Source organism: Podarcis cretensis, assembly GCF_951804945.1.
Source record: "Podarcis cretensis genome assembly, chromosome: 5".
NCBI lineage: Eukaryota > Metazoa > Chordata > Lepidosauria > Squamata > Lacertidae > Podarcis > Podarcis cretensis.
Window position 1 is genome coordinate 80119430 of NC_137174.1, and position 271414 is coordinate 80390843.

Genomic DNA, 271414 nt, shown 5'->3' on the forward strand with positions numbered 1-271414 from the left:
AAGGCCAGGGAGTTTTTCCTACCACATCTGTTATATGCACATGCAATGCTTCGTGCACAATTTGCTCGTGATATCAAGGGTACTTGGGGGGTTTTCCATATAATTTTTATTTATGTTTTAAAATTATAAGAAAAAATGACAGAAGGAAAAATAAGAAAAGGGAGAGAAGATGCCAGAAAACAAAGACAAAAAAATGAAGCATGGTGCAGCATTAATGCAGACATGCCACATGAGTACAGCAGAATATTGTTGAGATTTAACAAATACCTCTATGTACTGGAAAAGGTAAATAGCACAGTAATTGTCAATATGTTGAATTCAAACAAAAATATTAATCTTAATTTCTTTGCTTTCTTATAAATTGTGTGCCATATGAATAGAAATCGAATAAGAGTAAAATAAGACAAAATAAAAAGCATGGATGACTTGTATCTTGTTTGTACTGTCAAGCAACCCATGCTTTAGGATAGGTTGGAAGAACCATCCATCCACATGCCTCCTTATTCATAAATGATATGAAATCAGACAGTGCTGCAAAAACTAGAGCAGTCTTTCTCAACCTTGGGTCCGCAAACATCATTGGACTACAACTCCCATCATTCCTTGCTAGCAGGACCAGAATGCAGGAGCTACATAACTCAACAAAGCTCCCTGCCATGTCCACATAACACCTTTGTGGAAGGAGCTAGCTGCTTTGGCTGCTGATTAGTTACCGGGCCATGTTTGGTTTGCTTTACAAAGCTCTAAATAGTTCCAGGACCATTTTAGCAACACCAAAGTGATTTCTCCAGGGCACAAGCCTGGGCTATCCAGACAAGATCCCACCCCTCAGCCTCACTGATGTGGTCCAAAGGAAAGAAGAGCAATACATTTGGCACCAACTTGGCTGCAGGAGTTGCCAGAAGTAGGTGTACAAGGTGTCCCGTCTTAGGGACTCCACTCCAGATTTGTGTAGTATTTACTCCCTGGCCTTTTCTTCTCCTGAAGATAACCCGCAAGGCGGCAGAGGTTTGGGATCAGAGTTTTCCTTCTCCTAGACAGGCTACCTTCTCAGGCTGATGAGCCCCATCTGCCTCTTTTTCCCCTGTAACACACGTTCAGAAACAGCCTTCTTGACAGTTGGACCCACTATTGGCCTTGTCCGCTCAATCTGCAGTAGCCTGTCTTTGCATGCAGGGGAGGTCACTAACTTGCCAAGGGTTTAAGACCCATCAGATACCCTCACCTGGTTTAGCTGACCGTTCCTGGGTTCTGCCTGCTGTTTCATGCTGACAACTTCTAGGAGCCACAGGTGAGGGCTGAGTGTAGGGTGGGGACCAAAAGTGAACAAACCACCCCAGAAATGCTATCCCCCCAACTGTACCCCTTCAGAAATGCATCCAGTGGGAGGTGGAGCACCCTACTTCCACCCATTGTTGCACACACTAGGTGGGATGCACTCCCAGATAAGATTAGGAAGGCTCCATTGTTGGGGTGCTTACACCAGGAAGTGAAAACCTATCTGTTCACCCAGGTATTTCCTGGCAGTGAGTACCAGTGCCTGACGTTCTGGTTACTATATTGTTGCTGCTGCTGCTGCTGTTATTTCACTCATCAATTTTAATAGATTTTGTATTTATTATGCTGGAACGCCCCTTGCATTTTCTACTAAATGGAAAGTGGTATATTAATTTTAATAATATTGTTTTTTTAAAAATAGGACATTCTAGAATTAGTTAACAATGCTGGTACGCTCTCGTGCTGCTGGCATACTCTACCGATTTGTTAAGTAGATGGATAATACTTTGTTGAATAAATGCGCTCTTTCGGAGAGTGCAAACAAATCAATTTAGATTGCATCACATGGGGTGCAGACCACTATTTCCCATCAAATTGGAATAATTGCCTATTCCACACTTGGGTGTGTGTGGTTTTTTTAGCCAGCAGACAGCAAACCTCTCCATTAAACGAGAAACTGGACCAATACATCACTTGGCATTCTTTGCACACACCTCTTACAAATATATTTTGCAGGGTACCCTAGAAAGTCAGAGGTCTTCCAGGAAGGCAGCCTAATCTATGTCAACTTACATACAGGAAGGAAAACGACAGAGAAGGGAGCAGTAGTGGGGAGGTATACTTCTTTTCAGTTGCTGTTAGTGGTACTTTGAGGCCATAATATGATCTTTCTATGGGAAGCACTGGCAACACACTGATTTTCTTTCAGGACAGAAAGACCTTTAGGAAACCACATCTTTGTCTGGCTTTGTTTACTTCAGCGGGGGATGCCTCAGATGCTGAAAGCTACAGACAGCAAAAACTGTGCAACAGGCATAGGATCTGCTTTATCACCTTCCGTCTTCTTTCTGGCTTCTCATTCTCGCAAAGGTCACCCATTCTTCTAAAGTGATGGGTAAATATCAACACTTTAAAAAATAAGTTCCAGGGCTATGGAAGAGGGTTCTTGTGTGGAGAGAGAAGACTTTTAAAAAATATTTTTTTTTATTTTCATGTTCCTCACTGCTACCTTAGATACAATCCAGTGACCATGATTTAAATATCACCGCAATGGGGAAGACTGTGACCAAGTGACCAAATGCCTGCTTCATGTCTAAGTGTTGATGGGCAACTTGAAGGCCTCTGTTCTCCCTTCTGAGGGTTCTTTATCTTTAGAAACTGGAAATGAACTGGTGGGTCCCTCAATCAGTGGATTCCTTCAAATGGAGGACTGTCATTTGTAATGTGGGATGCATGCCCACCCTAGAAGTCGCCCACATCTTATAAGTGTTTGTTTTTGCTGCTGCTGCCGCTGCTACAATTTCCATGGAGTGTGTCAAATAAGATGGGAGGCTCCATTTGCAGCACTGGCACAAATGAACACCTTGGTCCCTTTTCACGTATAGAAGAGTCAGGGACGACTGCACTCATTTCTAAGAAAACCAGCTGAGTTTTGCAGTGGTGGCTGGCAGAGGCAGATTTAGGGGAGTGCGGCCGGTTCACCTGCATCAAGCTGAGAGGGCTCTTCAAGGGGTGCCACAACAACTTGGAACAGAAGGCAAGAGGTGGGTGGCACCAAATTCCTCCACATGCAACTGCTGGGTGACCTTGAGCCAGTCACACTTCTTTGAAGTCTCTCAGCCCCACTCACTTCACAGAGTGTTTGTTGTGGGGGAGGAAGGGAAAGGAGAATGTTAGCCGCTTTGAGACTCCTTAAAGGGAGTGAAAGGCGGGATATCAAATCCAAACTCTTTTTCTTCTTCTTCACTGTGGTTGGTGTCCATTGGGCGGAAGCCAAGGAGGCCAACAGTAGGTGGAGGCACATTCAACAAGAGGCAGAGATGACTAATTCTCCTTCCTGTTGGGCAACATTGAGACTTGGGGGAAGGAAGCTGACAGGCAGGGGTGTATCTTGGGCTGGTTTAAGGGGGGAGGGACTGTTGGGATTTTTGACTATGTGCTATTTGATGCAGCTTCCCATACAAGCAATTTAGGAGTTGTCTGAAGGCCAAGAAGACTGAGCAGAGGGAGTTATTCTGCCTAGAGATATGGAGCCTTGGATAAAACTCTGCTATTGGTCAAGGTCTCCACATGGGCATGATGACTCATGACCTTCCTTGCTAGTTAGTTAGTTGGTCGGTCAGTGTGTGTGTTCTGAGAGTCGTTTGGAGTTTGTTCAAGATAGAGTTAAGATCCGTGTCTGTATCCTGTACATAGTAACTTGTGAGTCTGCTGTAAATAATAAACACCTATAAGTAATCAAGTTACTGGTAGCAGCGTCTTGTTCCTGCTTCATCCTACCCGCCTGCAACTGATTGCTTCTGGAAGTCAGCGTATGCTCTGCTATATTCAACTGGTTCTGGCTAAGATCCTGCAACAGGTTATAGTTGCGAAACATCAATAGGGACTAGTTAAGGGCAGACTGAATCATAGAATCATAGAATCATAGAGTTGGAAGAGACCACAAGGGCCATCGAATCCAACCCCCTGCCAAGCAGGAAACACCATCAGAGCACTCCCGACATGTGGTTGTCAAGCCTCTGCTTAAAGACCTCCAAAGAAGGAGACTTTACCACACTCCTTGGCAGCAAATTCCACTGTCGAACAGCTCTTACTGTCAGGAAGTTCTTCCTAATGTTTAGGTGGAGTCTTCTTTCTTGTAGTTTGGAACCATTGCTCCGTGTCCGCTTCTCTGGAGCAGCAGAAAACAACCTTTCTCCCTCCTCTATGTGACATCCTTTTATATATTTGAACATGGCTATCATATCACCCCTTAACCTCCTCTTCTCCAGGCTAAACATGCCCAGCTTCCTTAGCCGTTCGTCATAAGGCATTGTTTCCAGGCCTTTGACCATTTTGGTTGCCCTCCTCTGGACACGTTCCAGTTTGTCAGTGTCCTTCTTGAACTGTGGTGCCCAGAAGTGGACACAGTACTCCAGGTGAGGTCTGACCAGAGCAGAATACAGTGGCACTATTACTTCCCTTGATCTAGATGCTATACTCCTATTGATGCAGCCCAGAATTGCATTGGCTTTTTTAGCTGCCGCGTCACACTGTTGGCTCATGTCACTGTTGGTGGGTTAGTGCCCCATTTGCTAATGAACCAGCCTCCACTGCTACATTATGACGTTTTCATTTGGACACGGAGCAATGGTTCCAAACTACAAGAAAGAAGATCAACCTAAACATTAGGAAGAACTTCCTGACAGTAAGAGCTGTTCGACAGTGGAATTTGCTGCCAAGGTGTGTGGTGGAGTCTCCTTCTTTGGAGGTCTTTAAGCAGAGGCTTGACAACCATATGTCAGGAGTGCTCTGATGGTGTTTCCTGCTTGGCAGGGGGTTGGACTCGATGGCCCTTGTGGTCTCTTCCAACTCTATGATTCTATGATTTCCAATGAAGCACTCCTTCCTTTCTTTTTTCTCATATCAGATAGGTAAAAATTAGACCGAATACTTAATACTCGCAGCCCCTTCAATATAAACTCCTGCTTCTCAGCAGTTGCACTACTTGTTGGTTTCTGTCGGTCAGACCAAATAATATAAATGCTTTCTGCATCGGTTTTGAAATCATTTTGTTCTTAAACTGGTTTTCAGTTTCACATCCCAGTATCATTATTGCAAAATGTATTACTTTCAAATTAGGTTTAGATGGCGATTTTCTCATTTTTGTCGTATTGTATTACAGCCAGATTTTATAAAAATCAGCAGAGGGAAGAAAGGCCCCTTGTCCCTGACCCCCACAATAAAGAGGGAAGGCACTCATTTGGGTTTTTAAACAGGGATAAATTTATTAACTGCAACATTTTAAAAGAATGTGCAATAGCTTGAATATTAGGTACCCTTCCTACAGTCTGGGCCCCTATTAGTAAACAGTATTTGCTACCATCAATAGGTGCTAGAAGGAGGGGTGGATCAGCGTCACTACATATTTAAAATAGTATGTAATTTGCTTTACAGAAAAATTAAGAGTGCTCTGGGTGTATGTTTAAAGAAACACCACGTTTCCAGTTCTTAAGTCTGTGAAGTTATGGCTGAAAGTTTGGGTTGAGACTGAACATGATTTCCAGTACTCAGTGTTTGACTGCCAGGAAATGGATGGGAGAAGTGAGAAACTGTATCCCTCTTGAGTTCTTTGCCCTCCCTATAAACAGCAGAAGCAGAAGAATGAAGTGTGTAAAATGAGAAAACCATGCCCATTTGGTCGTTATCCATACTACAAGCCAGACTTAAATATAATGTGTTGTCATGGAGCCGAACTTTTACAAACAATGGCTCCTGCCAACCTAGTAGTTCGAAAGCACACCAGTGGAAGTAGATAAATAGATACCGCTGCGGCACGAAGGTAAACAGCATTTCCGTGCGCTCTGGTTTCTGTCACGGTGTCCCGTTGTGCCAGAAGCCGTTTAAGTCATGCTGACCACATGACCCGGAAAGCTGTCTGTGGACAAATGCTGGCTCCCTCGGCCTAAAAGTGAAATGAGCACTGCAACCCCATAGTTGCCTTTGACTGGATTTAACCGCCCAGGGGTCCTTTACCTTTTTTTTACCTATGGGGGAATGAGAGATCTTAATATCATAGGTGCAAATGGAACAAATGCATTTACTTTCCACCTTTAAAACCATTTATTCGAAGTAAAGAATAAATGTGTATGTGTGTGCACAGGATAAAGAGTGCCCTGGTTATTGTTAGGAATCAAAGCTTTCTCTACAGGTGTGGTTAAAGCTAATCTAATTCTGTTGCAGAAGTGTGTGCCAGGTCAAGAAAGATACAGCCTATGCAAGTTTTATTTCAAAGCCAGATACTTCCGCAGCCTCCACTGTGAAAAAGCACAGTCCTTCAGGCTACATTGAGTTAGACAGAATGACTGTCCATCTTGTGAATTGAGAAGTGGTTTTCCCCTTGAAAAGAGTGAATGTGAATGACAAGACAGAACAACTGCTGTTACAAACTGCCACTCACTTGACAGCGTCTTTCAACTTGGTTTCTTTTTTCAAAAACATGCATTTCGGTGCTTAAGGATTTCTTTTAATGTTTCTCTTCCATGAATACAAATAATATCTTGTATTACAAAAGAAAAAGAGGTATTACTTTTACACTGAACCAGAAATTCAGCTTACAATGAGAACAAACCCTCTAGGATAACGTTGCATTCTTCTAGTCTACAGGAAAGAACTTGGACAAGTTTTTTTCTTTTTCTTTTACAATCACTCTTCCTGAAAAAGCCCTTGTCTCAAAAGCGCATGATGAACAGCCTAGTTTTTCCTATTATAAGTGTGGAATAAGTGTGGCATAATTGGCCATGTTTGCACAAAATACTGAGCTTGTTGTGCAGGAGCTGAGCCCTCCTGCTGTGTTCTTTTTTCATGAGTGGGTAACTAAACCACAAAGTGGCAAGCTTAGTGTGATATCTGAACCCAGAAGCATGGTTTGTTTCACCCTAGCAAACCATAATTGCTACCCAGGGTTAAACCAACTTTAGCTGTTAGCTTGGTGATCATGGTTTACTAGGGTTTCTTTTGCCCCTCATATGAAAGGAGGTGCAAAAGATAGTGTTTCAGACAGTGTGTACCAGCCCATAACTTAAAAGTAAGTCTTTGTGGTTTGGCATTAGATCCTAATGTGGCTACTCTGCACCAATTTGCTACTGTGTTTCACTGCCAAATATACAGAACAAAATACATGGAAAGCAGGACTGGGCAAACAGGCCATACATTTAAACCACACAATCTCCACAAATAATCCAGGGAACTGCAGGTTCCCCTCACACAGCTACAGTTCCCATCACTCTTAAACGGTCCCCAGGATTCTTTGGGGGAAGTCATGTGATTTAAATGAATGGTGAGTATGCAGCCCAAGGTTTGCATCATCTTCACCTTTATGACCATCAGAGATGGGTATCTAATAGATCCCAGAGAAATGTGAAAAAGCTTCTGTTGGAAAAGAAAGGGAAGCTATGATAAATCTTATAAATCCTAGGTAGGTTTTAAATGACAAACTTTTTTGGCTTCTGTTTTTCCTTTCAACCCTTCCCTCCCACCCCAAGAAAACCCCCCAAAACTTTACATAGTTGAGTAAAGCAACACAATTGTTGCAATTGCATCAATTCAAACCATGGTTAACATGAGCTAGATTCCATTGAAACCTGGGTTTGGAAAACCCACCAACCCTGATTCCAAACACTGGTGACATGGGTAATCTTGATATTAACCTTGGCTACCTGTGATGCAATTGTAATATCATGCCATGGTCAAAGGAAAACACAGAAGAGAAGGTGGGAAATCAGACAGAAAGGAAGAAAGTCTGTGACACACCATGATCAGAGGATCAGGAATGTCAAATCTGCACTGGGCCTCTGTGCTTGGATCACCCGAGTTTCAAGGAATGTTTGAATGGGATGCAGCCCCTCCCCCTTTTCCTGATCATCCAGTGTTTGGTTTCTGTCACTAGATGCTGCTGCAGTACTGTTTATCTAGTCACAAATACAAGCACAATATTTTGGAACTTGGTGTTACCCTTAGAAATACCCTAGTATTTAATTAACTATGTATGACTGGGCAGGATTAAAACACTACACCAGTGTGGTGTAGTGGTTAAGAGCGGTAGACTCATAATCTGGGGAACCGGGTTCGCTTCCTCGCTCCTCCACATGCAGCTGCTGGGTGACCTTGGGCTAGTCACACTTCTCTGAAGTCTCTCAGCCCCACTCACCTCACAGAGTGTTTGTTGTGGGGGAGGAAGGGAAAGGAGAATGTTAGCTGCTTTGAGACTCCTTCGGGTAGTGATAAAGTGGGATATCAAATCCAAACTCTCTAGTTCAATGAGATCAGATTCCACAGTCAGGCAACCAATGTGGGAAGACTCAACCTATATAATACTTAAGAGGATATGCACTCAAAGGGTAAGGAAGATGTTTTATCAACTGTTGGTTTCAAAACAGGCAGATATCCAATACTGATATATAGACATGTGAAACAAATCAACATGATTCTCGGTTCATGTAAAACAAAGATGGACAACCAGTAGCCTTCCAGATGTTGCTGAACTACCACTTGCATGAGTCTCAACCAGTATGGTCAATTATCAGGGATGATGGGAGTTGTAGTTCAGCAACAACAACTCCAGAAGTTAGCCACCCCAATGTAAAAAGTCACTCTTTAGAGCTACAACTCAGCAATGGCAGACAGATCTGAAGTGCAGATTGAAACAAAGATAGCAAACAAAACACATGATTCAAAAGACAAGTGAGAGTCTCAGCACAAGAGAAGCAGGCCAGTGCTTTGGAAGCACAAATGGTAGTATGACTGAGACCATTTTTCACACACCCCCCCCCCAAAAAAAACAAATCGAATTCTGAAACCCAAACTTCACATCCTAATACATATTTTAAGACATGCCACTGGCATGTCAGCTTTTTTTCCCTTCTGCCAATGAAGTGAGGCTTTCAAGTTTGCTACCTTTACTCCCCCCCCCCCAAAAAAATCTGAAATTTGTACTTGAAAATTCAAAATCTTTGTTTCAACATTTGGAATTCAAAATGTGTGTCCCTATCATCCCTTTCACTAGTGTAAAACAGCACTGCCTCGGCATGCCATGATCACTCTCTAATAAATACAGGTGTATTTAATTTCTTTGATGAGAATGGTATCAATTAAAAAGCTGTGTGATTAGGTTCAAAGGAGGGAACATCGTGGAGATAATAAACCACTCTAAAATTCCTTAGAAGCAGCAAAATGATAGAGACAAAAGAGGGAAGAAACGTTGTATTGAGTGCAGCATTTTGTGGTAATCAATAGCCATACCAAATTCTATTGTACAAGCATTTCAAATACAGGACATCAGGACCTCTTGCATTTTATGTCATGCAAACAACTTTTTTTGTGTATAATTTCTTTAAAAAATGAGGAAAACGACCAAGTACATAAAGTTTTACAACATCTATTTACATCAACTGTGATGGCAATGGACACATTAATTCATGACAAGGCTCAAACAGTAGCGAAAAGAATACATTTCTGAGTCATTTAAATGCTAATGGCTACGTTGCTTATGGATCATCCTTCATTCTGTGAGGAAGCTTGTAAACAATGGAGATGTACATTTATACAATTTACAGTCTCAGGAGAAAATAGATTTCTGGTTTATCGTCTTCGCTTGGCTTGGTCTCTAAAAGAGAATCATCTGTATAAAACCGGTCATGGTACCCGTAGCGCAATGATGTGCATGCACCCTCCGGAACCCCTCGGTCCACCAGATTGTCCGTATTGAAGTTATCCAGATAGCTTGCTATATAAGAGCCAGTGGAATGTCTGTTGATAATGTGAGGAGGTACAAGAGGCTTATTTCTAAGGACTACCTCTGCTACATTACTGCTAGTGTTAGAAAGTTTCTGCTTATTGGCTTCCTGTCGCTCCCTGGCACGACTAGCAATGTTTCTCACTCTGCTCTGACTCCTGGATGACAGTTTTCTCACCAACATTTTAGGGCAATCGTCGTCCTGCTTGTTACAAAATGACTGGCAGCTGTCTTCCTGATCAAAGGACACTAGCTTTCGTAACTGTTCCGTCAGGGAATCTGTAGCCTGTGGTTTCTTAGCCTTCAGAGCAGTCACCATCTTGTCTCTCATGCCAGATGTAATGAAACCTCTGCTGATATACTTGTACTTGCTTTCAAAATTGCACGAGATGTCTTCTGATGTTAAGTCTCCAAGGCTCTTGGATTTACAAGGACTTGGTTGTTTCTGAGCCGAGGGAGAAGGCAGAGAATTCTTAAGAGCAGGAGAGTTCTCCACGTTACCTGTTGGAGAGATGTTCAACAATTCATTTGGGGTGTCTGAAATGTGCAAATAATTATTGTACAAAAGATCAACACACTGATGTTCTGGGTAAGGAAGATGTTGGTTCTTCTTGCTCCTGAACTTGAAGTCTTCAAGTAGGTTGGTGGTGGAGAGATGCTCGCTGGTTAGGTTTCTGCAAATGGAACTGTCATAGCACAGAGTGTCCTGATTATGCTTAAGTTTCAGAGGAGAAGCAACTTGGCTCATATCTTCTCTCTTATATTCATAGGCAGTTATCAAGAGGTCCTGCAGCTCTCCATCAACTTCCATTAGGCTGCTGCCTGTAGAATTTACACAAGTGAAAGGGACAACGATTGTATGTTCCAAATCTGAGCTGTCTGAGATGCAAGAGTTGCTATTGCTAAGAGAGTTCCAGTTGGCTCCACACTTCCTTTTAGCGTTTGCACTTAGCCCAGGTGAAATGCAAGAAAACACTGGATAGGTATCTTCTGCAACATATTTTGCGTCCTTGCAAGGAGGTTTGCCAACTGATGCTTGGTGAGAGGCTGGAGTAAGAGAGGCCTCGTGGATAATTGTGTACAGCGAACACTCTGTTGTCTGAGGGGTTGATATCATAGTAATTTTGGGTGCTGATCCGATTGGCATTGCACTGGGAGACTTGTGGTCAAAAGATGTATTCTGATCACTTGGAGACATATGTGGTACATGTGCAGGCTTCCTATTGTCAATCTTTTTGCTAATTCCAGGAGGACTCGGAACAACAGTCAAATTAGTTTGGTCATTTGTGACATCAAACTGTCCTATCAATGCTGAGACAGAACTGCCCACATCACTCTCATCTGCTAAAGAGACCTCACTGATCAGATGAGAAATGTCACTATCTTGTATGGCTGGTATAGAATGAAAGTCACGGACATCACTACAGGTAGGTGAAGATACATCAGGTAGTGGGGAATTGGCTATAGTACTATTTACTACTGCATGAGATCTAACGCTAGTTACTTCTTGATGTCCTGGAGAAAGAGAATTTCCAGCTACTGGTTCTCTCTCTTTGCAAAACAGAGCATCATTCAACATCTTTTGACCCATGCAACATATACCTTCATTCTTGTCCCTTTCAGGTTCCTCCTTTGGGTGAACAGATTCGCTGGAAAGATTACTTTTCCAATACTCTGTGGAAAAATAGGTTTCAGCGATCCCAATGGCAAAGTCTAGGCTTTCCAGCTTTTCATACACAGGTGAGCTCACATAAACGCCAGCTTCGATGGCCTCTCTTTTAAACGGAGATGAAAACTTTGCAAAAGAGAAATCTTTCTCAGGAGAAGAGGTGACCGCTTCTTTCAGGTGTGGTTGGTCCTCTTTGGTAGCTTTTTTACTTTTTGCTATATCAATTTAAAAACAAAACACAAAAACAGTAGTTAGGAAGATGCTCATCTACCTGTTTATGGCTACATTTTGTCTTGGAATAGGTAGATGGAGAATGTAAAAATCGATCACAATTGTGAAAGGACTTAATTATGGGATTGTGCAAGTTTAGTACAAATTATTCATGTGATATGAGGAAATGAGAAAATATATAGCACTTCATTGAAGCTTTTTTTTAATGTTTCATTACATCACTGCGGGCGTGATGTAATATTTGTTGCAAAGAATGTCAATGAGGTACCATAACCATTACCTTCAGCTGGGTTCCTATTCAGATTTGTACTATACAGAAGCATGGCAAACAAAGACAGAACAAAACAGCTCTGTTAAAACACCATCTGCAAACAAGAGGCATGCTTATCAAAATTCTTGAATTACACGTCCAAATCCTGGACTCCCATGCATAGTGGCCTCAGACAAGCATCTGGCTTTCATGAAAAGAAAAGTGACTTTTCCTTTTCAGTTTCACTGGTACATTTTGTTTCTCGCTATTTCTGCATATATATAATTCTAGGAACTGAAGCGTGATGTCAGATTAAAACGCTTTCAAGACTGCCATGAAACAGGCTAATCTTCATCGCCATTGCATATTGACTTGGTGACACAGTAGGATCACAGATATTGGAACCTATTACCTCTAGAGTTAGTAAAGATATATAGGGACCTTTTCCAATTTCCTGTGTATGGATTTTTATTTTTTAAAAGCACCTGACTATTGGATAAGCAAAAAGAAGAGGGTTTGAACACAAGTTTGACCATGCCAAGGTTTACAAGGGTCAAGGCCTCCCTTTAATTATTTATATTTAGAAAAATATAAGCTGCTTAATTTTAAAAAAAATCTGCAAGCAATAAACATTAATATAAAATAATTATCAACAGTAAATGGATAAAATCAGCAAAATGTAAAAGCAAATAATAAATTATATAGGCTTGTTTAAATAAAATCAAAGGTTTTAGCAGTTGTCTAAAACAATACAGAGAAGTCACTGATGCCGCCACACTGAAATTTCAACACCTAGCAGATGCAGAATGGACATCATGTGGCACTTAGAATCATAGAATCTTAGCGCTGGAAGGGACCCATGGGTCATCCAGTCTAACCCCCTGCAATGCAGAAATCTCAGCTAAAGCTTCCTTGACAGATGGCCGTCCAACCTATGCTCAAAAACCTCCAAAGAAGTGCAAACTCCATAGATCAAAGTGGTTGAGTGGGCAAACTATTAAGGACTTTATGTACTAATAGCAAAATCTTGAGCCTGTTCCATTAACCAATGGGCAGCCTGTGCACACCTTTGAACAGAGGTATAATATGCTGGAGGTATCTCACTCCTGTCAACAATCATGTGGCAGCTTCCAGGCCAACGGCAAACGAAGCCTCACAGAGAGTGCATTTTTGCCATTTCGTCTTGAAGGTATGAATACCTGTGATCAAGCTATCTTGCTCCAGGAATGGTCATCACAGTGGCATACCCACTAAAGGTAAAGGTAAAGGACCCCTGACAGTTCAGTCCAGTCGCAGACGACTCTGGGGTTGCAGCGCTCATCTCGCCTTACAGGCCAAGGGAGCCGGCGTTTGTCCACAGACAGTTTTTCCAGGTCATATGGCCAGCATGACTAAGCTACTTCTGGCACAATGGAACACCAAAACCAGAACAGTGCACAGAAACACCATTTACCTTCCCACCGGAGCGGTACCTATTTATCTACTTGCACTTTTTTGGCGTGCTTTTGAACTGCTAGGTTGGCAGAAGCTGGGACCAAGCAACAGGAGCTCACCCCATCATGGGGATTCGAACCACCGACCTTCTGATTGGCAAGCCCAAGAGGCTCGCTGGTTTAGACCACAGCGCCACCCACGTCCCATAAAAACTAAAAACCACTAAAGTTGATAGAAATGCTGGTGTATTCCCAAGATATTCCTTACTCTTGCGTTTGTTGTAACTTTAAATGAGTAAGAAATAAGCAGAATCTAATTATTTATGGCTACTGTGGTTATCAGAGGTTAGATATACCAGGAAAGAAAAATAAATAAAGCCCATTTGCTGTCCTGCAGCCTGATACTGAATTTATTCTCGTATGGATAATTTAAGGCTCACCTATACCTATACCTATGCCTATGATATGTTGAAGATTTTCTCCCTGACACCACGGGCAATAGGATTTAACACTTTTACATTAAATAAAAAAATAAAAACAACATTCATCAAGATTTCCTAGAAACTAGGTAAAAGTGCAACTATTACCAAAAAAATAATAATCAAGAGTCGGAATCCATGAAAGCTTGAATACATGTATATGTTTTTAAGAAGCATTTATGAGGCCTCTATAGAAGGAACTTACCAGAAGTATTTTCAGTTTTGGTGGTGTCATCAACAGGAGGTGCCTCCTGATCTGGTGATGGCAAGCCCACCAGATGGTATTTGTCAACCGGCATGGAGATGGGACGTGCCTGCAAGCTTCTACTCGTACGCCTCAGGATCTCTTCCTTCTCTTTCAAATTGGTTGCCTCAGACAAACTCTCCTTAAGCTCCGTCACTTCCTGAAACCCCATTTTGCTCTTCTTCCTGCCCTTTGCTGGCGCGCTGGCAGTGCGTCGGAGAATACGTTCCCCAATTGACCTTTTCCGAATATAATTAGCGCTGTTTTCCACAGAATTATGCTTGGGGTTCTTGTGAAAGAGCCCTCGGAGCCCTATCAGTTGCTTGTTCTAAAAAAGAAGAATAGAGAACGGAAAGGAGGAAAATACTACCTTTTTTGAAAATGTGGCCTATTCCACACAAAAAACACATTTCTAAACAGCTGCTTGTGTACATCATCTGGGCGATGAATGGAGAAGAATGCCAAGCAAGCAAGCAGACAAAGTGATCAAGCCAAGCAAGTCCACACCTGGTCAACTGAGGAGAAAGCAGGCACTGCTCGCCATGAGTTCATGCATGTATGAAGGGATTTCTCTCTGTCAGGAAGGTAGCCTGCCATGATAGCAGAGGAGTTTTACGAGAGGCCTCCTAATCACACATGACAAGCTTGCGAGAAATGTCCTGGGGTGAGAAGCTGCCCTGGGCCCAGGAGCATTTTATGACATGGGCCACTTCGAAGCAGCAACAGCAGGCCAAGGTTTCAAACGCTTGATGGGAAATGAAGTGACACAGCAGTTAACAGATCATGCGGTTAGGGGTGTCTCCTTTAAAAAAAGGACGATCAGCGCCCAGCAAGTGCAGAAGTGGCATGCTAAATAAAAGCTACCTTTGTGGCTCCTAGAAAGTGCATTATAGTATAACTGGGGTTGAGGATTAAGGGACTCCACTGAAAGGCAAAGAAAGGCACAGAATGATGGGCTAAATTTCCATTAATTTGGTCACATTGAAAACAACAGGATACATCGTGTTTGTCATAGAATTATGGGTAGCCAACATGGCGCTCTCGGATGCTGTTGGATTCCATCAGACCTGAACATCTGGCTATAACCCCTGATCTTCCCGTTTTAACTCTGCACCCTACTCAGAACTAGAGGCTGGTAGATCTTTGGCTTCTGAACACCCATTTATACATCACCTATTTAAAATAAGCCCTGAGACAACGTGCCAAAGTTCTGTGTCCATGCAGCAACAATAAAGGAATCTCCACCAAGCAAGGATGCGCCAGGGGAAAGAGAGTTACTCAAAGCCACAAGACTTGAGTAACAAGGAACAAAAAGCAGCAGCCTCAAGCTCTAGGTAGACAGGAGAGAAACATAAAAGGGAAGGAAGGGTGTGCCATAAATCAACAGCAGCCATAAATTCACTGTACCAAACAAACACTGTTTTATTTGACAATAAACCACGTCAACCAAGCAAGGTGGATAAAGGGGTCTAACCTCAAAATTCCATTGTCTAAAATCTGGTTTAATGAGAATAGAGCGGAACTATCTTGTAGTCCTGAAGGGCATCAAGTAATAGCTGGCAATTTTTATGGTTCCAATAGTAAACCTATAACAGGTACAGTAGGCCAGGCCCTCCAGATGTTGTTTGACACCAGCTTCCATCCACCCAAGCCAGAGGTTGTGGGAATTGTAGGCATCTATAATCATCAACAACATCTGGAGGGATGTCTGCAGGAACTGCATGCCACAGTAAATCAAGTAATCTCTAGCTCTCCTTACCCACTGAGAGTGAAAGACAAATTTATGATTTCAGATTATGAAGCTGGGAAGGTCAGAGATCACTTGTGCCTGACTCATAGCAGGTGTTCGGTTGTAACAATAAACCATGGTTATTGTTATAGGAATGAGCCTAGGTGAGCCTTGGGTTAACTCGTTTGCCCACCTCTTCCTATAATTTAACCACAGTTGAGAATTACATTCAAACCCTAAACTGTGCTTAACCTAGGATTCACTGAAATAAGCCAGAACCATAAAACCAAGGTTCAAAGGAGACTTGTTTCAGTAAAACATAATCAAGATTTACCACAATTTGTGAAGGTTTTGATAAAATGAAGGGGGGAGGACTGTGGGAAAACAGAAGCAAAAGCTTCCAGTCTCCTCCTTGTGGTTCCACTCGAGAAGGTGGAGGTTGCAGATAAGCCTGAGGTTCACCTAGGCTCATCCCTGTAATAACAAACCATTGTTTATTGTTACATCTAAATGCAGCTATTGGAAGAAAGTCTATATAGGTGCTTGAGCAAAGGTACTTGTCTGGAGCTATTGGAAAAAGAGGATTTTGTCCTCTAATGTTGTAGCTAGATGTCAGGGAACTGCCATCAGTACTGGAGGGAGAGTGCAAAAGCCAGAGGGATTCCAGAGAGCGTCCAGGGATCGGGAGAAGCAGCCCATCTTCTGGGGAAGAGAATCAGCGTAGCACCAGTGGAGAAGGGGGGCAGGTGGGGGAAGTGGTGAGGCGGTCCCATGACTCCTTGCCTGGGACCAGCGGGGAGAGTAGGGGTCCTCCGTTGCCCACGCCCTCCCTGCGCAGAAGGCTTTCGCGCAGAGAGGGTAGGCGGAGACTAGGCGTCAAAGTGCTTCTTTGCTGGAAGAAGTTTAAGAAACGCCCACTCACGGATTCTGCCAGCGACTGAGTCAGCCACGGGTGAGTGGCGGTCTGGACAGATAAGGTTCACTTTGGCAGCCCAGCCAGGTGTTTGCACCCAGCCAGGGAGATAGGTACCTGCTTATGCACGAGCAACCCCTTAGAAACCACTACACTAGATGACATGGTTTCCAGGCTTCTGTTACAGGCGTGCCCCCTCCTGTAAGGCAGACTAAGACTCTTAGTTTGACCTACCAGTGCTCACTAAATTGCATCCAGTTATTAATGGTGTGGCCTTCATTAAAATATATGAGCTGAGCATAAAATATGCATTCAGCCTTCTGTCAAAAGAAACACTGCAACATTTAAGCAAGAAGATAATAGACACTGGTGGGTTTTACCAGACTGATGCCTAGTACCGGGAGGAAAAAATCAAGTCCCCAAATCCCAACTTACTGATATAGTAATTGGTATGAAAAATATTGACAGAAAAGCTCCCTTTTCTCATTTTAAAAATCCTTTCTGTTAATTCACCCCATTGCATTTCTCTGATTGTGTCACAATCTTATAAGGATTCTCGAATTGCTAGTAGCAAGCTGCCTTATATTCAATCATGCCACTGGTCCACCTAGCTCAATATGGCATGCATGGACTGGCAGCAACTCTGCAGGCTTTGCCAGCCGAATCTAATTTGCCAGGGGTTGAACCTGGGACTTTCTGCATGAAAAGCGTTGGTTTTCCAGCTGAGCTACAGCCCCTCAGCTATAAAAAATATTCATCCACATGAAAAAAACGAAAAAAAGACCCAAGGCAGAAATTATGAAAAAGCTTGATTCATGAAGATGACTTTTTGCCATTTTAAAACTTGGAGCAAGTTTGTAAATCTCCCATCTTCTGAAACAAAACGGAATAGCAGCAGCTTTTAATTAAGATGCATCCAAACTCAACCTCAAAAGAAAATCAATTACCTTTAAAAACTAAACCAAAACCCCAATTAAGACTGCTGCAATATATAACTATATCCAGTACTTAGATGAGAAGCAAATGCCATAGAACCCTCTTCTCTCAGGAAAAAAGTGAATTCCTGCTGAGGGTCGCTTCCCAGTCTTGCAAACCATTGAACTGGCTCCCCCAGTGGTCGCAAACAGAGATAAGGAAAATTAATTAATTTATTAGAGAAGCTGGAACATTACAGTTGGGGCAAGGCATGGGCCGACTTCAGACCCATGACACACAGCAGGATCTAGGGGATAGGGCTAACTAGCAAATTTTAGGTAAGCCCCTTATATATTAAAGCCCCTGGGTCCCCACAGCTGAAGAGGGGCTACAGACACTGACTTTTAAATAATAATGTATACTTTGGAAGCACAGTAGTGAACTAAGCAACTCATTCATGGGCGGTCAAAACAGGATATTGGACCAGATGGACTTTGAGCCTGATCCAGAAATACTGTTCTTATGTTTTTATGTTTGGGGTGGGAGTGGGAAGATATGGCAAACATTAGAGACAGGATCGCATACATTAAAAATGGGTAACTTGTTTTCTAATAATAAAAAAAACTCCTGACGTTCCGTTTACTGCTTGTTTTGTAATTTTACGCCATATTCTTTTAATATGCTACTCTTCTTCTGCCACCTGCGTGGAATAATGTTGGAAGTTGCCCTGAGGGCTCCTTTAGAGAAGAGGCATGGTATATTTCAGGGATGTCCAACAGGTCGATCGCGATCTACTGGTTGATCAGGGGGGCAGTCCATAGTTGATCACAGTTGATCACTCAATCCAATGGGTAGATCACTCCCAGTTTTTTTTATAGTGGGAGTAGACCGCAGTGTCTTGAAAGTTGGACATGCCTGGTATATTTTATTTCCCAGATTCATCACCGTTCATTATATGTTATGTTTCTCAACACAAGATTTTTAAAAATTATTATTTATTAAATTAGTATACTGCCCTTCATCTGAAGATCACAGGGTGGTTCACGACATAAAAATACAAAATGGGAATGCAAAATACATAATGAAACAAAAACAAACCGATAACTAACGCTGCCATAAGCATATTTAAAGGGTTATAGAACGCTAATCAGGCAAAGGCCTGGTTATAGAGAACCATTTTCACCTGGTGCCTAAACATATGTAATGAAGGTGCCAGGCCAACTTCCCTGGGGAGAGCATTCCACAAATAGGGAGCCCGTTCTCATGTTGCCACCCTCTGGACCTCTCATGGAGGAGACACATGAAGAAGGGCCTCAGATGATGATTGCAGGGTCTGGGTTGGTTCATATGGAGAAAGGTGGCCCTTGGGGTCCTGAGAATAAAACCAACAAATCCAGAAGACCACACTGCAGGCTGCAAAATGGCAACAAAATCACCCTTACCTTTCCATAAATTTCATTGATTGTTACATGAACAAATATAGAAGCTTCAGTCAGTCCCTCCAAATAAACATGACGGTAGCCTGGTGGAAGTGGAAACCAGCAATTAGTATTTGGTATGTCAAGATGCTACCTCACCAAGCTATGCATGTTAATATAGGATATACAGGCCTGCTTTAGGTGGCTGAGGATAAGACAAGAGAATGATGAGGCTTGGGCTTATTCTACCTTCCCCTTTGTACACATGAGACATTAGGCAGAAAATGTGAAGCCTGTGCTTTTCAAGGTTGTAAAGGCACAAGCAATAATGGCTATGTCCACATCCCAGGGAAAAAGACTGCACTCCAGTCTAGGCACAACTAGTCGAGGCGCAAACGTCTGCAGCATAGCCTGAATGTCCAGGGACAGAAGGACTAGGGAAATGGCCATCAAAGACATCAGTTGAAAGAATCCCCACTCAGTCCTGGTCACAAAGTCTGCCACACATAATGACTTGACTCGGCTTCCTACTCTGATGTAGACTGCTGTTTTTCCTTGTTTGCCCATGCATTTCCTTCTTTCCAACAAAACCCCACATCTCAAGCTTCATGAGCAGAAAACAAACCTAGTTAGAGCCCCCTGCCTTCCAATCCCACAAATTTACAGGACCAGCACAAGCTGAGACATGTTGTAATTTCACCCATAGTGCCAGCCTATCAAAGATAGGTAAGCAGAGGCACTAACCAGGCATAAGGCTGCTGAAGGCGACAGTCCTTTGTCCAACAAAGTCTCGGCCGATTGGATCATGATCCCAAACAAGAAACCGAACCAATGCTATCTCGGGCATGTGGATGTTGAAAGTGAGAGTTTCTTCCCACACAGGATTAAACCCTGTAAGGAGCAGAGAATACAAGTAGTCAAGTGCGGGAAGAGAAACAAGTCATTTAAGTACTCGCCCTGTTAACAAACCACCGAATGAGTCTACGCTGAAAGCCCAAGGGGTGTCTTACTTTGTGTTGGGTTATTCCAGCTCTGAGTCTAGTACCTGAAAATTACGGCATCCCCGAAGAATACAGAAATTGGCAATTCCTGTTATCCTGCCTTCCATTCAAAAATAGAGGTAATTTCACCCACCAGCTTAAAGCCTCATGAACACTGTAATAAAGTCTGTGCATTACAGTATATTCATCATCTTCTTTTTTTAAGTTTATAAGCATGTTCCTTGACCCTGGTGCATGGCCAAATTGAGGCAAAAAAACAGATGCAACGTGAGGCACTAAAGGTCAATTCACAAATTATACTACTTGCGAATTGTGTTCTCTTTTACACTATGCAATTTTTTGAAATATGCTGTTACCCCATAATTGCTGTCAGTACCTACCAAGTATTATCATGAAGCATCAGACACTGCTCTGGTGCTGTGCCTGAACAGGACACCTCGTCACACGTCAGACATTTCCCACTCAACATGAGAAGGTTGTTGATATGAGTGGGTTTGACAATGCGCACTCATACATTAGGAGTGGCGCTTGTGTGCACAACCCATGGACATTTTGGAGCATTTCTGAGCTCGGGCAAAAACCTGTGGTCTCAGGTCAATTCTAGCAATAGGAGCCAAGATGAAAGTTCAACTAGTCCATTCCCACAATGCTCAAAAACACTCCAGTAGGTACCCAACTAACATAAAGAGGTTAAGTGCACAGTGTCAGTCTGCATGGAATGAAAAGTTGCATCCCCTTTGCCCCACAAATACAAAGGGGACATGATTGGAACCACAGTGGGACAGGGCGCGGACCAAATTCTGGGGCCAAATAATGCCTAAGGCTGGCCCAGCCACAAGATACCCAGTATTGACTATATGGAACTTGCCAAACTGACTGGGAGACTCCAAGACCAGAGAGAAGAGACGGTGGAAGATGATTGGAAGAAGTTTAACGACTATTTGAAAAAAATATGTTAATATTTAAATCTTAGAATAGCTTTGGAAGTGGATATAGGCTGTAGGGTTAGAAGTAGAAGATAGCGTGTTTTAAAATAGTATTTGTAAGTGATAAAATGTGAAGATTTTTATGGTAAAAGTAAGCGTGATAAAAAAAAATGGTTAGAAATTATGATATATGTAAACTGCTAAAGATGAGTGTCAGGGAACTGCCATCAGTGCAGGAGGGAGAGAGGAAAAGCCGGATGGATTACAGAGAGCCCCCAAAGATCGTGGAAAGCAGCTCCTCCTCGGCGGGGGAGAGTAACCATGCCTCCAGTGGAGAGGAGCTGCAGGGTTCGGAGGAGGCGAGGCGTTGCCAGGACACCTTGCCTGGGCAAAGCGGGGAGGGGAAAGGTCCACCGTTACCCATGCCCTACTTGTGCAGTAAGGTTTCGTGCAGAGAGGGGAGGCGCAGACTGGGCGTCAAGAAATTACTTTGTTGGGGAAAGTTTAAGCCCCGCCCACTCACAGACTCTGCCAGTGAATGAGTCAGCCACGGGAGAGTGGCACTCCGGACAGATAAAGTTTATTTTGCAGCAAAAACAAGGCTTCACAGCTGAGCAGGGAGCAACCCCTTGGAAACACAACAATGAGGTAAAATGAAAATCAGATAGGGGGACTTGGGGAAGCTCACCTAACAATGTTTAGAAAAAAATAAGGATAAGACAAGAATTTGTTTGTATTGTTTGTTTTTCTGTTTGTGTTGTTTAGTTGTGTTATAAAATGAATAATATTTTTTTTGGGGGGGGGAGAATGCCCACTATTGATGCTATAGATCAGTGTTCCCCAACCTTGTGCCTCCAGCTGTTTTTGGACTACAATTCCCATCATCCCTTGCCACTGGTCTTGCTAGTCAGGGATGATGGGAGTTGTAGTTCAAAAACAGCTGGAGGCACAAGGTTGGGAAACATTGCTATAGATGACTTCAACTCAAACAAACAAGAAATCCACTGACATGCTTCTTTCTCTCCTTTTTTTTAATGTTCCCTGATAAAATTCAATGATCAAGAAAAGGAGAAGTGACCTCTTTAAGTTGCTATTCCAACAGAAAAGAGAAAGTTGAAAGTTCAGGGGTGAAAATAAGGCCATCTACCAAAAGGTAGCTCCAAAGCTTGATAGAGCAGGAGGACAAGCAATTATTTCTTACCCTGACACTGGCAGTGATGAGGAAATCAATAGCCATTCAACGAATAACATGACATTTTTGTTAGCTCTTCTGAATGGCTGTTTCTGAGTATTGTGTTAGCTAACACAAATTTTCAGTGCTGTCGCTTCCTGTCCATTGTGACAGAAATTTAGTAATTGCTTGGCCCTGCCCTCTTCCATAACTCTCGATAAGAAGAATTTTTTTTTAACCCATTCTCTAACCTTCTCATTATCTACAGAATTTGAGCCTACCTTTTATAACAACTGTGGCTTGTCATTCATACTGATCATATCTGCTAAAACGAACATCAGATTCTGTCCACATAACTTGTACTTAGCGATATCTTAACCTTTGGGCAGTCCCTTTTGGAGGGCTCTGATGAATCTTCACGAAGCAACACATTCAATTGTTTAATATTAATTAGTGGTAGCATGGGATATATATGACTCCAACTCATACTGGAAAACTGTGATTGGTATTCTGATTTCAAAAGCGCTCATTGTTGCTGGCAGAAAGAACAAGCCAAATTTCACAAAAAGAAGTGCAAACTGTAGATTTGCAGATGGAGACTTAGCCAAGACAGGGGGCAAAGAAGAACCGATACCAGGGGGAGAAGAATATAGGCAAAATGGCAAGTGTCTTGAATAATGGAAAAGTACTGAGTTGATATAAAAATATTGCTAATCACATATGCCCAGTAGAAATGGGGAACTGGAATTGGCAGGAGAGGAGAAATTGAATACCTGAAGGAACATTATTAAGGCCACACTCATAACATTCATTTAAAACAATATGATATCAGTTTAAACAGTCATCGCTTTACCCAAAGAATTCTGGGAGCTGTGGTTTGTAAAGGTTTTTGAGAGTTCTTAGGAGACCCCCATTCTCCTCACAAAGCTACATTTTCCAGAGCAGTTTTACAATCAACCCCTCCTGACAACACTTACAGCTTGCATATAACAAACACACATACAGCTTGCAGCCTCTTACCATTGTCATCCACCACCCTGGTCTGGTCTTTGCAGCAGTCGACCGGTAGCCCAATAATTTCCACCTCAACAAATGGATCGATTATCTGCTTGAGACATTTTTGGAAACAGAAAATACATATTTCAAATAATTATTTCATCTTTCCAAAGCGTGCCCGCAAGACAGCAATTTTATAGACCTACCAGAATAATATATTAGGTTACAATTTTCCATTATATTAGATCACAACCAAGTAATTAAAAGCAAAAGTTGAGGTTTGAATTTGTTCAGAAGCCAAAATGTGGATTTATCTGTTGCAGTCTTGATAATTCTTTTATAGCAAGGGGCTGAGAGAGATCATTAGGATTCTGGAGACAAGAATAGGCTGTTTTCAGGCAATTTTGGGCTCACGTCTAACACTCCCTCATAATGAGAATATTGTGGCCCACAGCTCTGTGCTTGAGCACATTCTTAACATCACTAGCATTTGGGGTGGCCCTGGTGTTGCTGGAACTACAACTCACACCATCCTTGACTGGCTGAGGTAGATGGGAGTTGGATCCAGATAGCATCTGAAGGGTCACAGGTTCCTTAAATAACCTGTAAAAAAAACCCTAGGGTAGACTTCCGCTCCTGAGATCTTGCAGAGCCGGGGGGCCGCTGGGGCGCATTGGAAGATGGCCAACAATAACATCTCTCTGGCTCACACGAGGTAATTAAGAGGCTGATATGGGAGTATGCAGCCTCCCTTGTTGCCCCAAGGATATGGGGAACACTGCCTTGCCTGCTGTGGCCATAAATCACCCCCGGATTTGAAAGAAGGGGGTGAGGGCACTAGGCACAAAGCCCTTGTGTGGGTCCGGCTCTCCCAGACGCTGTCTCTGATCACGCACTAGTTGCAGCAACTCGAAATAAACAATTAGAGAGAGAAGCAAATGCACATATTTCAAGTGAAGAAAGGGAGTAAAGATTGCTAACTGAAGTGACCTCTGTGAAAGAAGAGCGACGGGTTGGAATTAACAGGAATATATCTGAAGAAGAAGATACATCAAAGGTTCGGTATGTCGGAGCGGGACTGGATGGGTGGGAAAAAACTTTTTTCTTTTCTTCTATGTGATTAACCAATAACCCCTCCCCAAAAAAGAACCGTTGCATAACTGACCTAAGCAGGATGATTAAAAACTGTGTGGAAATGAATTACTAACCAAAAGTTTGACTTATGGAGATCGAGAAAAGAACAAGGGCTCTTGGAATGACACAGTAATAAAAAGGGAGTCGCCATCTTGGCAGGTTCTGTCGAAAGATTGATGATCAGGAGGAGGAAGCTATGGACTGGCAGAACCTCCTCAGAGGACTGAGAAAGGGAGTGACAGATCTGTGAAGATTAACGAGCAAAAACCCACACAGGATTACAATTTGTTTTAACCCGCTTGTGGAGACTATCAGAGGTCACAAAGAGAAAGGAAAAATATATGAAAATAACAAAAAGAGATGTGGAAAATATCAAGAAAGGATTGGATAGAATGGTGAACACCATTTGAACAGATTTGTGGACATTAAAGCAGCAGCAACAACAAGAGGATTGGATCCCTTTCAGAACTTAAAATATGGGTACCCCCAACAAAAAATTTAAAATTCGGCTTTGTAATTTGTAATTTATGTGATTTGATTTGATTGGTCTGTTAATAAAAATTATTATAAAAAAACCGAGAGAGATCTTGCAGAGCCATAATCCAAGCTCTTATTTTTACTATTGGAAATTTGTTTCACTTGTCTGTTCTAAATATCAGCGTGTTGCTTAAAATGTTTATTTATGTTTGTTTGTTTTTCAAATTTCTATCTTGCCCTTCCTCCCAAAGGAGTCCAGGAGAGCAAGCAAGAAAGTAGTGCAATTAAACCTAAAATAAAAACATGTTTGGAACATCTAAAAACATCGAAAACACCTGAACACATCTCTGAAGACATAGGCTCACAGCTGAACAAGGTTTGCAGGAACAGTTTCTCTCAGCCACCAAATGCCTGGGTGAGCGGAAATGTTTTTAAACTCCTCCTGAATGTTAATGAGGGAGACAGATGCCCCCCAACAGGGAGGGCAGTCCACCAATTTTCTAACATGTACTTCACATTAAAGAGTTAAGTAGCTGCTTCACTGCACCACGCTGTCAAGAGGACAAATTTTATTAACGAACCTTTCCGTCCCTCCAGGGTGCAATCCAATGTGTCATGAAAGGTGAACAGAAAATGCAGTAATGAGACCAAGTGTTGAGTAAACAGAAAAGACGACTATGTGAGCAGGGTTCCTTCTCTAGCTGCATTAACGCTATAGAGAAGAGATATGCCTGTACTCATAAGCCCCCACCCTTTGTATTTTGAACATTATGAAACCGTAAAGATACAAATTATTGCAAACTCCCAAGCCAGAAACTTTCAGGGAATATGTCCCTAAATCATTAAACAGAAATGCATGGTGAATTTCACAATTTAGCCTTCAGCGCAGTGATAAATTAATAAGATGTTTATCCCACACTAAGATAGCAGCTGCGGGTGAATAAAATTCAGGTGTGTGCCACACATATCCTTAAGAAGTGCTGTAGGCAATGTGCACATCCATACTCAGAGAATGGAAAACCACAAAAGCTATCATCAACGTTGTTTACCTCTCCTCTGTCTCCTAACACTGAGTCCGGAGGTTTCGGTAGCTGCTGCCCACTGATGATTTTGAGGAGAAGTTGCTTCTTAGGGAAAGCAGGCAGTGGATCTGTAGAATAGGGATTGAATGTCCCTAGAGGGGGCAAAGAGTACAGAAGGGTACAGTCCTTCAGATAAGGAGTTATGCGTCTCTTACACACTTCTAAATAAAAGCAGGCAGTCAACAAGTAACATACAAATTCAACTATGCAATGATCCCCATACCCAGAATTTTCTTCTTCTTTTACTTTGGGGGATGTGTTTGCCTGCCAATCTGGATGACTGCAGGTACTTCACATACACAATTCATTGGCTCTGACCAGGGCCGGATTTAGGTCTGACGAGGCCCTAAGCTACTGAAGGTAATGGGACCCTTTATATGTCCAGCTGTCCTTTGTCAACAACAAATTGTCACTGTTTTTTGTGTTGAATATATGTGATATGGTAATTTATGGACCTAATAGGTATCTAAAGCCATTTGCACATAACGAATAGGAGCCTACACAACACAAAACAGTCTTGCTGTATGTAGGTTTTATTTTATTTGTTTCTTATCTTATATTTTGGAAATGTACATCCAGTTGTTGTTTTTTCCTTTAAATTTCTTGGGGGGGGGGCAAGAGACTGGGGCCCTAAGCAATAGCTTGTTTAGCTTATATGTAAATCCAGCACTGGCCATGGGATAAAAGGTCAGACCTGTGCTAATCAGTTAATGCAACGGTTCCACCACCATTCTATTATTTAGTTCATTTATCCACCTCTGGTTATGCTTATTTTAGGCACTTCTACTCCACCCTTCAACAAGTCAGCTCTTTTATTTCTATCAGCTTTGCCTGGAAATTTATCACTGTCAAAGGACTGTCGTTCTTGCCATTAATGAACACATTGCAGCCTGATTGTTGACAATAGAGATGGTGAGCCTGCGGCTCTCAAGATGTTGTTGGACTACATTTCCCAGCCAGTATGTTCAATAATCAAGTATAAAGGGAGTTGTAGTTCAACAGTGTCTGATAGGCATAGCTTCCTCAATTTATAAAGCTCTAATAACACTAGAATATGGCAATCTATTGTACACAGAACGCCATGGGAAGTGGACCTAGATGTGGAAATACCCAATGAAAACTTGATGGCTTTGTGGTCTGAGAGACTGTTGAAATCTGCTTCTGCAAAAATAAGGGAAGCCTCATTAAAACGTCTGCGTAGGTGGCATTATATGCCAGTGAGGTTATCCTGAATATCTAAGGAAGTCAATCCCAATTGTTGCAGGGGATGCACAGTCAAAAGGTACATATTTCCATAAGTGGTGGTGGTGTGATATCATCAAATGCTTCTGGAATGCTGTCTTCAAATAAATAAGCTTGATTGAAATGTCCGCTGCACTAGCACTACTTGGGCTTAGGATCCCGTCTGCTCATGATTATCCTAAACATGACCTCTCATCCTTTCTATTAACTCCTGCTCATTTGGAGATAGCCTGATGTTGGAAAACTGGTCATGGGCTGAATGAACATTGATTCTTGGTGTGACAGTGTATGGTCAATAGCATTGGCTGAGAAACTAACATGCCAGGTGAGAGCGGCAAAGGGCAAGCACAGTCCATATTTCTTTTATAACATATGTCAAATGTTTATTGAATACATAAACAGATCAGGCTGTGGCAGGAATCCACCCAGCACTCATGGGGAAATGTGGTGTGATCTCTTAGAGTAATCAAACGAAACTTTAACACATGACAAGTTACTTGTTGTTTACTGTTGTAACAATTGTTTTCTCAAAATTTATCTTCTGTACCATGAAATAAATAAAAACAGTAGATATAGATTATATAGATATAGATATTAAAAAATATATATCTGGTAGGCCACAGGCCTCCCATCCTTATAATGCATGTATAATAGCATTACAGGATTACAATGCATTGAATGGTACTACCTTTGCACATCTGCTGGGGTTTCAGGACGTATCCACAGTTGCCATTCATCCTGAACTTGGCTTGGTTCAACTGCATCACGCGCCCATCAGACTGATAGTTTAACGCCACTGTGAAATTAGCAATAGCTTGTGTTACTCATCAACTTCACATGCATCTAACAAAACCTTGTGTGGTTTCTGCTCATAAAGATAAACCCAAAGTTAAGTTAGTGGTGCTTCATCCCTACTGAAATCAAAGGGACCTAACGACTAACTTGGCTCGTTAATTTCAATGGAAACAAGATACAACTTACGATTTTAACCATGTCTACTCAGAGGTTAAGTCCTATTGAATTCAATGGGGCTTACTCTCAGGCAAGTGGGGTTAAGACTGCGGCCTAAGTTAGCCTGGATCCTGCCCATAAAATAGTTTTGTATGCTTTCCCCCTCCCCATAATGCAATTGCCTTTGATTTTAAACAGATAACTGGGATTTAATGAACAAAGTATATATTTCTCTTGAAGGCTGCATTCCCTCTGGGGGGCAATCTGTTAGGAGCTGCATGCTGGTAGCATGTAGTGTCAAAGTCAAAAGTTGGTGAGATCTGAACCAAAAGTGGACATACCCACCCCCCACCATTATTTCTATCCAACACCTCTTTTCTCTCTTTCCAACAGCTCTCTTCTTCCTTCTGACATCCCTATTCTTTTCTGACACCCCCCTCCCCTTCTCTCTTGCCAGTTTTAAAAAATGCTTTACTGCAGTTTGGTAAAACATCAGTATGGTGTAATTTCCTAACAATAGGGTTTTAAGCAACAGCGAATATCATTTCCTAGCTTTCTGACACTCTTCTCCCTTCCCCTTCTGCTCTCCCTTATCTTCCTCCCCATCCAGCAGGCAGCTGGGATAGGGACATCTGAAAAAATGGGGTGAAAGGAGATCAATGGGCACCTGGGTATTGTGTGCATATACCTCGCACGTGTACACTGCAGCACTCACCTAGCTGGCAGCCCACGTTCCAATATGCCAAAGGGTTGAAGTTGCTGGAGTCAATCCGATATGCAGATGGGTAGATTCTGGTGAGCTGCTTCTGGTTATACAGCATAAACTGCTCTGCCTTCTGTTGCACCACCTGGTGTGCTCTCGACTCGCTGAAGGATAACACATTCCCCACAGACCCTACATGTTGAAAAGGAAAATAACCAAGAAAAAGAAGATATGGTCAAGTATGACACGAAATGTGTTGTGTACACACAAATATATATGCGTGCACGCGCGCGCACACACACACACACACACACACATATATACTAGTGTTGCGCCGAACGTTTGCCTGAGGACAATTTGGAAATAAATGTGTTATGCTCAAAGCCTCCCCTCCCTTCTAAATGTGCATTTTTAAACAGCTGTTATTTCCTCTGATCTGTTGCTTCAGGGCCACTTTTTACTTGAAACACTTTCTTTTGGTGAAACAGCTTGGGGGCCGGCAGGAAATCAAAGCCCTCCAGGCTCATGAGAACACCTTTGTCTACCGAGCTGCCCTGGGCCTCATTGAGAAATATTTTCCTGACAATGAAGGTGAAAACTCAATTTCAGAAACAGGAGAAGGACCGACACCATCACCTTTCTTGCCGACTTTAAATTCTGAGTGAAAGACCAGCCCAAAACACACTTTCTTGACTTGGCAAAAGGCAGCATGTTTGACTTGACTATTTAAAGCTCTGCAAGTGGAAAGCATTCATTTGTAACAAATAGCTTTTTTTTTTGTAATGAATAACTAATTTTTTTAAAAAAGAAGTCATCTCAGACAGTCTGGGTCATGCTGCAAATGTAATGGTGCCATGCTATGTTATGCTTTCAGTGAGGGCAAATGAAGTCTATGGCATAGCTGGCAACTTTTCCCCTTTTTAAAGGGAAATTCCCTTACTCCGAATAGGATTCCTCGTACGAAAAGGGGAAAGTTGACAGCTATGGTCTATGGGTATGGGAAGAGAACACAGCTGCCATTTACCAAGGCAACATGATCAAATACTCCCCCTTTTGTTACATAGTGGCTGTTTGCTATAGCCTCACTCACCAAATATAATGGGCATTGAAATAAGTTTAGTTTCATATACATAACCATTCAAGTTGGCATTTTCGAACCATATCTACAACTGCATTATCAAACAGAACACATGTTCAGTGTCATGACTAGATCCTCCAAGATGTTCAAATACAAAACTATTTATCTAAATGGAGTGTGTCTAATATTCAGATGATGAGCATGTTGAGGTGGGGGAAGGAAGGACCACAAGTGCTATTCTTTGCAAAGCACTGCATTCAAACAGGCTTTCCTGAGTCGAATATATATTAAGCACACATGGAGAATTCAAAAAAAGACAGGACCAAATCTCTCAAGGCATTTCTGGAAGAAATCGGTCTCAGTATCAAAGCTGCATGAAGCCTGCACTTTTAACAAAAAAGATATGTTCATAATTTTGAATCAAGATAACAAGTTTTGCAAAATAAAAAAAACCAGTCAATTTCATGGCCTGTTGAAATGATTATAAAATTAAACACATTTGTTATATTTGCTGAAGTGGCAGGGAAGGGGCCAGAATACTGAGTCTCAGACCTTGGTCCCTCCTCACACTTCTGAGGTTTATCAGGTGATGCAAACTCAACTTGAAGCCTAATTTTGCAATCATAAGAACTAGAAATATGGGCTATAATTTCAGCTGAAAAAGAACTAAGCTTGGGTTTAACTCTCTCACTGCAATCATGTTTTTCTAGTATTGGCTCACGTCCCCTTTTTTTGTAGGGAGGGGAAAGGATGTCAAATTATTTATTCACTCTCAGGTTTGATATTTCTGTTTTGCTTGTACCAAACTTTTTTTTAAAAAATGCAGGAAACACATAGCCCTGATTAGAGAATCGAGACATTCCCGCTGTGTAATTCAGAAAACTCCAACTATTTTCACTAGATGGGATTGTTCCATGAAAGAGCTGTCAGCGTGTTCTGAAGCATCTTCTCTGAAGATGCTCATCAGGAATATGCAATAATTTCACCTCAATCTGCATTTGACATGCCAACCTTGGCTGAAATGTGCTTGAATCAAGAAAGGTGTCTCTCTGCGTAACAAAAAGCACACTGTGCGCAAAAACTACCCCTGGAGCTTAAAACCTCTTCTTCCCCCACAAATAATGCTTATAAAGGGACTGGTCCTCTTAATTAAAGTCTATCCCCAAGCAGAAACTTGTCACTTGTCACATGCTGAAGGCTGCTTGCGGTGGAAAGAACATGTCACTTTTACATGTTGAAGGCGACACCACTTGTCACAGCTTTCGATTCTGAGGAAGGTGAGAAAAGCAATCCTGTTTTGTAATGCAGCTGTGCCAACTTCCAGTGGAGGAAGAGGGAAGCCATTGCAAGCAGGTGGGATAAGCCCATAAAACAGAAAGAGGGAGAAGAGATAGGAGCCAAGCTGGAAAGAAAGGATGGGACTGAGAAACTCATACTACCAAAGTGGGCTGGGTTTTTGCATGAACCAGGTGTATGTTTGGGATGGCACTTGAGCATCACTTTTAAGCTCAAAAATAAGAAGTGTGGAATTGCAATGCACGAAGCAGGTAAACCCACACCACTCCCCCACTAAGATCCCACTGTTATAACCTCAAAGTCTACGGAAGGATCACAAATCAACAAGATTTGTGCAACAGCATAGTGGCAATATTAAGGGACTCATATTTACCTCAACTTGCACAGGAGAAATTCCCACATGCTCATCTACACTATACACACACACACACACACACACACACACCACTACTATATATACTACTACTTTGGGGAAGTAGTTTGCCTTCTTGCTTGTCTGTCTGTCTGTCTGTCCTTTATGGGTTCAGAGGTTTTGAGATATTGCTGCCATACTCAGCACAAGGGTTCCTGAGGTGGGGGCAGTGGTCTTCGTCTACATTTGGACACCAGGCACCATTTTGAATCAAGATGGCAGGCCCAAATGTGACTTGGGTGTAATTCCACCTTATTTGGCGTGGCAGTTAGGAACGAGGTTTCGCTAGGGGGAGGAGGTAGTTTCCGCCAATTTATTGCAAACGCCGTGTCCGCACACCCCCAAACTCACAAATTACTCTATCCATTTAAAAATCTTTGCTTGTTTCTTTGAATTACTAGGCAGTGCCTGGCACCCCCTGCTACTTCCTTATACAGGAGCAAATAATATATTTGACAGCAGGAAAAGGATGTAACCCAGTATTCACCCACAGCCTTACCATCATCAACTATGTCTTGAGCTGCTACCGAATTGGTGTACACCACTAAATCAGAAAGATCGCGACACAGCTTCATCGTTTTTCTCCGCCGACCCAACCTGCTGAATAATGGTAAAAGAGGGGTATTTTTTTTCCTAAATGGCTAGATTTGTCAGCTTCTCTCTCTATCCTACTACTAAGTCCAGACGAATCCAATGCCTTTTCTTAAACAACAACAGTTGTTACTTGACTAGAAGGCATGCTACAAAATAAAAGACAACCTAACAGAGGAAAGAAATAGGCTGGCCAAGAGGTGAAGCCTTTTCCAAAACTCTAATTCATTTTTTTAACCCTGCCTCTGCCTCTCCGCCCCACAACCCATCCTTCATACATATATGCCTTCCAGATACATCTCTCCAACAGAAGCAACGGGTTCTGGATAGAAATAAGTTCTCTTATTAAATGAAGGCAAGATGTGCAGGACAATAGGAAGAGGGAGTTTTGGCTCTGCAGCAAATATATGCTTTGTTTATTACATTCAGTAGCATAATGAGTTTAGACAGGCAGTATTTTTGATTCTGCCTGTTTTCATCTAAAAATTGAATATGTCCACAAACACCCAGTATTGCTTTACTCATTCTAAAAAGCTAGTGCCAGTTACATTCCAGTGAAAATGTACATTTGCAGATTGCCTGAATTGGCAGTAAAACAGCTGGGGGAAAGTGACAATTACTAACCTGTATAGCTGTCCAGGTTCCTTCCCAGAACAATTTTGTTGAGAATCCTCATCATCAGATGCGCTATGAGATTTGGGCCTTGGTTTTGCAGCCTTCTGATTGAGAAAACAATATGTGATTTAACCGTGTGGTGAACTATAAAAAGTTAACGTTCATTTCCAGTGTGGTCTGCCCAGGCTGCATTAGCACTGAAGTCCCCCCCCCCCTTTTTACCTCCCCATTTTCACAATGTTTCCCTAACTGTTAATTTCTGCGTTCTGATTGAGATTTTACATGGCGTAAAAGCCACTTACAGAAATATAGTGGAATACAGAACAAGTTTAGTGCTCATTTTTCTGTGTTATTTGAAAACAAGTTTGTGTCTCCCCTCCCACCCGCCCCGCCCAGAAACAAGTACAGTGGTACCTCAGGTTACATACACTTCAGGTTACATACTCCGATAACCCAGAAATATTACCTCGGGTTAAGAACTTTGCTTCAGGATGAGAACAGAAATCGTGCAGCAGCAGCAGCGCAGCAGCCGCAGGAGGCCCCATTAGCTAAAGTGGTGCTTCAGGTTAAGAACAGTTTCAGGTTAAGAACAGACCTCCAGAACGAATTAAGTTCTTAACCCAAGGTACCACTGTACTCAACTTTTGCTAAATTCCACTGTATTTCTGGGTGTTGCTTTTATGTTGTGTAAAAGCTCAAACAGAATGCAGAAATGAAGAGTTGGGGAAATGACGTGAAAATAGAATAAGCTGCCATGTGAATGCAGCCTCAGGCTAACAGGGGCCTCCCACGGTCCCAAAAGGAGATTTCCCTCACTCTTTCCTCCCTTGAGCATTTTAAATGGAAGGATCAGGATTGGACCTGGAACATTTGGCATGCAAATTCATGCACTCTTGTCACTGAGCTACTGCCCTAAGTACTATTGCCAAGAGTTATGTTCGATTTACAAAGGTTTTGCTCCAGCCAAGATTAATAGCTGGTAAGAGTGACGTTAACATATATGAGAGAGTGCTGGAGGGGAAATAGTCAAATAGGTTGCACAGACAGGACCCAGGGGGGGTGGAGTCAGTGGGACTATAAAACCAGTTCTGGGAGGAGGTAATTGGGAGTAGTTGGTGGATAGTTGGTTGGATTTAGCAGGTTGGCTGGTTGGGAAAGGCAGTTGGTAATAGAGAGACCGTTAGGGTAGTGGGTTCTTGAGTGTGGGGAGGTAGAAGAGATAAAAAAGAGGAAAATAAGACTAAGAAAGTAAAGAGCAACAACGTTTGGAATGCTGTAAAAGTTTTGTTTGTGTCTGAAATAAAATACACTCTTCTTTATTAAGTGGGAAGCAGACTGAGACGGAAGTGATTTTACCAGGGAGGACCTGGTTGGTGGCAGCGGATTATTGGTGTACGGGTCAATAGTCCGTGAGACGACCGGGGGCTCCATACGAATGCCACAGTAAGTCCTGTTGATTTGACTGGGAAATAATTAATTTAATTGAGAAAGAATGAGCTCTCCCGCTGAATTTGATGGCAAACCACCTTACTACCTGCTAGGCACATACCAAAAGGTGAGAGAACTGAACAAAACTTCAGTTGTAACAGCGATCGTAAACTGCTTGCAAAAGAGCAGCTAGTTTACAGAGAACTAGGTTTCTATAAAATCCTCAAACTTGCATAATTTAAAATTTTTTATGGGGGAGGGGTGGGAGAGTTATGCAGAGTGCTGAAACCCATTGTCACAATCATTTTATACCTACTTTCACAGACAGCAATGTATTTTGAAGGAAAGAAAGAAGAAAACAACCCAGGCATTTTTCTCCCCATGCGTCTATTTCTCTGTCGACCCTGAAATGTCAGTATTTCAAGGATTTATTGAATGAATGACATGGGAAGGTCAAAGAAAAAGTATGGGACTCTGGTGAAGGACACTGGCGGGGACGTCCAGCAAAATGCAATGCCAACATCTGAAAGGGAATATATCAAAACCCTCCCACATATAGGGGTACAATTAAAGAAATACTTATGAGCTAAAAGAATTTTTGTGAAATTCATTCACATCTGCAGACTTTTAAATTTTGTAATTCAAAGGGAGAACGCTTCCAGTACAGCATCACTAAATATCTCTTATAGCCAGAAGTGCACAAAGTCAATTTCCACAATGGTCATTAAGGAGAATATTCATTCTGTTTTTCATGTAGACATGAAAAAAAAATCAGGGGAAGCCTAATTAGGCTAATTAGCTGAAATCGTTGCATTATTGAAATATTTTGCGGTCTTCAAAGTAGTGAGTAATTGTAAGTTCTCCAGAGGCTGGTTTCTCTCACAAGCATTCTACTGTACAACATTTGTTCCCTTATCAGTGTGTTGGGAATGTCAATTGTCAATAGTCCCCATTAGCAAATATAAGCTGGAAGTTGTGGGACGCATCTGAAAATTGAATGAATAACAGCTCATTAATTGTCCTTTTTCAGTTTCTTGAAAGCCAAAGAACGTTACATATAGGAGTGTGTGTGTGTGTGTGTGTGTGTGTGTAAAAGTATGTGCTGCCAGCTAAAGTTTAAAGAAATAAATTATGTTTTACAGTGGCCTTACCATCTGCAGAAATAACTGGTGAAACAAAGCTGGGAGTCGGGAGTGGGACAGGGATCCTGCACTTAAGTCTTGTTTGCAGGCTTTGTATAAGCTGCCTGGTTGGCTACTGTGGAAACAGAATGCTGGACTAGATGTTTGGCTTGATCCATCAGGGCTCTTTTCTTGATTCTGTGCCATGCGAGGGCTCTAATTATATCATGGCTGACCTTGGACCAGTCACATTCCCTCAGCTTAACCTACCTCGCAGGGTTGTTGTGAGGTCAAAAGGGGAAGAGCTCCTCGGAGGATACGTGGGACATAAATATAAAAATAAAAACTGCCTTTTCTTGCTGACCAGTGCCTCCATTTTCCCCAGCTTCTTCTGCTATTTCATAGAATCATAGAATCATAGAGTTGGAAGAGACCACAAGGGCCATCGAGTCCAACCCTCTGCCAAGCAGGAAACACCATCAGAGCACTCCTGACATATGGCTGTCAAGCCTCTGCTTAAAGACCTCCAAAGAAGGAGTGTTTGCTTAATGATCTGCTCCAGAATCTTCCCTGGTATTGATGTCAGACTGACTGGGCGGTAATTATTTGGGTCCTCTCTTTTCCCCTTTTTGAAAATAGGGACAACATTTGCCCTCCTCCAGTCTGCCGGACTTTGCCTGTTCTCCAGGAATTCTCAAAGATGACTGCCAGTGGTTCTGAGATCACATCTGCCAGTTCTTTTAATACTCTTGGATGCAGTTCATCTGGCCCTGGAGACTTGAATACATCTAAACTAGCCAAGTATTCTTGTACTATCTCCTTAGTTATTCTGGGCTGTGTTTCCTCTGCTGAATCATTTGCTCCAAATTCTTCAGGTCGGGCATTGTTTTCTTTATCGGAGAAGACTGAGGCAAAGAAGGCATTGAGGAGTTCAACCCTTTCTGTGTCCCCTGTTTGCATTTCACCATCTTCTCCTCTGAGTGACCCCACTGTTTCTTTGTTCTTCCTTTTGCTATGAACATACCCATAAAAGCCTTTTTTGTTGCTTTTAACCTCTCTAGCAAGCCCGAGTTCATTCTGTGCTTTAGCTTTTCTGACTTTGTGTCTACACGTGCTGGCTATATGTTTGAATTCCTCTGTGGTGGTTTCCCCCCTTTTCCATTTTTTGTACACATCCTTTTTTAATCTTAACTCAGTTAAAAGTTCTTTAGATAGCCACCCTGGCTTCTTTAGGTACCTTCCATGTTTCCGTCTCATTGGTATTGCCTGAAGTTGTGCTTTTACTATCTCCCTCTTAACAAACTCCCAACCATCATGAACTCCCTTTCCTTTTAGTATTACTGTCCATGGGATCTCAGCCAGCACTTCCCTAAGTTTTATGAAGTTGGCTTTCTTAAAGTCAAGAAATTGAGTCCTAGTATGCTTGGCTGCTCCTTTCCGCTGTATAGTAAACTTCAGAAGAGCATGATCACTTGCGCCTAATGATCCTTCCACTTCTACCCCACTAACCAGGTCATCAACATTGGTTAGGACCAGATCTAAAATGGCTGTTCCTCTTGTTGCTTCTCCCACTTTCTGGACAATCAAGTTGTCTGCAAGGCCAGTGAGGAATCTGTTTGACCTTATGCTCTTGGCTGAGTTTGACATCCAACAAATATCCGGGTTATTGAAGTCCCCCATTACTACTATCTCCCTTCCTTTTGCATGCTTGGCCATCTGTTCCAGGAAGGCATCATCTATGTCCTCCGTTTGGCTTGGGGATCTATAGTAAACTCCCACAATGAGGTCACTGTTATTCTTCTCTCCCTTAATTTTGACCCAAATGCTCTCACTTTGGCTTTGAGGTTCTAAATCTTGGATCTCTTCACAGGTATACACATCCCTGACATATAACGCCACTCCTCCTCCTTTCTTGTCTGGTCTGTTTCTCTGAAATAGATTGTATCCCTCCATTATTACATTCCAATCGTGGGACTTATCCCACCAGGTTTCAGTGATGCCTATTATGTCATATTTAGTTTCCTGTACCAAGAGCTCAAGCTCATCTTGTTTATTTGCCATGCTTTGCGCATTAGTGTACAGACACTGAAGTCCATTAATCATTCCCCCGTGTCTCTTATTTAAGGATTTTTTCCTCCCACCACTAGGTCTGCGTGCTGTTTGCTCCATTTGGTCTATGACATTTGGATGATCATCTTCATCAATTGATAGACTCCTACCTTCAGGAGCACGTTTCCCCACAAATGTTTCAGATTGCAAGCCCCTTGGAGGTTGGGACTTGTCATACCTGTTCTATGTAAAGCAATATGTACACAGAAGCCGCTCTAGAAATAAAATAATAATTATTATTATAATCATGCAAAACATAGGTGGAAGTTTTAGCTCTGCTTACCTTATGTTTACCAAAATTGCTCATTAGTCTACTGTGGGATTTCTTGCCAGTATCTTTTACATCCGAGTTCTATGGAAGCAAAATAAGCAAATAACCCAACGACCAAGGAAATGGGGTTTTTTTATATAGTAAACACATGTATTGTATTTGCTCCCAGAAGAATGGGACTATATGTGAAAATCAGCCTTCCCCAAACTGAGGCTCCCCTCATGTTTCGGACCAGAACTCTCATCACAGAGTATAAGCTAAATATTATATATTTCAGCAAAGACTATAATATTTAGCTTGTGTCTGTACTCCCAATAATTAAGTTCTTTGAAGGGGTCGCAGGAATGCAAATGAAGCAGATATCTGGTGCCCAGATAAAGAGAGGAAAAAGAAGAGTCAACTTAAGAGGAATCAAAAATGAAAGTGTGATCCAAGTGAACAAACATATCAAACCTCACACTTCCAAAACCTGTAGATAAACAGGGAATAAATAAAAAAACATGCACACAACCCAAAGACACAGAGACAGAAGCGATGTTTGCTAGGCCACCTGAGGTTTGCTGTGAGAGAGTTCCCCTGGGTCATCAGTTTGATGATCTGTGGCAGGACCCAGTGTTGCTGTCAGAACATCACATCCCTTTATCTCTTTGAAGAGCTGAAAAGAGGCACTGAAATACACCGCCTCAACTATTCACAGCACAAATCCTTCCAGTTACATAAATGCGCAGCCTGTGGCAGAAATGTATTTTCCATTAGCTTTTTTTTTGTGAAGAACAAGTAATGGTTTCTCCTTTCTTTTCTTTTTTTGGCTAGTCAAGCTCGACAAACTCAAACCTACTTTTCCAAATATTTATTTCCAGTTCAGGATGCAGGATACAGCCCAAGGTATTTCTTCAGCACATGCAGGGAGGAGAGCATAGTTCACTCACAGCTCTTCCACCCCTTCATCTTCATATGCACTAGCAAATGATGCCTATTTAACATTAAGCATCACTTTCAGTTTCCTCTTCCGGGGACATTACTCATCCCTGTGGGATGTAACATCACAGAAGCACTCAAATACAACATGTCCTGTTTGCCCAGAGTGGACACACAGGGGAATGTTGCTCCAGCCAGGAGGACTTCCTGTCACACCTGGTCTGGAGCATCCTCCCCCTGGGTGTGACCAGGTAGATGGGCGTGACCCTGGCAGACCCTTCAAAAGGGCCAGTCACACAGCCATCTCTCTCTCTTGATCCCTTCTCTCCATTTTGCCTTTTGCTGTCTGCTGGCTCTCGGCCAGCAGCACATGGGCTCATCCCTCACAGAGGATGAACCCACACTTTTTTGTGTAACGGTAACTACAAGATAAAGTCTGCCTTCAGGACCATACTGTGAACTGAATGTAAGTAAACCTTATTGTTACTTTTAAAAGAAGACTGTTGTGTCATTATTGTTTTTAAGAGAGGACTAATGGGGATTTACAGGTGACGCAGGTGGCACTGCGGGTTAAAGCCTCAGCGCCTAGGGCTTGCCGATCGAAAGGTCGGCGGTTCGAATCCCTGCGGCGGGGTGCGCTCCCACTGCTCGGTCCCAGCGCCTGCCAACCTAGCAGTTCGAAAGCACCTCCGGGTGCAAGTAGATAAATAGGGACCGCTTACCAGCGGGAAGGTAAACGGCGTTTCCGTGTGCGGCTCTGGCTCGGGCTCGGGCTCTGGCCAGAGCAGCGATGTCACGCTGGCCACGTGACCCGGAAGTGTCTCCGGACAGCGCTGGCCCCTGGCCTCTTAAGTGAGATGGGCGCACAACCCCAGAGTCTGTCAAGACTGGCCCGTATGGGCAGGGGTACCTTTACCTTTACCTTAATGGGGATTTACAGTGGTGCCCGCAAGACGAATGCCTCGCAAGACGGAAAACCCGCTAGACGAAAGGGTTTTCCGTTTTGGAGGTGCTTCGCAAAACGAATTTCCTATGGGCTTGCTTCACAAGACGAAAATGTCTTGCGAGTTTCTGCAGTTTTTTTCCCTTTCACCCCCCTTTTTCTAAGCCGCTAAGCCGCTAATCAGCTGATCCGCTAAGCCACTAAGCAGCTTATCAGCTGATCTGCTAAGCTGCTTAACAGCTGATCCGCTAAGCCGCTTATCAGCTGATCTGCTAGGCTGCTTAACAGCTGATCCGCTAAGCCGCTTATCAGCTGATCCGCTAAGCCGCTTATCAGCTGATCCGCTAAGCCGCTAATAGCGCTAATCCGCTAAGCCGCTAATGGGCTTGCTTCGCAAGACGAAAAAACCGCAAGACGAAGAGACTCTCGGAACGGATTCTTTTTGTCTTGCGAGGCACCACTGTACCAGGAACAATCCACTCTGGACAAGCGAGACTGGATTGCTTAACTGAAATGATTCTCATGAATCCATCAACTAGCTTCCTGCAATGTATAAGGGAATGTGCTCTGCTACTAGCTCACTAGCATGAGTGAGGAAGGATCCTCTCCTACTATCCACAACATTCCCACAATCCCTAGTTTGACCTAGGCTTGCTGGGCTCCATGTAGTGGTCTTCTGTCAAATGGCAAAGGTCTTTGCCCACTGATTTGGCTGCTTGTTTTCACTAACTGGTTTGATTGGATTGTTTTGCTCTCTGCTTGGTTTTGATGTTTATGTCGCTGCTGCAATAATGAAAAGAAATAAGAAAAGCCAGTGTGGTATAGCAATTTATGTGACAGAAAAGGGTAGAGAAGGGTACAAATTGCAAATTCGCATTCAGCCATGGAGCTGAGTGGAGGAGGAGTTTGGATTTGATATCCCACCTTTCACTCCCCTTCAGGAGTCTCAAAGCGGCTAACATTCTCCTTTCCCTTCCTCCCCCACAACAAACACTCTGTGAGATGAGTGGGGCTGAGAGACTTCAAAGAAGTGTGACTGGCCCAAGGTCACCCAGCAGCTGCATGTGGAGGAGTGGAGACGCGAACCCGGTTCACCAGATTACGAGTCCACCGCTCTTAACCACTACACTACACTGACCTTCGGCCACCCACCGCCTCTCAAACTAATCCAACCTCACAGGGATGTTGTGGGGATAAAGAGTTCCCTGCACAGAGGGAAGGATTGTTAAATCACTCTGGAAATTGTAGCTCTGTGAGGAGACTAGGGATCTCCCAAGAACTCTCATCGTCTTTAACAAACAACAGTTCCCAGGAAGCCATGACCATTAAAGTGGCTTGATACTGCTTTAAACGTAAAGTGCAGATAGGGCCTCAGTTGCTCAAAAGATTTAAACCTCTCCATGTGAGCGGGCATGGAAGGAACAGAGGGAAAAGCTGGCACTTGGTGTGCAACTATATATTTCTTTATTTAAAAGTCGCTGACAAGAGTCTTTGAGCCGAACGCTTAGGGCTAAGAAAGGAGTGTTAGCTGCTGGCACCAGAGAAGAGAAGACATATGGACTTTTTGACAGTCAAAGGAAATATTCCCCTTTGTATGTCCCTTAAAGGTCTATGCCTCCAACAGAAAAAAAATATTTTTAACATGACCCTGCAGGACACCTTTCAGAACTTTTAAAGGAATAAGAATCAAATATTTAGCACACAATTTCAAAGTTGCTTCGAAAAGACTATAGGTTGTGAATGATTTCCCAAATGGTCTCGCAATCTCTTTTAGTACATCTTCTGCCATTCATTGCTTTTTTTAATGCTATATTTATTTAGGTTCATGATAAAATGTTTCTTGACCTGCTTCTTGAGACAATTTTAATGGGGGGGGGGGGTTCGCACAGTACCATTCCCATGACGGATGATTATACAGTCTAAGATGGCGATACTATTGATTAGTTAATCACCTTCCACATATATGTCTCAAGGCGATCTACACAATACAATAGAAACAGCTAAAAAATATCACAGAAAATAACAGCAAATAAATTAAAAAATGGTAAGAGTAAACACCAATGGCAGAGACCTATAATCCAGCTAGGTCAAGCTTGTCAGAACAAAAGATGTCTTCAGATGTTTCAAAAAGTGTAGATTGTGGGCACCTGTCATATTCTGACAGGGGTCTTCCACAGAATAGGGGCAGCCACACTGAAATCTCTGCTCCAAGACAGATCAAGTTTCTGATCTCTTTGGAACCAACTGGGGATACAAGGGATCAGGCAGTCTCTCAATAACTTAGTCCCGAGCTGTATGATAGGGCAGGGAGAGTGGCGCTGTGGGGCAGATAAGATTCAAATTTGGTTTTAGGATGCCACATATAATTTTGTCATTATTATGTCTTTTGTCAGTATAATTTAATGTTATTCCATTGTGGAGGATACAAGCCACTGTATGGTAGATCGTGTGCAGCCTGGAAAGTGAAGCTGTGGATGTTTTCAAGCAGGCTTAGTGAACCACTGCTGAGAGACACTTAAAGTCCTGTCAGCACTATAACAATAACAACAACAATTTATTATTTATACCCATCTGGCTGGATTCTATGGCAAGGCAGATTTCTGAGGCAAATCAATAGCTATTAACGATGGTTTCCTAATTCAGATACGGCAAATCATAGTTAGTGTAGACAATGGTTTGCAAATCTGCTTCAAACCAATCATGGTTTGGCACAGCCATGGTTTGGCACAACTGCAAGTCATTCCACACAATACCATTAGCCATGAGTCACATTGAATACCTTCCTAAATTAAAACACTTCTACTGTTTTTCCTAAACATCCTGGTAGGTCACATTATAGGTGATTCGGATGCATTTTCTGCAGCTCCTATTTTCCAGAAAAGAACCAAATGTGGAACTATCATTCTCACCCAGAACATCCACTGTAAATCTTTATTTGCAAATACATACATAAATACAAAGGTATGCTGCGTCCTTATTTTATTTGGTTTTTGGAGGTGGGAAAGTAACTTCTGTTTAAAAGCAGCTCCTATACAATGGATTTTGCAAATTTCACTGAGAGACATTTCTTATATAAAATGAAGCATGACTATTTCTTTCTCATGGCAAACCTGCAATGAATGCTAACCTCATCTCAACAATGCTAGAAGAACTCAGTAGAAAGGGGGAGGGGAAGAAAGATAAATCTTACCTGTTTGAAGTTTACATTTAAACCTTCGTGTGTTGCTTTTAAGAGTGCTCTCACCGTGTAGCTGTCAGGGTCTTCTTTGTCCCTGATCTGAGACTCTTTTAGCAAGGATTCAAGTTTCTTCCTTATAAAAGATTCCATCTGGTGCTCAGTGGTGCCATTACTCTGAAATAGATCAGTCAGACCAATGCAAAATGCTCAGTGGATATTTTTTTTCTTTTCTTAAGCAAACAGAGCAGGGTAGTTGTTTCCACTCCCAAGTAAACTGATTCTCCCTACAGGTTCTTTGCAGTAGTAGTGAATTTGTGTAAAAAAGGAAAATAAAATCTCTTCAAGGTTTCATTCTAATATTCTGCCTGTTAGAACTCCTGGGGTGGCAATAAAAACCGGTGTCACTTTCCCTAAAGATTCAATCCTCCCTCAGCATTTCCCTTACAAATTTGGGGACTGCCTCACTCAATGGGCTGTCAGCCTTCACTAACCTAAAGGTAAAGGTACCCCTGACCATTAGGTCCAGTCGCGGACGACTCTGGGGTTGCGGCGCTCATCTCGCTCTATAGGCAGAGGGAGCCAGCATTTGTCCGCAGACAGCTTCCAGGTCATGTGGCCAGCATGACTGCTCTGGCGAACCAGAGCAGCGCAAGGAAATGCAGTTTACCTTTCCGCTGGAGTGGTACCTATTTATCTACTTGCACTCTGCCATGCTTTCGAACTGCTAGGTTGGCAGGAACTGGGACCGAACAACAGGAGCTCACCCCGTCGCGGAGATTAGAACTGCTAACCTTCTGATTGGCAAGCCCTAGGCTCTGTGGTTTAGACCACAGCACCACCCGTGTCCCTTCACTAACCTAGGCCTCTCCATAAATTTTAGACTACAGACCCAGCTACTGGCCAAGGCTGATGAGAGTTCTTGTCCAATAGATCTTTGGGCCACCAGGTTTCCGACAGCTGGGGTACATTATCTTAGCAGTAAGATCTGTCACTTCTGTAGGACTGGTTGCTGGAGTGTGAATTCATGTCTGTCTATATAGGATTTTATGGATGGATTTTATCTATTGCTGGCTTAGCTTCAGCAAGGGTTTGCATTGTTGCTTTTAATTCTATCTATTTTACTGTGTCACCTAGATAACATTTTTTAATGAGATACATAAATTGGGAGTGGGGTGGGGAAAACCAACCACAGAGACAAAACAGATGAGCTCTTTTTTAGAACAACACAACCAAAGCTACCTGGAAATAAACTGATGAACATGAGGATCCCTCAGAAATACTTAGGATATACCTAGAGCCAATGTGGTTTAGAGGGCTTCTTATGGGGAAGTGGTCATGTGATGGCTTCATGGACATATGCGTAGAGCAGGGAAACACAAGAGGTGATCTGCAAGGCCTCTCCTTGGTTGCCAATGACACACCGAGCACCATTTCCCACTGGGAAGGGGAGGGCTCAACTAAACCGTTACAATGAATATGCAGATGTTTGAGTAGACGAATGAAATTAACAGAGTGCTGTATCTGATGCTACAGGAGATGCAAGGAACTTCCCTGTGTGCAACTCATAGTCAGCTCTAGAGGGTTAGGGGAGCCTCTACAGCAGATTCAGAGAGTGCAAGAGTGAAGAAATGGAAATGTGATGCTATCCACAATGTTAGCCTGAAATATTCAGTAGCTTTATACTTAACCCGGGTTCCTTTTTAGAGCAGGACAAGAAAGTGGGATGCGGCAAACACACCCATGCTTCTGGCTAGGTATTATTATTTTTATTATCATCACTTGATTTATTAATTGCCTTCTAAACAACCACCTCAATGAAAACCATACATAATAAATATTCATGGTAAAGACCCATTTATCTAGCTAGGAAAGTCTAAAATGCCTCCAACTGCTTCCAGAAAGTGTGGGCAGTGGGCACCTGTCGTATTTTGACAGGAATGCTCTTCCATAGAACAGCCACACTAAAAGCCCTGCTCTGAGTCATCGATCTTGTTCCCTAAGTAGCATTTCCTGGTCTCCACTGTGGCTTTGGAGCTGTTGCTACAGGAAAATACAATGTGTTCGTGCAGAGGTGGCACTGAGGGGATATAACTTCTTGGGTCACTGCGTGCATTTTCTCTGCCTTGTGCTTTGAGCACCCAAAGACAAATCATCTCTCTGCGGAAGACAATCTCACAGAGGGCACAAAAGGGGTGATTCAGTGTTGTGCAGCGTTCTGCGCTTCACCATTTGAAACAACCGTTTAGGAAACGGTTTATCAAAATGGGAATGCTCTCAAGGTTCCCTCATGTCTGTTAAGTATTAATGTGTTCATCTGATTTCAGTTTGGTCCCTTTTATGCATAAATGTAAGACAATGCTGCAGTGCCAGATAATCTTGAAGTACCCTGTGGTAAAAGTGCTTAAGAGAGGAACAGTATTATGAGCATCTGGTGCTCTCTCTCTGAACCAAATCTGATGGGGCCCTGTAATATCTAAAGCAGCAAAACAATTCCCAGCCTGCTTGCGAAATGTTTATGTCCCACTAGCTGATGCAAATTAGGAAAGAGGCAGGAAAGAGCTCATTTTGCAGGCATCTTGGTAAACATAAGTGCTCCACTGTGGGCAAGGTGGAGAATGAGAAACCAAAATCCACACCGTCACATGCTGACCTGCAAATCACTAGAGTCACCTTGCCAGTTGCCTAGACGAACCAACTCTCTACCAGACTGGTAAAAGATTATAAATACATGTGAAATATTTTGAGCCAGTCAAGTATGAACTCTTCTGAGCTGGAACAAACCATCTGTTCATGACTGAGCAGCCTTGCTGCATTGCCACCGAGCAAAAGATTTCATTTTTTCAAAAATCTACTTCCAGACAAGACACAAATGGAAAACAGCAAGAGGAAAGAAGAGCAAGTGCATAAGAGAGTCTGTGTACTGGTCCAGTAAACGCTTCCGCTGCGCAACCAGCAACAGTTCTCTTTGCAGAGCATTGATTAAGTCCAGTGCAGAGATTCTTGTTGCAGTACATGCTTCAGAGTCTCAGCAGCAAGGAAATAACGACACAGGGAAGCCTGTCTTTCCAAAGACAGGTTTATTGCAGAAAGATAACAGAAACACCTCCGGAGCTTTCAGACATTTTGCTTCATGCCCCACAGGCAGAGAAAACAAACACTCTTTATATACTGAGCAACTTAACAACTTAACGAGCTTGACTACTTAAAGTCACATGACATTGCTAACTTGCCAGCGTCTTATGTTTCACACCCTAACAGTGCAGACAGAAGAAACAAACATTCAATGTACAACATGGTGAAGAAACAAGGGAGATACACACACACACACACACACACACACACACACAGACACAGGTGGCGCTGTGGTCTAAACCACTAAGCCTCCTGGGCTTGCTGATCAGAAGGTTGGCAGTTTGAATCTGTACGACAAGGTGAGCCTCCGTTGCTCTGTCCCTGCTTCTGCCAAACTAGCAGTTCAAAAGCACACAAGTGCAAGTAGATAAATAGGTACCACTCTGGCAGGAAGGTAAACAGCATTTCTTCCGTGCTCCAGAAGCAGTTTAGTCATGCTGGCCACATGACCTGGAAAGCTGTCCCTTGGCCTGAAGTGAGATGAGTGCCACATCCCATAGTTGCCTTTGACTGGACCTAACCATCCAGGGGTCCTTTACTCTGTGTGTGTGTGTGGTGTCTCATATGTGGAACTCTTCTCATGAGAACTGTGTGTGTACACACACACACTAATAATAATAATAATAATAATAATAATAATAATAATTTATTTATACCCCGCCCATCTCTGAGCGGCTTCCAACTGAATATTAAAAACAGCACAGCATCAGACATTAAAAACTTCCCTAAAGAGGGCTGCCTTCAGTTGTCTTCTAAAAGTAAAATAGTTGTTTATTGCTTTGACATCTGCTGGGAGGGCGTTCCACAGGGCAGGCGCCACTACCGAGAAGGCCCTCTGCCTGGTTCCCTGTAACCTTACTTCTCACAATGAGGGAACCGCCAGAAGGCCCTCGGTGCTGGATCTCAGTGTCCATATATAAATTATATACAGAGATAGATAGATAGATAGATAGATAGATAGAGAGAGAGAGAATGAGAATGAATATAACTGGGTTGGATCCACAGTTTCCATGAGAAGAGTTCCACATATGGGACACCCGTACTGGAGAAAAGGGGAGTGCAATTTTCATTTATTCCCAATTTCCTATGTCTCTCAAAAGTCTAGAGAACTGAGGGAACCTACAAAGCAGTGCAGAAGGTGGTATATGATGGATTGCAGTAGGAAGAGGTTTTTTTCCCTTTCCCCCAGAAGGAGTCTCTGCTGGATCTGCTGGTCCCTTCCACCAACAGAAGGAGTCTTTTCTCTTCACCAGAGGGCAATTTGGATCCAAGCCATGATTAATCATCCTCATTATCCCAGCAGCATCAACACACATCAAACTTTACAGAGTTTCAAAAGAGATAGGCCCCTTGCCTTAAGGACCTTAAAATCTATGTTAGTGGGAATATCAACGTATGGCTAAGAAGTTCTTGTACCCGGAAGCACACCTCAGCAGCATGGAGCCTCACCACAGGGATGTTCGGTACTCAGGCAAGTGAGAATAGGGCGATTAAAACATGGTTCAGATCCCTGAATGCGAAAACGTCACATGCAATTCACATTTCAACTTAAGCTGTGTGTGAAATGCAGCTCTACGCAACTGCTGGGAAATTAGTTATAGGGAAGTTGCTAAGCACACTTACGTAAGAAACCTTCAACTTGCAATCATCTTCAATTTCATCAGCGCTGTCTTCATCAGAAACCTCTCCTTCTTCAGCATCTGCTCCAAGACTATACGGCAGCTTTTTACCCTGAAAAAATGAGCGTTACAGCACAAAATTGCTACAGTCATTTGAAATCCAAATCGAGTACATCTTTATTATGCAGCAGAAATATTTCCTTACGATAAAATATATTGAAATCATCTAAAGACCTCCGTGATGATTCTATAAAATATGCAGGCATCAAATAATTCTGTCTGCTTCTGATGTTCAGTCTGTGAATGCCCTCGCTTACGTAGTCAAAATGGCAGGGAGCCCATCCATTTCTATTAAAGAAAGGTTGCAAAATATTCTTTAAAATCTTCCAAATTGTTTGCGGTCCCTCCAAGTTTCAAATGGCCTGCACAGTTATTACACATACACTCTGCTCTTTCATTCAATGAATTTCTGAAATATTTGGACACACTGCTGGATCCTGCAGTGATCCCTGCAGAATATAGCCGATATATGTTTCTGATCTGGTGTGCATTCAGGAAATTACTATGTTTTTAGCATGAAGCGCTCTCTCTCCCTCCCTCCTTTTCTTTTTTTAAAAAACCCTAGCCACTATTTCAATTTTAATTCTGAGCTACGCACTGTGTCACCCACAGAGAACCAAACTATGAGGATTTATTTCGAAGTTTACTGGGCAGTCCTAAATTAGAAGCTCAGCCTGGCTTCTGACAGATGTGCACTAAGGATTGCTGACATACTTGTAAATGAGTATCTTGAGCCTTTCAGACACTAATGGGTCAGAACAGGCCTGCAAGCACCAGATGTGGAGAATCATGCTTGTTCCACTTAGCGTAGTGCGATATCACTTTATATAATACAGTACGCAAGTGTCAGTGTTTTGGTACAAGCTTGTCATTATTACATAACAATGACAAGGAAGATGCTCTCCCTGCTACATGTTTTGCATTACTTTGCAGTCCATATCTGAAGTAGCCAATGGGGTGCCCCCCCCCAGATGTTGCTGCATCCCAGCTGCCATCAGCCCCAGCCAGGATAGCCAATGACCAGCAGCGATGGAAGATGGAGTCTGATAGCATACTGAGAGCACCACGTTGGCTACCCTTGGTCTAAATTCTTTCAGTTCCACTGGCCAAGCTGGAAAAACAGTCAGCTCTGCTATCTCCGGCACTAATGAAGACAAAACGCTGCACCGTTCATTTTCATTCAACCATTCATTTTCATTAAGCATTACATCAGAATATCTTAAGCGTCGTCAAGATTGGCTGCAAATAAGGAAGCAAGGTTAGGATTGCACTGCACACTGATGCACATTTATCCAGTACTAAATGCAAAAGTTTCACCAAGCTTGGGTCTGTATGCAATTCATCGCTAATCAGCACATATTTTACAAGGGAGCCGTTACTATTGTAAAAATGATTTCTTCAATTGCTTTTCTTTTTTAAAAAATTACATTTCTATCCTACATTCTTCCAAGGAGCCCAAGAAGACTTCATAGCCACATGGCAAGCCTTTGAGGTAGGTCATTTACTCTAAAATGGATAAAATGACTGGAAGAATCAGAAATCAGGAAGACCAAAATTTTAATAAGGAACAGGGAAAATTTATAATTTATCTTAAAAACCATTGTAAACAGCTAAAATCGTTAGTACGATCGGAGTAACACACTTGTAGTTTAATGGTGAATTTTGGACATAATGGAGATGTAAAAGGTTTGAATTATCATAAGAGATGCAGAAGGAAATTATTAACAATAGGACCCACAAAGGGGAGGAGGGAAGTCCATGAGATGTATATTGGGTATGTCAGGGACGTCCAACTCCCAATAGACTGCGATCTACTCACAATATTTAAAAAAATGGCAGTGTTCTACCCATTGTCATTAGATGGACCAAAGTTGTTGAGCTTTCTTTAGGAAGCCACAGTTGTTTTTTCCCCTTTTTGGGGGGGGAGATAACTGGGGGGCCAGAGATCTACCATGAAAACCCCCACAATCTATCAGTAGATCACGATCTACCTGTTGGACATGCCTGGGGTATGTGATTGTAAAACTTTAATCTGAAAAACCTAAATAAATTAATTTTTATATATTATTAAAAAAGAGGCAAAAGGTAAAGGTAAAGGGACCCCTGACCATTAGGTCCAGTCGTGACCGACTCTGGGGTTGCGGCACTCATCTCGCTTTATTGGCTGAGGGAGCCGGCGTACAGCTTCCAGGTCATGTGGCCAACATGACTAAGCTGCTTCTGGAGAACCAGAGCAGCACACGGAAACGCTGTTTACTTTCCCGCCAGAGCAGTACCTATTTATCTACTTACACTCTGACGTGCTTTCGAATTGCTAGGTTGGCAGGAGCAGGGACCGAGCAATGGGAGCTCACCCCGTCACGGGGATTCGAATTGCCGATCTTCTGATCGGCAAGTCCTAGGCTCTGTGGTTTAACCCACAGCGCCACCCACGTCCCTAAAAAAGAGGTAGGTCAGACTAAACCAGGGATGCCTGTGGGAAGTCTGCAAGCAGGAGGACCTGAGAGCAGCAGCAGCAGCAGGTCTCTCTCCTCCTGTGGCTTCCAGCAAATGGCAAAGGCAGAACAAAACCATCAGGGTTCGTAGCCATTGAGAGCTTTATCCTTCATGGATTTCTCTAATCTTCTTTTAAAAGCACCACTGACCTAGAAGGTGACTTGTTCTCCGCTGCCCCAGAGGTTATGGCTACATTTGATGGGCTTATGGTAGACTTCAGTTGAGCAGAAAGAAAGAGAAAGTTTCTGATGGTAAGAGCAGCTAGATCAGAGTTTCCCAAACTTGGGTCTCCAGCTGTTGTTGGAGTACAACTCCCATCATCCCTAGCTAGAAGGACCAGTTGTCAGGGGTGATGGGTATTGTATTCCAAAAACAGCTGGAGACCCCAGTTAGATGGAAACTCTTGAGTCAGATGGTGGAATCAATTTGGTAGTGGGGCCTGGGATTTCCCGCATTGCAAGTCCTCAAGCAGAGGCAAAATCTAGCTCTGGATTTCCTGCCATCATTGGGTAGGGTGCTTAACTAGATGACCTGAAAGGTCTTTTCCAGCTCTATGTTTCTATGATTCTATCTCTGCATGAGTGTTTCTGAATGTCCAGTGATATACAATATAGACACAGGGCTGAACGACTCGTTCCAAGTAAAGGATTATAGGAAGGTAGCAAGAGAAAGGCCATCAAATTACCAGCACCCATACCGATGAATAATTTGCATCCAAGCGGTTGTATCCAATGTGAATTCTCTTCAAAGCAGATCCACTGAAATTAATGAGCATGGCTAACATAGGTCCATTAATTTCAATGGATCTACTCTTAATAGAACTTAGTTGGAATATAACCCAATGTGTTTTTGATCAATCTCTCCAAGTGCAATACTCATCTGGAAGGAATTGTTACTTGGTCAGATTAAGCGGCTAACTTCAAGACTGCTACACAGAGTACCTACCAGTTTATTACTTTATATACCTGTTATCTTTTTACTTGCTTGGCGCAACAGTTAATGGCCACTGATCAGTGGTGTACAAGAGTGACTTACAGGATCAATAATATTATTCAAAGAGACAAAATCTCCCTTGCAGGAGCAGATCAACTGTGGTATTCGAGAGCATGCTATGAAAATGAAAGGTCTGACTGAGACTGATGATCATGAAATTAAATGCACATTTTGCAATATGTGCTTACCTGCCTCTGATTTTGATTAAAAGTGAAAAGTGATAAGAGAGGATGCTCTCCTCACATCAACTGAAATCACTTGATCGCCACTGCAATGTTATTTATCCAAGTCAGAATCAAGAGGAAATAAAAATCCACCAGATCAAGCTAATGTCACACTCGGGAAGTAGAAAGTTGCCTTGAGACTGGCTAGAAAGAAGTGGTGGCAACATTCCAGGAGTGCTTCTGCCCGGCTTAGACAGTTGAGCCATCCTTGGTACAATCAAACCTGTCCATGGTTGCATATCCACTAGTTACATTGCAATTGTGCTCTTTCTGGGGCTGCCTTCAAAAACCATTCAGAAACCATTAGGAAGCTTCTTTCAAGAAGTCAAAGACTTGCCCAAATCAGGCATAAAACTCCAGCGAAAGATTTGTAAGCTGGCAAGGACACAAGCAACCAAGACAATTGGAGGAATATTGTTACTAAGAACATGGAGACAAATGATCCAAAGCTGGAAACACAGAAGAAAAGCAACTGGACTATCAGACGATAAAGGAATGAAAGGGTTAGGGAAAGAGGGCCAGAGAGTCTGCAGAGAAACTAAACTACTTCTTTGCATTAATGTTCATACAGAACATGTCTGGACAGAAATCTATGCCTGCACATCTTTTTTTTTTTTCTTCTTCTTTTTTTTTGGAGGGGAGAGTGTCTTGACAAAACTAGTCAAACAAATACAACAAAAGACGGCGCTCTAGGGCTAAAAAGGCACCAGATCTCAGTGGTGCCCACCCTAGAGATCTTAAAGAACTCAGATGTCAAATTGCTGTTTCCCCAATGAAAATATGCAACAACAACAAAACTGAACTTGGCTGTATTCCCAAGGCGGAGCTCTGCAGCTGCAACTCTGCTCCATGAAAGGCACAGTCAGAAACTGGAACGGTTCTCCTACTCAGAAAAGCCATCAAGTTTTCTGGCTCTGGCTTTCTGTCAGATGGTATTAATCCTTCGCTGCCGGCCAGCTGAATGGGGATCCTGCACAGAACCCCGCACACATGCCAAAGTAGAATTTTAACAGAAATTTATTATCTCACCCTTTCTCCCAAAGAAACCCAGGGTGGCAAACAACAAGTGATAAAGCAAATAGAAACATCTCTAAAACAACTCCAGTGCCAAAGCAGACTGGGAGAAATCTCAAAAGGCCTGTTCAAAGAGGAAGGTCTCCAGTAGGTACCAAAAGGACAACAAAGATGGTGTCTTTCTAATATTCAAGGGGAGGGGATTCCAAAGGATTCCCCAGCACTAAAGGCCTGCTTCCTACATTGCTCAGAATTGATATCCTGACAAGATGGTATATGCAAGATGCCCTAACTTGCAGGTTGCAGTGATTTGCTAGGTATATAAAGGGTTAGATGAACTTTCAGGTATCCTGGTCTCAAGCTCTATAGCCCTTTACGGACATGGAACAGTCAATAAGGGAAATCATTGCTGCTCTTGGCTTCATACCATACATACACCAAGCAAATGAGATACAAGGGTACTTAGGGACAAACTACATAGAGGATTCACACAATTTCAAGTTCATCTCCCATGAAGGTGTAGCTCCTGTTGTGGTCCAAATGGGGTGGGTGGATTTTATGTTGTTTCCGATCAAACCAGGTACTTAAAAAAACAAAACATTATGGTTGTGGGATGGGGGTGTTGCTTGCTTGCATTTTACTTATCTTTATTTTAATTTGACTGTTAGATGGACCTCTCCTCTGCTGCCTTGTGGGACATCTTTGGGAGAAGAAAAGGTTAAGGAACAAACCTGTCAGGTGGCTGTTGCGGTTGCTCGAGAGTAACCAGGCAGGACTCCGACTTGTGTTTTACAGGCTTTATTTTGGTGCAAACTATTTACAGTGAAGAGCCCCAAAGCTCATCTCTGGCTCAATCACTAGCAGAATCCGGGAGTGGTCTTTTTTTGGGACTTCCTCCAACATAAGAGTTTTGTTACCCCCAAACGTCTCCTCCCCTCTCTGCGCCTCAAACTACTGCAAAGGGTGGGCGATGGCAAGGGCGTGTTTTCCTCCTGTCCAGCTTGCCCAGGAGCAGCGTTAAGGCTCCCACCAGCATCCTCTGGTCCTTGCACCTTTTCTCCACTGGAGGTGGGGCTTTCCTCCTCCCCAGAAGAGGAACTGCTTCGCAAGATTTTCGGAGGCTCCCTGTAACACAACTGCCCTTCTATTTCTCGCCTCTGAGCCGATGGCAGTTCCCTGACAAAACCCTACAAAAACCTGGAGTGGAGGCCCTAAGATGGTTGGGTGGCACCTTGGTGGCTTCCTTCTGGCAACTCCTGCAGCCATGCTGGTGCCAAACGTATTGTTCTACTTTTCTTTGGGATGGATCAGTGAGGCCGAGAGGGGGGTCTTGTCGTCTGGGCAACCCAGGACCTCCACACACCCTGTCCAGGCTTCTGCCCAAGGGAGGCCACTTGGGTGCTGCTAACACAGCAGCTTGGATTTACCCCCAGAGGCACACTCCATTGTCTCTCAAGACAGACGGATGGGAACAAGAGTTGTGCTTCTCATTTGCTGTATTGATGTACAGTGGTGCCTCGCAAGACGAAATTAATTTGTTCCGCAAGTTTTTTCTTCCTGCGAGTTTTTCGTCTTGCAAAGCACGGTTTCCCATAGGAATGCATTGAAAATCAATCAATGCGTTCCTATGGAGACCGTCCGGGGACAGAGGGGAAGCGCCGAGCCTTCCCCTCTGTCCCCGGACCTGTTTTAAAGCAAGGGAAGGGGCAGCGGGGAGAATCGCTTCTCCCTGTTGCCGCCCCATGGTTCAAAAGGGGTCTGGGGAGAGAGGGGAAGGCGCGCGCCTTCCCCGCTATCCCCGGAGCTAAGCGGCTAAGAAAACGAAAAACTCCTTCGTCTAGCGAGTTTTTCGTCTTCCGAGGCATTCGTCTTGCGGGGCACCACTGTACTACATTTTTATGCTTGACACCTTTTATTCCTCTGTGAGTGTAAAACTCTCACAATGAAAAATATACAGAAAATTAACTTATATTAGTAATAGAAAGTCTCTGCCCCACCCTGCTACATTCCTACAAGTGCCTTCATTTCCAGGCAGAGGCAAATACAAATAAATTGATAGCTTTTTTTGCAGTACAGGAAAAGTGCAGGGCAAGTTGGGAGAGGAATTCGCTGCCCTGGCAATCCCACCTTAGTCTCTGGAACAAACATACATCTCGTCGTTCTGGCAAATGCATGCTAAGCCTCAGCACAACTACAGAGGGTGAAATATCACCTTTCAAAAGGAACACAGAAAGAGGTGAGGGCAGCAGGGGGCAACATTTCAGCAACTAACAAAACATCATTTTACCTTGACTAGGATTTTGCCTTTCAAACTCTGAGGACTTGGAAGCTGCTTGGAATCCCCCGCGCTCACCGAAGTCAAGTCCAGCTTGTCACTGAAAATCTCCTTGAGGTATTGAGCAATTTTCTTTTGCTGTTGAATACTGCAGTGGTTTTCGATAGACAATATAATTGGAAATCTGAAAGGAAGAGGGGAGAAGAGGGGGAGGGACCCCCAAGGTCTCAAAAATTTATCTCGACAAACATCTAGCCCATCACAGCACAACACAGAATGATTGCGGTGTGTTGGTTTTCATAACTTCAGTTTTGTTGGAGGACCCCAGGCTCTTGTATTATGAAGAGTGGGAGAAAAACTTATCTCTATCCACTTTCTCCACTCTATACCAAATTTGAGAAACCTACATCATGTCTCCACCAACCTCAGTCTGCCTTCACCTGCCTGTCTTCTGACTTGCATCCGATCCAGGGAGCGATGCTGCGTATCAGTTTCCTTCCCGCCCCCCAACCCTTAGTCTCAGCGCTGCCTCTTGTAAGGAAGAGGACGGAGGCAAAACTTGAATTATTGTAATTTATTCTCTGAATCGCCCAGAGATGTTGCGATGCAGGGCGGTATATGAATTAAATAAATAATATTAATAAAAATAATAAGCAGTTGGCTGTTGGAGAGCTTGTGACTCTCATTGCTCAGTCAGTAGAGCACAGAGACTCGTAATCTAAGAGTCGTGGGTTCGAGTCCCACGTTGGGCAAAAGATCCCTGCATTGCAGGGGGTTGGACTAGATGACCCTCAGGATCCGTTCCAACTCTAGAATTCCAGAGTTTAAAAAGTTGTGTGTCAACACAAACACAGCAACAGGGAGAGAGATTAACATTACACTGTGCACTTTTTCTGTTTTACAATTTCAAATACACATCCTTAATATATCAATGACTTCCCTTCATCTCTTTCCATGGTTCATTTTACATATCTTAAATCCCTGCATATTTTACAAAAACTATACTATTCACTATTCCATTATTGCATCCATCAAAACTTATTTACACTGTTGAATTTATCTTAATGCTGCCAGTATTTTCAGCTGTACACAAATATTTCCCACATATTCAATAAACGTTTTCCAATCTTCTTTAAACATATGTTCTTCTTGTTCTCTTATTCTATATGTTAAGTCTGCAAGTTGTACATATTCTGTCAACTTAAGTTGGCATTCTTCTTTGGCTGGGACCTCGTTCGTTTTCCATTTTGGGGCTAACAAAACACAGGCCACAGTTGTTGCGTACATAAGTAACCTTTGGGAATTTCAGTCTGAATTATCCCCAAGAGAAAGTACTTTGGGTTTTTGGGAAAGTACTTTTAAACTTTTTTTTCCCAATTCATTATAGATCATATAGGTCTTTTATCCTTTTACATGTCCACCACATATGAAAGAATGTTCCCTCCACCTTTTTACACTTCCAGCACTTATCTGATTCTGTCTTGTAAATCTTAGCAAGCCTACTCAGAGTTAAATACCACCTGTGAATCATTTTCAAGTAGTTCGCCTTCAAAGAATAACATGCTGTAAATTTCAAGTCACTTTTCCAGAGTTTTTACCAGAGGTTAAAATCTATATTGTGTTCTATATCTATTGCCCAACACAGCAACAGGGAAATATTATATTAATCACTGTGCGACTTTAATAACAGGAGATTATGGCATTATAGTACATTGAATGCATGTACAGTCATACCTTGGTTGACGAACAGCTTAGCAGTCAAACGTTTTGGCTCCTGAACACCACAAACCCAGAAGTGAGTGTTCCAGTTTGAGAACCTTCTTTTGGAAGCCAAACGTCCAGCAGGGCTTCTGTGGCTTCCGATTGGCTGCAGGAGCCAATCGGAAGCCACACCTTGGAAGTCTAACGTTTTAGAAATCAAACGGAATTCCAGAACGGATTCCGTTTGGCTTCCAAGGTACAATTGTACTACTATGGATTGTTCAAAGTCCCTGCTATACTTACTCATTCTTAACAAAGGCATTTTTGTTGATTGCTTCCACTACATCTTTAAAAAGTATTTTGGAAGTTAGGGTATAACCGTGATGCACAACTGGCTCCCCATCAGGACCATCCCAGCAGTCAACTGTTGAGACAAGAAAGTTGCACATTAAATAAATAATCTTCCAAAGAATAAACTTTCCCCCTTTTTCTTTCACGATAATGGGAGAAGAAGAGGTATTCCAAGCATGCACACAAAGAAATCCTGTGGAAATCCTGCTCAACAAATGAACATTCTCTTATTACATGCATCAAGTCTCATCTTTTCCACAATCTCATGCTGGCAAAATGATTAAAGCTGACTGTTCTGCTGTCATTATCATCAAGCGTAATTAGCAAGGATACCTGCCAAGAAAATTAAAGCAGAAGTCCGAGTAAGAGCTCTGACTATAGCCTTTTACTTGGCTAGAGTTGAATTGGGGGGAGGGATACGCACAAAAAAATCATATCTTTGTAATGGAAGTTTGATCATTTGCCCACCATCTGGTAGTTAATTTGGTCCTGTATTTGATGAATATGTATGGCACAAGTCTGGTTCTCTGGAAAAGTCATATGTTGGGACAGTCGAAGGAGATCTGAATTATATAAAAATACTCTAACACAAAAGGGACCTCCTCACCTTGATGCATGTACACTTAAGACTATCTAACCATTCAGTCAACCATTCCTAGCATGCCTCTCGAGTCCAAATTGGCTGTTGGTACTGTGAGATGTAAATCATTGGAGCAGTGAAATACAACATTCCTTGTTTTCCTAGAGTGGACACAGGCAGGGGGATGTTACTCCAGCCAGTATAACTTCCTGTTCCACTGGTCTGGAGCATCCTCCCCCTGTGTGTGACCAGCGAGATGGGTGTGACCCTGGCTGACTTCATAAAAGAGCTGAGTCACACAGCCATCTCTCTCTCTCTCTCTCTATACCATGCTGCCATTTTCTTCTCTTGATGCTGTTCTCTTAATGTATTTTGCTATTTGCTGGCTCTCATGGACTCACACTATGTTCTGTAACTACAGGCTAAAGTCTGCCTTCAGGGATCATACTGTGAACTGAATGTGAGGAAACTTCTTGTTACTTTTAAGGAAAGACTCTTGTGTCTTTATTCTTTTAAAAGGGAACACCAGGAATAATATTGCTTAACTAAAGAGATTCCAATGAATCTGCAAACTAGCTTTCTGCTATATTGAGGTGAATCTGCTCTACTGCATGACTCACTAGCGTGAGTGAAGGAATGATAATATTTAATCAATATATCTTCTCCTCTACTACCCTTAACATTCCCATAGGTATCCCCACGACTACCTACCTGAATCTATACCCATAGGTACTTAGTCCCAGCCCCATTTGCTTCCATTGTGCTCAGTGCTCCAAGCAATATTCCAAAGAATTCAACGTATGCTCCCTAATTAAGCAATCACATCTTAAAGAATGCATTATGCACCCAGAGCTCCCGTGCCAACTTTACTTCCATGGAAGATGCAGGGGGGAAATGCACACAGAGAGGTCCATTCATTGATACTGAATTCAACAAGAGATTCCGGATCAGGCTGGAATAATATCTTATTAAGCTTACAATTTCATGTCACTTCAAATGTTTGTGTTTTGACAACAAACACATTCTGGGCAGAATTACTGGCATATGCCATGATCAGTCCAATAAATGAGAGCTGGTGCACTTGTCTGAGACAACTGCAGAATTTTCTACACTGATAGAAATCAATATTTATGTGCCAAATCAAATCAGCGGGAACTTCCCTCCTAGGAGCTCATAGCAGGCATGGGCATAGCTGTCAACGTTTCCCCTTTTTTTTAAAGGGAAATTCCCTTATTCCGAATAGGATTCCTCGCAAGAAAAGGGAAAAGTTGACAGCTATGGGCACGGGGCACTTTTTATCAGCATAACAGTGGGAGTGAAAGGGTCAAAAAAACCCTCACTGTTTGTTGCAGCCCCAGTGAAAATCACCACCACACCTGCTATTATTCTACCCCCACCCCACCCCAAAGTGACTAAAAAAATGATGTGGCTATTAATATAATAATGTGGTTACTTATATTTATTTAAGCGGTTGCTCCTGACATATTTAGCATCACCTCTGCTTGGGGAATTCTTTTTTTAAGTAATCTTGTTCAATTGCTAACGGAGATAGTAACGCAGTACCTTATCTAAAACAGAATGCTCATATGACTTTATTATTGGATTTTGATTTAAAAGGGTTAGTATTATTACTTTAAACTTGCCAAAGGGCTAACAGAGTTTCTCATACGCATATGAATGAACACCAAACTCAGTTTTAGCAGTGATGTTTTCAAACCGTCTCCTTTGCATATAAGTGAACCACTTACACTGTGCTTTGCAAATTCAGTTTTCAGAAATCTAACATTCTGAATGGCACCATGCTGCTTACAAACAACTGCAAAGAATCATTTCAGCAGATTCAATATAGATTTCATTTTTGGAAAAAAGAAAAAAGGAGAAGCAGGAGTGTTGGAACAAGTCTACTGCAGCATCACATTACATTCTAATGAAAGAAGCAGCGTTTCAGATTGTATGTGGCCAGGGGGCTTTTCGTTCCTGTTGCTTTTCAACAGTAAACCACCTAGTTTTGCTACAAATATAGTGATATGCCAGATCAAATGTTGATCCGTGTGCAGCATAGTTTCTCTGTCTGTCTGTCTCTCCACACACACCTCGTCTGAGGAATTAACCTTTAGACTTAGAGCAAACCCTACAGAAATATTTATTGACTTGATTTTAAAAAAGAATTACATACCACTCAGATGTAAGCAAGCAGTTTACCAAAACCCAACATATTCCAACCTAATATAAAATAAAGAAAAAGAGGGCACCTTCAAGACATCGGCATCCATCTTGAAGAACTCGGGCGTACATCTCAACTTTAGACTGAGACAGAAGCTGGTCACCAGTTAGGTATGTGTTGTGAGAAGAAGCAATGTAGTAATTGCAAAGGGGTTGATCCATATCCTGGTTCACCTCACTGTGAAGCGGGTTGAACACGTCACAGGCGGGACTGCGCATGAAGTTTGTGAAGCCTTCGAAGGAGCAACAAACAGAGAGATAATAAACTTGCCCAAGTATCCAATGAATCATGCTTGGGCTTTGTGTTTGGAGGAAATAAATGAGGAGGTATAGGGGATAGGGAATTAAAAAAGAAAGGGTCAGGAAACAAGGGGGGGCACAATTTCAAAAAACAACACCAAACCCTCCCATGGGTTCCTCCACCAATTAAAGCCAAAGTCTAACCCAGGCATAGGCAAACTCCAGCCCTCCAGATGTTTGGGACTATAATTCCCATCATCCCTAGCTAACAGGACCGGTGGTCAGGAATGATGGGAACTGTAGTCCCAAACATCTAGAGGGCCAGAGTTTGCCTATGCCTGGTCCAACCTCTCTCATCAGTAATGTAATGAAAAATAGCTACTTTCAGTTGAAACCAAGGAATAGAAAGGAGTAACACCAAATAGAGTCTTCACATCTTTTTTAAAAAAAAAACCCAAAAAGTAACAATGAGAGAGAAAAAGAGATTCAAGTAGAGCTATATAAGAGAGCTTCAATAATAAATAAGCAACAACAGAAGGCTATGAAGGTCCCCAAACACCCAACCCTGTTTATTAAGCTTGCTTTCAGACTGCCTGATTTCTTCAGGCTTTATGGGGAGGAAAAGGAGGGAAAATTCTCTCAGACCCTAGAGAGCTCCACTGTGCCAATTTCAATGTACAGATTCAGGCAAGATTGCTCACATTGACTACTGCTGTTCTGTCAACAAAATCATTCCGCTAGTCATTGTCCTTCCTATCGGAATTTACTCAACAACCGTCCCGGCGGAGGGGGGGGGGAGAATCATCTTTAGTTTTTTGTGGGTATGAGAATTATTTCTCTTCCACTATGAACAATTTGGAATTCTGCATACAAGATAAAATGGCATGCATCTATAGAGGCCTTTTAAGGTTGAGGGAGCCGTGTTTATCAGCTACTGAGGGAGAAGAAAGGGGAGAACTGAAACCAAACAGCTCATGGGCAGAAATTCCACTTTCTAGCACAAGGTTTTGAAGAAGAATAGGAGTTTGGATTTGATATCCCGCTTTATCACTACCCTAAGGAGTCTTAAAGCAGCTAACATTCTCCTTTCCCTTCCTCCCCCACAACAAACACTCTGTGAGGTGCGTGGGGCTGAGAGACTTCAGAGAAGTGTGACTAGCCCAAGGTCACCCAGCAGCTGCATGTGGAGGAACAGAGATGCGAACCTGGTTCCCCAGATTACGAATCTACCACTCTTAACCACTACATCACGCTGGGACTAAAAAGGCAAACTGCGTGTGCAGCCGCTGTCTATGTGAGCAATTTCCCATCCAGATGAGTGGTGCACTCAACAAACCCTTACTTCTGCCTAAGAGTGTAGATGTAACAGAATTTGGGATGGGTGGTGGGAATGGAAAATTAGAAGAGCCATTGGAAGTACCATTGGGATTGAATTATAGAACAGTTTTGGGGTCAGCAACCTTTGGGGGCCAATGGGCAAACTTTTACCTTTTATTGTTGTTTTCCTATGTCAAGCTAGAGAAACTCTTGTGGGTGCAAAGCATACACCACAATCATTTTTATTGGCAAAAACCAAATGCTTCTCTCAAGTCTAATTTAAAAAGGGGAAGAAGACCCCGAGTGCCTGAGGGAAGGCCACATTGGCAATCCTTATAATAGCTGGTTGCTCTCACACATAAATCTCATACCAAACCTTTGCCACAGAGAAAATACTGCTGCATGAAAGCAATATAAGATGCCATTTAAGTAAACAGGGGAAATCTGAAAGATGTTACCTTCTATACCCAGAACATTTTTGGTCTTGTTTTCTTCCGAAACCTCAAATTTCCTTATGATGTCCAGACAATACTCGGTCGTCACATTGCTCATCTGCACCAAAGACAGCAATGATACATTTCTGATCCTGTGGAGTATGTGACCAACATGCCAAAACTGACTGCCAGACTCAGAATCTCGTTGGAAATCCCTTGGTCATACTCAGCACGCAGCCAACCATGAATGCAACTGTCAGTAAAAATATTCTTCAACGACCTTTTAGAGAGCTGGGGACTCTTGTCTTAGCCCTTTCCCCCTCCCCCATGAGCATCCTGGCTATCTTTCTAAAGATGAACACTGTGGAGAATTGGTGATCACTACTAGAGCTGTATCTGTCAGAGCAGAAGAGCTGTCTGGGCCAAGCTTTCAATCCTGGTTCAATATTGTATCTTAGGGCCAAATCACTCTTCTTTCCACTGCTGAAGAAGTAGCTAGAAGAAGAGTTTGGATTTGATATCCCGCTTTATCACTACCCGAAGGAGTCTCAAAGTGGCTAACATTCTCCTTTCCCCTCCTCGCCCACAACAAACACTCTGTGAGGTGAGTGGGGCTGAGAGACTTCAAAGAAGTGTGACTAGCCCAAGGTCACCCAGCAGCTGCATCTAGAGGAGTAGGGAATCAAACCCGGTTCACCAGATTACGAATCTACCGCTCTTAACCACTACACCACACTGGCTCTCATGTTGCTTTCTGGTGGTATATCAACAAAATTCACACTCGCAAAGTGGGGAGCTTCAATTCACTGCAGAGCATTAAAATACATGCTTCCAGGTGCACTTGTGGTGGTGGGAAAAGTCTGGGCTGCTGATTCCAAGGACAACGATTTTAACAGTTTGAACAGTTATCCCTCCCCCTGCCCTGTTCTACCATAACATGTGAGGTTGGGGAGAGAGAGAGACTGTCTTGTGCCAATTTAAGGACACTTTCTGGAAATCAAAGCATGTGAAACATCCCTTACTCTCACTCCCCACTCACCAGTCCTTTTAGTTCTTTAGTTGATAAGTTTATTGTTCTAGCCAAAGGCCATGACAAAGTTGTAGCAATAGTATTAATAAAGTAACACAGAACATGCATCCATAATATAACCAAACATCCATGATGTAAGAGAGAAATTACCAGAGACACCAGCAAGCTTAAATCTGGTTTGATTTCAGATTAAGCTTCCAAATCCCCAAAACAATTTATAGAGATTTTATCTAGCTTCCTGTCCCGTCCCCCCCAGCCACTCTGTGTACTACGAAGCTATTGTTGTCACTCAAAAGAAACTGAACCATTTCTGCTGGGGTGTACCTTCTAGCTTGTGTAAATGGGGGTTTCAAAAAGTGATCTCTTGGGTCTCTATATAAGGGGCAGGCCAACAGATAATGAGCAATGTCTACCACCTGAGGCTGACAACAAACACAACGTCTGTCTGTGTATGGGGCCTTGCTATACCAGCCAACCAAGACTGTGGCGGGTAGTCCTTTTAAAGCAGCAGTTCTAAGAATTTCCAGCCAAAAAAACCCACAGGCAGATCTGAAATTACAGGGGGACTGTAGTCAGCGATGACTGGAAGGCTAGGACTACACAATGGCTATATGCAATGTGTGTGTGAACACACAAACCACCATTGGCTGTTCTGTCTTTATTAGAAATATAGCAGGGCAGCCAGGCACGTATGAAACATGACCACCGCAAAGTAGAGATTGCACACTGTCCTGCTCTGACAGAGCATTCTTCAGCAGCTAAAGTCATATACCCTCCCCTCCAGGCTCTACCATTTAATCCTCCCTCCTAAATTTCATCCTCAGCAATCTAAAAACATGGATTCTCTCTTGAGAAAATAAGGCCTTCTGGCTACCACATATGATCAACTTAATTTCCCTATATTAGCATTATTTATTGCCCAGCCTCTACCACCTGGCCCCAGGGAGGGTTACAGCAATTTAAAATTCAACATTAAAAGCAATTAGACCAAATTACAGTTGCAGGAATAAGCAAGCTCCATGAAAACACATATCTTGGGTGTCAAAGAGGTGCATCTTCTGTGTGCAGTGGGAACCGTATGAGGAAGGTGCAGAGGGTATTGTACAACATAGGCACTGCCACAGAGAATTCCTGATTCTGGGCCACCACCTTCAAACTTCTGAGGGCAGTAGAGCTACCAAGAGGCCCCCTCTGTTGATCTTAAACACCCAAGAGAGTCCGTGGAGAATAATAATAATAATGATAATAATATAATTTATTATTTATACCCCGCCCATCTGGCTGGGTTTCCCAAGCCACTCTGGGCGGCTTCCAACAAAATATTAAAATACAATAGTCTGTCAAACATTAAAAGCTTCCCTAAACAGGGTTGCCTTCAGATGTCTTCTAAAAGTCTGGTAATTGTTGTTCTCTTTGACATGTGGTGGGAGGGCATTCCACAGGGCGGGCGCCACTACCAAGAAGGCCCTCTGCCTGGTTCCCTGTAACTTGGCTTCTCGCACTGAGGGAACCACCAGAAGGCCATCGGAGCTGGACCTCAGTGTCCGGGCAGAACGATGGGGGTGGAAATGCTCCTTCAGGTCTACTGGACTGAGGCCGTTTAGGGCTTTAAAGGTCAGACCAACACTTTGAATTGTGCTCGGAAACGTACTGGGAGCCAATGTAGGTCTTTCAAGACAGGTGTTATGTGGTCTCAGCGGCCGCTCCCAGTCACCAGTCTAGCTGCGGCATTCTGGATTAGTTGTAGTTTCCAGGTCACCTTCAAAGGTAGCCCCACGTAGAGCGTGTTGCAGTAGTCCAAGCGAGAGATAACTAGAGCATGCACCACTCTGGCAAGACAGTCTGTGGAGAGGTAGGGTCTCAGCCCGCATACCAGATGGAGCTGGTAAACAGCTGCCCTGGATACAGAATTTACCTGCGCCTCCATGGACAGCTGTGAGCCCAAAATGACTCTCAGGCTGCTCACTAGACTCCCAGAAGGAACTATTCTTTCAGATAGTTAGGGCCTAAGTCATTTAAGGCTTTGCAACACTAGCACCTTGAACTGAGCCTGGAAACAAACTGGCAGTCAATGCAACGGCTTTGAAACAGGGGCTATATGGAACCCAGCAAGTCTATAGATTTGGTTGACTTGGCCAAACTATTCCTGAAGGGTGTGAGAGCTCCAGTGTGTTGGAGCACCTCCACAGAGGACTCCCTCATTCCGTTCAACGGTGAAGGAAACTCCACAGAACTCAAGTGAATGGGGAAATCTCATTGTAAAGGAGATCTGTGTTTGCACTGGAGGATACACGAAACATTGAACCAGGGGCAGATTTCAGGACATTCGCTGAAGCCTTGATTCTTCCAAGCACTACACAGTTAAGGTGTCATAGACAAGAGAGGAGCAACTGTGAGAACCATTAAGAACATGTGTGATTTTACAGCATAATACACACTCTAGAGGGACCTATTATCCCAGCTGGATTTCAATGGCATTTTAATGCAGTGTATAATATTCGTCGCATAAGCATGACGAAGGGGAGGGGGAGTTGTCCATGCTTCTCCAGATTCCTTTCATTCAAATATTGTCTCACTAAAACCTTGGCAATCCAAAATTGACCTCATTTATAATATTCATTATCTTTTTCTTTGTGCTTTGATTTCATTTGTTTCCTGCTGGAAAAGAAATTTCATGTTCTCATCTACATTTGAATTACTTAAAACAGATTCTCTAGAAATACCCTCTAGAATGGTTACTATTCATACTTGTATTAGCATATTTGTACACATAGCATATCAATGAAAAAGATAATTAACATTTCAAAATCAGATTGCCCAGGAGATATGTAGTAAAAATATCCACCATTAAAGGATAGAGTGGAGTTTCTTCTTTTTTAAGACTCTAAGATTAGTGGGTTTTTTAGCAATAGTTTCTCAAAGACACCATCTTCTCCAATTCTGTGCCCATATTTTGATGAACTGTTTTATCTTTGTGGTTTAGGTATTTGTTTGTCAAATTTGCATCCTGTTTCTCAGCAAAAACAATAAAGGGGGCGGGGTACAAATGACTCCATAAGGTGTGTGTTTATGGAACAACTTGGACAGCAATATTCTGGCTTAATCAACTGAGATATGAACAAGCCTTTTCACTCCTGTCAATAAATGTGCTTTAGCATTCTGCAGTAACTACAAGGGAAGGAATCCAATCTCAAGTCAACAGTGTCTAAACCATGGGTAGGCAACCTAAGGTCCGGGGGCTGGATGCGGCCCAACTGCCTTCTCAATCCGGCCTGCAGATAGTCTGGGAATCAGCGTGTTTTTACATGAGTAGAATATGTCCTTTTATTTAAAATGCATCTCTGGGTTATTTGTGGGGCCTGCATGGTGTTTTGACATGAGTAGAATGTGTGCTTTTATTTAAAATGCATCTCTGGCTTATTTGTGGGGAATAGGAATTCGTTCATTTCCCCTCCCCTCCAAAATATAGTCCAGCCGCCCACATGGTCTGAGGGACAGTGGACTAGCCCACAGCTGAAAAAGGTTGCTGACCCCTGGTCTAAACTACTGTGGTCAAGCAGTATGTGATCAACTCGGGAGAGTTCAATCCCTATCCAGGGCAGGCAATTGGCCAACTTATCAGACACAGGAACCACACAACACACAGTGCCTGTCTTGTCAGAATTCAAGATCAGCTTGATCTATGATAAGAGCTGCTAATTTTCAGATCTGCCCCTTAATGTCCTGCATTGTAATCCTTGATGAGTGGGGAACAGCTACAGTTTTTCAGTAGTGGGGAATATGCTTTCTGCCATTTGGTATGCAACAGCAGTGTACTGAGGTCAACGGTGAAGTAATGGATCAGGACTGCATAATTTACTTTAATTGGGCACAGTGGTTCTAAATTCAAGTACCTAGCAACACATGATTCAGGTTCATAATATAATAAAATGGTTCATCACATCATTTAATACAGGGGTCAGCAAACTTTTTCAGCAGGGGCCGGTCCACTGTCCCTCAGACCTTGGGGGGGGGGGCGGACTATATTTTTAATATATATGCATACTGCAATTAAAGGTAAAGGTAAAGGAACCCCTGACCATTAGGTCCAGTCGTGACCAACTCTGGGGTTGCGGCGCTCATCTCGCTTTATTGGCCGAGGGAGCCGGCGTACAGCTTCTGGGTCATGTGGCCAGCATTACGAAGCCGCTTCTGGCGAACCAGAGCAGTGCACGGAAATGCCGTTTACCTTCCCGCCAGAGCGGTACCTATTTATCTACTTGCACTTTGACGTGCTTTTGAACTGCTAGGTGGGCAGGAGCAGGGACCGAGGAATGGGAGATCACCCCGTCGCGGGGATTTGAACTGCCAACCTTCTGATCGGCAAGTCCTAGGCTCTGTGGTTTAACCCACAGCGCCACCTGCATCCCAATTACTGCAATTAAGAGGGTGCTAATTTAATAAATTGAAAATCTTACAAGGACTCAGCAAAATTTAGTCAAAATGAAGCATATTTAAATTCTACTGATTTCTGTGGAAAGAGGAGTATAACACTTCCCATGGAAATCAATGGGGCTCAACAGCACTGCAGTGTAGCTGGATCAGAACCCAACGTTTTCAATATCTAGTCATTTCTACAGATTCAATTCTCCAAGCGAAGTCAAGCTGTACTTATCACTTACAGTTCAGCTCATGAGATTAGTATGGATGTCAAAGCCTTTTGGTTTCCAGAGCATTACATATATACATTACAGACATAGTTAAATAATAAGCTCAGCATTTCGCAGGTGCTGAAGCTAATCTGAATTATCTTGGTTTAATCCACATGGTGATCAGAATGTGAGACCTGCAGGAGTAAAATTATCCCCCAGAAAAAGCAGTATTTGGTCCAAGATGTAAGGAACTAGGGACTTCAGAGTTTCTTAATCTGTGCAGAGGGAATAGGTATGAAGTACAGCAAGGTTAAACAGGGAAGACTAGAAGGAATATAATCTAAATCTGGGAATCCAACCAGCCACCACATTCATTCATTCATTCATTCATTCAGTGCATAAACTGCCTTTTAACAGTAGCTAGGCAGCATACAAGACAGAACAAATCCATCAGAGTTATAATAAAATGCAATTAGGATGCAGCAAAAACACAACTATAAAAACAAAGCAAATCATTTTAAAGCAAAGAGTGGAAAAAAGTAAGGCAGAAGACAAAGTAGCAAAAAGAAATTCTCAGAGTTAAAGCAGTGCAAAGTATAATGAAAAGGGATGGGGAGTTTTGTAGCAACGAGTGGTTTTTCTCTTGTGCTGAAGAGACATCAAATTTGGTGCTGGGAGGGCAATCCACAACCATGGAGACACACTGCAGGGTTGGAGAAAGAATTTCTCTCTTGTCGTTACCCAGCTAGTTAGTTATAATAATAATAATAATAATTTAATATTTATACCCCGCCCATCTCGCTGGGTTTCCCCAGCCACTCTGGGCGGCTTCCAACAAAATATTAAAATACAGTAATATATCAAACATTAAAAGCTTCCCTAAACAGGGCTGCCTTCAGATGTCTTCTAAAAGTCTGGTAGTTGTTTTTCTCTTTGACATCTGTTGGGAGGGCATTCCACAGGGCGGGTGCCACTACCGAGAAGGCCCTCTGCCTGGTTTCCTGTAACTTGGCTTCTCGCAGCGAGGGAACTGCCAAAAGGCCCTCGGCGCTGGACCTCAGTGTCCGGGTAGAATGATGGGGGTGGAGATGCTCCTTCAGGTCTACTGGACCGAGGCCTAGTTAGATTTGACTAAGTACCATGTAAACATCACTGGGTCTTAAAAAGTGACGGTCATGCAACAAAAATAGGACCAGACAGTGCCCTGGGCATTTCTGCATTCATCACAGGATTCAAAATGTGGCAATTTAAAGTTAGCTTGTTTCAAACAAACCAGAGTTAAATTTAACCACAGTTTGTTTGTTTGTTTGTTTGTTTGTTTGTTTGTTTGTTTGTTTGTTTGTTTATACAAAAGGACAAACTGTGGTTAAACAAAAATTAAACAAAAATGGAAGGGAAAGCTTTCCATTACATAACATTTAGGAAGGCAGCAATGCAAGGGGAAGCATTGTAAGCTTTAATGTTTTATTATGTTTTTATATACGCCCAAAGTGGCTGGGGCAACCCAGTCAGATGGGTGGGGTACATTATTATTATTATTATTATTATTATTATTATTATTATTATTATTATTATTCCAGCTTTTCCTGCCATTATCACAGTCTTTAGCTTTGCTGGTTGAAGCTGATGAGTTTTCTAGGCCAAAGCATCAAGAAGGCACCAGGTTGGGGGAGGCTGGCTTAAGATTTTTTCCTCTTTAGGAAGTAATTTATGTATTCTTTTATACGGTGCTGTGATCATCAAATAAAGTGTTCTAGAAATATTATACCGTGATAAGTATAGGTGATAAAAGAGAGTCCGTCCATATTCTGTAGTAATGGTTAGTGTTGGATGGAGACCTTAGAGACCAGGGGTTCAAATCCCCACTCAGCCATTAAGCTCATTGGGTGACCTTGGGGCAGTCACTAACTCTCTCAGTTAACCTACCTCACAGGGTTTTTATGAGGAGAAAAGGGCAAAAAAGGGGAGCCATGTACACCACCTTGAACTCCTTGAAGGAAAAGTGTGATAATGATTTCATCATGAACCAACTCACCTCCTAGAGTGGTGAAAGTTCCATAGGATACTTGCAAACAAAATAAATATACATATTACTTGTTTTTAATCAGAGAGGGAATCAGGGAAGGATGTTGGACTAGATGGGCCTTGGACCTGATCCAGCAGGGTTCTTCCTTACTTATTAATGCTGCTTCATGGCAGCAAACCTGGATAACTTAGCTAGTTAGAGCATGATGCTAACAATGCGAAGGTTGCAGGTTCAATCCCCGTATGGGACAGCTACATATTCCTGCATTGTAGGGGGTTGGACTAGATGATCCTCAAGGTCCCTTCCAACTATGATCCTATGAAATATGCAACAACTATATACTGCAAAATAGACTGTTTTGTCAGTTTGCATTTCTTAGTGCAGAAAGTATTGATCTGATGTGTAGAGATTGTTCCCATTCTGATTAATTCAAGAGTGTTCTGGAAAGCTTTTCTTTCTATGTGAAGTAAACAGGCAGAGAGTTCTTGTTTGGATTATTCCTTCTGGGAAGCTAAGTACAGCTGGTTTAAGCTGATTATGTTATCTTTTTGTCAAAGTCGTGATGACTATAATAGTAGGGCCAGAAGGAGCCTGGGTTTCACTCACTTTCTCCTTCTGTCTCTTTGTTCAGGATTCTGTTCTGTACGCTATATCCTTAAGGTTTAGACTTCTTATCAGCATTGTAAATTCTATTGTAAGTGCTGCAACTGGATTTTTATGGACTGTGAAAATCCTGAACGTATTGGATTTGTGACCATTATGCTCATTTGCCTTCAGTAGCAGTAAAGCTCTGCTGGATGAAATACAGTGGAACCTCAGGTTGCGAACGTGATCTGTGCAGGAGGCACGTTCGCAACATGCAACATTCGCAACCTGCAGCGACGCGTCTGCGCATGCGCGGGTCGCAATTCGGTGCTTCTGCGCATGCGCAAAGCGCGATTTAGCACTTCTGCGTATGCGCCGAAACACAGAAGTAACCCTTCCGGTACTTCTGGGTTCGGCGCAGTGCGCAACACGAAACGCATAACCTAAAGCGTCTGTAACCCGAGGTACCACTGTATTAATTTCCTCTGGTCTATTTTTTTTGAAACTCTGCAAAGTGTTTTAAGTTCTTTCCTCCTCCGGAGATGGCGTGACATGTTTTCCCTGCCCTCAAGCCAAAAGGCTGTGGTTGGCCCTGCATGGTTGGCCCCAGGGCTTGGGCAAAAAATAAGGGCATAAAATGGAGTCTGTGCACCCTGGCTGCATAGCGTTGTACTGGACTAACTTCAACTGGTCAGTGAGCAGCAGCCTTCTCATTACCCTCCGTGTTTCTCACACATCTTCTGTTACTCATTGGCAGCAGGTCAAGGCTCAGTGAGCTGCCCATCCCACTGGAACCCCTCCTTGTCTCCATAATGCTGACAATGCCCATGGTCCTTTGAATGGATGGCAGGTGTTTCTCAAAGCCACTGATCCAAGGTGAAGTAATGGAAACAATACGACTGCCTTGCATGAGTTCACTCCAAAAGCACCTACGGAATTGCGATGGGGAGAGGGCAGAGAGGCTGGGTGCCTGACAGCTGACAAATGTATTGGTAATGAACAACAGATGACAAGCAGAAGCCGGGAGCAGCAGTGAAACAAAAAACCAATTATTTACAACAGGTGTGGGCAGTGTCTACTGCCCGTGGCCCACACACATATTAATGAAGTCCACAATCTGCCTTACTGGATCCCTCAAAAGTCCCAGCCTTTTAAAAGTACTGTATTTTTCCATGTATAAGACGACCTTTTTCTGATTATGTGTGTGTGTGTGTGTGTGTGTGTGTGTGTGTGTGATAAATTGAGGGTCGTCTTATACACAGGTTAATATGCTATGTAAGCGAGGGCTGGTGCCATGGAGGTAGCAGGGAAATGTCAGAGAGGGGGCTGCTTACCCGCTCTTCCTGGCTGAGGAGGAGTATTTGGTGAGTGCCAGTATGCGGTGTATTACGGCACCAGTTCCATCAGCCAGAGTGGGGGATCTTCGAAAGGCTGCTCAACAGCTCAGCGAACTTACAAAAGAAGCTCAACAACTGTTGAGGGCTCCCAAAAATAGGGGTTGTCTTATACATGGGGTCGTCTTATACACGGGAAAATACGGTATACCTCTCTCCGTGCTATAGAAACATATTTGGTGCAAAAGTTATTTTTCCAGCACAGGAGAATCCTTCACTCTGCCAAACTAAATTTGCTGACAGGTAAGAATTGCAAATCCTTACCTGGCAGCTCATGGGACGCAGGTGGCGCTGTGGGTTAAAGCCTCAGCGCCTAGGACTTGCCGATCGAAAGGTCGGCGGTTCAAATCCCTGCGGCGGGGTGTACTCCCGCTGCTCGGTCCCAGCGCCTGCCAACCTAGCAGTTCGAAAGCACCTCCGGGTGCAAGTAGATAAATAGGGACCGCTTACCAGCGGGAAGGTAAACGCCGTTTTCGTGTGCGGCTCTGGCTCGCCAGAGCAGCGATGTCACGCTGGCCACGTGACCCGGAAGTGTCTCCGGACAGCGCTGGCCCCTGGCCTCTTAAGTGAGATGGGCGCACAACCCCAGAGTCTGTCAAGACTGGCCCGTACGGGCAGGGGTACCTTTACCTTTTACCTGGCAGCTCATGTTTTTGCCTGCTAGAGGACATCTGATTGCTCAAGATCCAGAAAAGGGCACTTGCGCCCATTTATTTAACAAATGTATAGGGCACAAGATTCCCAGGGCATCATATAACAAAAGCAGGACAATAAAGACCATATAGAATCAATAAACAATTTATAGACTGTCAATATCAATATCTGTCAAGGGGTCCAAAAACAAGGGAAAATAATTGGTAAATATTTTCAAGACAAATGAATGCAAAATTATTTCTTCCTTGTACGGCTGACTTCACTTTCTCCATCTCAAAAGCCTTCGAGGCTGGACATTGAGACAGAAGCAGAAGACATTTTGATATGCGTGAATGGAAAGATGGAATCTACATTTATTTCTTGGTTTTCCTACCTTTTGTTCCACTTTCAGAAACTGAGCAAATTCCTCGACAGTGAGGTGGTCTTTCTTGTTGCTGTAGCTCAAAAGCAGTAAGTAGAGGTCACGCCTTAATGACATCATCTTGTAAAACACAGAAAACTCTTCAAAGGTCAAGGTTCCCTGGTTCTCATCTGTGTCGGCCTCCTGAGGAAGAAGCATAACCAATTATGTATGCTGGGTAGCATGGCAGGCTGTTCACAGTAGGAAAAGGTAATTGTGAATTCCCATGTGACTCAATTCAGACTTAATTTAGACCTGGGGCCCTCCAGATGTTGCTATACAACTCCCATCAACTCTGACCATTGGCCACACTGGTTGGAGATGCAACCTGGAGTCTGACAAAATCTGGAGGGGAAAAAGTTCTCCATCCATTGTATAACCATCATTTAGAATTCCAAACCACAGTTTGAGCTTCCAAACACACCACAGGCAAACCATACTTTGAGCTGCTTATTTGCTTCTGTTTTCCACCCTCTTAGCACTCCATTTCATACCTTTCTTTGTGCTACAGCAACCTCTGAATGCAGAACGATGACCATAAGCGTGGCTTGAAATTCACACGTCAGACAAAACTATAACAAACCTAGGGATCTTATCTGAGGACTCAGCTACATTAGTCAAGAAACAGCATTTTGAATGTGTTCTAAACATGCAACACCAGATGGTGCCAGAGAGCAAAAGAAATTTCTAAGCGTTTTCCCATAGCGTTTTTTTTCTTTTGCGATAACAATTTAAATTCTGACTTATTGATATCATTTTTTTCCTTGTGTGTAGATCCACAATGAGCCAATGAATCACTTCACATGCCATGCCAAACCATAGTTTCTTTTTAAACAATGGTTTAATCATGAACACACCTTCCCACACTGTGGCACAAACAAGGCATGGCATGTTTGTTATGTTGCAAAACCTCAATCATGGTTTGCTTCTTATTCTTTTCCAAATAAACTACGAGCAGTAATCCAGAAATAACCTCCTGACTTATACTTTGTGACTTGTTTCAAGCGAAATGCTGTACTAAGGCTTGGTTGTGTAATGCACAGAAGAGGAGAAGGAAGCCATTCATGGTTAAACCATGGTTTGGAACCAGCTATGGTTTGGTGTGATGGGCAAACCAGCCTGATGCATCAACCAATCCCAAATCCCAGATATTCCTGTGATTGTCATTCAGCAGCTGTTTCGTATGCCAACAACACACCAAGCCAGGGGGGGACATTCAAATGCCTCTGCTGCGTGTGTCAACCTAAATGCATGCACTGTTTACATAGCAGCAGCCTGAGTCACCAGAGCTAGGCAGCAGTGGAGGACAAATACGTGAGTCACAAGCTGGGAGAGATGCCAGAAGTGGGGTCCAGAGCCAGAGCCAGAAGGGAGGCCAAGGTAGCAGAAAATGGGCTGTGACAGACAAGTGATGGAGATCAAAAAAAGGATTAAAGGCTCAACTGGAAGGAATCCCGATCTCCCGGAATACGGGATAGAGTTGACTGCATTCAAATATAATAGTAGTATCGTAGTAGTAGTAATAATAATTTATTATTTATACCCCACCCATCTGGCTGGGTTTCCCCAACCACTCTGGGTGGCTCCCAACAGAATATGAAAAAGATGATAATGTTAGCAATTTTGCTCTTCCAATGCTGCATTTGTGATTGGTGTAAATCACATGCCTGTCTGAGAAGGGTGTGGGAAACGGAAGACAGTCTTATCTCTTCCGCTGTATGTACTTTGTAATGTACTTTCACTTTCACTTGTGCCTGTTGTTCTCTCAGGAGCTGGAGAGAACGGACAGCATTATGCTTTTGTCTGTACATAGTGTGTTAACAAATAGTAGGTTAAACATTAAAAACTTCCCTAAACAAAGCTGCCTTCAGATGTCTTCTAAAAGTCAGATAGTTGTTTATTTCCTTGATATCTGGTGGGAGGGTATTCCACAGGGCGGGCGCCACTACTGAGAAGGCCCTCTGCTTGGTTCCCTGTGATCTCACTTCTTGTAGTGAGGGAACAGCCAGAAGGCCCTCAGCGCTGGACCTCTGTGTCCAGGCTGAACGATGAGGGTGGAGACGCTCCTTCAGGTATACTGGGCTGAGGCTGTTTAGGGCTTTAAAGGTCAGCACCAACACTTTGAATTGTGCTCGCAAACATACTTGGGAGCCAATGTAGGTCTTATATGGTCTCAGCAGCCACTCCCAGTCACCAGTCTAGCTGCCGCATTCTGGATTAGTTGTAGTTTCCGGGTCCCCTTCAAAGGTAGCGCCATGTCGACCACATTGCAGTAGTCCAAGCGGGAGATAACTACGAAAGCGACACTGATCATTCAAAATGTCCACTGCTAAATCCCACACAAAAGATTCAGCATGGTTAGAGCATTGGACTATTTGGAGGGAGACCCGGGTTCAAACTCCAAATTAGCCACAAAGCTCACCGGGTGATCTTGGGCCAGTCACTATCTCTCAAGCCTAGCAGCCCTCACAGAGCTGCTGTGCAGAGAAAAGGGGGAAATCGCTGACACAACCTTGAGTTTCTTGAAAGGAAAGGTAACAAAATAAAATAATTTAACAAAGGTAATGTCTTCAAATACATTGATCTCCAGCTCCACTGAGTTGAATGGGACTCATACCCAAGAAAATGTATAGCAGCCTTAAATGTGAGGCTTAAATGTGAGGCTTTGAATGAAAATCAGCACAGTGCTGCCTCTGAATTTTACACCTAATTGTGGGAGGCTGGGGGGGTGGGGTGAGTGGAATTCCACAGTCTCAAATTGTTTTATTTCTGCTGCCAAAATGCTATTCAAGAACATTAAAAGCCTACAACAACAGAGGACTCAGGGGGAGAAATATCAAAACGCTAACTCTACTTTTGATTGCTGTTTTTGAGTCTGTCCTGAGGGAAGAAAGGTGCATAACCTACTACATGCTATTATGGATTTTTTTATTTTTCAAAAAAACCAACAACTTTCAGCATCTGCTTAAGAGGATTTGCTTGGGATTTACAAAACATTTCACAGTAGTTCTTCCAAAGTACACTCTTCTTTTGTGTAGTTAAGTCCCTGGAGTAACAAGCTTTCAATGAAGGAAGTTTGGCTTTCCCTGCTAAGTTTCAGGCAGCTGGCTGAAAGCCATTCCAGAAGGCAGCGTGGAAAAAGAGTTCCTCATTATTAAAGGTAAAGGTACCCCTGCCCGTACGGGCCAGTCTTGACAGACTCTGGGGTTGTGCACCCATCTCACTTAAGAGGCCAGGGGCCAGCGCTGTCCGGAGACACTTCCGGGTCACGTGGCCAGCGTGACATCGCTGCTCTGGCCAGAGCCAGAGCCAGAGCCACACACGGAAACGCCGTTTACCTTCCCGCTGGTAAGCGGTCCCTATTTATCTACTTGCACCCGGAGGTGCTTTCGAACTGCTAGGTTGGCAGGCGCTGGGACCGAGCAGCGGGAGCACACCCCACCACAGGGATTCGAACCGCCGACCTTTCGATCGGCAAGCCCTAGGCGCTGAGGCTTTAACCCACAGCGCCACCTGCGTCCCTTATTAGCCCCGTTCAAATGATACTCATGTGTAGGGCATATATGTAATATTGATGGAGTGGGGACAGAGCAGGCACACTTTTCGTGCTGCTCCCACCATCCAGGTGTAGCAACCATTGAGTAGGGCACAGCTTTCTGCAGAGGAATCCAAACAGGCAAGCATCTGGTCACATGTACGGGTTCCATGCAACGGAGCACTTGTCCCAAACAGTTGAAGCCCCTAGGCATGAACTGCTGCTTGCACGTTTGAGTTTATTTGAAGATGATCAGGACACAGTTCTTGCAGGAAATAAAGACCCGAGAGCAGTGTCAAAAAGCACAGTCCAAATCCACCATCATTACAGATTTCCCCTACACATCAAATTAAAGAGTGGGATGCATTTGGGTGTGGGCTGTTGAGCTCCTTTACCTCGGAAAGATACAGGGCATGCAAACAAAGAATTTGTTCACACGTTCTTTGAACCTCCTCAGATTAAAAAGGAGGATGGTGCTGCTGCCACCAGGACAGCTATACCCCTGCCAGTCTTGGGACAAAGGCGCAGCCATGACCCAGCTCTCTGGAGGAGCCAACCCCCTTGCAAGACTCCAAGACTGTTTAAAAAAACCTAATGAGTGGATGCTATAAAGGCAGCATGGCCTTCCATAACTGCTGGAGAGCTGAAAGTTGCCCCGCCACAGCCACACAAAGAGATAAAGGGAATGTGATTCACAATCACAGTACCTTTGGTTAATCTGCCTGCAAAACTTTCAAAACACACTTCCCTTGCCTATCTCCCCTGCTCCTGAGAAAGAGCAGCCATCTCAACACACAGTGGGAGTTTCAAAACATATGTAATAAATGCTGTTCCATCCCATTAAAGTTGGTATTTGCTTGTTTGCACATCCTCACATTTGTGAGATACATGGTTCTTCTCCTCCTTGTTGTGAAAAGGTAAAAGGTAAAGGACCCCTGAATGGTTAAGTCCAGTCAAAGGTGACTAGGGAGTGCGGTACTCATCTTGCTTCAGGCCAAGGAGCCGGCGCTTGTCCACAGACAGCTTTCCACGTCATGTGGCCAGCATAACTAAACCGCTACTGGCGCATGAAGGACTGTGATGAGTGCCAGAGCATACGTAAATGCTGTTTACCTTACCACCACAGTGATACCTATTTATCTACTTGCACTGGTGTGCTTTTGAACTGCTAGGTTGGCAGGAGCTGGGACAGGGCAACGGGAGCTCACCCTGTCATGGGGATTTGAACCGCTGACCTTCTGATTGGCAAGCCGAAGAGGCTCAGTGGTTTAGACCACAACACCACCCATATCCCATGCAGTTGTATCCTCAAAACAACCCAGGGAGGTAGCTTAGACTGAGAGATAAAGAGTAACTGGGCCAAGGTGAGATTTTTAGTTAAGGGGGGATTGGAATCTAGACCTCCCAAAGTCCAACAGTAACCGCTACACTGCAATGGCTCTAATACTAGGGAGCTGTTAAGTTATGGGTGCAGAATGAGAAGGGAAATAGCACTGCTGTGTTCAAGGAAACTCACAGCACAATAGTGCAGCTAAATACAGAGGACACTCAAAGCAACTGGGTCTAAGAGCGATCAATCACTGGCCTCAACACAAAGCAGATTTCAGCCTGCAGCCTGCAATTAATTAAATGTTATAATTCCTTGAGAGAGGCCTGATGCCAGATGTCAACAGTCCAGCAAGAGCCAGATGCTGACATGGCCACAATGATTAGCTTGTCCCCATCGTCTCTTCAATTAATGGCATCCCACAGCCTGCCCATTAATCTTCATCGATACCCTCGGGATTCTCACCTTTCACGAGACTAACACTCAAGCTCCCGGGAGGGCAAGGAAAGATGCTCACCTGAAACATTTGTCTTACTTTCCTCCGGGGCAGGCTGACGTTGAGTTTATGCATCAACTGGTGAATCTCTTCAATATTCAGCAAGCCATCACCATTCTTGTCTGCTTCCTGAAAGGTCTGCTTCACCCAAGTGCAGATGAATTAAGGAAAGGGTAAAAGGCTTGTACCAAAATGTTCCTAGCTTTGCTTTTGAATTATTGAAGAATGCAAAAGGAAAGAGGTGAGTTATATAAACCAGGCTCAGGCTGACAAACACACTACTTGGGGTGTGGCAACGAGAAACAGTTCACACACGATATTTTCCCCACAAGGGACAGCACACACACTCTCAGGAGCTGTTGCGGTTGCTCGAGAGTAACCAGGCAGGACTCCGACCTGTGTTTTACAGGCTTTATTTTGGTGCAAACTATTTACAGTGAAGAGCCCCAAAGCTCATGTCTGGCTCAATCACTAGCAGAATCCGGGAGTGGTCTTTTTTTTTTGTACCTCCCCCAACATAAAAGTTTCGTTACCCCCAACCGTTTCCATCCCTCCCTGCACCTCAGACTACTGCGCAGGATGGGCGATGGCAAGGGAGTGTTTCCCTCCTGTCCGGCTTGCCCAGAAGTGGTGTTAAGGCTCTCACCAGCATCCTCTGGTCCTTGCACCTCTTCTCCACTGGAGGTGGGGATTTCCTCCTCGCCGGAAGAGGAACTGCTTCGCAAGATTTTTGGAGGCTCCCTGTAACTCAACTGCCCCTCCATCTCTCGCCTCTGAGCTGATAGCAGTTTCCTGACACACACTGCAAATGTACATGGCAATATAAATCCACATTACACTCCTTAAAACAAACAATTAAAATGTAACCAAGATGCAACAATGAAAAAAATGGATTCAAATAATAATGCTGGCTTCATTTTCAATTCACCTGCAACTAGGCCACACCTTCTTCCTGAGGGCGGACATCCCATAGATGTGGGGCTACAACTGAAAAGGCCCTACAATTTAGCAATACATACATGAGCCTCTGGCTTGTATGCCCCCCCCCCCCCCCCCCGCTCAGCACTTATGTGCATTTTTCCACTAACCACAGTTCTTTTTTCTCTTTAAGCCAAGAACTGTGGTTAACCTTATACTGGATTTGCTGAAATGAGCCAAGGCCATAGTTTGAAGTATGCTGCTTTCAATACATCCTAGTTAACACTCCCCAGTGGCGTAGCGTGGGGGGTGCAGGGGGGCCAGCCGCACCGGGTGCAACATCTGGGGGTTAGGATTAGGGGGCACAAATCCACGGGTTAGGGGGCACAAATCCACGGGTTAGGGGGTGCAAATTACTTGCCTTGCCCCAGGTCTGACAACCCACGCTACGCCACTGACACTCCCTACCATTAGTTCATCCTGATGGGAACGAGTGCAGTAAGCTTGTGCACAACTCCTCCTCTTCCTCCAGTATTCAGAAAACACTGCCTCTAAACCAGAGAGATTCTGTTTCACTGTAGCTAACATCCATAAATGTATTTTTTTAAAGCATTTGAACTAGTGGCTACTCTCACATATTGAGCTAATCAATTACACAAACCAATTGAGTACTGTGAGAGGAAACATACTTCCTTTTGCCAGTTCCAAACCTACGCCAAATCAACTCAGCTGGATAGCCCCAAGTCCTAGCAATGTGTGAATGAGTTGTGTTAGGAAATTCTGTTTAAATCATTCTTGCACTCTTTTACCATGTTCACCCATGTGACATTGTCCTTTTTCTTGAACTCAAAAGCCGCAAGCACTTTAGATGTGCCTCACAGCGATGACAGGAACTTAGAATGCTGCTGTATAGCATTGGTCTATCTTTTAAAAAAAAAAGGTAAAGGACCCCTGGACAGTTAAGTCCTGTCAAAGGTGACTATGGGGTTGTGATGCACATCTCACTTTCAGAAGGAGGGAGCCAGTGTCTGTCCACAGACAGCTTTCCAGGTCATGTGGCCAGCAGGACTAAACCGCTTCTGGCACAACGGAACACCGTGATGGAAACCAGAGTGTATGGAAATGTCGTTTACCTTCCTGCCACAGCAGTACCTATTTATCTACTTGCACTGGCATGCTTTGGAACTGCTAGGTTGGCAGGAGCTGGGACAGAACAATGAGAGCTCACTCTGACACAGGGATTTGAACCACCAACCTTCTGATCGGCAAGCCCAAGAGGCTCTGTGGTTTTGACCACAGCGCCACCCGAATCCCTATCTAGTTCAGTCTATCTAGTATCTATCTAGTTCAGTGTTGTCTCCACTAATGGGCATCTTCTCTCCAGGGTCTCAGAAGGAGATCTCCTCCAGCCCTACCTGCAGATGCTGAGAATTGAACCTGAGACCTTCTGCATGAAAAACAGAGGCTCTACCACTGAGCTGAAGCCCTTCCCCATTTCCAGATACTTCCCTTGACCGCTGCATGTCTACTTGGCAGTGAGCCCCGCTATCTTCAATGGAGCTTCCTCCTTCGCAAGTATGTGGAGGATTGCAGTTTCAGTTGTTTTGTCTAGATTCTCCAGCTCTGCAATAGCCTCTTGGACAACCATCCAATTTCATGGAACCTTTCTCCTATTGGTTGCTTTCTCCCTCTGCCCTTCCCCCCCCCCAACTGATGCACACACCCCTTTCAAATCCACATCCCCTGGTGGCTTCTGTTCTCTTCCCACTCCAGCTGGAGCTGTTACAGGGGTCATTTCTCCCTGCCGCCTTTCTAGCTGCCAAGACTGATAATGCAAACAAGGCTTGAAGTCACATTTCAGCACAACCAAACACACGGCAGCAACATGCAGGCCTCCAAAAGTCAGGGATAAATATAGAAAGTGCGGAAGGAGTTTATGGAGCTTGTAATTTGCCACAAAAGGCTGGCAGGCACTTCTCTGTCTTCCGACAGTCGGAGCTGAAATTTGGAGGTGGGGATTATCAGGTCTGAGAAAGCGTCCCCTACTTTCGCAGTTCACTCGGGCAACCTGGGTCCAACGAAATGGGAGTCACGATCCCATATCTTTGCTGGAGAATAATTTCTTTCATTTCCAACTAGTTTGGGGAAAGTAAATCTTCAAGTGGGTTTCCCACCACCAACCACCCCTCCCTGAATTTACTCCAGCTTTGCAATGTCTTCTGCCCTTGTTTTATCTTTATCTGATTGAGTGATTGATGTTCTAGTTATTTTATTTTTCACCTTCCATTTTCCCTCTCTGCTTTGTCTCTGAGCAAAACTGGACCATCTGCAGTCCAGCTAACATAGTCCTGGCTTGAACTTTAACATTTCCTTCTTTCTAAAAGTGGTCACAGTCCAGGGATGCTTGCATGCAGGAAAAGCTAAAATGCAATACTGTACTAGTATAGTAACAAATTTTGCCTACCTGCGATGGTTATTTAATTCTGCCACCAAGTGCAGATGCCTCACACTACCTATAGATGGTGCAACTAAAATTCCAGGGCACTGCTGCCTAAGAGGATCTTAAGTAGGACTCAGCAGCTCACCAGGTTTTTTATTATTACTATTTAATCAGAATTAACAGAGACAAAGTTGTACAACCACAGTGGTTGTACAATTCTACATCTGTTAATCCTGAAAAAGGGAACAGGAGGAATATCACCCCACAGGGTGATATCAAAGATATTAATCAAAAATAGCAAGCAAAAATGCAAATCTTGGCAATCAAGAAACAAAGGCATTTTTAAAAATATGACCAGAGGTGAAATCTAGGGCACACCTTGTACCTCAAAGCATGTCATGATGCGAGAGATGGAGAGACTGTGGCTCTCCAGGTGTTTCTGGATGACAACTCCCATCATCCTTGACTATCAGCCAAGCTGGTTGGGGCCGATGGAAGCTGCCGTCCAATAATGTTTGGAGGCCCACAGGTTCTCCACCAACCAGAATCCCCAGACACGGAGCCAGAATCTAGCTTCCTGAAAGGATATTGATCGTGTGTTCTCTGTCGCTTGGCTAGAGAGTCCTCGTCACTGATCCCAGCCATCAGGTACTTCAAGCCGGTGATCCAGGTGCGAGCTTCCTCTGGGTTGGAGGTGATCAGATCCAGCGACTCCATATGGTTGCCGTGGTAAATGGTGAAGCAGCAGCTCGGGTCAAAATTGCCTTCAGCATGGCGATGGAATATTTCTGACTGCCGTCCTTCAGTCACTTTGTAGATGGAATCAATTATGACTGTAAAAGCAAGATAATACTGTAAAAGCAAGACAAAACAGGGGGGAACCCAAAAAGTGAAAGGGCTCAAATTCTTCAGGTTTCCATATTGTTCATTGCAATTTAGCCTTGTACCTTAATGAGCTAGGGTGAAAATGATTAAAGAGAAGGCTCCTTGATAGATATTGTGCAAAGTTGCATCCCTCTGAAGATGTAAGTCACTCTTCCCCAATCTGGTGCCCTCCAGATCCCTCACTATTGGTCATGTCAGCTGAGGCTGATGGGAGTTGGAGTCCAAAATGTCTGGAGAGTATCAAGGGGGTGCTCTTGTTAAGTGAGGGGGAGGCACAAAACAGGAACTCAAGGAAGGAAGGAAGGAAGGAAGGAAGGAAGGAAGGAAGGAAGGAAGGGGAAGGAGGGAAGGGACTGTGTATTGCTTTAGCTACTACAGCTGAAGATACTGGATACATTTTACACTGTAAACCAGTGTACATACCATGCTCCCAATTCCTGAACCATAAGAACCTAAGAAATGCCTGCTGAATCAGGCTAAATAATGGCCCATCTAGTTCAGGGTCCTTTTCTCCCCATTGCCAACCAGATGCCTGTAGGAAAACAGCAATTAGAGGACCTGAGCACAAGAGCACTCGCCCCTTCTGTGGTCTCTCTCCAGCAACTGGGATTCAAAAGCATGCACTGCTACCAACTCTGGTGGAGCACAAGCCATCGTGGCTACCAACCACTGTTGGCCTTATCCTCCATAAATGTGTCCGATTCTCTTTTAAAGCCATCTAAGTTGGTGGCCATCACTGCTCCCTGCTGGATTGAGTTGCATATTTGAACGATGTTCTGCATGAAGTACTTGCTTTCATCTGCCCTAAATCTTCTAATATTCCACTTCATTGGGTGTCCAACTCTTCAAGCATTATAAGAGAGGTGGGGGGAGATTCTCTGCAGACTTTCTCCATGCCATTCATAATTTTATAAGCTTCTATCATGTCACCTCATCCTTGCCATTTTTCTTTTGTATATAGTTTTATTATGTTTTCTGTTTTACAACTTAAAATACTCACTTTACACCCTTAAGATATCAATGACTTCCATCCTTCTCTTTCCATGGTTCACTTTACATATCATAAATCCCTGCATATTTTACAAAAACTTTACCATTCAGTATTCCATTATTGCATCCATCAAAACATGTTTACGCTGTTGAATTTATCTTAATGCTGCCAGCGTTTTCAGCTACATACAACGGTTTCCCATATATTCAGTAAACATTTTCCAATCTTCTTTAAAGATATGTTCTTACTGTTCTCTTATTCGATATGTTAAATCTGTGAGTTGTGCATATTCTGTCAATTTAAGTTGCCATTCATCTTTCGTTGGGACCTCATCCTTGCCATTTTGTTGTTGTTAGAGCGTTTATTAATTTTCCAATAAAAACATCCAATTAGCATCAAATCCTAATCCAATAAAAAAAAAATCCAATTGTCTTCCGAATTTAATTCAAATTTTTGCGACTTCCCACGGCCTGAATGTCAAAGCAACTCCAAGTCTCAGTCCTGCCTCTCACGATATTTCCATATTTCAATATCCAATTTTATCTCTCTAATCCTTGCCATTGTTCTAAACTAAAAAGATCCAAGCGTGGCAATCTTTCCTCACAGGGCAGTCGTACCTTGTTAATTTTGGTTGCCCTTTTTTGAACATTTCCCAACTCTACACCTATTGTTATTATTATTATTATTATTTACAAAAGTACGTGCATTGTCTCTTTTTTCAGGTTGTGTTTTCTACAGATCAGTTACATTTATTGTGAGAAATTAGTGTTGTATGCAGTATAAGGTGGGGGGAAGAGGGGGGCAGAGAGGGAGTGGGGCAGTAAAGCTTATATTCTTCTACTGTTTGTTTGGGGTATGTTTGGGGTTTTGTGTCAGTGTCACTTGGGTAGGTTCTCTTTCTGTTCGCTTGTTATATTTCCTTGGTAGTGAGAGAGGTTGTGGGGGCAGCCTAGGGCTTGGCTGGTTGTCTTGGGTTGGCTGCAGTGAGATTTGTTTCTGGTTGGGGGGGTGTTATTGGGTCAAGTTAGCCATGCTGATTCGTATGCTGTCGGTACACTATCCTTTTTAAGGTGAGGCACCCAGAACTGTACCCAGTATTTGAACTACTAGGAGAGAACTTTGGGATCAAATGCAATCCCACACATCCCTACCCACATCCCTCCCCCTGCCAATCTTAAGCATAGTTAACTTTTATATGGTGCTAGGGACGCGGGTGGTGCTGTGGGTTAAACCACAGAGCCTAGGGCTTGCCGATCAGAAGGTCGGCGGTTCGAATCCCCGTGACGGGGTGAGCTCCCGTTGCTCAGTCCCTGCTCCTGCCAACCTAGCAGTTCGAAAGCACGTCAAAGTGCAAGTAGATAAATAGGTACCGCTCTGGTGGGAAGGTAAATGCTGTTTCCATGCACTGCTCTGGTTCGCCAGAAGCGGCTTAGTCATGCTGGCCACATGACCCGGAAGCTGTACGCCGACTCCCTTGGCCATTAAAGCGAGATGAGCGCCGCAACCCCAGAGTCGGTCATGACTGGACCTAATGGTCAGGGGTCCCTTTACCCTTTACCTTAAACTTAACCATGGGGACAGGGTTTGAATGTGAGAAGAGTGGACAGGGGATTTGGGCCACATGAAAAGGACTAGGAGTGATGGATATGCACCTGCCCTTTCCAAATTCAAAAAAGGATAGATCTAAAAGACGCACACACAAAAACGCATTTTAGAAATAACTTACTTTTCGCTTTTTCGCTTTTCCTGGATGGCCTCCATCGGATGCAAGTCCTGTGTTCATCGAGGTAAAAAAGGCGCACAAGTCCTTTGGCTCCACTCTTCAGTTTAACCATCTGAGTCCCAGACTGCATTACACTCATGCATCTTTCAACTGAGGGGAGGCGGGGGAAGAGAACACAACAAATATAGCTGAGAGAGTGATTTGATGCCTAAGTAATTACTGCAGCGCTTATCAACAGAATAAATACTGCATAATCCTTTTATTTTTCATCTGATATGAAGGAAAACTGGGGATTAATCGGCCTCTGAAAACATTTGTAACATTAGAATGAAGCCTATTTAAGAAATTATAACTAGCATTGAGCATTTGTCCTGCATTCATCCCGATTTGCTTACAGGGTGTGTGTCACACACACACACACACACACACACACATCTTCCTGTAATCATCTGTTCATTCCATGTTTCAGGGCATTTAGTCTTCACTTGTCTAGCCACAAAAAGTTTGTGTTTTAAAACAGACTTGTACTAGAGTAATGTACTTAGGGTTGCCATATTTCAGAAAGTAACCCAAAAGTTTTATGAACCCAATTTTTTACCAAATGCCAAAAATTTCAATTGGCTTGCCTAAAATCCAATACAAAGTGCCACATTTCAGAAATTACCCCCAGACATCATTTCTGCCTTTGAAATCCCAGTAATGTCTAGGAAAATCCGGACCTATAGTGGACCTAGATGTACTCCAAACCTAAATTTCCAGTATGCTTTTGAAATCTTCCCACAAAATACTGACAGTCTGCAGATGACCTATCTCATAACTGTAAATCCAAGGGTTTCTGGTACTTTTCTACTTCTGCCGATACAAATCTTTTAAAGTGTCCCGTTTTAATCTCTATACTGTACAGTTTAGGCAACTTAAATTCCAATTTATAAAAACAGCACCTGTGATATGGCAAGTCAAGAAAATATTTTAGGGTGCTTCTCCCTCTACCCCATACACACACAAATGCCAAACCTTTAACATACCCATTTCTCCCTAACAATATATGCTCTTGGTTCAAGTTTAAACATAAGTACATAAACTCTCTCCCATTTCTCTCTGCTTATGTGACCCTGTTCATGCAATTCAAACTCCAAGGGCAGAGAGTGACTCTTACACAAGCTAAGTGCAGAATCCGCTACGTGAAAGAGCTTTCTATAAATCAGAACAGATTCAGAGGAGGGCAATTAAGATGGTCAGTGGCATGGAAAACAAGTCCAATGAGAAAAGACTGGGACTTCCTATGCTCAGCCTGAAGAAGAGAAGACTCAGGGGGACATGTTAAGATTCTTCAAATACCTGAAGAACTGTCACATAGAAAAGGGCAAAAGACTTGTTCCCTGTTGTCCGCAAAGACAGGACTCCATCTGACAGGCTGAACTTACAGGAAGGAAGATACCTGTTGAACAGTAGCTGAAATCTCACAACTGTGAGAGCTGTTTGACAATGGAACTGATGAGTCATTAGCCACTAGGGCTAAAAGCAGCTTTTATAAAGGGAAAGATGGTGTCAGTTGGGGAAACCAGGAAAGGAAAGGGATTAATCCAAACTTCCCTCAACACCACTGTTTCCCATTCATGGTGGTTTTGAAGAAAGGGGTATTAAGAGAGCAGACTCACGGATTTCCTGCATTACATGAAGTCTGACCCTTGTTTTACAGCATTCTTCTATATCATGTTGTATTATTTTACTGTTGTTAGCCGCTCTGAGCCCAGCTTCATAGAGTTTCATAAAGTTTGACTCAGAACCTTCAAAAACATTATAATAACTTCCAGAGATGACCTGGTTACACTTATTCGTCAAACAATTGTACCTGCGTCATGCCACAGCAGAAAACCTACTTGTAGACAAGCCTGGCCGGTAACATTCCAAAAGGAAAATAAGACACAAATTTGTTCAAGAAAATTAATTTCCCCCTAACCATTAATGTATAATAATGAAACACAACAGCCATCTTTCCTGAACTACTGGCTGGGACTGAAAAGGAATTATAGTTCAAAAGGTCTGAAAGGCACCAAGCTGGGAAAGACTGCCCTAATGTATGAGTTATGTTATCAAAAGAGAATAACGGTACATGAAGGAAAAGTCTGTCCAGGAATCGAGTCTCTTTAGGAGGGGAAGGAGGGATCACAAATGGGAATTCATTACAGGAAAAGAAAAATATATATTTGGTGCTAAACTGTATTTCCAAATAACAAACCCAGAGCAGGTTTTGTCTTGATGTTTGTTTCGATTATGCAACCCTAATTAGGAACAAGAAGTTTGAAAATCTGTATTATAAAGACAACTTGCTGTAGCACTTATTTGAGGGGGAGGGGAACTGAAAAGAACACATAATTTTGGATATACCGGCTTGTACAAATATCTAGCCTTAGATGATGGAATTAACATTCTAGCCATGAACAGGCAGTCTCTGTCGTTTCATATTTAAGTATTTCAGAACATTTGGTATATAATACACATGTATGTGCATCTGAAAATGATAGTCACTTATACAAAAACAAAATTGTGATATCGTTCATATATGTGTGAGAATGAAATCCACATGTGTGGAGCTTGTTATTTTTTGTTAGATTTTCAAGGGGGGGCAAAAATCGTGAGTATATACAGAAATGCGGTTGTTGCTTTTCTGTTCTGCAAATGACAGGAAACGACTGGTGACTCAAAAATTATATTTTCAACAAGGACTCAGCTAAGTAACACAGGGCTTTAATCTATAATCTGGCTGTGCCTGCAGATATATATGGAGGTTAGAGGTAAGCAAATCTTCTAACTTTTGAAAGCCTAACAAAAGCCTATTTTAGTCTGCACTTCTATTCTGGGAGTGCATTATCAAAAATTGCCTAACAATGGAACATCCTGCTACAAACAAAACCATGGCCATAGAAATCTGGTCCCATCCTCTGGGACCTTAGCATTAGAGTTAGTCAGAAGGGATTCTGGAGAGCACATACCTCCAGTTACAAACTTAATTTGTTCCAGAGGTCCGTTCTTAACATGAAACCAGAGGTCCGTTCTTAACCTGAGGTGCGCTTTCCCTAATGGGGCCTCCCACTGTGTGCGTGCCTCCGGCATGTGGCTTCCGTTCACATCCCGGGGCAAAGTTTGCTTCTGGGCTAGCGGAGCTCATTACCCGAAGCATTCACAAGGAAGACGGTACATAACCAGAGGTATAATAATAATAATAATAATAATAATAATAATAATAATAATAATCATTTATACCCCACCCTCCCCAGCCAAGACCGGGCTCAGGGCAGCTAACAACCAATAATAAAAACAAGTTGATTAAAATACAATTTAAAAAACAAGATTAAAATACAACATTAAAACATTAGGATGCAGCCTCTTCACAGGAGGAGAAAGGAAAAAGAAAGAGGGGAGGGAAACAAACTGATTCTACTGTAGTCCAACTCCCTACTCAAAGCAGAATCCACAGTACAAGATTGAACTACAGCACCCCAACAGATGACCACTCAGTCTCTGCTTAGGGTCATGGAAGAATCACAGAATTGTAGAGTTGGAAGGAATCCCGAGGATCATCTAGTCCAACTGCCTGCAATGCAGGGCTATGCAGTTGTCCCATATGGGAATCAAACCTGCAACCTTGGCATTATCAGCACCATGCCCCAACCAACTGACCTATCCCAGCAGTTTGTGGGTCATAGGAAGCTAACTTTTCCTGAGTCAGACCATTGGTACATCTAGCTGAGTACTGTCTACACTGACTAGCAGCAGCTCTCCAAGGTTTCCGCCAGGGATCTCTTCCAGTCCTACCTGGAGCTGTCATAAACATCCTGCATGGAAAACAGATGCTCTAACAGTGAGCAATGGGAGAAAAGCAATGACAAACCTAGATAGCATCTTAAAAAGCAGAGACATCACCTTGCCAACAAAGGTCCGTATAGTAAAAGCTATGGTTTTCCCAGTAGTGATGTATGGAAGTGAAAGCTGGACCATAAAGAAGGCTGATCGCCGAAGAATTGATGCTTTGAATTATGGTGCTGGAGTCCCATGGACTGCAAGAAGATCAAACCTCTCCATTCTTAAGGAAATCAGCCCTGAGTGCTCACTGGAAGGACAGATCCTGAAGCTGAAGCTCCAATACTTTGGCCACCTCATGAGAAGAGAAGACTCCCTGGAAAAGACCCTGATGCTGGGAAAGATGGAGGGCACAAGGAGAAGGGGATGACAGAGGATGAGATGGTTGGACAGTGTTCTCAAAGCTACCAGCATGAGTTTGACCAAACTGCAGGAGGCAGTGGAAGACAGGAGTGCCTGGCGTGCTCTGGTCCATGGGGTCACGAAGAGTCGGACACAACAACAACAAACAGTGAGCAACAACCCTTCCAGGGAAGGATAGCCCACCACTTCCCAAGGCAATTTAGGAAATTCAGCTGGTTGTTTAGACAAAATCTGCGTCCCTACAGTTTCCACCCTTTGGCTCTACCCCTGCCCTCTTAAACAATGGAGAACAAACGTCCTTAAACTACTCCGTAACTGTGTGAACCCTAAAATCAAAGCTAAGCCATTCTCCTTTTTAAGCAAGAAAGTGGCAATTCTGTGATCTCTGTTTAGGAGGGACTTAGTCGCTAACAAACACTACATAAAAGCAGACCACATAGCGACAATCCTTTATATTCTTACCTATAGTCCATTCCCTTGAATACAGTGTGGCATACTTCCAAGCAAGCGTAAATTAGGGTTCAGCTGCAGCCATTTTATTTAGCAAATCAAAACAGCTGTTTGAACAACAGTCAAACTAAAAACAATAGACGAATCTTGCTATTTAGGAACGAATCGCGCAAAAGCATAGAACACCAAACAATTAGTATTTGCTATTTAAATGGAATCAGCCCAGCAGCACACTCAAACTAATCACGCAAGCATTTCAAATAATCTTTTAAAAACAAAAACAGATCGGAGCACCAGCAGCATCTGTCGAAATAAATAGCGTGGGAATCACACCTGACAGTGACATCCTGCTGCCGCCACCTGCCCTGCCTGTCTTCCGGTTCCCTGTTGCAAAGGGAGCACGTTGAATCTGAAACTCTGAAAGAGATACCAACCCATTTGAGCCAAGCGGCAAACTTGTGAAGTTCCCACGCTTCCCACCACATGGTAGACCTCTGAAGCCAGAGAAGACGCCATTGGAGAGCAAGGAGTCCAGAGGTTGCTCAGAAGCTTCTCAAAACAGGCCGATGATATTTATTCCGCAGCCCAAAGCGACGCTTTGCGGCGCTGAGCAAATCAAAAGCTGCCGGACTGGGACTGCTAAGCTGTGAGTCTGAGTAGTAGCCCACACACGGCCTTATGTCCAAAGAGCCCTCTAATCTGCGTGGCGGCAGCAGCAGCCAATACCACCTTCTGCTTGTTATTTATCCCTGTGTAAAATGAGGTCTTTTAACATCCTGAGATTGCCTTGGTACAGACCCTTGGTATTACTGAGTCGCTCGGATAACACGGCTGTGTGACACTGACCCCTCTGCAGCCTGTTTGCGAGCCAAAGGCCCGTTTCTAAGCAGTTTATGCCTCTCTTTGAATAATGCAAAGGCTGCAACTGTAATAAAATTCAAGTGGGCCTGGTTTACAGCGTGCAAAGGGAGCATCAGAGGACGGCAGCAAACAATCCAAAAACAGGAATTCCTTGGACTTTGGTGGTAGCTTCAAAACACACATATTCTCTGCAACCTTGAAAACACATTGGCACATTAAAGTAAGTGTGTGTGTGTGTGTGTGTGTGTGTGTGTGTGTGTGTGTGTGTAAACTGCTATACAGTGGTACCTCGGGTTAAGAACTTAATTCGTTCTGGAGGTCTGTTCTTAACCTGAAACTGTTCTTAACCTGAAGCACTACTTTAGCTAATGGGGCCTCCCGCTGCCGCTGCGCCACCGCTGCATGATTTCTGTTCTCATCCTGAAGCAAAGTTCTTAACCCGAGGTAATATTTCTGGGTTAGCGGAGTCTGTAACCTGAAGCATCTGTAACCTGTAATCCAAAGATCTCAGGGTGGTTTGCAGCATCAAAATACAATCTGAACACACAATGCATAATAAAAACAAGAAGAAAAACAAAGCAAACCAACAATCCCTCATCCAAACCTTCCCCTTTCTCCCCCTCCCCCCCTTCTGCTCAAGGATGGAGCCAGAGCCTCCGCATCCCGTGAACCATTCATCTCACAGCATAAAATCCCTGGTTTGTGGGTCAAAACCCCCATTGGGTGGGGGAAACAAAGGGTTCCACCATTTAATTAAATATGCATGTTGAATGCTTGGCATATAGCCTCCTTTCAGTATGTCTTGAAAAATAACAGCCCTTGTTTTATTTATTTTCCACACCCAATTCTAGAACTTGCTCAGTCAGACAGGCCTCCTTCTTTGCGCCTGCCCGTCTTGGGAACTGGATCTAGAAACCTTATAATTTCTTTTGATATAGATATAGATATAGATGATATAGATACATTTTTAAAAATCCATTTCTCATTTGGGGAGTGTTCTGTGGTACAGTGGTACCTCGGGTTACATACGCTTCAGGTTACAGACTCTGCTAACCCAGAAATAGTACCTCGGGTTAAGAACTTTGCTTCAGGATAAGAACAGAAATCGTGTGGTGGCGGCGCGGCAGCAGCAGGAGGCCCCATTAGCTAAAGTGGTGCTTCAGGTTAAGAACAGTTTCAGGTTAAGAACAGAGCTCCAGAATGAATTAAGTACTTAACCCAAGGTACCACTGTACTCCCATCTCCCCAATCCCACAAGACCCAAGAATGCAAAACGAAACACGGGAACTCTCCAAGGTCCTGCAAGTGCTCTGGGTACCATGAATTCATTCCCCCATAGTACTGACTCAGACCAGCAGTCACGTGCCTTTTTAGGCCTGTGAGTAGATTTGGATTTTTTTAAAGCAATTGCTGTGGACACCACCCACTCTGGTCATGCCCCCCACCACCACCCAAACCACGAGACACACAAAGAGAGAGAATGCAGAAAAACTGAGCTTTTCCAAGGGATCTGGGTAGACGTCAAATTCAGTAGAATTAATCTGACCCAAGAAAACGCAGCTGAAAGAGGAATTAGGAAAGAGCATTGCTCTTTTTTTAAAAAAAAAAGATTGTTTTTAAGTTTTCAAAAGCAGCAGCATTCAAACAATAAAGAAACAAAGAGCAACGAGTGCATGGAGCACATTATCGCAGAGGGAATGAAATAAACAGAAGGATCAGTAGACCAGGGGTCAGCAAACTTTTTCAGCAGGGGGCCGGTCCACTGTCCCTCAGACCTTGTGGGGGGCCGGACTATATTTGGTGGGGGGAATACCCCACAAATAACCCAGAGATGCATTTTAAATAAAAGCACACATTCTACTCATATAAAAACACGCTAATTCCTGAACCATCCACAGGCCAGATTTAGAAGGCAATTGGGCCGGATCCAACCCCCAGGCCTTAGTTTGCCTCCCCATGCAGTAGACTTTGTCAGGCATCACAATAAAATAGATTCATTTCCCCAAACCACAGTGGTACACAACCTATGGTGCATGTGTCCATAGGTTTGTCCATCAATGGCTATGGATAACAGGTCTACCACTGGCAACATGGAACCTGCGTTTGCAATGGTGGAATTGCCATGGAATATTAGTGCTGGGGAGTAACTACAAGAGGAGACTATTGCCTCCAAGTTAAGTTATAAAAACTTCATTTTCAACAGCAAAGTCAAGAAATTGCAGTTCATGATGCATTTCATTCTCACTTACAAAAGGTTCTGAAATAAATGCCCATCCACAAGGATAGTGGAAAGCCACTGACATGAGCCGAGTGGCAGCCACAACCTTGTGTTAAGAAGAAACAACTCTAGAGAACAAGAACATTTTATTAGAGTAGGCAGCATACATCAGCTTCTCTTTGAAAGAGATTGTATTCAGTTCCTGCTTCACCATGGTTCCCTGTTCACAGATAATGGGAAACTATGGTTCGCTATAACTTAATGGTTTGTTTTACTGCTTGATGCAGGAAGGAGCAATGGGGTTGTGTGCAAGTGAACAAACCTCATGCACTTCCTAGTTAATTTAGCCAGGATTTGATCAACCAAAAGCAGCCACTGCGTGCTGCTGCTCATAAGGGCAAGATCCAGCTAAGTCATACTCTGAGAGTGGTTGAAATAAATGATTGGCACAAATAAACACTGGCTGTCACCTTGGGAAGATATATGAGGTCTCCCAAGACTTCTCTTATCCCACAATTCTTCTTGCCGAAAGATTTCTTGAGCATCTCAAAAAAGAGCCTCTCCAAGTTGGGTGGATAGACAACAAAAGTGGCAAATGTGGTTCAATATACAGCAAGTTAAAGTGGGGAAAACACACCTCTAATTTTGCACATACTGAGCTGTTAAAATTTGACCAGGGAAAACACCTTGGAGTTATGGTGGATATGCACGTAATCGCACTTACATAACCAGAGAGAAAAATAGTATAACAAACTGCTATTTGCTGCAGAATTACAAATGGAAACAAACTTTGATTTTACAAGCCGAGGAGAATGCTCTTCCATTAGAGGCCTAATGCATTATTTTTTTTCCTTTTTAAAACGCAACCCTTAAAAATTACAATCCCAGAGGGGAAAGCAGGTTTACAGTGACTGGCTTTTATAGAATTATTAATGTTACCATCATTCAAATGAAAGGAAGATTAGATCACTCCTAAAGAGCACTGCCCAACAATAGGAGTGTAATTATTAAAAAAGGAAGCTAAACTGTACTTCTAAATTAAATACCTAAAGTGGTATGAACAACATGAAGGCCGGAGGAACAAATCCAACAAAATTCAGTAACAATGAAATGTCCAAACCATCAGAAAATTTAATTCACTGGCATGCGGCGCCACAAATCCCAGGGGGGTATTTACTGAAATATTATATATTTTCTTCCTTTCAGGTCCACAGCAGACCTGTAGACCAGATCTGGAGAACGACAGAAATAAAAGCACTATGCAGCATCGACAGCAAAGTTACAAAGCAGTCATAAAAATAAAAATAAAAGCACAAATTGGAAAGGATGCCTAAACAAGGCATATTTTATCTAGCACCGAGAGTGGGGAAGCAGCTGGCTTCCTGAATAAATGATGCCCAATAACTTTGGATACTAGCTATGACATGGCTCTTTCCCAAAAAAAAACCCCATTTCATATTTTATCCAGACCAGAGGTGGGAAACTTTTTTCACATTCCCTTTGCTGGTCGAAATTAGCCAGGTGCCAGGTACATTTTGCAGGTGGCTTTCGACCACTTGTGACCAAGTGAAGATGCCTGGGTACCAGGATGGAGCCTGACATCTCCACCATCTGGAGATTCTTGGATCTGAACTGTTTTCACACACTAATACCCCCACCTTGTAGAATTCTATCCGTTATATTTTATTTTATATTTTATCAGAAAATGAATTTCTGGAACCAAAATACTTTTTCTGTGCAGCCTGAGCAGGAGCAGTTGCCATTAAGAAAAAGAGGTTGGAACAGGCTAATAATAATAATAATAATAATAATAATAATTTATTATTTATACCCCGCCCATCTGGCTGAGTTTCCCCAGCCACTCTGGGCGGCTTCCAATCAAGTGTTAAAAACAATACAGCATTAAATATTAAAAACTTCCCTAAATAGGGCTGCCTTCAGATGTCTTTTAAAGAGAAGATAGCTGCTTATTTCCTTCACATCTGAAGGAAGGGCGTTCCACAGGGCGGGCACCATTACCAAGAAGGCCCTCTGCCTGGTTCCCTGTAACCTCACTTCTCGCAATGAGGGAACCGCCAGAAGGCCCTTGGCGCTGGATCTCAGTGTCCGGGTTGAATGATGGGGGTGGAGACGCTCCTTCAGGTATACAGGACCGAGGCCGTTTAGGGCTTTAAAGGTCAGCACCAACACTTTGAATTGTGCTTGGAAACGTACTGGGAGCCAATGCAGCCAATCCACATATAACAATAGATATGTGGACTGTCCCTGGATCAAGTAACTATTCTTTCTTTCAGTTCTCAACATCCTTAACTTAGATCACGGTTGTCACTGAACTAGACATATGTTTAACTAAGAATCAATCAGTCCATCACTTGCAAATTAAAACTTTAGAGCTGTCTTGCCCCAAAATGGCAACTAGACATTCCGTTTTGGCAACCGCAACCATGGTTTGAGGAGCTATTTGGCGCCTAGCTTATACATCTGAGTTTCAAACACTGATTCCCTTCTGAGAGATCTTCTGGGGGCCATGTGCTAGCGGTACGCAGGGCCAGATGCGAAGGTGGATGGAGCAATTAATGTAGCTTCCAACTTTGTACAATAGTCTAAATTCCTACATACACACATGGTTCTATTCTCCTTTTAGGCAAGCAGGAAGCATTATCAGAGTTCAAAGGCCAGGTAAAAGCACTCAAGGAGGATACCAAGCAGGGCAAGTGGGGGTGTGGATAGGGAAGAGACCTGCCTATTGAGGGCCCAGGGGGCCAGAGAGAGGGGCTTGAAGGGCCATATTTGGCCCCCAGGTCTCACATTGCCCACCCCTTGACCCAAACATTAAGCAGTGAATTGTGGGATCCTGCCACAGGAAAGCGGGAGTGCCAGTGAGGTCCATTACCGTATTTTTCGCCCCAAAAGACGCACCAGACCATAAAGCACACCTAATTTTGGGAGGAGGAAAACAAGAAAAAATTATTCTGAATCCCAGAAGCCAGAACAGCAAGAGGGATCTGGCTTCTGGGATACCGTGTGGCTGTTCTGGCTTCTGGGCAGCAGGATGAAGGCTCCCCCTGCCCAAAGAGGCTGCGCAGGGCTAAGGCAGAAGCCAGGACAGCACGTTGCTGAAGGGGCGCTGCACAGTTCTCCCTCTCTGAGGGAGGCTGCAGAGGGGTCAGTGTCACACAGCCGTGTTATCCGAGCAACTCAGTAATACCAAGGGTCTGTACCAAGGCAATCTCAGGATGTTCCTCCTCCGGCTTCCAGGACAGGCGCGTCTCCGCGAAGCCGGAGGAGGAACAGAAGGAGTCCCTTCTGTTCCTCCTCCAGCTTTGCAGGACAGGCGCTGCACAGAGAGGTAGAGATGCCGCAGCACTCCTTCAGCAAAGCGGGAGGAGGAACAGAAGGGGCTCCGTTCCTCCTCCCGCTTCGCTGAAGGGGCGCTGCGCAGCTCTACCTCTCTGTGCAGCGCCATTCGCTCCATAAGACGCACTCACATTTTCCCTTACTTTTTAGGAGAAAAATGTGCATCTTATAGAGCAAAAAATACGGTAGTTATGAGTACTGGATTTCACCCTGAAAGACTCGGGTTCAAATCCTTACCCACCTGTGAAGCCAGTCATCATCAGCCTAACCCTTCCTCACTGGGTTGTTGTGCAGATGAAAGACGTATTGCACTGAATTCTTTGAGGTAGAGATGAGGAGCCTAAAGTCCTGTTGGACTTCAGTTCCCATCAGCCCCTGATCGGTCTCTGCTAGCGAACTGTAACTTGCGCTCCGAGCATCCACAGTTAATGCTATTTATTCTTTTCTTTTTTTCCTTCTGAGAGTGCACTTTATCTAAATCCCAAAGTGCAGTGCTAATATCTAGACAATAATTCAGCTTACCCCCTAGCATCAGGAAGCTGTCGGTTGTTATTCTACTTCGGGGGCCTGTTATATAACAAAACATAGAAGGACATACGCTTGTGACTGTCTATCCATGGAATTATTTGTGCCTATGTACCTGAGCTTCTTTTCTCCCTGCCATCATTTCCATTTATTCTGTTAGACTTTCCCCAGTCTTGAGACAGAACATTTTCCATAGAATCATAGAGTTGGATGGGTCCCTGGTGGTCATCTAGTCCAAACCCCTACCCAGAATTCCCCGGGCCAATTGCAACAAGGTGGAGATCTCTGGATGCCAGAATGAAGACTATAATCTCCATAGTGCTGGTGATATACACAATTCATTTTCAGCTTCGTAAACTTGTAAATAATAAAAAATGGTGCCTAGACATTCCATTGTGGCAACCGTAACCTAGGTTTAAGGTGCCATTTAGTGCATGGTCTATGCATCTTGAGTTTCTAACACTGCCTACAATGCAGGAAATCTGTATGCTTCTTATAGCAGCTTTAACCAACCCTGCTTTGAAATCTCTGAAAGCAACGTGAACTTTTGTTTCTAAAGTTCATGGCTTCCCTGAATACAATTGTGAAATCTACCAATAAAGAGCCTTGTGGGTGTTACAATATTCTGTTCCACCTTAACAGATGTGTGGAGTTGTTGTTGTATGTCACACGTCTGTTTACATTCCAGCACAGCTTGCTGGGAACTTCCATTGTGTGTGTAGCTTTTGCTTAAGCTGTTTGCTTGGACACGAAGGGGAGAAGACATGTTTTTCCCTTTGTCCTGATGCTGAATAAAATGCCTGTAAATACGCTTTACGCAATCTCTATCTGCCCTTCTGTTGTGAAGAGTCTTTTTCTCTGCTGGCTTGAGTGCTCAGCTTCCAAAGGTTTCTGAAGCTCGGACATCGCCCGGCTGCTGGCCAGAGCCAGCTGGGGACCTGCCATTTGCCCCCGTTTTTTTGGATGCATCACAACTGTGGGATCAGACCAAAGGCCCATCTAGTCCAGCATCCTGTTCTCACAGTGGCCAACCAGATGCTTGTGGGAAACCCGTAAGCAAGACCCGAACACAAGTGCCCTCTCCCCTCCAGCAAGAGGCGTATTGTGTCTAACAGTGGCGGTATGCCATAACCATTGTAGCTGGTAGCCATTGATGGTTAATATCCTACCTTTCAGAATACAAAGCCTTCCAGGGGAGCTTACAGTTAATATCAGAATACCTTTTTAAATAGCAATATCATAAGACACAGGGCACTGGTGATAGGTGTGACTTTATGGGGGTTATAATAGTTTTCCAGAGTGTTCCACGTATGTTTTGAGCCATGTTTTCTGCATCGGTCAAAATCCAGTTCCTCACTTCCTAGGCTACAGAGTTTCCTTTTTGCACTGTAAGCCTGACAGACAGAGCTCTGTGGTTCAAGGGCATTCTCTAGGTGGCAGCGCCAGCCTGCCTGGGCACTGAAGTCAGCTGACAGCCAAGAGCCAAACCCTGTCCATGAGGTCCAAAACAGCCTCAGAGTGTTCTCAGACTGGGTTTGGGATGCTTGAGGAAGTGTATGCTTTCTGAACGCTGATATGAACTGACTGGATCCACACCTCCTAGACAAATGTGCAGATCAGAACGTAAGCCGTCCGTCGGCTTTTGCACTTCCTAAATGCTCCGGTGAAGATTTTGCCTTCAAAAAAACAATAATGTTGAAATACAATTGATAATAATAATAATAATAATAATAATAATAATAATAAATTTTATTTATACCCCACCCTCCCTGGCCAGAGCCAGGCTCAGGGCAGCTAACACCAATAAAATCACAGTAAAAACATAATAGGGGGAAAAGAAGGGGGCAGAGAAGAAAAAGAAAAACCAATTTAAAATACAGGTTAAATGCAATTTAAAATGTAGCCTCATTTTAAAGTTGCTGATGAATCAAGAGCATAAGGAGAGGGAAACATAAGGGTCAGACCGAGTCCAAACCAAAGGCCAGGCGGAACAATGCATTTTAAAATATGTATTTAAATCCAAGACTTAGTGCAGATTTAAAATTAACAAATTAATGCAGAAAAAGGGGTGAACCCATACAAAAGAGTCACAGACCAGAAATAGACAGATTCCTCCATCCCTAGTCTGGGGACACTGAACAACTTGTCTCTTGTGCAAGGACACTGCCTGACTATGATTTCCTTATCCTAACGCCGGGTGTCAATGTAGCACATTTCAAACGGTGCAAAGCAGTTTGCCTGCCCTGTGTCAATATGCCTTCCAACAGCCATCCTGTAAGGTAGGTCAGCATCACTGCATGTTTAGGGGCTGGAGCTGAAGGAATGGGAGCTTGCATGGGCCCACTAAGTCAGTTTAGAAACTGCAGGAGTGCAAAGTGCTGTTGCACCCAGTTCCTGCTTGCAGGTTGCCTATACAGTGGTACCTTGCTTCTCAAATGCCTTGATACTCAAACAACTTGGAACCCAAACACTGCAAACCCGGAAGTAAGTGTTCCGGTTTGCAAACTTTTTTCAGAAGACAAACGTGCTCCGTTTTGAGTGTTATGCTTCCGATTTGAGTGTTATGCTTCCAATTTGAGTGCCACACTTCCTTTTTGAGTATTACACTGAGGTCTGTCTGTTTTTGCTATTAATTTTGCATTTTTGTTTTTGGGGCTCTTTTTGTTTTGTTTTTATGACTGTGTGGAACGCAGTTCAGCTACTGATTGATTGATTGTGTGACTGCAGTACATTGTTTATTGCTTTCATTTTATGGATCAATGGTGTCATTAGATAGTAAAACTCATGTTAAATTGCTGTTTTGGAGGTTGTTTTTAAAAGTTTGGAATGGATTAATCCATTTTGCATTACATTCTATGGGAAAGCACGCCTTGGTTTTGGAACGCTTTGGTTTTGGAACGGATTCCCGGAACGGTAAACCAAGGTAAGCATCTGACTGGCCACTATGATAACAGGATAATAGACTAGCTGGCCTCATCCATAAGCTGACATTTTAAACCACCACCACCCATGCTTTTGTTCCTTTTGCAGTGCCATTTTTGTGAACCACTAGACATTGCAACCATGACGGCTGTGATGAGACCGTGAAGGCGAGGGAATTTTTTGATCCAAAGCCACACTGGTAGTAAGCCTTTCTCTTTTTTTAATCAAGCATGGAAGAAAAAGAAGTAACCACTTAACTCTAAATTAGGCTAATTGCCAAAAACTGTTGCAAATATTCTGCCACTTCATTATACCACACAGAACATAGGTTTTATTAATCAAACATGCCTAATGAGTTTACATAGCTTAATCATCACTACTATGAGGGGGAACAGCTTCTCGATAGAAAGCCTTTGTACCACTGAAAGAAAAGTGTGGAGAGTTAACGTTTCAATCTGGTCCAGGATTCTAAAAGCCTAAGCCAAGGGCAAACAATATGGCAGTTCTGCAGATGCCCTTCAGCTACAGATTCCACCATCCCTGACCCACCCACAGTGACCTTGCTGGCTGGAGCTAATTCATTTATGATTTTTTAATTTTCCATATTTGTAAGCTGCCTTTGAGGATTGTCCTTCCAAGGCAGATCTCAATCATAGAAGCATAGAATTGTGGAATTAGAAAGGACCCCTAGAGTCATCCAGTCTAACCCTCTGCAATGTGGCAATCTCAGCTAAAGCATCCATAACAGATGGCCACATTAAAAATAGTTAACAACTGATAACATTACAAATCACCAAAAATATAAACATCTGAGACACTATATAACTCATATAAAAATCATCACAGCAGCAGGAAGAACCAGTAACAAGCTGACTAAAATAATACAAGTGTGAAAACAGAGAGCATAAAGAGCACATTTAAAAACCACCAGGAGAAAAGTACCAACACAAATATTGACACAAAAGCAGTTTGGATTTCTTTTTAAGTCTTTAATTTTAAAAGTCATTATGGAGCCTTATGTATTGACCTATGGGGGTCTTTCCACAGGATCACCACAAAATAGGCCCTGTCTTTTGTGTCTGCTATTCTAATACAATCTAATATGGACTAGAGTTGATTCAGCAACTTCCAGGCGGCTGTGCTGTCTGTGGATGATGGGAATTGTAGTCTGAAACATCTGGAGGTGTGACAAGTTTTGGAAGGCTGCTATGAGCATTTGCTTTTTCTGATAATATATTCTTTTGCTTTAGAGATAATGCTGGTCAGAAAATCTTTAAAACTGCAAAGAACAAAAGCCTCTTTTGCAAAGCAAAAACAGTCTATGGTGCAGATTAATTCACAAAATCCAGACCACAATGGTGCCATTGTAACAGATATGACATGCACCTGTGAAAGAGGCTTGCAATTAAACTCAGATGAATCCAGAAATCAGTACGTCGAAAAGGGTCTTACCTTTAATCATGCGCAGATATTGTTAGTCTAGAAGATTGCTATCGAACACCACATAACTTCCTACTACGGTTCTTCTCAATTAGGAACAAGCAATCGTTCTCCTTCTTCAATGGCCAATAACACTTCAGAGCAGCTAGACTAGAGTGCTGGAAGGCAGGAGCAGACTTGCTTACCGAACCATTGGGCAGAACACATTCTCCTTAATATCTCCAGAACAACAAAGACTCAAATTTTATGCTATTAAAAAAAAAAACTCCTAAGAATTCCATCTACAAAAATTCGCAGTGATTCGGTTTTCACTCGATTTGAAAGAATGAAAAATGATGTGAAATAAACACAGAGGAAATGTGCTTATAACAATAAGGACATAAGAGCATCTCCTCTGAATCACACCAGAAGTTCCCTCTGGCCCATCATCCTGTTCTTCCAGTTACTAACTAGATGCCTAAGGGAAGCCGTACAGCAGGACTGGAGGCTCAATATTCATGGGGTCAAGGCAGCCTTGTCTCAAAACCAAGGCCAAATACAGAGAGCCATTTTCCAAATGGTAACTTTAAATGGGAAGAACTGCCTCTTATCAAGGCAGATGTCGGGGGTGGGAAGGACGCAGACAAGTGTGCACCAGGGGAAGGGGGCCTGGAGTCTGACTCAGGAGGGGGGTAAGGTAAAAGGTAAAGGACCCCTGGACAGTTAAGTCCAGTCAAAGGAAACTAGGGGGTTGCGGCGCGCATCTCACTTTCAGGCCAAGGGAGCCAGTATTTGTCCACAGACAGCTTTCCGGGTCATGTGGCCAACATGACTAAACTGCTACTGGTGCAATGGAACACCATGACAGAAGCCAGAGCACACGGAAATGCCATTTACCTTCCCGCCACAGTGGTACCTATTTGTCTACTTGCACTGGTGTGCTTTCGAACTGCTAGGTTGGCAGAATCTGGAACAGAGGAATGGAAGCTCATTCCATGGTGGGGATTCGAACCACCAACCTTCCGATCAGCAAGCCCAAGAGGCTCTGACTGTCTTCATAAGCTGAATTCAGACGTGGGGCTTGTTGCGTTAGTTTTAGTGGTTCTAATGCCAACACATCGGTCCATATTCCTAACGTTCCTTTTACTACACTGCAGTGCCTGTTGCACTGTGGCTTTCTGATCGATAACAGCGCCATGTTGCACTAAAATTTAAACAGCGGGAAAGAGCTGTATGCTGTGATACTGCCCCAAAATGTCAACACATGAAACTGCAACGCAGTGCTCCTGTGGTTTTCTGAGTTAACAGGGCTGCAAACAAATCTTTCCTGGAAATCAACGCTAAACTTCTGCCATGTTCCACTAGATTTCCAGAAGTGGTTGTTTACGTTGTGTGAAAGAGCACACAAAAACGCAAAAATTAACAAGTGAGGAAATGTCAGGAAAGCAGAATAAAGAGCCGTCGAGCAGCTTTTCTGCTGCGAGAGGCGGTGTTGCAGGGGAGCCTGTGAAGATGAAGCAAAAATGAGTACAGGGCAAATTGCATGAGTGCTCCAAACCTAGCCTCTGTCCTCCCTCATAGTGATGAATGAATAGGAAGGGAACACACAACAGACTCTGCCCATGTAGCTCCAGAAGTCATGCACCTACAGGATCACACCACAAGAAATACTCTCAGGGTCCTTCTCCAGATGCATGCAAACAAGTCAGGGTATCATCCTGCAATTTTGGAAGAATGTGTCGTAAAACAATCATCTTCAACCCCGGTGTGAAACCTTCTCCAGAGGTCAAGAAAAGGAGAGTAATTTGTTATTAAGCAATCAGTGTTGGACATCAAAAGATCCTCCTGCTGAGCCTTGCTAATAAAAATAAATATACATTAATCACTCTCTACCTCTTCAGAGCAAATGCTCCTCCTACATAGCAGCAAGGGGCTGTCAACCTCCAAGAAAGGTTAATTTGTGAGATAACTATCTCAGCCACCAGAGCAGATAAAAAGCACCTTTTGATTTCATGTCCGATTATGCCCAGGGGTACACTATGAAAACACTCAGACCCGTAGCATAAAATCATTTATTTATTTTTACATCTTGAATACATTCTCTTCTGCTCTGCCTCCCTCCCAAAATGATTTAGATCTAATGACAGCAGCAAAAGGCACTGGATTTTCCTGCACCAACCTCTGTTGTTCCCTCCAGGCTAACTCAAGAGCGCACAGGATTTTGAACTATAAAGGCAGCTCTCGATTTGTCGGGCACAGATTCACCATGAAGGAACCCTGAAGGGCAAAATATAAAAAGAGGAGATATATCTACTTGCCTAATAGGTTCGGCGCTGGATACTGGCTCAGGTACTAAAAGTCTCTCTAGGTCTCTCTCAGAGCACACGGGATCTGTTCCACTTCCAGCTCATGCAGGGTCTGAGATAGCCACTGTGTAAGCAGGAAAGTCAGCCAGAGTGATGCAAGTTACTAGGGAAAGCTGCAGATTTTTGCATATATTATGATGAACCCTTTCACCGTCTTGTAAGAAGGAAAGGCACAAATGTCTTGCAATCCCATCCATTCACCCGCATGTGAAGATGAATCAGCGTATAGGGAGGAGCTTAAAAAAGTCTGGACATGGTGCCTAGACAACAACTTTCACCTAAATATCAGTAAGACAAAGGAGATGGCGTTGGACTTTTGGAGGAAGAGAGGGGAACTAGCCCCGTTGTATATCAGGGGGTGATGTGGAGAGAGTATCTTCCTTTAAATTCCTGGGAGTCTACCTTAGTGAAGACCTAACTTGGAAAAACAATACAACCCAGGTGGTTAGGAAGGCCCAACAGAGACTCCATTTCCTCAGGGTCTTGAGAAAGAACAACGTCAAACAAAAATTGATTATCTCCTTCTATCGGTCCACAACAGAAAGTGTCCTTTCAGAAAGTATTACAGTGTGGTACGCTGGTTTGACAGCCACAGACAGGGAGTCCCTTCAGAGGGTGAATACAGCACATGATATCATGGGCTGTCCCCTCAGTTCGCTAGATGACATTGCAGGAGACCATTGCCTCAGGAGAGCGAGGAAAATTCTTAGGGACGACGCACACCCCAGCCAGCACCTCTTTAATCTCCTACCTTCAGGCAGGAGATACAGAAGTATAGTCAGCCGCACCAACAGGTTAAAGAACAGTTTTTATCTGTGGGATGTTTAGCTGCTGAATGGGAAGAAAAGTAGTGGTGCAAATGAATTCCAGCAAGCACACAGACTGCATACAAGACTGAGGGGGGGGGGCTCATTTAATTTCACTGTACACAGGTGGTGTAGTGACAATAAAGGTTTATTATTATTTGTTATTATTATTAAGATTCAAGTTCACTTTTATGTAAGATGCGGGGCCCCTGTCTTCAGCAAGTACATGCTTTAATTATACATCTATAGCCCACCCTGTGTGATGGCCTGGGATTCGGACTCAGAGGCTGAACCTGAGGAATCCCAGCCTGCACAGGAGTCCCCGCCTCCGGAACCAGCTGAGCCAGGGCTGGGGCCTGAGCCTGAGGGTCCTCACCTGTGCTGGATCCTCAGGTGCAGGCACCAGCTGAGTCTGCTCTGGCCCCTGAGGTGATGGAGGACCCATTGCCTGCAGGTGCTCCACTCTCAGCCCCGGCAGAGGAAGCTGAGGTTGCCTCTGGGTCCGGTAACCCTCCAGCCTCTCCTGAGTTGCAGAGGCTCAGGGCAGAGAGGCAGAGGGAACTAAGTTCCTGCAGGAGGAGTTCTCGCCTCCAGGCCAGGAGAGGCGAGACACCTGTGGACTGGGGCTGCCCTATGCCTCGGGGCAGATAAAAGCCAGTAAGCCCAAGTCCCAGGTTGCGGGAGCAATGTTGTTGCTAGCCTGTTCCTGCCTGAACCCTGTCCTGCTCTTCTGCCAGAGTTCCTGACCTCGCCCGACTCCTTGCCTTGGAACCCGCTTCAGCCTTGACGGACAGCCTACACACCACACCCTTGACCCCGGACTGGACACAGACGTCGCCGCACGGAAACCCCCCCCCCCCCAGGACCAGCACACCCTGTCCCAATAAAGTTACCCCAAAGCACTATGTGAATCAACCTGCATTTCCCAGTAGTGACACAGTAGTGAATTCTCCTTCTCATGCTGTTTTGGTACCATGGGAATGGAGAATCATCAACAACAGCGGCAAGAGTATTTTTAGCCCAGAAATGGAAGCAAGAAGAAATTCCCATGAAAGAAGAATGGCTGATAAAATTAATGGACTACGCAGAATTGGATAAAATGACAGGAAGGATTCGAAACCTGTGGGACCAGAGATTCACAGAAGATTGGGAGAAGCATACTAATTATTTGAAGAGCAACTATAATCAGCAAATTATGTTAGTAGGACTACAAGAAGTTTTGTAAGGAGAAATAGATGAAATGTTGTAAAGTAGAAAAAGAAGAGAGATATTAGTTATGAGATTTAAATGTAATAGGGAAAGTAAAAAAATGTATACTAAATGATTGGAAAAAATTTGGATGTGATTGATGGAAGTAAAAAAATTTGTATAAGATGTAAAAGTATGTTTAATTACAGTGGTGCCCCGCAAGACGAACGCCTCGCAAGACGGAAAACCCGCTAGACGAAAGGGTTTTCCGTTTTGGAGGCGCTTCGCAAAACGAATTTCCCTATGGGCTTGCTTCGCAAGACGAAAATGTCTTGTGAGTTCCTGCAGGTTTTTTCCCCTTTTTCCCCCCTTTTCCTAAGCCGCTTATCAGCTGATCCGCTGATAAGCCGCTTAACAGCTGATCGCTAAAAGCCGCTAAACCGCTAAGCTGTCAATGGGCTTGCTTCGCAAGACGAAAAAACCGCTATACGAAGAGCCGAACGGAACGGATTAATTTCGTCTTGCGAGGCACCACTGTACTGTTGAAAATGATACGTTAAAAAACTAATAAAAATTTATAGATAGAGAGAGAATGGAGAATCGATGTATGAAGGGTGGAATTACATGGAAAGATTTACAGAAGTGGCATCCCTCCATACCAGTCTCTGAAGCTCCTTCCAAGTCATCCTGTCCCTACCATGAGGTACCTTCCACTCCTGGGTTACTAGATTAAGTGGAAAGAAGCCACAAGGGGGCAGGGACAACTTCCCCTGCTGCTTCCAGTAAGTGTGAATGAAGCTGAACACATCAACGCCCCCAGCGTGTATAGAAACAGAGATAAATTTGACACTAATGAAGCCATGCTGATGTGAATAGCTGGGGCGGGGTGCAAGCCATGAACCCTCCAATAGTGTTTGAAATTAGCCAGGTGCATTTTGCAGGTGGCTTTCAGCCACTTGTGATCAAGTGAAGATGCATGGGTACCAGAATGGCACCTGACATCTCCACCATCTGGAGATTCTTGGATCTGAACTGTTTTCACACACTAATACCTGTAGAATTCTATCAGTTACATTTTAGCTGCACAATCTGGAAAATGAATTTCTGGAACCAAAGTGCTTTTTCTGTGCAGCCTGAGCAGGAGCAGTCGCCATTAAGAAAAGGAGGTCAGAACAGGGCAATATATGTGTGGACTGTCCCTGGATCAAGTGGCTTTTCTTCTCCAAGTTCTCAGAGCTCTTAATCTAGCTCAGGGGTCAGCAAACTTTTTCAGCAGGGAGCCAGTCCACTGTCCCTCAAGACTTTGTTGGGGGGCGGACTATATTTTGGAACGAAAGAAAAATGAATGAATTCCTATGCCCCACAAATAATCCAGAGATGCGTTTTAAATAAAAGACCACATTCTACTCATGTAAAAACACAATTTAGAAGGTGATTGGGCCGGATCTGGCCCCCGGGCCTTAGTTTGCCTACCCATGATCTAGCTCAAGGTTGTCATCTGAACTAGCCAGATGTTTAACTGAGAATCAACCAGTCCATCATTTGAAAAATAAGAGTTTAGAGCTGTCTTGCCCCCCCAATGGCAACTAGACATTCAGTTTTGTCAACTGCAACCTTGATTTAAGAGTCATTTGGCGTCTAGTTTATGTATCTGAGTTTCTAACACTGTTCACCACACACACAAAAACTTTTTGTTATGCTCAAAGGCAGTAATTTGAACCCTGCCTTGGATGGATTCATCCCACAGTCTCCATCTCTCCCTGCAGATTCGCTCAGTACCTGAAATTGAAGGCAACTATACCTGAAAAGTTTGCGTGAATCATGAGAAAAGACAGAGCAGTGTGTTAAGTGATGCCCATCATCCAGCTCCTTCTGAGTGGGTGCTGCTGAAACGGCCTCTCCCTCCTACTTACAGATACAGGGGGGGGGCCTACGGAAAAACCCTCTTGCTCCGATGGGAGACGACGCAGCAGCTTTTCAGATAAGCACATTCAAGAGGAGAACGTGTAAAGGCAAGAGCATGTCATCAAGCGGTCAATTAGCCTGTGACAAGCACAGAAAGCAACTCTTAACAAAAACGATGTGGATTATGGTGGTATATGAATTCACCAAGCTCACTGTCACTGGAGAGGCAATTCCCATAAACGCCCTAAATCTAGTCTGCCAATTTCAAATCTCATCAGCCCCACCAAAATGTCCAGCAGTCAGGGATCATGGGAGCTAGAGTCTGACAACATCTGGAAGGCATCGCATTGGGGAAGGCTGGTATTAATGCATCACTTGCATTTAATCTCATTTTCATACAAAAATATTTCTTATGTGTACCTGTAGGGTTTTTACAATACAGTGGTACCTCAGGTTACATACGCTTCAGGCTACATACGCTTCAAGTTACAGACTCTGCTAACCCAGAAATAGTACCTCGGGTTAAGAACTTTGCTTCAGGATGAGAACAGAAATCGTGCTCCGGCGGCGGCGCAGCAGCAGGAGGCCCCATTAGCTAAAGTGGTGCTTCAGGTTAAGCACAGTTTCAGGTTAAGAACGGACCTCCAGAATGAATTAAGTACTTAACCCGAGGTACCACTGTATTTCATACTGCCATTGAAAGAAAGAGTGAATTAACGGTTGTTCCCTGGAAGTATGTGTTAGGCAGATTTCAATATCTCCTTAATGTCCTGGAGCTTGCTTTTCTCCCTCAGAAGAAAAGACTCCCTGGAAAAGACCCTGATGTTGGGAAAGATGGAGGGCACAAGGAAAAGGGGATGACAGAGGACAAGATGGTTGGACAGTGTTCTCAAAGGTACTAACATGAGTTTGACCAAACTGCGGGAGGCAGTGGAAGACAGGAGGGCCTGGCGTGCTCTGGTCCATGGGGTCACGAAGAGTCGGACACAACTAAATGACTAAACAACAACAACAACAACATGAGCACAAGAGGGTGTGGAGCATAGGAAGTTGTGTTATTCTGAGTCAGACCACTGGTCCATTGAGCTCAGTAATGTCAACACTGATTGGCAGTGGCTCTTTGGGATTTCAGATGGAGATCTATCCCAGCTCTTCCTGGATACTCCAGGAATTGGATTTGGGGTTTTCTGTGTGCAGAGCAGATGCTCTAGCACTGAGTTATGGTCCTTCCCCAAGTACCAAAAGGCTCATAGAAAATTAAGTACTATTAAAGGGGATTGCTGAATTACGGGTCTGCTTTTTAAAGTCCGACCTTAAAGGCACAGAGGTGCTCAAAGTTGCAGGTTCATTAAGCAGCATTAATAACAGCCTCCAACACACCAGCCTAGATTTATTGCCAGTCAGAAGGAATGGAACGGGGGGGGGGGGGGATATTACATCGAGAAGTTTTTAAACTCAGGAGTTCTGCCAGACCAGAGGCAAAATGCAGACCATGGGTGAACTGGACTTCCCCTCCCCCCCCCACCCCGTGACCTCTTTACCACTTCTGTCACTGAATGGCCAACAACTACCCTCCAGTGGTGTTTTGGTGTAAGAGTAATAGGATTCAATAACTTGTTTTTCAATGCAAAAGGTGGCAACGCATAACTGCATGGAAATTGCATCTTCTGACCTTGAAGTCCTGTTCCTTCATTGTACAGTGGTACCTCGGGTTACATACGCTTCAGGTTACATACACTTCAGCTTACAGACTCCACTAACCCAGAAAAAGTGCTTCAGGTTAAGAACTTTGCTTCAGGATGAGAACAGAAATTGTGCTCCGGCGGCGCAGCAGCAGCAGGAGGCCCCATTAGCTAAAGTGGTGCTTCAGGTTGAGAACAGTTTCAGGTTAAGTAGGGACCTCCAGAACGAATTAAGTACTTAACCCGAGGTACCACTGTAGACATGCATTTAACCTGTTTTGGCTTCTCAGAAACAAGAGTGAGGGCACTTTGCACATACTCTGAGGCATTTGTTACTTCACCTTTCTCAGGCATTGACATGGTAATTTATTTGTCCTCAACAGATGTTTGTTTTAATTTTGTTTCACTGTATGTTGCTTTAGAACAGGGGTCAGCAAACTTTTTCAGCAACTGTCCCTCAGACCTTGGTGGGGCGGACTATATTGGGGGGGGGGTGAACAAATTCCTATGCCCCTCAAATAACCCAGAGATGCATTTTAAATAAAAGGACACATTCTACTCGTGTAAAAACACGCTGATTCCCGGACCATCCATGGGCCGGATTTAGAAGGCGATTGGGCCGGATCTGGCCCCCGGTCCTTAGTTTGCCTACCCATACTTTAGAAAAGTAACCAGCGCAATATAACCCATAGGGGTGCATCCAAAGTTCTCTGCCTGCTTGCACAAGGACTCTTGCACTAGGGGATGGCTGGGTTTTAATGCTGCACAACAGAGGAATCCAACTGTGCTACCGGAAACTTGTTCAACAGACTGCGCAACCTATTGTGAAACAACGTTACCAGCAGCCTGCTTGCGCATTTATTTTGTGCAACCAAGTTTCACTGGTGAAAAACATTTCCCAGCCAACTAGAATGCCACTAAGTGGCTATAACTTATCGCCACACCGGATACAAACCAAAATGGATTGCTGAAGCTTGCATAGCTCCATATGCGATGCATTGCGAACACTGTTGATCTGCTGATCATTTGTGTAAGCAAGAACAAGTTACCTAGCATCATTGTGACATCAGGGGTGACTGACAGGTTGGCAGCCCCATGGTTCATGGGGGAGATACGGATCAGGTGGGACCAGCTCCCTCCCCCTGACATATATGCATGAATCCATGCTGAATCCTGGCAGAAATTAAGCCCTGCAGCTTTAAATTGTAAAAGACTGTAGGTGACACTGCTTCCAACATAAATGCATTACTGCGGTTTAAAAGAACCTTATATATTTTTTTTCTGGGCAGTATCAGATGCACATTCTTCGGGTCCCGTGAGCAGTCGATACTTAAAGGGCCTCTTTATGCTAGCATTAGCAATGTTTGCACTGCTACATATGCAGTTAAGAGACCAGCAGTGTCATGTCTGCATGGTCCCCATCAGTAAAATCATAGAATTTGCAGGTCAGTCCTTCATTCATTGCCAAAAAAAAAAAAAAGCATGAGAGAGACACAAGCATTTTGCAGTGATCAGGGGCAGCTTTCCTGGCACAAGCTGAGTTCATGTATGTCTCTGATGAGGGAGAGACCTGTGAGCACTCCCTTGTTATCCTAAATGACAATAACTGTGCTGAAAAACGATCTTATGGCTTATTGGGCACTTTGGATCACATTCGGTGCAGCTGACTGCTCCATCAGGCAATTATCATCCCCTTTTAAACACTGACCTTTCCTTTGTTTATATCCTGACATTGAAAACCAACTATGTTATGACAGCCTGGGAGGGAAAGTTTGTTGCATTGACAAAGCAATAAGTGAATCCTTGCTTCATGAGCCATGTGCAGATGTTCTTCCCTACATCTTCCCCCCCCCCCCCCCCGGTCTCTCTCTGTGTGTGCAACCATTCTGCTGACATTTCTACTGTCTACACTCCTGATTTCTGCTTCTACAGTGACCTTGCATCATAAACAGAAATTGTAAAACTGGCACATGCATTTTTCTGGTGCCCTATTCATGCATTGCTCATCTATGTGACTGGTCCTCTATGCACACATTCAGCAAAACCTCTGGACATCAGGCGAAAGCAGAAAGCAGGGCCTGTCGCTTGCAGTCGCAATCTTCCCTCACCCAAGTCCCACAAAAAAACGTGCATAAGGATGCTTTAAATAAGCAATATACACTCATAGGGGAGGAAATCACAGTAAGGGGGGGGGAGCTAGCAATAAGCACATAGAACAAAAGTGATAAGATCAAGAGAAACAGCTTCATTAACAAGCTTTCTATTGGTCCCATTGGAATGGCACATTAGATTGTACTACTTGAAATACAGAAATACTGCTGTGTTGTTCACTCTCAAGGTATAAAAACACCCTCTGCCCAACGCAGATGGCAACCACAGTACAAAATCAAGACAGAAGACAATCTGCAGCAATTTCTTCCCCTTCTTTAAAAAGTAAAGGACCCCTGGACAGCTAAGTCTGGTCATAGTCAAAGGCGACTATGGGGTTGTGACGCTCATCTCGCTTTCAGGCTGAGGAAACCAGTATTTGTCCACAGACAGATTTCTGGGTCATGTGGCCAGCATGACTAAACCACTTCTAGTGCAACAGAACACCATGATGGAAACCAGAGCGCACGGAAACGCCATTTACCTTCCCGCCACAGCAGTACCTATTTATCTACTTGCACTGGCATGCTTTCGAACTGCTAGGTTGGCAGGAGCAGGGACAGAGCAACAGGAGCTCACCCTGTCGCGGGGATTCGAACTGCCAACCTTCTGATCAGCAAGCCCAAGAGGCTCAGTGGTTTAGACCACAGCACCACCTGCGCCCAAACTTTAATTAGAGGTCACTCCTAAGTAGGCAAGTCTGAGCAATGCTCAGGCATGGGTTTTTGAGAGCCTGTGTGCTATTTCAGGTCCTTCTTGTGGGTCCCGACAGGCATTGAGAGGACCACTGTGAGAACAGGATTTTGGATTAGATCAGCCATTGGGCTGACCCAGCAGGCTCTCCCTTAAAGGGATTTCCATAGCCAAGGGTGTTTTAAGCTTATCCAAAGTGCCCCATTACTTGGGTTCCATCCAAAACCATCTACAGCAGCATTCAGATGTTTTTGACTACAATTCCATTAGCCTCCTTTTCACACAGCTCTGGCAGGGGCTCCAGCCCTGTGATTTATAATGTGCAAGACTCGTGCAGATTTCTAGGTTCTATATATATGCGGCTGAACAGGCACCGCCAAGGGGGGAACATCGCTTGTTCGTCTCACTGCATTAAAAGTATAATGTAAGTTACGTGAGTGGCATCAATGAAAAACACAAGGGGCAGATCTGTGGTTGGGCAAATCACGAGGGATTGAGGGAACATGCCCTAGTCTTTGACAGGCAAACACCTTCCAGTAGCGATAAGACAGGCTATGTTAATCAGAGACACATAAATTATATTGAAGGTATGTGGATAGGCCCTTAGTTCACAGTTCTCCAAGAAAAAAGTGGCTAAAAGATTACCTGTAAATCAACTGTGACATAAAATGTTTGTCTGAAGCATTTTTATCAGGAGGCACACATTTTTTTTCAGCCGCCAGAGTCTGGTACGTGTAAAAAAGTAACTGCTGAGGCCGAACCAATTAGGTCTCTCTCCTTCCCTCTGCTACTTTAAGGACTTTAGCAAAGCTGCCCTTTACAAAGCTAATCCTTGTCAATTATTAAACTCTTATTCACATATCCATTACCTTATAAAACACTGTGCATATGGCAGATGGGCTGGCACACCGCCCATTTCTGCTCCAGCATATGCATGAAATTAATCTCCAAGCTCTGTATACAAAACACAGGAGATCTCCAAAAATATAAACACAGTTCCTGGAACTCTAGATAAACTAAACCCTCTGTGTATTTGGCCTCTGCTCTAAACAGCATGCCAGAAGTGTGACCCACCAGGAAGTGCTACCTCAAATTACTTTCCAAAATCAAAAGGTATTTCCTAGGACAGCTGATTCCCAAACCTGATTTTCCCCCAGGGATGCACTGAAAATTGCTGAAGGTTTTGGCGGACCACTTAACATAGCTGTCAACTTTTCCCTTTTTTTAAGGGAAATGCCCTTATTCCGAATAGGATTCCTCGCAAGAAAAGGGGAAAGTTGACAGCCATGCCACTTAAGGATTCTTCTGCCTGTTGCAACAATTGTAACGTGCTGTGCTAGGAGCTGTGCAATTTTTACTTGTACTTTTATTGCTCCTTTTATTTCTTACATTGCATTTTATGTGGAGACCTGAAGGAGTGTCTCCACCCCCATCGTTCAGCCTGGACACTGAGATCCAGCGCCAAGGGCCTTCTGAAGGTTCCCTCATTGCAAGAAGTGAGGTTACAGGGAACCAGGCAGAGGGCCTTCTCAGCAGTGGCACCCACCCTGTGGAACCGCCTCCCGTCAGATGTCAAGGAAATAAGCACCTATTTTATCTTTAAAAGACATCTGAAGGCAGCCGTGTTTAGGGAAGTTTTAAATATTTAATGCTGTATTGTTTTTAACACTTGATTGGAAGCTGTCCAGAGTGGTTGGGGAAACTCAGCCAGATAGGCAAAGTATAAATAATAAGTTGTTGTTGTTGTTGTTGTTGTTGTTGTTGTTGTTGTTGTTGTTGTTGTTGTTGTTATATTGCATTGCATTAAGATTCCCAGTGCTCTTCACCGACATGCTATGGGCCACATTTTGGAACCACATCCTATTTCTTATTTTAATACTTTTTTATTTCACTGCATTTATATCGCACCCTGAAGCTTTCTTCCTCCCCATTTTTATCTTCACAACAGTCCTATGAGGCTGGCTAGGCTAAGAGATTGCGACTGGATCAAGGTCATCCAGCAAGCTTCACAGCTGAGCAGGGATTTGAACCCTGGTCTCCAGGTCCTAGTTCAGCACTCCAACCACTACACCACACTGTCCTAGGGGAGAACTTGACCAGCCACTTTTCTCCTCCATGGGATCATCTTATAATAACATAAGACCAGGGCTGTTACAACCTGCAAAAAGAAAAAGAAAAACGAGCCGGCATTTCCTTTCCGGCTACATAGAAGGTAAAACCTCTCCTCTGCAGCTAGCACAGAAACACAGGTGACTTAAGACTCTTAGCAGGCTAGTGTAAAAGAAGATTTTGCATAATTATTCGTGCATTGCAGGGGGGCTGGGGATTAGAAGACCCTTGGGATCCCTTCCAACTCTTCAATTCTATGATTCTTTGAATCTGTATATACACGTATTTAAATAAGAGGTGACATTACATTTCAAGGCCCCTAAATATGATAGGCTCTGCACAAAAATTAAAATGCGCAAGCCCTGCTGTCAGAGCTGCCTCCAGGTCCCAGCTCACAGAGGACCAACGCTAGGCTGTAAGGTAAAGGTAAAGGTACCCCTGCCCGTACGGGCCAGTCTTGACAGACTCTGGGGTTGTGCGCCCATCTCACTTAAGAGGCCAGGGGCCAGCGCTGTCCGGAGACACTTCCGGGTCACGTGGCCAGTGTGACATTGCTGCTCTGGCGAGCCAGAGCCGCACACGGAAACGCCGTTTACCTTCCCGCTGGTAAGCGGTCCCTATTTATCTACTTGCACCCGGAGGTGCTTTCGAACTGCTAGGTTGGCAGGCGCCGGGACCGAGCAGCGGGAGCGCACCCCGCCGCAGGGATTCGAACCGCCGACCTTTCGATCGGCAAGTCCTAGGCGCTGAGGCTTTAACCCACAGCGCCACCTGCGTCCCACGCTAGGCTGTAGTTATGTACAAAAGTCTTTATTGAGATTCAGTCTCCATTTTAAAGCCGCAGCGTGCAGCTCTACGTCTCGACCTTAGACCGGCGAAGTCCCGTCTGAGTCTCCTCCCCCTCCACACCAGTTTAAGACTCTCGCTTTGCTCCACCTCTTCCTAAGTTCCTTTCTCCTCTGGGCCCTCCTGCCCGCTAGGGTCTCATCCTTCCTGGACTCCTCTGACGCTGACCCTGACGATTCTTGCCCCTCCTTCCGGCGGGCTTTAGGACCTGGTTCCCTATCCGGGCTACCTTCTGTGCCGCTCGCCTGTACCTTTGAACTTGGCGCGCGCGCCCAGCCTGCAACTTTCCTCTTGACCGTTAACTCGCTCTCCGATGGAGGCGTGGCCAACCCTGACTCATCTTCTCTCGCTGGTGGTGCATATGTGGGCTCTGACACCTGGGACTCCTCCCCCCCACTACGCTCTGGTGGGGAAGCTGGTCCTGATTTCCAACTGCTGCTCTGGGAGTCCCCGCTGGCCCCTTGCTTCTGGGGTGTCCCCCTTGGGTCGCCCCTTGCCCTGCCCATCGGCGCCCCCTTCTGTGAATCTTCCGATTCGCTGGAGAGGCTCATGGAATCTATCGGGCTGCTGTCATATTCTCCTACGCTGCCCTCGGATTGCTCCCCCTCGCTTTCCATCTCCTCTCCTCCCTGCGCTCCCGCTGAGTCCCTGACACCTGCCTTCAGCCTTGTAGACTGTAAGATCAAGACAAGGTACATCAGGGTGCAAAGGAAAGGAAAACAGGAGGAGGTTCAACAAGGAAGCCGGGATATGGCTGGGGAAAGAGAGAGTGCTGGTTTTGACCTTTAACGCCCTATGTGGCCTCAGACCCTCGTACTTACGGGACTGCCTCTCCTGGTATGTCCCGCAGAGGACCCGGGCCCTAAGGAAGCCAGACTATCCTCCATCAGGGCCAGGGCTTTTTCAGTGATGGTCCCCAACCTGGTGGGATGCTCTGTCCCACGAGACTCGGGCCCTGCAGGACTTGATCTCCTTCTGCAGGGCCTGCTATTCCGCCTGGCCTTCAATTTGAATTAGCCGGATCCTCTATTCCCCTTTCCCCTTTCCTCTTCTATGAAGAAACCGTTTCTGGGACCCCACATTTAAATTCTTCCCTGGTCTCCTTGCTGGCCCTAGTAGGACCAACTTGGCCAGTTAGCCCTGATAATCATTTGATGTCTGCTGACTGGGGGTTTTTTCCCTGACCCCTGATTTTTTTAAATTTTATTGATATTGATGCTGCATTTTATGTTGTATTTTATTCTGTTTTATGCTGTTTTTAAGTCACATTTTAATCAGTGTTTTATATTTGCTGTTAACCACCCTGAGCCCGGTTTTTAAACCGGGAAGTGCGGGGTATAAATAAAAAAATATTATTATTATTAAACAGAGTCAGATTACTGGGCAGTTTAGCCTAGTGCTCCCTAATCCAATGGGCGGGACTTCTGAAGCAATCTTCTGCAGACCTGGTAGCCAATTGGATGTGCTTGAGATTGGACCTGGGATGAAATACCTGTGTTGCACCCACCGACATCCATTGGTCACATGTTGCTTAAAAGCTGCAGAATTTCCTCTAACGGTCAGTTAACAACAACGCATGACATTCTAGTACCGCAAGGAATCCGAACCACTTATCTCCCCACAAGCTGCGGCGAACAACACTACAAAGTAAACCCCTGAGGTGAATCACACACACACCTGGCAGCAAGCTGCTTTTTCAAACCCTTCAACCCATCCTGTATATCTGGAGGAGCACTTGGTAAAAACTGGGCAGGTGGAAGTGCAGGGGAAGGTCAGAGAAGCAGGAAAGTTCTGTTTTCAAGAGGCATCAACAACCCCCCTTTGCACCAAGAGAAGCCAGGCTTCCTGTGGGACCCAGAGTATAATTCGGTTCCCGTTACAATCTACTAAATTTAATGGAGAAATGTTGTCTCTTGTCGCACTAAAGAAAAACTGTGGTTTTTATAGGTCGAGACTCAATACCTTCTCCCACCGCTAAGGAAGATCGATGCATGTTGTCATGTACGGCAGATTATATTTATGTACGATGCCTTGTGTTTGACAGATTGACCCGATGGCTATAAATATGAAAGCAGCTTGTTTCAACTTTTAAGGCGAAATTAACCCACTTTTCACCATAAACAATGCCACCCCATGAAAAATGGTTGAACAATTCATTCAGAATACATTTGGGCAACAAGAAATCAACCTTCATTCAAAGACGATGCACAACAGATGATATAATTTTAAAGTGCCAATAAGAAAGCATAGGTTTGGAGGGGGGGGGAGAGAGAACTATCATTTTTTAAAGGTTTACAAATGGGCTGAGTCCAAAGATACTCTGTAATTAAAAAAACAAACACCTCAGCTGGAAGAGACACATTCTCCCTCCCTTGGGTTGCAGCCCCTACTCGTTACCAACCACAGTGACACTTTGCCCGGTACACTGGTCCTTTGATTCTCTGGAGAGGCTTTTCAGAGAAAGAATATTGGTGACTCCAGCATGCATGAACAGAAGTGACTTTTACCTGCACATGAAGATGTTCTGAATCAATCCTACATCAAATAAAAGTAAGTGGAGAAAAACAAGCTTAAAATATTCCATCATACTGACAGTCATCTCGCAACAGCCAGCTGTCCATGCCCAAACACATAGAAATGGTAATTTAACAGCCACTGAGATGAAATGCACCTTAAAATCCGAAAGAGATTGCACATCATGCCTTTCTGCCAAAGACTTATAGGAATGTGAATGGTATCCTTACCTTTCTCTGGGCTTAAATTTTTATATACTTCGAGGTCTGCCATTAAATCTGTTATTGTTATACATTATTGGCAGGCAGAGCAGAAAGTCTCCTTGAAGCAAAAGCCCAAATTCATTCACATCTGCAGGGATAGAATATTTGCAACACAATTCTTAGAAGTATCCATGAACTTTGTCAATCCTGTCCATTACGAAACAAGTTGAAGTCTATGTGATCCGCGGCATGGATTTGGGAAGATTAGCAATCACAGAATCAGAGGACCGTAGAGTTGGAATCATTTTTCTAAAAATCCAGAAGGTGATCCTGGATAACTTTGCTCCAAACTGGAAGGTAGGGAGGGAAAGAAGAAAAAAATCCCCAGGCAGAGAGGAAGACTGGGAAGCTCTGCTCTGTGCAGCTGCTGTTGTGGAAATGCAGGACCACTTTGGGTATGAGACATGCATGCACAGTGAAATGATTCAAATCCTCAAGGCACAAAATGTGCACAAAGCACTGTGAGAAGCAGGTCTCTCAAACGTCACGGAGGAAATCCTTTGCACCTCGGAAAAGAAAACCCATCCCCACTTTTGGGTTTTAAAATCAGAGGAGTGACGCAAGCTGAAAGCTGAAGAAAAGAAAGCAGAATACCACTAAAAAAAAAATCTCTAGCTGAGAGAATTTGTGAAGTGGAAAAAAGCAGACAAAAGACAGCACAATGAGCTTTTCCAAGACTTTCTTTAACAAAGAAAGGGCTTGTAAATTATTGTTAATTGGACGATACTCCCACTTTGCTTTGAACTTAAATAAATCAAAACTGCAAGCATATAATTAGCTTCAGCATCCTTTTTTGCCTAAATGAGTCTACGAACCCTGAACACAGCAGACTGAAATTCTACAGATATCTCTTTCTGTGTGGGCAACGGGGAGGTGTGTACCTGTTGAATTTCTGCCTGCCATTTATTTTATTATTTTTATACCCCACCTTTCCCCCAAGGAGCTCAAGGTGGCATACATGAATTCCCCTCTCCCCATTTTATCCTGACAACAACCTGCGTAGGTTAGGCTGAGAGGCAGTGAGTTGCCCACAGACACCCTTCATGGCTGAGTGGGAGCTTGAACCCTGGTCTCTCAGGTCTTAGGCAAACACTCTGAACAACTGTACCATCCTGGCTCTTCACCAGCCATGCAGTTGATAAAGGCACAGAACCACCAGCAGTTCCTGGTGGAGAGTTCCTTAGTGTCTTGTGCATTGTTTGAGTGCTTATGACTTCTGAAACACACTGGTCTCCCTGCTAAGGGGCCAAGGCTTAGCCTCTGGCATCTTCAGTTAAATATATCTCTGATGCTAAGAGTCATTGCCAGAGGAGGCTGCAGTAGATGGTCCACTGGTTTGCCTCAGTGTAAAACTGCTTGAGAGAATCAAGTTCTTCCAAGAATATTACACAGCATTTATACCAAGTACAGCGCCAGATTCTGACTCTTCTTCAGCAAAGCCAGCTAGAATCCAACTCCCTACAAGAGGCTCCCTCTCTGTCTTTCAATCGAGCGCCAGCGAACCTGAGGAGAAAAGCCTGGGGGGTATACTGCAAACACAATCTTCTCCAGCTGCCTGTCAGCAGTTGGTTGTCAACAAGGCCATCTACAGCCTGCCCTCACTGGAGACACCTGGCACCTAAGTGAGTTGCCAGCAGGAAAAAATCCTTGCTGTCCCTGTGGTATTTTTGGTCTGATGCAGAACAATGGGCTTGAGGAATGAAGGTGGCCGAAAAACAAGGCTTACCCTGCCAGTACCACTACTTGCCTTGACTGAATCTTATCAGAAGAGCTCCAGAGAGGATTTTGTGTCCTTTATATTATTAAACAGCACTCTTAATGTTATTTGTATTTCTTTGGTATTTGCTTTGGCCTCACCTCTAGCCCAGAATTAATCTCCCCACAGCATGCTTCTTACGTGAAGGGGGACTAAGTCTGATAAATACTGACCTGGCCAATGTGTCACAGCTGATGCAGCTCAAGTCAGCATCTAAAGCCTAGTGACAGATGACTTTGAATCAATCCAGCCCTAGTGGCTTCCAATGAGACCCTCAGAAAGCCCTGCTGAACCAAATCAAAGCTCCACCTATAGTCTAGCCTTCTTCTTCTTCCTGTGCCAAATGCCTTCAGGAAGCCCACAAGCAATGCACAATAGTAAGAGCACTCACCTGTTGCTGTTTCCCAAGAACTAGTAACATTGCCTTTGGACTGAGATCCCACTGGGAAGAGCCATGGCTCAGAGGCAGAGCATCTGCTTTGCATGCAGAAGGTCCCAGGTTCAATCCCCAGCATCTCCAGGTAGGGCTGGGAGAGAACCCTATCTGAAATCCTGGGGTACCACAGCCAGTAAAAGTAGACAGTACATTTACTGGGTGGACCACTGGCCTGGTTCAGTATAAGGCAGCTTCCTAAGGTCCTGATGCAAAGGGGAGAGTTCAGCAGGGAGCACTCTGGAAGCCCAACTCCTTTAAAAGAGTAGTTTAAGACAACTGGAAGAGGTTGGGTTGGGTTGGCTTGGGTTGGGTTGGGTTGGGGAACTCACCATGGACCTTCCATAGAAGCTCAGCCAGGTCTCACATGGTAAGGCTAAATTTGGTACAGAAGTTGGGGACGCGGGTGGCGCTGTGGGTTAAACCACAGAGCCCAGGACTTGCTGATCAGAAGGTCGGAGGTTCGAATCCCCGTGACGGGGTAAGCTCCCGTTGCTTGGTCCCTATTCCTGCCCACCTAGCAGTTCGAAAGCACGTCTAAGTGCAAGTAGATAAATAGGTACCGCTCTGGCGGGAAGGTAAACGGTGATTCCGTGCACTGCTCTGGTTCACCAGAAGCGGCTTAGTCATGCTGGCCACATGACCCGGAAGCTGTATGCCGGCTCCCTCGGCCAATAAAGCGAGGTGAGCGCCGCAACCCCAGAGTTGGCCATGACTGGACCTAATGGTCAAGGGTCCCTTTACCTTACAGAATCAGCATTCACTGTGGCAGCCCCTAAGTGGTGGAATTCCCTCGCCAGAGAGATGTGTCCAGCACCTTCACTTCCAGCTAATGCTGAAGACCCTCCTCTTTATCCTGACCTTTGAAACACGAGGTGTGTTTTTCAGGACTCCACCCTATTTCTGTGACGATAATTCATTTTAGCTGGTTTTTTTACGTCTGAATTTTAAATTGTTGTAACCAACCCTACAGCCTGCTGTCGAAGGGCTGGAAACAATAATATTAATAATGCAAATCACTGCGCTGAACTCACTCTCTCCTTTACTCCCGAGATAATCAGATTCCTCTCAATTACACAGCATTAGACACCAATTATGTCACAGCCTTTTAACATTTAGCATCCCTAAGCAAATCTCAGTGAAGTTATTTTTCATTTTGCTACTTTATGATATAATGGGCTCCTGTGCAGTTCTCGTTTTTAACTGAAATTGCTTGCAAAGAAGAAATGCTGGCGTAAAGAGTCCTTCCCTGTTACTTTTACAGCCATAATTTTCCTGAGTGCAGAACATCACAATCTTCTCCTGAGCCAAGAACTCGCTTGAATTTGTAAATATATCCAGCAGATTAAACAGATCAACTGAAGTTTCCAGAAAAATAATTGCAATACTCGTGAAGTTAGCACCTGCTTATGATAATGTTTTTTCTTCCTTCGTCAAGAGAACCTCTCTGCTGAAAGAATATTGCACAGCATGGTAACACAAAACAGCCAACTTTTAGGTGAGGCCATTCAGGCTTCTGTAACATGGGGAACTACAACCTGCTCCTCCAGATGAGCTTCTCAAGCAGTCCTTAAGGTACCCCGAGCAGGACCTAGGTTGTTCAAAGCTACATACAGTGGTACCTTGGGTTACATACGCTTCAGGTTACAGACTTCACTAACCCAGAAATAGTGCTTCAGGTTAACAACTTTGCTTCAGGATGGGAATAGAAATCGTGCTCCGGTGGCACAGCAGCAGCAGGAGGCCCCATTAGCTAAAGTGGTGCTTCAGGTTAAGAACAGTTTCAGGTTAAGAACGGACCTCCGGAATGAATTAACTACTTAACCCGAGGTACCACTGTATATCAATGCAATATCCTTGAACTTGACCCAGTAGCTTATGAGCAACCACAGCAAATGCTTTAGCAGAACTATCACATCCTGTCCGCTCCCATAGCAGTCTAGACCACACTGCAAAACTTTGGTCTCAAGCGATGCAACAAAGAGAATTTTACCATGTCTCCACAACCAATCAAAAGAAACAGACAAAGATTGCCCTGAGAAAGGAGTCTGGATACTACAGACAACCAATTCCCGATTTGGTTGCTTGCTAAGTTTACAAGTAGTCCTCCATGTGGAAAATGGGCATCTGAATCAACCCTCTATATCTCCGGTTGGCTCTTGATACTATGAGAAGCACTAACAAGCAAAGCACGCTTTGGAGAGATGTGCATCTGAGACCTGTGCATCTTCCACATCTGCATTTATGTTGCTGTTAGAGGAAGTACCCATTATTCATACATTGACTTGACTGTGCTAACATGCAAAGTTGCCCTGTTATTTGTAGCACAGACACAGCTCTCTTCCGCAGCCCAGTGCCATAATAAATACATGTTGATGTAGCGATGGCCATTAACTTGCATGGCTTTAAAGGAGAATTGGACTAATTCATGGAGGGCAAGGCTACCAGTGACTACTAAACATGGTGGCTATGTTCTGCCCGCACTGCAGGGGACACGTGGCGCTATGGTCTAAACTACTGAGCCTCTTTGGGGTTTGCCGATCGGAAGGTCACTGGTTCAAATCCGTGTGACGGGGTGAGCTCCTGTTACTCTGTCCCAGCTTCTACCAACCTAGAAGTTTGAAAGCACACCAGTGCAAGTAGATAAATAGGTACCACTGTGGCAGGAAGGTAAACGGCATGTCTGTGCGTTCTGGTTTCCGTCAGTGTTTTGTTGTGCCAGAAGTGGTTTAGTCATGGTGGCCAAAAAGCCGTCTGTGGACAAAGGCCGGCTCCCTTGGGCCTGAAGCGAGATGAGCGCCATACCCCAGAGTCAAATTTGAGTGGACTTTACCATCCAGGGGTCCTTTACCTCTGAATATTAGCTGCTGAGACTCAAAAGTAGGGAGAGTTGCTGTTGCCCTCGGGTCCTACTTGTGAATTTCCCACAGGCATCTGATTGGCCACTGTGAGAAAAGGATGCTGGACTAAGTAGGCCTTTGGTCTGATGTTATTAAACTGGCATTATTGAGAGAGCGGATGTTCTGAGGTTTATTGCTAGGGCTCCCACCCCCTTTTTCATCTATTCATTGCATCTAATTAACTTAAAAGGAGAATTTGGAGACCAGACCTAATGAAACTGTAAAACAAGCTTCCAGGAACAGTTTTGGAATAATCAACTGTTGGTGAATAGAGTACAGACTTGGATATACTTATGACAGACTTTTGTTCTTGGGACCTCACAGGTGTTCACAGACCACAGCTTCCATCATGCTAGCTAGGGGTGATGGGCATTACAGTCCTAAAACACCCAGAAGGTTACAGGTCCCCCACTTCTGTTCAATGTCATCAGGCAATGCCATGATTCTGGAAAAGACACTGATGTTGCACAGAGCTTCCAGTTTAAATTCCAACTCAGTCCCGAAACCATTGGGTGGCTCCATGCAAGCCAGTATTAGGCTTAGAGAAGCTGGCCAGAAAAAGACCAATGTGTAGTTTCCTCATTTCTCTACGTATCTCTGCATGTCACTCTTAGTCTGCCTGTCCACCAACTTCCAGATCTTGTAACTATTTAGAGCCCTCAATTTCAGATTCACTTGCTCCTCCTCTGTTCCACCATCCTTCACACAGCCCTTCAAGTTTGAACCTTAGCTCATGGATTATGACTACACCACAGAGGCAGTTTCCAAACACTGGTTGTTGTAAAACAGGGGTCAGCAACCTAAGGCCCATGGGCCACAAGCAGTCCATGGGGGTCGTTCTACTGGCCCACAAGCCACCCCCAAACCGAGCTGCCCGCTCAGCAAGTCCATGCACACTGTGCTAAACTGGTGCAGCATGGTGACTCGCTTCTGCAGTTCTGCAAGTCTGCGCAGACACAGATGACAGAAATCACAGGCACGCGGACTCATGCGCACCCGTGATCTGGCCCATGGAGGGGGCTCTGCAGCAGTAATAATAATAATAATAATAATAATAATAATAATAATAATAATAATAATAAATTTTATTTATATCCCGCCCTCCCCAGCCGAAGCCGGGCTCAGGGCGGCTAACAACACTAAAACAGTACAACATTATAAAACATTATAAAAATTAATTAAAATCAAAATTGATGGCAGTGAACCGGCCCAGGCAAGGTAAGCCTTGCAGACCCCTATGGTAAAACCCTGGGAGGGTGGAATGCTCTTGTGCTCACGTTCTGCTCCCTGGTTTCCAACAGACATCTGGTTGCCCACTGTAAGAACAGAGTGTTGGACTAGATGGGCCACTGGCCTGACTCAGAGGAATCTCACGTTCTTCTCTACATACAACTTTTCCACCAAGGAGCTCATGGTAGTGTAAATGGTTCTCCCTTCCTCTCCATTTTATCCTCAAAACAACACTGTGAGGGAGGTTAGGCTCAAAGTCAATGAGGTCAACCAATGAGCTTCAAGGCTAAATGGGGACTTATCTGGTCTCCCAGGTCCTAGTCCACCCCACTGGCTCTGTCCATGAATAACTCTACCTCTCTGTTGACCTTGTTAGACAATGGTGATGGAGCCTCCTATGGAACTGGCTAGCATGCTCCATCATGACTGGTCCAAAATAATACAGAAACAGGAGGGAATGGACTTCTGGGGGAAAGAGGTGGAGACCAGAAATAAGACTGATTTGACCACCCCAAAGATGCTACTTTGCTTATCACATAAATGGATGTGTCATGCCAAGTCATGCTGGCGACAGAGCTACAAATCTATGGTTTTCACTTTCAGATACAGAAGATGGTGAATTAATTAGCAGGAAAGTCACAGAAACTCAAGCTTAGGTACTGCAAAAATTAAAAGCTGCATATACTGCCACACAAAAGGAGAAAGGGTGGCAGCATTTATTCATCCTGAACAGACGGGGGAAGGGGACAGTAGCCTAGAGCTGAAATGTAAGATTTATGTCAGATCCCTAGGACTGTCAATCACAGTCAATATGAAGCAGCTGCACCCATGAAGAAAACTGCTGAGATTATAATTAGTTTGTCTAGAAAGGAAAAGGGGAAACTAAAATGACAATCCTCTTTTTTCCTTTTTTTTTGCAACACCTGTCCAAACAGGCAGGTTTGGCTTAGACGTACCTTGAATCTGAGCCATCTCTGTCCTTCCAGGATTGCCTTCTTTCCACTCAAATTGTTGCCAACATCAGCGCAGAGAGCCAATCTATTGAATGGGAAACTCTGCATCCTAGAGCAGCTTTTAAGCAGATATATTTTGAAAGCCTTTCTTGACCATTCTGTAGGGTCAATCAATCATAAATTAAGGCAAGATGCTCCGGGGACAAAGAGACGTCGGTCTGCGTGAGATAATCGTAATTGGTTCTCTCTCAGCCTTGATCATTAGGAGAAATCAAATGCTAAATGAAATGGTTCCTTTGGACCACACTTTCTTAAGGTGCTGTGTCAACACTGATAAGATGAGCGTTTTCATCAAGAATAAAATCCCACGGCGGCAAAAGTCTTAATAGCACAAGGATGGAAGAACGAAGAAATCCCAACAAAAGAACTGTGGCAAGGGAAACTAATGGAATATGTGGAACTGGCGAAACTGACCCATAAATTACGTGAAAAGGACAACTGTGACTTTAAAGAAGAATGGGAACCTTTTACAAAGTATTTAAAGAAACAACAAAATGAACTGATCTCCTTGGCAGGTTTTGAATAAACAAACACAAACTTACTATTGGTAACAAATAGATAGATAAATTGAGGATCATTACAATTTGATAATATGCAGAAAATAACATGTGCTTAGAAACCAGAGAGAGGAGCTATGGGAAGTCCGGAGGGGGGGAAGGAAAATTAGGGGTGGAAATGAGGATGATATGTTTTTTATAAATTGTTATGTTGAAATTCTCAATAAAAACTATTTTTTAAAAAGAAGAATAAAATCCCACCCACCCAAGCTGTAGTCTGGGAAACCAAAATGAGTGAGTGTGACCATTAATATGGTTAAGGTGACTGCCTCCGTTTCTACAAATCTTGTGTGATAAGATTGACAGAGGGGCCCTCTTGGTATTTCCACCACCCTCAGAAGTTCAGGACTGGCAGCCCAAAGGAGGGCATTCTCTGTGGCATCCCACAAACTGTGGCACTGGCTCCCCACAGAGAAGAGTTGGCATATTCATTGCACAGCTTTCTTCCCACACTGAAGGCTCACCTTTTGGCTCTGTCCTTTGATATCCGAAGGACAACTGTGCACTTTTTAACCAACTGTATTTTTATATTGTTTGTAAATTGCTTCATGGATTATTGCTTTATATTTGGGAAGCACAAGCCATCCCTTGCCTTATAGGGAAAAGGACTCTAGCCGAGTGGCAAAACATTTGTTTTGCATGCAGAATATCAGTCTCCCAGGTATGGCCCTGTCTGAAATCCTGGAAAGCCGCTACTCATCCGAGTAAATACTTAGCTAGGTAGATGAATGGTCTGACCTGCTATAAGGCAGCTTCATATGTTCCTATGGTGGTAATCTGCTGGGACTTTATGGTGTGGTGCAGGTAAGAAATTCAATAAAGGCTTAAGTACCAATTGACTGCAAGCCAACAGCAGATGGAGAGCAGCCCAATTTGATGAGAAAAAGATGTGGCTAAAAGATCTCGGGATGCTAGCTCTATAGACAGCACTAAAGCCCTTCAATCAGTCATGGGTAAATCAGTAAGATCCGACAGCAAATAAAATGCCAAGCCTAATCTTGATAACACAGATGCAGAAACTATCACCAAAGTTGGAAGGGACCTCCAAAGTCACCTAGTGCAGCCCCTGCAATGCAAAAAGGGCACAGTGAGGCAGCCAAGTGGCCTAAGCAAAACAGTCACAGTGAACCCTCTCCCCTTACAAAATGTTCCGTACACACACAAAAAAAAAAAAACCACTGACAACATGGCTTGTTAAAGCTAAGAATTGCAGCCTCACAATAATTTTAATTTTCTGATTCACCAACCTTTCTCTTTCACTATCCAAAGTCACAGAAAAAATGCTACTTTTTGCCAAAGAGAGCAATTAGTGGAGGGCAGAACTTTGCTTTCCTACAATAAATATGGAGGGGGGAAACAATATTATATAAGCATTGTGTTGCAACCCAAATTACCCAATTCAGCTAATATAAAATGAGCCCATGAAAGGCTACGGAACACTAAACACAGCCCCAGAAGCTTTTCCCAAAATGGAATAATATAGGCAGAAGTCAACACACTGAAATCATGAGCGTCCCAGATGGGTTTTCTCCAGGTTCCAAGAGAGAAGATCATGAACATTTGGCTCCTACTCTAATCCTGCTTAGCATATCATCTGAAACTGGGCTTGTGGCAAGTCATGCCCTATACAACAAGAACAAACCTTGGTTACAGCACGTCTAGACAAGTGAAACACTGGATGATATGCTAAGGCAAACCATGGTTTGATTGACAGCAGCACAGCAGCAGCAGGAGCAAGGAGAATCAAAGCTTCCGCAATCTCCTCTCCTGGAACCAACTCACCATTTTACGCTAAAGCATGTTTCCATTTTGTGTTGGACATGAACAGGGTCATTCTTATTCTTATCATTTTATTTATACCTCACCCATCTGTCCAGGTTTCCCCAGCCACTCTGGGTGGCTTCCAGCAAAATAATAAAACATCAAACATTAAAAACTTCCCTATACTGGGCTGCCTTCAGATGCGTTCTAAAAGTTGTGCAGTTCTTTTTCTCCCTGACATCTGAAGGGAAGGCATTCCACAGGGTAGGCGCCACTGACAACAAGGCCCTCTGCCTGTAACTTGGCTTCTTGCAGTGAGGGAACCGCCAGAAGACCCTCAGAGGTGGACCTCAGTGTCCAGGCTGAACAAAGTGGGTGGAGATGCTCCTTCAGGTATACTGGACCGAGGCCGTTTAGGGCTTTAAAGGTCAGCACCAATACTTTGAATTGTGCTCGGAAATGTACTGGGATAAACTAAGACATGATGTTAGCCTGCCATTCCCACCTCCACCCCCCAACGAAAGCATAGCGTGCACAGAGTTCTAAGAAATGAAGAGATGTAGGATTAGCAGTTCAGAGATCAATAGTTATGTGGAATATACAGCCGCAGGGTGGCTTTTCACTGACATGTATCCAGAGATCTACTGCTAAAAATAAGCTTGATGTATCCTTTTGAACGTGCACCTGTCTGCATGGTGTTCCCCAACTCCACAAACAAGAATAAGCCCAAGAACGTAGAGCAGGCAGAAGCACGTTTACAATGGAATGCAGATAGCTGACTGCAAAGAAGGACTATATATGTATAAAAGAACAGCCCTTGGCTACAGCTCATGGTTAGCAGGGACAGAGTTAAGCCACCAGCCCCAGTTCAGGGAACACGCTAAGCCCAATGCTGGCTTAGAGCAGCATGGCAATACAGAGGAACCTCGAGTTGTGGACGTAATCCATCCCGGAGGCACATCCGCAGCTCTCAAAGCATTCGCATCCAGAAGTGCCATATCTGTCTGCACACATGCGCAGTGTGATTTAGTACTTCTGCACATACGCGAGCAGCGAACCCAGAAGTAACCCATTCTGGTACTTCCAGGTTGCCGCAGGACGCAACTTGAAAAGACGTAATCTGAAGCAGACGCAACATGAGGTATGACTGTAAAATGTGGAGGGAAAAGGCAGCTGTTAGTTCCTCTCTGGGAGCCCGCACATTCACGCTGCCTCCGTAAGCCATAGTTTGGCTCTTCTAGATTGGACAAATGTGCAGGAAGGCAAGCCATCGTTTGGCTTTCTGTGTCAAGCAAGTCAGCTCAGTGAAGGTGGAACCAAACATGGGAAAAGCTGGCTTCTGCATATGGCGCAAGAGTGGAGATTAGCCACTACAGAAACCCTAATTGCCATTTGTTCCAATTCAGCACTAAACCGAAGGTTTCTCTGAAGGAAAGCAGCCAGGCAAAGGGAAATGTGGGTGAGCCCTAAATGTGTCAATGCTATGGTTCAGAAGACACCTGTGAACACAGGGACCTCAAGTCACTACAGTCCAGGGAAAAGGGTCATCTCCCCACCACCAAACAGAATTGGAGAGGGAACATGCAGGCACTCTAAAGCCCACTTCAGATGTTCAAAAAGGACACATGAGATGCAAACAAGGAAGGGGGTGCACTGACATTCCTAATCAGCAGAACACACTCAGAAAACACCTTCAGAAGTGTGCAGTATCTATCTGAGTGAACAGGTGTGTCTCTGAAATGCACCTAAAAACCCACTAGGGTTGGTTCAAATCAAATATATATTCCTTGCATTATGCCAGTACTAAAATAGGAGCTTTAAGTTTAGCATTTCCGTGCTTGCTTTTTGGGGTACATGAATGCATTTTAACTCCCCTTTTAAATACTCCCCTAGAATATTTTGTGCATGTCCAGAGACTCAATCCTGGAGTAGCCTATAAATCTGTCATTCCTGCTATTTTCTTTCTTCCTTCCTCCATGCTACAAATTAAAGATTCCCACTAGAAAAGTACCAGCAAAAAATAATAACACTTGATCTAATCTGAGCTCTGATCTCTCCCTCCCCTTCTCTCTGGTTATATATGTATGACATTTTTAGCTTTGGGGCACTCAAAAGTCTCCCTGGAGTACCAGACATCAGCAGCAGCAGCCTGAATGTTTGTGACAAAGAATTTCTGACATAAGCAGATCAGAATATTAATATCATGCAAATAGAGCTATTAACAGTTTTTCCTAATAACATTAGAAAAGGACAAGGAACCCTCAGGCAAGTTTTGAGTCATGAAAGTGGTCGGGTTTAACATGAACAGAATGTTTATTCGCTGCTCAGGCAGTTTTTCCATGTAGCCGAAATGATCTTCCCAAACACATAAAGAGATGCCTGCTGACCTCTACTGGCTGCACTCAGAAGTGTTCATTTCTTGGAATTTGGGAGGGTATCCTCAGTGAGAAGATTGCTGCCTCTTCGAATGACACCTTGTCCAACACTACCAATTACAGTGGTACCTTGCAAGACGAATGCCTCGCAAGGCGAAAAACGCACAAGACGAAAGAGTTTTCCGTTTTTTGAGTCGTTCCACAAGACGAATTTCCCTACGGGCTTGCTTCGCAAGACAAAACGTCTTGCGAGTTCTTGCGAGTTTGTTTCCTTTTTCTTAAAGCCGCTAAGCCGTTAATAGCCGCTAAGCCGCTAATAGCCGCTAAGCCGCTAATAGCCGCTAAGCCGCTAATAGCCGTGCTTCGCAAGACGAAAAAAACGCAAGATGAAGAGACTCGCGGAACGGATTAATTTCGTCTTGCGAGGCACCACTGTATCCCGCTGCAATTCACAGAGGCAGGAAAAGAGAGTAAGCCTTGCACAAGCTTTGCATGCAAGAAGAAGAAAGAAAAACCTCGTAAGTTCAATTCTGGGCATTTCCAGTGAAATGGAATAAAGTGACAGGAGAAGGGGGAAATTGCTGCTTGAGGCCCTGGAGAGTCGGTCCAAGGGGTAGTTAGTGTCTCCCAGTGGGAGGATGGCTTTGAATTGAAAATAAAACTGGTCATCTCATAATGCCTTTATACAAATCTATGGTGCGACTGCACTGGTAGTACTACGTGCCATTCCGGCCACCTCACCTCAAAGAAGGACATTGTGGAGTTGGAGAAGGTTCAGAAGAAGGCAAAGGGATGGAGCAACTCCCCTTTGAGGAAAGGAGACACAGCAGAGAAATCCATCCATTCCTCATCTCCAGTCTCAGTCTGGTGCCAACATTCCACTTAGCAACAGTTATTGCAAAGCATCTTCCCACTCAACTCCCTTCTGCAGACCACACTAGGCAAGACTCTCTTTTGCAAACACCAGTCTGTCCTGCAGACAACCCACCCCAGTTCTCACCTCCCAAATCTCTCCCACTGGAATCCTCACTATTCTTGATCGCTACTCAGGGCCTTCTGATTTCCTGTGGTGACTTTCTGCCAGGTGGCTCATCGCCCACTGATAAACACCTTTTACCTCCCTGCCCTGAAGAGCAAAACGCAACCTTCCATATTTCTACAAGGATATGGGGCACATCAAGAGGAGAGGTCCAGCAATAAGAGTCTCCCAATTATTATTTCTATAGCATTATCCATGTTCACGCCGTTCCCAAGAACACCCCCTTCCCCCAAAATCCACTGCAATGCACAAGAGATCCTCTGCAGAGAAGTCACTGCAGAAAGGATTCCCAAAAGTAATCTCATACACGGAACTATGTGCCCGAAAATCCTATATACTCATGTCCAGACTTTCAAATCTTACACACTGAACTTCAAAAAACCATATGGCCAAGAGCTACAAGCTTTAACAACCAATCCCTCTTCCCAGGGAACTCTGGGAATTGTAGCTTTGTAAGAGGACCAGGTGGCGCTGTGGGTAAAAGCCTCAGGACCAGGTAGGGACGCAGGTGGCGCTGTGGGTAAAAGCCTCAGCGCCTAGGGCTTGCCGATCGAAAGGTCGGCGGTTCGAATCCCTGTGGTGGGGTGCGCTCCCGCTGCTCGGTCCCAGCGCCTGCCAACCTAGCAGTTCGAAAGCACCTCCGGGTGCAAGTAGATAAATAGGGACCGCTTACCAGCGGGAAGGTAAACGGCGTTTCCGTGTGCGGCTCTGGCTCGCCAGAGCAGCGATGTCACGCTGGCCACGTGACCCGGAAGTGTCTCCGGACAGCGCTGGCCCCTGGCCTCTTAAGTGAGATGGGCGCACAACCCCAGAGTCTGTCAAGACTGGCCCGTACGGGCAGGGGTACCTTTACCTTTTAAGAGGACCAGGTACCTCCTAACAACCCTCAGCACCCTTCATAAACTATGGTCCCAGAATCCTTTGGGAGAAGTCATGGCTGCTTAAAGAGGTATCATTGTGTTTTAAATGTAATGTGTGACCATGGCATAGGCTTTTGGTGTGATCCTGTAGAGATCTTTTTATGTTCAGAGACACAAATATCATGCTGTTTTGCATGATTTGTACATTCAGCTGCTAGTTACTGTGTGAAATTGGCACATAGGTGTTATTTTTACGACCACCATTCCAAGCCTAAGAACCATCATTAGTCATTGGGCTTTGCTCTGCTATTCCTTTGCTGGGATTTAAAATGAATCAGTCCTCACATGTTTCATTTCCTGCTGAGACTGCAAGGAGGTTCCTGTGCTACATGTCCAATTATGACTTTATCACACTAAGCACAGTGGGGAAATTACGATCAGATACTCTTAACATAACCAAATTAACCGCACTAAGCAAGAAAGCAAGGGATAGATTTCTCTGTGAGCAAGACTCATCTAACATGACAGGATTCTAACACCACTCAATTCATTCTTAAGACCAAGGTCTCCAAGGCAGAGAGGAAAGGAACTGATTTTATACGGCAAAGTGGATCCACTGCTATTAAATGCAGTTTTAAACAAGGAGTTGTATGCTTCAGACAGGCATCGGAAGAGGGGGCGAAGAATAATTCCCTCCAAACCAGGAATAATAACACTAAAAAAGGGAGCGGGCTCTTCTTGGAACTGATAAAACAAAACGAGCTGTTCATTAAACATGTCATGTCTGCTTTCCGCTTAGGCAACTGAATGACCCTAACATTCCTAAGACTGTAGAAATAAGCGAATCAAGCAAATATTATAAGGCTAATCTAAAAACAGGAAAAGGCTATAATTGACAAATTATAAGTCCTAAATAAATCAGAGATAGTCAAGATGTTTTCATTCGAGGGCCACATTCTCTTCTGAGTTAAGGTGGAGGGTGCCACATGCCAGCAGTGAAAGGGGCAGAAACCAGCCGCCTCCGCGAGAGGTCCAGACTCAGGCATAGGCAAACTCGGCCCTCCAGATGTTTTGGGACTACAACTCCCATCATCCCTAGCTAACAGGACCAGTGGTCAGAGATAATGGGAGTTGTAGTCCCAAAACATCTGGAGGGCCGAGTGTGCCTATGCCTGGTCCAGAGCGTGGCAACACAAGAAAGTGCCTTTTCTCCCCATTTGTGGAATGCTCTCCCCAGGGAAGCTCGCCTGCAGCCTTCGTTATGTATCTTTAGCCCCCCCAGCAGAAACATTCATTTTCTCCCAGGTGTTTGACTAATTAAACCATCTATGGCCTTTTAAACCATGAAGGGTTATTGTTTTTTGTTTGTTATTATAATAATAATATTAATTTATTATTTGTACCCCGCCCATCTGGCTGGGTCTCCCCAGCCACTCTGGGCGGCTTCCATAAAAACCAAAAATACACTAAAATATCACAGATTAAAAACTTCCCTGAACAGGGCTGCCTTAAGATGTCTTCTGAATGTCAGGTAGTTATTTATTGCTTTGACATCTGATGGGAGGGCGTTCCACAGGGCAGGCGCCACGACCGAGAAGGCCCTCTGCCTGGTTCCCTGTAGCTTTGCTTCTCGCAATGAAGGAACCGCCAGAAGGCCCTCGGCGCTGGACCTCAGCGTCCGGGCAGAATGATGGGGGTGGAGACGCTCCTTCAGGTATACTGGGCCAAGGCCGTTTAGGGATTTAAAGGTCAACACCAGCACTTTGAATTGTGCTCGGAAACGTACTGGGAGCCAATGTAGGTCTTTCAAGACCGGTGTTATGTGGTCTCGGCGGCCGCCCCCAGTCACCAGTCTAGCTGCCGCATTCTGGATTAGTTGTAGTTTCCGAGTCACCTTCAAAGGTAGCCCCACGTAGAGCACATTGCAGTAGTCCAAGCGGGAGATAACTAGAGCATGCACCACTCTGGTGAGACAGTCCGCAGGCAGATAGGGTCTCAGCCTGCGTACCAGGTGGAGTTGGTAGACAGCTGCCCTGGATACAGAACTGACCTGCGCCTCCATGGACAGCTGTGAGTCCAAAATGACTCCCAGGCTGCACACCTGGTCCTTCAGGGGCACAGTTACCCTATTCAGGACCTGGGAGTCCTCCACACCAGCCCACCCCCTGTCCCCCAAAAACGGTACTTCTGTCTTGTCAGGATTCAACCTCAATCCATTAGCCGCCATCCATCCTCCAACCGCCTCCAGGCACTCACACAGGACCTTCACCGCCTTCACTGGTTCTGATTTGAAAGAGAGGTAGAGCTGGGTATCATCTGCATATTGATGGACACCCAGTCCAAACCCCCTGATGATCTCTCCCAGCGGCTTCATATAGATGTTAAAAAGCATGGGGGAGAGGACGGAACCTTGAGGCACCCCACAAGTGAGGGCCCAGGGGTCTGAACACTCATCCCCCACCACCACTTTCTGAACACGGCCCAGGAGGAAGGAGCGAAACCACTGTATAACAGTGCCCCCAGCTCCCAGCCCCTCTAGACGGTCCAGAAGGATGTTATGGTCGATTGTATCAAAGGCCGCTGAGAGATCCAGCAGAACTAGGAAACAACTCTCACCTTTGTCCCTAGCTTGCCGGAGATCATCAACCAGCGCGACCAAGGCAGTTTCAGTCCCATGAATCCCAATTGGAAGGGATCCAAATGGTCCGCATCCTCCAGGCGTGCCTGGAGTTGTTCAGCAACCACGCGCTCAATCACCTTGCCCAAGAAAGGAAGATTTGAGACTGGGCGATAGTTGGCCATACTGGCTGGGGCTAAAGATGGTTTTTTAAGAAGCGGTTTAATGACCGCCTCTTTCAGCGGATCTGGGAATGTTCCCTCACAGAGGGAAGCATTCACCACCTCGCAGAGCCCATCGCCCAGCCCTTCCCGGCTTGCTTTTATTAGCCAGGATGGGCAAGGATCCAGGAGACAGGTGGTTGGTTTCACGCGTCCAAGCAGCCTGTCCACATCCTCGGGGGTAACGGATTGAAATTGATTCCATGCAACTTGACCAGACAGAGCTCTAGCACTCTCCCGCCCCGGCACTGCTCCCACGGTGGTGTCTAGCTCCTTCCAAATATGAGTGATTTTATCTGCAAAAAACTTTGCAAAATCGTTGCAGGAGATCTTGGGGTCTTTACAAGGCCCCGGTGGTAAAGGTGGTTCCGTTAAATTACGAACCACCTGAAAGAGTCTCCTGCTACTATTTTCTGCAGATGCAATAGAGGCGGTGAAGAAAGTCTTCTTCGCCGTCGCTATCGCCACTTGGTAGGCTCGACGTTGAGCTCTAACCTGTGTCCGGTCAGATTCGGAGTGAGTTTTTTGCCACCGACGCTCTAGCCGTCTCAGCGATTGTTTCATCGCCCTCAGCTCCGAAGAAAACCACGGGCTGTCTGGGCTCCATGCAATCGGAGAGGGCGCTTCGGAGCCAGACAGTCGATAGCCCTGGTTAACTCCGCATTCCAGCGGGCCACCAGGGAATCGGCTGAAAGGCCATCAACATGGGATAAAGCATCCCCTACCACTCTCTGGAAACCATTTGGATCCATTAAGTGGCGGGGGCGGACCATCCGAATTGGTCGCGAATTATGTATCTTTGTGTTTTTATATTGTAAACCACTCTGTGAGCCATAGATGAAGGGTGGTATAGAAATGCAATAAAAAAAATGACATAATAAAAATAATAATCCAGAGATTAGTAGCAGCCTAGACCAGGAGGTCCTTACTTGCAGTCGCACCTAGTAGCAGCTCCTACAGGCAAGAAGACAGAGCAAACACACACAAAATGTTGCTATCTTTAATCAGATTATTCCGGGGGGGGGGGGGAGAGGACCTCAGCTCCTGAAACATGGATTAATTTTTGAACCAAACACAAAGCATAATGAAGAGGCAGGATGAAATCATTGCCTAGTGATATATTTCATATTTTGTTCACAAAAATAAATATATGAGAGATGCTAATCAATATTATCTCCAGGATTCTCAACTTCACAACACCAACCTGGTGAATATTGTGTTTCCAGTATGATAAGAATTCAAATTAATTCATGCTAATTGTAATTCTAGCCTTAGAACAACAACAAAAAACACGAATATTGGCCTTTGAGTCCTTTTCACATTTGCATCAAAATTAGCATTGAAGCAGGTAACTTCTGTAGAACACACACAGAGTCAGGCAGGCAGAAATGAAAATTAATACAAATAACCTCTCCTCTCCTCAGGAATACTTCAGCTGAACTAAAGAGATACAGGCCATATTCACATATCACACTAAACCAGGGGTATCTATGTGGCGTCCTTCAGGTGTCGTTAATTCCAATTTATTTTAAAAGCAACTCTTTATATATGAAGTCCACAGCGGGGTTTGAAGTTTAAGCGGGGGGTGGAAATAGTAGATTATATTAAGAAACCTGATTAAGAGGATGAAACTCAGTATGAGGGTACTTTAAAATGCAATTATATGTAATTACAATTATAAACATTGAGGGTTGGTGAGCGGAAAGCCATTAGCACTGCAGAATAGGATTCTACTTATCAAGTCTTAAAATGTAATTTTGAATCTTGAAATGAAATGAAATGCTAATATCAAGGAATTCCACCATTTGGAATTTCCACATTTCCTACTGGAAAGAGACGTGGTCATAGCAAGAGGAGCAAAGCCCGGTTCTCTGGTGGTCTTTTGGGTTCTGCCAATAAAGGCTGGATACTTCAACATTTCTGGCCAAAGGTTGATGGGCCTTGGCTGAGGCAGATCATGGGTGCGGAGCCTGAGAAGGTGTATAGAGTTAAGTCAAGGACCCGCCACCATTTCTTCTGGCCCATAGCAGGCAAGAAAGGGCAGGAGCAGACGAAAAAAACTACAGCATCAGCAGCACTGCATCTGCATTCAGAGACACCCCTATATGTTGCAAGGGGCTTGGGCAGTATGGTGTAGTGGTTAAGAGTCACGTAATCTGGGGAACCGGGTTCGCGTCTCCGCTCCTCCACATGCAGCTGCTGGGTGACCTTGGGCCAGTCACACTTCTGTGAAGTCTCTCAGCCCCACTCACCTCACAGAGTGTTTGTTGTGGGGGAGGAAGGGAAAGGAGAATGTTAGCCGCTTTGAGACTCCTGAAGGGGAGTGAAAGGTGGGATATCAAATCCAAACTCTTCTCTTCTTCTTCTTCTGGGAAAGGGAGTCCAAAACTTGCCACCCATTGAAAAAGCAGTCATAAAAAGCGATTCTCATTTTAATATTAGATACTGAAATGCCATTTTATACCTCTTTTATTGAAAAACTGCTGCAAAATTGCAAGTCGCTGTGTTTAATAATGTTTCCAGACAAGAGAAATCTAATTATATATAATTTCTTATGCTTTTACAAGGTGATTTAAGAATACGTGAAGGAATGAAATTCTTTCATTTTAAGTCCAATACTGCCACCCAGTGTAGGATTTCGGTGGTTAAAAGCTCAAGCAAATGGCTGCAAATCACACTTTATGTGGGGTGTGTGGAAGGGGATAATATAAGCCTTGGCTTTCCTCTCCCTCACATCCACTTGAGGTAATTGGTTAGAAGGTGATTAACAAGTTAATAATAACAACAACAGCAACCAAAGCCATTCCTTCCTGCTTCTGTGTTAATCTGCATTTTTTTAAAAAATCAAGACAAAAATTTGTATTTCAATACATTTTTGTAATGCATTTGCTCACAAAAGTCACATTTCTAAACAGTTTTTGACAGGGGCTTTTCTTTTAGCTTAGAACTGTGTTGCTAAATTCAGAAAAGTCCAAATCCAAAAGGATAACTACAGTATGTTCTGATCCACACATTAGTCTAGGAAGTGCAGGATAGGTCAGTACAAACCAGAATCCACAAAATATCAGCTTCCGACTTCAAAGTGCAACTATCGAAATGACAGCTTGATGATGTCAACAAGGCACCTGACACTTACGCAGCTGATTTTGCTTTGCTCCTAAAGCTTTGTTCCCCTTCAGCTAAAAGCCTACGAAAGTGTTAACAAACCAGCAAGTGAGAAAGCCCCACTTCTCAGAATAAAATTCAGCCTCTAGGCTGCATCTCTGCAGGTAGATAAGGACCATCTGTTATGTAGGCCCCACTGTGTAATTTCAGCCACACTTAAAGGGAGGTAAGAAACAAGAGACGGCAGAAGCTAGGGGGTAAGGTGCCACTTACCATGAAAAACTCCATTGTCCACCAAAAAATGCCGGCAGTATTGCAGACAAGTTCTCTTATCCAGGTTCCAGTAACTCATCCTTAGGAGGGTTTCTTCTCAGCATCAAAGACAATTCTCCTGCAAAATTAAGGAGGGGTAAGTGTCGGTAATGCGAAGGTAATTATTAAGTTGAAAGGAAGAAAAATTCAGTGATATTAGTCCTGATAAAAGAATTCTTGGGGGATTATTTCTCATATATTAAATAATAATAATAATTCCTGCTTTACTCAAAATGCTTCAGCAATTATTGGCTGGGGCTGGACAACTTCTAGTTAGCTGCAATTAGCCCATCATCAAGGTGCTTAGGGTCACTTTCACACAATTACCGCCCACTCATAGAAAGAAGGAAGAGAAACAGTTTGCATGGAGAGGGATATGGGTTTGGCAATGCAGGTATTCAAGTATTCATTGCTTTCTCACCCCATCTCAGCCTACACCAGCCTCACCACTGAGCGGAGGGAGGGAGAAGGGTGGTAGCCAGTCTGTTGGCAGACAAGGAGGCAAGGTGTTTTGAGTACAGAACTGTGCGCATTATGTCACCTGCACCTCCTAAGCTAGCCTGCCACCCTTTAGGTGTGGTGATGGATGCTCTCCAATCTTTTCCTATAGATCAAAGCAAAAGGTACTTTTATGCTCTGGTAGTGGCGCTATGGGTTAAACCACAGAGCCTAGGACTTGCCGATCAGAAGGTCGGTGGTTCGAATTCCCATGACGAGGTGAGCTCCCGTTGCTCGTTCCCTGCTCCTGCCAACCTAGCAGTTCAAAAGCATGTCAAAGTGCAAGTAGATAAATAGGTACCGCTCCAGTGGGAAGGTAAACGGCGTTTCCGTGCGCTGCTCTGGTTCGCCAGAAGCGGCTTAGTCATGCTGGCCACATGACCTGGAAGCTGTACGCCGGCTCCCTCGGCCAGTAAAGCGAGATGAGCGCCGCAACCCCAGAGTCGGCCACGACTAGACCTAATGGTCAGGGGTCCCTTCACCTTTACCTAGCTTTCATTTACTATTTGCAGGATGAATACAGCAGCTTCATAAGTAAGCACACGTTAAGTTACTAGCCTGCCCTTTCTTTATTTCTACTAGCCAGCCAAAAGAGCATTATTTGGCATCTCCAAGCCCCCTTCTCCGCCAGCAGGAAAATGCAGCATTGGCAATTTATTAGCCTGTTTTCCACCAAGTGGGCAGCCCAAGGAGAGATGGAGGCCAATGGATGGGCTTCCTTTCCTCCACAGCAAGCAAAGAAACCAAGATGACCTTTCTTGCAGAGATTTGCCCTTCTTCTATAAGCCTGCTTATTTCTCTGCATTAAATCCCCTGTTGTCTATGGCTGCCAGGTGAGCTGTAAAATGCAAAGTTGCAACCGTCTCCACCTAGACTGAGATATTGTGTTGCAGCAGGGCTCAGGAACCCATGGCCCTCTAAATGTTTTCAGAGAGCAGCTCCTGTCATCCCTGGGCCTTGCTGGGTGGGGCTGAAGAAAGCTGGAGTCCAACAGCAAATCAGGGCAATCCCTCCAAGTGTCCCTATTTTCCAGGGACAGTCCCTGATCTAGAGAAACCGTCCCGGTTTCTGATTTGATCCCAGAATGCCCCACTTTTCCTTAAAGTAAAGTAAAGGTACCCCTGCCCGTACGGGCCAGTCTTGACAGACTCTGGGGTTGTGCGCCCATCTCACTTAAGAGGCCAGGGGCCAGCGCTGTCCGGAGACACTTCCGGGTCACGTGGCCAGCGTGACATCGCTGCTCTGGCCAGAGCCAGAGCCAGAGCCGCACACGGAAACGCCGTTTACCTTCCCGCTGGTAAGCGGTCCCTATTTATCTACTTGCACCCGGAGGTGCTTTCGAACTGCTAGGTTGGCAGGCGCTGGGACCGAGCAGCGGGAGCGCACCCCGCCGCAGGGATTCGAACCGCCGACCTTTCGATCGGCAAGCCCTAGGCGCTGAGGCTTTAACCCACAGCGCCACCTGCGTCCCTAGGACGCCCCTATTTTCATTGGAGAAATGTTGGAGGGTATGGAGTTATCCAACCCCTGAGTTGTCTGAAGGCAGCCCTGTATTGGGTTTTTATATCTCTTTATAAATGTTGGAAGCCCGGTCAGATGGGTGAGGGATAAATAGTAAAATTATTATTATGGAATGGGACGTCCCTTTTTCATTAGAGAAATGTTGGAGGGTATATCAGGGGCCACAGGTTCTCCACCCTTAAAATAATGGGTACATGATAGAATTGTAGAGCTGGAAGGGACCACAAGGGACATCTAGTCCAGCCCCCGGCAATGCAGGAATCTTCGTGTTCAATGTGGGGCTTGAACCGACAACCCTAAGATTAAGAGTCTCACGCTCTACCGACTGACCTATCTTTTCAGTGTGCAAGAAGGTTCTGTTCCGGCCATGGATTTAACAACTTGCCTGCTTTATATTCTAGTGTGACCACAGAACTGAATCCAGGATGGAGCTATGCAAGCAAAAGCCACAGTGGTGCTGTTAAGAACTTCAGCTTTGGAGAACCAAAGCTCCAGAGATACAAGGGGTAGATTTAGCCCCTTATCCAATGGTGTTCCCAAATGCATCCCTCTGCAGTTTCTCCCCTTTGCATGAACTATGGAAAGAATAACTGCACATGGAGATGCTCTTATGGCTGCTCTGTCCCTGATGGTGTAAAGCCATATTCCACAAGGAAATGCAATGCATCCATTCCCCCCCCCCATACCGGCATATACACTATACAAGCCCCCCCCCTCCAGACATACCATAGGGGCAGGTGTTTTGCTAGCTACTCACGAGAGTTCCAATGAAAACGCATAATGAGCAAACTCATAAACAAGGCCAATGCAGTGAGATATCTATGTGAAGCTAAAGATACTGGTACCAAATGGGGAGGAAACCACCTCTATTAAAAAAACAAAAACAATTACCCTCCATCAGCTTCTATGGTTTTGTCCATTGTTTGGAGCCAGGACCCCAAACAATGCAAACAATTGCCACTATTATTTTCAGAGACTAACATATAACTCATTAAGAAGTTGACCATTGGATTTCTCTCCACAAGGCTTCCTTTGTTCCCATAATCTCATTCAATTCATTTTTGAGAACTCTTTTCTTTAATCCTACAAATGATGCCTTGCAAAATCCAGTTTGCTCAATGCAGGGCCTGCAAAGGGAGGTATTTTTAAGGCCAAGCTTTCAAATATGTGAATAGAGGGGAAATTGAAGTAACTGCCACATCACTTCATAATAGACAAGCCGTTAGTCCGTCTAGCTGAATGCCATCTACTCCAGCTATGACTGGCGGCAGCTCTCTTGGGTTTAAGGTCTTTCTCAGCCTGATCTGGCTTGAACCCGGGACTTTTTTGCATGCAAACCATGCCATCCTGCAGCTCCTCCCTAGGACAGGAGTTGCAAACAAAAGGCATCCAAAGCCATTTGGGGGAAACAAGTCATCATCGACATCAACTTGATGAGCCTCTTGCATAAGTAACTAAAAACCCTAGTTCCAGTTACAGATAGGTAGCCGTGTTGGTCTGCCATAGTCAAAACAAAATAAAAAAATTCATTCCAGTAGCACCTTAAAGACCAACTAAGTTAGTTCTTGGTATGAGCTTTCGTGTGCATGCACACTTCTTCAGATATGTATCTGAAGAAGATATGTATTCTTCAGAGATGTATCTGAAGAAGTGTGCAAGCACATGAAAGCTCATACCAAGAACTAACTTAGTTGGTCTTTAAGGTGCTACTGGAAGGAATTTTTTTATTTTGTTTTAAAAACCCTAGGTTTCACTGATAAATTGTAGCAAGTATGGTCACAATGAAAGGAAGGAAACAGATACAGACTCTTTCTTTTTTTTAGTTCAAAGGATGAAGGGAATCAGGGAAAGAACTGGGTGTTTTAGCAGGGAGTGGAAAGTTGTTGCTTGGATTCCAGGTCTACGTACAGCCAGCAGCCCACTGAGAAACAACACAGAGATGGACCCAGCTTCTCAAGACGGGTCTAGTAAAACAGCTCACCATTACTCACCCAGCAAATCTGCCAGAAATGGAAACCTGTTCTCTGATGCTAGTTATTTTCTGTTTGTCTGTTTATTTGTTTGTTGGTAACCATACATACATTGCCTCCACATAAACATAAAGGTAAAGGTAAAGGAAGCCCTGACTATTAGGTCCAGTCATGACCGACTCTGGGGTTGCGGCTCTCATCTCGCTTTATTTGCTGAGGGAGCCAGCGTACAGCTTCTGGGTCATGTGGCCAGCATGACTAAGCCGCTTCTGGCAAACCAGAGCAGCGCACGGAAACGCCGTTTACCTTCCCACCAGAGCAGTACCTATTTATCTACTTGCACTTTGATGTGCTTTCGAACTGCTAGGTTGGCAGGAGCAGGGACCGAGCAACGGGCGCTCACCCCGTCACAGGGATTTGAACCGCTGACCTTCTGATCGGCAAGTCCTAGGCTCTGTGGTTTAACCCACAGCGCCACCCGCGTCCCTCCACATAAACATACAAACAAACAAAAAACCCTGCAGATGCCTTCAAGACCCATTATAAGATGGACTGTACGAGTACACCAAATATTAGTCAAGAACCCTCTGTTTCTATTCTCAGTTTAAACTTTAATGCATTTTACCTTGTGAAGCACCCTGAGATTGTCAGATGAAGGGGAGTATGTAAGTTTAATAAATGATAATAATAAAAAATTTAAGAGCAAACCTTTGAAAATTGCTGGGCTTCTTCCAGTTTGGAAGAATCTTTTAGTGTGGTACTTAAGAACAATTCACATATCCGCTTTCAGCCTGACCAGTTCCATCTAGCTTGGCTTGCTGAATCTATTGCCAAGATGGCTACAGAGGCTGCAAGATGCTACGAACCAACTATCATTCTGTTCTTACGTCCAAGAAAGAGGCAGGAAGCACATTTAATTTAGACAATATTACTGCCAGTCACATCACACTCTCCCTGGAAGCCTTGTCCTGTTCCAAAGCAAAAGGAAGTTATCTAGGAACAATTTAAGTAACGTGTGCATGTTAAGCTGGGCTAGAAGATTAAGGGATGCTTCTTGCAGCCTTCCTGGGGGTGCAGACATCAAAAGAATCTTCTAGACAAGCCTGAAAATGGTGAGAGAGGGAAGGTACAATTTGTTGTCATCAAATTACAACAACAAAACAACAAAACAATTTGTTGTCATCAAATTACAACAACAAAACATCCACAACAGCAAAAACAAGAGCAAAAACAAGATTTACACCAACTATAATAACTCAGTGTCTCCATAGAACCCTGTGATTAAATGCTGAAAGAATCTGAACTAGTCTAATTAGTTTTTGCCATCCAATAGATGGGATAAGATGTCTGTAACAGAATGCCAGTGACCCTGCCGTTGGGGGAAACACACAAAGAATCACAGTATAGGAAGAGAGAGGGATTGTTTTCTGAGAAATATTTAAGAAGACCACTTAGGCAAGGGGTGGGAAACCTGTGGCCAGTTAGGAGCTTTAGCTGCTAGTCTCCATCTTGTGTTTAAGAGTGAACCAAAGATGGATTTACCTAAGCCAAAAGACCCTGGGAAAAGATCCTTTTGTCTTGACCCATTGACCTTCTTGCCAGTAAAGATCCAGACACTTCATTTGATTCACCAGAAAGCCATTGGCAATAAGGCAAAGTGATTTGTAAGCAAAAGGTCACCAGATACAGGTTTTGTATCAAAAAGCCCTTGCGACTGGAGACGAGCATCTTCAACAAACCAGGAATTCCATAGAAATGAAGATGCAAACCCCACAGAACAATAAAGTCTGTGGACAAGACAGCTGGACTCACCAGGAAGCCACCATCCACAGTCATTGTTCTTCATAGGTCCATTCAGGAGGACCATCCACAGATGAGTCATTCTTGTTTCTTGAGGTGCCCCAATCTACCTCTTACCAGAACCTGCCCCATTACATTATGGAAGTTTTCTCGCCTAAAGCTTCTCCCCTATGGCCAAGCACACACACATACCTGGATTTTAACCCATCTGCTCCATCCCCTCATTTTGACCCCATCTCACTGGTCATCTTGCCAAGTCACCTAGACACACTTTTGGATCCCCAACAAACTGATTTAAGACCAGGTTTTTGACCTTGCTGTGTATATGTCATCTCTGTGGACCCTATGTCTGTATAAGCCCTCTGCACACCCCTGGAACATCTTTTAACTTACCACTGGACTTCAGACCCAAGGCTTGATGAAGTGTCCATGCCTGAGATCCTGTTTACTAATAAGGATCTGAAATCATGTTGGGCACAGACTCCAGACCTCAACACCTAGGTCTCAGCTTCTTTTAAATAAATACCTTCCCCCCCCCCTATAATCTTTCTGAGGCCAATCTGACAAAAAGAAACTACGCTAAGAAACTACTGGGAAAGGTTTGCCTGACAACCTCCATCAAGCCCTACATGAGGGCTTCTGCTTGTGCAATGGGGCTTTTCCCTCCTTTCCTCCCCCTGCATCCCTCAACACCCCCAATAGTGGTTCGTGAGGAGCTGGAAGAACCCCCAGAACAGCACATGGGGAAGGAGAAGGGGGATATCTAGGCAGCCAAGGCTCCTCTGGATGACAATATCTTTTTGCACCAGGACAGTGAGGACTACTTGCTTTTTAAAATTCTCCCGTATTTACAGAACTCCCTGTGCACCTTTTGGACTGTATCTGTAGGTTTCCCCCTCTGTGTCAAATAAGTGTTGTTTACTTTTTATAATACATAGAACATGGATCTCCCTTGGATGGTTCTGGACTCTCCTTCCTTGCAGGTTTCTAAGCAGAGGCTGGATGGCCATCTATCATAGATGCTCCGGAAATTACTTCTGCGCAGGTGCGTTTTTTGGTGTCTGGGCATGCGCAGAAGCGATTTCCGGCACCACGGACATGCGCAAATGCAATTTCCACCATCGCGCTGCACTGGTCCAGCCCACAGAGGATCTCCGTGGGAGTGATCTGGCCCATGCCCAGTAAGCCTTGCCGACCCCTGCACTAGAACATGGGTAGGTAAACTAAGGCCTGGGGGCCGGATCTGGCCCAATCACCTTCTCAATTCAGCCCACAGACAGTCCGGGAATCAGCGTATTTTTACATGAGTAGAATGTGTGCTTTTATTTAAAATGCATCTCTGGATTATTTGTGGGCCATAGGAATTCATTCTTTTTTCTTTTTTAAAAAAAATATATAGTCTGGTGAAGTGAAGGCCCAAGACAGGTGTTGATCATCATGTGAGCTGCGCATAGGTGGGCTGAAGCGAGCTACTGCCATTCCTGTGGAGCCTCCTTTTATTGAGACAAGTATGCAAGCCAGGCAGATACATTTTGGGCTGTGAACTTTACACATCTTCCGTCCCGAGATCGTGGGGTGGTACAAAGCTATTTTGGCACCTGTTTCCACAGCGTCATTTTCCCCTTGCACAGTGTATGACGAAGGAGACAAAAGGTCTCAGGGACAAAAGGTTACAGACAGGACACCGCTGACTGCTGAGACCGCAAAAGGTCAGACATAGGTGGAACGATGTACAGCCAGCTGTGGCTTGTCTGGGGGGGGGGTTCCCTGCACCCCAAGGTCACGCGTGCAGGCAGACGTGACTGCCTGCTGGTGGGGAAGTGTGCTCCCTCCAGACCCCACTCCCCACTCCGCAATATCCCTACAGTCCGGCTCCCCACAAGGTCTGAGGGACAGTGGACCGGCCCCCTGCGGAAAAGGTTTGCTGACCCCTGCACTAGAAAGATGGCCTTTGGGGTCCCTTCCAGCTTTGTGATTGTATGTTTTTCTGCTTCAACCATCTTTCATTATGTTCCTATCATTTTATGTCATTGTATTTTGTATAAAGGGACGCAGGTGGCGCTGTGGGTTAAAGCCTCAGCGCCTAGGACTTGCCGATCGAAAGGTCGGCGGTTCGAATCCCTGCGGCGGGGTGCGCTCCCGCTGCTCGGTCCCAGCGCCTGCCAACCTAGCAGTTCGAAAGCACCTCCGGGTGCAAGTAGATAAATAGGGACCGCTTACCAGCGGGAAGGTAAACGGCATTTCCGTGTGCGGCTCTGGCTCGCCAGAGCAGCGATGTCACGCTGGCCACGTGACCCGGAAGTGTCTCCGGACAGCGCTGGCCCCTGGCCTCTTAAGTGAGATGGGCGCACAACCCCAGAGTCTGTCAAGACTGGCCCGTACGGGCAGGGGTACCTTTACCTTTACCTATTTTGTATAAATTATTAAAATATATAAATAAACCATGTTCTATTTACAAACAAAACATTTAAATAGCTACCTTTCTACAGGTAGGCTGGGGGAGCATGGGTGTAGCTAGGATTTTTGTTGGGGAGGGCAGGCTTTTGTTAGGGGGCAGAACCTAACAAATTGTATTGATTTTTACTTATGGGGGCAGCTGGCCCCTGCCCTGCCCCCCCCGGGCTATGCCTGAGGGGAACAGGAAGGAAACAAGGTCAGAAGGGGGCCATGGTCGGAAAAAGATTGGGAAGCACTGGTTTAGACCACAGCGTCACCCGCGTCCCTTATGTTTTATGTAGAAGGTACATGGTGGACCAGCTGAGGGGGAATTGGCTCATTAGCCGGCTGAACTGTTTCAAGGAACAAACAGTCCTAGGAATGCTTCCTTGGCTGCCGCATGCAACCTGAAAGATACACTGGTACCTCGGGTTAAGAACTTAATTTGTTCTGGAAGTCCGTTCTTAACCTGAAAATGTTCTTAACCTGAAGCACCACTTTAGCTAATGGGTCCTTCTGCTGCCGTTGCACCGCCAGAGCACGATTTCTGTTCTCATCCTGAAGCAAAGTTCTTAACCTGAAGCACTATTTCTGGGTTAGCGGAGTCTGTAACTTGAAGCGAATGTAACCCGAGGTACCACTGTACTGTAGCTCAGACGGGTAGAAGAATTGTCAACAAGGTTGAAAACAGAGTCATAATCCTCGCCTCATCTTTTTGCTAAGGTTCAAAGAGCTTAAATGCATTAAAATGAGAGGCTCACTGGGTGAGGAGATAACTAATCTCCTCTTCCTTCAATGCCTCCCACCCCACCCCCCCATCTTTTGTTTCAGTCAAATATATTGCCTGATCAGCAGGGAATCCTATTGATCGACACAGATGGCTATTTAACGCTCTCTTTTCCCACTGCCAGAGCCCAAGTCTGTACAAACCAACTGAAACAGCAGGCACACAAAGACGCGGAACACGTTCCAATTAGAGTAGCTCCTTTTCTTGGCCTATATTTTGCAAAGTGTCCCAGAAATAGCCGCAAATGAACCAAAGAGCAGTGCTGCAAGCCCCAGCCAGTAAGGCCAACATTTGGGGACGATGAAAGCTGTAGTCTAATAATAATATCTGGAGAACTACAAGGTTCCTCAAAGTTACCATAAAAGTACGAAATAATTTTTTTTTTAGGTAGTCTAAATCTTGCTACAAAACAAACACACAACAATATAGCCACAACAATAGAAAGAAAATTCACAGAGCAAAACAAGGTTTTGCAAACCCTTTTGAAGAGTAGAGCAGAGAAAGAGAAAGAGAGATCAACAAGGAGGTTACTCTATTACTTCCAGGTCACTGCTGCATCTTGGACAAAGCTATATGTTCCAACTTCATGAAGTGAGTTAATACAAAGGAGCGAATGGATCATGAGTGAATGTATCATGGAGGAGAGACACACAGAGATGCAGGATTGACTTACGGCTCCTCATATACATTAAGAGTGAACTGGTTAAGGCCACATAGATGTGCTCCATGTGTACAGGAGAAATACAAGCAGAAAGCATGCACAGCGGAAAGCAGTGAAGACCTTTGCTATTGACCAGGGCCAGCCTCCCCATTCCCCATACCGAAACCAGCTGAGCTACAACCAGAGTGATGGGACAGCATCTTCCTCAGCACCTGAACACCACAGACCAAATGAGGGACCACAGGGCAAGCTGCATGCCGTATAAAGTTCTGTGTTCCCACACTTACCTGCCACATTCCTTGCTAGCCAGAATCTGCCACTTAAGGCAGGTGCCTCACTCTGCCTAACAGTAAAGGTCAAGGGACCCCTGACCATTAGGTCCAGTCGTGACCAACTCTGGAGTTGCAGCGCTCATCTCGCTTTATTGGCCGAGGGAGCCAGCGTACAGCTTCCGGGTCATGTGGCCAGCATGACTAAGCCACTTCTGGCGAACCAGAGCAGCACACGGAAACGCCATTTACCTTCCTGCTGGAGCGTTACCTATTTATCTACTTGTACTTTGACGTGCTTTCGAACTGCTAGGTTGGCAGGAGCAGGGACCAAGCAACAGGAGCTCACCCCGTTGCAGGGATTTGAACTGCTGACCTTCTGATCAGCAAGTCCTAGGCTCTGTGGTTTAACCCACAGCGCCACCATGCAATAGGGCTGGGGGCGGGGGAGCTGCCACTTTCCTTTTTCAAACATAGCATTTTCCCACAGTCCATTCTAGCACCCTAGGGTTTTACCAGGTCATTCTGCTGTGTGCGCACTGCACCGGACATACCAAACATTTGAAGCACATGGCTGCCAAAGAATCCTGAGAACTATAGCTTATCCCTCACAGAGCTACAGTCCCCAACACCATTAACAAACGACAGCTCCCAGGGTTCTCAAAGGTGTCAGGAATTATAGTTCTGTAAGGAGTAACGCGGGTGACGCGGGTGGGTAAAACCTCAGCGCCTAGGACTTGCCGATCGCACGGTCGGCAGTTCGAATCCCCACAGCGGGGTGAGCTCCCGTCTTTCGGTCCCAGCTCCTGCCCACCTAGCAGTTCGAAAGCACCCTTAAGTGCAAGTAGATAAATAGGTATCGCATTATAGTGGGAAGGTAAACGGCGTTTCCGTGTGCTGCGCTGGTGCAGGCTCGCCAGTTGCAGCTTCATCACGCTGGCCACGTGACCCGGAAGTGTCTCCGGACAGCGCTGGCCCCCGGCCTCTTAAGTGAGATGGGCGCACAACCCTAGAGTCGGACACGACTGGCCCATACAGGCAGGGGTACCTTTACCTTTACCTTTTAAGGAGTAAGCTACAGTTCCCATTATTCTTTAGGTGAAACCGTGTGCTTTAAAAGTATGGTGTGTATGCAGGCCAAGTGATCTTGATCTCGATAGGTCCTCTCTAGATATGGGGTTGTCAAGCAGTCCGCCTCTTTTTCCTTCCCCCATTAAGGTTACTTAAAACCCTCTCCTAATGTAACGAGGAGAAGACAGATGGCCTGCCTGGCAGCATTGACTGGTGTCTTTGCCCCAGGGGCAAGCAATACAAAGGAAAAGGGAAGCCACACTTTAAGGCCCCCCAAAGGAGGGAGATGGACCCCAGGGAGGCAAAGACATCCTCTGGTTATCAGCTGAAAGGGAAGGGCATGCTGCTGACTCTATTGTGCCAGCAGGGAGGACTTACCACCTGGCTCTGCCAGGATGTGCCAGAAGAACCTTGCATCTCCCCGGTAACTGTCTGGGCCCCCCTGTAAGGAAGGCAGTCTCAGAAAACCCTATGCTAAATCATAGTCATTATGTCACAAACTAATCACCAGCCATCAGAATACGTCCCCAGAGGCAAGTGGCAGATAACACAGAATGATTAGATATTCCTTTAAATTTTCTGCTAATCTGCAGAGTACAGAGAAAGGGTTGTCTTCTGCAATGATTTAGCAAATACTCTCTTATCAGGTCCCATGCATGGTGAAAATAATAATGATAATGATAATTATTATTATTACTTATACCCTGCCTATCTGGCTGGGTTTCCCCAGCCACTCCGGGTGGCTCCCAACAGAATATTAAAAACACGATATAACATCAAACATTAAAAACTTCCCTAAACAGGGCTGCCTTCAGATGTTTACTAAAAGTCAGGTAGTTGTTTGTTTCCTTGACATCTGAAGGGAGGGCGTTCCACTGGGAGGGTGCCACTACCGAGAAGGTCCTTTGCCTGGTTCCCCATAACCTCACTTCTCGCAGTGAGGAAACCACGAGAAGGCCCTCAGCGCTGGACCTCACTTTCAATCGACATGAGTGATTTCAGACAAATCACTCTGATATTTTCAAATCATGCATAGGGCACAGTAACAGACTATCACAGTTTTGTTAAGTGTAGTGCTCTCTGGTTCCCCCTTTGGTGGGGAGGGCTATAGCTCAGCAGTAGAGCATCTGTTTTCACACATAAAGGTCTCAGGTTGAATCCTGGGCATCTCTAGGTAGGACTGGGAAAAACCTTTGCCCGAAACCCTGGACAGCTGCTGCCAGCCAGTATAGACTAGCCTTCCCCAACCTGGTGCCTTCCAGATGCTGTGAACCACAACTCGTATCAGCTGCTAGCGATATATATTTTCTTTTCTTTTCTTTTGTGGAACTCTGTTACACTTTCCCACCTGCTCTAAACCATATGTATTGTTCAAGGTGAGCAGCAGTTCCCAGCACAGCACCATGATCAAACACGATGCAACAAGGGTAAGCCCAACAGATAAATTGCAGTCTTCAGAGAAAACCTTGCTTTCCTGTGAGGCTAAAAGCCCTCCTGATTTTATTTTACTTTCAAAATGATGGCTATGCTTGGCCTCCACAGCTGGAAGCAAATCCTGCTTGCCGGTTGGCCCCTGTGAGAACAGGATCCTGGACTAGATAGGCCATTTGCCTAATCCGGCAGACTCTTCTTTTGGTACAGTGTATTTAAAGCTGGCAGAACACAAGCAAAGAGGGGCCCTCCAAGTTTCATGGAATAGAGTCCCATAATTTTGGTGCCTTGCCAACAGAGGTCCGTATAGTTAAAGCTATGGTTTTCCTAGTAGTGATGTATGGAAGTGATAGGTGGACCATAAAGAAGGCTGATCACAGAAGAATTGATGCTTTTGAATTATGGTGCTGCAGGAGACTCTTGAGAGTCCCATGGACTGCAAGAAGATCAAACCTATCTATTCTTAAGGAAATCAGCCATGAGTGCTCACTGGAAGGACAGATCCTGAAGCTGAGACTCCAATACTTTGGCCACCTCATGAGAAGAGAAGACTCCCTGGAAAAGACCCTGATGTTGGGAAAGATGGAGGGCACAAGGAGAAGGGGACGACAGAGGACGAGATGGTTGGACAGTGTTCTCGAAGCTTCAAGTATGAGTTTGACTAAACTGCGGGAGGCAGTGGAAGACAGAAGTGCCTGGCGTGCTCTGGTCCATGGGGTCACGAAGAGTCGGACATGACTAAATGACTAAACAACAACAATTTTGGTGCCACTACTGAAAGGGCCCTGTCTCTGGTCTTGGCCAACCATGTTAGAGAATGAGGAGTGGGGAGGCTCTTTGGGAAGAAACAGTTCTTTGTATATCTTAGACCCAAGCAGTTTAGGGATTTTTTTTAATAAAAAAAAAAAGCTTTAGGCTCCAGGTGCTTAGCTGTTGTCTTTTCTTATAAGGGGTCTTTAATGTGTATTTTCCCACCAAGTCTCTAGAGATCTGGACCTGCCACCTGACAACAAAGGCACATCCCTGATTCAGCAGGAGATGTAAGCAGAGCTGTGTCCTTCCAGGCGTCGCCACCTGTCTGCCTTTTGATCTGTTGTGTGCCATACCTGGAGTCTGGCTCACACAGGTGTGAGGTGGGTGGGCAACAGGGACATGGAGGGAACAGGTGCCTTGCCTCCTGCTGCCTCTGGAGGCCAAGGCTGCGAAGCTAACCCCACAGAGCCTACGGCTTGCCGATCAGAAGGTCAGTGGTTCGAATTCCCACGATGGGGTGAGCTCCCGTTGCTTGGTCCTTGCTCCTGCCAACCTAGCAGTTCAAAAGCACATCAAAGTGCAAGTAGATAAATAGGCACTGCTCTGGTGGGAAGGTAAACGGCGTTTCCGTGTGCTGCTTTGGTTCGCCAGAAGCGGCTGAGTCATGCTGGCCACATGACCCGGAAGCTGTACGCCGGCTCCCTCGGCCAATAAAGCGAGATGAGCGCCGCAACCCCAGAGTCGTCCACAACTGAACCTAATGGTCAAGGGTCCCTTTGTCTTTACCTTTAAAAGTGCAATAGGGCTGAGTAAACATGGTTGGGGTCACTCTGCAAAACTAGGCAATATACTCCTAAGTAGGGAGTACTTAGCAATATACTCCTAAGTAGGGGACTATCAGGCCTTGGAAGGGGCTAGCGATATGTTAGAGATGGACTAGACATAGGGCTTTGGCCTGATCCAACAAGGTTCCTCTTATGGCCTTATTTGTGGCATGCTTCCCATCGATTCTTGCTGGTGCCAGCTTTTCTTTCATTTCAAAGGATGGCAAGTACTGTTTCACTTGCCCTGACTTTGTAGTCATCTGGTGTGAGCAGAGGGCAAGCTATCGATCCTGCTGAGTTTTATGATTAGTCATTAGAATTATTGGCTATTTAGTTGCAAGCCCACTCACCCTATGTTCAATTCCTCCCCGTCCCCTTTTATTTTTACACTAAAGAGAGGCATAAGCCTGTCCAAAATAAATAAATAAAACTCATTCACTGAGCACCAACTTCACATGCGGAAAGTCCCACCATAATCTCTGGTTAAAGGAGATCAAGAAGCAGGTCTAGAGCAGGGAATTGAGTGGACCACTAAAACAGCACTCATGGTTTTTTTTCTATAACAGTCTGCCCATGAAGGGTTAACATATTTCCATAGGAAGGTCATGCGGCCAAGCTAGGCATTCAATATGTGACCCAGGGCTTAAGCCAAAATCCACAAACTAATCAGTGGTGCTTTCATGCGCTTCTGTCCTTGCTGTACAGATGGTGCTCCGCAGGACTAGCCATTGCTCACTGACATGTGAAGAGGTCATTAATCTTCATTGACACTCAGAGCAGCATCAATTTACATTTCAATCTATACAGAATTATCTCCTACTCAACCTCCTCCCCCATGTGTGTGTGTTTTTCCAAAAGGTGTGTCAATTCACCTAAAAGGTTTGTTTCCATAGGATCGGTTTTTGTACTTCCCACATCTTGTAAATTGAATGAAATGACCTACTAAAGCGTACAGTCATTCACACTCTCCTTTTTTATTCCACATCAACCATATTAAAAAAGTGGCATCAGCCAGACAACGGCCTGGTTCACACATAACGCAAAGCCAAACCAGAGTTTAGTATGAACAAGCACACTCTCAGAAAGGAGATTATGGCCACCAGCAGTCATTCCACTGCTGCGCTGAGCTAAGCTAAGCTATAGTTTGGCTTTGCATGTTCTTGAAACAAACCATGAGTTGTAGTCAAGGCTCTTTCATACTAAGCCACGATTTGGTTCAGAGTTACGCGTGAATGAGGTTGACAGCAGTTCTCACTTGTGAAAGCGTGCTAGTCTTTTCTTTGCTGTACTTTAAAATGTTAACAATGAAATGTACCCATTTCATATGTATGGTGCAAGCTGATCTCAAGTCAGTTTGCCATATACAATGGTACCTCGGGTTACATACGTTTCAGGTAACATACGCTTCAGGTTACAGACTCTGCTAACCCAGAAATAGTACCTCGGGTTAAGAACTTTGCTTCAGGATGAAAACAGAAATTGTGCTCCGGCGGCACAGCAGCAGCAGGAGGCCCCATTAGCTAAAGTGGTGCTTCAGGTTAAGAACAGTTTCAGGTTAAGAACGGACCTCTGGAACGAATTAAGTTCTTAACCCAAGGTACCACTGTAGTAGCAAAATATCTTCTCCGACTCTTCATTTCATAAGAGCCATGGTGGTAAAGCATCTAGTATGCTGGACTAAGACTGGAGAGACCAAATTTCAAATCTCTGCTCAGCCGAGCGATTCTCACTTTGGGTCAGGTGCTAATCCTCCACCTATTTCACAGGACTGTTATGGATTAAATAGGGGTGGGGTAGAGAAGAGTCATGAACACAATTATTTACTTGTGTTTTATTCTGTGAACCACCCTGATAAAGGGCGATATATAAAATTAATTAACAACAGCCATGGAGCCCCTGGGTACCAAGTTGGCGACTCCTGGAATAGTCAGACAAGCCTAAGCCTCTTTCAGACTGAATGTGAGGACAGCCTTCCATTCCTAGCCCAAGACCCAATAATACTTTTCATGTTACACTGGATGGAAGGCAGGAACCTGAAAACTAGTGGGTAGTTGCCAAAGACAAGAACCCTATCCGTGTTATAATAAAAGTATTATTATTATTATTATTATTATTATTATTATTATTATTATTTACACCCCAGCCACTCTGGGCAGCTCCCAATAGAATATTAAAAACACAATAAAACATCAAACATTAAAAACTTCCCTAAACAGGGCTGCCTTCAGATGTCTTCTGAAAGTAAGATACAGTGGTACCTCTGGTTAAGAACTTAATTCATTCTGGAGGTCCATTCTTAACCTGAAACTGTTCTTAACCTAAGGTACCACTTTAGCAAACGGGGCCTCCCGCTGCCGCCACCGCGCAATTTCTGTTCTCATCCTGAAGCAGGGTTAGCAGAGTCTGTAACCTGAAGAGTCTGTAACCTGAAGCGTCTGTAACCTGAGGTACCACTGTAGTTGTTTATTTCCTTGACATCTGGTGGGAGGGCGTTCCACAGGGCAGGCGCCACTACCAAGGAGGCCCTCTGCCTGGTTTCCTATATCCTCACTTCTTCCAGTGAGGGAACCGCCAGAAGGCCCTCGGAGCTGGACTTCAGTGTCCGGGCTGGATGATGGGGGTGGAGACGCTCCTTCAGGTATATGCCCATGCATGATTACCATTACATGAAGAGGGCTTTATTTGCTGGCTACACACACACAGTTACATCCCCATCATGTGACCCTGCCATGCTCCATATTTTGGAGAGGAAGTGTACCAGATTTTTGGGGTACGGGTGTATGCTAGAACCTACTATTTAGGACTCTCCAAAGCTAATGACTGTATAAATGTAGCTAGGGTGAGTCTCCTTCCCTAGATACTGCTCAAACTATTTGGATCCTATAGCTTTTTTGTAGAAACCCATTCACGTGAAATGCACCGTTCCATCATTACATGCTTGAAAGACTATCTGCCATTGAAGTAGCCACAGTTAAACACAGCACTATCCCAAGGAAATGATATGCCCCCCTTCACACACTCCCAGTGCTGATGCTTTCAGTCATCCTGGAAAATAGGCCTCACAGGGTGAAAGGACTGAGGCATTTACTCCATTTCCTAGGCAACCTCACAAGTTGAGTCAGCATTGTTATATCTTGCACAGCTAGACACAGAGCCACCAGTTGATGACCGCAGCCTACAAAAATAGGTGGAAGAAAGACAGGGGGATGCTCTTGTACTGCATCACTTATATCCAGCTGAATAACCTCCATGTTCTTCTGCAATATATCCGATGCAAAGCCAGCAATAGTTTTGCTGCAACAGAAGCATGGGAGTTTGAACCTGGAAAACTCTGGACAATTATTGCAGCTTTGAAATCAGAGGGGTCGTCGTCCCCCACCTCGAATTTCAGACTCTGAATCTGCTGCTGGGATAGAAACTAACAAGATTCCAAGCATAGTTCCACGATTCTCACATTTTCCTTGCTCGCATGACTAAGTAAACTCCTGCCTACGAAAAACCAACAGGAAGAGAAATGGGAGTCTCAACTGAGATATTCTACGTCTGAACCATCTCATGAAGAAAAGAAGCCTGAACTGTTTTATACTGCAATAATGGACACATCAATTGCATAAAGAGAAATGCATCCCTTATTATCATACAACCCAAAGACGTTGGTCCTGCCCCTTTTCACAGAGCCAGGATATCAGCTACCAACCAGTGGACTCTCCAAAATGCACACCAACTGTATTGGAGGAAACAATGATATTTATTTGGAAACTGGCGCAAGAAAAAGGGGGAAGCGGGGAGGTCACCAACAAAAGTTATATTGCTGGATGAACATCATAGCACTTTAAAAAAAAAAAACAACAACCTGCAGTGGTTGGCAGCTTGAAAGAAGATGGAAGAACAAAGGCAAAAGCTGGTCTAAGTCCAAAGAATTGCAAAGACTGTTGACACAAGAGACCTAAGCATATTGACATGCACCAGATGTAATCCTGTTGGTAAACAGGCACAGAGACCAAGACTCTTGTTTTGAAAGGCAAGGAAATGGTGCTTTCCAACTGGTTCCCTGAGCCTTTAATGGCTCTCTTGGGTCAGCAGTGACAGCTCACCAGTGCCTTAAAGGGGCAGAGCAGTGCCGCAGAAAGCCAACTGGAAAAACAATCATCCACTCATCAAAGGGTTCACCTTTTGCTCTGACTTTCCTGTAAATCAACTCATCTGTTTAATACATAGAGCATACACTGCTAGAGAGGGAGATTTGGAAACTGGGCATCCATATTTCTTCTCAAAAACCTCTCCACTGTCTATAGGAAGAGCACATTCCCCACTTCACTTGGAGATCAATCATCAAACCGGTCACTGCTGGCTTTGTTTACATATAACTTCATCCAATATCAAAACAGAAATGCCCAAAGTGTTTGGCCTCATTTAGGCAGCCACTTCTCTAAAGTGCTGTCAGTGATAAGATAGAGACTTTCAAAAAGAAAAGAATTCTAGGACATTCCTTCTAAATAATAATAATAATAAAAAATCAATAGCCTATTGGTCCTGCAGCCCATTCTGTACATTTACTCATAAATTAATTCGCTCACTTACAGGAAACTAAGACCCACTGAAATGCATGGAACTTACTTCTGAGTGGACAAGTATTAAACTGCATTGTTACTTCCAAAGCAAGCACATAACAGAATTGGGCTGTAAAACTGCCATGCAAAAAGCATCGCTGAATTTTTTTTTAAAAAAATAATATATTGAAATATGCAACTGAGAGCTTTAAAGGGGGATGTGTAAGGAACCAAATCCACCCTGAAAGGGTTACTTTGCTGATAAATAGTTTCCAATACAGAAAAAGTGAATATACACCACATGGAATAAATGTACGCTTACCCATTTTGGTATACATACACTTGAAAAAACACAGTACAAGTTATGAATACATATGTATCTTTTTTTTCACCTTCATGGAAGCAATATCAGTGTAGGGAAAGAGAGCAGTGCAAAGTTTTCCTAGATGCCCCCAAAGTTCTACGGAAGTAAATGGAACTTACACATGTGCAAAGTGAACATTTGGGCTTTCCTTCTAAATCGCATTCGCCTTAAATAAATAGTAGCTAACAGTTTTACTACCACCAACAACAATAGATCCACATTTATACAGTGCTTTCAAGGTTTCACAGCTGTGGAGATAACAGCTAGTTATAACCCTTTCCTTGGGAGTAATCCCCAATTGAAATAAACTGGGATTCACTTCCAAGCCTAGAATGACATAACTTCTCACTTACACAGCACTTCTTTTAATTTACAAAGTGCTTTACAATATTAATTATGCTTGCCCACAACAATTGCAAAATGCTTTGAGGGTGGGTGGCTGTTGTTGGGTTGTTGTTTTGTTACAATCAAGTGGTATATAAACTGGATGAAATACAATAATAATAAAAAATCTCAGGCCGCTTTTCTCCCCATTTTACAGATTGCAAACTGAAGCAGAGAGCTGTTGACTTTGCCAGTCACTTAGGATGATGCTGTGCCAGGGGCACAAAATCCAAGACTGCTTTCTCCCACACACACAAACACACAAACAAACACCAAATTCAGCTGAAAGGCTTCTGGTCCATATTTTAACCTTAGAATCCTGGACCAGGCTGATCAACCACAGTCAATGCAGGACAATTTATCACAAAGATCAACGAGCGTTTGTGAGAATACACGCTGCCTGGAAGCTGATCCTGGCCACCAGCTTCTCCTTGACTTGTTATCTCTCTCTCTCTCTCTCTCTCTCTCTCTCTCTCCCTCCCTCCAAAACATGCAACAAAGGGAGCTCTCCAACCCCCAACCGCAGAGGGAGGGAGAGGAGAAAGGAGCTGCCAACGAGGGTGATGGTTTTCTGGTGGGGAGAAACCCTTTGGTGAGAGCAGCTCCAAGCAATGACCTTTTTCCTGGCAGGAACCAGGGACGATCCGGAAAACCAGATGGGAGACAATAAAGACACGCTCTTCCCATTTGGCTCCCAAACGACTTTTTACAAGAGGTGAGCTGCAACCCGGGAAGATGGGATGGCAAAATTCTCCTACCCCCACCTTCCCCTTCCCATCCATCAGCTTCTACTGGTTCCAACCATAGCCGGTTAATCCTCTGCACGCTTTCTTGCAGTGGCGCAAGCAGCCCAACAGTCCCGGCGGGACTTTACTTTCCAGCAAACATGCACAGGAGCGGAGGATTAAGATTGCGGTGTCCTTGCTTATTTGAAGATGCCGTTGCAGCTTGTCAAAGGCAGTTGCAAATTTACGTTCCATCTTCAATTAAGGCGCTTCGGCAGCATCGGGGACACGATCCACCGGGGTATTTCCCAGGAATTCAGGGGAGCTTCTCTTTTCGCCCCAATGGGGCGCAGGTGAATTGGCCGGTGGGTCGCAACCAGTTTGAGGCAAAAACAAAAAAAATCAAAAAAAGACCACCTTACAATATAAGCAATGCAAAGAGGGACTCGGTGTAGATCACCCTACTTGGATCCAGTGGGGGGCTGTTCACATTACAGATTTAGCCCCCTATCCATGGGCGTAGTCAAGGGGGGCAGGGGGCAGCTGCGTCCCCCAATCAATAAAAATCAATAAAATACATATTTAACTGAGGTTCTGCCCCCCCCCCAAACAAAAATCCTGGCTACGCCCATGTGGTTGCACCCTCCTAATAGACAAAGTGGCTGCGAGGCTAGCCTCCCCAAAGCACCCTTCCAACGGCTTATAGCTCCAGGAGGTCGCCCCCTTGCAAAGCCCTTCACTCTTCTTCAGGATTCGCACTCACCTCTCGGTTCCCAGCTTCGGGACTTTTGCTGCTGCTTCTTCTTATTATTATTACTCCGCCGCCCAGAATCAGGCTTGGCTTTGTAGAGTTTCTGCAGTACTTTCCGGAGATCCGCGCCGGCACCAGCTCGCTTCGGCTGCCGCCACAACCTGCTTTTCTCATTCAAACATACAACAAACCACCCCCGACGGCGCGGCGGAAGGCTGAGAAACCCGGTCTGGATTCTGCCGGATGGGGATTCCCGGCTCAGCGTGCAGGGACACTTGCCAGAAGTTAATTAACTTCTCTTACATTTCACTTAGCAGATGCCGGAGTTAAAATCGGATTGACTGCTACAGTACCTTATCTTACACGGTGTTATTACTCCGTGCAATTGTTGTAGACAGCAGGTAAAACATCTGGGCTCCCCCCCCCCAGCTTTTTGATGAAGCAACCTATAAATTTTGTTAAATAAACATATGGCGCACATGGTTCATCTTTTAAGGTTTTGTTCAAATTGTTGTTTATCAGAAGAATATAACCAAGATTCTATATTACAATATTCATGCACTGAGCTTTGCAGGCTACAAGAAAAAAGATAGGGGCTCTGCCCTGAGGAGCTTGCAAATCAAATCCAACTTGGGGAGAAACAACAAAGGAAAGCAAGAACACACACCTGGGCACAGGGGTAAACGCTAAACAAGGAAGCGTTACGAGGTTGTTGCAGTTGCACAGTCACATCGACAGTATTTATAGCACTTTAAACGGTAACGGTTTACACCAAAGAACAATATGAAACTTTTGTTTACTTTGTCCCAGATCTACAATCCCAGCACCTTTAAGAAACTACAGTTCCCATGATGCCTTGTTTTGGGGAGCCTTCTGCTTTAATCCTATGATGTGACTGTGATGCTGAGTTAGAGGTTTAGCTGTAGGAGGAGGTTGCGCCAAAGCTTTCATGGGAAGAGTAAGCTTTGAGAGGACATCATTATTTATCGCTGTTGCTATTAATCACATTGTACATGTATGTCTTGAGGCAAACTGTAAACATTTAAAGCAGCTATAATAAATTTTAAAACAGTACCAAAAAAACCCCAGCCTAAAGTAAGTTTCAAAAGAGCACGAAATGAACCCAGATAGCTCAGTTAGTTAGAGCATGGTTCAATCCCTGTACAGTGGTACCTTGGGTTAAGAACTTAATTCGTTCCGGAGGTCCGTTCTTAACCTGAAACTGTTCTTAACCTGAAGCACCCCTTTAGCTAATGGGGCCTGCTGCTGCCGCTGCACAATTTCTGTTCTCATCCTGAAGCAAAGTTCTTAACCTGAGGTAATATTTCTGGGTTAGCGGAGTCTGTAACCTGAAGCGTATGTAACCCGAAGTACCACTGTATAGGGCAGCTGCCTGTTCCTGCATTGCAGGGGGTTGGATGAGATGATCCTCTGGGTCCCTCCCAACTCTACAATTCTATGAGCACCTTTTCATCCAGCTGGGAGAACTTGCTGAAATGAAAATATTTTCCATTGCTTCTTGAAAGGACAGCTAGTAGGAGCCTGCCAGTTTTCTCAGCTGTTTCCGAAGAAGAGGGGCAACCGCACTAAAAGCTCTGCTTCAAGTTGCTGTAGATCAGAAGGAAATAAAGGGAGGAAGCACCCGCAGGTTCCCCCCCCCCTCCAAGAGGCAGTTCCAAATAAAATGGGTTGCAAGCAGTGCCGGATTTACGTATAAGCTAAACAAACTATAGTTTAGGGCCTCACGCTCTTGGGGGCCCCCAAAAAAATTAAAGGAAAAAACCTGGATGTACATTTCCAAAATATAAGATAAAAAACAAAATAAAACCTACATACAGCAACAGTGTTTTGTGTTGTGTAGGCTCCTATGATGTAAGTCATGGGCCCCACCTGCTAGCCTGCTCCCTAAAATATCACAGGTTTGCTCATTTCTATATACTGTATAGGGTGCCTACATTCTGCATGGACTGGTTGCATGGTAACGTGTGCAAATGGCTTTCGATACCTATTAGGTCCATAAATTACCATATAGCATATATTCAACACAAGAACAGCGACAATTTGTTGTTGACAAAGGACAGCTGGACATATAAAGGGCCCCATTACCTTCAGTAGCTTAGGGCCTCACCAAACCTAAATACGGCCCTGGTTGCAAGGGAGAAAGAGCAGAGATCAATCAGTACAAAAAGAATACCTTAAATAAGAGAGAGTTGAGTATGGAGGGTGAGGCGAGCATCAAGGCAGGCACCGCTTTTCTGCAAAGCAGGACCAATGTGGTGTAGTAGCCAGTGCCAGGTTAGTACTCAGGAAATCCAGATTCAAATCTCCACTCAGTAGTTTAGTTCACTAGGTGACCTTAGGCTAGTCACACATACTGTAAGCCTAACTTACCTTTACAATGTGGTTTTTCTTGGGAGGATAGAATCAGGGGAAACTGTGGCCCTTGCCTTGAGCCCTTTGGAGGAAAGGCAGAGAATAAATGTACAAGAAGAAATAAGAGAGGCCATAGCAGGAAACACCATCTGCTTGGTGTTGCTTCAAGGCCCTTCTTCAACCAGACCTCAGTCTCCTTTTTGTGCCACATTATATACTGCCCCGACGCAGGTGGCGCTGTGGGTTAAACCACAGAGCCTAGGACTTGCCGATCAGAAAGTCGGCGGTTTGAATCCCCGCAACGGGGTGAGCTCCCGTTGCTCGGTCCCTGCTCCTGCCAACCTAGCAGTTCGAAAGCACCTCAAAGTGCAAGTAGATAAATAGGTACCGCTCCAGCGGGAAGGTAAGCAGCACTTCGCCAGAAGTGGCTTAGTCATGCGGGCCACATGACCCGGAAGCTGTACGCTGGCTCCTTCGGCCAATAAAGCGAGATGAGCACCGCAACCCCAGAATTGGCCACAACTGGACCTAATGGTCAGGGGTCCCTTTACCTTTATCTATATACTGCCCTACCAGATATGGGGAAATGTGTGAGAGCCAGTGTGGTGCAGTGGTTAAGAACGGTAGTCTCGTAATCTGGGGAACTGGGTTCGCATCCCCGCTCCTCCACATGCAGCTGCTGGGTGACCTTGGGCCAGTCACACTTCTTTGAAGTCTCTCAGCCCCACTCACCTCACAGAGTGTTTGTTGTGGGGGAGGAAGGGAAAGGAGAATGTTAGCCGCTTTGAGATTCCTTAAAGGGAGTGAAAGGCGGGATATCAAATCCAAACTCTTCTTCTTCTTCATGTTCTCCAAAGCCATTAAGTATCTCCAGCCACCTCTAGAAATGTCAGTGATCGATAGCAGACAAGTCAAATAAAAAAGTCAACAACTTGACATGCCACTATTACATTCCTACTACAAAAATGCATGGGTTGTTTTATTAAAATAATAAAACAACAACGCAGTGGAGTTCCATCTTTGCACATGTTGCTTTTCATTTTGTGGACACTCCAGTACTGCCTAGAGAAATCCAGTGCCAGGAATTCCAGCGTATCCTCGCCTCCTTACCCAATTCAACCTGCCTCTATTGTTTGCTGGTTCAAAGTCTGCTTGGAGGAACTGAGCAGCTTTTCATTCACCTATTTCAAATTCTCCTCCAGTGAGAAAGCCAAGGAAGTTTGGGGCACATTGTTTAAGCAACTGCCAGATAAATCACAGTGAAATCTCAATACTGGAAAATGAAAGCTTATATGGAAAACTGCCCCAACCAAACACCCAGGTCCGCCCCCCCTTCCTTCTAGCGCAGAGCATAACAATATTGATTTGCATCACGTTTTATGACAGGTTAATGAACAAATAATAGTGTCTATTACCAAGCATTCTTAAATAGGGTGTTTCAAGCATTCGAGCTGCGTCTCCGTATTTTGGCTCAGTAACCTTGCAACAGCATCTTAGACAGCATCCTAGACAGCAACGTAAAAAGCAGAGACATCACCTTAAAGCTATGGTTTTCCCAGTAGTGATGTATGGAAGTGAGAGCTGGACCATAAAGAAGGCTGATTGCCGAAGAATTGATGCTTTTGAATTATGGTGCTGGAGGAGACTCTTGAGAGTCCCATGGACTGCAAGAAGATCAAACCTATCCATTCTTATGGAAATCAGCCCTGAGTGCTCACTGGAAGGACAGATCCTGAAGCTGAGGCTCCAATACTTTGGCTACCTCATGAGAAGAGAAGACTCCCTGGAAAAGACCCTGAGGTTGGGAAAGAAGGAGGGCACAAGGAGAAGGGGATGACAGAGGACAAGATGGTTGGACAGTGTTCTCGAAGCTACCAACATGAGTTTGACCAAGCTGCAGGAGGCAGTGGAAGACAGGAGTGCCTGGCGTGCTCTGGTCCATGGGGTCACGAAGAGTCGGACACGACTAAACGACTAAACAACAACAACAATCCTTGCAACAACCCTGTGAGATGGATTTTAAAAACCATGTGCAGGTGGGCATGGTACGGGAAGGAGGTTCCAAGAGAGTGGTAGTTTGCTTGAGGGTTTGCAAAGCCGTGGCCCTCCAGATCTTGGTGGACCACAACTCACCATCCCTGACCACTGGCTGGGACGTATGGGACTTGGGAATCCCAACGGCACATGTAGTTCCTAAAGCCATGCGCATAGTAAGCCTAAACATGTTCGCGCAGAATTAAGTCTGCATCCTTAATGTATGTACAAGGACTGCAGCTGTAGCCAGTTCACAGCTGTGGTGAGGTCTAAGCAAAGCATTCTCTAGCCAGTTTGCTGCATCTACTCTTCTGTTTATTATGAGGGAGAATCTAAGAAACTGTGCAAGTTTCTTGGGGGGAGAGGCATCACTCTTGTACTTAACACTGGCTGCAAAAGAGAATTATTGTCAGTCTGATTTGCCAGCTTAGGAGACAGCTTTGAGGAGGGGAGGGTGGAAGGGGAGAACTGTGACCTCTAGGAGCAGCTAGCTTAAGTTTCACCTTTTCATCCCTGTCCAGCGAGGGACTGGCTGAAACCATAGAAACAGCCCATTGATGTCATTCCATTCAACTCAAGTGACTGCAATTTCATAGCAAAAGCATCTCAGGACCCCCACCCCCAGTGAAGAAACTTTATCCAAAGGTAATTGGATGTGTCATGGTTGGGAAGTTGTGCGTCTCTATAATGCCAACAAAGCAAGTCCCCGCTGGAATTGGGTACCTTTTATCACCCCTGCTAAAATAGCAAGAGACTTGCCAGAGAAATAGTCTACCTGCCCGCAAGGATTTCCTATCTCACACAGAAGTAATTTGACCAGATATTTCTGGTCCTTGGCAAACACTAGCTTAGTGGTCTATCCGAATGGAATAGGAATGTTCCTTTTGGGAACCAAAAGAGGGCAAAGCTACCTTTTCTTAAAAGAAACGATAAAATCCTGAAGTTATTCAAATCAACAATGGAATGCCCCCAGATCAGGATTTCATTCCACTTTTAGCTTGGGAATCCTGCTCTAAAGCCATGCTTTAAACAGTTGAACAATTTAAAATAATTGTGCAGAATAATGACTAATAATAATAATAATTAGTTTACATATGCTTCAGGTTACTGACTCCGCTAACCCAGAAATAGTACCTCGGGTTAAGAACTTTGCCTCAGGATGAGAACAGAAATTGTGCAGTTGCAGCACGGCGGCAGCAGGAGGCCCCATTAGCTAAAGTGGTGCTTCAGGTTAAGAACAGTTTCAGGTTAAGAACGGACCTCCGGAACGAATTAAGTACGTAACCAGAGGTACCACTGTATAATCATCCTTTAAACCATTTCTGTACCACAATATGGCAAACTGAGGCAACAAATGTTACAAAAATATACAATAAAACTATTCGTACAAATTACTAAGAAATATATACGGTTATCAATTCCTTCTCCTCCTGACATTTCACCCCACTCAGCACCTCCTGGCTCTCACTAAGGGCCCAGCCCTTCAAGTCAGCTTCCCAAACCTCACAGCAAAGAGGGTCCCTGGAATCTGCTGACATCCGTCCCCTCTAGGCTTTCTTTTATGGGCAGACACCAAAGTTGATGGTGCTTTCTCAGTCATGTTCCCTTCAGCAATGTCCCTATCCCCATCTAGAGACAAGGCTTATTTCTGCATGAAGTTCCCTTTGCCCACACCATTCAGATCACTGCCTATCACCGGTGTAAAGTGGCTTTATTTATTTTCAACTATGTGCTCTAAGCAAATTGATACATACAATAAGCAGAGTAAGAGCCTCTTTCCCCACCTAAAGAAAATCTATCAGGCATGCTACATCGCAAAACAGAACACTGCAAGCATTTTGAAGCTCTGTCTCCCCCTTCCTTTTATTAATTAGCTATGTTTCCTTTCGCAGCTGTCCTCTTTTTTTTCTACTCCGACTGAAGTTCACCACTATAACCCCTTACATGGATTTCGGAATCATCAGCCGACAAGTTTCCAAGCATTACTCCCTCATCAGTAGGACTTGAAACTTGGGTTTTACAAAGCGACTTGAGTCTAGACGATGGTTTCATTCGATATTCCACTTACCACAAAAGTAAAATGTGTGGAGTCGACCAATTCTTGCAGTGGAATAGCGGAAGAGGCAAACATGTTTCTAGCTAGAAGTTTGGAAGTATTATGTCCACCAGCCACTGAGGCCACCATGAAGGAATTTATCGCATTCCCAGACTTTTAACAGCAGGGTTGCTGCAGTCGTGCTGTTTTTTCCAGGACTTTTTACTATCTTCACCCCAGCAATGAATCTTCACTTAATCACTGAATCTGCTGCTACACAGTAAAAATAGATGTTGATGAACTCTCCAGAGTTCCCCAATTCAGTTCCCCCACCTGGTTGCCACAAAGTTACTTGTTTCTACCCTTGTTGTTTCCAAAATGTACAGGGAAAGGCTGTGCAGGCTTCAAAGCACAGCACAAAGAAACTCTTCCCCCCAACTGATATTTAATAAAAGCTTGACTAAAAGAGGGAAGCAATTGTAAAATACATTATTTCTAAAGTTTAGGCTAGTTTCATTTGCGCTCTTCAAGTCCTGTAAACCGAATTGGTCAGACCACACCTGGAACACCATGTCCAGTTCTGGACACCACAATTTAAGAAGGATGCCGACAAGCTGGATTGTGTGCAGAGGAGGGCAACCAAGATCGTGAAGGGTCTGGAAGCTAAGCCTTGCGAGGAGCGCTTGAAGGAGCTGGGTATGTTTAGCCTGGAAAAGAGGACAACGAGAGGAGATACGATAGCCAGCTTCAGATGGAAGAGGGAGCAAGCTTGTTTTCTCCTGCTCTGGTGGGTAGGACTTAAACCAATGGTTTCAAGTTCCAGGAAAGGAGATTTCTGATAAACATTCGAAAAAGCTTTCTGACAGTAAGAGCCGTTTGGCAGTGGAACAGACTCCCACGAGAGGTGGTGGACTCTCCTTCCTTGGAGGTTTTTAAGCAGAGGTTGGATGGCCACCTGTCATGGATGCTTGAGCTGAGATTTCTGCATTGCAGGGGGTTGGACTAGATGACCCTTGGCTCCCTTGCAACTCTACGATTCTATGATTCTTTAAGATGGTCCTGGCTCTCAGAACTCAAGAGAGGAGGTTGTTTTCCATGCTAGATCCCAGTCTAACCAGTTCGATACTCTCTCCAGCACATGCATGACACTACCACCATGTATGCAAGTCCTTAAACCAGAGCTGTAGCTTGGGGGGGGGGGAGGTGCTAGCCAGACTTTTGCCCCAGGTGACGCCTCCAGAGAGGTGCCACTGAGGCCCCCAGTCTGTGTGTGTGCACGTGAGGGGATGCCAACTGGTTCTTTGACCCAAGTGAAATAAAGCCTAGTTTCGCCCCTAAACACATTCACAGTTCCTCTTCTGCAATAGTGTGGCTCTGCAAGAAGGGGGAATATGCTCTGCTATACAGTAAAGGTAAAGGTAAAGGTAAAGGGACCCCTGACCATTAGGTCCAGTTGTGGCCGACTCTGGGGTTGCAGCGCCCATCTTGCTTTATTGGCCGAGGGAGCCGGCGTACAGCTTCCAGGTCATGTGGCCAGCATGACTAAGCTGCTTCTGGCGAACCAGAGCAGCGCATGGAAACGGCTTTTACCTTCCCGCCGGAGCAGTACCTATTTTTCTACTTGCACTGTGTGCTTTCAAACTGCCAGGTTAGCAGGAGCAGCGACCGAGCAACAGGAGCTCACCCCATCGCGGGGATTCGAACCGCCGACCTTCTGATTGGCAAGTCCTAGGCTCTGTGTTTTAACCCACAGTGCCACCCGTGTCCCTTTACAGTCCTAGCCAGCAAACCTGCTTCTCAGCTGGTGGGAGAGCGCGGGGGTGGGGGCGATATGTGTGCTTTCCCAAATTAATTTTAAAACACAAGTGCACTCTGACATTAGTGATAGATTGAGTTCAGCATCTCTTTCAATGCCAAGCTATTAATTCTAAAGTTTGCTTGACAAAGAAATACACACGTACATACACAGTGTTTAAACAGTGGCATCATTTTCAGAAAGGAGCAAAACCTGACCGGCAGCAACAGCCCAACCTTCCCCAGATTTCTGCTCTCAATATGGTTTTGGACTCCCGACTCTCATCAGACCCAGGCAGCATGGCCAATAGGCATGAAGGGATTTGTAGTCCGGAACATCTAAAAGTTGCCAGGTTAAGCAAGGATGGTCTACGGAGTGTGGGAACAGATGCTGGAAGTAGCTTACAGAGATGCAAACTGATGGCATTGTTGGCCAACACAAGACTACCAGAAGCAAGGCTTGAACCTTCCTTCCTTCTCCGCAATCACTGCTCATCAGTCAAAATTGCCTCATAGCATGAGGAATGATCCTTTAGCTATTAGTAGAAATTGACTGAAGTGTTGCTAGCAAATATAACAGAAGTGGATGCTCGTCTCACGTAGAGACAAGATGTTTGGTGCCAAAAGCAGCCAAGCCATTTAAAATTTGTTTTCAAAAGTTACCTCTCGAAACATTCAAAAGGCGTATATTTTTAGGTTGTTGTCTAATATTCCTGGTAGGTAATGAAAGCAATGTACATGACATTTACCGTATTTTCTTCTTCTTTAAATAACTCCTACAGGTGAAAACCTGTAGGTGAAACCCGTGGGTGAAAACTTACAGGTGAAACTCCTACAGGGACACGGGTGGCATTGTGGGTTAAACCACAGAGCCTAGGACTTGCTGATCAGAAGGTCGGCGGTTCGAATCCCCGTGACGGGGTGAGCTCCCGTTGCTTGGCCCCAGCTCCTGCCAACCTAGCAGTTCGAAAGCATAAACTGCAAGTAGATAAATAGGTACCGCTCCGGTGGGATGGTAAGCAGCATTTCAGTGCACTGCTCTGGTTCGCCAGAAGCGGCTTAGTCATGCTGGCCACATGACCCGGAAGCAGTACGCCGGCTCCCTCAGCCAATAAAGCGAGATGAGCGCCATAACCCCAGAATCGGCCATGACTGGACCTAATAGTCAGGGGTCCCTTTACCCTTTACCTTACAGGTGAAATGCTTGCAAAAACAACAACACAAATACTTAAAGTTTATCCACATCTGCCTGAAATTCCATTAGTTTAATATAAAAGCACAACTTTATTCTATGCAAAAAAAGAAAAGAAAAAATGGGGCTGGGGAGGGGAAACACGGAACAGAATATGGCATTATTTCTGACATAAGTAGCAAAAAACAATGAGCCTTGGGTCTGATCCAGAAATGCTACACAGCAGAAGTACTCAGTGTTATCAGTAGTTTTGAATTTTGGGAGCAAAGTTGGGGGGTGGGGAGAAGGGAAAGGAAACTCCCAGCTTTGAATACCCTGTCTCCAGCTGCACTCCTACCCCTTCCTTAATGGGAAAGCCCAGCTTCTGTTGAAAGACAGCTCAGGTCTTCATCAGGAGCTAAGATGACACAACAGAACTACAGAGCCTTACAAAGTGTTGGTGCTGACCTTTAAAGCCCTAAACGGCATTCAGTCCAGTATATCTGAAGGAGCGTCTCCACCCCCATCATTCAGCCCGGACACTGAGGTCCAGCGCCGAGAGCCTTCTGGCGGCTCCCTTACTGCAAGAAGCCAAATTACAGGGAACCAGGCAGAGGGCCGTCTTGGTAGTGGTACCCTCCCTGTGGAACGCCCTCCCACCAGATGTCAAAGAGAACAACAACTACCAGACTTTTAGAAGACACCTGAAGGCAGCCCTGTTTAGGGAAGCTTTTAATGTTTGATGTATTACGGTATTTTAATATTTTGTTGGAAGCCGCCCAGAGTGGCTGGGGAAGCCCAGTCAGATGGGCAGGGTATAAATAAATTATTATTATTATTACATACTGCACGGATGCATATTTTCATTTGTCCTTCATACTGCATGGGTGTTTTGCATTCGGCACAGCTGCTGCAACGAAAAACCTAGTTTTGGGTTCGCTGAGAGGCATGGAGGGGTGGAAGCACTGTGCACTGCCTTAAAAAAAATACTAAAAAGGCATTGTCAAGACAGCCAAGGACTGTCCAGGAAGGACATGATTATTGTTCAGTGCAGTTAGCAAAGCCCCTTGCCAAGTCCCCCCCCCCTTTCCAATTTTATGCCTCTTAGCTGAGAAAGGATCCAGCTCAATTCCTCAACTCTTTCTCCACTCTTCTGTTGATACACCCATGCACATAGTACTAATTATTAGGAGTCATAAACAATAATGACAGTCTCAGGTAATATGGCACTGCCTATTGATTTATCCTTTCGACAAGACATAAGGGAAGGTCCTGAGATGCAGGCTCACAAAAAGGGCTTCCCTCACTGTTGGCAACCACAGAATTCGTGTGTGCACCAAGGGCCATCTGTCATAGCCAGTAACAGATGCTCTGTGCACATACAAACCACATTTTTAGTTGTGATGCTTTCAGCTATACAGCTAAGGAACAAGATATTAGGGAACTTCCAAGAGAGGAAAAGGTCACTTCATTTGTTCAAGGTATAGAAATACGTAACTAAGTATGTTAAGCTTTTATTGACTATATATACGACATACTCCTTTCAAGGGAGCCATTTGCAAAAATTATACAGGACAACAGGAGAAATACTATGTTTAATCCTCCGTGTACAATATTATCATATTCTAGATTGTTTAGCAAGATTATTAAAACAGTAGCCTTATCATCAGGCCGCCAAATTCTAGCTAAGCATATAAATTAAATGGTTCAGAACAAAGAGGCATACATAATGTTGCGCCAAAGTAAACATGAGTCAAGTGCTCAGATCTTATGATCATCAATCAGGTCAATTAATCTTGGCAAGAATACATAACGAAGGTCATACAGGAATGAATTTCCATTTCAATGGAACTTTGAAGCAAGGGAGTACAATTGGCACTGCAACCTTAGAAAGCAGTTCAAAAGCCATGTAAGCAGTGTCCCTTTACTTTTAAACCTGTTCAGCTCCTATGGAACCAACCAAGGCCTAACTCACGCAAGCCACAACTATGTGCACTGGTTTGTAACTCTGCCATGTAGGCAGTAGAGGATGGGAAGCTGTTCATGAGAAGCTGTTTTCCCACGCGGTTCGGTGGGTTTCAGCCAATCACAACTCACATAGATAGCATAGAACATGGTGCAGTGCCCCACGCATCAGTTGCATTAGAACCAAACCTCAGAATACAACCAGAGTCAAGTGAAAGCAACTTCTTCTAGAACAGTCCTGATATATTCCCAGGGACAAAAACCAAGAACTGAGATTCCGATTTTTAAAGCTCATGCATGGTATAATGTATGATGCCATACACTTGTAATATCCCTGGGAACAGAGACTACGGAACCCACCGGTGGCACATGCCCACATTATCAGTTGGTGGCAGCACCAATGTGTAATTGCATCAGTTTACAGCAAAGGTGTTATGGTCATGCTGATGCCGTGAACTAAATTTACCCCAAAAGAGCATTTAGGAATTCAAGTTACTGTTCAGTACATTACCACCTCATCACAGGCTGATGCAGCAGAAGAAATCAGCACTAGCTGATTAAGAACGGTGGTTCCCAATCCTGGGAACTGAGCCTATATACCACTCACAACCTCACAGGAGAAAAAAGGCTTCTCCACTCTGTCTGCTGCCTAATTCAGGTGCTCCGCGATTAGGGAAGGACTGACAGCAGCCACATGCATGGATGAGACATACCCCAGCATAGGCGCCGACTCCATGGGGCCTGAGGGGGCCCGAGCCCCCTCAAAAATTCGTTTGGGGGGGCTCTGCCCCCCCAATAATTTAAGAAAATTATTAGTTATATTATGCTTTGTAAAATCACAAAATTATGTTGGTATTTTTTATTTTCCTTGTTTGACGATAGTTACCTTTTAAAATACATTCAGTAATGAGTTAAAACAAATAATTATTACGGTAGTAAAAGAGGCGGCGCGAGTAGTTTTGCTCGGTGCGTGCGACTGGCCCAGCCCCTCTTTCCTTTTCCTCTCTTCTGCTCTCCCGCCGGACGCCTGAGGAGAGTTACTTAGCGGTTCTGAGGAGCCGCTGTTGTTTCGGCAGGGGAAAAACCGCCGCCCGCGAACCGCCGAGCTCCCTCTCTCTTTCCAGCCTCTCTCTCTCTCTCTCTCTCTCTCTCTCTCTCGCTATGGCCAAGGAGGAGAAGAAGCCCTTCAGCCAGTCTATGGCCGAGTGGCGGAGGTTCATCTACAACCCCAACAGCGGCGAGTTTCTGGGGCGAACGGCCAAGAACTGGGGTGAGGAGGGCGAGCGGGCGAGCGAGCGCGCGCGCGCGGGGAAGGGAGGGGAGGGTGCGGCCGCACGAGGGGCGATGGGAGGTGAGGCGCGGCGGGCACTTGCCTTGCCCACCACGCATCTCTCTCCTTCTCGGCCTCTCTCCCTCCCTCAGCTGGCGAGGGGGCCACGAGGCGGGTGGCAGCAGCAGCAACGGGCCGGGAGCGGCTCTTAGAAAACTTCCCGGGGCAGGACCCCGGTATGGGCCCCCCCAATATTTTTTATAAGTCGGCGCCCCTGTACCCCAGTTAATTCAAGTATTTCCCTCTATGAAGCAAGCTTTCAGTTTTATTCTCTAGCTGGAATGTTATGTAGATTTGGGTCTCTGTTTTTATACTTTTGGATAACTTACATCTGAATCAAACTAATATCTGAATACGCTATGTGCATCTATCTCCTCCAGAAATGTTCTGTGATGTTTTCGTTTTCTTCCCCTAAGGCAGAAGCCACCAACAGAAGGCCAGGCATTAGCTGTGATATTCTGACAGGAGGAAAATACAGTGTTGCATCCTTCTCCATCTGGTGTGTGTGTGTGTGTTCTTCCTCCTCGACAAACCCCTCGATTTTAGAGGCGGATGCTTAGCCATGTTGCAAATTGTTTTAACTTCTGCATGTATCTGTTGTTTCTTATACGCTCTTTCAGCTTCTCAATTAACGTTTCTTCTTTCCAGATTCCTTTATTTTTCCTCACGGCTTTCAATTCAGCTCGAAGGAGCCTCTTGTGGAGTTTCCAATATATCTGGGATTCGTGAGCTAGTCCGTCAATACGGACTGTCTTGCCAAGCCCTCGTCTCAGGATTTCTTCATTTAGGCAGATACTGGAAAATCTACCCTGTTCGGAATAGACATTGATAGCGCTGTTGAGTGTCTTACACAAGAATTACAGAAAACAACAGCCACATTAAAGGTAAAAGGACCCCTGACCATTAGGTCCAGTCGTGGCCGACTCTGGGGTTGCGCGCTCATCTTGCTTTATTGGCCGAGGGAGCCAGCGTACAGCTTCCGGGTCATGTGGCCAGCCTGACTAAGCCGCTTCTGGCAAACCAGAGCAGCGCATGGAAACGCCGTTTACCTTCCCGCCAGTGTGGTACCTATTTATCTACTTATACTTTGACGTGCTTTCGAACTGCTAGGTTGGCAGGAGCAGGGACCTAGCAACGGGAGCTCACCCCGTCGCGGGGATTCAAACCGGCACCCTTCTGATCGGCAAGTCCTAGGCTCTGTGGTTTAGCCACCCACCTTAAAAATATTAAATATGCAGAGATTAAGGCTGCAATTCTATGCATTTTTGCTTGGCAATAAGTCCCAGCGAACACAGAGGGACTTGGGTATATATGCTTAGGATTAGGTTCCATGGATGCATATCCATTCCCCCTGCCCCCATTTTTATTTACCTTACTTACTACCACAAGGCAATCAAGCGCTGAGTCCTTCCTTCCCAGAAGTTGGAACCACATCATCTGTGGGGGTTTTACCTCTTCTTTCAACCAGACCGTGCCATCTGGTGTTAACTCCACACCAGCAAGTCTGATCAGCAATAAACCATCTGAATTCCCTAAGGATGCATGCACAATAACATTGTTTAATTACAACATTATCAGAGACACTTTGTTGGCTTAATAAATCTAGGCAGCTGGGGTTCTGATCTGCTAGGTTTACATGGAAAATTTCGCAGCTTGAGTGAATATTCTTGGTTTTACAGCTAGAACTGTGGGTTTTGGGGGCTTTTTTTTTTTAAGTTAACATTTGCCATAGGTTGAAAGAGCCAAAGCTACTTCAGAAATCATCTGCCTTGTAATATTTCCAATATTCTTCATTATTATGGGATTAATGTGGACTCCCTACAAAATTTTGCCTCTAACAGAGTCAAGCAACTCATCAAAGAAAAAATTTATTTGGACTTTAAACGGAGGGACCTTCATTCACTTTTCCAGATGGCATACGCATCCTGATATCCAATATATAAAACATCTTTTGGGCTGGAGCAATACTTTATTAATCTCATGCTGGGACCACTTAGAAAAGTATTTACAGCTTTGCGTTCCCAGTGCATGCCCTCTGCATATCTAATGGGAAGATTTAATAACAAAGACTTTGCATCTGTGAGTCGGGAAATGTGGAGGACATTGAACTCTATTTGTTACAGTGCCCTTTATACACATCCCCTAGAAAAAAATTCCTCGACTACATCCTTTGCTCTCTTTCAAACCCACCTCCCCTTGAGAAAATCTCTATTTTGCTGGCTGGCAATAACATATTTATTACTGCACTGGTTGCAAAATTTGCCTTGGCTGCAAGTAAGTTGAGAGCTAGGCACCAAGACAAGTAAAATAAGGGGAAGTGTGAGATGTGGAGTGCTTAACTTATGCAGGTGTGATTTTTGCATTTTTGTATGTTTGCTTTGCTGTTGTTGTTCAGTTTTAAATCAAATATTTGTATTCTACACATTGTGACCAGTTGTGATGGCTTATAGCTTTTAGCTATAATTCATTCATATTTCCAATGATGTGGAATATAATAACCTTCCATCACCAGAGAACAACTGTACTGTACAGCTTTCTGTATCAAAAGTGGTTGGGATACAGACATGAAAAAGGAAAACATATTTTGACGTTGCTTACAGTGGTGCCTCGCAAGACGAAAAGAATCCGTTCTGTGATTCTCTTCGTCTAGCGGTTTTTTCGTCTTGCGAAGCAAGCCCATTGAGGGCTTAGCGGATTAGCACTATTAGCGGCTTTTAGCGGCTTATCAGCTTAGCGGATAAGCAGCTTAGCGGCTTAGAAAAAGGGGGTGGAAAGGGGGGGAAAGTCGGAAAAACTCACAAGACATTTCGTCTTGCGAAGCAAGCCCATAGGGAAATTCGTTTTGCGAAGCGCCTCCAAAATGGAAAACTCTTTCGTCTAGCGGGTTTTTCGTCTTGCGAGGCATTCGTCTTGCGGGGCACCACTGTATTTAAATGGTACAGGCTATACACCTGCGCTGTGCCCCTGAAAGAACAACACTTGAGGAATGAAAATTAACATAGACAACCCTTGTAAATAATCTCCTGTAAGGAGTGAAAGTTAACCTTAGTCCCACAGCATGTGTTTCCAAGGTGTGCAGAAGGCTTGAGAAAATAAGAAGTATGTGCTTCAAATTTTATACCATAAGTACAAGCTGCTCAAGCTGTAACGCATGAAGTAGTCCTCGTTTAGAAAATGTTCACTCTATAGCTAGGATAGGATGGATTATACTTGAAAAATACTAGAACCTCTGTCTTTGAAGTAGGAAAACAGTCAGCGGTGCAGTTATTTTCATCTTGCGACACTGTTATGGAAATACAATGTTATCTCTAAATCAAGCCACGCAGAAGTAAGAAAGGAGCACATGGGAGGTACAATAGCTCTAGAATTCCAGAATCACTACGCTTAAGAATGACTTTTAGCCCAAGGGCTTAGTTATGCTCAGCTCAGTAAGATTTTTACTACCTTTTCCTTGAACAGTAGACCCCAAGCAAATGGCTTTTGAAATTCTCCTCAGTTGTATCTCATGTAGCATGGGGAAAAAGCAACCCTGAATTGCCTCTGAGTTAAGTGGAACAAGTTGTGCAGCACTTTGGGTCCTTGCTGTTCTATGTTCACTTTGCTGGATTTCATTTCCCATGGATTTCTCAAAGAGATTAAGACAGCAATCCTAACCCCACTTCCGTGAGAGCATGTCTCACTGAATTAAATACGTAGCTAGGATTGCAGTTAAAGCACTCAAATTCTTTTGCAATGTCTAAGCACACACTGTACAGTGGTACCTCGGGTTACATACGCTTCAGGTTACATACACTTCAGGTTACAGACTCCACTAACCCTGAAATATTACCTCAGGTTAAGAACTTTGCTTCAGGATGAGAACAGAATTTGTGATCCGGTGGCGCAGCGGCAGCTGGAGGCCCCATTAGCTAAAGTGGTGCTTCAGGTTAAGAACAGTTTCAGGTTAAGAACGGACCTCCGGAACGAATTAAGTACTTAACCCAAGGTACCACTGTATTTGCTTTGCGTATGCATTTTCTGGGGATTCCATTCAATGATACCAGGCAGATTGGGATATTTTTATCAAAACCAAAAAGGACTCTTGTGGCATAAGCTTTCCTGGGATACAGTCCATTTAATAAAATGCATGAAGTATTATTCCGAGTTTGTACATACATACTTACATGATTGGGATGGTGAAATTGTGTGGAAGGGTGAGGTCAGGACGAAATGAGCGGAAAGGTACAGACTGTGACAATCATGCTATTAACAGTATCAAGTTTGCAGATAGTTAAATAATGTTTAACTTGGCCGCTACGGGCTCACGCACGTCTTTCATCCTACTTACATCTTCTCTGCAAAGATGAAATGATTGGAAGGGTAATGGGAACATGTTCAATTTCCAATCCTCGTTCACTTATTCGGTGCAACCGTCCCCGCAACTTAACGTTCTTCTCTATAAATTCCACTGGTATTTCCATAGCAGTTGTGAATTTGGTTGTCTTTTCATGAAAAAAAGGAAAGAGACAGGGGAGGGGGAATAAAAAAATGAAGAACTTGTAACGTCCAGATAGATCTCTGTAATCATTTAATTCACATAACAAGATACCAGCAAATGTTTCCAAGCTATAACCCGTCACTCAATGGCAAGTTGTCATTTTATAAACCTATTCTATGAAGCAGTTTAAGACTCTGTGATCCACATATCACAACTCACCTTCAAGCCCGACATAGAATGGGCTATACATTGAAACAACTGATGAAAATCAGGCCTTATGAGAAAATATATGTGTATATCCTCTCCCCTTCTTCTTCTTTTTACTTAAGAGCTGTTTCACACATTATGGGCTGCCGATGAGTGCACATTCAACAAAGGAGAGCAACCTCTCACAGTTCCCTTCTGAATATTATCTGTGTGAGACATGGGCTTGCAAACATGCTTGTTGCATTTTACCATTTTAAAATATATTCCTGGGACATTTCAAAATTTAACGTATGATGTCATCCTACTAGCAACGTCCTACTAGCAACTTCGGCACATTTCCCTCTCCAGACAATGGGATCAGGTCCTCAGCCTCAACTCATCTCAGAAGGAAAAGGAGCAAGGTTTTGGGGGGTGGGGAGGGGAAGAGAAGTTTGGAGGGTGGATGCCAACCTCTGAAAAACAGTACGGATGTAGGAGAAGCTGGTAAATGGAGCAGGGCCCAGCAGAGTAACTAGAGTTTACCGCCAGAATGGTCTTTTGCTATGTTGCTCATATCACATCTGGCTTCTATTAACTGAGGAGGTCAAGCCACCAGCAATTAATTTATTACCCAATCCTTCTCTCCTGTTGTCCTGCAAGGTCTCTTCACAGAAACAGAAGACCTTGCAAACAACATCCGAAGGTTCTGTAAATAAACATAATGAAACAAGTCTGCTGATTGTGCTTAGTTTGGCTTTCCAAAAGCAACTGACATGACATATTCCTACATGGAAAATACTCTAGTGAAGCCATGTTTGGCCACAGAAACTGCACAGCGCTGACTAATTTAAAATTAAAAACATAGCAAGACCTGCTCACACACTGAAGCCGACTCCTAGGCTACATCTCAGCTAGACAAGTTGCATATAAAAACAAAGGGATGCGGGTGGCACCTTGGTCTAAACCACTGAGCCTCTTGGGCCTGCTGATCGGAAGGTCAGCGGTTTGAATCCCCACGACAGAGTGAGCTCCCATTGCTCTGTCCTAGCTTCTGCCAACCTAGCAGTTCAAAAGCACGTCAAAGTTCAAGTAGATAAATAGGTACCACTGCAGAGGGATGGTAAACGACGTTTCCGTGCAATCTGTTTTCTGTCACAGTGTTCTGTTGCACCAGAAGCGGTTCAGTCATGCTGGCTACAGGACCCAGAAAGCTGTCTGTGGACAAAGGCCGGCTCCCTTGGCGAGATGAGCGCAGCAACCCCAAAGTCAAATTTGAATGGACTTAACCGTCCAGGGGTCCGTTACATTTACCTTTTACCTTTTAAAAACAATGTAAAAGCCCACCCTCGGGCTTGCAAGACACAAGATGAAATTCAAAGCAAGGGCAGACGTGGGGAATGGTAAAGGTGGAAGACTGATTTGGAGAAAGATGGTGAGCAGCCAAGTTTTGAAGGAGGTGTTTAAATGCAACAACAGGAGCCAGATGGATGGCAGGAGACAAAGCGTTCCAATGGCAAAGAGGGAGGATAGTCAATGAAGTGATAATGTGTCTCTCACATTGCCATTATCTGCTCTTTTACTCCCTGCCAACCTACCACTCATGGTACTGCTGCTACTATTAATATTGCTACTGCTTCACACATGCCACTTTTCTGCACTGGCCCTCGCACACAGCCACTCACTATATCACCAGCCTGAGATGACAGCTCCTGAAAAGAAGAAATCAGGGGCCTGTCAATTTGGTCTTCAGAAATCCCAGTGGGCACATTGAGACATCTGAATCTTGATTGCTTATGGGCCCGTCACTAATTGAACACATGAAACCAATTGCATACGCATGCGCACACACGCGCGCACACACACACAGAGGTATCCCGTTCTCCATCTGGGAAGGAGAGGGTGTACCAACAGTATAAGATACCTTTTCTAAAGCAATGTATCTCATCAGATAGTTCTGCGAATAAAACAAAAATCATGTGGAGCAGATTTTTTTTAAAAAAAATTACACAGTGATGCTACTGTCCATCTCATCTGTAAATTATGAACCCACATTTGAACAATATAGGTTTCCACACTGTCAAGAAAATGATTCATATACTCATAGGAGGAGATCGACATAGAGCGCAAAGTGGAAAACTGCCCAGGAAAGTCAATATTTATTTGCCATGTGCCGGAAGACCCATACAGGTACTAACAAAGGAAGTCAAACATAATTTAAGAGAAACATCCTGGGTGATTTGGGGAGACAGAAACAATGCAACATAAAATAGCAATGGAAAGTTAATAGAACACATATAAAAGCAGCTGTTTTTACACAGAACATAGTCCTGTACAAAGTAGCTAATATCCTAGTGATTTACATCCTTAAAGAAGTAAAGCTTGATTTGGGCCATCAAGCAATTGTTACAATGCAGCCTTCCACGTCAGTTTTCCTCATTTGCTTGCTTAACAAATAAGGATTTAGCTGGGAAATAGCCAAATATGTTTTGTCTGTGAAATACGTGACTAGCCTGGGACACAAACAGAGCCTTGAAACACTAATGCCCAACTAGTCTATTGCGTTTCAAGGAAACACATGAGGCTGTTTTCCAGCCAATCTCTTACAAAGCTTTGTAAGGGGGAAAGTAATGCGTGAAAAAGCTGTCCCAAATTATGTGAAAAAACGAGAAATGTCTCCTAGATATTCCAGTTGAAATCTGATTATTTTATAATAATCTTTATTGCGGTCCAACAACCCATAACATGGATTCAGAATAAAATACAGATTCATACAGACAAACCCCCAGGGAAGGGAGACCGAAGCGTTATTTGTTTAGTCATGGGTATGTTGATCTTTGATTCGTATGACTACTGAAAGAAACTTTGCTACGGCCACTGTGATATCATTGGACTTGTCGTCCAGAAGATATTTGATATGGTAGGCTTCAGATTGACCCGGCCGATTTGCCAATAGTGGTTTAATCAATAGTTCCCTAGCTTGATCATATTGTCCACAATGCAATAAAATATGCCTCATGCAGTCAACAGATCCTATCTTGATAAGAGCTACCTCTCAGTCCGCCGTTTAACACTTCTGATGGGAATACATTTAATCTGGCTTTGGTGAAAAGATGCTGATATGTTGGTACTGACTAATTTCTAAGATATGCAGGTGCCTGGAACTCGAACCCATAGTCAATTCCTACTGCTAATGGGCCACAGATAACATGAGATTGAGATCGGAGATCACTATGTGATATGTCCCAGAGCCTTTGCCTCAGAGATTCCAGGGCGGTATCAAAGCCCAGATGGTACAGGAGAGAAGGTGGAATACCAATCGAAGTAGCTTTTCTAACCATAATTTTCATCCATGAGCTGGTAAACTCATTGTTTAGGTATGGAAGTAACCCCTTCCCTAGGCCAAAGACTGAGATATTGAGCCAGTATCTCAGGGCAGCCCACCATGCTTTAGTTGATAGAGGACATTCACCTGTTTCTGAAAATAGTATTGCATTTGGAACACAATTTGGAACTTGTAGGAGGGACCGGAGAAACTTTGCATGGAAGCCATCTGTCAGGGGTTCAGGAGCAGAAGCACACGGAAGAGGGGAGATGGAGAGCAAAGGGGAAGAATCTGAGGGCAGCGTAGGAGAAGATGACAGTGGCCCGAGAGATTCCATGAGCCTCTCCAGCGAATCGGAAGATTCACAGAAGGGGGCGCCAGTGGCCAGGGCAAGGGGGGTCCCAAGGGGGACACCCCAGAAGCAAGGGGCCAGCGGGGACTCCCAGAGCAGCAGTTGGAAATCAGGACCAGCTTCCCCACCAGAGCATAGTGGGGGGGAAGAGTCACAGGTATCGGGAGTAGCGTCTCCCCCAGCAGGGAGAGGAGAGGAGTCAGGGCTGACCACGCCTCCATCGGAGAGTCAGACAACGGAGGGGAGGTCAGATCCGGCCAGTATCCCGGAAGAGGGAAGCAGTGACAGAAGTAGTGTAACGGTCAGGAGGAAGGTCACTGGGTTGGCGCGAGAGGCAAGTTCAAATGTACAGGAGAGTGGGACAGCAGAGAATGAGGATTGGGAACCGGGTCCTAAAGCCCGCCGGAGGCAGGGGGAGGAGCTAAGCGACTCAGCGTCGGAGGAGTCCAGAAAGGGGAATGCCCCAGCGGGCAGGAGGACCCAGAGGAGAAGAGAGCAGCGGAAAAGGTGGAGCAGGGCTAGGATCTTAAACTGGTGTCAGAGGGGAGGAGATTCAGACGGGACTTCGCCGATCTAGGGTTTAAGACGTAGGGCTGCGCGCTGCGGCTTTGAAATGGAAATTGAACTTCAATAAAGACTTTTGTACATTACGACAGCCTAGGGTTGGTCCTCTGTGAGCTGGGACCTAGAGGCAGCCTCGAACCTGGAGAATGAGCCATTGAACCAGACATTTGAGGCATAGAGTTGAGAGACAGATGTTGCATTAAATACCTTAATGGCTGATGGAACATAATGGCCTCTCCTTGTATAAAAGAATAGTATAGCCAGTTTGCTTACCTCTGCCTTTTGATAGGCGGTTTACCAATGATGTTTCCAGGACTTGGAATGATGAAATAGAAGCCCTAGGTACTGGAAGAATTTGGTCTGCTCTAGTTTGTGACCGTCCAGTACCTATTTACTCGGGGACAATCTCTTCTCAAACACCGGGACTTTTGATTTTTCATAATTGATGGATAACCCATTACCAGAGCAGTAGTCTGAGAATTTCCTTAGTTGGTAGTTCAGGCCAGGTCTGGGTTGGGAGAGAATGGCTGCGTCATCCGCATACAACAAGAAAGGGGTCTTTCTCGTCCCTATTTTTGGAAGATGGCCATCAGGGTCCATTAAGCTTGCCTCTAAGTCATTCAGAAACAAACTGACCAAAGTAGGGGCCAAAATGTATCCCTGTCTCACTCCCCCGGCCACCTCAATACAGTCTGAGAGCTGGCCCTGCAACCCACACCTAACCTGCAAATTGCTTCCACAGTACAGGGCTTTTTATGAGATATAGGAGACGTTTATCCTTCAGTACTAGATGTAATTTGGACCATAGTTGGAATCTGGGGATGGAGTCAAAGGAAGATTTCAGGTCCATAAAGGCCACGACGAGTTTTCCCTGTAGAGTTCTGGTGTACTTCTCGGCTAGGAGGGACAGCATTAGACAGTGGTCTGATGTTGAGTGGTTTTCATGGAAAGCTGCCTGAGTTTCAGATAGGATATTATAGTCATTTAGAAAAGTTGTCAGTTTGTTTCAGAGAAAGCGGGCATACAGCTTTCCTATAGTTGAAAGCAGACTGATTGGCTTATAATTAGAAGGCATGTTTGGCTGGCCTCTCTTAAAGATTGGGACTACTATTGCATGCTTCCAGCTAGACGGTACTTTGCCCGAGTTATTTACTATCATAAAAAGTGCCACCAGAAGAGGAGCCCACCAGTGCTGATTTGATATGATCAATTCAGCTGAGATAAAGTCATTTCCCAGGGCCTTACCACTCTTCAGGTTCCCAATTAATGTATAGACTTCTTCCACTGTAACTGGGTTCCATTGTGGGAGTAGTGACAGTTCTGCCGAATCTTCATCGTAAAAATTGGCGGGGAGATTTGAATTTTCCGTGAATATATTTATAAAATGGTTCTCCCATACCTGAGCTGGAATGGCACAGATGGGGCTGGGGAGCTATTGCTCAGGAAGCTGGAGACCAGTTTCCAGAAGGGTTTTGTTTCATTGTTTAGCAAGGCATTCAGTTAGAGAGACCAGGAGTTTTGTTCAGACTGCCTTTTTTTTTTTGAAGCCAAAATACTCTTTTCTAATTTTGAAATAGGTTCGGAGTAAATGGTTTAGGCCAGCGTTTCTATAGAGCTACAAGTGAGAGCAAGGTGGAGATCAAAGGTGGCTAACTACCCCAGAAGGAGCACGACGTATCTCTCGCCAGAGGTAGGACCCCTACCCTAACAAAAAATAATTCCTAGCTTAAGGCAAACTGATATTTCATGCCTGTATTTATATATTCTAGGCCGTTTTTATTAACTGAGAAACTGGAGCAGCTGGATGTCATCTTTTCACAACAAACTGAACAGCCAAAATGTGGTGCACCGTTAAGTATAATTAAATATGTTAAATGAGACCCCTAAAGTCTTGTTTCTAAGAACAAGTGATGATGGGCTTTGACAGGTCTTCTTGTAGAGGAGGGGCCATGAGTGACAAGCCCCCGTTCCATGCATCAGCCAAGCTTACCTAGTTGGCAATTACAACCCTCCCTGAAGGATCTCAATGATTATGTGGATTGATATATGGAGAGATGCTGCTTAAGATATGATGGTCCCCGGGCATTTAAACCTTTTAAAGTCCTAAGAGTGAAAAATCAACAAAGCTTGACAGTTCTGGGAAGGACTCTTAAGTCCTCTTCATTTCAATTGGCCCTGAGTAGATAAAACCACCATTTTAACAGGAAGTAATTTATTTTATCAAGCTGCGGGGGGCAGTGGAGGACAGGAGTGCCTGGCGTTCTCTGGTTCATGGGGTCACGAAGAGTCGGACACGACTAAACGACTAAACAACAACAAAATTTATTTTATATTCATTCTAGTTAGAAAACCGACTGCAGTGAATCTGCTTGTGTTCAAATGTCAGCTTACTCTAGGGATCAAGCAGGCTAGAGATCTAAATATTCTGCTAAAAGTACACTTCAGATTGAAAAGGCTCAATTACAATAATACACTTTGGCTAAAAATTACAGATAAGCAAGCAATTACTGCTCATTATTGAACTTGTGCTATGTGCAGCACCTAACCGGTTCAGGCAACTCATAAACATTATTAAATTCAATACATAACTTACCAATTTTACACTCTTTGCAAGTAAAATTACTCCAGCTATCGCCATTCCAGTGCTGATGTTCTGCAGAAAACAACATAATAAATTATTTCATAAAATGTTTAAGTCTCCACTGCATGTCTTTCATTTAACTGAAGCCAGAGCATGCTATCATTATAAAGAGGAAAGCAAAAAATACATATCTGAGAGCAGCCACAGTTATGTGTCAGAAAGGTTTTCTGACTTAGGTTTCGGTTAATCTAAACAACAACAACAACGTTTACAAAGAGATCTCAGATTTAGTTTTCTCTAAGCAATCCATTATTTAAAGAAAAAGTTAAATAAATAAAAGTAAATGATATAAAATTTATAATTATTTTTGGGCATCTGCTGAATTCATTATCTAGCAGCACAATCCTAACTGGGCCTATTCAGAAGTAAGTCTTATTTAATTCCACATGGCTTACTCCTGGGATTGTATCCCCTCTCCATAAAATTTATATACCACTTGGCAGTAAAAAGCAAACAAACCTCAAAGCGACTTTAGAGTAGAGCTTACTTTGGAGTAAATATGCATGGGATTGTGCTAAAATGCAAGTAAAGGCAACCCCAAAACTCATGAAAATAACCAGGACTTCTAAAATGGAAGGGACTCCAAAGGTCATCTAGTTTAACCCTGGCAATTCCGGAATCACAGCTAAAGAATGCCTGGCAGATGGCCACTCAACCTCTGCTTAAAAACCTCCAATGAACGAGAGTCCACCACCTTCCAAGGAAATCCATTTCACTCTCAAAACAGTTCCAATCATCAGAAATTCCTTCCTAACATTTACCGTAGTTGGAATCTTTTTTCTTGTAATTTGAATCCATTGGTTTGAATCCTATCCTCTGGAACAGCAGAAAACAAGTTTGCTCCCTCTTCTATGTGATGACCTTTCAGATTCTTGAAGATGGCTATCATATCATCGCTAAGCATACCCAATTTCAACCCTGACAGAACTCTGTGGCGCCCCACTTCTCACTTGTTCCCAGGATGGCAAGGAACCACTACTGAAACATCTTTGGGTTATGAGTAAATTATGCTTAGGAACGTATCTTGAACACGGCCATCATAGCATTGTGCACACTAAACTACAGATGATTGACATATCAAATTTGCTCAGAGATGTTGCCATTCTGAAACTGTTGCCCATCACAAATGAGCCAATCTTAGAAAATATGACATATTGAAAATCTATTTTGTTGATTTTTGTTTACTGGTTTTGACCCAGGTTCCGCAGGTAGCCCAGCAGAACCCAGAGGTCTCTCATCTGACTCCCAGAATGGCCTCTGGTAACAAGGAACACACACACTCTCTCTCATTATTTTGAACCTCAACCACTTTCACTTCCAACTTCCACTCTCTCCAGTGTGTGAATAGCAACAGATACTCTTCCACACCTCCTCTCCTTATGCAGCCAGCTTCATATGGGTCTATGCAAGCCTTTGCTGCTGTTCATGCCTTGCCCAAATCTCTGCTAGTGAAAGTGAGTCTATGCAGGAAGAGCGGCAACTCAGTGAAATGAATTGCAATAGATTAATCCTCTAAATTTTATTTATGGCCTGTGCGTAAATTTTCATATGAGTATTCTGGGAAGCATGGATAGTAGCAAGCTTCCAACTTTTTAATTTTATTTTTAACACACCTTTATGCTCAGGCTTTTCCTGATCATTAATGCTAGATCTACTGCCCTAGATTTCTTGATCTCCTGATAATTTGCATACTTGCATGCTTCAATCCATTCTAAGCACGCCTGCTAGGGAGCAAGCCTCATAAACCGAATTCCTTGTGTGCAATTAGTCTGAGAATTCAGAAGTAGCTACAGTGGTACCTCGGGTTAAGAACTTACTTTGTTCTGGATGTCCCTTCTTAACCTGAAACTGCTCTTAACCTGAGGTACCACTTTAGCTAATGGGACCTCCTGCTGCTGCTGCACCGCCACGCGATTTCTGTTCTCATGCTGAAGTAAAGTTCTTAACCCAAGGTGCTATTTCTGGGGTTAGCGGAGTCTGTAACCTGAAGCATCTGTAACCTGAAGCATCTGTAACCGGAGGTACCACGTATTGCTTTTGTTTCAACTAAGCAAAATATCTCTTTACTGCAATGGCTTTTAGAACTTCACCTTGAAGCTGAAAACATTTTTCAAAAAGGTTGTGATATATGTGCTGGCATAAACCTTAAAATGTGTTTGGTCTGAGGAAAAAAGACAACGTATGGAAGACGTTGCACCCCTGAAGAATTTCCCTCTTGAGACCCCTTGATTCCAGCTGATGTGGTGTAAACCTCCAGTTTAGACAATTAATCAATTAAAAATATTTTGAACAGTTAAAAAGTTGCCTTAATTAATTGAACAGCTTATTTTTTAAAAATTAAACCAAATAAAGCCTAAATCTCCTGTGGTCTTTTAAAAGTGTAATTGCAGCCACGGAGAAGGTCTTTTAAAAGTGTAAATGCAAGCACAATTTAGATCAGGGCTACAGACCTGGTAGGGACGCGTGTGGCGCTGTAGTCTAAACCACTGACTCTAGGGCAGGCTTCCTCAAACTCGGCCCTCCAGATGTTTTGAGACTACATTTCCCATCATCCCTGACCACTGGTCCTGCTAGCTAGGGATCATGGGAGATGTAGGCCAAAAACATCTTGAGGGCTGAGTTTGAGGAAGCCTGGTCTAGGGCTTACCGATCGGAAGGTCAGCAGGCACGTCAAAGTGCAAGTAGATAAATAGGTACCACTCTGGCAGGAAGGTAAACGCATTCGCAACTGGACTTAACTGTCAGGGATCCTTTACCTTTTTTACAGACCTGGTGGCTGTGGCATTCAGTCTTTTATCCATAACTGTTTCCCAAGTCTGCATCACCCCTGTTCCCCAACTCCTCTTTGCCCCACATGACAAAACACACTTTATACTTTGAAGGAAGGAGAACACCTTTACAAGTTAGTAGTTCCTAACGTCTTTGGACTGCAGAGGAACATCGTTTGACTCCACGAAATCAAACCCTTCCCTCACAAGGAGGACCAAACGCATCCCGTGTTTTCCCCTCAGCCAGTGAAGCAAATCGTGCATGGGAGCAAAGGCGGAACCAAAATAGGCCAAAGAGGGGACTCCCATGTTCCTCCCTCCATTCGCACCCGGGTCCCTGTTATAGCCTGGCGAAGCAGAGCTACAAACCAGAACCTGTTCCCGTGCCTCCAGGGCACGCAACCAAAAAGGGTATGCATATGCTTAGTGCCCATCCCCAACGATGGTGCGCGGCCACGACATCTTTGGAGAAGCAGCAGGCATCCCGGGCTGCAGAGATTCAACATGCCCATTTATTGTCTTGGTCGTCGCCGTTCTGACCTCTTTTCGTTTCAGCCTATCCCCAAAGACCTAAGGGCGAAGGCAGGCAAGCGCGCCTTGCCGAGGCGCCAGCCGGCTCCCTCCCTCGCCACTGCTCCTACCCGGACGAGGGTGAGGTGCTCGTCCGCCCATGCCGAGAGGCGAGAGACGTAATTCGCCGGCTCCCCGCCTCGCTGCCCCGCCATGGCTGACCAGGCGCCGCCACTGTCTGCGCCTTCCTTTCCCCGGTCTTCCGCGCGCACCAGGGCGCAGCGCCGCTTGCCGAACACTTGCAGGAGTCGCGCCTTCATTGCTGCTGCTGCCGCTGCAATAAAAAAGATTCAGTCGACGCCGGTGTTCTTCCTTCTTTCTCCTAGCTTCCCTTTCGTGGTTTGCCGTAAACTGTTTACAGTGCAGTCCTAACTAGGGTTGCCGCCTTTGTTCTGGCCAAATATAGTGGGAGGGGGGAGCGATTTTTATTTTTGTATCTGACTGGTGCTAAAGTGTTGTTGTTGTTTTTATTATGTATTTTGTGGTTTTATATCTTGATTTTATTCTGTGAACCGCCGTGAGACCCCTGTGTATAGGGCGGTATATAAATTCAAATAATAATAATAATAATAATAATAATAATAAAGCGACTTCAAAGCAACCCATTACCAATCTGCTGCAGCCTATTGTCAACACACGCATGGATTTGTAACACGTGTCTGAGCTAGGCTACCCAGAGCTTAACTATGACCTTTCACACCATGGGCGTGGGGAGTTGTCCTCCCCTAAATCAAGAGATATCAATAAAAATACTAAACTGTGGTTCTGCACGCCCTAACAAAAGTCCTGGCTAAGCCCATGTTTCACACGTCCTTCCAAACACATGCATTTAAGAGCGGATCCTTTGGCAGAAACCTGCAATACAAAACTGTTATCAATACAGGACGTAGCATTTTGCATTGGAATATGGGACAGCACAGGAGAGGCGGGCAACCCTAGCTAACCATGTCTTCTCAGAACTACTGAATTTACCTGGTTGCTCCCAGGTAAGCCAGCTACAGCCCTCTACACCTATTTGCCAGAAGAGGGAAGGGCAATGGCACTTCACAGAACTTATTTCTTGGGGAGGCATGGTTAGGGTTAATGGGGGGTGCTTAGGTGTTTGCCGGTATCAGTGATGCAAAACTTAACAGACGCACACAATACAACGCAACCCCTGCAGCCGCTCAAAGAAAGCACGCGGCTCTTCACTTCCGGCCTCCAAAAAGCCGCTCTACCCTTCACGGATCTTTTTCCGCCTCTCTGCCCTGCCCTTCCATCGAGCCGGCTCTATAGTTCTTTCCCTATCCCTTCTTCTTCCCTCTTCCCCTTGATAGGATGGCTTCCCGGTGACGTAGCTCGCCTGCTCCTCCAGTCAGATAGGACCACGGCTGCTCAGAGCTCTTCGGCTGCCTTGGCGGTACCTTTGCGAGCCGGGTTGTGTTTCCAGCCGGGGCACTTGGACGCGTCGGACCGTGCCGGGTAGAAAGTGGGGTTGGGGTGGGCCTGGGGGGTGGGCAGGAATTTATTTCCCTTCCTTGCTTCCTAACGGACTTTTGGGGGCCGGGAGAAGGGAAATTGGTTTTTTGTCGACGAGGAAGAAGCTACTGCTTTGTTTTGGTGGGGAAGCTCCGCGAGGAGGCCCGTGACTTCCAGCTGACGAGCCTGAGGCGTCCTCGACTTCTCCGTCCTTCCAGCGGGTGTGAGGGGACCCCTCTGACCTGGAGCTGGTTAGGCCCAGGTGGGAGGCGGAGGAGGGCAGGCCGGGCCCCTGTTCCAGCCTCCCTTGAGCTGCCCTGCTGCCGCCGCCGCGGCGGGGGAAAGGCTCCCCGGTCCCGAGGACGACGGCGCTGGACTACGTGTGCGACATGTCCCCCACCATCTCCTACAAAGACAGCAGCCGGCAGCGCCGGCCGGGCTCCTACCAGAACTCGGTGGATATGCTGAAGAGGGAGCTCCCGCCCCCGGACTTCTGCGGGGATGGCCGCGCCGAAGTGGGAGATGACCGAGAGGCGCTTCTCCAAGAGCCGAGCGTCACGCCGCTGGGGACACCCCGGGGCTACCGAGCGGAGCTGGGCAGCATCTTGCTGCTGCTCTTCCTCTACGTGCTGCAGGGCATCCCGCTGGGGCTGGCGGGCAGCATCCCGCTCATCTTGCAAAGCAAGAACGTCAGCTACACGGACCAGGCTTTCTTCAGCTTCGTCTTCTGGCCTTTCAGCTTGAAGCTGCTGTGGGCCCCCCTGGTGGATGCCGTGTACTTCAAGAGCTTTGGCCGGCGCAAGTCGTGGCTTGTGCCCACTCAGTACACCTTGGGGCTTTTTATGATGTACCTTTCCAGACAGGTGGACTCCTTGCTTGGGGAGGAGGATGGCAAAAGCCCAGATGTGGTGGCTCTTACAGTGACCTTCTTCTTGTTTGAGTTTCTGGCAGCCACTCAGGACATAGCTGTAGATGGCTGGGCATTGACTATGTTGTCTCGGGAGAATGTGGGCTATGCTTCCACTTGTAACTCTGTGGGACAGACAGCTGGCTACTTCTTGGGAAATGTCTTGTTCTTGGCTCTTGAATCAGCCTCCTTCTGCAACAAGTATTTGCGGTTTCAGCCTCAACCCAGAGGAATTGTAACGCTTTCAGGTATAAATTTTTGAAATGAATGTAATGATGCAGATCTATCCGAGAGCCCCTTTTATCTCTCCCCGCCCCCCAAGCTTCTGTGTCCTCTTCAGGTTGACAATTGTTCATGTGTAGTGTGGTAAGAAGTGGTGATGGATTAGTCTACTATGGAACATTTCATTTACACCCCTCTTATAGAACTGCAAAAAGAATTACAGTACCTGTGTGGATTTTCTATTCCAGATTGCTATATCAGCTGCCCAACTTTGAAGGTTCACATTTGTTTAGGAACTGTCTGATCTTGATACACTCTTTTGATAAAAAGCTGGTGGATGGGTGGGTGAAACCTGGAAGAACACATGCTGCTATATTAGTACACTTAGTGAAAATGCAGTGTTATCTTACAGAAGTTTTGGTATTTGCTGGTTCATGCTAGATAGCAATTCTGCATTTACACATTTTGCCCAGATTACTTTGCTTGAAAATGGAGCTGCCATGTCATCTTAATTAATTAATAAGCTAAACTAAGCTAGTTGTCCTCATCCATGTTGCTAACATTAATAATAATGAGAGGTAACATCCTTCAGATATCTATGGTGAAAAGACCCAAAGCAAAATGAACAATTATAGCAGGCACATCCAACTTCCAAGAGACTGCCATCTACTCACAGAGATCTACCCATTGGTTTGACCAGAGTTGTTGAGCTTTTTTGGGGGAAGGGGAGCCAAAGTTCTTGAGCTTTTTTTCCTTTTTTTGGGGGGGGGGGTGTCAGGAGCCTGTGATTGACAAGGGACGACCATGGGCATCCCGTGATCGACCAGTAGATCGTGATCAACCGGTTGGACAGGCCTGAGTTATAGTATAGGTTTACAACTAGAAGCAGAATTGGTAAAGATCTGTCAAATCTAGTTTTTTCAGAACTCTCTTCAAGAATAGGAAGAGAGAGAGGCATGACTTTCACACATCTACTTTCCTGCCACCATAAGGTTCTGCATAAGGTTGAAAGCACACAATTGAAATGTAAGGTGTAATCATATGGTATTAAAAACAGTTTAGAAGCAATTGTAGTCACAGGAATAGGGTGGTTCCTGAAAACACGTCTCAATTGCCAGAGACCAGAGCAAAGAGGTGTGTCTTTAGCATATGCTGGAAATTGTGTATGTTTCTGAAAAAAGTGATTAATACAATATATATAATATAATGAAGGTTCCAGATGTACTTCTGTGGGAAGGGAATTCCACAACCTAGGAACTACCACAAAGAATTCCCTCTCCCACAGCACAGCTTGAACTTTTGAGGGCAGTGGGACTACCAAGGAGGCCCCCTCTACTGATCTTGACAACAAGAGCATCTGTATGGAAGTTATGGGCTAGTGTTATATCAGATAGACACAACAAAGAGGCAACAGAGATCCCAGTGATTTCAGACTGACTACTTATATATCTTGCTTTGTGCATGCATGTTTTAATTTATCACAATGCTTCCAGTTTGTTAAGTAGGATTCTTGAGGTTGGGGATAAGAGTATTTGCTTAAATGAGTTCTTAAATTTCATTATTCTTAACTTAATTTGCTTATTCACATTGTGGTCTCCAAATCCATTCCTACAGGGATTAATCTGACATCTTTCCTTCTGGTAAAGATTAAGGCCGCACTATGTAGACTGCTTGCTCCTGTGGAGCCCCTTATTTATTTGGATGAGCTAATAATCCAGCATAAATTACCAGTAATTGGTTTTGTGAAATCTATTTTTCTTATTGGACGGTATGTTAATTGTTTTATGAAGGTTGCAGCTAGTCTTAGTGTTGGTTTTAAATAGTATGTTATTAGCATCAAGTGTCTTCATAATGGAAAAGATTTCATTTCCCCTTCAGATTTCCTATTTTACTGGGGTGCTGTTTTCTTAATCACTACCACCTTGGTCGCACTCTTGAAAAAAGAAGATGGGGAAAGACACCCATCAAAAGAAGAAACAAAAGGCATCATGGATACGTACAAGCTGCTCTTCTCAATAGTAAAAATGCCAGCAGTCCTTACATTTTGTGCCCTGATTTTAACAGCAAAAGTGAGTACATGATTTGCGATTATCATTTGGGAATGTGCCTCATTTTTATAAGTTCCTGTTATTCGTGGACCTATATGCCAGACTTATGAGCTACTATGCCAGAAAACATAATAATTGAGAAGAGAGCTACTATTGCTAGCTAGCTAGCTATTTATTTATTTGATTTATATACCACCCTTTAACCAAAGATCCCAGGGTGGTGTACAAGATTAAGAACATAATTTATGGAGCATAATAATAAAAGCATAATACTGAACATAATAATAGACAGCATAACAATAAAATAATCATGATAACAGTCCGTCCCCTCTGCCGCAGATTGTTTAATGGCCAAACACCCTGGTAAAGAGGAATGTTTTCACCTGGCACCTAAAGACATGTAATGCTGGCACCAGGTGAGCCTCTGTGGGGAGAGTGTTTCACAGTTGAGGGAACCATCACAGAAAAGGCCCATTCTCATGTTGTAAGTCTCTAAACCTCTCAGGAGTGGGGACATAGGGAAGGACAAGCACAAGGTCTAGATCAGTTTATATGGGGAGAGGTGGTCCTTAAGGTATTGTGGTCCTGAACCGTGTAAGTTATGAGATAGCATTGTAGCTGAGTTGATACAAAGCAATATGTGTGTCATCTTAAGTATGCACTTTCTGTAGGAGCAATAGATTGGAAGCCCTATACAGGCATTACTTTGTGTGCAGAGGGGGAAGCCAATGTGGTGTAATGGTTCAGAGTGTTGGACTAGGATCTGGGAGAATAGAGTTCAAATCCCCACATGGCCATGAAGCTCACTGAGTGACCTTCTGGCAGTAGCTACCTCTCAGCCTAACCTACTTTACAGGGTTGATGTGGGAATAAATTGAGAAGGAATGAACCAGATTAAAATACATGTCAACCTTCTGCATGTCTGGATAAGCTTGCCTAAACAAAAATGCTTTCAGCTAGTGTCAAAACCACTGATGTCAATAGGCAGGGAGTTCCAATGAAATGACAACAAGATTGCATTTCTCAGTGGTTGAGGTGTTTAAACTATTGGACTCTTCAGAATTGGCATTCTAGGGGACGGCAAGCTCCCACTTTTGTTTTCTTCTTCTGCTAACAGAGAACATGAGCCTTGTTAGCTCTGTAATGCTGACTGTGCTGTTACTTTTTTGTATTTTTCTACACCATTCTCTGACATGGGAGGGGAAAGAGGGAGCCTCATGCTCAGTCTCCAGAGGGCTGCTCTTTCTTTGATTGAGAGCTCATTGAATGCAGTCAGTTGAGAGAGGAACAGAGCCGTTGTCATTGGCTCCCTGATGGCTGCAATTGAGCAGTCATATCTTAACCTAATCAGCAGGGATATAAAAGAGGATTATGACGATGGCCCCATATTGTGCTGCAATGGATCCTAGAAGTCCTCAATTAACCATAATTTCCTCTTACGTCTGAATCAGAAAAAACCATGATTACTACAGTTTCAAGTTCTTTGTTCTGAACCTAGTCACCACAGCTCCTCCCCCCTTTCTGGTTCTGATTTAACTCTGGTTAATTGCTGGCATTGTGGCATATTGCAGCATGCCAGGGAGGGAATTGGTAGCACAGCAACAAAACTCACAGGCAGAAGGCTTGAGCATGTCTCAGCTTATTAAACTACAGCACAATCATTCAACTTTTCCTAGGGTTCTTTCTTTAAAACTTTTTGTAATTTGCAAGACTGCATAAACAATACGCTACCAAAGCCTCTCTGCCAGGAAGCTGGATTAAAAAAACAGTTGTTGAACGAGTTTGTTCTAAAAACAAACTCCGCTCCTGAGAGCCAACAGGATTGTTTCTCAGTGACTATCATAGCTGAAAGAGGGAAGTATTGGCATGCAAGGGGAAGCTTCGTTAAATATCCCGGAAGAAGGTATTATTAGACCACTGGAACCCTGGACAAGAGTCGTTCACACTGTAACATTTTGTTGCAGTTCCTACTTGTTTAATGTAAACACTGCCTCTTTCGATTGTTACATGGGCTATATTTATGAAGCCATGCTAGCACTGCAAGATTATTGATCCAATACAGTGGTACCTCGGGTTACAAACACTTCGGGTTACAAACTCCGCTAACCGTAGTTGCTCCGGGTTGCGAACTTTGCCCCAGGATGAGAACAGAAATCGCGCAGCGGGAGGCCCCATCGGTAAAAGCGCATCTCAGGTTAAGAATGGTTTTGGGTTAAGAACGGACCTCCGGAACGAATTAAGTTTGTAACCCAAGGTACCACTGTCATTATTTTTGTATAATCTCCCATATTTGCCCTGATATGGCTATCAGCTGTGTTGCTTCCTGTCAAATGTTGGAATGATTCCAATTGTTCAAGAAGCAGCAATCTCAAATCAAGGTTTCATACTCTACTTTGATGGCCCACCACAAACCATGGTTTATAAACTGACACAGACTCAGGCAAAAAAGCAAACCATGGATTTTGCATAATGTCTAAATGTCCATGGCTTTTGCGTAATGTTCTATAAGCGGAGGGGCACGATTTAATTTGTCTAAGCTAGTGATTCCCAAACTGGTCCATGAACCACCTGTGGTCTGCAAGCTTCATTCAGGCAGTATGTGGCATGTAATATTGATTTTTAGCTGTATTTTGATTGTTTCTTTTTATTTCTTATATTGCATTCTATTTTATTACTATCTGCATTCAATAACTGAACAATATAAGAGAAAAAGAAGCAATAAAAATACAATTAAAATCATACATCATCCAGTACAGTGCATTACAATTGCTATAGTGAGCAGAAAAATCATTAAGTGGTCTGCAAGACACTCAGCAGTTTTCAAGTGGTCCATGGGAAAAAAAATGTTTGGGAACCACTGGTCTAAGCCAAAGGTGGGGTTGAGAACCTGTGGAATCGTTGGGTGCCAACTCCCATAAACCTCAGTCAACTTGACCAATGATCAGGGATGAATTGAGTTGTCTGGAGGACCACAAGTTCCCTTTCACGGTCTTCTTCTTAAATACTGATTTGCTATTCTGGACCACAGTGTTGGGAGCTTGGATCTGGATCAAGTTTCAGAAAGTCCAGGGATGGGTGACCATGAATAAGTTACTACATATCAGTACAGCAGGAAAACCTTGTTGTATGTGTGTAAGATTGTAAAAGGTTTTTATGTTGCAGATCGGATTCTCGGCAGCGGATGCAGTCACAGGCCTCAAACTGGTAGAAGAAGGAGTACCTAAAGAACACTTGGCTCTTCTTGCTGTTCCAATGGTTCCACTGCAGATCATATTGCCTCTGATTATCAGCAAATACACAGCAGGTCCACAGCCCCTGAACACATTTTACAAAGCTATGCCTTTCAGGTAAAAAGCCTCTTGATAGTTAAACCTGATAATACACAACTCTGTTAATGTGAAACTATAATTTTGTAACCATTAAAAGCAATGAGATGTGCATGCTGGGCTTTTACTTGGAAAGCTTTGCCGTGGTTATTGGTTCGAAATCCCCCGCTCTTGTTCGCTACGCAATTTATAATGAAGTGCTGTAGCTTTGCTGAATTATCCTTTACAAGAGCTGTGCTTGGTTAAAATTCCACTTGTGTCAGAACTGGTGTTTTCCTTTCCACACTTAGCTTTCATTAGATGACTTTCCCCCTATGGACAAGGCTAAGTTGAAGGTATTGGTTCTGATGTATAAAACCCTGGGCAGCTTGGAATCAGGATACCTAAATCAGTCTTTAGATACTCAATGAGTTACTGTGCTCTGCAGGAGAAGGGATCCTGCAGATACCATCTTATAGGGAGGTCCACATTCTGTGTGATGTTGAAACTGGGCCTTAAGTGTTGTGCCACATGCCATTTGGAATGCTCTCCTGCTAAATATTAGATAGGTGCCACCTCTGTAGACATTTTGACACCTTCTTCTTTCAACAAGTCTTTTAAGTAGAGTTATTTCCCAGTCTGCATCTGTATAGGAATTGTTTTTAGATGTGTTTATTATCTTTTGTGGCATTTGGGGGCCTTTCATTTCCATGAAGACCACAGAATGTGTCTCATGGACCACTCATTTCCTTCCAGCTTATATGGATGGGAAACAACGGGTTATGTAGGAGTAGCCAACGTAGTATTCTCCATATGCTTTGGATTGGAACCCCTCCATCGCCCCTCATCAGTGGCTGGCTGAGGCTGATGGGCCTTGGAGTGCACATCTAGAGGGGACCATGATGACTACCCCAAGGTTAGGCAGCTTAGTATCAAAGGGGCTGATTTCAGTCTTGCATGGCCTGCCTCTTTTTAACTAGAATTCCTGAAATCTACTTGCTAAGTTGCAGATCATGGTCAAGGGGGAGACATCTTAACCATGATTTGGTAAGCAAAACCTTGATTTAGCTGCCATCTGCTGATGTTAAAAGGCCCAGGGAGGAGCAAAGTGTGTGCGAGCCCAGCACATTTGCACAGTTGCTTATTGTCATGTGCAAAACAGACCTTGTTTAAGGTGCATTACTGAATCAACCCAAGGTTCACCTAGATAAGCATTCTTCAAAATCTGCATCTGTTAGGTAGCCCACCAGAAACTGGCCAGTGAATCACCACTGGCTCATAATCTGACTCTGCCGTGCCTCAGGTCTACTCCTTGTCAAAAATTTTGGGTTGCCTTCCTAGCTCGTATTGGTTTAATGCAGACATGATGAGGAGTTTGGGGTATTCAAGGTGTTTCCCTTATCTTTTCCCTACAGGTTACTGTTTGGGTTAGAATTTGCTTTCTTGGTTTGGTGGACTCCCAAAGTAAAATACGAAGGAGGATTTCCCATCTATTACTATATTATATTGCTTCTGAGTTATGCTTTGCATCAGGTAATAAGTTGCTGTGTGTGTATGTATTTGAGTAGTCTGTGTAGATACAAGGCTTTTATATATATATATATATATATATATATATATATATATATATATGTAAAGGTAAAGGTACCCCTGCCCGTACGGGCCAGTCTTGACAGACTCTGGGGTTGTGCGCCCATCTCACTTAAGAGGCCAGGGGCCAGCGCTGTCCGGAGACACTTCCGGGTCACGTGGCCAGCGTGACATTGCTGCTCTGGCGAGCCAGAGCCGCACACGGAAACGCCGTTTACCTTCCCGCTGGTAAGCGGTCCCTATTTATCTACTTGCACCCGGAGGTGCTTTCAAACTGCTAGGTTGGCAGGCGCTGGGACCGAGCAGCGGGAGCGCACCCCGCCGCAGGGATTCGAACCGCCGACCTTTCGATCGGCAAGTCCTAGGCGCTGAGGCTTTAACCCACAGCGCCACCTGCGTCCATATATATATATATATATATATATATATATATATATGAACAATGTATTGAGCTTAGGCTTTGTCACCACTTAAGGTCTATTCAATTTCCTAAAACACATTTGTCTGCTATCTACAAGTCTTTACTGATACAGTTAGTACTATAGAAGGATGGACCAGTTTTTTTCTTTTCCATTTTAAATATAGTGGGGGTAAGAGAGCTGAAAATAATGTCAGTATATTTTACATCTGTCAACCAATGTGCCCCTTTAGTTTCAGGTATTACATGGGTAGATGAGTTTATAAAGCCAGGGACTTTCGCGGCTCTCTGGCAGCTGTGGTGGCTCATTTACCAGAAGTAATGTGTTTAGCATTAACTCTGGAAGTGTAAACTGTATTCTGACCAAACCAAGCTTAGGAGTATACAGATTGCCAGATGTGAATTTTTCCTCAGCTCTTCCACCGCACTATGTAAGTGTTTTCCTTACTGAAATCTTCTGTTAGAGAGTTTTTTTGTTGCAAAAACACTGTTTTTGTTTCTTCCTACAAGATATGTAAAAGTGGGAATCTTTGGTCTTCCAAGACCCAGCAGCTCTCAACAGCTGGCCCCTTTTGACTACATTTCATGTTAAAAGGCAGCTCCACAGTGTTCCATAAGACATTTCACTAAAATAGCAGTTGCTACTTGAAGCTGTTCTCTTGCGTAATTCTCTTTGTGTTCATCTGTCTTTCCCCCAGGTTACGCTGTACAGCATGTATGTTGCTATAATGGCTTTCAATGCCAAAGTTAGTGACCCACTCATAGGCGGAACGTACATGACGCTACTTAATACAGTGTCGAATTTGGGAGGAAACTGGCCGGCAACAGTAGCTCTTTGGCTTGTGGATCCACTTACAGTGAAGGAGTGTGTCGGAGCTCAAGGACCTAACTGCGGGACTGCAGCTGCTGCAGAAGTAAGTTTCTTATAAGAGACGCTTTCATTCCAATACTAGTCTTGATGCACTGACACTAACTTTCTGCACTGATATTTCCTCCCCATTTAAAAGGCATATTAGGAATAGCTTTTGCTCTTGCATATTATCAAGTGAGATAATTTGCACCTCCTGTGTTAGCTATGCAAGACCTTCGCTTTATTCACCTTATGGGGTTTGAACAGTGTGATTTTAGCCGCATAGTAGTCTGATAGCAAAGTTGTAAGACTTTTCCAGAATGCTTGTCTAAGATCATCTTGAAAGAATCATTGTTCCTTCAGCTTTGGCTACAACCCACATGATTCGATTGTCTTCTTCCAGTAGGCATCACTGATGGGGCATTATGAAGCTTAAGGCAGCTGCATTACTCCCTACAAAAGTATAGACTTTTAATTAAAAAAAGGGTGGGCATCTGGGGAAAAAAGTCTTTTTTCCCCTAGATGCCCACCCCCTTATTATTATTTTTTTAAAAAGTTTTTTGCCAAGTATGTAAAGCCAATTTAAATGTACACAAGTTGCGAGTTACCTGTAATAGAAAATTATTATTAATGGGTGGTAACCAAAGTTAGTCATACTCTGAGCAGACCCATTGCAATCAATGGACTTTGTAACATCCACTGATTTTAGTGGGGGTACCACTTAGTTAGATATCACCCAACATACTATATTTTTAAGGATAAAAGCAGTGTGTTCATCTAGAATGCTTCATCAATGCATTTTAACTTATTCTGTTAATACATACATCCATATAACATCTTTTGACGCCCTTCTCTCATTCTCTCTTGCAGCTTTGTACAAAAGAAGGTGGATCTTGTATTATTACCTTGGATGGTTATTACGTGGAATCCTTAATATGCGTGGCTTTGGGATTTGTTTGGTGGTTGTTTCTCGGTCCCAAATTCAAAAAGCTGCAGAACGAGAGGGCATCTTCGTGGAAATGCAGGAGAACCAGTTCATAGGAAAACACTGACAAAAGTTGTTATGGTTTTATCCCATAATGAGTACGCAAAAGAATAAATACATCTATGTAGGGAAAACATGGCCATTCTATGCCAAGTGACTTTCCAAAAAACCAAGCCAGGAAAGTAGTATATGGATCAGTTTAAAAAGCACACACACCAACAACATTTCCTTAAGTTAAAAATGAATAATCATACTCGAAACAGCACTTTAAAATTCCAGAGCTGTTGTGCTAACTTGCAGCGTCTGCCTTTTGTCTTCTGATTGATTTCTTTAACATTATCTCTAAACGAAACTTTTATGAAACCATAACATGTTGATTTAAATGTAAACGTTGAATGTATATGGTAAAATAAGCTGTAGAGAGAACAATCAATCTGATACATTTTCCGCAGCCCCTTTTAATTGCTGACCATAACTACGCTTTATGGGAGAAAACAATGAGTATCAAAAGGTTCTCTCAAATGTATTTTCCTGGCTTCTACAAGCTTTAAAGATTTATAAGAGGAATATTTTTATAATGGTGAAAATTTAGCTTTTTTCTTTTCTTTTAATGTGCACACTTGACTTCAAGGCACTTGATTTGCAGATAGAAGTGGTTTCTTCAGGACAGCATTTGTATGAGAGAAGCAGCTGGCTAGGCACTTAGGTTGATCACACCTGGTAGAGTGGTAGGCAGGCATATTGACTAGTACTGAAGAACGGGCTTCCAAAAGATTAGCGGCACATATAAGGCCAGTGAATTCAGCTTGCTTGAAAAAGCAAATACGCTGTTTCTCAAGAATTGCTTTTTTTTTCTTTTATGAGGCCCAAAGAGGACTAGGCAAAAGATGTGGTGCCTTTTGAAAAGAAAAGGTGATGGATTGTCTGTACTTTCATTATTTTAGGACATTCATATCGTTCTAATGTAAGTCATTCAATCATTCCTGGCTGCTGCCTGGAATCTCCTACAACTGGTAACGCGATTTTTGCAATTCTCATTATTAAGAGGGAATCTTCTCTTTAGTGCCTTAAGGATGTACAATACAATGTATATCACATAAGAAAGGGGCACTGTTATAGTATGTTGTTGGATGTATTTTGTACATCTCTCATGATATTAAAATACCTTCAAAAGGTGTGGCAGGCTAGTGTCATACTCTTGATGCTGTCTCAGTTTTACTGGTTATTTCAAGAGGTCAGTTCTTTCTGAAATGGATATTAATTCTTGATTCCAAGTGAATCTGTGATTTACGGTGTACTGTTTTTCTTTTAAAGCTCTTTTCTGAGTGTAAATAAATGTTAAGCCTGTTTGAGAAGGAAGTTTACACAACTCTTAAGCACACTTACTTGGGAGTAAATGCCACTGAAATTAGTGGGACCTACTTCCAGGGAAACAGAGTTAGGATCATAGGGTTGGAAGAGGTTTTAAAATCAACAGAGAGAAAAACATTCTTAGTCTGCCCTTGATCTATATTCCTCTCCTTCTGAAGAACAAAGTGGCCCATTGTTAAGCAATGTATAACCGAAATTGCCAACACCTTAAGATCCCAGTACTTAGATTTCTAGCTGTTTAAGTAGTTTGTGGATTTCAGGGATCTTTCTGCAACCTTAAAACTATATTTATAGCCATCTGTTTGTTTTTACAATAATAGGGAGAACTCCTGGACTGCTCCCAATTGGATTTTAAGATTGCAGCCTATCAATGATATTCATAAACTAGTTAAATCAGCAATACTCTGATTGATTGAATTCATGGACCTAAACTAGATAACATCCAGTTTAAACATATTTAACTAGTGACTTTGGCAGGAAATTGGGTTACACATTGCTTCCCTGTGGCCACTTGTTTAATATGTTCTGCAGGTAGGCAGTATGTGCTGAGATTGCAGGTTGTTTGTGTGTTCTGTTGGTTGAGCTCCAGTAACTTCATTTAGGTTTGGCTGGTAGAATATAGGGATGACATTTTTATTGGTCCCTCCTGCACCTTTAAAAGCAGCTTGATTTGCAGGCATTTGTTAGGTGATAATGTTGATCTCTAACAGCAAAGAGTTGCACCTGTTGATTTCTATAGATCAAGCTGATGTTGAAGGCATGGTGTTGGCTGGGTTTTGGGTCTGTTAGTAAACTTCATAGGGTTTGAGACACTCTAGTCCCCCACCCCCTGCCCTGGGCATATTCTAACATGGTGATATTGTTGTATTAATATCTTGTAGTTCAGTTCATATGAATAATCAGACCTGTTTACTTGAATGAAAAATCCTTGGCGCTCTCACTAAGTACTTTTAGTTTTCATTCATTGTTTACAATAAACTGATTTTGTTTGCCTTAATTTTGATCCATCCCTATTGGCTAGGTGGGACGAATAAAATGATGCTACTTTAATACTATATGTGTATGATAGTTAATGAGAGGATATTTAGTGGTTAAAACTTGTATTTATCATTTCCATTTATTTTTTGTTTGCCACTGCATAAATGAAAAGCCTGTTAACAGAGAACGTTTATTAACTGTCTCTAGACAATGTTAGGGAGGGGATACTTCTAGAAAAAAGGTGTCTGGCTTGCAGAACATGCACAGGAAATTAGCCAGTAAGGCTTTTTATGTTTTCCAGTTCTGTATTACTGTTTATACAGGGTGCCAAGAAAAATAAAGGCTATGCATTTAAACAAATGTCTGATGCTGTAGAGTAAATGTTGTGAATGGCTAATTAAACTAAAACCCAGAATCAATAGCAAAGCTTGAACTAAAACTTTCCTAAAAAATGAGAAACCTTAAAAGAAATTTCAGCATACTCCGAGAATGAAAGAAGTGCTCAGCATTACTTTTTTGCACTTAAACACATTTGTATTAAACTTGTTGTGTTGAATTCTTGGACACTCATCACCGATGTGATTTTGCAGAGGGAATTCCTATAGATTTGGAAGCATATCCTGAGTTGTGCCTGCACCCGAGATAGCCGAGTCTGTGGAGTTGCTATAGGTTAAGCATCCACTTTTCACTTATCTGAATTGTACTAAATGAGAACAAAATGAGACCTGTAGTTATTGAAGGCTATCTGCATTATTTGAGAGGTAAATTATGCTGCTTGGTATAATTTCAGGTGCAGGCTACAAATGATGTAAATTGGGGAAAAGGTTTAATTAAAGTTCTATATGGTGTTCCCTTAATTGGAGTAAATAATAACGTGATACTCTTGGCATAAAATTGCTTCCCATTTTCAGGATAATGAGTGATTCCCTGACAGCAATTTTGATCATTCATGGCAATCAAGTGCAATTACCTCACAAAAAGTGGAACACATCTTCTCACTTGTATATAAGGTTCACAAGAAAATGTTTTCTATAGCAATAATCACGTCATGTGAAAGGAGAAATTGTCAAGGGAGGAGATATGCTGAGTTGTGATAAAAGTATTATTTGATAACTACCACTTGAGCTCTCATCTGCACTCTGTGATGCTGTCTTCAGTTCTGATTAGATTTACAAAGCTTAAGCTGTTTTTTACTGGGTTTTCTATTGGCTATAAAGTTCATAGTTTGAAGAATATTCTTTTTATATCTTCAAAGGTTCATCAGAGATGACTGTAGAAGTATTGAATAATAAACTATTGCCTTTTTTAAAAGAAGGCTAAAACTATTTACTCGATACAAACTATATAGGAAGGAAGTTAATCTACAAAGGATTTGTAGATGTACATACTTGTTGAAGGTGTACATACTTGTTGATGAAAAAAACTAAAATATTGCTCAAATGGATGACAAATTGATTTAAGTGTGAATCATATAAGTAATGGCCAGGAACTCTGTGAAACCAATTCCTTTGACTGTAATAGAGAGTGGAAACAGAAGTATAATGTATATGTTGGAATATTTCTTGACTGTTTGTTTGTTTTCCTTTATAATGTGCTGTAAATTGAGGCACTGGTACACACAAAATAGGTTTGCTTTTGAAACAGCTGTTAGTCATAATGAAGAACAGAACAAAACGGCTGGACCATTTCATGATTAAAAATAGCTGACTTGTAAAATGGAACAAACGTGTTTAATTTTTCTATTTTACCCAAAGCGTTTCCTGGGTTTTCTCTTCATGTTTAAGCTTTAAAATAAACAAATAAATAAACAAGTTCTGTCAATTGATAAATATGAGATGACACAATTACCTTGCTGAAAGTGCTAAATTTACAGAACCATATCCCTTAGGAAGTCTCAGAAGCTCTATCTATTGCTTCAATAAAAGAATATTGCAATTTTATTTTTTGTTTCTGTATTGATCAGCCAAACTAGTGTTGGGAGCCCTTTTGAGAAGATTGGTTTAGAAATGTGTTCATTGCTGGCATTTGATACTAATAATCATTGCTGTGGCACTATTTTATTTTGTGCTCTCCTATTTTATGCCAGTGTCTGAGACGAGGGTGGAAGCCAAAAGGGATGTCAGAGCAGCTGGTAATTAAACCCAACACCTTAAAATGTTTATTGCATTAAGCAATAGAACAGCAGCAGCAGTTAAAACCCTATGTGTGATAAAACAAACTGCAGTTAAGTTTTTTGCCTCCTGCTCAAAAGACAACAAAGTTGGCACCAGGAAAGCATCTCTGGGGAGGGATGTTCAAAGGCAGGAGCCACCACTAAAAAGACTCTATATTGAGTCCCTTGGTTGAATGTGGTGGTATAGAAAGAAGGGCCTCTGATGTGATCTCAGGTTTTGGGCTGGCTCCTGCAGGAACATTGAGAGCAGTGTTTGAATGTGAAAGGTGACAGCCTTGCAAAATGTTTTAGGAACATTTGTGATCCTTTCGACTGGAAATCCAGACCAAGGACTGAACTTGGTTGCCTCTCTATGCAACCAAGGTTGGTTTTGTATTCTCTGTTGTTTTTGGCTTCCTCCGAAGAATCCCAAGAACTGTAGTTGGTTAAGGGTGCTGGGAATTGTAGCTCTGTGATTCTTTGTGGGAAGCAATATGCTTAAAATGTACAGTGTGGATCTGAACCAATAGTCTGGATCATGCCAGTATTGTATGCAATTGTTTCCTTGAATGCTAGTGGGATGATTCCAAGACTGCTCCGGAGTAAGTGATTCATAGCTTTGTGTATCAAGCTTGATGTCCATGGATTAAAATCAGAGCAGAATATCAAAGTCAGGCACAGGGAGAGTAAAGTCATCACTCAATTACCCAAGCAATTGCTCTCTTCATGAATCATTCAGTTCCTTGCTGTGTGGGCAGCACTCAGGGTCCCTGGTTGAAAAATCAATGTTCTAGAGGTGCCCAGTGGTGTTTTAAATACAGTAGTACCTCGGGTTACATACACTTAGGTTACATACCCTTCAGGTTTCAGACTCCGCTAACCCAGAAATAGCACCTCGGGTTAAGAACTTTGCTTCAGGATGAGAACAGAAATCGTGCTCCAGCAGCAGCGGGAGGCCCCATTAGCTAAAGTGGTGCTTCAGGTTAAGAACAGTTTCAGGTTAAGAACGGACCTCCGGAATGAATTTAGTACCGTATTTTTCGCCCTATAGGACACACTTTTCCCCCTCCAAAAATGAAGGGGAAATCTGTGTGCGTCCTATGGGGCGAATGCAGGCTTTCACTGAAGCTTGGAGAGCGAGAAAGCACAACCCCTCTCGCTCTCCAGGCTTCAGGAAGCTATCAGCAAGCCTGGGGAGCCTGCGGGAGTTCCTGCAGGGCTCCCTAGGCTGCGGATAGCAGCCTGCTGCCCAGAGCGCGGGGCGCGCTGAAGCCGCAGCTGGGGGCAGGATTTTTTCTTTTTCTTTACCCCCCCCCCCAAAAAAAAAAAACCTAGGTGCATCCTATGGGCCGGTGCGTCCTATAGGGCGAAAAATACGGTACTTAACCCGAGGTACCACTGTACAGGTTAGAACATGGGTAGGCAAACTAAGGCCCGGGGGCTGGATCCGGCCCAATTGCCTTCTAAATCTGGCCCACAGACAGTCCAGGAATCAGCATGTTTTTTCATGGGTAGAATGTGCCCTTTTATTTAAAATGCATCTCTGGGTTATTTGTGGGGCATAGGAATTAGTTCATTCCCCCCCCAAAAAATATAGTCCAGCCCCCCACAAGGGACAGTGGACTGGCCCCCTGCTGAAAAAGTTTGATGACTCCTGGGTTAGAACTACAACCTACACAGCTGAAAAAACAGATCTTTGCAAGGCCCTTTCAGCACTGTGGGTGTTATTTTGTGCTTGCGCATGACCCGGAAACTGTATGCCGGCTCTCTCAGCCAGTAAAGTGAGATGAGCGCCACAACCCCAGAGTCGGCCACGACTGGACCTAATGGTCAGGGGTCCCTTTAACTTTAACTTAATTGCATAGATTGCAATGAGACTTAAGTGCAACTTAAGATGCAATCTGATGCATACTTGCTTGTGAGTAAGCCTCATTGGATTCTGTAAAGAAGAAGAAGAGTTTGGATTTGATATCCCACTTTATCACTACCCGAAGGAGTCTCAAGGCGGCTAACATTCTCCTTTCCCTTCCTCCCCCACAACAAACACTCTGTGAGGTGAGTGGGGCTGAGAGACTTCAGAGAAGTGTGACTAGCCCAAGGTCACCCAGCAGCTGCATGTGGAGGAGCGGAGACGCGAACCCGGTTCCCCAGATTACGAGACTACCACTCTTAACCACTACACCACACTTATTTCTGAGTAGATGTGCCTAGGCTTCCTCTGAAACTTAGTCTGAATCCAACCCAATACACCAGGCATAGGCAAACTCGGCCCTCCAGATGTTTTGGGACTGCAACTCCCATCATCCCTAGCTAACAGGACCAGTGATCAGGGATGATGGGAGTTGTAGTCCCAAAAACATATGGAGGGCCGAGTTTGCCTATGCCTGCAATACACAAACCAATATATGTGAAAGTTTAAAGCAGGCAGCAGAAAAAAAAGTCTGTTTTGGCTACAGCAGAAATTCCAAGATTGGAATAGAAAACTCCTATAAAACTGTGTGTTTAACAATAGTGGGCAAATTCCTGCTATCAAATTGTCCTAGAGGCTTATCAGATAGTTTATGTTACAAACTAGATTGAGCCCTGCGTAAACCAGCTAAGAATATGATTTTACAAAGAAAGCTGTTCTAATCTAAACTGAGCAGAAAGGGTGTGATTTCTGAAGTGGAACAAAGTCATGGTAAAGAGAGTTCTGAGATAACTCTCCTACATATATCCCCCCCCCCCCTTCATTTCATTTTGTTAGATAGAGGATGTGTGCCTGTGTGTTTTCAGTGAATCATGCAGCGTACACTAGATATCTCCAGACTATTTGCACGGCTTCTATTTGCAGAAAATATTAATGTGAAGGAATGGGATCTGCTACTGTGACAAACGTCGTGTCCCTGACCAAATGTTAAGTCCCAGGTGAGTAATCCTGTACATATCTACCCAGAAGTAAGATCCACTGTGTACGGTGGGACTTACTCCCAAGTAAGCCTTTGTAGGACAGGCTTGCAGCCTTAAATAGGATTCCAGAGCTGTTGCTGCTTTTTCTTGATGGACTTTTTATTCATATTCACATCTAGAAAAGAAAATCAATTGGTATACCAATTTTGTTATAATTGTGCTTTCGTTTGAAAAAAGAACAACCGCTAGCAACCTCTAGTGAGCAGAACATGAAACTACAAGGAGAGTTTACACAGCGCAGGATGAAAAACCTTTAATCCCCCAAACATTTACTATAAAGGGTCCTCTAGACATCTTTTTTTATTGTGGATTCATGATGGTTTGTGCTCATCATGGTATGGGGTGGTTATACAGGATCCAGCTTTCAATTTTGCTTGCAAGTGGGTAAGTTTTGGGGAAGTCATATTGCTCTGTTTCCCATCAGGCTGGGAAGGATAAACTGGGAAAGTTCCATGGCACTCATGTCATGTCCTCCTTGTGTGTTTCTCATAGGTGGGCCTGATTCAACAGCCTCTTATTTTTTTTATGTTCATTTCCTCCCCTCCCTAAGCCCAGATCCTAGGGGGTTGTTTTCTTTTGGGAGCTGGAGATGTTAAAATGTTGGCAACATCATCTCCCCTTCACCTCAACCTTCATCAGCTATTATTGTCCTGACAGTATAGTACAAGAAAAGCGGCTGGATTCATGCTGGAGCTTGGCGAAGAGGAAGAATGCTGCAAAGTGACAATTCTAATTAAATTTACCTTTGTAAAACTACACGAAATGGATCTTCGTCAATGAATCAAGATAACTTGGATAACGACCCATCTCCTGCAGATGACAGGGGATTAATTACAGAGCACTTTGTAAAAGAAGGGAATTATTCAAATTTCTCAGGGTAAAATCACCACATTTGTCTTTCTAAATGTGTTATGACTGGGTACTAAGTCTCTCAGTTCATATAATATGCATAATAGCATTTTGGAGGGGATGTTTTGGTGTGGGGGGGTTAATGCAAGTATAAAGCAGTTGCCAGCTTCATTCTTTTCATTTTTCTTTTGCTAACCTCTCTGTCTTTAGTCTCTCTAGTTTGTAGCATTTGAAAGAACAGACATGCCACTTATGAGAGATCATTCTGCTATACAGCTGTCCTTCCCATAAGACACTTTAGACATATCTGCATGCATAATATGAAAAAAAATAATTAGCAGACATTTCAGTTCAAGGAAAAGAAGAAATATTTTTCTTCCTCTGACCATTTCCTGGCGGGGTGGGGGGGTGGGGAGAATGCAACAGCCTCATTTGACAGACGTTTGGCTTGGATATGAGTCTCAGGTTTCAACAAAACTTTATAGGATTGCTCCTTTCTCTCCTACTGACACATTCAGTACCATATGAATGATGGCTGCATCTGCCATAGATGCTTTAGGCGAGATTCCTGCATTGGACTAGATGCCCCTCAGAGTCCCTTCCAACTGTACAATTCTACGATGCTGCTTTGTTTTGGGTCAGATTGGCGCTGCATTTACGACAAGACTCCGACAGTAGGTATGCAGGGTTTCAGATGTGCCTGTTTGCGTGAGAGAGAATGGGTATACGTAAATGGAGCGGGCGCATAGCCTTGTCTCAGTGCTTTTGGATTCACCAGCTGATACTGTGGAGAAATGCTCTATTCCGTGACGGTCAAAGTTCGAGGCCTTGTACGGTTGCGATGTCACAAGCATGGTTGGCAGTAGTTCTGAGCGGAGAGAAGGGTGAGAATTTATTAAGCAGGTAAATTCATTTGAGATTGGTCTGGGTGACTGCCAGCTCTGATGGGCTGGACGTTCTAGTCTGTTGGGAATTAACAGAGTAAATTGAGGAGAGACAGTTGGGGATTTGGAGGGGTGAGGGAGGTGCAGGGGGGGAGGACAGAAACCAGAGAAACCAGAAACCAGAATATTAATACCCAATATGTTGTTAATACTTGTCTGGTGAAGAAGGGAAGGGAGCCAGTTTCCACAAGCGAAACTGTCCAAGCAGCCAGAAGTACTACCAGAGGACCTTTCTGGGTTCAGAGACAGATTGACCCCAATTGCTGGGCTGGATTGTGGATGTATTTGGCTGGGGTTAATTTGGCAAGCCACTTCAGAAACTGTGTTTTGGGTCATCGAATCATAGAATTGTGGCGTTAGAAGGGACCCTCAGAGTCATCTAGTCCAACCTCCTGCAGTTCAGGAATCCTGCTCACAGCTGTCTCTGGCTGGACTCGAACCATCAACCTTCTGGTTAACAGCCAGATGCCATTGTCCCATTTCGTAAAATTTGTACACGGCTTGACTGTTAAAAACCATCAAAGCAAAAAAATCCACAACCGTACTTTAAAGCACACAAAAGTTAAAATGCTGAAACGGATTAAAAAAAATAGAACTTTCTAAGCATCTGGGTAGGCTTGCCTAAGCAAGAATGTTTTTAGCAGGCGCTGAAAAGAGTACAGTGAAGGCGCCTGCTTGATCTCAACAGGCAAGGGGTTCCAAAGTGCAGGCACTGCCGACTTCCGGGTTAGCGCGATCCGGTTAATGGTGGATTCCCTCCGAGCTCCGGAGGGAATCGGCTCCATTGCAGACGGGTCCTACCGCGACGGCGACGCGGGGACCCTCAGAAACCGCAGGCGCAGAAGCCTGCGGACCTGGTGACTCGGTGGGCACCTAAAGCGCCCCCCCGACCCACGAAGAGCCTTTTTAAAGGCTACAGAGAGGGTACGGGGAGTGGCGTGGTGCTGTGAGTAGACCGCTACTGCAGTGGAGCGAAGCCGCGAGCCATGGCCGGAGACCGCTGACTTTCTTCCCTGAAATTCGGACTTTAATTAATCCGTGAGTAGATTGGAATTTGGACTCTAAAAATTTTATCCTTGAATTCGGCATGATCGGGGGATGTGCTAAAGGGAAGTCCGCACCCCCCCCCCCTGCTTACAGAAAATTTAAAGCAAGGATCGGAGAACTAAGGTGGAGAGTTCTTTCTTTGGTGTTTTGTAAAAGATAATATTTGCACGAATTTGACAGAAGAAGATTTGTGCTGGAGAGTAAGAGTGGAATTTTAGAAGCTTTTGTTTAAACCTCCCCAGACCCGGGAGTGTCCTTTATGTGAGCTGGAGAAAAAGGAACGAGGAGTTTGACAGCTGTGAAAGGAGCTGTCAAACGGGCAGCGAAAGTTAAAAACCTTATTATTTAACACCTTTTTGGACTTAATTTGCTACATTTGAACTAAAGTGGTTGGAAACAAAGTAGGGAAATAACAAGGTAAAGAACTATTGGGAAAAGACTATTAAGTAACTAGAATCCCCCTAGGGGAAGCATTGAAACATTACAATGGCTGCAGATGGAAAATTACAGGCAGAGTTAGAAAGAATGTTTTTTCTTGTGGGAAAGCTGCAGGAGCAGACTACGGCCATGAGTAAACAACTTATAACCTTGAACTCTAAAATAAGTGACTCTGCTGAAGGCACAATGGATTTGACTGGGAAAAAATCTGCAGCGGAATTAGAAGAGATAACTTTGGAACAGAGGGAGAGTGAGCAAGGGCCAGTACAGATGGAGAGTACCAACCACAAGCTTACATTGTTAGAATACAAAGAAGAAGACCCTTGGACTACAAATCTGCGAAAGATGCGAAAGAGGAGGGAGGAAGCCCCTGGAACATTTGGAATATTTGAATTTAAAAGAAACAAGAAATATGATTGGGGCCTCCTCTTCGAGTATGGATTGGCTGACCTTTTGCAGCAGCTGGTGTCAAGTACTTTGGATGGAAGAAATTCTGATGAGACCGAGCTGGAACTTCCTCGAGACCCGAGGACCAATGAGAAGGGCTACCAACAAAACCGGCAAAGAGAGACTGACAGGGACTTAAAGGCCTCAGATGTGAGGAATCCAGGCTAAAAACTGTTTTTGCGGACGTCGGGACATTTGGAAGGGACAGAAACCGGGGCTGGGGGGGGGGGAGGAAAAAAACTTCTTAAAAATGTTTATGACTTTTGTGTTTGATTATTATGATCTATTTTTAAGATAAAAGGGAAATTCGTGGAAGGAACTCGAGTCGACCTTAGAAAAGGTTTTAACATTTATAAAAAAAAAAAATTGGATAAGTAAAGTTTGGCCAAGTAAAAGGTTTTTTAAAAATATATATATATAATAATAATATGTAAAGGATGAGAGATATGAATTTGCTGAGTTAATTTAATTGAATTAGGATGTATGAAGGGGGGGTGGGGGGAGGTCAAGAACTGGGGTTAGGAAAGTAAGGTTATGAAACTTCATATGTGTTGTCTTTGTTTATGTGTGTGTATGTTTGTCTTTATAAAATGTGAAAATTTAATAAAAATTCTTATAAAAAAAAAAAAACAAAGTGCAGGCACTGCCACACTAAACAACTGAGTTTTTGCAAATGCGGAATGGGTGTTATGTGGGCCAATTCTGCTGATCGAAGTGGTTGAGCAGGCACATGTGGAGCAAGGTGATCTCAGGTAATTGGTCCCAAGTTGTTACAGTCATACCTCGGGTTACAGCCGCTTCAAGTTGCGTTTTTTCAGGTTGCAGACCGCCGAAACCCGGAAGTACCGGAACAGTTTACTTACGGGTTTCGGCAGTCGTGCATGCACAGAAGTGCTAAATCACGCTTTGCGCATGTGCAGAAGCACCAAATCGCAACCCGTGAGTGCGCAAGCGCGGGTTGCAAACGCTGCGGGTTGCGAGCATGCATCCCGCATGGATCACATTCGCAACCTGAGCACTAATAAAAACGCTTTGATCCTGGCCCGGTAGCAAATCAGCAACGAGTGCAGATCTCTGAGCATATGCGTTATATGATGACAAGGCCTCACTCCTGTCAGCAATTGTGCTGCAGCATTCTGCATTAACCGCAGCTTCCGGATCATGCATAAGGAAAGCCCCACACAGGGCAGCCCTCCAGTCTTGAAGTAACGAATGCATAAAGTACCTTGGCAAGGCTTTCCCCATCCAAGAATGGCCGTAGCTGTTAAACAAGCTGCAGCTGGTAAAAGGCACTACTAGCCATTGAAGCTACCTGAGTCTCCAGTGACAGAGCTGGATTCAGAAGCAGCACCCCAGACTGCAAAAATCAGGGGGAGTGCAACCCCATCCTGACCATTTTCTCAGACACAGGAACAGCTTACTCACAGTGCATAGTACTGTGTACACAGTATTCCTTTAATAAATCAACAATCTCCGTTTAAGGTTTATCCTGTTTCTAGTGTTGGTGTCTGGCTCTCACACTTAAGCCTTCTGTACCAGGTGCTAGGAGGTTTTTGAAAACGTTCAGAGTGAATTGGTGGCAGTGGAAAATGAATGAAGAATGGATAAGCAAAATGGTGTTTATCCAAGAGAGGCTGAGGGAACCAGCATCCCTGATATATGGTGTGGCATTGCATGTTCGTCCACCTTCAAAACACATCTCCAAGCACATCTGCAGACTGTTTATTCTTCTTCAGGAAATAATGAATGAAGATGAATCACATCTAAAGAGACCATTTTCCACCATGACCCTTGCTCTGTTCTGCTAGAGGACAGGCTGTTATCTGGCTGGTTGAGCAGACCCGGGAACCAAAACACTGGCATAACACAAAAGGAGTCATGTGTGAGTAACTCTGGATTGTTTAGACTAGACAGCAGAGCGCCCGAGCAATGTATTCAGGAGAGCAATGGAGATGAAATCAGAGCTTTTCTACAAATGTGGGTTTATTGGAAGAATATATTAAAAGAAGCAATTAACTGATGGACTGTTGAAGCCTTTCAAGGAACAGAGAGAGAAAGCAGGGTTGTGGTATGGTTGTGCAGTTCAGCTTCAGAGGAGGTGGAGGGGAATGGGGGGAAATGCAATTTGAAAGGGAGAATTAAAGAGGGAGAGAAATTGTACCTATCTTTCCTTTAGGTTGCATTCAAAAACCAAGGGCTTAGAAATACATACACAGCTGGGAGCTTAGGGCAAATCAGTAGTGGCCAGTAGGACTGGGCAGAATCATTCAGTCACCCTCTTAACGCTGGTGACACTGCAGCTTACCTGGGCAGGGCAGAGTAGATCAGCAGCAAGGTTGGGGCTGTAGCATCACATTGCATGAAACATCAGATTGGCAGCAGTGGTGCACCAGTGCACCCCAGACCTCACCACCCCCTTGCCACACCCCAGCCCCATCCAGGTAAGCTGCAGTAGTATCACTGTTAGGGGGGGATAGAGGATTTTGTCAGGAAACTTTCAAACTGAATTTGCCCTGGTTAGCTAGGTTTCTGCTAGTTCACCTTTTCAGGCGAAAGCACCCGTAAAGGGCCACCTTAAATGGACAGGAAAGATCCCTTTGTGCCAAGTCATTTTAAACCATTTTTAATACAGTGGACTCTCGTGTTTCAAACGTAATCCATGCGGTATGCACGTTCGTAACCTGCAGCGTCCGCAACCTGCAGCGGCGCATCTGCGCACACGCGGGTTGCAATTCAGCACGTCTGCACATGAGCAAAGCGTGACCGCCAAAACCCGGAAGTAACCCGTTCTTGTACTTCCGGGTTTTGGTGGTCTGCAACCTGAAAAAACACAACTTGAAGCGTCTGTAACCCGAGGTACGACTGTACTGCATTGCAATAGGGCCGGCGCTACCATGAGGCTTTCTGAGTCAGCAGCCTCAAGCGGCACTTGTCATGGACTGGCTGGCTGAAGAGGGGTGGCAGGAGGCACCAGCTGGGGAACCCTCAAGGGAGCTCCCAGGGGAAGAAGGCTCAGAGCCAGGGGATTGGTGGTGGGACGGCAATGTGTGCTTGGAGAGAGAAGGAGCAGACTGGGAGGAGATGGTGTTAGCTGAAGAGGCAACAGGCTTCAGTGCAGGCATAGGCAAACTCGGCCCTCCAGATGTTTTGGGGCTACAATCCCCATCATCCCTGACCACTGGTCTTGTTAGCTAGGGATGATGGGAGTTGCAGTCCCAAAACATCTGGAGGGCTGAGTTTGCCTATGCCTGCTTTAGTGAGCAGGAAGAGGTTGTGGCAGAGAGCAGCCCAGAATCAGAGGCAGAAGTGGAAGCTGGAGAGGAGGTGGGCCAAGGGGCAGAGGTGAGTCGGGCTGGTGAAGAAGCCGGGGGGGGGTCTCCCCTTCCTGCTTGCAACCAGCTCCCCCCACCACTAGTCTCCCAGAACCTTCAGAGGTATGAAGAGGGCAGAGCAAAGACAGGCAAGAGGAAGGAGCCTCAGGTTACTTGGGAAAGACCTAGGGTGGGGGGAGACGTAGAGAGCTGCGGGAAGGTGGGACCTTCAGTCCTTGCAACTGTCTCATTGGGGCAAGACCTACTGGGAAGAGTTGCTATGCTCACTAGGCTTTAGCTGTATTTGTTTCTTTAAAGAGAGAGTTAAGTTCACTGGCTCCTTGTGAGTTATTGCTGACCTACTCCCAATTCCTGCCTTGACACACTCTGGGTGGGGCAGCAAATTTGCATCTGGGTACTGTGCCACCGTGCTGCCTGCTTGCTTTGTTTGCAGCGGCAATGCCTCCTTCCTCTCCCCGGCGCAGTTTTGGCAGGAAAGAACCCTCCTTTTTCCTTCTCCTTTTTGTTCCCCTTGCTTTCCGGCTTTCTCTCACCCTGCCACTCTCGTTCCCCATCTTGTCCCCATGGCTTTCCTACTTTTCTTCTCCTCTCCCCGCTGCATTTTCATTCTCCATTTCACCCCCCCTGGCTCCCCCATTTTCCGTCCCCATTTTGCAACCCTGGCTTTCCTGCTTTCAGTCATCATCATCATCATCATCATTTAATCTGTATACCGTCTTTCTATCTTACAATACTCAAGGCGGTTTACAAGCTGAAGAAACAAAAAATGTACATCTTATAATAATCTAATGTAATACAAAAATGTGATAATAAAACATAACTTTAAAATAGGCAACCTACATCAAAAAGTAGCATTCAACAATCATTAGAATAGTATTAAATAATAATGACATATAAAAGTTAAACCGAAATCCACTCAACAGTTACAATAAATAATTTCTAAACTATAATCAATAAAACAACGGCAAGCCACAGTATATAAAATAATACAATACAAATTGAGAAGCAGAGACTAGAGGGTGGGGCAAGGCAGGTGGAAAGAGGCCTTGCCTGATGGAGTCTCTCCCCTCACCATCAGTCAAAGGCACTCAAGGAGAGTGCAAAGCAGGACTGGAGAGAGGGTGGCCTGAGTCCTAACGGAGCAGCCTAGAGGTCTGCGTTGGTCTCTGAGCCTGATATTTTCTATCCATGCTCTAAAGCAGGCTTCCTCAACCTCGCCCCTCCAGATGTTTTTGGCCTACAACTCCCATGATCCCTAGCTAGCAGGACCAGTGGTCAGGGATGATGGGAACTGTAGTTTCAAAACATCTGGAGGGCCGAGGTTGAGGAAGCCTGCTCTAAAGCAGCACCTCTAGCAAACTACAATTCCTGTGGGCTGTGCCATTTTCTGTTTTGCCTCAAGCAGCAATATGTCTTGGGCCTGCCCCAGTGAACTCTGTGTGGTTTTCTTTTTCAATATGAAAAACATTGTTTTAGCTCAATCATTCTTATGTTTCTGTTCAAATACTGAGTTCAAGTAAACGTATTCCTACGTACGCATTCAGAGAGTTTCAGTCTTGCTTGAAAATAAATCTAATTGATTTCCTTATGGAAATTAGTTTTAAGAAAGTATACTTAGGATTGCAGATTGAGAGATGAAAACAGTAACATCTGAACATGGTTTGGTGTAACAATAACCACACACAGATACTTTTATTTTTTTGAATGGGGGGGGGGAGAGGTAAGGAACTGTTATGGAAGTAGCCAAAAGCCTTCAGAAGATTTAGGTAGACTTGGTCACAAGTGCTGAAAGCACTCAACAACAGTGGTATCGAAGCCTCGTGGGTCCACTTGAGATTTAAGGGACTGAAAGTCTTTTCAGGGCTGCTGCTGAAATGTCTGATTTGCTTTTGGCAAGGCCAGCTCTTTTGCAAAATCTGATTGAGTACAAAACCATCTAATCCACCAACCTTGAACTTCAGCTGTTGACTTGCCAATTAATCCAGCTTGAACTTTCAGTTTGCTAAACATCAAACTAACGTAACAAAGCCAAAGCCATTTGTGTACTTAAAGTGAACCTGAGGACTTAGCTAAAGCAAAATCTGAATGATTTTCATCCGTTGAAAATATCAGTGTACGGTATATTTCAGCCTTAACAAGGAGGAGTTAAAAACCCTTAAGAATATCACAAACGTGGTTGGCCCTTTTGTTAAGCAGACTGAGGCAACTGCCTCAGGTGGCGAATGATGGAGGATGGGAGTGTGGGCAAAATGTTGAAGGGCAGAGTTGCGTTTGCACTGCATGGACTGCCACCCACCCACTAAGCTAGCCCACTGCCTTCAGATATCATGGAAGATGCCATTGCATCATCACCAGTGTTGAAATTAGATTTAACTGTCAATCCAGCTTCTTTCTATGTATGAAATTGTTGAGAAGTATGTTGCCCTTCACCTCAGGTAGCAAAATGCCTTGTGCCAGACCTGATTGCAAAATAAAGGAAAGAAATGATCACCTAAAAGCCCCTCGAACCGTGGCTCAAGCTTTGGTGTGGTCAAGAAGGGTTGGATCTATGAAGGTATGGAGTGAAGTTGTAAAGGTGTTCCAAGGGTGTTTTTCAGGCCCTATGCTGGTTCTGAGAGGCATCCTAGGCCGGGAGAAGGGCTCCTTTTAAGGCAATCTTCACCAATATGGCATCTTCTAAATGTCTTGGACTACAGCTCCCATCAGCCCCAGCCAGAACAGTCTGACTGGCTGAGGCTGATGGGGGCTGTAGTCCAAAATACCAAGAAGGTGCCAGGTTGGTGCCGCTGGAAAAGGAAGATGGCAAAGTCTGGCTTCCTGTCTGTTTTTGAGTGGCCTTGCTTCACCACCCTCAGCAGCAGTCTTTGCAGAGCTGACGCTCATGTGACAATACTGAGAACCATTGCAATGGGCAGGGTGCGACCCCTATTGTAGCACCCTGCTTGTGGTTAACGCTTAGCTGGAATGAAATATTCAACGCAGCAATAGAGAAATTAAAATAATAATTTATTTGTCAGACAAATAAATGAGAGTCACAGTGGTATATGGTTACCAAGCTCTGGCCTGGCCTCCTGCCAATCTGGCCGGCACTTATATTTCCTTAATCCAGCCCCCTTGCTCCTCCTGTGGCTGCCTCTGTCCAATCAGCCTGGTTGAAATTCCTATTGGCTGTTTGCTAGAACCAATCACAAAAGATACACCCATTTCCTTTTGCCCTTTTATGGGAAACAAAAAGCTATATATTCTTCTATCTATAAATGACAAATAAGTAGTAATATATCTTACATGTGTCTCAACAAGGAACCTTAATTACCAGCTCACCTCTTGCCCTCCTTGCCCTATTGCCCTCCAAAACAAATGGTTAATCTTAAATTTTTATCTTAAACAGATGTCAAGGATCTTGAGTTCACATCATCATTGAAAGATCTCCTTCTTTTGGAGGTCTCTAAACAAAGGCCTGACAACCATATGTGTGCTCTAATGATGTTTCCTGCTTGGCAGGGGGGCTGGGCTGATGGCCCCTGTGATCTCTTTCAACTATATGAAATAAGAATCTAGCATAAGGATTTAACATTTCTTAGTTTCTAAATCCTTTGCATAATTACATTTAAGCCAATATATTTAATACATAACATAAATAACCTTTTAAAAGAATAAACCTTCTCAAAGTAAAAAAGGAAGGAACAGTTTCCAGCCTCAAAATAAGATAGGAAGAAACCTATCTTCTCCAGCCAAGCCAGTTGCCTTTTTCACTGCTCTTGACCTTTCAACCTTAGGAAAATATGGCTCAAGTTTAATGGGAGGCACATGGTTTTATGTTACTATTTACCAACTCTTAATTATGTTTATCTCTTTTTTTATCTTCTGTAATATGTAGGGTCAGTGTAACCTTGGCTGTCAGCCTGTAATTCCCTTTTTACGACTTTGAGAATTGTTTTCTGCTATAAATCAGGGGGCCCCCTTGTCCAGGAGAATAAACATTGCCAAGGTTCTTAGGCAGCTGGTCTTCTGCCTGGCATGAAACATTTGAAAATCTTTAAGCTCATCTTAATATACAGCCCTGATCAAAAATATAAGCTTTGATAAAAATGCAGGCTTATGATTAGATGCCTCACTATCATAGGGAAAACAAACAGAAAAGTTAGAAACGGGTCTTCTATGGGCTGATTCCAGAGCAGCCCGGCTTCCTTTCCTTGACCTAGACAGGAAGTTTTACCATAGATGTTAGAGGACCCAGTTCCATTGTCTGGTAGAAAAGAAAACTTCACATGCAGTGTTAGCTCCCCTGTGAGAAGTGAGATGAAGGCTAACTCCCAGTTTCAGAGGGCCTGGTCCAGCCTCCACCTCCCCAAGCAAAAGTTTCTCACCCCAAGACCTCCACCCCTCAATTTTGGAAAGGCAAAGAATTAAAGCAGACATAGCACCGAGTTGGGAGTGGGGAATGCAAATTGCAGGTGGATCATTTTATGAGTAGAGTTTGATGCAGATTGGTCATTTTATGTTTGGAGATAGCCCTCATTTAGCTGATAAGGGGTGTGTGAGCTTGTGTGGTGGACATGATAGTGTGGGGTGGCTGGCCACACCTACCACTGCCATGCGGCCCCTAGACGGTTTTGGCCCCTGAGCCAATGAAAAAGTTAGTCACCCCTGGTCTATATGTTCAGTTAGTACAGTGGTAACTCGGGTTAAGTACTTAATTCGTTCCAGAGGTACATTCTAAAACTGAAACTGTTCTTAACCTGAAGCACCATTTTAGCTAATGGGGCCTCCTGCCGCCGCCGCGCGATTTCTGTTCTCATCCTGAAGCAAAGTTCTTAACCCAAGGTACTATTTCTGGGTTAGCGTAGTCTGTAACCTGAAGCATATGTAACCTGAAGCGTATGTAACCCGAGGTACCACTGCATGTGGAGACAGGATTGTCACCCCTGGCCTCACCTACAAGCTCCAAACATTCAAGTGGTGATGAGAAAGGGTTCTGCATGTGTACGATTGAATGCACACAAGCCCCCCTCGAGAGTAAACCAAACACATGAAGTGGGCAGCAAGGAAAAGCACGCTACCGCTGCCCTTGCCCTAAACTTGTGGAGGGTAACTGGTCTGAAGTGGAGGGGTGGGAGGCGGGCCTTCAGCACTTGTGGAGGCTCCCTGAACATTGATTTTCCAGGTTTCTAAAGTGCATAAGGAGCCTCATGTATAGGCAATCACTGCAAATTGAGGGTAACCCAAATGACCAGGAAAGGGCAGAGCTAGGCCTCTCAACGCTGCTGCCTGCCCCTTCATAACACATGAAGAGGGTTATTGCACCAGGTACATAAAGTGCCTATTTGTGCACAATAGCGCCTGTTGCCGCCTTCATCTGAACATGTGGAGGAGACCAGGGAGGCAGGCCAGCCAGGAGGGTCCTGCTCCTACTCTCAGAATACATAACAAAGGTGAAAACAGAGCTATTGTGAGGTGGAAGAATTCTGATGTGGTGAGTGTGCCATTTCATATTGCAGGCGGGGATGGCCCTTTAAAATGTTTCCTTTAAAAAAACACCACACACACTTGCAAAAGTCTAGCACATCAGAGGAGGTCTAGCTCAGATTGTTCCCAGCTGTACTCATTTGGGACTTGAAGGGGAGGAATTATTATTCTTTGACGCAAGGCAGCAATCCTGAAAGGCACCCACCACCACCTGCAGTCTGAAGTGGTACTGTCCATTATGCCACCTCAGATCTCTTGATACTTCTGCCTCTGCAGACCCAAAGCCTAAACTGCTGCTCTTGGGGAACAACGTGGGAGTGGGGCAGTTTACCCTTGTCTTGGTGCCAGCAAAAATGTTTTCCTTTTTCTTTTTCAAGTGGATAGCATCGAAGGTACTGTATTTCATTCCACTCCCTGGAGCAGAGGTTTCAGAGCAGAGGTACAACACACATAGACCCCCCCCCATGGTAAAAGGTAAAGGGACCCTTGACCGTTAGGTCTAGTCGTGGACGACTCTGGGGTTGCGGCGCTCATCTCGCTTTATTGGCCGAGGGATACGGTGTACAGCTTCTGGGTCATGTGGCCAGCATGTCTAAGCTGCTTCTGGCGAACCAGAGCAGTGCATGGAAACACCGTTTACCTTTCTGCTGGAGTGGTACCTATTTATCTACTTGCACGTTGATGTGCCTTCGAACTGCTAGGTTGGCAGGAGCAGAGACCGAGCAATGGGAGCTCACCTCGTTGTGGGGATTCAAACCACCGACCTTCCAATCGGCAAGCCCTTAGGGGATAGTATGGCAGTTTTCATTTCATAGTAGTTAGAGTGTCTGATTATTAGCTGGGAGACCATGATTCAAATCCACACTCGGCTCACCTTGGGCCAGTCACTGACTCTCAGCCTAACCTACCTCACAGGTTTGTTGTGGGGATTAAATCAGGGTTACAGCATGTATGCCACCTTGAGCTCCTTGCAGAAAAAGGTGGCATATATGACGGAGAACTTCTTGAAAATGATTTACAGATGGTATTTAACTCTGAGTAGGCTTGCTAAGATGTACAGTATAACACTGAATCAGATAAGTACTGGAGATGCAATAGGGTTGAGGGTACGTTCTTTCATATGTGGTGGACCTGCAAAAGGGTAAAAGACTATTGGGAAATAATTTATAATGAATTGAAAAAATTGTTTCAAAGCACTCCCCCCCCCCCAAATCAAACAACCAGAGTCTTTTTTTTGGGGGGGGGATAATTCAGACGGAAATTCCCAAGTGTCAAAAAAGGTTATTTATGTATGCCACAACTGCAGCCCGTGTTTTGTTAGCCCAAAAATGGAAAATGAGAGAGGCCCCAACTAAAGAAGAATGGCAACTTAATCTGATGGAGTTTACAGACCTAACATATAGAATAAGAGAACAAGAAGAACATATGGTTAAAGAAGATTGGAAAATGTTTATTGAATATATGGGAGGAAATTGTGTACACTTGAAACTGTTGGCAGCATTAAGATAAATTCAACAGTGTAAATAAGTTTTGATGGATGTAATAATGGAATATTGAATGGTTTAGTTTATGTAAAATATGCAGGGATTTATGTTATGCAAAATGAACCATGGAAAGATAAGAAGGAAAGTCACTGATACATTAAGTTTGTTTAAATGAATACTCTAAATTGCAAAACAGGAAATTTAATAAAAATTATATATACAAAAGAGGAAAAGGTGGCCTATAAATGCAATAACTAAATTAGGAAGTTGTGATCAAGAACCCTGCTTCCCTTTTGCTTCAGATTTCTTGAGGACTACGTACTTGCCTCAGACACATCCTGGGATGGAGCCTGTGGCCAATATACGTTCAAGTTCATAAGCAGGTTCCTAGTGAGGTAATCACAAGACAGGGGGACAATTTTTTGGTTTTTAAGCTAAAGTAGATCTAAAATAATTTTTTTGATATTTATACCCTGACTCTTGCCCCATTTGTGGTACCTTCAAAACAAAATTTAGTTGATCTATGTAGGCTTTCCCAAACTTAGGTCTCTAGCTGTTTTTGGACTACAAGTCCCATCATCCCTAGCCAGCAGGTCAGGGATAATGGGAGCTGTAGTCCAAAAAACAGCTGGCGACCCAAGTTTTGGAAAACCCTGATAGGATGGTGGAAGGAGACAGGAAATCTGGCCATTCGGTTAGTTGCCTTAAGCAGCACATCAAAGGCTGAAGACCCTCTGGGACTACAATTCCCATCATTGTGACCACCGGGTCTGATGGGAGTCTAAGTCCAGCAACAACTCGGATGATCTCAGCTTCCTCACCCCTGCTATGCAGGGTGCACCTTAGTTATTTACTGCATAACATTTATACACCGCTTGACTGCTAAAAAGTGGCTGGTGCAACCCAGCCAGATGGGCGGGTTACAAATATTGTCATCATCATCATCATCATCAAAACCCAACCGATCAAAGCGGTTTACAAAAAGATCGAGACACCCCAAAGACCATTTTTTGGTGGCATGGCTTTCGCGGACTCTCCAAAGCTGATGCCGTGGCATATTTTTTAAACCTTTTACGTGCCTCGAGACTTTTGGTAGGAATCCCCCTCTTCCCGTTTCCCCTCCGGCCGGGCGCAACTGCAACTGGCTGCATTTACCCTCGGGTAAAAAAAGCGTGCCGGGGATCGCGGCCCTCTAAGCGGGGCAAAAAAAAAATCTCCAAAATCTGCATTTCCCTCCTTTGATGCTAGCCTTTATTCCTCGAGGCGCGCGGACACCCCACGGGCGACTCTCCCTCTTTCTATAACTGGATAGCATTGCGTTCCCTTCCCCCGGCGGCCTCCCCGCGCCTTCTCCGTCCGCCAGTGGGCGGGCTCGGCGCGCCGCTCTCGCTCCTGCCCTTCTTCTCCCGCCCGGCGCCGAAGAAGGCGGTCCGCGGGGCGCCGGGCTCCTCCTCGCGGGCGGCGCGTCCTGGCGGGCAGAATTAGCTCATCTCGGCCGCGGAGAGGCAGCACAGCGGCGGCAGCAGCAGCAGCAGCAGCAGCCAGAGCGGCGGCCCCTCGGTAGCCTCGTCCTCCTTCCCGCCCGCCTCGTTGCGCGCTGCTTCCCGGCGCCCTCTCCCTCGGGCGGCGGCGGCGGCGGCTGTGCGCACACGGACCCGGGCGCGCAGCAGCTCGTCCCCCTCCAAGCCTCCGGCGTTTCCAACCCCGGCCGGCTCTATGGCTGTGTGCAATGGAGACGCCAAGGTCAGTGCCGCGGCGCCGGCGGCGGGAGGGACGGGGAGGCGAAGGGGGAAGAGCGAGCGAGGCAGGCGGGGAAGGGAGAGCGGCGCCGCGGCCCTGCCGGGCGAGCTTCCTCCGGGGGGCTTTGTGTGTGGCGGCGGCGCGGAGCCATCTGGGGCGAAGGGCGAGCCCGGCTCCCCGCGCGGCTTCCAACTCCTTCTAGGGTGGCCCCCCACCCAGGCAAACACCCCCACGGAGCTTCGCCTCTTCAGGAAACGACGCCCCTCTCCCTCTCCATTTGCGCGGCGTCCCCCTTTTGCTTCTCGCCGGGCACATGGGGAGAAAAGGCGCGGGGGGAGGGGAGGAAGAGGAAGGGAGGGTGGCTGGCACCCGCCTCCCCCAGCGCGGGCACCCGGGAAGGAAGGAGCTCGCCGAGCGCCCGGCCCCCAAAGTCCGCGGTAGTCCCTCCCCTTCCCCTCCAGGCGCGTTCCCACTGCCACTTGCCCCACATGGGCTGTTTTTGCTGCTGCGGCTGCTGCCTCCTTGCCTGGCAGAACGAGTCCCCCCCCCCCCACTTTCTCTTTCTTTTCTTGAACCCCCTCCCACCCCTATTACTGGTCAAAGGAAGGCAATCAACTCCTATGCCACTGGCAGAGCGGGCTGGATTATTTTTTTTTTGCGGGGGGGGAGAGGAGAACTTTTGCCCAAGTCTGATTCTTTTCAAAAGACCTCTTCCTCTTATAAGCCTAGGCAATGTCAGCTGTCTGTTATGGGGCAGTCCCCCCCCCAACCCCCTTTTAGATGAGGATTTGTGTGTGAACACTTGTACCTGACGGAAACAGTGTTTAAGAAGTGTGGTGGGCTCTGCCACGGTAAAAAAAATAATACTTTTTTTACTGCATCCTCGTACTTTTACAGTTGCCTGTAAGTTCTCCTAACACCCCTTAAACTCTGCTTATGGGGATAGTCAAAGGCTTTGCACAACACACACACTCTCTCTCTCACACACACACTTACTTTTGAGTGCATGCTTGTCTGTAAAGTGTGTCTAACCCGTCTGAGAAACTTTGAGAACAGGGACGTTTTGAAAGCATACTCATTTTGAAGTTTTAATACTGGCACGGTAAGAAGTCTTGGAGGAATTGCTCTTTCCTTCCCAGTTGAGCATGGGTCAGGGGTGGGTGCGGTGGAGACAACTCTCTGGGTTCACCTTTGGAAAGCTTCCCTCCTATGACCAAATTGCTTCTGTGTTGTCTGATGGTTGTTCCCCAAGGCACCCCAGACTTAACTTGAAAGCAACACTTCCCCCCTTTTTGATACAGCAAATATGTTACAAGTCTGTGTCTCTAATGCAAGCCTAATTCCCAAATAAGAGTTTTCAGAACTTTGAAGTTCTGTATACAGTAGATGGCAAAGCTAGAAATTGGTTCAAAAGCAATAAAGTTTATATTTTACCAAGCAGACCGAGGAATGATGTGCTCCAATATTAGGCTATTTCAGAGGATGCTAATGATGTGTACATTTAATAAATAATAAGCAGGGACATAAGTGGATTGGAATGGCTTATGTCTGGTGAGTCAGACCTCATGGCCTTTTTTCCTGTTAGAGAAAACTTCGTACATTTGATTTAGTAGCAGAGACGTTACTAGACTGGTAATATGCTACAAGATGGTGGGGGGAAATAGCCAAAATCCTATTTGTCTATGCTGTCTAGACTGAATCAAATGGGCACAATCTCTTTCCCTTGGAATTCCCTTTTCTGGCTCTTCAAATAATCTGGGGAAGGGGAGTGTAGCAAGTTTCCTTACACTGAATTAAACCATTGGTCCTGCTAGTTCAGTATTGCACACACCAGGTCTGCAGAATTTCAGACATGGGTCTCTCTCAGGCCTACCTGGAGATGCTCCCAAGCCTACCTGGGACTTTCTGCATGCAAAGCAGATGCTCTACCACTGAGCAAATGTTTCAGATTAAAAGCATTAATGGTATGGAAGAGACATCGTTTATTTCATAATTTATAAAGTGCCCAGAGAATGCCCAAGCAGTGTACAGAAATAGAAATGTAAAACCCATTGCTAAATGACCTGGTTCCAGCTCTAAGGTCCTATGATTTTATGAAGACCAAGAAACATTAAAAGCAACAGAAATAAAATAGACTGGTTTGAGAAGCCATGGGAGAAAAAAAAACACATTAAAAAAACAGCACAGTGTTGGAAGTTGCTTCACTTTTGAGACAGTGTTGGAAACTCAAGATGAATAAGACGTAGCTCAGTTGGTTAGTGCGTGGTGCTGACAACCTCCAAGGTTGCCGGTTCGATCCCATAAGGGACAGCAGCATATTCCTGTATTGCAGGGGGCTGGACTAGATGATCCTTAGGTTTCCTTCCAACTCAATGATTCTATGAGATATCCCGTTCTATGAGATAAGCTAGGTGCCAAATGGCTCCTTAAACCGGGGTTGCAGTTGGCAAAATGTCTAGTTGCTATTTTGGGGCAAGACAGCTCGAAAGTCTTAGATGGACAGACTGTGATTGATTCTCAGTTAAACATCTGGCTAGTTCAGATGGTAACCTTGAGCTAGGTTAAGAGATTTGAGAACTTAAAGAAGAAGAGCAACTTGATCCAGGGACAGTCCACATATATATTGGCCTATTCCGACCTCTTTTTCTTTTCCTGCTGCTCAGGCTGCATAGAAAAAGCATTTTGGCTCCAGAAATTCATTTTCCGACCGTGTAGATAAAATATAACAGATTTCTACAGGATGGGGTGTTAATGTGGTGAAAGCAGTCCAGATCCAAGGATCCCCAGGCATGCACCTCCAGATGGGTGACATCTGGCTTGAGAGCAGTACATGTGAAAAGGATCTAGGAGTCTTGGTTGACCACAAACTTGACATGAGCCAACAGTGTGACGCGGCAGCTAAAAAAGCCAATGCAATTCTGGGCTGCATCAATAGGAGTATTGCATCTAGATCAAGGGAAGTAATAGTGCCACTGTATTCTGCTCTGGTCAGACCTCACCTGGAGTACTGTGTCCAGTTCTGGGCACCACAGTTCAAGAAGGACACTGACAAACTGGAACGTGTCCAGAGGAGGGCAACCAAAATGGTCAAAGGCCTGGAAACGATGCCTTATGAGGAACGGCTAAGGGAGCTGGGCATGTTTAGCCTGGAGCAGAGGAGGTTAAGGGGTGATATGGTAGCCATGTTCAAATATATAAAAGGATGTCACATAGAGGAGGGAGAAAGGTTGTTTTCTGCTGCTCCAGAGAAGCGGACACGGAGCAATGGTTCCAAACTACAAGAAAGAAGATTCCACCTAAACATGAGGAAGAACTTCCTGACAGTAAGAGCTGTTTGACAGTGGAATTTGCTGCCAAGGAGTGTGGTGGAGTCTCCTTCTTTGGAGGTCTTTAAGCAGAGGCTTGACAACCATATGTCAGGAGTGCTCTGATGGTGTTTCCTGCTTGGCAGGGGGTTGGACTCGATGGCCCTTGTGGTCTCTTCCAACTCTATGATTCTAAGATGGTGAAGATATCAGGCACTATCCTGGTACCCAGGCATCAGGTGGTCAAAAGCCAGGAGCAAAATGCGCCTGGCTAATTTCAAACACTGTTTTGATACAAGAGAATTCCAGAGAACTGGTGCCAAAACTTAAAACGACTTACCTGAGTCCCAGCAAACTTCACCACAGGGACATGTGGCACTATTAGCAGGTCTTTATACACACACACCTGAGTGACCCAGGTAGGATGTGTGTGTGGCGGGGGAGAGGCAGCTTCTCAGATCCTTCCCAGATCCCAGTAGGAAAACCTTGACTCGATAACTCTCTTAACAAAGGTGTTGCATGTTCTTGATAGATTGCCCCAGTGAGCATTTGTTCCAGAGGCTGGCATTGCCTTCTTGTAAACGCCTTGCTTGCCTTTATAGACTTGCAATATTCTGATCTGGCGGGTCATTTTGTATGGTAGAGAACAGTGGCTGCCTAGCTGATGTAACCCACCTAATTTTGCAAGGTGGGGGTGAATGAGTGAAATAAGCATGTGTGAATAAGAGTGAGAGTGATCAGAATACGCAGCACGCAACCAGCTAACACCAACTGTGTCAACCGTAGAATTTTTATTGGACATGTTCTTAGTAATTCTGCTCTGTTTTCTCATTTCTCCGCAGAAGGTTCAGCTACTTTTTCTTTGCACTTCCAATGCTTAAGTGTGTACAGGTCGCAACACAAAAAACTTTTGCAGCCTGAGGTGTCTGTGAAAGTGTTCAGTTTTCAGAAAGTTTTCCCAGACTATGAACCTGTTATATTAGTAGATTTCTCTCCAGTCTCTTCATCTACATAAGGAAGCTTTGAACTCCTTACTTGTTGCGCAAATCTTCTGACGATTTTTGCCTTTGTTTCAGCCTGATTCTGTGCAGGGTTTTGTGAGCCCATTGAAGTCAAGGGGGGTTGTGTAACTCACTTTGTACAGGAATGCAGCCTGCCCCCTCCCTTTTAAAAACATGCATGTGTATAACATGTTAGAAAGCTTGTTTGCTGTTAGCTGCATATGCCTGGTAATACTGGAGTTTTCTAAATGCTTTCTGACAGGAGGAACGATGAGCAAGGTGTTCTCTATGGCATCTTTTATAAGTCTGCTGTGGTCACTGACACTGACTAAGGTTTATCCAGTTAGAATGCTAGTGGACTGTCCCCCTTCTTTCAAAACTTTTCTAGGGGGTATGTCATTCTAGATGGTTGCTGGTAGCAGTTTAGCTTTCTCCATGATGCCTCCACAGTTTCTTCTTTGTGGCCATGGAACGTGGGTACCAATGTGGTATGTAATATAGCCATCCCTAGCCTGGTACCTAACAGATGCTGTTGGACTACAACTTCCAACATCTGGGACCATTAGTGATGCTGGCTGGGACTGTGGAGCTGGAATCACAACAGCACCTGTGAGGGTCACAGTTCCTGATCCCTGTCATAACATCCAAATCACAAACTCAGTGGCAGTTCTGGTGCCAGTTCGACATAGCTACAAGCCCTAGCATCCTTGAGCACTAACCATGCTGCATAAGGCTGACAGGAGCTGTAGTCCAAGAGATCTGAAGGGTACCAGGTTGGGGAAGCCTGGTGTAATGTGTGCAGATGAAGACGGCCTGTTCTCTCCCCCTCCCTTGTGTTAAAGTAAAGGTAAAGGGACCCCTGACCATTAGGTCCAGTCGTGACCGACTCTGGGGTTGCGGCGCTCATCTCGCTTTATTGGCCGAGGGAGCCGGCTTTTGTCCGCAGACAAGCTTCCGGGTCATGTGGCCAGCATGACTAAGCCGCTTCTGGCAAACCAGAGCAGCACATGGAAACGCCGTTTACCTTCCCGCCGGAGCAGTACCTATTTATCTACTTGCACTTTGACATGCTTTCAAACTGCTAGGTTGGCAGGAGCAGGGACCAAACAACGGGAGCTCACCCTGTCGTGGGGATTCGAACTGCCAACCTTCTGATCGGCAAGTCCTAGGCTCTGTGGTTTAACCCACAGCGACACCCGCGTCCCTTCCCTTGTGTTAGGGAAACTGAATTATCCTTGATCAGCTGTAGTTTCCTGGGAGTCTGTGCTCATAGGTGGGTGAGTGCGTGCTGCTGCTCTTTTGGGGGAACTTGAACGTTATGATTTTGCCAGACTGAGCCCCCACCCCCTTTCCACGTTCATCTTTGAATCAATTTCCCAATTGCTTCCTCTTGCCGGTTCCACATCGGGGACGTTTGTTATGACCAAGCCTTGTCAGGTGCGAGGTTTGACAACTAACAGTCATCGTGATAAGTTAAACACATAGCTGTCACTAGGGAAAGTATAAGAAATATTCTCCACATGATGTAACCAGTGGATTTGCCTTGTAAAAAGTGAATGTGGCAGATGGGCTGTGGGAAGACACATTAGATACAGAGAACTGCTCCTGTATGGATGACCTTCCATGTCCACCACTAAGTTTCTCAACTTAGAAACAAAAGGGCAGGGGGAGAATTCTGTATGAACATTGGCATCTGTGAACTCAGAACAGCTCTCTGAATTGAGATGAGTGAGTGTATGTGTGAAGCATGTCGAACGGACTTCATTTAATGCTGGGCATCTGTTTGCCTTAAATTGTTAATTGTCCCTGAGTATGCTGATTCTGAGAATATTTTGATGGGAAGGTCCAAATCATTCTTTAGATGATCTTCAGAGGCCTGTGGTAGAAACTGCACTTTTTACTTGGGCATTCGTGTTTGCCTCTGCCGCAGCAAAAGCTTTTTTGACATCACCTGGTCAAATGGCATTTAAATTCACTTGTGATACTCATTTTTCAGTGCAAAATAATCTTGGATGGTAGTGAATATGATAATTTCCATCCATCCTTCTCTGTAAGTACTTAGGGTGGATTTCAGAGATGTAAAAATGCAACATTAGGTAAAGGTCAAGGGACCCCTGACCATTAGGTCCAGTCGTAGCCGACTCTGGGGTTGTGGCGCTCATCTCGCTTTATTGGCCGAGGGAGCCGGCGTACAGCTTCTGGGTCATGTGTCCAGCATGACTAAGCCGCTTCTGACGAACCAGAGCAGTGCACGGAAACGCCATTTACCTTCCTGCTGGAGCAGTACCTATTTATCTACTTGCACTTTGATGTGCTTTCGAACTGTTAGTTTGGCAGGAGCAGGGGCTGAGCAACGGGAGCTCACCCCGACGCGGGGTTTATCCCACAGCACCACCCACGTCCCACCCAAGCTGGGTCCTAAAATATATATATCTCTTAGGTGTCAAAAAGCCAGAGTAAAGGAAGCCTATGATGAAAACTGTACAATGAAGGCACCAGATGTGCCTTTCTGGGCAGGGAATTCCATAGTATAGGGGCAAGGTAAGGCGTATAGATTTGATTTATATTTATTTGATGCCTTTATTTCCCTTCCTTTCCCAGCTACTTACATAGCTAGTTGGCATGCGCATGCCACACATTCCACCCACCCACCAGTAATGTCAATGGCTTTTGCTAAACCAGTCCTGGTGTTTTGAGTGTTTTGACATTAGAGCAAAGAAGGGGTTCCTTTTGCAGAATAGGCTAGTATAGGATTGGGCTCTCATCTTTGTTTCAATTTGGGGTATTCATGATCTCTAGAACTTGCACAGGAAACTGCCAGTAAAGCAAATCATGAGATGACTTTAAAAAAATATTTCATCATGTAATTGGTTTGTTTGGTTGATCAGTCACAGATAACTGCAGACTTCTCATGAATGAGATGATTTATTTCAGTGCGGACGCTTGTGATTTGAATTAATCTACACAATCTGATATCTTGAAAAGAGAAGAAAAGGGCCTATTGTAATTTTATTCTGACCTCCCTTGTCTCCCGTCACAGCCTTCTTTCCTGAATGAAGTTTTTCAATTCAAATGTTCTTAGCTCGTTAATGATTTCCCCTTTATCTAATTTCACTTGTATTCGAAACTACGTGCCATGTAGAATCCTACTATTGCATCTACTGACCACAGTACTCTGCATTCACTTAGAGTGAATCCACATGATGGTATTATGACAGGGGTCAGCAAACTTTTTCCGCAGGGGGCCGGTCCACTGTCCCTCAGACCTCGTGGAGGGCCGGACTATCTTATCTATCTACTTATCTATCTATTCCTATGGACACTGCGAGGGGGACAATAGTCCTCCTCCCCACCCACCACAGCCCCAGCCACCTTCTTGGTTTGCCGCCTGCCTCATTCGCTGAAGGGCTGGCAATGTTGGCACGAAACGGGCATCCTCCCCGCCTAGAGAAGGAAGGTGCTGTGCTTGCTTTCCCAGGGGCTGCTGCTACCATCACCACCACTGCTGCTGCTTCTCCTGAATACGTTGCCTATTGCTCAGGCTGACTGAACGGCGAATGGTTAAGTCATGTCATAATACAGGGGCCAGCAAACTACGGCCCCTGGGCAGGGTCAGGCCCACCTGGGTCCTAAATCTGGCCCGTGCCGCGAAGCCAGAACATGCCGCGGAGCTGAGACTCCTGGCAATGGCAACGGAGGAAGAGGCCGAGTGGCGGTGGCTCTGCCAATCAAACGCCACTCCTGGTTTACCTCAGCGCGGTGTGGGGACATCTCTGCCAATCAAACACCGCACTTGGTTTGATGGGCAGAGCCACCACCACTCAGCCTCTTCCACCTCCACTACCACCCTGGTGCTCCTGTGGGCTCAGTTTGGTTAAGTTGTGATGTTAACCATAGTTAGCATGCAAGAGGATGGTAAAAAGTAAAGGACCCCGGGCGGTTAAGTCCAGTCAAAGGCGACTATGGGGTGTGGCGCTCATCTCGCTTTTCAGGCCATGGGAGTGGCGGTTGGTCCACAGACAGCTTTCCAGGTCATGTGGCCAGCATGACTAAACTGCTTCTGGCACAACGGAACATCATGACGGAAGCCAGAGCTCATGGAAATGCCGTTTACCTTCCTGCCACAGTGGTACCTATTTATCTACTTGCACTGGCATGTTTTTAAACTGCTAGGTGAGCAGGAGCTGGGACAGAGCAATGAGAGCTCACCACCGTCATGTGGATTTGAACCGCCGACCTTCTGATCGGCAAGTGGTTTAGACCATAGTGCCACCCATGTCCTGTGTAAGAGAGAGACCACAAGTGGGGAAGGAGGAAAATAGAAGGAAGAATGGAGAGGAAATAAAAGTTTCTGGAATATTGTTAGCCACCGTTAGTACTACTTTACTAGGGGAAAGGAATGTAAACGGAAGTAGAAAAACAAGCTTCGCTCAATGCATCCCCCTTCAATGTTGTATGGCAGAAGAGCCTTTTGTATTTTGTTTTGAAAACAGATGTAGTACATAAACACTGCAAACCTCTAAACCCCGAGGATATTGCTATATTTAATCCTCTCTTACTTTTGCATTTGGCAGTTATAGTCTCTCTCTCTCTCACACACACACACACACAAGATTGCCTTAACACCCAGTCGAAATCTGTAATCTTGTATCCAGTTGCACTCTTATAAAATCAAACTGATTAGCGTGAGATGCATGCAACACATGACTGACTGCAGTATTTTAATGTGGAACCCATTCCGTACCTCTTCCTTAAGAGCATGCGTGGAATGATGCATAGCAGCCTTGATTTCTTAAATCAAGAATGATTGCTTATTCACAAATGACATCCAAGGCTCCCTGATGCCATGGACATTAGGAATTGAACCATGGTTGCTGGAACCAGACTGGGACCTAAGTCTGGTGAGTTTAGGTCTTTAGGTAACATGAAACCTCTGGGTTGTAGAGGCCTAGTATAAAAATACTTGTGTCTGTGCCTGACCAACAGAACAGTACCTTCTCCAACTCCAGCTCCTAATTTTGGGGATCTTTTCTTGCCCAAGTTCATGCACACCTGAGCCATAAACAGTGTTCAAAATTAGCCAGGTGCCAGACTCGTTTTGCGACTGTTGCAGGTCCAGTTGCGACCACATGGAGATTTCCGCATGACAGGTTGGCGACTGGGGAAAGCAAAATGTCATTTAGAGAAGGATCTTAAATATTTTCCTTGAAACAGTTTTATTCTGGATTGTTTTATCTGATGTTTTGATGTGCTGTAAAATGCTTTGAGCTTTGTTCTTTAAAATATAAAGCGGTATAGAAATAGAATGAATCTTCATCATTATCCTCATCATCCTCATCCCATTGAGGGTGGGAATGGTGCCAAGGCATTCCATTGTGGCAGCCTATGCGCCAAGGAGAAAATGCTTAATTTTGCACAGTATAAAGGAAGTGTTCTGTCTGTGAGTTTTCTTCTGATTGCAGTCAGTCTCTTAAAAAAATTACTAAAGTGTGTGTGTCAGGGCTGCGTGAAATCTGCTTTTCAACATTGCGATATATCACCAGCTAAATATTGTGTTAATAATAATAATAATAATAAATTTTATTTATATCCCGCCCTCCCCAGCCGAAGCCAGGCTCAGGGCGGCTAACAACATTAAAACAGTGTGACATTATAAAACATTATAAAAATGAATTAAAATCAAAATTGATGGCAACCATAAACTAAAACTTTGTAAAGATTGCCAGAGGAGGGGGTCAGGCTGCGCCCTGACCAAATGCCAGGTGGAACAGCTCTGTCTTGCAGGCCCTGCGGAAAGATGTCAAGTCCTGCAGGGCCCTTGTCTCTTGTGACAGAGCGTTCCACCAGGTTGGAGCCGCAGCCGAAAAAGCCCTGGCTCTAGTTGAGGCCAGCCTAACCTCTCTGAGGCCTGGGACCCTCAAGGTGTTTTTATTTGAAGATCGTAAGTTCCTCTGTGGGGCATACCAGGAGAGGCGGTCCCGTAGGTACGAGGGCCCTAGGCCGTATAGGGCTTTGAAGGTTAAAACCAGCACCTTAAACCTGATCCTGTACTCCACCGGGAGCCAGTGCAGCTGGTATAGCACCGGATGAATGTGATCTCTAAGCGAGGACCCCGTAAGGAGTCTCGCTGCGGCATTCTGCACCCGCTGGAGTTTCTGGGTCAGTCTCAAGGGCAGCCCCACGTAGAGCGAGTTACAATAATCCAGTCTGGAGGTGACCGTCGCGTGGATCACAGTGGCTAGGTCAGGGCGAGAGAGGTAAGGAGCCAACTGCTTAGCTTGGCGGAGATGAAAAAATGCCGCCTTTGTTGTAGCTGCAATCTGCGCCTCCATGGAGAGGGAGGTATCGAAGATTACACCCAAACTCTTAACGGACGGTGCTGGCACTAATTGCACCCCCGCAAGAGATGGGAGTTGCCCCCTCAGTCCCATGTCGTCCCGTCCCAGCCAGAGGACCTCTGTCTTCGAAGGATTTAACTTCAGCCGGCTCCCAGTGTTATACTGATATATCACAATGTCTGAAATATGGATGGAGCTATGTAGAGGCATTGGCTGGCTTCACAGTTTCCCCCGCATCCTGATTTTTGCCAGTGACTGCTTTTGTGATTTGCTGCCCACTGCATGGAGCAGGGGACAGCTGAGCCAAAAGAGTTAACAGGGGCTTCAGGAATTGAGAGAAGCATTGACTGGCTTCACGGTTTTTCACTCATTGTGGTTTTTGCATAGCACACACACACACACACGTCATGATTCGTGATATATTGCCAGGTCAGAAATGATGAAACTGATATCACAATATGGACTTCAAAGCAGTTTTGAAGCCCTAATGCGTAGGTCATTTCAGTTCATACTGTGAAGGAGAGTATTATAGTATGGGCAGACCTATTTGTATGGAAGTAGCCCCATTTATTCCCTTCATGAGTGCAATTCATTTATTTATATCCATCTATCAGTCACTTCCCTTGAAATACCTCAAAGCAGTTTCACAATAAAAACAATTGCACAATTTCACATACAGACATACCGTATTTTTTGTTCTATAAGACTCACTTTTTCCCTCCTAAAAAGTAAGGGGAAATGTGTGTGCGTCTTATGGAGCGAATGCAGGCTGCGCAGCTATCCCAGAAGCCAGAACAGCAAGAGGGATTGCTGCTTTCACTGCGCAGCGATCCCTCTTGCTGTTCTGGCTTCTGAGATTCAGAATATTTTTTTCTTGTTTTCTTCCTCCAAAAACTAGATGTGTCTTGTGGTCTGGTGCGTCTTATAGAGTGAAAAATACGATATATACAATTATAAACAATTTCACATCCTATACCACCTGAATCTCTAAGTTACGCTTCCAGATACATCCACAAAGGTTGCTAGAATACGCATTTTATTAGCCCATCTGTCTCTGCAGCTAGTGCTAGTAATTTATTGTGACACATCCTAAGCCCGATTAGGGATGCAGTCTCATCTCATTTCTAAAATCTTCCCATCCTGTTCACCTGAAAGTAGTACGTTTTTGCCCAAGCTGAGTGGCTGTTACAAGCTTCCTCTTGGGTGACCCTCTCCCATAAAAGTGTTGCTAATTACTAGATGCTGCTTCTAGCAGAAGCAATGGCAAAAAAGGAAGGAAGGGTTAGAGCCCTAGGAAGGGGTGCAAAATGACCAACATTGCATCTATATTCATTAATAAATAGTGTCTGTTAAACTTGACTAACGCAACGTGTTTCTCCTCAATTTTCTATTTATTGCATATAATGTTACAGTCTTGGGTTGTTGTTGCTTTTTTTAAAAAAACCCCATGCATTCTTAATTATTCCAAGAGACTTCCCAAAGCAAGAGCTTGCAAGTATCTTAAATAATTAACTTAGCTACTTACTTCTCATTTTAAAAGTAGTTTAATTTTCTGTTCTTGCTCTGTGCTGGTAATCCGAGTGATAAAAGTGTTTATGTAAATAATGTTCACAGTTGGAGAATGCTGGAGAAGATCTCAAGGATGGTCTCTGCCGCTACGATGGAGCTGTAGTGATACTTGATGCTGGGGCGCAGTATGGGAAAGTCATAGATCGCCGAGTCAGAGAACTGTTTGTCCAGTCAGAGATATTCCCTTTGGAAACACCTGCCTTTGCCATCAAAGAACAGGGATTCCGGTAAGATTGGCTCTGTTTTGTGTTTTACCTTTTAAGTTCTGAACTTCGTCTGGGAAGCCAGGAGGAGGACTTGCATGGTGCTTTTATGTAGAACTTGACTGTCAAATCAATTTTCCGATATCAGCTTTGGAACACCTAGTGAGGGATGTACTGAGGAAAATGTACATGGTTTCTTATCCTGGGATTATTATACCATTAGAGCAGTGATGGCCAAACTTGGCCCTCCAGCTGTTTTGGGACTACAATTCCCATCATCCTTGACCACTGGTCCTGTTAGCTAGGGATGATGGGAGTTGTAGTCAAAAACAGCTGAAGGGCCAAATTTGGCCATCACTGCATTAAAGGGTGGAGATGGAGGATTGAATGTTTGAATGCTCCCCTTGCCAGGCAGAAGACCAGTATAGGATAGAAGTCTACTCTAGAACCTTCACTATAACCTATGTTTCTCCTATGTTTAGGGAGTGTTCCATAGAAGGGGCATTTAGTCATTCAGTTGCCAGGAATATTGTGAGATGATACAGAACAAACAATATACTGCCCTGCTTTTTTTTTTTTTTTAAAGCAAATGCAGATTGGATCTGACACTCGACATATCAGATGTTAAAACATGCAAAATCCTTCTGAAAGCGTTCTAGTCTTGAGAGGGAGGGGATTTGGATAGCCAACCCATCAAGGACCATCCTGGAATGTCCTTTAACATGCTCACATATAGCAAACACTGGGTCAGATTCAAGTTCAGTGGTGGGATTCCTGGCTTGACCCTTTTCAGATCAGAAGACCTTTGAGCTTTCCCTCTACTGAGACACTGGGATTGTGGGAAGTAAGGGTTGAATGGAACAGAAAGATCAAGTTGGGTGTTATCAGCATGCTGAGGACAAGCTCACTCGGAACCTTTCTGCTGTTTCTCCCCCAGTAGTATTAAGGTGGATTCCATCAGGATTCCTTAATAGAGAGATGAGGGGAAAAGACAACAAGCAATTTCCTTATTGTACTCTCTGGACCTTTAAGTTGAGGAGCAAGTACTGTATTTTTCGCTCTATAGGACACACCGACCATAGGACGCACCTTGTTTTAGAGGGGGAGAACAATAAAAAAAAATTCTACCCCTCTCTCCGCAGCGCCCCTTCAAAGCGGCAGGAGAAACGGAGCCCCTTCCATTTCTCCTCCCGCTTAGCTGAAGGTGTGCTGCGCCTTGGCTGAAGAGGCACCTACCCTTCAGTGAAAGGAACCTGAAGCCTCCGAACTCCCGCTGCGCTCTGGAGGCTTCAGGCGGCTATCTTTGAAGCCTGGAGAGCGAGAGCGGTCAGTGCGCACCGACCCCTCTCGCTCTCCAGGCTTCAGCAGAAGGCATCCCAAAGCCTCCGGAGGCTTCAGGCGGCTATCTGGAGAGTGAGATGGGTCAGTGCGTACCAACTGCTCTCGCTCTCCAGATAGCCTCGGGTTCCTTTCGCTTGTGGGGCTGGCGGTGGGGAAAGCCGAGCTTCCCTCACCGCCAGCCCCGGGAAAGCCACCGCCAGCCCCAAAGAGCAGGTTGGGGAGCAGCGGAAAGGCTGCACGCAGACTTCCCGCTGCTCCCAGAGCTTGTCGGGGCTGGCGGGGGAAGCCTGGGTCCCCCCCCCCAGCCCCAGGGACCACACATTTGCTCCATAAGATGCACAGACATTTCCCCTTAGATTTTAAGAGGGGGAACAGTGCGTCTTATGGAGCGAAAAATACGGTAATTGCTTTTCAAGCAGCTATTTGAACAGTCACATACTTAGACCAGGGGCAGCTCGCTTGTGGCCCTACAGATGCTGTTGGACTCCAACTCCCATCAGCCCCAGCCAGTGGCCAAGGATGGTGGAAGCAACCTTGACTTAGAACTTCCAGTGCCACAATTGTGGCCTAACAAGATTCACAGGACAAATGGCACCCAGTCAATGTCAAAGCAAGCATTACTGGTAAAAAACAGATGAGTGGTACAGCAGCCATAGGAAAATATTATTTTAGTGCCTAAGATAAAACCAGTGGTGGCTAACCTTTGGTCCTCCAGGTGTTTCTGGTCTACAACTCCCATAATCTCTGACTATTGAATATGCTGGCTAGAGCTGATCAGGTTTGGGAGTCCAACAGCAAATAAAGGCATGCAATTTAGCCACCTCTAGGATTTGCCAATGAGAATGAATTCAAACACGCTTGTAGGACTGAATGCAGAAGGTAACAGCTTAAACCTCCTAGATTTCAAGTCCATTTACCTCCCCATAAAAAGCTTTTCTTATCAGAATGTTAAAAACGCAGTAGCAGTAGAGACAAGAGGTGTGCACTTGTTTTCCTAAACCTACCACTTCTGTGGCACAGTCTTTAAATGCTATTATTGCAGCTGGTTGCTTGTTTTTTTGTTTAAAACCAGAGCTCTGTCTTCTGTTAAATGGAAGGCGGGAGCGTCTGTCAACAGAGTGAGTGGCAGGAGTTGAACGAGTAGATGATGTGCGGCCATTTCATAGTTCAACAAGGCTGTCAACAGGAAAGTAATCCTCATAAATGTCTCCCAGAGAGGTCTGGAAATCCAGCCAGTTCCATGAGTTCCTGAAGTGATCCTGATTATAAACCAGGAGTTGTGGGATGTGGCAGGATAACAACCACATACTCCTTCCTCCCACTTCCTTTAAATGCTTGTTTGAAACACCCAGCCCCTCTCTAGATTGTCTTCACAGCAGGAGTAAAGGTTCACAAGGAATCTGTTCCTGCATAAGATAATGGACTTCCCATGACAACACTGTCTTCTCTAAATTTCCTGTTCAGATTATTCTTTGCCTGATGCATAGATTGCCTGTGTCTTGCTCTAAAACATGCCTGTTTTCCTTTGGAAAGATTGTGACAACCGAAACATTCACAACTTAAGTTCAATACACAGAAGAAAATGCCCCCTCTGTATGCTGATTCTCCCAAGGGAATATTACTTTTCCATTTTTGTTACAAAGTCAAATAAACAGCTTGTGATTTCCTTGAGCTGAAGCTGTATAAAACACACACTCCGTTTCCGCATTCCAGCGAAAAAACTTGGAGATTATTCTCCCCCCCCCCCCGCTTCACTTCTGCTTATTTTTGTAGATGACAGTAGACATAATAATGGTCTGTCTGAACATTCATAGTTTGTATGAACGGCACAGGGACTTTGGTTCAGAAATCCAGCAAATGTCTGAGCCAAATGGCGCTTGCGGATTTATTACAAATTTCCACATTAATAACAAACTAAACAAAGATTAGTTGCCTGTCTGCTCAGCTTATTTGTAGCCCACCCTTATCCCAAGAAACCTATTTTAAGTGTAAAACTTTGAGCTGAGCGGGAATCGTAGTGATGAGTCTCACGTGAATTACACCCCCTCTGAACGGCTTCTGTCCCAGAAGAACGGCTTCTGTCCCAGAAGAAATGTACCACAATTCTCCCGCCCCTTAAAACCTATATGTTTCTTTAATAGAGACTCTCAGGAGGTAGGAATAGGCATAGAGCCTTCAAGAAGTGCCTTAAGTAATTAGGGCACCTCCTTAAGGCCCTAAGGGCCAATTTGTGCAATCAAAGGATCAAGTGGCTTAAAGTCCATCAGGTTGCATGCTTTGAAGTTGGCCTGTGAGGATGCTAAGTTAACTCTTTCCCCTGACAGGTTTTTTTTTTTAAATAAAAAATTTCATAGCAGAGGGAGATTTCCTTCCCCTGCTGCAACACAAGGGGGAGAATATTTGAATATGTAACACCCCCACCCTTCTGGGTTCACACATCCTGTAGTGGTGCTGTCCACAAAAAACCTTGCTGCTTGTTTGTATTGTGGACCCCTAAGAAAAAGAAAAGAGTGTTAAAAAAGAGCCTCAAGCCAAAAAGACTTCAGCTGAAAAGTTTGCCCAAGCCTACAAATAAAGTGCCTATTGCAACACTGAAGTTCGATATCAGAATAATAGTTCCTCTCCCCACTTATTTCCAGGCGTTTAAAGTCAACTTGGTTAACAAAGTGTTAAGTAATTTCCAGAAATCTAAAAAAAAAATAAAAAAAAAAATCATTAATACAGTGGAAAGCGTTCCATAAATTGTCTTCATACGTAAATCTTTTACAAAGAGTTTTTACTACATTAGTGAACTCTTTTTGGTAGCTTTTAGATATATAGTATCCTTCCCTGTCTTTTAAGTATTTCTAGATAATATTTAGGATTCTGTTCTGGAGATTTTCCAGAGACAGGACTATTTGCTGTTCTAAAATAGCTGCTGAGAATGCAGCTAGTGTCACGTAACAGTGTTACACATGGGAGACCAGAGTTCGAATCCCCACTCAGCCATGTAACTCACTGGGTGACATTGGGCCTAACCTACTTCACAGGGACACACACACACACGTGTTTATGGTATACTGTCCCCAGGGTCAACCCTGTCACCGTCTTGTTGTTTGGCAAATACATTTTTGTTGCTTTTAGGCAACACCTGTGTTGTAGTACAGCTACCATATATTTCCGTGTATAAAACTAGGTTTCCCCCCTAAAAAATAATGTCCAAAATTTGGGGGTGGATAGATTCCCCCCCCCATTTTCTTAAATTGGAGTCCCCCCAAATAGGGGGCATCTTATACATGGGGGCGTCTTATAGATTGGAAAATACGGTAAATCTGTTTCTAACTATGTTTGTGATTTTTATTGTATATTTTTTAAACTTTGGTTTTAAATAACTTTGAGATATATATATTTAAGTGGGATAGACCGCATTTTTCAATGTATAACACACCCCGGGTATAAGAAGCCCCCTCTTTTTTGGGACTAAAAATTGAGAAAATGGGGGGGGGGGATTGCACAGAGTTGTTGAGCTTTTTTCCAGAGGGGTTTTTTTGGGGGGGTGCCATAAATCGCTCACCTGCAGGGCCGCAACAGCCAAACACACACACACCGACGAAGCCACCAATCATCTGCACGAATAAAGGACCATACTGTTGTATAATAATGTGAAAATGCTAATAAACTATAGGGTGTTTTTTTAAAAAAAAGTTTTCACAACACCTATAAGAATTATTCTTTGTACGAATTAACAAAAGAAGCCTCAGATTCTTGAATCAAAAATACCCCTCAACCTTTAAACTAGGAGTTGTGAGTCATTGGCATATATCATTATTTTTGTTTTTGCTGGATGCTGAAATTTCGAAAGGCAGAAATCTAACTATAGGGTGGTTCTCATTTGCTACTAATTTTTTAAAAGCTGCACTAATGAACATCTTTTTTAAAAGTCTTTTTAATGTCAGTCATGAGAATTCACTGTTCCAGTAAAGCACGGCTTGCTCATTTTATAGATCAGAATGCCGCAATTTTATTTATAAAGGTTTTTTGTTTTTGTTTTTGAAAGTAGGTATTAAAATGGAAATTTAATTAATGTGGTTTAGTTCCAAAAAATCAATCTTTACTTTTTTATTTTTTATTTAAAAAAAATACCTGTTTCTTTTGCAGGGCTATTATCATATCTGGAGGACCAAATTCAGTTTATGCAGAAGATGCTCCCTGGTTTGACCCAGCAATATTTACGATAGGAAAACCAGTTCTTGGAATCTGCTATGGCATGCAGGTGCAAATATCATTTTATGGCTGTATGTTTTTGTAGCTCAGTTAAGAGCAAATTGCTGGCTTTTGTGTGTCTTGTATAAGCTGCACAATGCATGAAAATTATGTTTGAAGTTGATTTAAGCAGATGCAGATAAGGACCCTTTTGAAAAAAAAAAGAGAAATGGCTGTGTATTAATTCCTTGCATATCACGTTCAGTGCAGTCCCAGGTGCAATCTTTGCATGGATACAAGGATTTTGCAAGCACATCTGTTGTTCAAAGTGTACAGAAGCCTGCTGTGTGGTGATTCATGAGCCTTTTGAGGCCATCACTATTGAGGGGAAAACATGCATAATTTTAAAAACAAGGTATGGCTGTGGCCTGTCAGTTATATTAAATGGGCTTGTATTGGTATTTAAGTTTGCTTTGATATTTAGCATTTACGCAAATTAATCCGGGGGCTATCATTAAGGCACTGTGAGAACTTTACATGCACAGACTTTAGGTTTACTTATAAAAAACAAGCGCTTAAGATATATGAATTCCTGAACGTGAATATTGGGAGCCTGCTCTGTCGGCTCCCAATCCAGATAACAATACGAGAGGTGGTTTGGAGGGAAATGTTGCAAAAAAACAAAACAACCTCAAAAAGTTAAGAGGGCAGAAAATAAGCCCCGATGATTGGAAGACAAATGCATCAAAGCAGGACGTTATCAAGAATGAAATGTCAGAGAGAGAGAGAGAAAGTGTGTTTTAATAATTTATTAAATGAGAACAAAGAGCAAGGCTGCCAAATATTTCAAGAGAGAGATTTCCGTGCCCAAAGGGGTCGTGAGAGAGAATACACAAGACAAGGAATAGCACAACGGAGAATGGAAGCTTAGTAAGAAGATTAGTATCTGATGAATGGTGAGACCAAGGAGGAGAATAGAGAGAAAACAACTAAGATGATAACAGGCCAAGACCGTGAAGAGGCTTGGAAGTCAACGGCAGTCTCGGTTCAATAGAGGAAACCAGTGGAGAGAACCCTTAAGAGAGGTGCAACGTGATTAAAGCATGAAGAGAAGAAAATGAAGCACTTGGGGAAGTGTTGAGAATAGAGATAATAGGTTTAAGTGGAGGGGTAGGAAGAAACAGTAAGCAAATGATTGCAATAATCAACGTAAAATAGAATAGGGAGTTTGTTAGAATAGGTAGCTATGAAAGGATGGCGTTTGGAAAGGCTAGACCTGACATACCTTAGCTGGAGCGAAAATTGGAGTGGCGTGAAGGAGTGACAAGGCCTCAAGTTGTGACCAGCAGAATGAGTTGCCACGGAGGAAGAAGGTTTGAATACAAGAATCAAGAAGAGAGAGAGAGAGATCTTCTGGAATATAGGTTCTGAAATTTCCAGGAACAAGAGCACAGAAGAAGAGCAGCTGATGAAAGAGGTAAATCCGAACTTAGAAAGGCCAGGGGGATGACCGAGAGGCAGGAGAATTGCATACATTAAAATGAGCATGAACCTCTAAAGCAAATGGGAAAAGAGCAATTGGAACTGGCAAGACCATGAGAACCGTTGTGGTTTACCCAACCACGTGCCCTGCAGGATGGGTCTAGTGGGAAAAGTTTAATGAATGGTGAAATAGAGAGCAGGGGCTGAGCCTAAGGGTGTCAGCAAGGGAAGTCCAGCTTTCTGTGAGAGCAGCACGAATGAGGCTGAGAGGTCCAATGTGGCTGTGTTTCTCTTTTTGAAAAGGAAGTATTTTATACAGTTCATTTTTTTACACCGGAGGTAAGTGATATGAAACGTGTTTGGGTTAGGGCTATACAGTAGTACTTCGGTTTACGAACTTAATCCATTCCTGAAGTCCGTTCCTAAACCAAATACATTCTTAAACCGAGACACACTTTCCCTAATGAGGCCTCCCGCCGCCCGTTCCCTTCTACTGTTCAGCTTCCGTTCGTAGACCGAGGTAAACTTTGCAAATCCAAACACTACTTCTGGTTTTGCTGAGTTCGTAAACCGAATAGTTCATAAACAGGACTGTTCGTAAACAGAGCTACTACTGTATTGCACTCCATAGTCATCTGCTTTGCCACTGTGAGAACAGAGTATTGCTGAATTTGATAAGCCTTTGGTCTGAACGAAATGGGCAGGTCCTGCGTTCTATTTAAGGGTGAAGTCTAAACCCCAGAAATCATTGGAAAACCCTGACTAAATTTGGGGAAGCAAAAGCTGGTTTCTGCCTCTACAAATTCCAAAGTATGTGTTGTACCAGGAAGTGGGACTATCTCGGTGTTGTACTACAGCGCATTAGTGTGCAAATCCAGGAACAACAACACCAGCCCCATGACTGAGCCTGAGTGAGCTTGCAAAAGACTGTGTACGGGGTCTGCTCGTCTCTGTGAAATCAAATACCGCTGCTTAAAAGTTTGCTGCAACAATGTGGAAACAGTCAAGCGCGATGAATGCCGTGTCAAAACAGAACTCCCTCAAATAGCAAGGCTTTGTGAGAGATCAAATACACTATAGTGAGAAATAATAATAAAGCAAGTTTTCAGATTGCTCGCTGAAATAGTCATGCTTATATGCACGAGGAGTAGTCTGTTGTTGGCGAAGGCTGTAATCCAAGATAGAAACATTGGCCCCACTGGTTGAGTGGAACGGATAATCTTCTGCTATGATGCGATGCTGAAGGAATAATGAATGGCTTTCCCCCCATCTGTATGAACACTGTAATAAAAAAGCAGATACTCTAGTGCTTTAGTAATACATATCACTAAAGGAGCTGGAAACCAGGAATAGCAGTGCCTTGCATGTTTCCATATGTCCAGTGCAGACATAGAATCTTAGAATTGTAGAGTTGGAAGAGACCCTGAGGATCATCTAGTTCATACAGGGGATCAAACTTGCAAGCTTGGCATCAGCACCATGATCTATCCCAGTGTTTCCCAACCTTCAGTCTCCAGCTGTTTTCAGACTACAATTCCCATCATCCCTGACCACTTGTCTTGCTAGCTAGGGATGATGGGAGTTGTAGTCCAAAAACAGCTGGAGACCCAAGGTTGGGAAACATTGATCTAACCAACTGAGCTATCCTGAAGGGCAGTGCACCTAGATCACTTTTATGATGGTTTGGACACCCCCCCCCGCCTGAACGCACCCTTTAATGGCGCCTAGTTATCGCAAACAGTAGATTAGGTGGTGAAGGTCCTGTGTGAGTGTCTGGAGGCGGTTGGAGGATGGATGGTGGCTAACAGGTTGAAGTTGAATCCTGACAAGGCAGAAGTACTTTTTGGGGGGGATGGGATGGGCGGGTATGGAGGACTCTCTGGTCCTAAATGGGGTAAGTGTGCCCCAGAAGGACCAGGTGTGCAGCCTGGGAGTCATTCTGGACTCATAGCTGTCCATGGATGCGCAGGTCAATTCTGTGTCCGGGGCACATGTTTATCAGCTCCACCTGGTACGCAGGCTAAGGCCCTACCTGCCCACAGACTGTCTTGCCAGAGTAGTGCATGCTCTACTTATCTCTCATTTGGACTACTGCAATGCACTCTATGTGGGGCTACCTTTGAAGGTGACCCAGAAACTACCACTAATCCAGAATGTGGCAGCTAGATTGGTGACTGGGAGCGGCCACCGAGACCATATAACACCAGTGAGACCATATAACTCCCAGTACGTTTCTGAGCACAATTCAAAGTGTTGGTGCTGACCTTTAAAGCCCTAAACGGCCTTGGTCCAGTATACCTGAAGGAGCGTCTCCACCTCCCAACGTTCTGTCCAGACACTGAGGTCCAGCGCTGAGGGCCTTCTGGCGGTTCCCTCGCTGTGAGAAGCCACGTTACAGGGAACCAGGCAGAGGGCTTTCTCGGTAGTGGCACCGCCCTGTGGAACACCCTCCCACCAGAAGTCAAAGAGAAAAATAACTACCAAACTTTTAGAAGACACCTGAAGGCAGCCCTGTTTAGGGAAGCTTTTAATGTTTAATAGGTTATTGTATTTTAGTGTTTTGTTGGAAGCTGCCCAGAGTTGCTGGGGAAACCCAGCCAGATGGGCAGGGTATAAATAATAAATTATTATAATGTTATTATTAGGTGACAAATCTGTTTTAAGGTTATAGCACTCTGACTCCAGATAGGGCCATCCAGGAAAATCCAGACCAGGCTTCCCCAACCTCGGCCCTCCAGAATTTTTGGGACTACAGTTCCCATCATCCCTGACCACTGGTCCTGCTAGCTAGGGATCATGGGAGTTGTAGGCCAAAAAACATTTGGAGGGCCGAGGCTAAGGAAGCCTGATCCAGACCCTGAGCACAGAACAGTAGATGTTCTTCCACGTATAGGGAATTGGAAGAATAGAGGAGCGATGCGTTCTGAGCTTTAGCCTTGAGCAGTATAATCCAAGGACAGGTGAGCCAGTTCAGCTGTCAGTGAGATTAAGGCCTAAGCATTTACAAGCAATTGAAACTGGGTTCAGTGACTATCCAGTGACACGAGATGTGGTTATCCAGTAGATGTTTTCTTGTGATTGTAGCTTGAAGCAATTTTCACACCTCCAACGTTCAAACTGCTTATTAGACTCTGCAGAGGATTCTTTTAGGTGTGTAAAGAATCATTTTTTTTATTAGAAATTGTTTTGCAAACAATAAAACAACAACAAATACAGTGGTACCTCGCAAGATGAATGCCTCATAAGACGAAAAACTCGCAAGACGAAAGAGTTTCATTTTTTGAGTTGCTTCGCAAGACGAATTTCCCTATGGGCTTGCTTCGCAAGATGAAAACGTCTTGTGAGTTTGTTTCCTTTTTCTTAAAACTGTTAATACCCAGGGAATCCGTGCTTCGCAAGACGAAAAGACTCGTAGAACGAAAAAACTCACAGAACGAATTAATTTTGTCTTGCGAGGTACCACTGTATTGAATATGTGCTCACTCCTGCCAACTTAGCAGTTCAAAAGCATGCCAAAAAGTGCAAGTAGATAAATAGGTACCGCTCCGACAGGAAGGTAAACAATGTTTCCGTGCACTGCTCTGGTTCGCCAGAAGTGGCTTAGTCATGCTGGCCACATGACGCGGAAGCTGCCTGCGGACAAATGCCGGCTCCCTCGGCATATAGAGCGAGACGAGCGCCGCAACCCCAGAGTGGTCCATTACTGGACCTAGCGGTCAGGGGTACCTTCACCTTTACCTTTACAATCAATTACCACAAACCCTTTTCAGAATGTTTCAGAGCCAGTAGCTCTGTTATTACATTGTATTATTGGATCCCCCCCCCAATGTATGCTGAGAAACAGGCAAATGCACCTCTCCTTTGTGGAGGTTAACATAAGTAAAAAAAAGGGGGGTAGAGGTAGCCACACTTCCCCAAATTTACCTTGCTGATTTTTACCTGAAGCAAATCTACACTTTGATGTTATTTCTTCAAAAGCAGTTTAGGTGGTTGTTAGGTGTTCCTCAAGGGGAAATCCCTAGGAAACCTCCAAAACATTCCTCAGCGGTAAAATAGGGCCTTGTGTTCCAATTTGAGCTCTGCCAGGAACACCTTTATTTCAACCTTTGTCCTGAAATTGGGAATGGAACAGATTAGGAAACAATCCGAATCTGTGCAGCCGGGTTGTGTTTTCAAGGAGCGTATAAGCTTTGTGCTCCAGACCAGTTCAGAATGTGCATTGCTGTGTGGAATTGACCCAACCGTGATATTAGTGTTACGCAATATTCAAATGCATCCCCTCAGTGTTTTGGCTGCTGTGGGCTCTAGGGATGGGGCCAAGGGCAAAAGAACTAAATAGGGCATAGGAAAAAATTAGGAATGCATTTATTTGTATTGCCAACTGAGCAAAGATGATGCTAAACAGTGCTTCATAGCCTGCTGAAGAATAATGTAAATTATCTCTCTGTGCCTTGGGAGGCTAATTAAAGAGGAGACATATAACTCTTTCTTATCCTTTAGCAGAAATACTCTCAAGATTTTAAAGATGCTGTGAACAGGCCTTCTGGGATGTTTTGTAGCCCTATTGATTGCGTGCCTGTTTGACAGAAAATTGCACTTGGCTCTGTGAGGTTTTCTCCCAAATAAGTGTTCTTATTTTCATCTCTAGTCACTGCCGTTGGAGGCAAAAGATGATAGGCTACGTAACTGGTTCAATTAGCCAATCTCTCCCAGTCAAGGAAATTTGTCTGAACTTTATTTGCGTTTGCTGGTCTCTTGGTAACCCATTCTTCCAGGAATGTACAATTTTGCCATAATACAAAACATAATACAGTAAAATAATAAATGTGATAAAATGCAACAATGGTACAGGGGAGAAAAGTAAATATATAGAAAGTGGTATGGTGATCCCAATGGAAGAGGGAAATAATATGATTGAATGCTCTCAGGGCAGACTAAAGCCAAATAATTTTTATAATTTAATGTTAAAAGTGGTAAACAATGCTAAAGTGCATGGATGAGCGCAACAAAAAAAAAGTCTTCACCTGGTGCTGAAAATATGTCACTATGGGTACCAGGTGAACATTCTGCAGTGCAGGGCAGCTACTGTGGTGTGGTGTAGTGGTTAAGAGCGGTAGACTCGTAATCTGGGGAACCGGGTTCGCGTCTCCGCTCCTCCACATGCAGCTGCTGGGTGACCTTGGGCCAGTCACACTTCTTTGAAGTCTCTCAGCCCCACTCACTTTAAATTTGTGCTTTTAATGCAAGCTAGATACCCGAAGAAAGGCAGAAGCAGCTAATAAACCTTCTCTTTCCCATCCATAGCATTCCCCATCATTCAGTAGCTAGTAGGAATCCTTTGGAATTAAATATAAAACAAAATGAGAACCAGTCTATTGCTGTATAGTGGGTAGAGGGGAGCAGCACAGGCAAACATAAGAGAGGCTGGATTACGAATCCCATGGAAATTACATGCAGTGTTGAATTTTAATATCTAAATTAGCTGCGGCTTTGTCGCTGGCTATGGGTTTCCATCATGCTGAATGAGTTGCCTGATCCCTGGCTCATTTTGTGTGTGGTGCTGCTGGTGCAAAGGGGGAGGGGAGCCCAATGTTGTTGATGGTTCAGTGTTGCTGATGGTAGGACTGGATTGTGGGAGCTCATTGACTTTTTCTGATTTTGTCAGATGATGAATAAGGTGTTTGGAGGCACGGTACACAAAAAAGATGTCAGAGAAGATGGAGTCTTCAGCATTACACTGGATAACACATGTTCACTGTTCAGGTATGCAGATACTGGAAGGGGAAGCTAATTTGTGGGACAGCCTTGAGGTTTATAAAGGACAGTTTTTAATGGAAACGTGTAGGTTGAATTCAGCATTTCATCAGCAGGGCAAAGACTTACCCCTCCTCTCCTCCTTCAGCCCCCTGTGCTCCTCCCCAATTATCATACTTTTCTGTGTATAAGACTAGGTTTTTTCTTTAAAAATTATGCTAAAAAGTGGGGATTGTCTTATACATGGATAGTGCATAGGGTGGACATTTGATTGGTTGCTGCTGCTACTGCAGCTGTCAGCGGCTGTTGGGCGTGTTATTGGTTGCTGCGTCAAGGGCTGGTGTTGATTGGCTGATGCTGCGGCAATTGGGCAAGCAATTGGCAGCTTCTGCCAGCGGGGGACAGACAAGGGGCGGAATTTTCGCCGTGTGGGGGTGAGCCATCTTCCCCCGTATTCTTCAATTCGAGTCCCCCAAAACAGGGGGCATCTTATACGTGGGGGCGTCTTATACACAGAAAAATACGGTACTCTCCTCTGGACATAATCTGTTCCTTCTGAACCATTTTGAAGAAATATGGAAAAATGTTAATTGGTGCAATAAATAAATAGAACTATAGTATACTTAAATTTGCATTAAGGGCTTTACATAATAATAATAATAATAATAATAATAATAATAGTAATAAGCATTGTTTTGGTGATCGTGTTTTTTCCTGTTTTTACTTAGGGGACTTCAGAAGGACGAGATTGTGCTCCTCACTCATGGAGATAGTGTAGATAAAGTAGCGGATGGATTCAAGGTTGTTGCACAGTCTGGAAATGTTATAGCAGGTTTGTATTTTCCTCACTGTTAACCATTGATTGGCTCATAAAGAACCTGTAAAGCAAAAATGTGGAACAAAAACAATGCAAAGCTAATGGGCGATATCCAACATTAGCCATACTGTGAATGAACCCATTGAAATCAACAGACTTAAGTCCATTGAGTTCAGTGAGTCTAGTACAACTTAGGAATCTCCCATATCTGTACAGTCAAATGGCAAGCATTTTGCATCTTGGATTCCTAGCAAAGCTTAAGAATTTAAAAATGTGTATTGGCATGTATATTCCAATTGAAACAGAAAAGTGTGGCCGTCATCTTAGTTTTCTGTTATAAATTGCAAGGAGTTAATTTTTTTAATAGTATTTTAAATTAGAGAAGTTTGGATACCACAGTGTTGTGATCATCTTGCAAAGGAAACAGCTTTGACCCCGATCACATTATGGGCAGTTGATGGTTTGGCACATTCAGGATAATTTGGGTGGTTCTGAGCTTGCCTACTATCATGCGTGGGGAGCAAGCCACGATTCCTGGCTCAGTGTTATGTCCAGACAAGGGTTTATTTCACTTGAATCGTGTTCAGTAAGCCAAGAGCAATCCTTACTACAAAAAGAAAGTCTTATTCTGGTATTTTGTTCAGCATATACTGTTTGTTTCCTTGCCTCAGATTAACCACATTTAAGCCTCACATAGCTGAATTCTCTATGTGTTTTAGATTTTTCTCTTGTTTTTATATTGGTTTTAATGTATGCGTTCTTTATTGTTTAAGTTGCTTTGTGTTAACTTTGTCAAAAAAGTGACTAATAGGTTAATAATAATAATAATAATAATAATGTGCATCTACACACAGAGTAACAATAGTATATGCTTAGATTTCCCCAGGAAGGATGGTGGTAGATACAAAATTTAACCATACTTTAACAAATACTCCCCTCTGGTTAGTTTTATTGTTGATTTGCAATTCACTACCCAAATATAAATGGTCTCTTGTCCATATTGATGTGATTCTTAAGTGTTCTGACTTTTCTTTTCACACCCCAAGCTATAGCAAATGAATCTAAAAAACTGTACGGAGCCCAGTTCCATCCTGAAGTTAGCCTAACAGTGAACGGAAAAGCAATGCTGAAAAACTTCCTTTATGATATTGCTGGCTGCAGCGGCACCTTCACCGTTCAAAACAGAGAACTGGAGTGCATTCGAGACATAAAAGAAAAAGTAGGCTCGTCAAAAGTCCTGGTAAGATTTTGAAAGTTTGATTTCAATGCTCTTTCCTGTTCATAAGAATAGCAGTTGCTTATGATGCAACTTACTGCTTCCTGTTTACATGGTTCAGCCCAGCGCTCGCCAACCTGGTGCCCTTTGGATGTTTTGGACTACAACTCCCAGCAGCCCCCTGTGCTGGCTGGAGCTGCTGGGAGTTGTAGTCAAAAACACCTGGAGGGCATCAGGTCAGCAAAGGCCGCTTTAACCTATTGTCATTTTTTACAAAAAGAGTGGGATGCTATCCTACCATGTTTGGTGTACTGTGGCTTTGATACTTCAGTAAACTATGGAAAGGTAGTAAAGCAAATGAAATTCAGTGAGTAGATGAAGGCATTTTTCTGTTTATTGAAATTCATTTTAATGATTCTCACCCTGCCCCCATCAACCCTTGCAGGTTTTACTCAGTGGAGGCGTGGACTCAACAGTGTGTACAGCTTTACTGAACCGGGCTTTAAATCAAGACCAGGTGATAGCAGTGCACATAGATAATGGATTCATGCGCAAGAGGGAAAGCCAGTCTGTGGAAGAAGCACTCAAAAAGTTGGGAATTCAAGTCAAAGGTACAACAGCACTCCCTTCTTCACAAATAGAAAAAATGGAAAAACCCCTCCCCGAAGTTCCGGTTTCTTTCCATAATGCTAGTTTCTGCATTTGTCAGTTAGTTAGTTTTAACATTAATTTGTTTCAGACCATTAACTGCTTTTCAGTGTCTGTAGCCCAGAAAATTCAGATTCTTCTGCAGCTATAGCTAGTGGCTTCCAAATATTGTTGGATTCCATCCCATTCTGCATGACCTCTCATCCAACGACTCTGGGAGTGCACCCCAATTTAGGATTTTATTTTTCTTGGAAAACATCTGCTGGAACTTCAAACCAACAGGACAGTCTGCTGATTAGAAATAAAACGTCTCTTGGCACGATGTTAGAAGCTACCCCCTCTGTCTCCTGTTTTCAGGCTCACCCACACTCCCTTTCTGCCCCATAAACTTCCCCTAGTATGCCTGTGTGGCTCCAACTTCATGGAAGAAAGGTTACTCTCATTTCTCTGTCTTGTGGGTAATGACTGGCTGCAGTTTACAATTTTGCCTTTTATTATGCCAATAAACAAGAGTCTGTAAAAGCCAGCGTTCAGTATGTTTTTAGGTTGTACAGTTTAGTTGCCAAATTGTTTTTTTCTTTAGTACCCTGTGTTTAAACTGGTCTGCCCCCCCCCCCCAATTGATAAAGCTATAGTACAGGCATAGGCAAGTTATACTATAGCAGGCATAGGCAAACTCGGCGCTCCAGATGTTTTGGGACTACAACTCCCATCATCCCTATCTAACAGGACCAGTGGTCAGGGATGATAGGAATTGTAGTCTCAAAACATCTGGAGGGCCGAGTTTGCCTATGCCTGCTATAGTATAACTTGGCGGGGGGGGGGGGGAGGAAGCAAAGGAAATGTTTTGTTAGGGGGAAAAAGATGTTTTAGTTGGCCATGGGTAAGGGAATATCTGAGCATGTGAGTTCTCATATCATTTCAGAGTTTTTCTTAATAGCATACCTTATCTGTTTATCAGTGGTAAATGCAGCTCATTCGTTCTACAATGGAACAACAACTCTGCCCATCTCCGAGGAAGACAGAACTCCACGAAAAAGGATTAGCAAAACACTGAATATGACAACAAGTCCCGAGGAAAAACGCAAAATTATTGGTGACACCTTTGTGAAGGTATCTGTTCTAGAATTTAGGGAGAAACTTCAAATGTACCCTTTCCCCCGCCCTAGTTTTCAAGTGGAGGATGTTGAATTTTCAGTTTTAAAGTTTTACATTTGCTAGCGCTCTCTCTCTCTCTCTCTCTCTCTGTGTGTGTGTGTGTCCATTAGCTGATTTGGGCATTTTGCTTCCAAATTACAATCTCTAGACATGGAGCTGAAAAAGCCTCTTTTCTGTTAATTCAGCAGTTCCCAACATTTATGGGATGCGTTCTTGTTCAGAGATGTGCTCGTAGCATGACCGAGACATTGTCACAGTGATATTACACCCCAAAGGGTCAAACACCATCTCATTATGAAGACCTTAGATTACCTCCTTTAGGATATATTTAAAGTGTAATGGCTAGTTAGAATATACTGTTCTTATTGTAATACGTCCTTATTTCACTTTTTCCTTGGACTAGAGGCCTCAGGTTAAATGAATTGGTGGTAGCTCCAGATGTTTCACCCAGATGTTTCTAGTCAGTTTGGGTCTGTGGTAGAGATTTGTAAGGAGATCCGAATAGGAATAACAAGATTGAGCCTTACTGGCTTGAGAAGTGGTGTTTTCCTTTTTTTCAAGGAAGTTCCACATCTCTGGAATAGCCAGGAAGATCACTGAAATGGTGGAAGTAGTTGATTATGCAAGGGCTGCAGCTCCCTCCTCAACAGAGTACCTATAACTGGAGTCCAGCTTTTAATGTAGATGAAATGCAATAGGCTTTAAAGTAGAACCCATCCTTTTGTCCAGTAGAGGTTACCCACTATCATTTGCATTTTGTGTATGCTCAGAATGACCATTTTGTAATTCCACACTGGCAGGGCAGGCCCGCCCTTAAAGCACTTATTCTCTAACCCTGACACTTAATTCACAAATAGCTATAAAGGAAATGCTTGCATCATTAGAAAGAGGTTGCTGCAGCAGCTGGAACAGACTCTTAAGAGTTTATTTATTGCTAGCTTGGCTAAAAAATAACGAATGCATTTTTGCTAACAGCTTGCATGGTAAAAAAAAAAACTGTGGTAGAAACACAGTGTGTAAAATGCCAAACATTAATCTCATACACAAACACACACGCTTATTGTTGTGCCAACAGAAATAATACATTTAGTACATTGTAATAGTGCAATATCTGCGGTTGAAAAAATATGAAGAAGGCTACATTGTCGTACAGTTCATTGTTTCTTCCCAGCGTTACAGAGTTCATAGCTTTGGTAAAATCAGTTGTTACATTAACAATAAAAGGGGATGGATAAATGTTGGTAAATTAAATTTATGCTTCCTACTAAGTGGAAGGCACGGAGCATGAATATCTCCTTATCATGCAGAGAGGGCTGCAGTTCTCGAGGAAAAATGAAGCCTACAGTTTGTAATAAAATTTGAGGACTTGATTACAAGGAAGCATCTTCTCTGCTTCTCTTTCCTCTTCTCCCACCCCCAAACCCCGCAGATTGCTAATGAAGTTATTGGAGAAATGAACCTGAAACCGGAAGAAGTCTTCCTCGCTCAGGGAACATTGAGGCCCGACCTCATTGAAAGTGCTTCTGTGGTTGCCAGTGGCAAAGCAGAAGTCATCAAGACTCATCACAACGACACAGAGCTCATCAGAAAGCTGAGGGAAGAGGTAAATAGAAAGTTACGTCTAATTGTTCAGATGGGCCGGTTGACTGTGGTAAGCGACACAAGACCTGTTGCATTTCCTTCATGGCTTTGTATGTAGCGTTGAGCAGTATTTTCAAGTAACGCTTTTAGAAATTGGTGGTGGTCCTATCATGTATAAAGGCCTTCTTCCACCCCCAGTACTAACCCAACATCTCATGGGTATTTGTATACAGGACAACTTACAAAGAGATTTTTATACTGGATAAACAGAACAACCATTTCAGATCCAGTCTATGATATAAATCAGAATTTGTTCTGGTTTAGTCGCTAGGAGACCAAAAACAGTTAGACTGCATTCATTTTACGGAATACGTTTATGCCTTATTGCAGCAGTTTCTAAGCTTTGAATCACTTCCCTGTTGGCTCCTGCGAAGTTTTCATTGGGGTGGGAGAAGCGAGGTTTAAATTACAGTCCCAGTTGTATAGCGGCATCGTTGTATTAGATTTGTTTTCTCATTAGTTCTGTATTACTCCAAAGAGAGGGCCCGAATGCGAAATGTGCTGTTTTCCATTGCAGGGGAAGGTAATAGAACCACTGAAAGATTTCCATAAGGACGAAGTGAGAGTGCTTGGGAGAGAACTGGGTCTGCCGGAAGAGCTGGTCTCAAGACACCCATTCCCAGGTAAAGTCATACCTCTTGTTACGTTCGTTTCAGGTTGCATCCCACAGCGACCCAGAAGTACCGGAAAGGGTTACTTCCAGGTTTCGCCGCATGCACAGATGCACAAAATGACGTCATGCGCAGAAGCAGCGAATTGCAACCCACGTGTGCGCAGACGCGGGTTGCATTCCTTTCAGGTTGCAACCAGAGGTACCACTGTATAGGTGGTTTCTGTTCCAGGTTTTGAGGGAACTTTGAGCAACACATCCTTCACAGGGGCCTCCTCTCTCAGTGAGTCTATCTCCCAGGGGGCTCTTAATGGCGGACCCCCTTCTCAACCATGGTGATCCTTGATGCTGCCCAGGGCATCATCGCATTAGCAGAATTCACCAAAAAGTGGATCCACCACTGCCCTTCTGCAAAAGGAAAGATTTTCTGTTCGTGGAAGTGTGTATACAGATGACTGGGGTTGGAGCCTGACTGACGGACTATAGACAGTGTCAAAACTTTGCAGTAGAAACTCTATTGTAGTCAAAAACAGTTTTAAGTGGAATCTTTTTAAAAACTATAACTTTTACTGAATTTGTATGCAATTCCAACACGGCGTATTTGTATGGTGCCTTTCCATAATTCAGCAGTGCTCAGCGGGTCTCACAACATCAAAAGTTTAACCCGGCTCACTAACGGTTGCAAGGCGTCACAAAGTTTAAATGGTCATGAGCAATAAGCTTATGGAAACACCTCCTGTTATTAAATGAGCAATGAAATTTAACAAGCCACTGATAGTTTATAATTAAACCGTAATTAAACCATAAAAAGAAAACCTAGTTAACAGCAAAAATAATACACCTCCAAATCTTGACCCTTAGACCAGGCATAGGCAAACTCTGCCCTCCAGATGTTTTGGGACTACAACTCCCATCATCCCTAGCTAACAGGGCCAGTGGTCAGGGATGATGGGAGTTGTAGTCCCAAAACATCTGGAGGGCCGAGTTTGCCTATGCCTGCCTTAGACAATGCCCTCCCCACACAATCTGTAGCCATCTTGAACTGCAGAAACAGTCAAGGCCCTGGCCTCCCAAGCCAGGTGAAAATAAGTCAGACAAGCAGGGAGCAGGTCTTGCAGGATTCACTGTGTGATCGTCTTTCCAAACAATGCAGAACAAACTATTCCAAGCTTGCCTTTCAGCTGAAGAATGTGAAGGGGTTTGGACTATTTGGTGGGGAGGAGAAACGGAAGCCAATTATAGGGCAAGGAAGATCAAGGAAGTAGCACATGGAGCTGGGAGCAGGAGTGAGCATACAGCCCTTTTTTTCAAGTGAAGCCTCACAATAGGAGTAAATAGTGCTTCAGACCTCACTGCTGCTTTTGCATATGCAAGCCAAGCGTGTTGCAAATAAATGGCACCATGGCCAAAACACTCATAAGTGCAGTCATGTACGTAGCATTGCTGAAATACAAATTGCCACTTATATGTTGGTAACTGATTCCACGGTGCTGTTCCAATATTGTTTTTTTCAGGTCCTGGCCTTGCAATTAGGGTAATATGTGCCGAAGAACCGTATGTTTGCAAAGACTTCCCTGAAACGAACAACATTTTGAAAATCATAGCAGACTTTTCTGCGAGTGTTAAAAAGGTAATTAATTGTGACTAGAATTGAAGGGTATAAATTCCTATGTGGATTATGATAAGCCACTGCGATAGATAAGCTTGGCTTAATTGTCCCTTTATTTCAATTTCCTTAAGCCACTTGCTGAAGAACCCTCAAGACATTATTCTTTCTAGTGCACTTTCTTCCCATCCCTCCTGCTCCATATCCTCACCTTCCTTTCCTGTGTTTCCCATCAGATTATGCTGGCTTTTCCTGTCAGTTCTCCTTAAGCCATTGTTTGCAGAGTAGGCCCTGCAGTTTCTTTTCTTCCTTCAATAAAGTTCTCGAGATGAATCCCCTCCGCTCCCCATTTTATGTCTTCTGTCTTGGTTTCTACCCTTATGTTCTGATCCTTCATAGCCTAGCAATTTAAAACGGGTTCCCTCTTTTGTATTTGTTATATCAGATGTAGCTAGCATGGTGCCCTCCCAGTGTTGCTGGGACTACAACTCCCAGCATTCCTTGCCATTGGCTATGCTGGCTGGATTGGTTGGAGCTGGAATCCAACAGCATTTGAAGAGCACCATGTTATCTTGCATTTATCACAGGAGTAGCCAAGCGCAAGTGCAAGGGATCAGCAAACGTTATAAGCAAGGTCCCTCAGACCTTGTGGGGGGCCGGAATATATTTTGACAATAAAAATAAAAATGAACAAATTCCTATGCCCCACAAATAACCCAGAGATGCATTTCAAACAAAAGCACACATTCTACTCATGTAAAAACACCAGGCAGGCCCCACAAATAACCCAGAAATGAATTTTAAAGAAAAGGACACATTCTACTCATGTAAAAAGACGTTGATTCCAGGACCATCTGCGGGCCGGATTTAGAAGGTGATTGGGCCGGATCTGGCCCCCGGGCCTATGGATTATATATTTGTACCGTGTGTAGAAGATGATGGGTGGTTTAGAAATAACAAATTGGACCTTAAACTAACATGATATGGCAGCACTGGTCTAGCCACACTCCTGGCCTCTTTGTTGAAGAACCCCTTATTTTCCAACCTCTGCTTCTATGCAAAACACTAGCTTCCAGTGAGATGTAGCCGAGTAATAATCTCAGGTGTTTTGATTGGACTTTTTCCCTTTGCTGCCCAGCCTCACACTCTGTTGCAGAGGGTCAAAGCATGTACAACTGAGGAAGACCAGGAGAAACTGATGCAAATCACAAGTCTACATTCGTTGAATGCCTTTCTGCTGCCAATCAAAACTGTAGGAGTACAGGTGAGTGCGTTGCCGCTGTGGTAATAATACGTAAAACTTGCATGGCTAGATTTCAGGTAACAAATTTAGTGTTTTTGGAGCCAAAATAGAGTACGTCCAAAATGGATTGGGATTAAGCAATGGAAGAGCTATTTTTAAAAAATATATGTGGCAGCCTCTAAATGTCTGAATGGTCGCTTTGGTAAGGCTTGGAAATACTGAAGCGTTCTTAAGATTAAATAGCATCACTCACACCGTATTCCATCAGGTTCAGGCTTCCGTTGGAGAAGCAGCAGCTGGAGGCTCATACATATATTCCTACCAATTTGCTCACTGCAGACAAAATTCTGCTTTTACCTGTTCTGCTTTTATAAGACTCGTTTTACTGTCCTCCTTATACTGTCCTATTATTATTATTTTTGTGCTATTTTTCTATGCCACTTAGAGATACTTGAAATACGTTGGGGCTGAGAAATGCTTTTCAATAAACAAGTAAACAAACAAACAAACAAACAAACAAACCAGTTCTGCTTTCCTGGTGCAGTTCAGGCACCTGTCAGACACAAAGCCAATTAAAGGCTCAGAACTGCATGCATTGTAGCTTTATTGGCTCTGGGAGATAGGCCAGCTGTCTGTTCTGGACAGAGTCCCAATCCCTCTGAAAGAAGGGGCTCGTGGTTCAGGGCTGCGCATGGATTCATCTTAGGTGCTTAGAGGCTCAGGTGGCTAGGAGTGCCTTTTGCCAGCTACATCCTTGAAACGGTCTTGCCTCAACCTGGTGATTCCTAGACTGGCAATTTGATCATTGCAATGCATCGTGTGGAACACTTGAGCTTGGCCTGGATGCTGTGGCTGATTTAAGATGCCACAAGCTAGAGTTGATGATAACTCTGGTGCTTAAAAGCTTGTACAGTCGTACCTCGGAAGTCGAATGCCTTGTGAGTGTTCCGGTTTGCGAATGTTCTTTGGAACCTGAACATCCGCCGGGTTCCTGCAGCCAGTCGCAAGCCGCACCTTGGTTCCCAATTGTTTTGGAAGTTGAACAGACGTCTGGAACGGATTCCGTTCGACTTCTGAGGTACGACTGTACTGGCTACCCATATGCTACCAATAGGCAGGGTGATACATCAATACATTGTCCAAAATTGGTTTGAAGCCCGTATCATGATAACAGTTTCATAATGTATGACTTGGCAATTTATCGAGAATCACAGTGTGTGCGTGTGTGCGCATGTGCATGTGCACTATGTAAAAAATTCCAATATGGGGGAAACCGCGAAGCCGGCCATCACTTCTCTCATAGCTCCTGCTTCCTGTTGCTTATTACTATAAAATAACAGCTGTTAAAGGTAAGTAAAAATGCATCAGTTTTAGACCCCTAAGTAGTAGCAGCTGCCAGTACTCCGTTTGCCTCTGCATAGTTGCATCCTTATTTCAGACATCGTGATACAGTGGTACCTCGGTTTACGAACTTAATCTGTTCTGGAAGTCCGTTCTTAAACCAAAAGCGTTCTTAAACTGAGGCGCACTTTCCCTAATGAGGCCTCCTGCCACCGGTGCCCTTCCACTGTTCAGATTCCGTTCTTAAAAAGGTAAAGGTACCCCTGCCCGTACGGGCCAGTCTTGACAGACTCTGGGGTTGTGCGCCCATCTCACTTAAGAGGCCAGGGGCCAGCGCTGTCCGGAGACACTTCCGGGTCACGTGGCCAGCGTGACATCGCTGCTCTGGCCAGAGCCAGAGCCAGAGCCGCACACGGAAACGCCGTTTACCTTCCCGCTGGTAAGCGGTCCCTATTTATCTACTTGCACCCGGAGGTGCTTTCGAGCTGCTAGGTTGGCAGGCGCTGGGACCGAGCAGCGGGAGCGCACCCCGCCGCAGGGATTCGAACCGCCGACCTTTCGATCGGCAAGCCCTAAGCGCTGAGGCTTTAACCCACAGCGCCACCTGTGTCCCATATTCCGTTCTTAGACCGAGGTAAAGTTTGCAAACCAGGGCACTACTTCCGGTTTTGCGGAGTTCGTAAACTGAATCGTTCGTAAACAGGACTGTTCTTAAACCGAGGTACCACTGTATAGGTATATCACAATGTTTAAAACGGGATATCGCTCAGCTCTACCTTACCAGTCCTTGTTGCAAGACCCTTAACTTGGGTCCAGGGTACAGACCACTTGATGCTTTATATTCCTGTCTGATCCTGGAAGTATTCAGGGGAGTCATGTTTAGTGGTCCCCCATGACTGAGATGCAAGGCTCATATCTGCCAGAATCTGTGCATATTCAGCATTCTGTACCTGGCTCTGTGAAGCTGCCCCTTGGCTGACATCAGGTAGGACCCCCCCCATTGAATTTAAGGCATTTTGGGTAGGCATAATTTCATCAGGCATTTCAAGTAAGCTTTTCTGAATTAATTTTTGCTAATTTAATCCTTTGTACCTCTTTCCCCACATCTCCATACACAGCAGTGTGCAAACTGGAGTGTCGAACGGTATATAACTTGTTGCAAGGAAAGAACTCGATGAGGTTTCAGCTAATGCAAATGTTTCAGCTGTCGATTTTGTTTTGCTGCTTTGCAGGGTGATTGCCGCTCCTACAGCTATGTATGTGGGATCTCCAGCAAAGATGCTCCACACTGGGAGTCCCTTATGTTCCTATCAAGACTCATCCCCCGCATGTGTCACAACATAAACCGGTATATAACTGCAGTATTTAAAAAAATACAGCTGCTGCTGATTTTGTTGTTTGCTTACATTATTGCTTTGGTAAATTTTTAACTTACACATGAGAAGTTAAAAATGAAACTACCGTATAGAAGAATATGCTACTGCCTTTCTTGAGTGCTTATTGTACAGTGGTGCCTCGCAAGACGAAAATAATCCATTCCGCGAGTCTCTTCGTCTAGCGGTTTTTTTGTCTTGCGAAGCATCCCTATTAGCGGCATAGCGGATTAGCGCTATTAGCGGCTTAGCGGCTATTAGCGGCTTAGCGGCTATTAGCGGCTTAGCGGCTTAGAAAAAGGGGGGGAAAGGGAAAAAATTCGCAAGACTCGCAAGACGTTTTCGTCTTGCGAAGCAAGCCCATAGGGAAATTCGTCTTGCGAAGCGCCTCGAAAAACGGAAAACCCTTTCGTCTAGCGGGTTTTTCGTCTTGCGAGGCATTTGTCTTGCAGGGCACCACTGTAAATTGGAGATGTAAAACTTTTGGAAATTTTGAAGCCAGCGGGGCGGGGATCTTGTTTTAGGATTGCTGGGAATCGAAGTACATATGCAATACCTTCTTATCAAACCTAAACTTATTTTATTGCTTTAACCACATTAAATGCACCAGTTGCAACATATTTATCAAATAAAATTGTACTTCGGCATAGTCATAACATTTATGACAGAATTGCCTTGACTCAGAAGTAAGCCCCACTATGTTTAGTGGGGCTTACTTCTGTGTAAGCACACGTAGGCTTGATGAATGTCGTCAACTGCTACCCTGAGTGTGTCCCTTTGAATACATGCCTAGGATTGCACTGTTAGTGTCAGAATGAATTGATGGGAGAGATGAAAAGGTTGACCTTAAGAGAGAGAAGCCACGTCAAAAGCTTTTGGTATCTTGAAACTTGTAGGCCAGAGACCATCAAAGGGAGGCCACCTGCAATTCACAAGCAATAAAGGCTCTGTAAGCTTATCTCATGAAGATGGCAGGCACCCTTCTAGGTGGATCTGAATATTGTATGTGTCAGTTACAGGGCACAGGAACTAAAATGCTCTTCATACTACAAACTCAGAGTAAAGCCTTGTTTGTTAAAGAAGCATTCCACTCGATTCAAAAAGAGAAAATAATTCATTCGAAAATGAAGGTACCACTGTATACTGGAAAGCTAAGTGTCAAGTGCTGCAGGCATGAGTGCTCTTAACAGTGGGGGCTTTTAAAGCAAGGAAAGGAAGCAGACTTTTGCTTTAGTATTGGAATAAAAAGACTGCACGTATTCTGAATGTTAATGTTTTCCAAACGGGATACCTGGCTTTTTAAATAAATGATTTAACGACGCCTGTGGGAATTAAAGGCACCGTGCACCCAAATTTTACATGGTTGGACAAAGCCAGAATTTATAATACTGTCTGCTATTCTGGTAGTTTATCGATATATTGCTCATCTTTCCCTAACCTGGCACAAGAAGTTGGGGACTGAAACTCCTTTTAGCCCTAGCCAGCGAAGTGCTTGCATTATTCAGTTTGCAATATACCACACAACTCCAACGCTTCATTTTCTTCCCTCTTTAGAGTTGTCTATGTGTTTGGCCCACCTGTCAAAGAACCTCCCACAGACGTTACTCCCACTTTCCTGACAACAGGAGTCCTCAGCACATTGCGGCAAGCTGATTTTGAGGCTCATAATATTCTCAGGGAGTCTGGTTAGTATGTGCATTTTTTTCAGCGGAAGGTCATTGCTTAGTTAATTGCTAAGCAGTTTAGAATTCGTCAAGCAACCCAGATTTGGGTGCAAGACAATAAAGTAAAAGTTTGCATAACAGATGTTTATTTTGTAGAACCCTGGCTTCAGAAAGTTGAATTTTCTTCAGGGACCCTGCAATTTCTTGATTTTGTAGCAGAAAAACTACATCAAAAGTGAATCACATGAAAGTTTTAAAAGAAACTACAGTGGTACCTCGGGTTAAGTACTTAATTCGTTCTGGAGGTCCGTACTTAACCTGAAACTGTTCTTAACCTAAAGCACCACTTTAGCTAATGGGGCAGCCTGCTGCTGCCGTGCCGCCGGAGCACGATTTCTGTTCTCATCCTGAAGCAAAGTTCTTAACCTGAAGCAGTATTTATGGGTTAGCGGAGTCTGTAACCTGAAGCGTATGTAACCTGAGGTACCACTGTAATTTGACCAAGAGCAGTTTCTGAATTGTACCATAGAGTACAGTCTGTCCTTATGCTTCTCTTCGTTTTCATTTGTATCCTGCCCTTCCTTAGAGGAGCTCAGGATGGCAAAATGAGCTCCCTCCCCCTATTTTATCCTGACAACAACCCTGTGACATAGTTTAGGCCAAGATAGTGATTGGCCCAAGACCAGTCGTGACCTTCATGACTGAATCGGGAGTAGGAATTCTGGTCTCCCAAGTCCTAGTCCAGCACTGTAATTGAGGGATGGGGGAACTGCCAACCTCTGGGTGTTGTTCAACCACAACTTTCATCATTCCTGACGATCTGCTCTAATCATTACGCTACGCCGGCTCTCTCGGTCCATATAACAGTTTTTGAATTGCAATATTCTTGCTTTCTTATGCCAAGGTTATGCCGGAAAAATCAGCCAGATGCCAGTCATCTTGACACCGTTGCATTTTGACCGAGATCCCCTTCAGAAGCAGCCTTCCTGTCAAAGATCTGTGGTCATTCGGACCTTCATCACTAGTGATTTCATGACGGGTATTGCAGCGACTCCTGGCAATGAGATACCAGAAGAGGTAAAACTTTCAGAATACCGTATTTTTCGCTCTTTAAGACGCACCAGACCACAAGACGCACCTAGTTTTTGGAGGAGGAAAACAAGGGAAAAAAATATTCTGAATCTCAGAAGCCAGAACAGCAAGAGGGATCGCTGCTGTTCTGGCTTCTGGGATAGCTGCGCAGCCTGCATTCGCTCCATAAGACGCACACACATTTCCCCTTACTTTTTAGGAGGGAAAAAGTGAGTCTTATAGAGCAAAAAATACGGTAATCATTCGGAACTGCCTTTTCTTTCTTTATTAATGTGGAAACTGCTTGTTCCTTTATTCAAAATAGTTTAAAAGTTCATTTTTGTAGCACAGAAATAAATGTGTGCTCTGGCCCTCAAACCGCTCCTGGGCGATGTATCAGTACATCACCCAGGCTTATACTGTACAGTCGTACCTTGGATCCCGAATGCCTTGCAAGTCTAATGTTTTGGCTCCCACACACCGCAAACCCGGAAGTGAGTGTTCCGTCTTGCAAACGTTCTTTGGAACCCAAACGTCCGACAGGGCTTCCGCGGCTTCCGATTGGCTGCAGGAGCTTCCTGCAGCCAATCAGAAGCTGCTCTTTGGTTTCCAAATGTTTTGGAAGTCGAACGGACTGCTGGAACAGATTCCGTTCTACTTCCAAGGTATGACTGTAGTAAGTGTATGAGCTTCCTCTCCAAAATGTTTGCCTGATTTTTTTTGATTTTTTTTGCAAACAGGCTATATTTTAAAAGTTTGATGCACCATTCCTACCCCCTTCTAGACAGTTGGGTAAAGTAGTCTGATGAATACCCTGTGTGCCTTATATTACAGCCCTGAATTATCCCTCATTCAGACCAGGGAGCCTGTCTACTTAACTGCTTTTCTCACTTTGTTTTGTTCCTAAATAAACGCAGGTTGTGTTGAAGATGGTGGCAGAGATTAAGAAGATTCCTGGCATCTCCCGGGTGATGTATGACTTGACTTCAAAACCACCAGGAACAACTGAGTGGGAATAATTATTCCCTCCCCCTCCTTGTATGAAAGTACTGTATGCAGTTTTAAATTATATCAGAAACCATTCCCAGTGTTGACATGCAGTACTGTGAAACAGAGTCGCTGGAGCTGCTGCTACATCATATGTGATTCTCTCCCCCCCCCCTTTCCTGGAGCATAATCTGCAAATTAAGAATGATGTTGGGGGCGGGGGGGGGGGCGGGGAGCAAGGTAAGTGGGCTGAGGATATGTACGGGTAAATAATTAGGGCAGTGTTGCCTACGTGCAGATAGATTCATATTGCTTTGCCTTTTTTGGGGTCTTATTGACTGTTTCTACTGTTACGTCATTTCAATGTCTCTTTTTATTTTTTATTTTCATTTTCTTTTGTATACTGTGTAAAAAGAGACCGTTTATTTACATTTACCAAAACCATTGTCGGAGCCTATTAAAATAATGGGTTGGGGGGGGGGCGGGGCGGGAAAGCGACCAACAACTGCTTTTGAAACAGATTTATTATAAATAAATATTTTGCCAAATGGAGTAGTAGGTATTGTTGAGTTGTGGAATCAATGTATAATTTGTTTTGCTGCGTACTGTATGAATTCCTGTTCCATATCGTTTGGAGTATTAAGCCCATGGCAATAAGTGTTGACTTTTAAGACAACAATAACACCTGGCACTCAAATAATGACTGTGTCTCCCCCCCCCCTTGCTCTCCTGTCCCTCCTCCATAATACTTTTTAAAGCAAGTTTTGTTTAAAAATGTAAAAGCATACATTTCCCCCACCGTGCAGTGATATCTATATTTAATGTACATTAAATCAGTTACAAGGGAGCCAAACATGAATTATGTATACAGTTGGAAATGCATCTTGCGGTTCAGGCAAAATCAAAGGGAGGAACAATCCACCTTGCAGCCATCAAAATCTTATCTGCCCTTTCTCAGTTTTTGTCTTTGTCTTTATGCCGAACTATCATTCATACCGTTGGGCTTATATTTTATATGAGGATGCTTTGGAAAAGCAAGGGGGAATAATTGCTCTCTGTGTACTCCTTTCCAAGCCAGTGTGGTGTAGTGGTTAAGAGCGGTAGACTCGTAATGTGGTGAACCAGGTTCGCTTCCCCGCTCCTCCACATGCAGCTGCTGGGTGACCTTGGGCTAGTCACACTTCTCTGAAGTCTCTTAGCCCCATTCACCTCACAGAGTGTTTGTTGTGGGGGAGGAAGGGAAAGGAGAATGTGAGCTGCTTTGAGATTCCTTCGGGTAGTGATAAAGCAGGATATCAAACCCAAACTCCTCCTCCTCCTCCTCCTCCTCCTCTTCTTCTTCTTCTTCTTCTTCTTCTTCTTCTTCTTCTTCTTCTTCTTCTTCTTCAATGTGCTGATTTGTATGTGATTGGGTTTTGAAGGCAGCAGGGCCAATCTAAATATAAATTAGTTTGTGCATTTCTTGGGGAAAAAAACCCCAATAAGTCAGAAGGGTACCGTATTTTTCGCTCTATAAGACGCACCTTTTCCCTTCTAAAAAGTAAGGGGAAATGTGTGTGTGTCTTATGGAGCGAATGCAAGCTGCGCAGCTATAGCAGAAGCCAGAACAGCAAGAGGGATCGCTGTGCAGCGATCCCTCTTGCTGTGCAGCGATCCCTCTTGCTGTTCTGACTTCGCTTCGCTGGAGAGGCGCTGCACAGAGAGGGAAAGCTATGCAGTGCCCCTTCAGCGAAGCGGCAGGAGAAACGGAGCCCCTTCCGTTTCTCTTCCCGCTTTGCTGGAGAGGTGCTGCACAGAGAGGGAGAGAATATTTTTTTCTTGTTCTCCTCTAAAACTAGGTGCGTCTTATGGTTGGGTGCGTCTTATAGAGCAAAAAACATGGTAAATAGAGTTAGCCTCTCGGCTCTGGTTTGGTAAGGATCAGAAGCTGGGTGGTTTTCAATATGTGCAGGTTTTGAGCGGGTATTGAAGTGGAGTTGCTTCTACAGCATCTTGTCAGGGTAGATGGACAGGAGAACAGTGTTAAGGTCACACCCACACCCTATATTTAAAGCACTCTTTAATCCACTGTCAATCATGGCTTCCCCCAAAGAATCCTGAAAACTCCTTACTTTGTTTAGGGTGCTGGGAATTGTCGTTCGACGCCTCACAGAGCTACAATTCCCAGCATCCTTAGCAAACTATAGTTCCTGGGTTTCTTAGGGGGAGGCCATAGCTGTTAAGATGGTAGAAGAGGGCTTAAAATGCTAGAATAAAGAGAATAGGGCTGTAACAACATCACTCACCCGTTCTGAATGCGGCCTTAGCGCACCACAAATCACTGTAACCTTACACAAACTTAGATTTGTACCCGATAGTTCTCAAGTGCCCAAGTATTACTGCGTTGATTAGCAGGATACAGACGACCATCCCGCCATGCATTGATGGATCGGAAGGTCACCGCAGGACAAGAGAAAACTTGTGGAGGGGCAGCGAACTAGTCGCTTCTGTTCTGTCCTTCTGCTCAATATGATTTTTGCTGTCCTTATGTGAATTAACCAAGACATGGCTGGTTAAGATGCAGGGGTCAGGGCTCGCTGGATGGTCTTGCTGGATGTGTGGTAGAGCGTCTGGCTGGAATAAATCAGAGGGACGGATAAAGGGGAAATAAGAGCAAAAGGTACTTGCTATATAAAACCATTATTATGATGGGGCAGGTGTACCTGGCGTTTGGAGAACTGCGATGAGCTGGTGGTTCTCTGGCTGTGCTAACTTGCCTCACCAATGCCACATGTTGTCTCCTGAAGACCTTTCCTGCGGAGGTCTTGGAACATGTACGTGAGCGAGTAAACTGGGTGGCATGGTCCAGTGTGTAGGAATGCAGTAGGCGAATCATAGAATTGTAGAGTTGGAAAGGACCCCCCCAGGGCCATCCAGTCTGACCCCTTGCAATGCAGGAATCTCAGCTGTGAAGCATCCATGGCAGATGATTTGCAAATCTGTTTGTCCTGTTTCATCCAAACCCAGGGTGTGCAACAGAAGTGCTTTCCTGTATAGTCCGTGTTTGGGAATGGGTGTGGTCAAGTTGAGCAGAAGTGCAATCCAGACCCAAGTGTTTTCTTAGCAAACTCTACTAGGAAGTCCTCTTTATTCCTGCTGGTGAGATTATGGCACCTGAGAGTATAATGTAATGATCACTTGCAAGCCTCATGGCTCTTGCGTGGTGGGAACTCTTATTCAGATGCCTCCTAGACAGTTGGGTTCATAGCTGGGGGGTGTTCCTTGAGCTATTGCTGTGCTTTGACATTGAGGTTTACTTGCCCATTTTAAATGTCCCTTTTTTTAAAAAAAAGCTGATGTTCAACATATAATATGTAACCCTATTATAGTTATGGTCCAGGCTAGAGAAATGAGGTATATATAATGCATGGTTCCATTCATAAGAGCCAGACGTTTTAACTGAGTGGTGTGTCTACTGACGGTAACCTTTGCAGCTGGAGCTAAGAGTATTTTGTGTCCATGTTCACTATGTTAGATGCACAGATAGTCAAATTATAGGATTTCCATCTTAACAAATGTATACGTTTAAGTCAGCTCTGGGCTATAACTTTATAAGTTTGTTTTGTTTTCTAAAAAAAAGATTCGTGAAGAAAATGGGAGTTTGGCAAACTTTATTAAGAAGATTAACATTGCAGCCAGAAGCAAACACATGTGTAAGAGGCATTGCATCATGAGTGATTTGTTAAATCTGAATCCAGATTCCAGTATTGTATGGAGCAGGGTATTTCTTATTTTTATTTTTTATTTTAAAAAACCACACAGTTTGTGAGGGAAGTGGAATGTAGCTTCACTGCCATCCTTCCAGTCCTTGAATGTATTTCATTGTGTTCATTCATGTAATCTCAGCCGGATGGAGAAACACAGATTGTCGTCTTCTTGTGGTCCAGAAGGGAATGTAGCTTATGAATGCGGTTGCTCTTGTTCAGTTTGTTTACCCCTCTCTAGTCCTTCAGTGAGACATGTCAACGTATTCAAAGGAATTTGTATAGGGAAATAATTCCTAACATTCTCGTTTTTTTAAAGAAAGAAAACATTTTCTGCTTGTAAATGATAAGTACTGTGAGCCTTAATTTTTATCCACAAATAAAAGTTACCCATTTGGATACTTGTGTGATTATTATTATTATTATTTTAAAGACACTCCTTCCAATTTGTTCCCTAAATGATTAAGGCCTGCTGTGGACAACGCTTGGCTCTTCTGGGTGAGCAGAGGAATATCACGGAAACAAGCAGTGGAGAGAAGCCATTGGGTGTCTAGAGCTTCAAAATGTGACCTGAGTATTTTGCGGCCTAGTCCAGAACCCCAGGCTCAAGCACCCTTCCTATGAGACATATCACTTAATACAGACTGGTCTGCTGGCGAGGTCAGACTGGAAATGCAAGGGCGAATAGATTTTTTAAAAAATTGTTTTAGAGCAAGTGTTTCCCAAACTTGGGTCTCCAGCTGTTTTTTTGAACTATATTTCCCATCATCCCTGAACACTGATCTTGCTAACTAGGGATGATGGGAGTTGTAGTCTACTTCTGTGTTAATTCTGTGCATCCTGGAATGGATTTAAATACCCTTTTTCATATGAATGATGTACTGTATTTTTTGCTCTATAAGACTCACTTTTTCCCTCCTTAAAAGTAAGGGGAAATGTGTGTGCATCTTATGGAGTGAATGCAGGCTGCACAGCTATCCCAGAAGCCAGAACAGCAAGAGGGATCACTGCTTTCACTGTGCAGCGATCCCTCTTGCTGTTCTGGCTTCTGAGATTCAGAATATTTTTTTTCTTGTTTTCCTCCTCCAAAAACTAGGTGCGTCTTATGGTCTGGTGCATCTTATAGAGCGGAAAATACGATAAGCGTAACCTTGTTCACCATCTAGCCAAAACCCATATTTTAGATGTGTCTTTTGCTGTGCAGGAGCTGATGGTCAGTTAACTGTATGGTTAACTATACAGAACAATGGTATGCATGTCTACTTCAACAACAGGTTTGTTAATGAGGCTTACTCCCAGGTAAGTTGGTAATGATGGCAACCTAGGCCTTGCCATTGGGGGGAAATGGGGTTCTTGCGCCTTTTTATCTCCATAAGCAGAACCAGCAGGACATAGCTGACTCCCCATGGTAAATAGGAGGCCTAGGGGATGGGAAGGGGAAGCAACGATGTGCACATTCTTTCTAATGTTGTGTTACGCCTTCAAAATGGCAGCCATTTTGCGACTGGTGACCTCAGCACTCTCGCAAAATTCAAAATGTTCCCATTGGTCCAAGACTGTTAGCGACTTCAGAGTGTGAAACGAGGTTATCTGGAATATGGGACTGAATAACATGCGGCAAGTGATAGCCAATATTATTGTTATTCTCTTTTTACTATATGTGTTAGCAATACTATACGTAAGGTAGGATCCCAGGGAGTAGGTTAGTGGAAGGTTATATTCCTCTTCTTGGTGCTGTTTTCAATGCTGTCCAAAGAATTACAGCAATGTCGCAGGTTCCGCTTTTTACTTTTGACCACAGAATGCCTAAAGGTAAAGGTACCCCTGCCCGTACGGGCCAGTCGTGACCGACTCTGGGGTTGCGTGCCCATCTCGCTTAAGAGGCCGGGGGCCAGCGCTGTCCGGAGACACTTCCGGGTCACGTGGCCAGCGTGACGAAGCTGCTCTGGCAAGCCTGCACCAGCGCAGCGCACGGAAACGCCGTTTACCTTCCCGCTATAAAGCGGTACTTATTTATCTACTTGCACTTAGGGGTGCTTTCGAACTGCTAGGTGGGCAGGAGCTGGGACCGAACGACGGGAGCTCACCCCGCCGCGGGGATTCGAACCGCCGACCATACAATCGGCAAGTCCTAGGCGCTGAGGTTTTACCCATAGCGCCACCCGCGTCCCTTTAAGCCTCCCTTCTAAGCCACAGCAAGAGATTTTCAGTGTTTCTTGCGATTCTTGTCATTTTGTCAGGAAGTAAGCTGGAAAACAATTAGTATTAGAAAATGGAATTGTTGCTTTAAATATAAATATCTGCATATGATATTTTGCAGTGGCTTGGTTCTTTTGTGTAAACATTTTCTTGCCTTTGTACTTGTTCAGAAAATGAATCGCGCCTTCAAAAAGTGCCATTCTGGGACTCCTACGAACTTGCACATTCTTAGTGGACCATTATCTTTTATATATTCCCCAACACACTGTCACTGCCTAGCATGGTAACAAAACAGGCCTGGGAAAGCGGTTCAGGTGAGAGTTGGCTGGGTGCTTGGTCCTCCCTCACTTTGTGCTGCGGGAAAAATGGTTTCACCTGAAGTAGAGGAGAGGGAATAGGGAAATGACTAGCTTTTATTGCATGCCAGTTGTAATGGAGGCCGCTGTTTTTGTAACATAGAGGCCTCCTTATTTTCATCCTGGGCAAGCCTGCTGTGGAAGGAACAGTTGTGTGATTAAATGCAAAGTGCTAAAGTCACTAATCTTAAGTTTTGCCTGCCCTGCATGAAAAATTAAACCAAAAGCCCTTTCCATACCAATACCTGGCAATAAACGTGACTGGCGTAATTTCATATTTTTTTCCAAGTACATTTTTATTAAATTTCCACTTTAAACAACAAACAATAAAATTCCACATTCATCTACACAACTCCTTTTCCACCGCTCTACCGAGCAATGACTTCCCTCCCTCCCGGCCACAGGCTTTCTTTTTCAATCTACATCTCACAGTTTCTTGTCCTTTCCAGAAATCCACGTCGTAAGATTTATTTCAGTCCTGTTAATGTCTTCAGACTTTTACAGTTATTGCTTATATAGTCAATAAATTTACTCCAATCTCTTTGGAATTTTGATTCTTCCTGGTTTCGGATCTTGCAGGTCAGTTTTGCCAGTTCCGCATAATCCACCATCTTCGTCTGCCACTCCTCCAACACTGGTAACTACTGTAATTTCCAATTTTGGGCTAATAAAGTTCTCGCCGCAGTCGTGACTTCTGTAATTTCAAAGGGACGAACAAAATTAAGAATACTTTTGCAGAGCTAGACAACTGTGTGTGAAAACATGCATCTCCCTCTATGTCAAGTGTTTTACTGCCACCTGGTGTTTTAAAGAAAGAGTAGCATACTTGCTGACTTGAGTAGCTTTGGGTTAGTTTATATTATAACAACAGAAGATCAGTAAGTGCAGGAAGGCGTTGTTTCTGATGATATATTTAAGTACAGTGGTACCTCAGGTTACAAACTTAAATCATTCCGGAGGTCCATTCTTAACCCGAAACCGTTCTTAACCTGAGGCGCGCTTTCGCTAATGGGGCCTCCCGCTGCGCAGCCGGCATGAGATTTCTGTTCTCATCCTGGGGCAAAGTTCACAACCCAGAGCAATTACTTCCAGGTTAGCGGAGTTTGTAACTCGAAGCGTTTGTAACCCGAGGTACCACTGTATTTGGGTATTCTGCTGATTGTGTGAAACAACTTCAGGATGCAAGGCTGGAAAAAAATGTGCAGCAAAGAACATTTCTAGACACACAGATTATGTCCACTCTCAATGGTTAGCTCCAAATAAAATAAAGGTGGATGAAGAACTTTAAAACCATAATGGTTCAGGTCACCATCATCAGCGAATGTTTAATGCAGAGTGTGAACGGTAAGTAAAGGCATGTCATTCTTCCCAGGCATGGTATTTCGCTGCCCCCTGCCCTCTCAGGGCCCCCCACCAGGGACTTTAAACACTCTGTTGGCCCTGTACATGCTTAGTCCTCATTGGGCTTTTGGGGAAGGTTGCCTTTTTTAAAGTGGCTTTTTTGTACTTTTGCAGATGTCAGAGGTCCTCTGAGCTCGCTACGTTAATACAACACTTTTGCTTTTCTGTGGTGCTGTTTCAGCTACAATCCTGTTGGTGCTCACTGCCAGTATTTGCAGTAGATGTAATTGTATGAAATCAGGCTGGAGGTCCAGGGAAGATGAAAATATGTAAAAAAAAGAAGAGGGGGAAAAAATCCATCAAAGTTCTGCTGAGGTCTACTTAACAAAGTTTGAATCTCCATTTGCACTCAGTCTTCAGCCAATTCACCTTGTCTCAGGAACCAGCTCAGATAAAAAGGTCACCGAGCACTTAGGAGACTCTGCAGTGCTGTGCTGTGTTGTCATAGCTCTACTAAGCAATGGAAGAAGCTGATGTTCCAGCTTTTTATCTGGTGCCTTTAAAACATGTATCTCTAAACATTGCATCCTTTAATTTTTTAATAACCAGCATATTATCAGTGTGAGGTACAGTACTCAACATTATTGACATAGTTGTTGACATTGGGCCTAATCTGCCTTGCAAGGTGTTTGTGCTGATTAAATGTCACAGGAAAGAGCACTAAATATGTTGCCTTGAGCTCCTAGGAGGAAAGGCTGTACAGTACATGATTGTGAAAGTGAATAATATAGCTGACCTGCAATGCCCACTTTGCAACCCTGGGTTTTTTAAATGTATTTTTATTAAAGATTTCTTGGTTGTTCAGGCTCCTTCTGAGGTAAATTTCCACCCACCCACTCCCAGGTTACACTATGGCACCTCTGGGGTTTTTTGCAGCCTGCTAACTGAACAAATAGGTAGATATTAAAAATAATTGTTTTACAGAAGAATGATGTTTTCGGGGGGTTTTTTAATAAAAAAAAATTGCAACCACCACTTCCGCCTCCAGCCTTTTGATTTCACAACTCTGCTTTTCTCTTCTTCCAAACATCCTAATCACATAATTACAAGATTTAAATAGGTAAAGGAAGGAAAAAGGAAAGAAGAGTAGGAAGGAGATACAATGGGGGCCTGTCAAATTCACAGCTAGACTCTCACATCTCCCTGAATATCAACCTTCCCCTTAGAATCATAACTGCAGAGGAGAGAAAAAAAAAAGAAAACAAGGCTGCTGCCTTCACTGGATCTGTTCCCCTGGTGCCCATTTTGGATTTCGTAACCTTCTGGGGTTCAGGTGTTTTCTGTTGCTACCAGGTAAAGACAAGTAGTGACAAGTCGTGAGGTGTTTATATTGGCTTTTAGCAAACATCGCCCCAGAGGATCTTAGGACGGCATACAGTGTTGTACTATGTTCTCCTCACAACAACCTGGTTGGGTAGGTCAGACAAGAAGGAAGCGACTTATTCGTTGCCAACCAGAAGCAATTCATATGTAGATCTCTCTGGTCATCATCCAACCCTTTCAGCCCAGTGCCTAAGTACTCTTGAGACCAAATCCCACTCCTCACAGTATCTATTTATTTAATTCATTTATATTCCATCTTCCAAGGATCTCAAGGTGGTGTATTTGGTTCTCTTCATTTCATCCTGTGTGGTAGGTTAGGCTAGGAGATAGTGACTGCCTCAAAGGCACCCAGGGAACTGCATGGCTGAGTGGGGATTCGAACCCTGGTCTCCCAGGTCTTAGTCCAACATTCTAACCACTTTGCCACACTAGCTTCCAGTAGTCTTGGTATGATAGGTCATAAGAGGAGAAGAAAAGTCCTGCTGAGTCAGACCAAAGGCCCATCTGGTGTAGCATCTTGTTCCTAACCATGGCCAACGTCTAGGCAGAAGATGAGGGCAATAGCCCTCTCCCAGTGTTGGTGGATTTATATTCCATGAATTTATTTGCCTAATCCCCTTTTAAAGACTAAGTTGGGTAGCCATCACTACACCTTGTGGAAGTGAATCACACAGCACAAGACTGTGCTACATAAAGAAGTCCTTCATCTTGCCTGTCCTGGATCTTCTATTCAGCTTCATCGGATAACCCTGGTTTCCTAGAACTCTGGTTACGCAAGAGTGAGGTAAAACCTCTCCGTTCATTTTCTCCACATGTAATTTTTTAAAAAATCATGTCTTCCTCCCCTTCACAGCTTTCCCCCCAAACTAAAAAATAAAAAATCTTGCCTCCTTTCCTCATAGCTGAGGTGCTCCAGCCGATCATTTGCATTGCCCTTTTCTGCCAATTTCCAAGAAGCGGCCATTTCTCCCACCACGTATCCCGGCCTTCCTTGACATACAGGGATATATTATTTACCCACATCATAATCTTGCTAAAGTACATAGCACATAAATGGACAATGTAATATTCAATTGGTAAACCAGAGTTCCAACAAAAGGTGAACGGCAGGGTCAAAGAGCAACCAAGTCCACATTGAGTGATGTATCATTTGATGACAACATGAGACCCAGCACTATTCAACGGGGCATTTGGAAAGTATGCAATACATGTACCAAAATCCAGGGTGGCTGTTCTGTGTTATGGTATAACCATCCCATTTTTGGCAAGAAGTATAGGTAGGTTGCGTATTTTCAGTGTTCTAAGCCTACAGTAGAGATTCAGCCAAGATGGTTGTTGCATTACAGAGAGCTACAGTTCCCAGAGTGAATTTAACAATCAATCGCCCTTCCCAGGGAACTCTGGGAATTGTAGCCGTGTAAGG

At 44.2% G+C, this 271414-nt stretch overlaps 4 protein-coding genes and 1 long non-coding RNA gene across 23 annotated transcripts; 3 read left to right on the forward strand and 2 right to left on the reverse strand.

Annotated features, from left to right (window-relative positions):
- Positions 1-7514: 7514 nt before the first annotated feature.
- On the reverse strand, positions 7515-158292 carry PLCH1 (phospholipase C eta 1). Of its 14 annotated transcripts, none has more exons than XM_079977543.1 (25): positions 157870-158289; positions 137024-137141; positions 84391-84537; positions 81378-81621; positions 77452-77581; positions 72046-72216; positions 61377-61470; positions 59391-59594; positions 56511-56631; positions 54519-54690; positions 47449-47556; positions 42706-42867; positions 37667-37735; positions 32735-32829; positions 32019-32119; positions 28746-28925; positions 27768-27875; positions 25805-25929; positions 23169-23256; positions 19795-19941; positions 19075-19154; positions 14940-14999; positions 14037-14403; positions 11372-11653; positions 7515-10270 (listed from the first exon to the last, which is right to left on the reverse strand). In XM_079977543.1, exons 2-25 carry the CDS (start codon positions 137100-137102, stop codon positions 9585-9587), a joined length of 4020 nt encoding a protein of 1339 aa, XP_079833669.1. In that variant the 5' UTR covers positions 137103-137141; positions 157870-158289; the 3' UTR covers positions 7515-9584. The 14 variants fall into 14 exon arrangements, with proteins under 14 accessions (XP_079833669.1, XP_079833673.1, XP_079833674.1 ...); XM_079977544.1 differs by lacking the exon at positions 7515-10270 and adding an exon at positions 11950-11978 and having other exon boundaries at positions 11566-11653; positions 157870-158292; XM_079977547.1 differs by having other exon boundaries at positions 7515-11653; positions 32735-32826.
- Positions 158293-170782: 12490 nt separating this feature from the next.
- On the reverse strand, positions 170783-185660 carry LOC307217147 (protein C3orf33). 5 transcript variants are annotated; one of them, XM_079978292.1, is made up of 6 exons: positions 185511-185660; positions 182054-182113; positions 177144-177176; positions 174887-175040; positions 171931-172091; positions 170783-171368 (listed from the first exon to the last, which is right to left on the reverse strand). In XM_079978292.1, exons 1-6 carry the CDS (start codon positions 185592-185594, stop codon positions 171102-171104), a joined length of 759 nt encoding a protein of 252 aa, XP_079834418.1. In that variant the 5' UTR covers positions 185595-185660; the 3' UTR covers positions 170783-171101. The 5 variants fall into 5 exon arrangements, with proteins under 5 accessions (XP_079834418.1, XP_079834419.1, XP_079834420.1 ...); XM_079978293.1 differs by lacking the exon at positions 185511-185660 and adding an exon at positions 184858-184917; XM_079978294.1 differs by lacking the exon at positions 177144-177176 and having other exon boundaries at positions 185511-185659.
- Positions 185661-186779: 1119 nt separating this feature from the next.
- On the forward strand, positions 186780-201511 carry SLC33A1 (solute carrier family 33 member 1). The gene is made up of 6 exons (XM_079977097.1): positions 186780-188052; positions 189905-190095; positions 193237-193421; positions 194795-194912; positions 196086-196301; positions 197108-201511. Exons 1-6 carry the CDS (start codon positions 187287-187289, stop codon positions 197276-197278), a joined length of 1647 nt encoding a protein of 548 aa, XP_079833223.1. The 5' UTR covers positions 186780-187286; the 3' UTR covers positions 197279-201511.
- A 15931-nt stretch (positions 201512-217442) lies between these two features.
- Positions 217443-262434, forward strand: GMPS (guanine monophosphate synthase). Of its 2 annotated transcripts, none has more exons than XM_079977886.1 (16): positions 217443-217587; positions 232678-232859; positions 238314-238428; positions 245506-245603; positions 246323-246426; positions 247458-247651; positions 248073-248238; positions 249237-249388; positions 250863-251036; positions 251592-251697; positions 253199-253314; positions 254429-254554; positions 257107-257222; positions 258802-258932; positions 259816-259988; positions 260900-262434. In XM_079977886.1, exons 1-16 carry the CDS (start codon positions 217549-217551, stop codon positions 260999-261001), a joined length of 2094 nt encoding a protein of 697 aa, XP_079834012.1. In that variant the 5' UTR covers positions 217443-217548; the 3' UTR covers positions 261002-262434. The 2 variants fall into 2 exon arrangements, with proteins under 2 accessions (XP_079834012.1, XP_079834013.1); XM_079977887.1 differs by lacking the exon at positions 217443-217587 and adding an exon at positions 220210-220422.
- Positions 262435-265162: 2728 nt separating this feature from the next.
- LOC307217300 lies at positions 265163-266883 on the forward strand. The gene is made up of 2 exons (XR_013839544.1): positions 265163-265595; positions 265857-266883. It is a non-coding gene; the product is annotated as an uncharacterized lncRNA (long non-coding RNA).
- The last annotated feature ends 4531 nt before the right edge of the window (positions 266884-271414 follow it).

What these genes read in the sequence shown, in the direction of transcription:
- PLCH1 (XM_079977540.1), bottom strand. Translation starts at nt 137,102, where the DNA reads ATGAGTTACTGGAACCTGGATAAGAGAACTTGTCTGCAATACTGCCGG. An exon ending in GAAAAGCGAAAAAGCGAAAA is followed by an intron (nt 81,622 to 84,390) that starts GTAAGTTATTTC and finishes TTGCTTTTACAG; the next exon opens with TCATAATTGATTCCATCTAC. An exon ending in CAGGGTGGTGGATGACAATG is followed by an intron (nt 19,942 to 23,168) that starts GTAAGAGGCTGC and finishes TGCTCCTTACAG; the next exon opens with GGTTTAATCCTGTGTGGGAA.
- LOC307217147 (XM_079978292.1), bottom strand. Translation starts at nt 185,594, where the DNA reads ATGGCGGGGCAGCGAGGCGGGGAGCCGGCGAATTACGTCTCTCGCCTC. An exon ending in TTGCAAAGAGTGTAAAATTG is followed by an intron (nt 177,177 to 182,053) that starts GTAAGTTATGTA and finishes TTTTATTCGCAG; the next exon opens with AACTATCTGATGAGATACAT. An exon ending in TTCATCTTTGCAGAGAAGAT is followed by an intron (nt 172,092 to 174,886) that starts GTAAGTAGGATG and finishes ATGCATCCTTAG; the next exon opens with GGAATTCAGATGGTTTATTG.
- SLC33A1 (XM_079977097.1), top strand. Translation starts at nt 187,287, where the DNA reads ATGTCCCCCACCATCTCCTACAAAGACAGCAGCCGGCAGCGCCGGCCG. An exon ending in AGGAATTGTAACGCTTTCAG is followed by an intron (nt 188,053 to 189,904) that starts GTATAAATTTTT and finishes TTTCCCCTTCAG; the next exon opens with ATTTCCTATTTTACTGGGGT. An exon ending in CCCTGATTTTAACAGCAAAA is followed by an intron (nt 190,096 to 193,236) that starts GTGAGTACATGA and finishes TTTATGTTGCAG; the next exon opens with ATCGGATTCTCGGCAGCGGA.
- GMPS (XM_079977886.1), top strand. Translation starts at nt 217,549, where the DNA reads ATGTTTTCCTTTTTCTTTTTCAAGTGGATAGCATCGAAG. An exon ending in ATCAAAGAACAGGGATTCCG is followed by an intron (nt 232,860 to 238,313) that starts GTAAGATTGGCT and finishes TTTCTTTTGCAG; the next exon opens with GGCTATTATCATATCTGGAG. An exon ending in TCAGAAAGCTGAGGGAAGAG is followed by an intron (nt 251,037 to 251,591) that starts GTAAATAGAAAG and finishes TTTCCATTGCAG; the next exon opens with GGGAAGGTAATAGAACCACT.